Source organism: Equus caballus, chromosome 4 (assembly GCF_041296265.1).
Source record: "Equus caballus isolate H_3958 breed thoroughbred chromosome 4, TB-T2T, whole genome shotgun sequence".
Classification (NCBI taxonomy): Eukaryota; Metazoa; Chordata; class Mammalia; order Perissodactyla; family Equidae; genus Equus; species Equus caballus.
The window spans coordinates 94,086,384-94,374,741 of record NC_091687.1 but is presented as its reverse complement, the minus strand read 5'-3'; the positions used below and the strand labels follow the sequence as shown (position 1 = coordinate 94,374,741).

The following is a 288,358-nucleotide window of genomic DNA, read 5'->3' as shown; positions in this document are numbered from 1 at the left end:
CATAAAGTATGCAATTTGGTGAGATTTGACATATGGATACATCTGTGAAATTATCCTCACCATCGAAAAAGAACATCACTCTTAAAAGTTCTCTCTTGCCCCTTTGTAATCCATCCTTCACATCCCATCTCTCCCCTCATCCAAGGACAATCACTGATCTCCTTTCTATCACTGTAGATTTTTTTGCCTGACTTCTTTCACTCAACAGTTATTTTGAGGTTCATTCACATTATTGCATGGTATCAATAGTTCATTGTTTGAAATGCTGAGCAGTATTCCATTGTATGGATATACTATAATTTATTCATCTACTCACCTGTTGATAGACGTTTGGGTTGTTTCCAGTTTTGGGCTATTACAAATGAAGCTACTGTGAACATTTGTGTACAAGTCTTTGGGCGGACAGAAAATGAAACCATTTTCATTTCTCTTGAGTAAGTATCTAGGAGTAAAAAGAAATATCTGGGGGTGGCCCCGTGGCCGAGTGGTTGGGTTCCTGTGCTCCGCTTCAGTGGCCCAGGGGTTCACAGGTTCAGATCCTGGGTGCGGACCTAGCATCGCTTGTCAGGCCATGCTGACACGGCATCCCACATGCCACAGCTAGAAGGAGCCACAACTAAAAATATATATACAACTATGTACCAGGGGGCTTTGGGGAAAAGAAGGAAAAATAAAATCTTTAAAAAGAAAAAAGAAAGAAAGATCTGGCTATGTCTCTTGGTAGATGTGTTTTACTTTTTAAGAAACTGCCAAACTGTTCTTCAAAGTGGCTGTACTATTTTCCATTGCCTCCAGCAGTGCATGAGTGCTCCATTGCTCCACAGCCTTACCAACACTAGGTATGTTCAACCTTTTGAATTTTAACCATCCTAGTGGGTGTATAAGGGGATGTCTTGTGGTTTTAATTTGCATTTCCATAGTAACTAATGATATTGAACATCTTTTCATGTGCTTATTTGCCATCTGTATATGTTCTTTTGTGAAGTGTCTGTTTAAATTCTTTGTCTATTTTTAATTTGGGTCATTTGTCTCTTTATTATTGAGTCATAAGAGGTTTTTTTAGTATATATGTATTCTAACTACAAGTTCTTTATATAAGTCTTGCAAATATCTCCCACATATGATGAGCCTTTTCATTTTCATAACACTGTCTTTTAAAAATCAAATATGTCTTGAGTGTGTCCAATTAATTGATTTTTTTTAATGTGTGTCCTATTTAAGAAATCTTTGCCAAACTCAGGGTCACTAAGACCTTCTCAAATGTTTTCTTCTGGAAATTTTACCATTTCAGTCCTTATATTTGGGTCTATGACACATCAAGTTATTTTTTTGTAGACAGCGCAAGGTAGGGGTTAAGGTGTTTTTTTATTTTTGTTTTGCTTTGCTTTTGGTTTTTGCATATGACAATCCAATTTTTCCAGCACTATTTCTTGAAAACATTCTTCTTTCCCAATTGAATTGCCTCAGCACCTTTCCTGAGTATCAGTTGGCCATACATATGTGAGTCTATTTCTAAAGTCTTGATTCTGTCACATTGATCTGTATGTCTATCTTTATGCCAATGCCACACTGTCTTGATTAGTATACTTTATAATAAGGCTTGAAAACAGGTAGTAGAAGTCCTCCAACTTTATCCTTCTTTGTAAAACTTGTTTTGACTATTTTATGTTCTTTGAATTTCCATATAAGTTTTAGAATTGCCTTGTCAATTTCTACAAAAAAAAGCCTGCTGGGATTTTAATTAGGTTCTTTGGATCTATGGATCAATTTCAAGAGAACTGACATCTTAAGAATATTGGTTCTCCTGATTCATGAACATGACATCTCTCTCCATTAACTTAGGGTTTTTTTAATTTTTGCAGCAATGTTTTATAGTTTTCAGTGTACAGGTCTTTCACATCTTTTATCAAATTTTTTCCCAAATATTTTGTATTTTTTATGCTATTGCAAATAGTTTTTTTAATTCTAACGTCCAATTGTTAGTATAGAGAACTATAATTACTTTTGACATCAATTTTGTATCTTGTAAATACAAGATATTAGTTCTAGTAGATTTTTTTTTATAGATTCTTGGGATTTCCTACACGAAAGATCGTGTTGCCTGCGAGTAAAGATAGTTTTACTTCTTCATCTAATCGGTATGCCTTTTATTTCTTTTACTTTCCTTGTTGTACCAACTAGAACCTCCAGTACATTGTTGAATAGAAATGGTGAGAACAGACATCCTTGCCTGGTTCCCTATCTTAAGGAGAAAACATTCAGTCTTTCACCATGAAGAATTATGTTAGCTGTAGGTTTTCTGTAGATGTATAAGTTTTTTATTAGGTTGAGGAAGTTCTCTTCTATTCCTGGTTTGCAAAGAGTTTTTGTTCTAATGGATTTTGGTTTCATGCATCTCTCTTTTTATCCTTATGTAGTCTCCTATTCCCAATACTAATAATACAATTTCTATCAGTAAAACACCACAAAAATTTTCTTAGGAAGGATTTCAGTTACTCAAAACAAAATACTTAATAATCAACAATATTGTAATAACTTTGTATGGTGACAAATGATTACTAGTTTTTTCAGGACCTTTATTTCATAATGTATATAAATGTCAAATCACTATGTTGTACACCTGAAACTAATACACTATTGCATGCCAATTAGAGGTCAACTAAAAAAAGACACTTTTAAGTATTGTCAGTATTATTTACAGGACTTAGGGACAGCAGAAAAGTCAAGTGGGAATTTTAAAGTTGTGACCAACATCCATATATTTGATTTTATGTGATTGCTGTATTGTCTGGTTTATTTGAGTCATAAGTGCTTTGTGTAGAATTCTGGTAAGTGATAAGTTATTAAACACCAATGTAGATCCTTTCAAGTACTGCTTTCTCTCATTTCTTGCTAGTTCATAGAAAATCTAATTCTCAGAGCTCCACTATACCTAAAATCTCATCTGGGTAAGATTGAGTCAGCCTTGCATAAGATCCAAAGAACTTTGAATACCTTATATAACTCTTTCCAAGTAGTATACTCGTTCATACTAGTATATTCTTCTTTGGAAGAGAGAGGTTGTCTGGGGTCAAAAGTAAAAATTTCTTCCTCAAAAAGTTTAAGTTTATTCCATCACCTAAACAGCATATCTAGATTTGGCAAGATGCCTCCTTGTCTTGCTAGGGACTCAGTCCACAGAGATAGAATAAAAATGATTCATACTCATAAACATTCAGGAGCCTTCAGAGAGTCGCCACTACTGCAAATAAATGAAATGTCCATTTTCCACAGCTGGGTCGTTATGTGAATGCTAGAAATAAAAGCCTTGCCACCAGCAGCCACTTCTTTCCTCTCATCTAGATAACACCAGTCCTGTTCAAGGTTCACCCTTACACTTCCCTGGGGGATCTGATACAAAGCCCTGGGAAGGAATCTTTCCCCACTCCAAATATGTACTCCACCCACAGGCTGATCTCTGGGATTTCACTCATGGAGAGCCTTGATGACAGGCTGGAAGAGCTGGGGAGAAGAACGGGTCAGGTCGCTCACCTGGGCTGGAATCCCCTGAGAGCTGCCCTTCTGATAGCCCACTGCATCTCTGGTCAGCTCTGATTCAAAGAGCAGCCACCTTCATACTGGAGGAAAAGGATCTCTCTGTACTTTTCACCCACTGATCCTTGTTCTACCACTTGGCACCATGATAGTGAACCCTTTCCTAAAACACGTCACTCAGGAGAGTGGAAGGCAGCTCTCCAGGCCTTGCTGAATCTGCTCTTTACCCTTTACTGATGCAAATGTATCCTGTTATGTCTAGGAATTTCTTAAAAGTGGAGTCCAAAATTATATCTAAAGGGGCCAGCCCTGTGGCCAAGTGATTAAGTTTGCGTGCTCCGCTTCTGCAGCCCAGGGTTTCACTGATTCAGATCCTGGGTGCAGACATGGCACCACTCGTCAGGCCATGCTGAGGCGGCATGCCACATAGCACAGCCAGAGGCCACTCACAACCAGAATATACAACTATGTACTGGGGGGCTTTGGGGAGAAGAAGAAGAAGAAGATTGGCAACAGATGTTAGCTCAGGTGTCAGTCTTTTAAAAAAAAATTATACGTAAAAACTCAAGGGAAGTCTGATCTCCATCAAGTCAGATTGGGATGTGCACCTCTTTCGTGTTTGATATTGTGTTCATACTAACACAGCCTGAAATCATATTAGCGTCCTAAGGCAGTCACATAGTACCATTAATTCTTTGTACAATTAGTATAGAATAGACCGATTAAAAACATCATTCCACTAAGAAGCAATTCTTTGAAAATGCAAATGCCTCTGGTGGAGTTTACATATAACACCATAGAGAGGAGCCTTGGTGTGAATTGATTTCTCAGCTCTCTCTCCTCTGTGGGAAGTCTGACAATTGGGCACCAAGAAAATATTCAATCTGAGGGAAGAAGGAGTAAATTTGTGGAACCGTGGAAGCCAGGCCTATTGGGGTACCACAGAGTACAGAAAGAAGGGAAAGGGGCAGGACACAAAAAGAGGAGGTGGGATCGTGTCAGGAACAGAGTCCAGCTTTCCTACAGTTTCCCAGGGTTTAGAATTGCCAAAATCAGCAAGCCTGCTCCTTCACCCTTTCCTTCCAGAGAATTCCCTAGGAACAGAAATTCAGTCATGCAGTCAGCCTTCTCACACGGGGAAGGGAACTTTCCCATTGCTGTGTTCAGCAGTTTCAAGTCTTATTCCCTCTTCTGGCAGCTTCTAGTCCACCCCCATTTTTCCTATAGACCTTTTTAAAAATGATCTCTACTTTTCCCCTAATCGATGTAGTCATAAACAACTGCATGGCTCCTTAACCAAAGAATGAAGCATGGTGGAGGTGGAGGGACAAACCAGACAAACCACCCAAGCAGCCTAAATAACAGTTGTTGCATCACAGAATCACAGCATTATGGAAATAGAAGGACATCAGAGTGTTCAAACCAGTGGTTTCCCATCTTGCCCTAATGTCTAGAAAGACGAGGAGCAGTGGAGTAGGGTGACTTTGCTAAGGTCTGGCAGTTGGCTATGGAAGGATCAGGGGAGGGAGGGAAGAAAAGTATTATATCTGGAGCCCCTCTGAGCACAGACAGGTGCTTTACATATATTTAACGCTCACACCAACCTTGTGGAGTATGCATTATAGTGCCTATTTTACAAGTGAACTCACAGAGGCTAAGCTCACAGACCTTGCCCAAGGTCACACAGCTAAAGGATGGATGAAGATCTGAGCAATGCAAAAGTCCATCATATTTCCACCTTACTACACAGCCCCCTGGAACAAACAAGAACTGCATCTGAAGCCATTTGTTCTATTTGACTCCTGATTGTCAAACTTTAACACTACACGCTGAAAACCAGAGACACAACTATGGGATCCTGGAGCACTGAACTGAGAAAGAAAGAGGTTAATTTTAAGAAAAGTCTCCAGTTCTGCTTTACGTGTGTGGGGCAGACTCACAAATGGCTATGAAGCCTGTAAGTAACAGTTTGTATCTGCAAGCTAAGAAGCACCAATGGGTAAGCAGAGGGAGGGGACCAACAGTTACAAACCATGGCCAGGTGCATCTTCCTGACGTGGGCACAATCAATAACATCATCTAACACTTCCAAAGCAGTGGCATTGAGTAGACACACAGGCACACACAAACACTCATATTCACAAACAAATACATCCCTGTAGCTTAGTTTCCCAACTTGCATCTCATTTAGGTACGTAAAAAAAGATGCAACTTTGCCATGTTTACTTGGGAGGATGAAGCCTGGAGTTGGTGGTAATGTGAGAAGAGAAACACGAAGAGCTAGAGTGAGCTGTGGTTGGACAGATGCCATGGTCCATAGACAGAGAGGATGAAAAAAGGGCAAGGAATGGTTGACAGCCTTCCCCCAGGATGATCTGGAAAATACTGGCTCATAGTGAATGCTTGGACTAATTAGTAACTATGAAGTAGTAACCAGTTTAAAAATAGAAAAATCTCAAAAATAATTAAGAAAAATAAAGTGGCACAAATAAAAAATGTTAGAAAAAAAGAACACATAAAAGCTACAGTAGAGACTTTTTTAAATCCTAAGAAAATACTTATTGAAATGTGACACAAAAAAATTTGAAAGTTACGATAAAATAGGTAATTTTCTAAAGAAAAAAGAATAGTAAAATTCACTCAAGAATAGACAGAAGATTCACAAAAGCAATAATTATTAAATAAATCAAATTAGTAACATAAGTCTCCTCATAGCCCTCAATTTTTGAAAGAAAAAAACGACACCAAGCCCCTATGGTTTTATAGTCAAATTTACCCACCTTTAAGAAACAGATAATCCTATTTTATACAAACTGCATCCGAAAATAGAAAAAGACAAAATCTACCTATATTATTTTGATCCAAAATATTGTAAGCAATTAGAATGAAAGATCATTCTCACTTGGAATATGGGTGCAAAAATCTTAAAAGACGGGGCTGGCCCCGTGGCCGAGTGGTTAAGTTCGCGCGCTCCACTGCAGGCGGCCCAGTGTTTTGTCGGTTCGAATCCTGGGCGCGGACATGGCACTGCTCGTCAGACCACGCTGAGGCAGCGTCCCACATGCCACAACTAGAGGAACCCACAATGAAGAATACACAACTATGTACCGGGGGGCTTTGGGGAGAAAAAGGAAAAAATAAAATCTTAAAAAAAAAAAAAATCTTAAAAGACAAGGAAAATGAAATTCATAAATATCAATATTAAACAAAAATATCATGATAAAATTTAATTCATTAGTTTATCCCAGTAATGCAAGGATAGTTCAACATCAGAAAACAAATTAATAAAATATGCTTAATAAATACTGAAAAGTGAAAAACAGTATGATCAACATGCATATCTTTTAACATTCGTTCATGAAAAAATAAAACCCTTTACAAATTAGGAATAGAAGAAAATATCCTTAATCTAATACTGAGTATATAGCAAGAATGTACTAGTTGCCTAGGGCTGCCATAACAAATTACCACAAGCTTGATGACTTACCACAGCAGAAGTTTATAGTCTCACAGCTCTGGAGGTTGGAAGTCCAAATCAAGATGTCGGCAGGACCAGGCTCTCTCTGAAGGCTCGAGGGAGAATCCTTCCCCTCCAATTCCAGCTTCTGGTGGTTGCTGGAAATCCTTAGCATTCCTTGGCTTGTAGATCCATCACTCCCATCTCTGCTTTCATAGTCACGTGACATTGTACCTGTGTCCCAATTTCTCTCTTACGAGGACGCCTGTCATTGGATTTGGGCCCACTCTAACCTAGTACAGTCTAACCTTAACTTGATTACATCTGCAAAAACCCTATTTCTAAATAAGGTTGCTTTCACAGGTACCAGGCGTTAGGACTCCCACATACCTTTTGGGGAAACACAACCAACAACCAAAAACCTATAGTAAACATCCTATGTAATGGTAAAATATTAGAAACATTTCCTCTAAAGTAAGGAATAGCACCATAACCCCATTACACTTCTGTTATTCAACATGGTCTGCTGGTACTAGCTAATGTAATAAGGTATCATTAAAGGTATTCATAAAAGAAACAAACAAACAAAAAGAACTGAAAAGAAAGAGAAAACTATCTTTGTCTGCAGGTATTAAGATAATTTACATAAAAAATAAAATAGAATCTATATATATCCTATGATATCTAACAAAAGAATTCAATAAGATGTTGGATGCAAGATTAACATAGAAAAATCTATAGCCTTCTGATAGATGCACAAATGGCAAATTAGAAAATGGTCATCCAAAAAAGGATGCCATACAAAAAAGGATGTAAGATTCTCAGGGGGCAGAAATATAACAAACTATATATAAAACCTACTGGGAGAAAAATTATGATGCGTTGTTGACAAACTCTATTAAATATAAGATGTATAAAATTATAGTAATTAAGACAGAGTGATATGAGCAGAGAGAAAGAAAACTAGATAGAACAAAATAGATTAGGCGTGGAAATAGATGTGATATATGATAGGCATGACTTTATCAATCAATAGGGAGAAGACAGACCAATTAACAGGAGTTGGGACAATTAGTTGTCCAAATGGTACCCCATACCATTCACAAAAATCAACTTCAAATGGATTAAAGACCTAAATGTGAAAAACAAAACTTTAGAATTTTCAGAAGAAAATATAGCACCATGTCTTCAGAACTGAGAGTGAACAAAACACACAAAATAAGCCATAAAGGAAGATATTAATAAATTTTACATTAAAATAAAAAGAGGGACCGGCCAGGCGACCAAGTGGTTAAGTTCGCGCACTCCACTTCGACGGCCCAGGGTTTCCCAGGTTGGGATCCTGGGCGTGGACATGGCGCTGCTCATCAGGTCATGCTGAGGTGGTATCCTACATGCCAACACTAGAAGGACCCACAACTAAAAAAAGAAAAAACAATTGTGTACCAGGGGGCTTTGAGGAGAAAAAGGAAAAATAAAATCTTTAAAAAAGTAAATAAAAAGAATTTGTTTAAAGACAAAATATAGTGAATAGATAAGTTGTACACTGAAAGAAGATATTTGCAATACAAATAACCAACAATTAAAACTTGGGGTAAGTTAAAGCAACAGAATAATCTACAGGAGTTAAAATTAATCAACTAGAGCTCCATCTACCAACATGGAAAAATCTCAAAAACACGATATTGAGTGAAAAATACAAGTTGCCATATAATATAGTATGTAATTTATATAAAGTTTAAAAATAGGCAAAATACCATATATATAATTTATGGAAATACACCTATAATTATGGTATAGAAACATGCCTTAAAAGTACAAACCACATTGACTATAGTGGCTACCTCTAATGAGAGAGAGAGGTTGGGAGGGTTATCTACACTGAGTGTTTCTGATGTGTCTAATATATTTTATTTCTTAAAAAATAACTCCTATTTACCTAAAATTGCATATACATACATGTTCAATTTATCTGTGCATAAAGATACGTCTGAAAGGAAGTTGACCCACATGGGTAGTGGATTTGGTATGATTTTTGCCTTCTTTATAGAAGTACATACTCCTTGAAACTCCTTCAGCGGTATATTATACACAAAATAAAAAAATATTGTCATTTTCTGAGTAATATCCCATCGGATTGTCAACAAACGGAAAAATTTATAATACCTAGGGGGCTCATACTCTATTATTGGTAATGTAAATTGGTGAGACTTTTCTGGAAAGCAAACTGGTAATATACATAAAATTTTGAAATGTACAAACCCTTTGACCTATTTATTTCACTTCTGGAAATTTGTCATAAGGAAATAATAAAACTAGTACAAACAGATGCATATACAATAAAGTTTGCTTCAGTATTGTCTATAAAAGCCAAAAAAAGTAGCTTATAATTACCAGACAATGGATTTAGAATTGACAGCTGAAAACTGCTTTCTCCTAGTTGTATAAGTTACGGTACCTCCATACAGTAGAATACTATGCAGCCATTACACATGAACCTGTGATTCTGTATTTATTGACATGAGAAAATGCCCATAACACATTATTAAGCGGAAAAAGTTTAGAAAGCAGTAAACGTTATACTGTTTTCATTAAGCTTCTTCAGGTAATAAGCAAGAAGAATTGATTCTGGCTAGCATAAGCGGAGAGACAGAAGAAGGAAGAGGAGGAAGAGAGGGGGGATGGGGGAAGGATTTCCTGGAAAGATGCTAGGCTATTTCATGTAATTGAAGAAACAACAAAACAACTGAAAATAAGGCAAGGGTGGAAACCAACATAGTTCCAGGGGCCTGAGCAGAAAAAAATTTCAAATTCTTTTTGAATTGGTCTAGATTGGATCAGATGTCTACACCAAAACCAGTCAAATTTGGTTGGTCAAACAACATAAACATGGTTCTGAAGACCCATTCAACTCCAATTATTGGAATGTTCCCAGAGTACGAAAACTTATTGTGCACATAGATACCAGGAGGTGTCTCTTACCTGTATGACCCCACTTTTGTAACATGGTATGTATGGATATGTGTATGTGTGCTTCTCAGGGTAATGGGATCATGAAGGATGCTCACTTTCTATGATACTTTTCTGTGTGCTTTTTTCTTCAATGAACAAGTATTGCTTTATAATTTTTTTAAAAAAAGGCAATTTTCCTTTCGGAGAAAAACAATCACTTCAGAATACACTAATGTAGTTTCTGAGGTCCTGGACAGACCTGACAGCCAGAGGGTGCAAAGTTTTCATCAGATTCTCTGAAGAAAGGAGTGTAACCAAGAGGTCCACCTCTCCTCTTAGCTGTCTGCCCGCCTCAGCTTCCCTGTCACTCACCCACATTTGTTCCCCGCCACAAGAACAAGGAGGAAGAGGTGATTATCCTGTAGAGTACAGGGGAAGCGTGAGGATGATAGAACCCCATCCTCCCAGCAGAGTTTTCAGCTGTCAGTTCGAAACCATCGTCTGGTCCTCTAAGGATTTACAAAATCGGAAGTCCTTCGCTATGTCTTTCTCTGCTGCCCATTCATAGAAGATGGTTTTTGGTTGCTGTTTCCTCTCACTCTCTTTCCTTTATAAGGACACATTGCAGGAGGAAAAAATTGCAGATATTCTTTTTCAATCTTTTACGGACCTTTTATGTCCCCTGCTCTGCCTGTTCTGGGCATCTTCACGTGCGTCCCACGAATAAAGATTCATTTGACAAAAGTTGACCAACATCTCCACAAGACAGAACAGCTCAGGCTTTGCATCAGAATGCCCTGAGTTTGAATGTTGGCTTTTCTTTTACTACTTGCATGTGTGAAAGAAATCATATGACTATTTTAATCTTTGTAAAAGGGTTGTTGTGAGGGGTAACTGAGGAGGAGATGGGCATGATAGCTTTTAACTCAGACACACATAACTTCTAGTGAATATGTCCATCTCACCCTATAGATTATTAGCAAATTAAGAGAAGGAATTATATCTTATCTTTGTATTCCCAAGACCTAGCACCGAGCATGTTGGTCATGATAGGGAAGAGGGGAGGGGAGGAGGAAGATAGAAATAAGGACCACCCTTTGTTGAGCTGCACCAGGCACTGTACTAAACATATACTCTCATCAAATCCTTTTTTCCTCTCTGTGTCCCCAAATATACCCTAATCATATTTTAGCAATCCTGTACCTTTTGTGTCTAAAATAGTGCTGGGTATATAGTGGAACTCCCGTAATTATTTGTAGAATTAATACATTCAGCCAGCCAGCCAAATACTCTTATGTTTAATCAGCATCTCCTCTTCTTATATCAAAGATACTCTTCCCAATAGAGACAAAAGGCAGTGAGAAGTCAGATGTTAATATTGAGCCATTGGAGAAATTGAGGCACAAAGCTGTTAAGTGGATCATCCACCCTCAAGTCAGTGGTAAAAAGTCATTCTGTGCTCTCATATCCATTCCCGACCCAGTTTTCAACCAAGTGAGAAAAGAATAGAAAATCCCTGGGTGTCAGATGAGGAGTAAACAGGTAGCTCCTGTGCCCTAGGATGAGCATAAAAACAAAGGAGATCATTCGCCGGCCAGAGCTTCATCCTGCGGATAAGACCTTCTGAAATGGGGATGGACATTACAATCTGGGAATCCCATATTTAACCTAAAAAGCCAAAGGGGGAATTGCCCCGTTGGGGAGAAATCCCAAGAAGTAAATGGTGAGCACTTATCCAGGGCCTCCCAAATGTGTCAGTTTTAAAAGGCCCCTTCCGCTCCCAGAGGGTACTTGGTGACCACCACGGGCATCAATGAGCACTTTCATTTTTCTCGTGGAAAGAACAATAGAAAAGACCTGTTTTGTTTCTCAGATGAGCTTGTTTCTGTAATTCCAGAATGTGCTCAGGCTGTCCAAGTGTGTTGTGTCAGAATGCAGGTCATGTTTTATTCCAGGACTGGGACCGCTGTTCTTTTTACTGATAATGAAGACAAAACAAAAAAGTATAGATTGGAGAAAGTGATCAAAATCTGATTATTTTATGGAGGAGAAACTCACCAGCAAAGATAAGAAAATCAAAGGGACCATGTGGAATTAAGTGCTGCTAATGAAATTTAGGATCAAGAATGCCAGCAGGTGCAATTCTTGCGGAGAGCAATTAACATCCCGTCAATCAGAATAGTGTCTCTTTGTCACAGACCCCAACCCTGGTGACTCCTTCACGGATCTCTGCCAGTGTCACAAGGTAGCAGGTGGGTCTGAGTAACCTGGTCTCACAACTAGAAAAACAACCCAAAGCACCATCTTCCCAAATAAGGGCCAGCCAAGGGGTCCTGCCATGGTTCTGAAAAAAGAGCTCTTTGGCTCCATTCGGCACAATGTCATGGCTGACCTGCTGGGCATCAAGGATTTTGTGCCAGGGCTGGAACTAGGTTGAGTGAAGTCCTGAAAAATTCAGTAATCAAGATAAATAGTATTCTAATGCAATATTTTTAAAAATCAAAATTAATGCAAGAGCTGCTGTGGAAAACAGTCTGGCAGTTCCTCAAAAAATTAAACATAGAATTACCATATGATCCAGCAATCCCAGCAGTTCTGGGTACACACCCAAAAGAATTGAAAGCAGAGTCTCAAGAAAATATTTGTACACCCATATTCATAGCAGCATTATTCACAATAGCCGAGAGGTAGTACAAATGTCCATCGACGGATGAATGAATAAACAAAATGTGGTGTATACATAAAACAGAACATTATTTCAAAGGAAGGAAATTCTGACACATGCTACAACACAGATGAACCTTGAGGACATTATGCCAAGTGAAATAAGCTAGTCATAAAAGACAAATACTATATAATTCCACTTTTGGAGGAAACTAGAATAGTCAAATTCATAGAGACAGAAAATAGAATGGTGGTTGCCAGGAGCTGGGAGGAAGGGAGAATGGGGAATTAGTGTTTAATGGGTACAGAGTTTCAGTTTGGGAAGATGAAGAGTTCTGGACATGGATGGTAGTGATGGTTGCATAAGAGCGTGAATGTACTTAATGCCACTGAACTGTGCACTTGATAAATGGTTAAAATGGCACATTTGGTGTTATACATACTTCATCGCAACAAAAAAAAAAAACAAAGCACCGCAAAAAAAAAATCGTGATGTACAAAATGCCAAGATTTTAAATACAGACAGGATCAATGTTATGGACTTTTCCCTTTGCCTGAGGCTCCAATATGGCTTCATACAGCACTGTTACTGATCCAGGCTTCCTTTAAAATGTTGGTATTTTGTTCATCACAGATTATTTTTGCATCAATTTTGATTTTCGTAAATATTGCCTTGAAATATTATTTATCTTTATTTCTGAGATTTGGGGCTCCCCACTAAATTTCGTGACCAAGGCAAGCGACTCCCTCTCCTCACTTGCCTCTCTCGAGTCCCTCCTATCTCTGTCGCTTCCCTTTGACAGTCCTAACTCCTCTGCATTTCTCTTTAGACTCTAACAGCTCCCTTACTGTGTCTAGACAGAAAGAAGGGACCCAGAAGCTGGCGCCTCTAAGTCATTGAAGTCATGTTTCCATTTGCAAACCTTTCTGACGTTCTATGGGTTCATCGCTTACTATATTTTGGGCTTGTTTCGCATGCCAGTTCCCTCTCCCCCTAATCCCGTCATCACCTGGAACCTTCCAGCGTGTGACCCCACATTACCTTTAGCAGAATGCCTTGCAGAGCTCCTGTGCCAGCTGTTTTTTTCCTCTTCTGGAGGAATTGATTCCTCGTGACCCTCTGAGCTGTAATCTCATCAGGCTGGAATAACTTGACACTCCCATTTGTCTGAAACAGAAGTCGTTTGTCTTCCAAACCTCAGGGCTGGGGTTGTTGCGAATTCCATTCATTGGCCTCCTCCTCGAGGATTTTGACCACTTCATCAGCTGCGTTTGCCTTGCCTCTGAGAGATTCCATGATCCGTAGGGAAGGAAAATATCCTGAGCAGGGAGTGAGTGAGAGACACAGCGAGAGCAGGGCTGGAAATCAGCCCAGGACTCTGTTCTTGCTAAGAGTTCCTCGCCACCTTCTCGGGGAGCCTGGCTCACATGACCTGGCCCCAGAGCCAGGAGAGCGTTCAGGCAGGGGTCGGCAAACCCCCGTAGAAGACACGACTGTCCAACAAAGACACTGGATCTTAGGTGACTGGCTTCTTCATAGCAGCATGTCATTGTCATTAGAAGCCTCACAACCTATGATACAGTCCATGGAGCACCGAGTGAAGTGTAAGGAAAATTGGGGCCAAGTCCAACCCAGCCCCTCAGCAGGTGTGTGACCTTGGGCCCTTTGGGCCTCAGTGGCTTGACTCCATGATGGGGACAATAATGGTCCTGGCTGTTTCAGAGGACAGCTAAGACAAAAAAATGAGTTCCCCATTGTGGAGATGTTCCAAAAGTCTACAGCACGAAACAAGTGTAACATGCTATTTTGACAATCATCTAACCAAAAGTAATGACGAGGCACTTTTGAAAATGAAACACCAAGAAAGGGATTGCCCCTTGTGATACATAAGGCAACATGGGCCCCAGTTTTGAGAGGACTTGTGCTGTGGCAGTGGAGACCCCCCAGGAAGCACAAGGGTATAAGGACCCAGTCCCTGGTGTCTTAGACCCTCTTGCTTCATGGGACTACATAGCCACTATGGGTTGAGCAGGGGGAGAATCTGAGCGACAGAGCAGGAGAAGCATCGCAACGCAGAACCCCATGGAGGAGCCTGGGGAGCTGTCCTGAGGATAGACAGGAGAGCATGCAACAGGAACAAGACTGGTCCAGCATCTCTTCCAGACTCATCCCTGAGCCTGCAGAAGAAGAGAAGGAGGTCTGAGAGGCTCCTGCTTAGAGAAGAGGAGGCCCAGTGAGTAGTGGTCCCAAGTAGCCAAAGATGACCAGAAAGTTCTCATGGCCCTGGGCATACCCCAGGTGACATGTGAGAACATATAAATCTGCAGAGCATGTGGCCAAGAGGTACAGACATTGGATGTTTCCATTTTGGCTCCCCAGCATTGAATCCTCTCCCTCTGCTTGCAGCACACCCTCCTTGTGCTTCTCAGTAGAAAGCAGAGCCTTCTTCCCACTAGAGATTCTGAAAGAAGCCAAATAATCTTTTTCCCAGGCGCCTTTGCAGCTCAGCAAAGGCAAGGGGCCTAGACTCATGTGTGCTGGACTTTGAGTCAGGCCTTAGTACAACACAACAAAAAGAGGCATAGCGTCTTTCTGACAGTGTGGCAGTGGCCATGGCAGCAGCTTTGAGTTCCTGGTGGCAGGAATGTCCAGTGTCCTGGGCCAGCAGCAGAGGTGGTATAAGCAGAGGTGCCCAGTGCTCAGTGATGGCAGAAACAGGTGGAGGGGCTTCACCAGGTTGTCGTTTGTAGTGTGATTGGCATTGTAGTCCTAGCTGACGCCTAGTCTCTTATTCATGCCTGCTTTCCAAACCTAGTTCTATAGCCTCCCTATGGTTTCCTTCACCTGTCTAATCTCCTTTCAATAAATCTCTTTACTATTTATGTAAGCAGAGGTTGTATCTCTTGTTTGCCTTGAATTCTGGATGATACACCAAGTAAGAGAAATATCACAAGCCCACACACCCTAATCCCTGACACATGCCCGGGAGCACCCGTGGCACCTCCCCTTTCACCCTGGCCCTTGGGTTGCCCACATAGCTTCTCAGGGGCCTTAAAGAGTTGACTTGGGGCATTGATGCAAGGAACGTGCCCTACTGCTCAGGTCACAGAGGGCAAGATGAAAATCTCCCTCAGATGAGGAACAGAATGACAAATATTCAGTTCACTTCAGAAGTCTAAAGAAATTGCATATTTTTGGTTTTCTGTTTCCATGGGCTTTATCTTAATAAAAGAATTCTTCCATATAGTGACTTTGGCCAGAACCTAGATTAACAGAGAGAACTTTTAAAAGTTAGAATGTATTCCTGGCACACATTACTTTAGAGTGAATAAATGAAGACTTGGCTTGTGAATTCAGAAGGGTTGCCAACCCCTGAGTTACGAAAACGCCTAAAACTTCTGGCCATTGAACAGAAAGAAGGTTCAGCAAAAAAGGGCCTGGGTCCAAGCCTGCCAGCTCCTCAGCTCTAGGCCTAATCCCCATTCTCGTCATCAGAGACACCCTGAGGTCCAGGGGAACACTCTCTCCAGACCCCAGCTTCACTCCTTAAGAAAGGAGGCAAATGGCATCTTCACCATCTCTTATCCCCACTGCACATAATGTGGACTAATGAAAATGATTTCTTTTGAGATAATAGCACAAAATCAATGTATAGTCACAGAATTCTGAAGCTGGAGCTGGTGACGTGCAGGTAAATACTTAGCAACCAGCTTTCAAAAAAAAGTGAATGCACGTATATACATACAACAGGATATTGTAAATTTTACTGATATAAAAATGTACATTTACAATACACAATTTACAGAGAGTAATACAATACACAGTAATCTTTATTGCGGATCCCATCCTCGTCCAGTTGACTTTTCTCCCAGGATGCTTTCGTTGATTTTTGCTGAAGCCTCCTATCCATAGTCAAACTATAGTTGTGGTTCCTCATGATTTGACAAATGGAATTGCATCTCCGTCTGCTAACTCTTCTCCCAATAAATTTATTGTCTTAAATATGATAAGGTCTACCGATAAACTCACTCTTACGTAAACTATGTTCTTTGAACTCATTCCTCTTTCACTTTCGGCTCTAGTCAAGACAGACTTTTAAGTTTAATCTGCATTATTATTTTCTTAAGTTTAGACAGTCAACCAAACGATGAGTCAAGCACTGATTTGAAGCATTTGCCAATTTCTTTGGTGTAAATACACCCATCATTGCCAATTTCAAGCTACCAATGTGGCATCACCAACCGCTGAGTTGAGAAGAGACCCACAGTATCGCACTGTTAAATAATATTTCCCCTGTATAGATACAAGTGATGTAAAACTCAAAACTGATGATTGGATAAAGAAGATATGGTATATATATATACAATGGAATACTACTCAGCCATAAAAAAGGACAAAATAGTCCCATTCACAACAACATGGATGGACCTTGAAGGTATTATGTTAAGTGAAATAAGCCAGACAGAGAAAGATAAGCTCTGTATGACTCCACTCATAGGTGGAAGTTAACATATAGACAAGGAGATGTAATCGGTGGTTACCAGGGGAAAAGAGGGGGTCGGGGAGGGCACAAAGGGTGAAGTGGTGTACCCACAACATGACTAACAATAATGTACAACTGAAATTTCGCAAAGTTGTAAACTATCATAATCTTAATAAAATATATAAGTAAAATGTGGTATAGTAATTAGCCAGTGATGTGTTTTGAGTACTTATCTTTGTTTTTAATAAATATACTTATCTGTAAATTTACATAATTTTTAATAATGGCTATATTTAATAACCAGCACAAAATTCCTAAAAACTAAATCAGCTCTCAAATGCTGACACAAGCCAACTCAAGCCCACTGCTGGCTGGAGGAGACCTGGAGAGTCGCATCTGGTTCTCCACATGTACGAAATCTCTGGAGATGGGAGGTAGGGATGGGGGATATTGGGATCAGGAAATCCAACTGCCCCACAAAGATGGCCTGGGCATTGGCAAGTAACTCTGGGTATTAAAAGGATGAAGCCTGAATTCTGGTGTGGCTGTCCAGCCATGCAGCTCCCCAACTCCTCACTGCCTTTGTGGATTTGACCTATTTTCAGACTAAAAAAAACACGCTGATTTATTCTCCAGTTGCCAACGTTGGCTACTGGTTCCACAGACCTCGCTCTATGCCTGCAGACACACCCCTGGCTTTGACAGCATTTCCCACAACTCTGCAGGTCTGGAAAGAACGACACAGCTGGGGATCGTTTTGAAGACAATTAAAGCTAATGAGCTGACTCAGCAAAAGCAGCAAAAAAGGCAGGAAACGGCTCTGGCTAGAGGATAGTTTGCCTCCGTAGGTAGCCTGGAAGACACCAGTTAGAAAGCAAAATGGGAAAGGATCTGATTTACGGGCAAAAATTAGGATTTGCTTAACCAAGCCTTCACCGTAGCTGAACTGGAGGGCGTACTTCTGGCGGGGCCGTGTGGAACCAGGCACTTTTCTGTACTGCTGGTAGGAGTGTAACGTGGCACAGCCTCGACAGCAGCCAACTTGACCTTGACTCTCACAGTTTTAAATGCATATTCCCTTTGGCCCAGATGCTCAAGGATATTCATTGCAGTATTGTTTGCATTAATAATGGTGCTGAATTAAAAGCAAACTCCAAGTCTATTAATAGTTGGCTTGCTAAACTTATAAGTGACAATAAATCCAGGGAAAGGAATACTATACAACCACTAAAAAGAATAGGGCAGCTCTTTTTTCACCTGTTGTTGAGCAATCTCAAATACACTCTTAACCGAAAAAAGCAGTTGAAGTACACGCTATGCTGCCATTTGGATGTTTTAAATACTATATTTATATACCTAAATGTGCAAAAAATATCATTGGAAGGATATACAAAGAAACTGGCCAGAGTTTGCCTCTGAGAAGAGAACTGATAGAGGCCAAGAGTGGAGAAAGACTTATTTATCAACGTATCTCTTTAAAACATTCTGATTTTGTATCATGTATTATCTCTTTTTTTTAAATACAATAAATAACAAAGTGTGTGGATATTTTTAAAAGGGCAATAGCAACTACACTTCCATGGTTATCCACCAAGGCCCTAAGACCCTCGAGTTTTTTCTCTAGTCAAATTTCAAAGGAGCTCTTCCACTCCAGTTTGCCTGGAACTGTCCTGGTTTTAGCACTGAAAGTCCTCAGACCCTTCAGTTCAGTCAGACTAGGCTGGTTGGTCACACTACTCCCCTCACCAAGCCGATGTGGTGCCTTCAGCTGAGCGCGCCACAGTGTCTACCCTCATGGGCTCCTTCCCCGTCTCCTGCTGGTGCTTCCTGCTGGCCAAGTCCAGCCCAAGCCAGGTGGCAGGATGCTCATGACGGGTCTGCCTCTTGGGCACTGAGCAGGGGAAAGGGTGGAGAGGAGTCCTGGAGAGACCTGGACTACCGAGTTCTTACTTCGGTGACCTGGGATCAAGAACAATGAGCAGGGACTCTGAGACGCGGGTTCTAGCCTCAACTCTGCATTGTGTGACCTTCCATCCATCCTTTCACCTTTCTGGGCCTCAATTTCCTCATTTGTAAAATGAAGCGAAAAGTGGGCACATCTGATGATCTTAGGTGCACATCTCACTCACCTCTCAGACTCGTGCACAGGGGCTCACTACCCAGCAAAGAGCAATGTGAGAGCTCACACGCTTGCTCCGCGCTCTCCCAGGGAATAACCAAAACCTCTCAACTCTCAGTTCAGACTGATTTCGCACATCTGAACCAGAAGTTTTTACCCAGAAAGCTACCCATTCTAATCAGGATCCAATTAAAAGTTGCCTTCTTTTAAAGCAGCATTTCTCAACATAGCCCATTAGTTTCAGATGTCCATCCATGGGCCCCACCATCAGAGATTCTAGTTCGGTAGGTCTAGGGTAGGAATTGAAGTAAGGTTCTCCTTGTACCACACTGTCTTAAAGAACAATGCTGCGTCATAGTGTAAGAATTTAAAAGTTCACGTCCTCTTTAACTTCCTCTTTAATAAAAACAAGCTTTTATTCCATAATGGTTATTTTTAAAAACAACAATAAGGGCTTTGAGGCATCCAATCCACCTGAGGTACTGCCGCATGGAACCACATGCTAAAGAGTAAGACGGCATTTCAAAACACGATCGAACGCCAGCCTCATCAGCCAGGTGTTAGATGCTCAATCAGAAGCCTTGAAGCACATCACCAAGTATCAGTAAGCAGGTGTTTTAAGTGAGGATTGAGATCAACAGTTGTCTTTGTGGTTATTTAGGAGGTTTTGCAACATGAAAATGGAGTATCTCACACTTGAGCCAGCAGACTTGAGAAGCTTCTCAGCTGAATAAATCCAGGCAATAATTAGCGCTGGAGATTGTAACTGGATTGCAATCAAAAGCTTTGAGCCTAATTGAGGAAATCTGCATCCTTTATTTCCACTACCTGTAAGATGTTGCCCCTTACGGTGGTAACACTTCTAAAAATCGCTAGAACACATTTCACTTTTCTCAGACTGAAGATTTTGATCCCATTAAAGAAAATTATGTGCAGATCACGTACGTACTTTCAGCACCACGATGCCAGGGACCCGTCCCACCTGTCTCTCCAATATGACAAGTCTAAGGAGTTCTAGGAAACAGCAAAGTTCTACTTTAGAAATTATTTTTGTTTTTGCACACATTCAAAACGGCTTCTCAGTGGCCCAATAACAAGACCAACAGAACCCCATGAAAATCACTGAAAGATCTGGGGACAATTTCAAGTGACTATCCTCAGTAGAAGCATCCTTCTTAAGACCCAGTATTAATCAGAGTATCCTGTCCCTCACGCTTAGCAGAGTTCGCCCATGTGGTTTATTTTCGGGAATGCCGAGAAGGGGCCCCTGCGTAAAGTCACGACTCATTCATTTCTATTAATTCCCCTTGATTTCGAGTGGCCGTTTAGCTTTGAGAGAATTTCTTAGGCTTCACTTTATATTTCTCTTACCTCTTCTCCTGGCCTTGGGTAACCACCAAAATATTAGTTTCAGTTTTGATAATTTTATCTCCTATAGTTAAAGGGGCTGTTCCAGCCTTTGGTATCATACATGATAGCAACTTAGTAATAAAGGTCCAATCACCCTTACCATTCAACAGAGATGAAAGTATTTGAGACCTCAAAAAGTTTCACTGCCCATCGTGGGTAGAAACATACTCCTCTGAAACAAAATCGAGAGAGTTTTACCAGATCTGAATCAATCAGGGGCTCTGAGACTGAATAAGCCCAAAGGATTTCATCCTTCCCTCCCACCAGGTCCCGAAAGCTGCCAGTAATTGCAGAGCACGTTAGGACTTCCCCCTCACACTGTCTTCTTCTGGGCGGTAGCATTCAGCGGGGGCCTGCTTAGTGGATAGCTGGGGCTTTTGTGACTCAGGACATTCCAACCTGAACTTTGAGTCTATTTGCAAGGATAAAAAGTTTCCTCTCTAAACTGGGGAGTCTGGCTGTCTTTTGGGCTTTTGTGGTCTTCCTTTGTCACATAACACCCTGCTTTCTTTAGTGTACTATCTTTCCGCTCCTGATAGCAACAGCCACAGCGAGGGAAGTGCTAACCTAGACTTCTCCACATTCAGGAGGAACTCAGCAGCCCTTTCGGCAATGGCCCTATGCCATTGTAGTGGGTTTCACAACTTCAAGCTGGACTGGAAATCCCCTTGGAATTCCATCCTACAAATGATTCAGACCAATTCAATCAAGAGTTTTCCTCTTTGCTGCGCTTCAGTAAACCTCTGACCTCTTATTTCATGGAGAAGGCAGAAATCATCAGACAGAAGCTCCATCAACTCCTTGCCTGCCCCTGCTAATCTAAGAATTGCCTTCTCCTTTCTCTCCTGTCACAAAGGGAAAGAGGCTCCTCCTTCCCTCTAGAGCAATTTCCCACTAAGGCTTCCACCCCCAACTCCATCAGCCTCTCTCCTGCATCTTCAGCTTCTCCCACTGTATTAGTTCTGGCCCATCACCATTTCTATATAAAAAATGTTAAGTTAGAAGTTGTGACGGAAACACCAAGGTATAATAAAGTCTACATTCCAAAGGATGTGCTAGACCATATGTGAATTTCCAAAGTAGAACCAAGAACCAGTATTATGACTTTTAAATCCTCTCATCCACGAGAAGAGTTAAAAGAGTCAAAGGAGTGGGGATTGCGAGGATTTTTAAGTAGAGCCATTGGAAAGCTGTGGGTCTCATGCCCCAAGGACAGAAGGATGAAGGGGATGTCTGCCTTCCCCTCAAGCCTAGTGAGAGAGCTTTACCAGGACTATTTGGAGAGATTAATGTGTGCCCCCTGCAGCTGGGGCTGGAAGGACTGGGACCTAGCTCATGCCTGAGAAAGTCGGGCAGCCTGTGGCAGCAGGGTACAGAGGTGGGTCTGGAAGTAACTTCACTCCTGGGACCAAATGTAAGAATCCTGCTCGGAGAGATGCTACCCAGAGAAGAGGACCCCGGAAGTAAGAGACTCTGAGCAATACTGGAGGGCGGGGGCTGAAGGCAGAATTGAGGTGGGTCGGGGCCACAAGGCCAGCTAAAGAGTTCCCATTGGAAAGCCTCACCAGTTAAAGCTTCAAGGAACCCATGGAAATGCCCAGAGAGGGCAAAGCCACAGTACCACAGAGCCAGCCTCACCTCTTGTCACTTCTCCTGGCTCTGACCCCATGGGAGAAGAGGAGTTAGCACTCCGGGAATGAGGAGAGAAGTGAGGTGAGGGAGAGGAGGACCACACCAGCCTCACCATCCTAGCGAGGGGCCCGCTGGGGACTGGGGAGAAGACCGAACGTTACACCAGGTTCCGAGTGCTGATGATTATCTTGGAGCAGACATTCTAAATTAACTAATTGAGACTGAGACTCTGACTTAACGTGATTCAGAACTTTCTATTAGAAAAGAGGAACCAGAGACATGACCAGTGCCTGCAGCAGATTTAAAAGTAAGACTGCTTTCAGGAAAAGTCAGCACGAGTGCTGATGTTCCACAGACGGATAGATGGACACGCTTAGAGAGGACGCACGGACCTCCCCTTGACTCTACATCAGCTTCCAGCTTTGCCTTATCTTTTTCCTCACCCTCGCCTGAGATTATTAAAGGAGTTTTTCACACTCCCGCCCTCTACTTCATCATCTCCCACAGCCGTCTAGCTTCTGCTCCTACCATTACTGCTCAGAAACATCTCTGGACAAGGTCACCATTGCCATCTTTATTTTTCACTTTTTTTCCTCAAAATAGATTTTTCGTGTTGTAAACGCAAATATGCTCATTACAGAAAAATCAGAAGCTTCAAGCAACGAAAATGAGTACTAAAAAATAAAATCCAAAACCCACACCAAGTCAACCACTGTTAGTGGGTTGATGTAGATCCTACATTACCTTCTGTGCACAAATAATGTGGAGATATAGAGATATGTATATGCACAGAGAATGCACACACACTCTTAAGTTATTTCAAGTTTGTCATTATTATAACAATGTCAATTTGAATGAATTTGAATTCATATATAAACATATATACTACTTAAAATATATGTATGTATATGTACAAATTATACATGTTTTCATAAGTACTTAGGTTTAAATAGAAGTCTCACAGATACAATAAAAACAGGATTATGGGAGATGCAAATAGCCTATTTATGTAGGTACGTTCCTCACCCAGAACTTCTTTTGTGTAGTGAGCTTGTAAACTACAGTCCACCGCTGCTTTCTTTTCTTCACTCAGCCTTTTGCTGCTTTGTTTAATCTTTGCATATCTTACATAAATCAAAACTGTTCTATGCTTTCTGCTGCTCCCACGTTTTCCAAAGATTTATAAACGCATTAGCTGCTATTATAGAAGAAGGGACTCTGACAACTTGGCACATCCATTTAGAAGTCAGAAAACAGTGGGAGCTAAAGGATGTGAGATTACTCAACACTTTATTAAATAGTAAGCATTATTTCATTTATTTTCTAGTCACATATATTGTGATGTTAAGATATGAAGAGGGAATGGTGGAAATTCTGGGCAGATGATTTTGACATAGGGAATATATTTTACACTCCTAATTATGTTAAGTCCATCTTTGCCAATATGCTAATGTATAATTTATATTACCAAGTTATACTTAGACACATGTCACTATGTTAAAAATAAGTAAATAAATAAGCAAAAGAGACAGGTGGAAAATAGGAACTGAAACTTCCACTGCCTAGAAAAGACAACACTGAATAATTTTGTGTAAGCCTTTCAAACCTTTTCCTAAACCTACACAACCATATCTACCAATACATAATGTTGTTTAGTTATTTTTACAAAATGAGATATTATACAGACTGTTTTACAACTTGGGTTTTTTTTTTTTTTTTAAAGATTGGCACCTGAGCTAACAACTGTTGCCAATCTTCTTTTTTTTCTCCCCAAATCCCCCCAGCACATAGTTGTGTTTTTTTTTCAGTTGTGGGTCCATTCTAGTTGTGGCATGTGGGACACCGCCTCAGCATGGCCTGATGAGCGTGCCATGTCCGTGCCCAGGATCCAAACCAGCGAAACCCTGGGTCACCAAAGCGGGACGTGCGAACTCAACCACACGGCCACAGCACACAACTTGGATTTTATACTTAGCAGTGTCGTGAACAATTTTTAAAATGAAGACATACAGATCACCTCACTCATTTTAACAGTTGCATACTAGTTTATTGCATGTTATCGCCCACAATTTATTGAAGCATACCCTTGTTGAGAAATATTTATTTCAAAGTTTTTCTTATCACCAACAATGTGGCTTTGCACACATTGTACCTCAGTCTTGTACAGTGGTCTAATTATTCTGGCAAGCTAAATGGTCAAAACACTTGCTTGGTCAAAGTATAAGCACATGGAAATTTGGAAGTTGCCAAATTATTCTCTAAAAGATTGCTCCGGTTTGCCCTCCCTCGCCCTCTCCAATGATGGATGTTCTCAATCTTTTAATTTTTGCCAATCTGATAAGTAAAAAATGAACTCATGGTTTCAATGAGCACTTTTTTCCCCCACATGTGGGAAGACCGAACTTTTCATATGCTGATTGCAAGGAATTTTCTCAGTTTTTCTTGTTTTTTACTTAGTCTGTGGGTTTCCCCCTACAAGAGTTTTATCTTTCCATGTCGTCAAGTACATCCCTCATTTCCTCATGGTTTCTGGTTTTAATATCATCATACAAGGTTTCATCACTCTATGATTATAAAAATATTCACCCATATTTTTTCCTAGTATTTTGATAGTTTCACTTCTACACTTAAATTGCTACTTCAGGGAGTATATACTTTGGTATAAAAGGTGAAATAAGAATCTAAATAGTATCATGATCTACATACTATTTTACAATCTGTTTTTCAGTTAATGCATTGTGACCAGATTTCCATGTTAATAGATACATCCTGTAGTATTACTTTATACTAGTTCCATAATTTATTTAATTAGTCTCCAATTATTGGATAATTAGGTTGTTTGCAACTATTTCAAACAACTGTGTGATAAACATAATGGGCACTAAACCTTCATCCATTACCTTAACCATCTCCTTAATATGCATTTCAGACTCCCTGTCTTCTCTGTACAAACCCTGCCCTGTCTTCTTATCACAGTGAACTCTGCCTCCACCGGTCCTATTGTTCAAATCAAAATCTTAGAAGTAATTTTTTTTTTTAAGATTTTATTTTTTTCCTTTTTCTCCCCAAAGCCCCCCGGTACATAGTTGTATATTCTTCGTTGTGAGTCCTTCTAGTTGTGGCATGTGGGATGCCGCCTCAGCGTGGTTCAATGAGCAGTGCCATGTCCGCGCCCAGGATTCGAACCAACGAAACACTGGGCCGCCTGCAGCGGAGCGCGCAAACTTAACCACTCGGCCACGGGGCCAGCCCCAGAAGCAATTTTTGATTCCTCACTTTCCGTCAACTTTCAAACCCAAACCAGCAGAAAAACCCGATCAGTTCTACCTAACTGCCCCCTTACATCCCATTCTTCTCCTCAGGGCGGCGGCTGCAGAGACTCCCTGGCCCCACCCTCCCCCAGCGCGACCAGTCTCCATACAGCAGCCAGGGTATCACTTTAGAATGTAAATCATATCAAGTCCTTTCCTGTTAGAGCCCGTGATAGGCTTCCCATTGCACTCGGGAAGTAAAATATAAAAGTCCCTTGCCAAGCCTTGGAAGGCCTCTGTCATCTGCTCCACCCACCTCTTTGACCCAACTCCCACCACTCATCCCCTTGTCTCCTGTGTCCCAAACACTCACCTCCTTTCTACTCCTTAAACAGACCAAAATGTTCCTAATTTAAGACAAAGTTTCTCACCCTTGACACTAGAGACATTTGGGGCTAGATAATTCCTTGTTGTGGTGAACTGTTCAATACACTGTAGGATGTTTACCAGCATCCCTGGCCTCCACCCTCTAGATGTCAGTAGCACTCCCCAGTTGTGACAACAAAATTCTTTCCAGACACTGCCAAATGTCTCCCAGAGGGCAAAACTACCCCTGATTGAAAACCACTAATTTAGGGCCTTTGCACAAGCTGTTCCCTCTATTTGGAACATTCTGCCACCTGGATCTTTATGCAAATGTTTCTTTCTTATTGCTCAAGACTCAGATCAAATGTCACCTCCTCAGAGAGGCCTTCCATTTCCATCCGGTCTAAATAATCTCCCCACCCATCATGAATCACCCACTGTCATAACACTTTGTTTTGTTTGCTTAATAGCTCTTATTACTGTCTGAAATATGCTTGTCCAGTTATTGGCTCCCTTGTTTATTGTTTGTCTCTCCTACTAGAATGTAAGCTTCAGGCCAAGAGCAGTACCTGGTGTGAATGAGCAGACGTTCACGAAATATTTGTTGATTGACAAAAATGAATCCCCAAAAGTGGAGACCAAAGATCTCCTTGTTGTTAAATCTAGTAGATAAAGTTCTTATACGAATTCTCTCCAACATTTGAGACTCCTGATGACCTGCTCTTTCTTTATGTAGTCACTCCCTTTGGCTTCTGTGACCCTATATTCTCCTAGTTGACCCTTGTCTTGGACTTTCCATTCCAGTTTCCTTCAAGAGCTCCTCTTCCTCCTCCCAACCCCTACATATGGTTCTTCAGGGAGTTCCATCCGAGGGAGTTTTCTCTCCCAATTCCATATCATCAAGCAAGGTGGCCTCAGCCACTCCTGTGCTTCATCAGTTATCATCTATTTTCTCATGGCTCCCAATCTATACCTCTTCCCCTGATGCTAGCAGCCAGTAGGATGTCCCATAGGCCTCAAGTTAAATATTTCCGATCCAAACTTATCACTTCTACCAACCCCAAGCCACATCCTCAACAACTCCCTCTCATGGGACACAGCTTGCCTCCTGCTGCTGAAGCTGCTATTTCCTATAATGAAATTATTCTCCTGGATTGCTATGACACCCTCCAATAGTCTCCATGACACTGGCACTGCTCCTGAATAATACATGCTCCTCACTCTTCTGCTTGAAACTCTCAGTGGCTTCCCACTGCCCTAAGTCTGAGATCCAAACTCCTTCCCATGCCTTCCAAGACCCCTTGTGACCTGTCTCTCTCACCACACTAAATATCTAAAGTCTTCTCTCCCCTCACCTCTGGGACCACAGATGTGCTTCTTCATATGTCGGAAACACTCTTGCCTCCACCTCTCTGTGCCAGGATTCAGACAATATTTGTAAAATCAACAGATGGCTGGAGGAACATTCTTGGTGTTTCCATTACCCTTGTTCTTGGGTCATTATTTCTTTGGTCTGGGTCTCATAAAGCTTTGAGCCTTCTTTTAAAATAAGCAGGCCTAAATAATAAAAATCAGAGCAGAAATAAATACTATTGAAATGAAAAAGTCAGTAGAAAAGATCAATGAAACAAAGAGCTGGTTTTTTGAGAAGATAAATAAAATTGACAAACCCCTAGCCAGATTTACAAAGAAAAAAAGGGAGAAAGCTCAAATAAACAAAATCAGAAATGAAAGAGGAGAAATAACAACAGACTCTGCAGAAATACAATAGATTATAAGAGAATACTACGAAAAACTATATGCCAACAGAATGGATAACCTAGAGGAAATGGATAAATTCTTGGACTCCTACAATCTCCCAAAGCTCACTCAAGAAGAGGCAGACAATTTGAACAGACCAATCACTAGGAAAGAGATTGAAACAGCAATCAAAAACATCCCAAAGAATAAAACCCCAGGACCAGATGGCTCTCCTGGGGAATTCTACCAAACTTTCAGAGAGGATTTAATACCTATCCTTTTCAAGCTATTCCAAAAAATTAGGGAAGATGGAACACTTCCTAACACATTCTATGAGGCCAACATCACGCTGATACCAAAACCCGACAAGGACACCACGAAAAAAGAGAACTACAAGCCAATATCACTGATGAACATAGATGCAAAAATTCTAAATAAAATTTTGGCAACCAGAATTCAGCAATTCATCAAAAGGATCATACATCATGATCAGGTGGGATTCATACCAGGGACACAGAGATGTTTCAACATCCACAAATCAATCAACGTGATACACCACATTGACAAACTGAGGAATAAAAACCACATGATCATCTCAATAGATGCAGAGAAGGCATTTGACAAGATCCAACAGCCATTTATGATAAAAACTCTGAACAAAATGGGCATAGAAGGAAACTACCTCAACATAATAAAGGCCATATATGACAAACCCATAGCCAACATCATACCCAATGGGCAAAAACTGAATGCCATCCCCCTGAAAACAGGAATGAGACAAGGATGCCCTCTATCACCACTCTTATTTAGCATAGTACTGGAGGTCCTGGCCAGAGCAATCAGGCAAGAGAAAGGAATATAAGGAATCCAAATAGGGAGGGAAGAAGTGAAACTCTCACTGTTTGCAGACGACATGATCTTATATATAGAAAACCACAAAGAATCCATTGGAAAACTCTTAGAAGTAATCAACAGCTACAGCAAAGTTGCAGGGTACAAAATCAATTTGCATAAATCAGTAGCATTTCTATACTCTAATAACGAACTAACAGAAAAAGAACTCAAGAACACAATACCATTCACAATCACAACAAAAGAATAAAATACCTTGGGGTAAATTTAACTAAGGAAGTGAAGGACCTATATAATGAAAATTACAAAGCCTTTCTGAGAGAACTGGATGATGGCATAAGGAGATGGAAAGACATTCCATGTACGTGGATTGGAAGAATAAACATAGTTAAAATGTCTGTTCTACCTAAATCAATCTACAGATTCAACGCCATCCCAATCAGAATCTGAATGACATTCTTTACAGAATTAGAACAAAGAATCCTAAAATTCATATGGGGCAACATAAGACCCCGAATTTCTAAAGCAATCCTGAGAAAAAAGAACAAAACGGCAGGCATCACAATCCCTGACTTCAAAACATACTAGAAAGCTACAGTAATCAAAACAGCATGGTACTGGTACAAAAACAGGTGCACAGATCAATGGAACAGAATTGAAAGCCCAGAAATAAAACCGCACATCTACGGACAGCTTATCTTCGACAAAGGAGCTGAGGGCATACAATGGAGAAAAGAAAGTCTTTTCAACAAATGGTGCTGGGAAACCTGGAAAGCCACATGTAAAAGAATGAAACTTGACCATTCTTTTTCACCATTCACCAAAATAAACTCAAAATGGATCAAAGACCTAAAGGTGAGACCTGAAACCATAAGGCTTCTAGAAGAAAACGTAGGCAGTACACTCTTTGACATCAGTATTAAAAGGATCTTTTCGGACACCATGCCTTCTCAGAGAAGGGAAACAATAGAAAGAATAAACAAATGGGACTTCATCAGGCTAAAGAGCTTCTTCAAGGCAAATGAAAACAGGATTGAAACAAAAAAACAACCCACTAACTGGGAAAAAAATATTTGCAAGTCATATATCTGACAAAGGCTTAATATCCATAATATATAAAGAACTCTCACAATTCAACAACAAAAAATCAAACAACCCAATCAAAAAATGGGCTGGAGACATGAACAGACATTTCTCCAAAGAAGATATACGGATGGCCAATAGGCACATGAAAAGATGCTCATCATCGCTGATCATCAGGGAAATGCAAATCAAAACTACACTAAGATATCACCTTACACCCATTAGAGTAACAAAAATATCTAAAACTAATAGTAACAAATGTTGAAGAGGTTGTGGAGAAAACGGAACCCTCATACACTGCTGGTGGGAATGCAAACTGGTGCAGCCACTATGGAAAACAGTATGGAGATTCCTCAAAAAATTAAAAATAGAACTACCATATGATCCAGCCATCCCACTACTGGGTGTTTATCCAAAGAGCTTGAAGTCAGCAATCCCAAAAGTCCTATGTACCCCAATGTTCATTGCAGCATTATTTGCAATAGCTAAGACATGAAAGCAACCTAAGTGCCCATCAACAGATGAATGGATAAAGAAGATGTGGTACATATATACAATGGAATACTACTCAGCTGCAAAACAGAACAAAATCATCCAATTTGCAATAACATGGATGGACCTTGAGGGAATTATTTTAAGTGAAATAAGCCAGCTAGAGAAGGATAATCTGTGTATGACTCCACTCATATGAGGAATTTAAACATGTGGACTAAGAACAGTTTAGTGGATACCGGGGAAAGGTGGGGTGGGGGGTGGGCACAAAGGGTGAAGTGGTGCACCTACAACACGAATGACAAACATTAATGTACAACTGAAATTTCACAAGATTGTAACCTATCAACAACTCAATAAAAAAATAATAAATAAAATAAAATAAGCCAGCCTATATATTCCTTCCTCCATTCCCAGTCCCCAAATAGTCTTTGCTTCCAATGCAACTCAAGATATCTCTTTGAAATCATCTTTGGGGTTTTGATATCCTACCCATATCACTTCCCAGGCCCTAGTCCTAGTTTTTCTATCCCTCCCTCTACTCCCTCTACTCTGCACTTCAGATGACACCCTAACAACTCTTGGAGGGTCTGGGTAATTAGTAACTAGAGTTTGCGTCTCCAATCTAAGAATTTAGCTCAATATTTATATTTTGCTGTAACTAGGTACATTTGGTAAAAGTGACTCAGCGTTTTGGCAGCTCTCAAATTCTACAAAAGAAATTCAGAGATGACATAATAGATTATCAAGAACAACTGATGGAAAAGCAATTTATTATAAATAAAATGTGAATTAATGTTTCATATTAAAACAAGCATATGAAAGGAACAGCGCACTGCTATCTGCTCCAGAGATGTCACTGTTCAGCCTCTGCAATCTGTCTCCAGCTCGACTGTCACTGTCCTGTCAGTTCTTTGGCACCAGCTTGACACACTATGTCACTCTCCACCGGATCAAGGGCAAGATGGAGCCTCTCTAAAGGAAACTCCCAGCTGTCAGTCTACCCGGCTTCCCAATCAGGCCAGCCCCGCAGGCGGTTTCAAATGATACGTCCCTCAAAGGATCATATTCCTCTTACTTGACCCTAAATGTTACTATTGGGGTGGACAGAGTGACCCTGGGAACTGACAAGGACTGTTGGATAAAACTGCGTGTGGTACATGCTGTTTCCCCAGCGGAATAGATCCAGAAAAGCAGCAGCAAGGGACAGTTGTGCAACAATCCCAGACAGCATCCGTGCCAGTCTATCTCCAGCTTAAAGGGAGTGAGCGGAAAATTTGTCTTGTAGATTAATGACAGCTAGTGCTCACAGGGAGCACGTGGGAGGGAAGCTCTGCCCCCAACAGAGAGCTGCAGGGGCCTAGATAACGTGGCTTGGAATTGCAGTTTTGAAAACACGGAGCCGGGTACCCCAACATCACCTCATTCTTCTGGCCTTGGTGACATGAAACTCTGTCAGTTTTAGGAGCCTATTGTGGACAATTTCTCAAGGCTGCACTACAGAGAGACCCAGAGAAGCCTGTCAGAGTCTAATAGTGACCAGGGAAGCCAAAGATAAACAGGTTCCCAAGGCTTCGGAAGGAGGCTGCTAACAATTATTAACAGCAAAACGTATTTATATTGCAAAGTGTTAAAATTAACAAACTGGTCCTAGACTCGGCCTTGTGCTCAGTGCAATGAGGGAATTAAAAAAGGAGAATCCCTGCTCTGGAGGCAGTCATGACCTCGTTAAAGAAGGAAGACCTTTGCACGTAAAATTACATCCTACATTGGGCCTCTTGGCCCTCATGCACCCCCAGCCACGCTCAGCGGCTAGGAGGGTCAGTACAATGGGTGGACCCGCCACTGGCCAGAGTGGGCATAGTGCTTAGGGCCTGCAATAGGTTAGGTACCCACGGAAATGTTTCGTTTCTTTTAAAATCAGAAGAAAAAGTGAATATGATGCAATCTGGATTGTGTTCACCTTTACACCAATGCAATCGTAAAATATAAATTTTAATGTTTTTTATGCAAGAGGAGGCCCATGAAAGGCAAAAGTTTCAGAGAACTCCCGGAAGTTATCCTGCAGCCCTGAGCAGAAGGGAAACCAAACAAGCAGATGCATGAAATACCCACTTCCTAGACTGCCCTCGCCCATGCAGCTGCCCACTGAGCACAAAGCCTCCAAATCCCCTCCTCTTCTCTCCCTGGAGCCCTGGAGCAAGTCCTCTGTAGCCATTCTGTTCACTGGCATCTGGACCCTGCCTTGCACCTAGAAATGAAATATTGATAGGAGTGATTATGGTGATGGTAATGTAGGCATTTAATGAGTACTTCCTATATGCATCAGATTCAGTGCTAAAGGTTTTACATGCTTGATCTTGTTCAATGGTTTCTACCGCCCAGGAAGGTAGATATTATTACCCACATTTTATAGAAACTGCAGCTCAAAGACCGTAAGTAAGAAGACCTGGCCTTGGGCTCTGCTTTGACGACTCCAGGGGGCGCCATTCATGTTCTATTCCCTGATAATGATGCCCCCAGGAATTATGTGACATGATGGCACTGGCCAGTTGCACCCATGTGCTTTGGGGAGCAGGTTATGGTCGTGGAGTTCGGACTTGAAGTAGTAAGAAATAGGATGTTGGCGGAGATGAAAACCACCCTTAGCAAAGCTTACCCTGATGAAGATTTTCTGGATTGAATGGAAGTAGGGAGCCTGGAGGCAGGGAGACCAGCTGTTCACAGGGACCCACATGAGAACCGATGATATTGGAGGGGCACAATGTAGAAGAAAAGTGAAAGATGACAGACATGTTGTAGTTCTCTAGGGTTGCTGTAAAAGTAGCACCAACTGGCTGAATTAAATGACGAAAATTTACTGTCTCAGAGTTCTGGGGGCTAGAAGTCCAAGATCAAGGTCTTGGCAGTGTTGGTTCGTTCTGAGAGCTGCGAGGGAGCATCTGTCCCAGGCCTCTCCCCTCGCTTCTGGTGGTTTGCTGGCCATCTTTGGAGTTCCTTGGCTTATAGAAGAATCACCCCGATCTCTGCTTTCTTGTTGACCTGGTTTCTCCCTGTGTGAGTGTCTGTGGCCAAATGCCCCCTTTTGATGAGGATACTAGTCATTGGATTAGGGCCCACCCAATGAACTCATTTTAACTTCAGTACTTCTGTAAAGATCCTGTCTCCAATAGAACCACAATCTGAAGTGCTGGGGTCTAAGACTTCAACATATGAATTTGGGGGGACAAATTCAACCCAAAGGATGCATCAAAACTCTACGAGAGATCAGCTCTTCTCCCTCACCCTAGAAACCCCTGAAGCCGGCTGCACGGGATCTCCACTCAGGCTTCTGAGATTGATGGTGGCCTTATTTTACTGGAGACAGGTGCGACAAATGTGAAACGAAAGGGGACTTTCCTTGGCAGAGAAAGCTGGCCAAACAACTCTTTTTAAATTCAGTTTTTCTTGCGTTACTTCAATGACAATTGATTTAAATGTATCAATTTGCAGAGTTGGGATTTGTAGGCCATGGTGTAATATTAAAAAGCAAATATGTCACCCTTTATATAGAGAAATAACTGTCACAGTCTAGCAGAGGTATCAGATGGCCCCAGCTGATGGAGCAGAAAAGGAAATAGAAGATTCTGTAGGTGCAGGGCTCCAACACTGGCCAGTGGACTGTGGGCCATGGGCTCAAGCCAGTGTTCGAGAAGGCAGAGGATTTCCAAGGTCAAGGACAAAGGCCACAGAGGTTAAGACAACCAAGGGGTGAAGTCATGAAGTTGAAATTACTGGCAAGACACACTCTAAGCTGCTGTACCCCTCTGGCGACCCTGGGCTTTGGCAGAGGGAGTGCGAGTGGAAGGAGAGGCTGTGATCTTGGTTTGAAGATCCTACGGGAGAAATCATCCAGAGAAAGGAGGGTCCAAGCTTCAGCAGCGTCAGGTGTGCTCTCACACCCTTCGGCTCTCCTCACCCAACAACAGGAGGACATTAGCTCTATCTTCTTTTTTGTTTTCTTCTTCTAGTAATAGAGCTGGGCTTTGAAGAGCAGCGCTCTCAGACTTCCGTATGCTTTGGAACCACTGGAGGACTTGTTAAAACATAGGTTGCCTAGACGCACCCCCAGGGTTTCTGATTCAGCGGATCTGAGGCGGGACCTGACAATGGCGTCTCTAATTAAAGTTTCCAGGTAATGCTGGGCTGCAGGCCACACAGTGAGAACCACTCAATAGAGTCAGCACTGTCACGCTCTCTGCCTCGTGACCAGTGATAAATGTTTTAAAAGCACCTAGCCAAGGTTCGGGGTTCTGTCTGTGACCACGGAATGTAACTGTCCTCCCAACTATTTGTTGAGGATCATGTTCAGTGTCTCTTGGCTTCATGCTCTAACCAACTGAATCAAGTGGCCTCAACTTTTACATTCTTCCAGGATCTAAATCAATGAAATAATAAGGCACTTACCCAAGGATTCTGACAAGGAGGGAATTATTTGATTTTGTGGGTGGTCATTTAACCCAAAACTACTTTTGACCCAAAAGTACAATCTCAAGGCAGTGGTTACAGAGGAATATTGTCACATGTACAGAAAGAGATATGTTCATTGCAATACTGACTATAATAGCCAAAGCCGGGAAAATTTAAAGGGCCACCAAAATGGAATAAAATATGGTACACCTATACTAAATAATGCTACACAGGGATTTAAAAGAATGTACAAACATGGAAAATCTACAAGATATATTAAGAGAAAACAGGAAAATTGCAAAACAATACATACTAAATTATCTAATTCCTGTTTTTTAAAACCCACCTAGACATGTGTACAGATGCATAGAAAAGGGCCTGGAATGATGCCCACCAAACTCTTAAGAGTAGTTATTTCTGAGGAGGAGAGGGCAAATGGGAGGAAGTTCACCACAGCTTCCCATACAAGCAAGATTCTGCCTTCGGCTCCTGCCCTGGTGGATAGTGTTGGGCGTGGCTGAGCCCGGAGAGGTTCTGGTGTCCCCAGCAGCTGCTCAAGGAATTAGGTGATACAACCAGAGCACAAACTTTGACCAACACAAGAGAGGAGGTAGTGGGGGCTCCATCGGCTGTAACTTGTTCCTGGCAGTGCTCTGTATGACCAAAGCCATCTGTGTTATCTTACCTTCTTGTGTGATCTACTGGGTAACTCCCGCCTTGTGTTCCCCTTCCTCCTGCCTGGCCTCCTGTCCCTGTTTCTCTCCATCTCACTTCCCTGGGATTCCCCAGCCCCACCCCTAGTACTAGCACAGTAAGCTTTGCCGCCGGCTCATTTTTCTAGGGAGTGTGGACTCAGACACTATATTTCTATGTTCCTTGAACTTTGTACAATGATAATGTATTCAGATAATACTTGTATAAGGATAAAATAAGATTAAGAGGGGAAAGGTATTCAGTTTATTGTAAAGAGCAATACAAATGTCGTGATAATGCAAGGTGTTTTGCTGGAAAGATGGCTAGGTAAAGGAAATGCTTGCTTCATCATTTTCCACGTGCTCACAGAGGAGCCTGGAAACCAGATGCTCCTCTGTTTGATAAGATAATGTTTTCATTGAGTCCCATGGCCCCTCCCAGTCAGGTCAGCTGGGTCAGACCCTCCAGGCATTGTCACCTTCTCCAGAACCTCAGAATCAACTCCCCTTGCTGTCTCTTTCTTCCTTCTCTGTTTGTGAAAACGGAGTGTGTGTGTGTGTGTGTGTGTGATACTTAGGTAGTCTCAGATTGATTGAACTAGGGGTTCAAAGAAACAGTCCCAGAGCGTGCTACCTACCACCATCCTTCTCTGCTTAGCATTCAAGAGAAACTTGAGCTCTTCCGGAGATGAGACCAAGGAGGAAGAGAGAGGTAGACAGCTTGACTTGAAGTTTAGCTGGGCCTAATGGGCTCCCCCACCTCCTCCCACATCTAATGCCCCAGAATCTGCAGGAAATACTGGAGGTAAAGATCTCCAGGTTAGGGGCTGACCCCGTGGCCGAGTGGTTAAGTTCACGCGCTCCGCTTTGGCAGCCCAGGGTTTCGCCGGTTCGGATTCTGGGCGCGGACACGGCACCACACATTAGGCCATGCTGAGGCGGCATCCCACATGCCACAATGAGAAGGACCCACAACTAAAATATACAATATACATGTATAAAATATACATGTACTTGGGGGATCTGGAGAGAAAAAGCAATTAAAAAAAAAATACTGGCAACAGTTGTTAGCTCAGGTACTGATCTTAAAAAAAAAAAAAATACATCTCCAGGTTATAAAAGAGTAGGGGATAGGGGAAGTTGCTTTAAAAAGAATATGCAAATTAGTGAGTTTATAGACTTAGCAGACAAAAAAATACTGTGGCTTGCAGAGTCAAACTTTCAGTGCAAAAAGGAGCTGGGATACAAAGTCCTGCCCGTTCCTTGCACTCCGGCCTCAGAGGATCATGGCTTTGTGCTGACTTAGAAGGGCGGGCCTCTGGATCCAAAGTTTGCCTTGGCTAAGTGTGCTGGGTACAATTAAAGGAGAAGCCTTACCTTCAGGGAAGTGCCTGTGGAGACTGTGTAAGCAATACGAAAGAGAGAACGGAGTCTTTCTCAGACACTGTTGGTTTTGTCCCAGAAAATGACCCATTATTCTGACTCAGGAATTGTTTGAAAAGACAGAACAAGAGGCCATGGGTAACAGAGTCCCGGCTTTTAGGTGAGAGAGGATTGGGCTTCCCTTACACAAGAATCTTGAGAGTCAAGTACCCTGTAATTGGACAGGCTCGCTGTAGGAATTTGCATGGGAGATTAGTCAAAAGGGAAAGTTTAACCAGAAGTTTAAATAAGAAAAAGCCTGAGGTTTTTGATGTAATACAATAGACATACAGTTGAGCTGCTTGGAAACTGAGCATCTTTTCTTAAAGCCAGCCCTGATTTCAGATTAAGGATGGAGTAAAGGGGGCCAGCCTGGTGGTATAGAGGTTAAGTTCACTGTCCAGGGTCCGCAGATTCGGGTCCCAGGCACGGACCTACATACCGCTCACCAAGCCATGCTATGGCGTCATCCCACACACAAAATAAAGGACGATTGGCACAGATCTTAGCTCAGCAACCATCTTCCCCAAGGAACAAGAGGAAGGCTGACAACAGATGTTAGCTCAGAGCCAATCAAAGAACGGAGCAAAGGGCTGAGAGATGCTTGCTCCACCAGGAACATAAAAAGAAGCCCACTGGGCCTTCCCTGCGTGGACGTGACCCTGTTCCTGTCGACAACTCCAGCAAAGTCAGAGTGTCACAGGCATGGTCAGGCCTGCTCAGAAATTCTATGCTTATGGACTCCTTTTTCTACCCAAGCAAGCCCAAGGAAGAACATTATATTCTGTAACAATATTTCTGTCACAATATTTGAGAGTCTTCCTGCTTCTCTGGGTTCGTTCAGGAACTTGAAAAAGCTCTACCAGAAAGCTTTTCCTTAAAATCTCTAGCCCTCACGTCCAAGGTCACCCTAGTCCTGCTGACCCGCCCGTACCCGCTACCACTCAGTCCTACCTGTGGGGGCCCTTCCCCTGCAGGCTCAGCCTCACCCACTCCTGACCAAGGCAGGAAAAAGATGCAGAGCCCAGGCCCACCAGGAGATAGAACCTGGAACCTTAGGTCTGCCCGTGGGAGGCCTGGACCTCCTCCTGCCCACCAGGTCGTAACCTTCCGCCAACCCCTGCTACGCAGCTGGGTCTCCCCCACATGCCCGCAGGCCCTCGTTCCCGGTCTGCTCTTGTCAGTTCCTCTCCTCTTGGGGAATGGAGTGACCCTGTATGCCTGGTCAGGGTCTGGGGGCTCACTTTTTAATTGGACAAATCATCTGGAGTCCCAGATCACCACCTGCTGCCCAGGTCGCCTGCTGCCATGTCCATCCTCCATGCAGCAGTGGACAGCCACTGCAGTGCACCATGCCTGAGCACCCCACAGCTCAGAGCTTCTCCAGCGTCAGTGTGCAGGAGAATGCCTGGGAGCGGGTTCACAACGAGAAGTCCTATGTCCGACTCTGGAGACGCTGAGCCAGTACCTGGCCCAGGTGACGCTAATGGAAAAGCTCTGTGACCCTCACCTTGTAGAACCTGCTAGAAGTGAACCAACCTCCCAGATCAAGTCCTGTTCAGCTCTGGATGCCTGCCCCTAGACGCCCCCACTGACCCCACTTCTTCCTGTCCCAGGCTACTCTACAGCTGTGCCCACCCATCATCTATAACCTTTCAACAAGTGTTACATTGCATGTGAAACATCCTGCGGTTATGGGACATGTGTCCTCTCTCAAACCCACACGGCTGTAAATCGCACCCTGACTTTCCAGCCTAATGTATGTACAGGCTCCTACAGACCTTGGGCATTCAATAAATTCCATATCTGGCAGTGGCAAGAAGCTAATTTAAGGAATGTACATTGTTAAAGAGAAATATGTGTTGATATTTCAAGCATGATGAATTTTTAACGAACTGTAGTCACACAGAAATGGATAGATTAACCTAAGAAGGTTAAATAAAATGATTTTATATTTGTTCCATCTGGTCTATCTTCATCCTTTTCACATTGCAGCAGAATACATTTGGATCTGACACCCAAAGGAACTTTCCATCATGGCTTTATTTCAGAAGGCTGCCTGCAGAACTGGCACCCCATCTTGTGGGCGGAGAGCTGGTTGCATAGTCACCCTCTTTACCCTGTACCCACCCTAACAGCATCTTCCGAGCAGTCAGCCAGCCCTGTGACTGTCCGATCCCATTTACTTTCCTCGGTAGGAGGGGGCCAGGCCTTCGGTTCACCTCCCTCCTTCCTGCATCCCCTGCTGTGCTCACTTTCCTGGTCTGTCATCTTGACACACAAGACACCACATCGGGGCCTCCATTAGCATAGAGAATGACATCAAGAAATGCACTGTGTGGGAAAAGCCTTCCGCTTTCCCCTTTCTCTGCAATTATCACTCAACTGCTTCAGTAAACAACGAAATTGTTCCCCACACACATCACTACTGTTTATAAGATGAAAATAGTCTGGAGGCTGCAAAGGTGAACACAGGTTTAGTGCGAGTGTTTGAAATGAACTGCTTTCCCTGGCTAAGCCTCCCTAAACCCTTCTTTCCTGAGGAAAATGGAGGATAAGAGGCCTTGGAGAAGTTAAGATGGCACCTCCCTACTGACACAGGAAAAGATTTTAGAGGGAGACGAAATGAGAAAAAGACAGGCCTTGGTGCAGGCCTCTGTCTGGGTGAGGCAGGCAGTGGGTCTGGGCTGACACTGAGGGTCTCCTGGCACCCCACGCACCCGCCTGGCCTCTGCTGTGGTGGTCCATCCTCTCAGGCCTGAGGCTTCTGTGTTCTACCTGCAGGGCCCACAGCTCAGGTCCACCATAAGGAGTCCTAGATGAGCAGCTGCACTTTCCTCTGTTCAGATCACAGTCTTGATTTGGGTTTTCTACTCCCCTAAGTGGGCACAAGCTTTGGGCACAACCAGGGCCGACCCAACAGGCTGGGGCTGAAAGCATTCTTACAGACCACCAGGGCCACCTGGCCCACCACAGGGGACGCCATGCACACTGCTCTCTGTGAACAGTGCCCTGGAGTTGAGTCACACCACGGAAGCCCCCCATGTCAGGGAAGACAGCTTTCTGGCCTCGATGCTCTCTGATAATGGGCAGCCCCTCCAGATGAAGAAATATTTCCATGATCTTAATGTGTCCTGAAAGCGTTCATGAGCATCAGCTTTATTGGGGCAGCCTTTTCCATACCTGGGATAAAGTGTATCGGACCACAAAGGTAAATGACAACACAATCCAGGAAGGCACAGTTATGTGAATCATGGCCTAACTAGAGACACAGGCCATGAGGAGATCTTCCAATTCAAGTTTAAAAAATGTGCTGATCAAACAAAATATGTGTGAAGACTAGGTTCAATGTCCTGGCCTCCGGTTGGCAATCTCTGGACTAGAAAAAAAACAAGTAAAAGCGAGAGATCAGAATAAGCAAGAACAGAGTGTCTTGTTCTCCTACTAACCAGCAGCCCACCTGCTCTCTCCTCTGTCATCCAGACTATGGAAAATGATCATTATCAAAAGAACACACTTTCCGGGATGTTTTTCCAGCCATCAGGATGGGTTCCTCCAGCCAGCCCCACTCTCTCTTCTAATCTCCTTTGGGACTAGGGAACATTTGTGACATTGGAAGTCAATCTGTGTCCACAGGATGGAGGGTTTTCATCTAATAAAACTAATTAGCACTGGCCCTAATAAAAGCTCCATGACCTTGACATATTAACTTGGTGTTGTCACAGTAGCACCAACCAGCTCAGTCCTCTGGTATTGGTGAAGACAGGAATAAGGAGACACATGATGATTGTGGCCCAATTGGGCATCTGTGCCTGTGCCAGCCAAAGGCACCAGTGAAGAAGCCAGCACGTTGCCTAACACCATTGTTACATTCCCCATGTGAAAATGAAGAATTAGGGCAAAATCACATCAAACTAGATTGGAAATGGATGGAGGTCTAAGGTCAGGGAGCACCAGCTGGAATGATTCCTGCAGCTGCTCCCAACAAAGATATTGGTCCATGGAGACTCTCAACAGGCTCGTCAGAGGCAGAGGGGAGAAGGGGCTGCAGTGGCCAGGATTGGAAGCCCGGGAAGGAAGGAAGGGAAATGTCAGGCTTTGGGAACTTGAATCATATGAGTCCCACATGGCCTGGTCCAGTAAAGATCAATATTGGGGATGGATGTGAGGATTTGGGATCTACTTAAGTAATAGATTGTAGTTAATTGGCTTAATAACATTTTCTTCTCCAAATTTGATGTCACCAAAGGTACCTGTTCAGTTCCTTTTCCTTGTATTTTCATAAGTAGGAAACTCCAAGGATAATGGGAACAGGAAGGAGGTTAGCTCCCTGGTGCATGCATTTCAAGGTTCAGTTAGAGAATCTGTTAGAAAACAGCTGGGAAACAGAAGGCTAAAATCAGGAAAGGATAGATGTCATCCCCTGGTTAATAACTGCTGCCATGAGCCTCCCTAGCGTCTCTCATACCACCACCCCCTCGGCTGCCCTGGCTCCCTGGAACCGTGGTTGTGCCCTGTTGGGGCCATCCTGACACCTGCTATCCCACCATGGCTCCTGCACTCCTGCCCCATCCCCACAGGTCCCCCTGGCCAAAGCGAGCCCAGACTCTGGCAGACTCAGTGCCCATCTGACCCCCTGAAGTGGTGGCTGCTTGGCTGACAGCCTACATCCCTCTAAGGGCGCCCCGGTATGGCCACCTATGGGAACTGCAGCCTCTGCTGTAAAATTACGTTTGGACAACATGAGCTACTCTAGCTAAGTACCTGTCTGTCCCTCTAGGGAGAAAAGGCCTAGGGATCTGTGCATGTGAGGAAACAAAGGCTGAGATGACCACAACCAAGACAAGAGAAAGAAAAGCCAGCAGGCTTGTGAAAGTTCCGTATAAATGCCGAACATTATTGACTCTTCCTTTCTCAGGCGTCCGTCAAATGCAGAGTCAGAGAGGGCCCCAGGGGGTGTAGACATTTTCCTGACCCACGCATTTTCTGGTTTCTCGCTCAGTCCTGAGCAGAGGATAGCAACCCCATAAATACATCAACACGGGCTGACCAATTCCCTCTCCAAAAATCAGGCCTGTTAAACTGTAAGTTCTATGCAAGAAGGACCACAGCAGAGAGTCAAAGTCACGTGAAAGAGACAGAATGACTCCCAAACCTATAAGCCTGGACTGAAGGCATGACCACAGACGAAGCAAGAACACGCCATCAGAAATAGAGCTGGCAGCTCCCACCCAGGGTGTGTTCAAGAGCGATGCCCTGCCCATTCCAAGCTCACCAGAGCTAGGCGCTGTATATCTCACATGTGGCTCTCACAGCTTAAGGCTATTAAACAGCAAAACCATCTAACTGGCTCCCTTTGCTCTGATTCCAAGCTCACTGAGCAATCTGCTGTTGACAAGCAGCTTGAAGATTGTACTATAGGAAGAGACAGGTACAGGCCATTACAATGTATTTTATCTGCAAGACAGTTGTGTTTGTCAGTATAAACAAAGAAGGAGGTAGCATTCTGGTTTGATCCACAGACCTATACATTTGTTCAGAGCAAATCTTTCTCGAGCATTGGATCTGCTCTCAGGGTGTTGGCCAAATCAAGCTTTGAGCCCATAAGGCTAGCGGCAGACCTTAGACCCTGGGGAGGTCATCAGTACCAATACCATTGTGTGGGCCTCTGAGTCAGCCAGCCTCCCTGGGTACGCTTCTCTCTAGACCTTCAGTTCACATCTGTATCTTCTGTTCGAATTATTTGCTTTCTGGGAGTATGTTGGGCTACCCCAAGCCTCATCTCCCAGAACCAAAGACATAATCTGCCAGATGTCCACCTGTGAATGGTCTTCCCTCTTAGATCAGTTACCTGTTATCCCTGGGGCTTAAACCCACAGCCCAGGCTTCTAAGCACCCAGCTCTGGTCAACCAAGTGGACAAACTCTGGTAGAGGCACCTTGACCATCCCTGATTCCAAGCATCTGATATGGGGTAGGGTCCCCAGAGAGACAGTGATGGCTTTCAAAGTTAACAGAGGGCTTGTCAGCCTCTTCTTCCCTCCAACCACGTTCTTATGGGCTCACCTTGATGGCAACCTTCCCAAGGATGTCAGCAAGTGCTTTCTTTCAGCCTACTATTCATTTCAATATTCCAGAGCCTAAGAGAATGTCAGATACATAGCAGGGGCTCAATAAGTGTTTTGGAGGTGAACGAGTGAGTGAGTGAAAGAATGAATGAATGCAGACAGTGTTTCTGTCCCTTTCTCTGTGCCCATGTCATTCACAAGCACAACATGTCCCTAGGAGGAACACCTCTCATCACACAAAGTGCTTCTCAGTAGCCTGGGAGGGGGCGGGGGAGTCAGCTGTGTACTGAAATAACCTGAGGCCTTAGGTCTGATAGTGCCCCCGCCCCAGGAGATCCTTAGATGCCCATGCTGACCCTTTGGAAAGAAGAATAAAGAAAGTGCTTGCCGACTTCCTCCAGCTGGGCACCTGGCCAACCTTGGACAAAGCCAGGCAGAGTCCTGAGGAGTGATGAGGAGGCTCTGTTGCTCCTGCACGTCCGTCATCAAGCCTGCAGGCTCTTTCAGGGTTGGTGTTTGCCATTCCCTGCATAGAAAATGGTTAAGGTAATTCTGTGTTCAGAGAAACAAGTCTTCCACTCAAACATGTGGTGCCCAAAGAGGGCCAGGGGGAGCGAGAGCGCACCCTCAAGGCTTCTGTGTGAAGCAGCTTTTCCTTCTTGCCAGAGGCAGTGTCTGTCTATTCCTCCATCTTGTGGTGGGGAGTCAGCGACTGCCTTCCCTCACCCTCCATGCTGTGGGCAGCTAGACTGAGCCCCCAGGCCCCTGCCACCAGGGCCTTAGGAGCATGTGGGCCCACTGAGGGCCAGAGACCCACTTCTGTCACCACCCACCATGGGCCTCGGTAGGCCCCACACTGAGGTCCTGGCGTCGATCATTAATAGGCTCAATCAGCAGGTTGTTGCCCTGAGACTAAGTTCTCAAGCACTCAGTAATTACTGTTGAATGAATGAATGAATGAATGAGAAGACTGAAGAATAGGACCTGAAGGGCTGAGACAAAAGAGGGCCCATTTTCAAACAAAATTCCCTGGAACAGAATCTGAGAGGAGGATCCAGAGGGCAGCGCGGTGGGCTGGGAAGGGCCACCTGAGACGGTGAATACCGAGAGCAGAGAGTCGTCAAATGGCAAATCAGGACCGCAGGACCCGCGAGTCTATATCCACCCACCCGTAGTCACCAGCCCCCGGGATCTCCACAGCCCCTCAGTTGTTCAGTGGGTGCTGAGAGGAGGACGTGGGGAGTGGCTGGCATGGCGGGCTGGAGATAGTCCATCATGACCTCACACTGTCCTTCCTCCCACCTGCCACCACAGCAAACCAGCGGAGCCATGGAAGCTTGCCCCAAAGGCATCGCATGCAGCTTGAGGTGAGGCAGAAGGGAGGAGAGGGAGGAGTGGGCGTGATGCCGCAATTCCCCACTGCTTCTCCCAGCTCTGTGAAAGCAAGGGCCAGCTTTTCCCTTGGGACCAGCAGGGACTTGCACAGTGACTGCAGACTTGAAGCCTCACTTGGAGTCTTTGTAGCCCAGTATGGCTGCTCAGGTTCCAGTTAATAATCAAACCTACTGCTTGACTGCAGCTGCCTCGGTCCTATCCAGGGGTGAGAACAGGAAGACCCTGTTCCCAGGCACACCTGATGCCCCAACGGTGAAAGGCTGTTCGGAGCTATCCATCCACGAGCAGAGCAGCCACTAGCTATGGAGCGCTGGCCAGGAGCCAGGCCTGGTGCTAGACGTTCAAGGGGCCCCCTCCCTTCCAAGGAGAGACTCTCATTATGCCCTTTTTATAAATGACACTTAGAAGTGTTGAGTCTGTGACCTTGATAGTGACCTTCACCCCTCTGTCCAACAGGGTCAATTTATTAAACTAGGACTTGGAAATAAGTTTGTTGCTATAAAAGAGTTTCCTCTCAGATATGAAAAGACCTCCTCCCCATGCAACCTCCCACTGCATCCCTTACTCTAACTATTAAGTAAACACTTGCCAAGAGCCTCCCTGTGCCGAGCACTGACCTTCATTAGCATCTCCCTGGGCACGGCTGTAAAACATTTGACATTAGAAGAGTAGTGGTCAGGGACCCAGGGCTGCTGGACACCGGGGTCTTGGCCTGACCTTTGAGAACAGAGTGACTGCTCACTGGCTCGTTCCCCTGGCAGACCATGAGAGACAGGGCTCCAGAAAACTCACTTTATAGGCAGCTAAAAGTACCCCCAAAGCAAAGTTAAAGGCATCTGTCTTCAAGGGCACTAGAATCCAATTTTTTTTTTAATAAGAGAGAAATAAAAAGTCTTTGCAAAGTGCTGAGAGGATTGAATTATAAAATGTCAGAAGGATAGGATTATCTGCTGTTGTCCTTACGCTCAGCAGCCTGTTCAGTAAGGAGGGACAGTGGCGGGGGGAAGTGGGGCCCTGAAGGACTCCAAGATCCAGCTCTGGCAAGCAGCTATCCCTCCCCAGAAAATCCTGGCCCTTTGCAAGTACTGAGCTGAGCCTCCGTCTCTCAGGGCACCCTGGGACAGAGCTTCCCAGAGCGAGGTCCCTGGACTGCAGCATCAGCATCACCAGGGAGCTCGTTAGAAATGCAACTCCTCAGCCCCACCCCCACCCCAGCCCTACAGAATCAGGAACTCGGGGTGGTGGGCCTGGCAACCTGGTGCCAGCTGGTTTGAGAACCACTGCTCTGCAGGAAGAGAAACACCAAGTGCCTTTGCTCTCACTGGAGCTGCATCCCAGTTGCAAAGTCCACGACCGCAGGGAACGCCTATGTGACCCATGCGAATCGTGACTGAGTGGGCACAGTGAATTCTGACTTCTTGAGTCATCTCGGAGGTGAACGTGTTCCCCAGTCATTGATGCTCCAAACATCTTAAAATTCCATTTTCTGGCCAGACTCTGCCTCTTGCTCCCATGCCAGCCAGATGGAGGCAGGGTTCCTAAAAGGATCAGGAACAATCACAGACTAAATGAAGCCCATCCTCGCAGAGTGCCTAAAATTCTGTCTGGCCCTTCACAGGACCTCAGAAACATGGGCTCTTCTTCCTTCTTGCCTCTCGCATCTCCCCAGAGCACAGCACATCCTGATTCTTCAAATATAAATATGAATCCTAGACCCTCCGTAAGTACCTAATCCAGCCCTGACAGGGGTACAACCTCCCTCTGTGCGAAAGTCCTCATTTTGTCTAATCATCCCCACTGATGGCTCCGAAACCGCATCAGTGCCTCGTTCCTAAAATGGACAGATTGACACAGCTTTAGCACCAACAAAGCATGCTATAACCACACGGATTTGGCGAATCACTTGTCGGCACAGGCATTGAAATCCCCAGGAATCCCAGCAAGTAGCGCAGGAGACTGTTCTCCATGGGTGATTTGCCTCTTTTCTCTTTAAGGGATGAGAAAGAAGTTTCGGCTTAAGGGTCCCAAATTTCAACTCATTCCACCACTAGATGGGCCTTCAGTATCCACCACAGACAGTGTGAGATCACATTCTCTGGCACAGCTTGCGTAGAAGCAGTGCCCCTGTGACGCCAGGCAGCCAATGAGGTGGAACGGGACGGTCAGGGGCCAGCGGAGAGCGAGGCGCCCACAGCAGGGCCTGTGAGCAGCTGCTGGTGGCCGGGTTCTACTTGTGGCTGGGATTCGAGGAGGTGGGTGAGGCTGGTTCGGTCTCCTGTCTGGCGGAAGAGGGTGTAACTGGCAAGTTAACTGGGAGTGGGGCGGCCAGATGGGACTTCTGCCAGCCCCACTCCTTCCGCGACAGCTCAGCCATGCATTTTCTTCTGTAGAGGACCGAGCAGGTTGCTCATCTGCTGAACTGGGAGTCCTCTGAATTCTCCAGATGTTGCTCAGCCTGCCACTCTTCGCCTTCAGAGGAGACGGCCACAGGGCCTGGAAGCACATTATCTTTAATGAGCCTGGAAGGGTGCCGTCTGGGACCCACCTGCTCTCCATATGCCCAGACCTGCCACAGAAATTCCCCTTCCTTCTCCATATCCAGAAGAACCATCTTTCATGTCTCATTTAAAGGGCCTGAAAGGCAAACAGCTCCAGACTCTTCTACCCTATATTCTAAGTTCATTAAGAGAGACCAAGAAGAACTGAAAAAACACTGGATACAGGACATTCTTGCAAAAAGTAAAATAGATTTTTTTTTTTTGGCTTCTGTTTAACATTCACTCACACGTGAGCAGAAGCATTCAGCAGCTGTGCTGGCCTCCCTGTGAAAAGACAGTGGAAGCTCATCAGAAATAACATTTATTTATTCAGTAAATCTTTATAACACTCATCCTTGAAGCCAGGCATGAGGCTAGGTCCAGGATTACCATGCTGAGCCCTCTCTCACTGGCCTTCAGTGTAGAGAGCAGACAAACATTCAACAGTAAACAAATACATCTGTAATTAAAATGCGCGTTAAGGGCCATGTTGAGGCCTCTCGGGGAGTCTCCGGATCTGCGGAGTGCTTTGGGCAGATTTTGGATGAGGGGGACCTGATGAAATGAAGTGACATATGGCAACAGGGAAATTTATGAGCAGTGCCTTGCAGAAGCCATCTGAGCACAGCTGTAAGTTGTGTTGGCCCAAAAGACAACACAGAGCACGTATCTGGAGTAATCCCCACTGTTCCCTTCTTCCCTTGATGCCTGAGACAAATGTGGCCAGGAAGCACCCTTCCCCAGCTGGTACCTGCAGCCCAGCTCCCTTCTCAGTTAATGCCCCACTCCATCCCTCATCTCTCGGCCTCCTGTAAATCCATTCACAGAAGTCTTTTGGATGCTACTCCTACATTCTCAAGATAATGAAAAAATGCCTAATTACACATAAACCAGCCAAAAACAAAAGAACACTAATTAGATTGCCAGGCCATTAATAATGCTGGCATGAGAACACGGACCAGGGGGTTATCCCAGGGCCTATTTTTCAGAGGAAAGAGGAGAGGAGGGCTGCTGTGCAGACTCCGGGCTGTGCAGAATCCAGCTGGAATGTTCTCACATTTTCTTCCAGTGAACACATTGGCTGCGTGGTGGGCACCCTCGGGGCTGCCTGTCTCACCTGTCCCTCCAGCCACTGCACTGGTCCTGTCCCCTCCTTCTAGACTCCGCATCCCTTGCTTTGCTTAACCCCCTTCATTAGCCTTCAGGATATCAGAGCAGGAACAGTGTGTGGCTCCATTCGCTTCAACCCCCCTCTTCAGAGTTAGCAGTAGTTTGGCCTGACACCACAAAAGCTCCTTGTCAGAGCTAGACATCGCTCCCCTGTCAAAACCCTCTTGCCACTAGCCAGTTGTTTCCAGACAACTTCAGACAGGGAATGAGGGAGAAGAAAGCTTTCCAAGCAGCCTTCTGTCCAGGCAACTCCGACACAAAGGAAACGGCATGGGTTTGATGAGAGACCCCTGACACCAAAGGGGAGCCAAGAGTGTAAATGTGACCAAATGCTGGCAGCAGCTGTCAGTCACCTGTTTCCTGTCCCATCCAAGATCTGAAAGGGAGGTGTGTCCCCTTGGACTGGCTGACTGTGGCTATAAGACATCTCCACTCAAGGAGCAACCCCAGCCAAGAAAAGTGTCGCCTCCACTCAGCAGCAACTGGTAGAATAAGCCTCATGAGCAAGGAGATCCATGAGGCCTGCCAGCACTGCTTCTTGGTATCCTATGCTCTGCCCCTGCACACCTCTACACGCGTACACACACACACACACCCCTACACACACCCACCTCCACACGCCTATCGGCCTCCATACATGCACTCACACCCCTATATACTTCCACACCTGCACACACCCCTCCACACACATGCACACACTCACACACCTCCTCACACACTCTTACACACACACACACCCCTACACACATACCCCCCTATCACAAGCCTAGCCACATGCACTGACTTTCTGCCATGCAGATGACGTCAAGGCCTCAGCATTGGAAAAGTCTGTGTTTTTACTGCTTTTCCGGTAGAACCGAGGTGGTGTCTTGAGGGTATTTTTTATAGCCAGTGAAAATGCAATAACAGGCCCAGTGGGTAGGAGGAAGGAGAGAAGAGAGAAGGAACTGCCGGCTGATTTGTCCTCTGGAGCCCAGAGAAACACGAAGCCCACTGTCGGCCTCAGTGCCCACAGGCCTCTTACAACCAGAGTGGCTCCCAGTACTGACATAGGGTGACCGACTCTGCCGGGGACTTTGAGGTGTCCTGAGATGCAGAACTTCCAGCACAAAAATAGGGGCAGTTCTAGAAAAATCAGAGCGTGATTCGTGTGCTTCGAGATCCTTGTCTTTGGAGGAGGCTATATTTAAAACACTGTGAAATTATATTGACATGTGTACTCGTTCTTACATGTTGTATGCTGGACATTACCTTCTACATCCACGCCACATAATTTGGCCCAGGGTTTTACACACACAGGAGTTTTATGGTGACATCAGAGATTTTTCAAAGACAGTTTTGAATCTGAGACTTTTATGTTATCTGAGGACGTTGAGGCCCAGATAAGGTGCAGCCCACTCAGGGATTGGGCCCCCAGGAGCCCAGGGCTCAGAGTGAATCTCCAGGCACAGAAGAATGCCGCTTTGTGGGAAGCTGACTGGGCCACACAAGGTCAGAACTATGAGTGGCCCAGGCCCGCATCAGTCACAACCCTTTGCCAGGCAAGTTAACGCCGGCCCAGCTGCCCGCCCGGAGTGCCAACCCTCTGTGAGGCTTTGGGTAAGTTCCTGACCCCCTCTGTGTTCTCGACTGCTCTTATTTTAAAATAGTTGAGAGCACCTGACTTCAGAGGACGCACTGAGACAGTTGTTGTGAAAGTCTTTTTACAGTGTTAATAGGATGTCATTTCCAGGAAGCCACACCCATCCTTCCACCCCGGGGCTCTGAGAAAGCCAATGCCTGTGCTTAGAGGTGGTGTCGTTGAGCTGCATTTTGAAGACCAGGTAGGATTAGCATGTGGGACAGGAGAGAGAACGTGCATTCGAGGCAGGGCAGCAGAGTGAGTAATGGCAGGGACGACAGACATTTATTGAGTGCCACTCTGTGCCCTCAGATGCTGGGTCTGAGGAACAGCACGGCCTTATGCCAGACCTGATGCTGCGATCCGCTCTCCCAGTCCTTGCCTCCAGTGTCCTGGCCGCCTGTCTCTCCCACTCCGCTCCATCCCCACCACCGGCATTACCTTCCTTAACTTCAGGCTTCATCCCATCGCAACGGCCTTGAGACTCTCCAGCAACTCCTTTGGTTTTTGTGGACCAAATGTGACCTCCTGAGCACAGCACAGCCCTGGTCGGCTGCTCCCCCCACCTCCCCACACGCTCTGCTCACACCCCTCACACACGGCCTGCACTCTCCCAGGTGCCTTTACTCCACGTGGTGGACAAGGAAGAGACAAAGACGTGGTGGGGAAAGGAATGAGGGAAGGAGGTAGGGAGACCCCCAGGCTGGACGCTCCAGGAATTGTTTTGGGGGCTCAGCTCTGCAGCCTCCGAGCTCCGGGGCCTGGCAGGTCATTACACCACCAGGCTCTGGTGTCCCCAACCACAGTGGGGAGGCCAGCTTTTATTGAGCACTTACTCAATTCAATACACTGCACATTTTGCTCGTGTCGCTTGATTTCATCCTCACAAAGCCTTGTGATGTAAACACTGGTGTGTCCGTCTTACTGTGGACACAAGGGGGTTGAACTACGTCATCTCCAAAGCTCCCTTCAGCTCCAATATCTGTGACTCCATGAAAAGTTTAATTCTGAGGCTCCATAACAGAGAGGTGACAAGAGGGCGTCCTCAGTTATCCATGGCAGCAGAACAAGTTACTCATAACATCTTTAAACTGCAAACATTAATTATCTCATAGTTCCCATGGGTCGGCAATCTGGGGGCGGCTTAGCTGAGTGGTTCTGGCCCAGGGTCTCTCAGGAGGTGGCCATCAAGACATCAGCTGGGGCCACAGTGACCTGGAGCCAGAGGATCCACCTGAGCTCAGTCCCGTGGCTGTTGGCTGGAGGCCTCAGCTCCTCACACATGGAGTTCTGCAGGGAGTATTCACAACCCGGCAGCTTGCGTCCCCCAGAACGAGTGAGCCATCCGAGGAAAGAGAGAAAGCGAGAGGTCCCATTGCCTTCTATGACCGAATCACCTTCACGCATTATCACATGCCCCTCTCCTGTTCATTAGAAGTGAGTCACCAGGTCCAGCCCCAATCAAAGGGAGGGGAGTTAATTAGGGAACTACACTAAGATACCACCTTACACTTGTTAAAATGGCTAAAATCACTAAGACAAAAAATAGCAAATGTTGGAGAGGGTGTGGAGAGAAGGGAACGCTCATACACTGCTGGTGGGAATGCAAACTGGTGCAGCCACTGTGGAAAACAGTATGGAGATTCCTCGAAAAACTAAAAAGAGAACTACCGTATGAGCCAGCTATCCCACTACTGGGTATCTACCCAAACAACTTGAAATCAACAATCCAAAGTAACACATGCACCCCTGTGTTCGTTGGAGCACTATTCACAATAGCTAAAACATGGAAGCAATCCAAGTCCCCATCGACTGATGATTGGATAAAGAAGATGTGGTATATATATACGATGGAATACTACTCAGCCAGAAAAAAAGACAAAATCATCCCATTTCTAGCAACATGGATGGACCTGGAGGGAATTATGCTAAGCAAAATAAGCCAGACTGAGAAAGACAAACACCAGATGATTTCTCTCATATGTGGAATTATAAACAAGCACATGGACAAAGAAAACAGTTCAGTGGTTACCAGGGGAAAAGGGGGTGGGCACAAGGGGTGAAGGGGAGCACTTATGTGGTGACAGACAAGAAATAATGTACAACTGAAGTTTCACAATGATGTAAACTATTATGAACTCAAATTAAAAAAAAAAAGGAGAGGATTTGATTAAGCTCCATCTCTTGAAGGAAGGAGGTCAAAGAAATTGGCATCATCTTTTTAAAACCATCATACTTGCCATTCCAAGAGGAAGACGATGAGCAGAGGTAAATCCAAGGGACAAAACCTTCTTAACGGAGGGGAAAGAGTAGATCACGGTGAAGAAGAGGCCTTGACATTATACAGCCTTGGGCCTGAATCCAGCTCCCAGTCACTTGACAAACGTATGACCTTGGACAAGTCCCTTAACCTCTCTGACCTTTAGTGTCAGTGTCCTTATCTGTAAAATGATGACAATAATAATTTCCTCACATGATTATTATGTATAGAAAACAAAATGGTTGTAAAGCTAATGGACCGTAATAAGAAGTCACAAAATAGTAATTACTCTCATAAGCTGCTCATCTTCTGGGAGTCCTTGCCCATCTTTAGCAACAATAAGAGTTTTCTGGCTTAGAAGAATGTGAGGCACTAGAAGAAATCTTGATAAATTTGGGAGAGGGGTGAGGAACCCAGAAAACTGGGAGTTTGATTACTAAGCACCTTATTTTTGTTGGTGCTGGCAATTTCAACATGGGGAGTTAATTAGGGAACTACACTAAGATACCACCTTACACTTATTATTTATGTGTATTTTTTGTGTATTTTTTGCTTCCATTGTAATTATATTTGTGTTATTTAAATACCACAGTGAGGTGTAGTGTTGCTTTTTCTATTGCTGCCATAACAAATTACCACACAGTTTGCAACTTAAAATAACACAAATTGATTATCTCATGGTTCCCATAGGTTAGAAGTCCCACACAGTTCTCACCGGACTAAAATCAAGGTATCGTCAGGGTTGCATTCCTTCTGCAGGCTTTCGGGGAAAACCAATTCCTAAGCCATTCAGGTCATGAGATAAATTCAGTTCCTTGTGGTCGTAGGACCAAGGTCCATGTTTAATTGCTGGCTGGGAGGCGGGACCGCCCTTGCCTCGTAGAGGCCTTGCTCGGGTCCTTGCGTGTGGGCACCAAGTCTCAGAACAGCAACACAGCAGCAAATCCTTCTCACGCTTGGAATCTCTCTGCCTTCCTCTTCCTCTGCCCCTCGGACTTCAGCCAGAGAAAGTTGTCTGCTTTGAAGAGCCTGTGTGATTAGATTGGGCTCACCTGGGCCCAATTATCCGTGATGATTGCCCTACTTTAAAGTCTGTAATCTTTTTTTCCTTTCCTGCTTTTTCTCCCCAAATCCCCCCAGTACATAGCTGTATATTTTAGTTGTGGTTCCTTCTAGTTGTGGCATGTGGGACACTTCCTCAGCATGTCCTGATGAGTGGTGCCATGTCTGGCCCAGGATCCGAACTGGTGAAACCCCTGGGCTGCCAAAGCGGAGCGCATGAACTTAACCACTCGGCCACGGAGCCGGCCCCTGAAGTCTGCATTCTTAATTACATCTGCAAAGTCCCCTTTACCATGTAATCCAACCTATTCATTCAGAGGTTCCAGGGCTTCGGGCACGGGCATCTTTAGGGGCCATTATTCAGCCCACCACAGACGGCCTCCCTGATCCATGATGGAACAACCTAGATTGTCAACAGGATGTAACAGCCAAGAGTTCTAGCCAGAGGGCTTGGACTCAGGGACAGGACCCCAGCCCCTGAGAAGAAGTGACAGGAACACCTGAGTCCCTGAGACAGGACTAGCGAGTAAGCGAACCAGGCAGAAACCAGTCTGGGACGAGTGGAGAGAAAACCAGCTCCTGGAATGGGCACCGGTGGATGCATAGCTCCCGGCACAAGGAGAAACCCAGTTATTCCACCCATGAGGTCAAAGCACCTAGAGCAAGGTTGGCTTCACGCTGGGTCTCCTGGGCTCCTGAATTAGGGGTCCTTAGCATTTCCCGACTGAGAACCGGGTGGCCTGAATCTACAGGTTGTCTTCCAGTGTCTCCAGCTGGAAAAATTTTGGTTTGAAGAGACAGAGCTGGGTAAGCGCTCCACACCCTCTTCCTGCAAGTTCACAGCAAGAAATGCGGCAGCGAGAGGGGGCACAATTCACCAACTCCCTTGTCTGAGCAATGTTGCCCCTCTGCATAAATTCAAATACCAAGAGGTAGTTAGTTCATGGAGATGCCCATTTGCTTTCTTTGTCTTTGAACTGTGTGTGTGTGTCCTTGATTTTTAAAGTTAGACCAGTTCCTTTCTGCCCCTGGACCTAATGAGATGTTAATTACACTGCTATACGTTATAAAGGTGAGAAATGTAAAGTCCATAATCCAAGGGAAATATAAAAGGCAGCAGAACCCTCCTTAGAGTATATCACCTTGGTGTATTGGTTTGGGGTCACATCACTCAAGACAGCAGCAGGAGGGTAGAGGAGGTGATGGAGAGAAATCTCAGCCTGTACAGAAAGAGATTCAAGAGAAATCCTTCTAGCTTCTCTCTCCATCCCCAGCAGGTCTGCTGATGGCTGGTCTGAATATTGACTCTGTTTCAATGGTAATGGTTGCTGTGGATGTTCATTTTAAACAGATTTTCCCAGAACAGGAGAACTACTGGTCAGATACCCCTACGGTGTGGTAGGCCCTGGACCCATGCCCTCGGGATGGCTCCAGAACCCCAGTGTGAGATGCACTTAGCAATCGTTTCAGGTGGCAAATGTGCCTCTAACCGCCCAAGTCCACCAGCCCGTCCTGTGGATCTCAACTCGACAGCTACAAGAGGCAGACGTGGAAAGAAATGAAGCCCCAAAACGCCAGCGTCCTGTGAGGCCTGCTGAGCAGGGCCAGGGAGGGCCTCAGAAGCGGGTCTGTGAAAACGCTCTCCACTCTGCTCCCTTCCGAGATGAAGCTTGTTGTGGTGTTGAGCTTGTCTCTCCCTAAAGACAGATGCTGCGACTCCAGCATGAGCCCAAGCTCCTCGTCCAGCTCTGCTGGGAACAGGCAGCGTGGACTCTGGCGGGTCACGTCATCTCTCTGGAACTCAGTGTCTTCACCTGTAAACACAGGGGCTTGGCTTAGACAAGCTCCTTCCAGCTCAGCAAACCCCTGAGCCCCGCACGCTGCCCACCTCTCGAGTCCTCCACAAGACAACTGACCCACTGAGGCTCTGGAGAATAAGTGAGTTTCACATCTAAACCTACAGACACACCCTGTGGGAAGACCCACCTCTATCCTGCTCCCTCCATCTTTTTTCCTACATGGGCTCAATATTATTCTGATTACTGGATAGAACATAGTGCTACAGAGTGTCTATATGCCCATCTCCAACTGGACTGTAAGCTCCTCAAAGGCAACAGTGGGGACATAATCTTTTAGTGTCCCCACAGCATTTACCGTGGGGTAGGGCTGTGGTTCCCAAACTTGTCACAATGAAAAACGCAGATGCCAGGGCCCCACCCCAGACTGACTGAATCAGAGTCTCAAAGGGTAGGAAACTGTACATTTCAAAAGCTCCCCGGGCGATTCTGATGGGAAGCCAGCTGTAGAAACCCCTGGCAGAGCAGAGCATGCAACAGATACTCAATTTGTTGAAAGCACCATGAAATCCAGCCACCTCGTACACCTGATCAGAAAGAGAAATGGAAACTCCTCGTGTGCTAAAAGTAAGAAAGTATCTAGCTGTCTAGGCCCATGGGAGGAAAGCATCATCCGGCTGTCTTCCTGTCTTTCCTGTTATCAGGTTAGTTTTTTGTGGAAATGCTGTATTTCCCCTTCAGGATAATAATTATTATTTATGGAGTGACAAGCACACTAAATTAAGAACACGATAATGGCAAATTCCTCTGCCAGCTTTAAGGTCCAGGGAAGGGGGCTCGGCTCTTAAGGGTACAAGACCCGTCTAAGGATGGGAAAGTAAAGCCATCTGTGCCCTCGGCCAGTGGACTTTGGTCACACACACATTCTAGATTCACGTCGGGTCTGGATGCAGTGATGTGATGGGGAGCGGGGGTTGGAAGGACGGCAGAGGCGGGAGGAGAGGAGAAGGCAGAGAGGATTCTTAGGGACCTTTCTGTAATCTCCCTCTTTTCCTGAGCCAAGACTGGAGGAGTCATCCTTGGCACTCTGCCCTTGGCCTGCTAATATCGATAATAATTCCCTTGATCTCCACGGGACTCGCAGCTCAGAACACAGGCAAGAGATATGATCTCGCACCACTTTAGCTCATTTCTCTCTCGGTGACAGCCATGTGATTGCCACAAAAGAAAAGAGAGGTGCAGCCGCCAGCCGCAGAGGCAGGGAGGTGGCCAGGAGGAGAGGGGAAGGCTTTGGTTGTGATTAAGATGTTTTAAATTGGGAGAGTGAGATATAAATGTCACAGCAGCTCACGTCCTGATGGCCCGAACGTCTGCAGCAGCGGGAGATAGGATTGGTTTGGCGGCGGCGGGAGATCACTGCGCCAGGCTCCATTCCCAGACCTGGCGGGGCGGCCTTCACCAGGGCAGGGGGGAAATTCTGAACTCCAGCCATGTGGGAAGGGCCAACAGCATTGATAGCCTTAATAAACTCTGTAGTTCCCCAACCTTACTGAGCATCAGAATCTCCTGGGGATCCTGTTAAAAGTTCAGACTCCTGGGCTGCATCCACACAGGTTTTTGCCCTACCACCAGTCTTGACCCAAAGCCCTGGACTTCCAGTGGGTGGAGAGGGGCCAGATTCTCCCTTTTGCTCTGTTTATGCACCCTAGAAAATGACACCAAGCCCACTTCTTGGCCCCCAACAGGCACATCAGCCAGGGCTTGCTTGGCCCCTAACTGCCAGTAGCGTGGTGGACCTCCAGCAGGGCCAACAATTAGGTTGTAGTTAAGCCCACACCTGCAGGAGCTGTGTTCTTGTTCTGCAGGGGTTGGCCGGCCTGGGCTAGCACATGGGGAAACTCAGCCCTGGGTACGTATCAGGAAGTAGGCTGATACTCGAGAACTCACTGAAAATGTGACCACGATTGGATTACCCTCTGTGAGCTGGTCAGATCAGATTTCCAGATGCAAGGAAGGCCTTCTGGGGACAAAGCTTCAAATGGCCTGCCCCATCATAGTGTTCTACTTTAGACCATCGCACTGCCCTGCAAAGAAAGTGTGTGTGTATCTGTGTGCGTGAGTGTGAGTGTGAGAATAGGCATGAATGTGTGTGAGTACTTAGGAGTATAGATGTCAGGCATGTCCGAGGGTATCCAGCGGCGATGCATCCCCTGGATGCACATGTACAAGACTCTTGAGAGATTATTGTTTACTTTTTTCTTCCCTTTGTCCAGGGTGGGCAAGACCTTTTTACTTTACAAGCCCTGACTGAGCACCTCCCCTGTATGAAGCACCATCGGAGATGTAAAGGCCCTTACACCACCGGAACTTACAGCCTTTGCAAAAAAGAATTTCACAAAATAGGGATGCATTTCACCCTATTTCTTTCTAATCCATTTCCAATCAATTTCATGCCACTCATAGAGCCCAGACCACTCCCATTCAGCTAGTATTTACTGACCAGCTATTATGTGCCCAGGATTGTGCCAGGTGCTGTGGGGTATACCAAAGAAGCATAAAAAATAGTTGGGGAGCCCAGTTTATCACGCATAAAACCAATCGGAGAAGAATATGAGACAAATTTTTCATGCCAGTAATGTATACATAACTCTTTCTCCCCAACCATAGTTTTTCTCAAACTAGAGTAGTGAATAGTACCCTAAAAGGAAAAAATTTTCAGGGACCTTCCAGTTTGACTTAAAATTTTTTCTAATGTTACTTAAATATGTACAAACATAAAACTTGGTAGAAATTTTTCTAACTTGTAAATTCCAAAGCAAATTTATAAATTACATACCAAAAAAGAAATTCCTGAAAAACCAGTAATACCCAAACTAACACCACCAATTTAATGATACTGTTTTGCTGAAACCAAATTAGTGGTGTGGGGTTTAATAATAGAAAGAGATAGCCTCAGGTCTGCTTCTCTATTTAATCAGCTTGGCTTTGTAGTCGACTTTCAAATACTAATTCGGAGAGGGCCTATTTACATAAGAGGGCTGTTCAAAATTATATTCATGGTTTCAAGGCTTTGTCTGCTAGTTCAGAATGATCAGACCTCATACTTCACCAAAACTTGCCGCATGCAATTCTCAAATGCCTAGTTTAATGATGTATCATCTGATAACACTGTAAAGCTGTCTAATTCAGTTGAAGATAAGATTAACACTGTGATGCTCTCGAGTCTGCATTAAATTTAATCCCGTTATTGCCCGTATTAGGAGAAGAAAAATTCTTCATTGTAAATTTACCACTATACTTAATTTTACTAAACTACAAGTTGCAAAGTACTCAGCTGAGCCACACAATACATCTGCTTATACACCATGATGGTTAATTTTATGTGTCAACTTGACTGGGCTAAGGGACGCCCAGATAACTGGTAAAACATTATTTCTGGGTGTGTCTGTGAGAGTGTTTCCACGAGAGATGAGCATTTGAATCAGTAGACTGAGTAAAAAAATCGCCTTCACCAACTCAGGTGGGCGGGCATCGCGGCATTCATTAAGGGCCTGAATAGAACAAAACAGTGGAGGAAGGGTGAATTTGCTCTCTGCTGGAGCTGGGACTTCCATCTTCTCCTGCCCGCGGGCATTGATGCTCTTGGTTCTCAGGTCTTCAGACTTAGACTGGGATTTACACGACCAGCTCCCAGGTCCTCAGAACTTCCGGTCTGGACTGGAACTACACCATCAGTCTCCCTGGACTCCTGGCTTACAGACAGCAGACTGTGGGACTTCTCAGCCTCCATAAACACGTGAACGAATCCTTCATAATAAATCTCTACCTGTCTATCTCTATCTATCCTATTGGTTCTGTCTCTCTGGAGAATGCTGATTAATAGACGTGTGAACCTGCTTGGCACAGGCACGTGCTCTTTGGCACTCAGCATGCCTGCCCCACGATGAGCCATGAGACGACTCACTTCTCCCACCTCGCTTCCTTACTTGAATCGACAAAGCTTCATTCATACAGCCGCTGTGATTTCATCTGGCAAATGGGATTGTATACAAATAGGATTGGTGCAAATGGGATTGGGTACAAAAGTGTAAATTCATGCACAAAAATATTATGACAGTTTTGGTTAAAGAATGGTCATTCAGAAGATCTTAGATTAACATTATTAGTTTCACTGAATTAAATTCATAAATTTAAAAAATTACTGTAAAGGAGTGACAAACCCCTGAGAATGCTGAGATGCACTCATAACCCTCCATTCTGACCTTCCATCTCCCTACTTCTCCACGCCAGGCTATACAGGCGTATACTCACAAGAATTAAGTGAATTAAAGGGATGAACTCGATGTTGGAGGGGAAGGCCTACAGCACTAAATAAATAAGACTTTCCCAGACTCCAAAGGGAAAGCATCTAAAACCTTAATTCGTCCACACAGGTGCCCCTCATGGGTGCGCCCTTAGTTCCTAACCTGGCTCCCAGACCCGGAATTCCCATCTCTCTCCTCAAGGCATCTCCTTTCATCAAACCTCCCGAGTTGGAATCTCCAGTTACCCTTTGGGAAACTGAACCCCTGTCCACCAAAAGTGACCACAATGCCTACCACCATCTCCTCTCTCCCTCAGAGTACATTTCCCAAGTCTAAATCACTTAGTCTGGAGGAAGGTCCAGAGAATTCGCCTAGATTATCACTGATGGCCACTAACACCGCAAATCCCTCAGAGCAGTCCAGTGGGAGCAGCTTTGGAATTCCTGCTTTCTTAGTGGGTCCAGAAGGATCTTCTAGGTCAGATTGCCTTTGTGATCTCTCACCTGAATGGGTTACATGCATGACTGTTCCTTTAACTGTTGGACCTGTTGAAACAGGCCCCTTCACTCACACACACATACGCACACACACACACACACAACAAACATTCATTCTCAGAGCCAGTAGCTTCCACCAGGAAGGAAATATTTCCTGACTGTCTCATAATCTCCAAGGTGCCATCTCCATCCGTGAGGTTAGAAAATCACGTTATTATACAGAGTAGTGTTTCCTTTCTTACTTTCTTCCTTCCTCTTAGGGCTTACAGAATGATGAAAAGTTTCTCAGTTGCTGTTCCCTCAGGTACAAGAGAAGCTTTGAATTGACCATTCTAATGAGGACTCACCTAAATTCTCTGCCAGTGGCTTTTGCCCTCTAGAGACGGATCATTGAGGAAAAGGGGAGGCTGTGAGACTCTCTTCCAGTTACAAGAATTGGAGGCTCTCAAAACAGGCAAACATCCACATGTTTCAGGGTTACCAAGCAGGCTAATGGACAAGGTGAGGGTTGAGTCGAAACCTGAAGGGTAAATAGGCTCAGCATAGGCGTAGCGGAGATGCACAGTGGGGCAGGTAGGGAGGCAAATAGGAGCGAGGACCGTGCATCAGGAAAGGCACAGAGCCTGGTATGGCCAAGTGTGTGGGGCCACTGGAGCAGGAGGGGATAGTGGGAGATGGGAGGGCATCAGTAGGAGGGAGCAGAATATAGGGCTAAATAGCAGACTGGGTTCAGGCTTAGTCCAAAAGGCCATCGGGAGCCACTGTATTTCCTTGAGCAGAGAAGAGAAAACTTAGAAGTGAAGTGATATTTGGGACAGATAAATCTGCTGTGGTGGGCATGATGGATGGGTCTAGACGCAAAATAAGGAGTTATTACAGTAATCCGGGTGAGGAAGCCCTGGTTGATAGACTGTAGCTCCTTATGGGCAAGTGCTATGTCACACTGTGATAAACCCAAAGTCTACCCATGTGCCTCACATGCAGGAGATGCCCACCTCTTCAACTTAGGCTAAATAAAATCTAGTTACCCAGAGGCGACACTAAGGGGGCCCAGGTGAAGATGACAAATGTCCCTCCCCATATTCAGACAGATGCCACTCCTGCACACATCCAGCTCAAAGAGCCATGATCTTTTGTGTTCTTTTTTATTAAAATATGTCACCAGAGTCTCTCAGCACTTTCCCAAGCTACTCCCACTAGCCTAGAGCGATGGAGAGAGATGAGGGAAGAGGCTTAATCCATCTAGAATCTCAGGGCTAACACCTCTGATGGCACTCACATTCCACGCCAGTGACAGCCATCCATCGCCACAGTGTTGTCGCATAACAAACAACCACGAAACCACAGTGTAACAAAAATAGGCATTGCTTTGTGCCCATGAGTCAATGGATTGGCTGGGCTGTCCCTCTGATCCGAGCAGGCTCACTCCTGTGTCTGGCGGGCCAGCTGGGGCCAGCTGGTTTCAGATGGCCTCACCTCGGATGACTCAGCTCCACACGTCTCTCACCCTCCAGGAGGCTAGTCCAGGCTTGTTCACATAGGTAGCAGGAGACAAAGATAAAGAGAGAAGCAAACAAGTTTTTTGCAAGTCTATAGTTTCATCCAGTTTGCTCCTGTCCCATTAGCCACAGCAGGTCACGTGTCCCAGAATCAGAATGGGTAGAGACTGCAAATCTACCCAGCAAGGGCGTAGACAGAGAGATCATTAATGGGGGTCATTCATGACATTGATTTGGCAGACTACCCGAAAGAAAAAAGGCTGGAAGAGACTGGAATTCCAAGAACAGATCCAGACCTGGATTGAGGACGGAAATGTCCACGGTAGTGTTAGGAAGTAAAGGATAGAATTGGTCACCGGAAGAAGGGAGCTTTTCATGTTAGAAAGACTGATGAGCCTCAGTCTGACCCCATGGCTCGTTCTTGCCTTCTCCACGCCTGTGAGCAGGGAAAGCTTGGCCAAAGAGGGGCTATTTTGGTCTTCGCTGCAGGCGATCACACATACTTTTGCTTTCCCCACCAACTGAACCTTGTCTTTCTGCATTCAGATATGATGTGTTCATCTTAAATAAACTCTCGCTTGACTTCATATGCCTCTCCAGCTACTGGTGTTCTGTAAATGTAAGAAAGAGAAGGAATAGATAGGAAGCAAGGGATACCAGCAACTTTACTTGGTTGTTCAAACTAGCACAGTGAGGCTTAACTTGGGAGCAGAAGGATTTGGTCATGACCGGCTAGGGAGAGGCGAAGTGGGATGTTGACCTACTTATGTCAGTGGCAAAGACTGCAAAGTTTAGAATATGAGGCCACTGTGCATCTTTTCTCTTGACTCAAATGTGGAATAATCCGACAGGCAGAGGATGTCTGCAGCCTCCTCAAAACTTAACAAAGACATGAGAGGCTCATTTCATGACATTCCCAAGCCTTCACTTCCCAAGGATGATTCCCGCTGAAACATGGATGCTGAGAGAGGAGTTGTAAAGTTTAGGAAGGCTCTTCGTTTCCTGCTGAGGCAGAGGAACAATGTGGGGCGAGTTGATTTGAAGCCCACGGCTTGGGAACCACAAAAAATGTCCAGGAGCTGGGCCATGGGCGTATGAGGAGATTGGGAGCCAGGAACATGAGAGTGGCCTCTGGAGCGGGGTTCAGCTCGGAGAAGCAGAGGAAGAGACTGAGGGCCATAATTAGCAGAAAGCTCAGCAAACAATCCTGGATGTGACAGCTGGAGGGAACACTAGCCAGGCCAGTGGGACAGGTGGCCTCCAGGAGCGCTCTTCCAGCCTGGGTCAGAGAGTGAAGCTGGCATCTGTGACCAAAAAGGGCTCAAGGAAAAAGCTTGGCGGCAGATGGGGCGTTCAGGTACAGTGGACAGTCAAGGAGAACATGAACCCACGGCCTGCAAGTTATCCACAGCAAGGAGATGACAAAGTGTAGGAGTCGGTGACCAGAGTCCCTGAAGTGGAGTGGTCACTGCCTACCTCTGTGCCAAGCTGGAAGAGTGACTAGGCACTGTGTCTGTAAGGTACCTCATCTGAGCAGTTTTGTTCCCTCACATCCCTGCAATGGGGATTTAATTGTGGATGCGAATTGGTGATGTGCAGAGGGTAGGAAAGTGAAGCAGGAGAGCAGGAGGAAACCACAAATTCAGAAGCAGGGTCTACAGAGATCCCTGACTCTTTCTTTGTTTCCCATTTGGAAACGGAAGGACCCACTGGTTACTTATCGGAAGTAGATCAGTTATATTTTCTCCCCCTCGCTTTGAACATAAGACTTGCCAGCCATAGGGCTTGCAGTTGGGCAGGGGTTTTTCTACTCCCCTTCCCCCAGGAGTGACAGTAACTAATGCTGACTCACAGGATCGCAGAGATACATGTAAGGCAGTGAGCCAGCTACCGTGACCTTCTATTGCTGAGCTCAAACCAATTGCCCTAATGCAATAGGTTACAACATGCATATGAGTTCAACTTTCTGGCTGCTGGTTGCCAACGTTTTTCTATCCCCTTCTCCCAGGAAAAGAGCGCCATCTTGTGTAGAAACACTGCAGTTCAGGCTATGCCAACTCCTTTCCTTTCAGCTTACCAGGTTTCCACTAAATCTGTGCCCTTGTGTTTCACTTTCAGGGTACACTGAGACGTCACATTATAAGAAGTATAAGGTGTCCCTGAGCATGGTGAACTGATGCTAGGTACAGGAGGTGGCACTAAAGATAGACCTGGTCCCAGAGGGTAACTTTCATCATAGTGTTTGAAGACCTGTTACTGGTCTTTCTCAATTTGGGGCTTAATAGAAGCAGAGAATCTGCCCACGTGAAGTTCTCCATTTAAAGCATGTCTTTGAATTAAAGGTTTTCTACAAGTTCCTCCATTCAAGTCTGAAATACCCTACTGAGCATTCTCCACGAGCCTGTGGGCCAGCCACAATGTGAGCAAGCTGGTGGAGCGATGATGGACAGCTCCCAGGGAGGGGGGTGGTCCTGATCTGGAGCATTTGCTGGTTTCCCTGCTGCAAAGAATTGCACCGTGGCCGATTTCAAGGACTAGTGTGACATCACTGCTGCCTGGCTGGGGAGAGATGCAGACCGTCAGCTCCGGGCAATGTGTGCACGCTGGCTCCAGCACGCCACGGGCTCACAGCCCTGCATCTGGGGCCCACCAGTGGAGGATGTCTCCTGCTCGCTGCTCAGAGGCAGGTAACTGGTCAAAAGGGACAGAAGGCTTGATGGAAACAGACCAGATTTGGGGACCTGAATCTACAAAGGAACCAGGTAATGTCGAGAAGGGGAATGGGAAGCAAAGAAAGTCATCTCCTCACCTGTGTACAAAGACACAGAGTTGCGGAGTTCGACTCTGGGACGCTGTGTCTTGGAAGAGCTGATGTTCACCAGAGCCAACAATGCATGGAGGTGCTTAACACCGTGTTAATGTATAGCAGTGCTCACTAAGCCGTGGTCGTTAAGACTGCAACTTTCTGGGATGCCTCAAGAGGGCTCGTATTTTGATAAATTTGTCATTTTCTTCAACTAAGGAAAAACTGTAGCCTTTTCCAGCCTCCAATAGATATACCCTCAGCATCTCTAGAAGGCCCAGCATATTTTCATGTGAAAAGGGCCAATAGTTGAAAGGGGTGATTAGGCACACGTGTGTGGTGATGGATTGTAATTAGTCTTTGGGTGGTGAACACGATGTAATCTACACAGAATTCGAAATACCTTACGACATACACTTGAAATTCATATGTTATAAACCAACGTTACTGCAAGAAAAAATAAAAATAATAAAAAATTTAAAAAAGAAAATTAAAAAAAAGAGAAATGGGCCAATAGTGAGATTGACAAACACTCCTCCAACCAGCACAACACTTCTGGGAAAATGGCTTTTACTGAGCATCTAAAACATGCTGGGTAGTTAACATAAAATCCCATTTCTGTCTCGCAGCAAATCTGTAAAGGAGGTGCTAGCATTCTCCTTTCATTAATAAGGAAACTGGGATTCAGAGATGTTAAGAGATTAGTCCAGGGCCATTTGGTGAGATAGTGACAGAACTGGGGTGATTCAAATTGGGATCTTTTGGGCTCAAAGTACATCACTCTCTCCAAGAGTCCATACCACCCTTAAAAGAGAGAAATCAGAGCTCAAAGAAACCATTTTCATCAGGTTGAAAATCTCATTCTGCATATCACATCACTGTCCATGTGAAGGGGACCCTGAATTTGTGCAGTGCACGGCCTGTGCACCCTTATGTGGCCATGGGTATATTTCCCTCCCCTCTTCTCTGTTACTTGTACTGCAGGGCCATTTTCTCTTCCTCAGGTTACACCAAAGCAGAAAGCAAAGTCTCAGGCAAGCTCCATCTTCACCTCCTACAGGACAGTGCCCCTCGCTTTCGACAACCTTTCCTTTTCTCCCACACTTCCAAAGTTCATGATCGCTGTCTGTCTCAGCTCACGGGGACCCTCTCCCTCCCTTCCACAAACATGTGGTGTGTGACAGCCATGCACTATCCCTGCTGTCAGGCACCTGGTTGGAGTTGCATTTCTGGATTAATGGACCCAATGCTAGTTATACCACAACGATTTTATTAGCCTTAGGCGAGAGGTGTCTTAAAGTATTTACATTTAGACATTGCCAAAATAGTCAAATTATCCCAATAGTATCAGAGTCAATTCCTGGTTCCTGAGTCCTCAAAATTTAAATAACATTTTCCTTTCTGATCGGTTCTAAGTGGCAAAATATATAGCCCTCGAGCCCTGTGCAATATGTAGAGGTCATTTGATTGCAGGCGATCATACCCAGCCAGGCTTTTTGTAGGGAGGGGAAAATTCTTCTCCCTCCTCCACCCACACTGCTCCTGGAGCTCCTCCAGACCTTCGGAAGAACCTGGGAGCAACCTGCCTCTCTCCCTCTCGCACTTGACCGACTCCACAGGAAAGGGAACGGGTGACAGCTAACTGGTGAGATGGAGGAGAGGCCTGTGAGCGTGCTCCCGGCAGGACCACCCTGGCCAAGGAGGCCCAGTGCTAAGTCAACAGGTCTTCTCTGTGGAGCCTTCCCGAACCCTCCCACGCTGGAATCTAGGTTTTCTCCCTCCATCGTCTAAACTTACATAAGCCAGATATCAGCTGGGGTCTCCCGATGTCACCCGACGTAACTACACTTGGCTTGAAGCTCCAGTTTCTTCACATTCTGGGGGTGGAGAGGGGCTGACCCCTGTAGGCCCTCAAGTCTTTGGATGGGTCCCTGGCTCGCACTGCTGCAGCCCAGGTGTGACTGTGGCTGCTTCTTCAGGCGCCAGGCAAGTCCCATTCACACCAGTTGCATATGTTTCCTAGAGCTGGGCCTTGCAGGGAGGGGCACCCACCTCTCCACACAGCTTTCCCTCATCTTGTTGTCTTCTCTCCTCTCTTCCCCTGTCTTTCTCTTGACTCCCTCCCACCTCCCTCCCCTAAGGCTCCCTCCTCTCCAGCAGAGCAGCCCTGGCCCCCCTCTCAAGGGAAGCCCTTGTGCCCACCACATCCGTGCCCTCAAGGGCTCACATTCAGCCCTGGGTCTTGCCAAGTTGCTCTTCCAGGGGCAGCAGGGAACCCCCCAACTGCCTCACCAATAACTGCAGACCCCACCATCATGTGCAGGTCATGTACCACACGAACAAGATAAGGAGTGTTGGGGATAAAATTACCATCTTAAATAGCTGCCACCAAGATTTCTCTTTGAGAGGATGCTCCTTGTCTGGAAGCGTCTAGCTGCTGAAACCGCCCACTCAGGAATGAAGGGCTCAGATCCAAGCATTCCAGAGGCAACCATCTTCCCAGCCTGCATGATGGGTTTCTTTGGTTTGCTTGTTTGCTTTCCTTTGATTCTGCTGTTCAAAGGAAACAGGGTGTGTTGATGTTTTGGGTAAGGAATGTGCTTTCTGGGTAATCTAGTTCATCTTGCTATAGAATGAAAAGGAAACGAGGGGCAGAAGGAGGCAAGGCAGATGGAATACCATGATGGAAGGAAAACACACGAGTTTTTCATGGAACATTATGTGGACTTGGATATGCTATTCTGCTGTGCTGTGTCCTCCATCTTTTACCCCCTAGACCATGCGCAACAAAAACATAAGCAGTGTGAAGAATAAACATTACACGGGGTAGGGATGGGGATGGGCACATGGGGAGCTAACATGCTCAACACAGAAGAGAACTAGCTACACACCTTATCTCATTTAATCCTGGCAACCAAAGGATTACCAGTATATAAGACCAAAGGTAACCAGTATATAAGCAATAAAACAAAAGAAAACCAAAACCAAAAGAGGTTCATGGAGAAGTCCCACGGCTGGGAAGTGTTAGACCCAAGACCTGAGTCCAGTTCTGTCTGATGTCAAAGTCCCTTCTTTTTCCGCTGCCTCACAAAGGCAAGGAGGACTCTGGAAACTGTGAAGCAACAAGGCCATGCGCAGAAGTTCCTTGTCTATTGACCTCAGGCCAACGTACTTACTCCTGGAAATTATCCACGTAATAGAGATCTCAGTGTTTTAGAATAGATGTGGTATAGATGAGCCATTTTTAACTAGGCTACTTATATCAATCTATTAGGCTATACTCTTTCCAGTATAGTAATGGACAGGGTGAGGAATGGGATTTTGCTCTTAAGAAGGTTAAATTTCCACATCTAAGTCGCTGTGGTATGTCGGGATAAGGGGGTTGTTTTGCCTTCTAAGATAGGCCAGAGCCAGGAAAGCGGGTTATAGAAGCTGTGCAAGTTGACACATGCCCAAGTCCAGAAGCTGGCAGAAGCAGGCGGAGAGGTGAGCCAGAGAGGTGAGTGTTAGACTCTGCCTCTCATTTTCATTTCATTTGATTTGGATTGGTCTTCAGTCAGAGGCTGTGTTGATATAAGGTCTGTCTACACCAGCCTGAATCAGGTTGAAGACTAGTCAGCCATTCAACTCTTTTCTCTAACGCCAAAGGTCCCTGTGTTTGCTGAGTTGCTCATTCTTCATCCAAAGGTTTGAGTGTCTGAATATTTAATGCACACAGATGCCAGGGTTCCCTTAGAGCCAAACATTTAGATCACAAAACATTGAGAATATACATATAGCTGGCTTTTCATTCAGATATTTGGCATTGTGTAAAGATAGTTAGGTTTCAGCAATAAAGTCTAAGAATGGAGAGGGCTGGCTAGTGATAGGAGGAAACAATGCTTCATCCAGGTCAGTGGGTATTTTAAAAGGTAAGGAACATTTTTATTGGACTAAAGTTCTATGTGGTCTGAGGCCCCCATCACAGAGGGCTGAAGCAGTCCCTGCCATGCAGCTAGGATGAGGTCACAGCCACTGGGGCTGAGATGAACGAAATTTTACCCGGTGCAGCCAAGAACAGGAAGACCAAAGGGCAAATAAAACTGTATTCTAAGGAGTTTTTTAGATCAGGCTAGAGAAGACAAATTTAAACAAAGCCAAAGGGATAGGGAATCAACTGATAATCATTCAAAGAGCAGAGGGAGGAGAAAGGAGGTCCAAGACCATTTCTGTGAACGGGGCCAATGTGACTGAGTCTTGTCTTGATCAGATTCAGGCTAAGTGCTGATCTGAAGGAGCAGGTTTGGCAAAGGACCATCTTGCAGGGGCTGGATTTCCTGGGTCTGTTCATGAGTAGCTTTCTTGGGGGACTTCCTTGGTCACTGAGAACTGTAGTTCACAGTCCTTCTAGGGCAACGCCTCTTAAGATCAGTTTTAGCCCGATAAGGACAAATGATTTCACTTGGTGCCATCCAGGCCAATGCACAAAACCTCTGAGTAGGTGGATGGAGAGGGTATGAAAAACATAAATCAGCACCTAAGAACACAACCTCCATTAAATTTCAAGTCTTGGAGGAGGTAGAGAAGGAAATGTAGTCTAGGCTGGAAATAAAATAGCTAATAGTTAAAATCATGGACCTCAGATTCAGATAGACCAGTGTTCAAATCCCAGCTCTGCAACTTAGTGAGGGTTTGGGAACAGGGGACTACCTTCTCTGAAGCTTCAGCTGCCCAGTCTTTAAAGCAAGGATAATAATGGCACCTACTCCACCAGAACGTATGAGACTTGAAGGGCACGGCCATAGCTGATGTGTATGGAGTCCTTACAGTGTGCTGAGCATCTTACAGGTGTTATTACATGCTTGGCACATGGTCCACATGCAAATATTTGCTATAATAACCATCTATATTCTAAAATATTCACAAAGAAAATAGAGTATAAAGAGTTTTAACCAAGCAACACAAACAGCAAGTTTTAAAAGTCGAGTGACTACTCATGAACTACTAACAAAACACTTGTGTACAGGCTTGGTTTGAGGAACAGTCCTGGGTGCTATGGGGAATGCAAAGATGAACTAGTAATGGTCTCTGTTCTTGAGGAGTTCCAGTTTACGAGGAAAGATAAGATAAACACAAAAATAACTGCTAACTACCATGTAAGAAGTATATGTGGTCTGAAATCGAGATACAAAGAGTACATTAGGAGAAAGAAGGGGAAAGGGCTCCTTGCATCTGGATGAGAGAATGGAGCCTCGTGTAGGATGGGGAAGAGAGGATGTGGCTGACACTGATGGGGGGCTCACCCAACAGCCATTCTCTCTTCTTTTCCCTGTTGCTCACTTCTCAACTAAACACTCATTTTCCCAGCCTCCCTTGCAACTAGAGTAGTGTGACACCATGTGACACCATGCTGGACATGAAACTTTAGAGGAAGATTATGGAGACTTCTGAAAATGGTTTTACTATTTGATAAAAGGAAAACCCATCAGTGGTGACACCCTTGCCCTTCTTCTTAACTTGAACAGAGACAAGATGTCTGGAGCTAGAATAGATACTTTGCAACCATATTGCAACAAGCCAGCATGCCAAGATGACAGAAAAGAAGGATCAACAGGGACTGGGTCTTTGAGGACTTAGCTGCTTCACCGTTGGTTAGGTTTTATTGTACTGCAGCTGAGTGCATTCCTAACCGATGCAGAGGAGCTGAGAACAAAAGCACAGAAGTGGGAAAACACTGGGCACTCACAAGGAAAGATGAAGAAGCCCTGATTTGTTGGAGCACAAGAAGCAGAAGAGGGAACAGAGAAAACCAGCATGGACATGCAGGCCAGAACCTTGTGTAAAATGATATGGAGTTCGGATTTGGCAGTGGGGAAGCCAATGAAGTTTCTGTGTGGGAAAATGATGTGATAAGAACTGTACTTCTAGAAGATTAAATTGTGGGTAGTTTGTTTGGATGGTAGAGGTGCTAGAAGCCAGGAGATCCGTTGGCTAGCATGCCACAGCAGGCATTCAGGGAAAAGGAGAGGAGTGCCTGGCCAGGGGTAGAGGATGTGGGAAAGGAGATGATGAAGGCACAGACTGACTTCCTTTCCAACTTTTCCCCAAATATGGAGAAGTTCCTCTCTCAAAGCAGAACTTAAAAGGACTGTTTTTATGGACTACCTACATCATCTGCCCAATATTTTCATTTGCCACATGGGAAGGATTCATGTTTCACATGTATTTGCTGAGGAAAATAAGATGTAGAAAGTACTGAAGATGTGAGGGAACAAAAATACAAGTTCTTAGCACCTACTTTTTGCCAAATACAGTTCTAGAAATGACTATATACTTTACCTTGCATTTACCAATTGCCAAGACTGGTATTACTCTCTTTTATAGCTGAGAAAACTAGTGGTTAGAAACGTTGTGTCCCTTATCCACTTATACCTAATAACTGGCAGGGCTAAAACCAGGTTTTAAACTCAAAATACTATGACAAGCCTCACAGCATCTGTTATGGGCTACATGGCATCTCTCCAAAATTCCTATATGGAAGGCCTAACCCCCAGTAGCTGAGAATGCGACTGCATGTGGAGACAGGGTCTTTAGAGAACCAACGAAGGTAAAATCAGGTCACATGGGTGGGCCCTAATCCAATAGGACTGGTGTCCTTATGAGAAGAGGAGATTAGGACACACAAGCAGAGGGAAGACCATGTGAGGACACAGGGATGACAGCAGCCATCTGCAAGCCGAGGAGAGAGGTCTCAGAAGAAAACAACCCTGCAGACTCCTTGATCTCAGACTTCTAGCCTCCAGAACTGTGAGAAAACAAATTTCTGTTGTTAAAGTCACCCAGTCTGTGGTACTTTGTTATGGGAGCCCAAGCACGCTAGCACAGCACCTTAGCTTTCCTCCCCCAGCCCAGTCACCTTTCCTGCTACCTCTGAAGACAGGGAAGCTGAAGGACTGACTCTAGGTGAGAAAGGAGGCAGGTCTCAGCATTTTCTCTACCACCAGCATGTTCCAGTCTTCTTAGAGTAAGGAGAGATCTACTCCACTCAAAAGTTCTAGAAGGTTCCTCAAAAGTTAAACACAGAATTACTATTTGACCCAGCAATTACACTCCTAGGTATGTAATTGAATCAAAAACAGGTATTGAAACAAATACTCATACACTGAAGTTCATAGCAGCATAATTCATAATTGCCAAAAAGTGGAAACAACGAGGTGCCCACCAACTGATGAATGGATAAAGAAAATGTGGTAGAGCCACACAATGGAATATTATTCAGCCATAGAAAGGAATGAAGTTCTGACACATGCTACAACATGGACGATCTCTGAAAACATTGTGCTAAGTAAAATAAGCCAGTCACAAAAAGCCACATATTGCATGATTCTATTTATATTAAATGTCCAGAATAAGCAAATCTATAGAGACAGAAGGTGAATTAGTAGTTGCCAGGCACTAGGGAACAGGGAAAATGAAGAATGGTTGCTTAACGGGTACAGAGTTTCCCTTTGGGGTGATGAAAATGTTCTGGAACTAGATAGAGGTGATGGTTACACAACATTGTGAATGTACTAAATGTCACTGAGTTGTACACATTAAAATAGTGATTTTACATTATGTGAATTTTGCCTCCATTTTTTTAAGTGCTTGGGGCATGGAGTAGGGAATAGAGAATAAAGGAGACCAACCAGACATCCAAGGAAGCAGCAAGGTGGTGAGATGAGCACTAGACCAAGATCCAGAAGACACCAACTCTGCCACCAGCAGCTGTGTGATTGTGGGCGAGTCACCCACTCTCTCGGGCCCTCCAATTTCTCCTCTGTGAGATGGAAAAGGCTTAGAACAGCCAACTCCAAGTAAACACTATATAGATGTTAGTTATCGTTTTGAATTTGTTATTAATTTTACGGGTATAAATGTTCTTCTCTAATGACCTTCTCCTAGAGGTCCTGGTTTTTAAATCAGTTCAGTAATTTAATCACAGCCAGCTTCCCAGACAAAACTCAGTGTCAGAGAGGCCAGAAGAGCCTGCTGTTTTCACAAGTATTCTATGTTGAATGAGGGGAGGTGAAAGGCAGAGCAGAGCCAGCAATTAGTGAATCAAGGGAGTGGATAACATTGATGCTTCAGGCCAAGGCTGTTGAAGGAATGAGCTTTTTAAATCATCACCCTGCAAAGCTAATAAACAACCCACTGCATATGATTAAATATGACATTGTATGTAAATATGATTTGTAAACTCTAGGGCTGTCCACTCCAAGGGAAGATCTGATTTGTAACCATGGGAGCACCCAAGAGGCAAGAGCTGGCTGAGCACACAGCCGTGATGAACCACCGCCCCGCCCCTGCTGGGGAGCCGCCAGGGGGAGGGCCACGATGTTGAAGAGGCTGCATGGCTGCTTTCTCCATGACTGCAGTCCAGACTGGAAGGCAGTGGGTCCCACAGGACACAGCCCCAGACACCTCCACAAGGCTATGATCTCCAGGGCTTTGTAAAGCTGTGTGTTGTGCCCTGTTCCACCTTCCAGAGGACAAAGCACCAGTCTCCTCTCCTGCTTCTCTGGGCAATGCTGCATGGAAGGGCTCCAGCTCCTCTGAGGCGGTGCCAAGCAATGCTGGCACCAGCAACCCTACAGGGCAGCACAGGCCATGGCTGGATGGGAGGTTCCCCTGGGACAATGGATTCTGCTCCAGGGTGCCACCCTTTCTTGCCTACCAACAGCTGGCCAGCTCTAGCAGCTCCCATGCACAAGCAAGAGAAATGCACAGATTCATCTAGGTCCACTCCTCTAGACCGCATGCATTCTGATGCTGCCTACGCAGGCTTTGCCTTGACCAAAAACACTCGTACAAGGAAAAATAATCAGACACTGTCACCTGGGGTCTACACTGCACTCAACCTTCTCAATGTGCCAACTTCCATACTAGCAAAAATGATATACCTGTCTATTCCACACTCAAACACTTATTAGTATCTACAGCGTTACTAGCACTTCTGCTTGGCACAGTGAGAGGTTCATAGTAAACAGAAGGCATGTTCTCTGCCATAAGGACTTAATTTGTTCGTTCACGGATTCATGCAGTTTCTGAGCCATCTACCATGGTGCCAGGCACTGATGCTAGCAGTTTGAAGTTAACACGTGGAGAAAAAGTGCTCATACCTAAAACAGCTAGAGAATAATCTGATGGACACAGTGTGTAAGCAAATCGTGACAATTGCTGATACTCGATCTAAGTTCAGCCATGCGAGTTCATCATTATACATGAAATCAGGCACTTTCGAGATAGAAGGGGCTCAAATCACCACCGAGTCCAATGGTCCCTACCCAATGGCTGCATCAGAATCTCCTGGGGGGTTCTGAAAATACAGGTTCCTCAAATCCATCAGGATTGGTGAAGATGTGGAGATCGGAACCCTTGTTCACTGCTGGAGGGAATGTAAAGTGGTGCAGCCAATGTGGAAAACAGTATGGTGGTTCCTCAAAAAATTAAAAGTAGAACTACCATATGATCCAGCAATTCCACTTCTGGGTATATACCTAAAAGAATTGAAAGCCAGATCTCAAAGAGATATGTGTACACCTATGTTCATAGCACCATTACTCACAATGGCTAAAATACGGAAGCAACACAAGTGTCCATGGACAGATGAATGGATGAGCAAAATGTGGTATATACACATGATGGAATATTAATTCAGCCTTAAAAAGGAAGGAAATTCTGCAATACGTTACAACATGGACAAAACTTGAGGACAGTATGCTAAGTGAAATAAGCCTGTCACAAAAAGACAAATACTTTATGACTGCAGTTATTACGAGGTACCTAGAGTTGTTTAATGGATATAGAGTTTCAGTTTTCCAAGATGAAAAAGTTCTGGAGATTCATTGCACAACAATGTGAATATACTTAACACTACTGACCTATACGGTTAAAAATATTTCAAGATGGTAAAATTTACGTCGTGTGTATTTTACCACAATTTTTTGAAAATACAGGTTCCTGGGACCTAGTCACAAAGATTCCGACTCAGTAAGTCTGGAGCAGGGCTTGGGAATCTGAATTTCTAAAGCTCTCTGAGAGTTGCTGGTTTGCAGCCAGTTTGGATACATCCAATCCAAGTTCTTAACTTAGAGATGAGGGAACTTCAGACCAAGGAAGTGAAACGATTTGCCAAAGGTCACTCAGCTCCCCAGGGACTGCACTGGGACAAGCCTAGATCGGTAGTTTCTAACCCTGGCTGGACATCTGAGTCACTCACTGGGCCCCAATCCAGACCCACTGGATCAGGCCTTCTGAGGAAGAGGCCTGGGTGATCAGGGTTTGTAAACGCTCCGTGAGCTCTCAAAATTCTGACGTGTGGCCAGAATTGGAGACTCTTGACCAAGTCTTCTGGTTCTTTTCATACACACACCCTGGACACCAGATTCTGGCTGAGAATCAGGGATCATGTGTCTCCAATTTGAGAGCGCTGCTACCAGCAGAGCTTCCAGCCAATTTGGTGGTTTAGCAAACCGCCCAAGGGGTTCTCACCCTCTTGAGAGATAAAGTTTTTGAAAAATCAGAAGACCTCACCACTGCATATTTTGGGGTCTACTACACTACCTCTGTTTCCTTGATGCAATGGAGAATGTAGTACCTAGAGAGACACATGTGGACGAAAGGGCAAGATGTAACTACGATGTTCCACTCCACTAGCCGGGGATGCAAAAGAAAATCACATTTCTTATAAAGTCTCTAAGCCCTCAGCTGCCCAAGTTAGTAAGAAGCTAAGACCTACTTCCAGAACTTCCTTCCAAAAAATATTCCACAAAATCTCAGGGTTGCCTATGCAGATCAAAGGGCATTCCTGCCTACTCTCACCACATGGCAGCCAGGCACGCAGGCTTTGCTGCCTAAAGCAGGCCAGATTCCAAAGGGCCATGGGTCTAAAGTTAACAAGCCATCTCTGGATTCACTGCCATCAACAGGATTGTGATTCAACTGTGTGAAACTTTAACACCACTTGTGGACGATATGTGTCCTTTGGGGCAGTCTTCTCTAGAATAGGCCAATGTGGCTATCAGCAAAAAGACAAGAGACAAGTGTTGGTGAAGGTGTGAAGAAAAGGCAGCCCTTGGGCACTGTTGGTAGGATGTAAATTGGTGCAACCACTATGGAAAACAGTATAGAGCTTCCTCAAAAAGTTAAAAATAGAATAACTATATGATCCAGCCAGCCCCTTTGGGGTACATATCCAAAGGAAATGAAAACAGGATCTTGAAGAGATATCTGCACGCCCATGTTCATTGCAGCGTTATTCACAACAGCCAAGATATGGAAGCAACCTAAGTGTCTGACAGTGGATGAGTGGATAAAGAAGATGTGGTATATATTTATAGATAGAGTAGAATATTATTCAGCCATGAGGAAGAAGGAAATCCTGCCATTTGCTACAATTTGGGTGAATTTTGAAAACATTATGTTAAGTGAAATAAGTTCAGAAAAGACAAATACTGTATGATATCACTTACATGTAGAATCTAAAAAAGCCAAACTCAGAGAAACAAAGAGTAGAGTGATGGTTACCAGAGGCCGTGGGGTGGAGGAAATGGGGAGATATCAGTCAAAGGGTACAAACTTCCAGTTATAAGATTAACAAGTTCTGGGGAGCTAATGGACAGCATGATGATTGTAGCTCATAATACTGAATTATACACTTGAAAGTTGCTGAGAGAGTAAATCTGAAATGTCCTCATCACAAAAAAGAAAGGGTAATGACATGATGGGTTGAAGATGTTACCTAACGCTACGGTGGTAATGACTTCACAATATATACGTATCAGTATCAAATCAACAAGTTGTACACCTTAAACTTGTGCAACCCCATATGCCAATTATATCTCAATAAAGCTGGAAAAAGCAAACAATAGAATATCCAATGTCACCTACACTGAATACCTATTGAGGCAGGTAACCCCGCTCCTGGCTGATTATCTTAAGAAAATCCTTAGCAGCTGTGATCTCAAGGCCACTGTGTCTGCAATCACCCCTCAAATTCACTCTGTGATGCTGAGCAGACCTGAACAGGCCTAGAACCCACAGGGCTCTGATGGCTTGTGATGGTTCAGCAGCAACATTTCACCACCTATCGGTTTTAAGGTCCTAAACAAACTCCTAGCTCTTACCTGAACCACCATTAAGCCAAGACTTCCAACAATGGCACTCATCCTCTGGTCACAGCTGCAAATTTCTTTGATTTCATTAGTCACTTTTCCTCCTTTCCTTGTGACTTGACAAACCTCTCACACACTTGATTTACTCTTTGTCCTTCTAACCATCCCTACTGTCTAGTGATAATTTACTCTATATTTGCAAACACACGGTAAACTGAAAAACAGTGTGGCTGCTGTGAAAGGACTTTGCATGACCTCCACCACCGCCACCTGCTGGGGGTGGGCAGAAGTGGTGCACTTTGGCTCTGAGGCAGGACTCCTCGGGCTGGGGGTCTGCAAATGGAGAAACTTCTGTGCTCTGTTCAGTCAGCCCACAAGTCCTGTTCTCCATCCTTGATGCCTCTCTCCTCCTAAAACACGACATCACCTCCATTACCAGGGGCCCAGCAGCCCAGAACAGGCCCATTTATCCTGGGAGTCGCCAGGGCAGTGTAGTGAAGAGTCCAATCCATAGAAATAGACAGCACAAGGTATGACGCTCACAGCAGCGGCGGACTGTGCAGGGCCTCCTCATCCCCCAGCACTGCACCCAGTCACAGTCCATCCCATGAAAGGGGGCAGCAACTTGAACTCAAGTGTTACAGGTCCATTAACCCACTCTTTCTATGCATACATGCAGGAAGATACACACACACACACACACACACACACATACACACACACACACGCAGAGCAATTTTTTCCCCAAAGTCACCTTCATGGCTCCAAGATAGTTGGATCTAGAGTAGTTCCTGAATCAGCCAAACGTTGTGGCCAAAATTACCCCTCTCCAAGTCCTAAGCCAGACGCCCCACTTTATGGTGAGTTTTCGCTCAGAGCCTCCTGTTATCCTTTCCTGCCATCTGACTTCCATTGGGCAAGAAACAGTCAATAATAGATGTTGTAACAACATCGAATTTTATTTCTTTCCAGTTTTATTGGAATGTAATTGACGTATATCACTGCGTAAGTTTAAGATGCACAGCATAATGATCTGACATACGTATACATCGCAAAACGCTTGTCACGCTAAGTCTGGTGAACATCCATCATCTCATATAGTTACACATTGTTTTCCTTGTGATGAGAACTTTTAAGAGCTACTCTCTTAGCAGCTTTCAAATATACAACACAGTATTGTTAACTACAGTCCCTGTGCTGTACATTCAATCCTCAGGACTTACATCTTATAACCAGAAGTTTGTACCTTTCAACCACCTTCACCCATTTCAACCACCCCTCCAATCCCCGCCCCTCGCAACTACAAATATCATCTGTTTCCATGAGTTTGTCTTTTTCAGATTCTACATGTAAATGAGATTACATAGCATTTGTCTCTCTCTGTCTGATTTATTTCACTTAGCATAATGCCCTCAAGATCCATCCATGTTGTCACAAATGGCAGGATTTCCTTCTTTTCATGGATGAACAGTATTCCTATACATATATATATGGAATTATATATATATATATACACAAATATATGAATGGTAAAGAAAATTTGGTGTGGATATTCCATCCAATTGCACCTAGAAGTGGAATTGTTGGACAATATGGTGACGGTATTTTTAATTTTTTGAGGAACCTCCATACTGTTTTCCACAGTGACTGTGCCAATTTACATTCCCACCCGAATTTTCTAAAGAAAAGATTAGAATCTCAATCCATCTCCTCCCTGGAGACATCTGGGCTGCATATGTAACAATCCCCAAGCTCTCCCTGCCACCGGGAACTTGCTTTGCAAGTGTATTACTAAAGAGCCATTCCATCAACTTTCCTAGAGCAAGATAAGAGAAAGTAGCTAGATATATAAAAATGGGAAACAAAGAAGAAAAACATCACTATTTACAGATTCTATGATCATACATCAGGCAACCCAAGAAAATGGACAGAAAAACTACCCCAAACAATGAGAATATTTAGTAAGGTAGCAGGCTACAGAATTAATAAACAGACAATAACCAGTCAGAAGATGTGGTGGAGTAAAAATGCCCCGTTTCCAACAGGAACTAGCAAGGAAGAAAAGATAAAATAAACTGAACCCAGGAAGTTCAAGGCCTATAGGAAGAAAACTTGAAAACGGTTCTGAAAGAAACGAAAGAAGATTTTAACAAATAGACATACTATGTTGTGATATGTCCATATTCTCTAAATGAATTCACAAGTTTAACATTATATCGATATAAATAACACAGATTTTTCTTTTTCTGGAGCTGGACAAGATGATTCTAAAGTCCTCAGAGAAAAATAAAGTAGGAAAATTCTGAAAAGCAAGAGTAATGAGTGGTATTCACATATATTGCTAAGCCTCAAAAGTTTAAATTGTGGCACTAGTGTAAAATAAGCAGACAGACTAACGGAACAACAGAAAGCCCAGATAGTCTCAAGTACATAAAGGAGTTTGGAATATAGTAAATTTGGGAAATCAAGGGGAAAAACATGGAATTTTCAATAAAAGATGTTATTACAAGTGGGTAGGCCATCTGGAAAAAGTTTGTAAGCCATATCTTATGCCACAAACCAAGATAAAACGTATCAAGAATTCAAATGTAATGACAAAAAAACTATCAGAAAACATGGAAGAATTCTTTTATAACCTCAGAACGGGTAAGACCTTTCCAAAACGATTCAAAATCCAGATGTCATGAAAGAAAAGATTAAAACTTTTTACTTTATAAAAATTGAAACTTCTGCATGGATACAAACAGATAGCCTTATGATCCAGCTATTCCAACTCTGGTATTTATCCAAAGAACGTGAAAACACTAATTCAAAAAGATGTATACACCCCTATGTTCATTGTAGCATTATTCACAATAGCCAATACTTGGAAGCAACCCAAGTGCCCATCAATGGATGAATGGATAAAGGAGATGTGGCATGAATATACAATGGAATACTACTCAGCCATAAAAAAAGACAAACTCATGCCATTTGCAACAACATGGATGGACCTGGAGGGTAGTATGCTAAGCAAAATAAGTCAGACAGTGAAAGACAAATACCATATGATTTCACTCATATGTTGAAGATAAACACATAGATAAAGAGAACAGATTGGTGCTTACCAGAGGGGAAGGGGTGGGTGAAGGGCAAAAGGGGTAAAGGGGCACATATGTACAGTGATGGATGGAAACCAGACTATCGAGGATGAACATGAGGCAGTCTATAGAGAGGCTGAAATATAATAATGTACAGCAGAAATTTACAGAATGATAGAAACCAATGTGACCTCAACAAAATAATTTTTTAAAAAACAGCCAAATAAGGGGCTGGCCCCGTGGCCGAGTGGTTAAGTCTGTGCGCTCCGCTGCAGGCGGCCCAGTGTTTCGTTGGTTCGAATCCTGGGCACGGACATGGCACTGCTCATCAAACCACGCTGAGGCAGCGTCCCACATGCTACAACTAGAAGGACCCACAATGAAGAATATACAACTATGTACTGGGGGGCTTTGGGGAGAAAAAGGAAAAAAATAAAATAAAATCTCTAAAAACAAAAAAAAACAGCCAAATAAACTATTATAAAAAAAGACGACACATAGAAAAATATTCACAACCCATATCCCATATATACAAAAATCTCTTACAAATTGACAAGTAAAAAGATCGATAGTCCAAAGAAAAATGGACGAAAGATAGCCTAGTAAAAAGGAAATACAAATACTCTACATCACACATAATAAAAGATGCAAATTAAAGCCACTGAGATACCATTTTTCCTACTTAACAAATTGGCAGGAATCCAAATGTTTAGTAAGGGGGAAGCTTGTAGTGGAAACAGGTCCTCTCACTTACGGCTAGTGGGCGTATGAACTGATACAGTCTGTTTGAACGCAATCTGGCAACATCTACTAAATAATCACAAAGGCATGCTCCCTTGGGCCCAGCAATTCCCCTTCCAGGGATTTATCCTACGGTTATTGTTTTACACATGCAAAATGACCTCTGTACAAAGTTATTCCCAGAAGCACTGAATGTAATAGCAAAAGATTAGAATCAACCTAGATGTACGTCAATAAGAAACTGATTAAACAAATTATGGTACAGCCACTTAATGGAATACTATGCATCTCTCCAAATAAATGAGAAAACTCTTAGCTGATATGGAAAGGTCTCCAAGATAAGACGTTAAGAGGAAAAAGTAAGGTACAGAATATAGAGAACACTATTAGTTGTTCTTAAAAAGTTGGAAGAGGAAAGACTGTATATTGACATTTGTTTGTACCTGCTTCAATAATACCTCTTAAAGCACACCCCAAGAAACTAAACAGTATCAGATACCTGCTGGAGGAATAGAAACTGGGAGGACTGGAGACAGATTTGGGAAGCAGCCATTTCACCATATCTATTTATAGTTTTCTTTCTTTCTTCTTCTTTTTTTTTTTTTTTTGGTGAGGAAGATTGGCCCTCAGCTAACATCCATTGCCAATCCTCCTCTTTTTGCTTGAGGAAGATTGTCGCTGAGCTAACAGCTGTGCCAATCTTCCTCTACTTTTTTATACATGGAACACCCCCACAGCGTGGCCCAGTGAGTAGGTCCGAGCCCAGGATCCAAATCCAGGAAGCCCGGGCCACTGAAGCAGAGCATGAACTCAATCACTATGCCACCAGCTGGTCCTTACAGTTTTCATTTTTGAACTGTGCAAATGTATTACCTATTTTTAAAAGAAAATGATAATTTTTTAAAAAAAAATATGCTGAACAAGGGAGATAAAATAGTATTTCCCTTGCTTAACACAAGTTGTTAAAGCCACTCTTACAAAACATCCTGCTGTAAACATAAATTAGGCCACTCTGCACATTACATAGGGGCCCACTGTGCTGGCAGTTTACTCCCCAACCCGTGAGTCTCAGCCCCCAGGACAGGGACAGTGAAATGTCAGTTCACATTCCATTCTTTGGAATCCCACTCCAACCATCCTTAGATTGGTAAAAAGGATGCAAAAATAGACAGCCTAGCCCAAGAAAGTCTCTGGAAAACTAAAGCTTATTTCCCAAACCATATAGTAAATTTTTAATGAGTTTATGCAAACTCAATACTCATTATGGAAATTCAACTAAATAACTTGCAATTATATTTTAAGATAAAAATTCCTTTTGGAGCAAGAACACAAAAGAATAAAAAGTCTAAATGCATCTGACATCCCCCACTGGTTCTCCGTAATTTGTACTCTTAAACACGATGGTAGCTTTCTACGGTTCTCTCAGAAGCAACGTTTTGTGCTCCACCCCTTGCTGGCTGACTATTTGATGTGTAGTGGTTAGTTCTCATGTCTTAGATACGACAGACACAGGCAAATTTATGAATTACTTTCTTTCCATGAGAACTGTGGCTATTTAAGCCATTGGAGCAACAAAACATCTTGCCTTGGGCGGCCACCTTCTGAGTTAAAATGGGGCAGTGGAGGCCCTTCGTGGTTGCCCACTGTTGACCTATCTTCTCCCCAGACTTGTGTGCTCAGCAAGAACGTGTTTGGAAAGGAGAGTTTTGCTCTCCTTCTGGGTGACTAAGCTCTTGCTGTAACGCATCCTCTATGCTCAGCCAGGTGTCCCAAGGGAGCAGGGAGAAAGGAGAGAACTGAGGAGGGGCGTGAAGGAAGCTCCTCCATCTGCCTGGAATCACCGTCCACCTCACTCCACTGCAATCTTTTGCCTTCTTCGCCTGCCCAAGTTCTAGTCATTCTTTAAGACACAAGTAAGGTGTTGCCTCCTTCAAGAAGCCCTCTCTGACTCTCCTACTGCATTGAGTGCCATCCTTAGTTCTGCATCAGTTTCCTATGCCTATCTTTTATCAAAGACTAATCATGCTGCATTATAATTGTCTCCCGACGTGTCTACTTTCTCCTAAACTGTAAGCTCTCTGAGGCCAGGAGCTGTGCCTTATTCACCTGAATCCTCAAAGATGAAAATGTATCATGTGTACACAGTAGGTGCTCAGCAAAGATGTGATAAATGAATGATGAAGATAGAGAGAGGAGATTTGACCTACCAATTGTTAGGAGATAGCAGAGTTCAAGCCTTTCCTTCTACCATCAGTTAGCAAACATAGGACAATTATTTAGGAAGACTGGGAAACGCCCAGTGACACAGGCTGTCCATGGGATTCAATCTCTGGTAGCAAATCTTGAAGTGGATCATTTTAACTCTCTATGGGCAGTGGGCATGACCAGAAGGGGAATGACTGCACCAGCACGTTCCCTATAAAGTGCCTGAGTCACAGTAGCACACCCACAGGGGCTGAAGGCGCTTGGAAGGCGAGAGAGTGAGGTGTTCCTAATGCAGAAGGCACCAAGGGAAAGCTGAGTCTCAAAGAACAGAAGTTCAAGACCTGGATTGTTGGAGAAGAGGGGGAAAGAGCGGATAGAGGCAAAGGGCGGCAAGGATGAGCCAATCACAGGGGTAGAAGCGAGCCCCTCTCTTCTCTACCACCTTCCTTCTCCTTTCCCCTCCTCATCTCCTACGAATGCTGGGCTATGAGCAGCAGGGGAAACGTAAAGTTGACTAATAAAGCCCAAATTATGATAAAGGGAGGAGACGGCCGAGACCCAGGGTCAAGGAGGAGGACTAGTGTGAGCAAGAGTGGAGAATCCCTGGCTGTCTGGAACAGAAAGCACACAATGAGTAACTGCAAAAAATAAGGTTGAAAGCAAGAGCCATGCAAGGAAAAACCGGCGGAGGTGACAATAGGGAGCTATTGTGAGTTCTTGAGTGAGGATATGACAAAAGCAATGTTTTTTTGTTTTTTGCATTTTTTAAGCAACTTTTATATGGTCTTTGCAGAGCATTCAACTTACTTTTCATAAAAACAGCAATTCTTTCTTTTTGTACATGTATTTCATTGGTTTTGTAATCTTTAAGTTTTATAATTACAAGTGCAACTGGCATCAACAGGTTTGAGAATAAACACCTCCGGTTGTTAGTAAACACACCAAGTAGTGTGGGCAGAAGCACTGGAGAGTGGTCTGCTGGCACAGTCAGCTTGCTAGAGCATCAGTCAGGATGTATAAAGGCAATGGGGAGCATCAGTTAGTCCAGTTAAAAAGGCTTCTACTGATCAAAAGCAATGTTTTGATAAGATCAACTTGACAAAGACAGGCCAGGGGTCAGAACAGGACCGATGAGGAGGCTGCTACCCTAATCAGGGGTCTCCGTGAAGCGCCATTAGGATGATGGGAGCCTGAGTGAGGGTTAAAGCAAACGTGTCATTTCTAAGGAAGAAAATAATTCTGCCTTGAGGACAGATTGAATATCAGGTGTGAAGGGCAGGAAAGAGTCATCACAGAAGATTCTGACTGAAAGACAGGCATTAGGTCCCCTGGTGGGAAGTGGGTAATTGGGAAAGGAAGCTGGGGTGTGGGGCGGCAAGATGATTAAAGAGATTCACCAATGAGATAAGTGAGATGGCAGAATCATCTATACCAAATACCCTCTGTGGTTCTCCGCTTGGAGGATGGAACCTGCCCTGCCTGTCTTCATGGTCTACTGTACTGTACTCCCTACAACGTGAGTACGTGTCTCCATATTCCAGCTCAACGACAGCTTTCATGTTAAATGAATTTTTAGTCCATTCCCTATAAACTCAGAAAAGGTTTCAAGATTCACTGCTATTTGGGGCTCGCTCTTTTTGAACTCAAAGAGTCACTGAGTTTAATGGACGTCAGATTTACAAGCTCTGAACGAGCTGCTCTCAGGCAGCCCCACTTGCCCCTTTATGAACAGGTCTGTTTTCACCTTTGGCCCTCACATAACCACGTGTATGCGTCTGCGCGTCTGGCTTCACCCCGCTGATAGGACCTTGACCTCGATTGAATTCGGTTTTGAATCAGGTGTTCAAACTTCGTAGAAATCGCATCTTTTCCTACTGAATGTTTCACTGAAGTCAAGTGTTTTCAAGTGGCCTTACTTGGAAGGAAAAAGCAGCTCAGGATAGAAATATTATTCTTCCAGAAATACCCTTCCTATCCCAAACCAAGTCAACGTGGAGAGCGAGTCCCTGGAAAGCCGGGCCCAGGAGGGTGGGGACCAGGAGGAGGCTATTTTTAGGCCGTGATGTCGTGTCAGTGGGCGAAAGAGGGCCGGCCCATTGGACTGTGTTCCTCAGCCCACATTCCAGGAGCTGCTGGCTGATGACCGGTTATTTTCTGCAAGGAAAACCGCACTGTCCAGATGAATGGTGGGTCTGTCTGGGGACTCGATGGAAAAGGTCTCAGTGTATTTCAAAAGGAATCCTGGCTCAGGGCTGAAGAGCTTCATTTCCTGTGTCTCCTCCTCTCACATTCCCCTCACCTCCCTCCTTCCCTGTCCTCCTCCCCTTCCAGGTCCCACCAGACAGTGGCCTTGGCAAGGAGGAAGTGGAGCAGATGCGTGGGCCCCTCAACCGGAAGCAGGAGCCGCTGCAGCCCCCAGGCCGCAGGATCCCTGCCCAGAGCATGACACTGCCAGCAACTGGGTCTTTCGGTGGCTCCACAGCAGGCAGGAGGTTTACTGACTTTCACTCCGGTTGTGCCCAAATGTTACCCGGTATACCTCTCAGATCATGTCCTAGCTTTAAAAATAAAAAATAGTATCACATCGGTATGATGAAGGTGAAAAATAAAAGAACCCTGGAAGCGGGGTGATTGGTTTGAACAAAACTAAATTCGTGTCAAGCCACCAAATTTGGCATTTAGGAGCCCATACATTTCCCTGCCCAAAATATGGCCTGACTCAGCCGCAGAGCCCAGAAGTGGACTGAGAATGAAGATTGGGAGTGTTTAACAGTCCCTCTGTTGGGATGGGAGAGTTCAGACAGCCAGGAGTTATTTTGGACGACCACTCGGATATAGCAAGGACCATGAGCAGGCCTGAGGATGCTGTGGTCCTGACTCAGGGTCCCCTCATCTCTCAGAGAAGCAGGTAAGTGTCCTCTGGCCAAAAGTGGTAGGCAGCCAGTAGCCCAGCCAACAGAATGTGTCTATTATGAGACTCGCCTCCAAAATATCTCATCATATATATGTATCCCTGAATGACACCTTGTGTGGTTTTTATATGTTTGCAAACTTAATGTAAATGGAGCCACTGGGGATGTGTTCATTTGTGAATGGCTCCTTTCACTCAACGCCGCTGCTGAGATTTTTTTTTCCAGGTTAATACAGAAACCGTCATTCATTTATTTTTCACTGTATTTAGCACAATTTATGTACTCATTTTCTCCTGGATGCACATTTGTGTTATTTCCAGTTTCTTGTTATTAGCAATAATTCTACCACAAAACTTCTCGTGCTTCTCTCCTGGTGCTCATATGCGAGAATTTCTCTAGGGGGCACAGAGTGGAATTTCTGGGCTTTGTGGCATTATGCATCTTTAGTTGTCTAGATAAAGTCAGTTTTCTTCCCAAAGGACTAATTTACGCTTCTACCAGTACTGCCTTGCTCCACATCCATGTATTGTCTGAATTATTAATTTTTGCCAGTCTGGTGGAGTAAAATAGTATCTCCTCCTTGTTTTAATTTGTATTCCATGATTGATAATGAAGTTGCACATTTTTTATATATTCGTATCTGTTTCCTTTTCTACAATGTTCCTGCTCTATAATGTCCTCTCTACTTGTATATTTTGTGGTTTACCTGTTTCTTAGTGATTTTGAGTAATTATTTGTATATCCTGGATATTCATCTTCATTGTTTATGTGGGTTACAATGTCTTCTCCCCATTTGGAGCTTTAATTTTCACTCTTTTTATCGAGCCTTATAGCAGTTCTTAACTGAGCTGGTAGAATTATCTGTCTTTTCCTTGCTGGCTTGCACTTTTGTGTAATGCTTAAGCAATCCTCCCCTACCCTGAGGTGCTAAAGATGTCCTGTGTTTTCTCTAAAAGGCTTCAAGTTGTACCTTCTACCTTTGAGTCCTCAATCAATCTAGAATTAATTCTTGTACACACAATGATACGGGGCTCCAATTTTATTTAATTTCCATATGGGTAATCATGGGATAGTCTCACACTTACCCACTTTTCTGTAATGCCATTTTTGTCATTTATAGAGTTTCTAAATACGCTTCAGATATGCATCTACGTCTGGGTCTCTGCTTTGCTCCCGTGGTCTTTCTGTCTCTCTCTGAGCTGATGCCTCACTGTCTAAATTATTATTGCTTTATAATCAGGCTGCATAGCTAGGAGGGCAAATCCCTCCACTGTGTCCTTTCATCTTCTAGACCGTGTTGGCTCTTCTTGGACTTCTGTCCTTCCGCATAAATATTACCACCAGCTTGCCAACTTCCTTGAAAAACTATGTTGGTATTTTTATTGGAAATGCTTTAAATCTGGAGCTCAAATTTGGAAAAATGGACATAATTTCCTTATGTTTTTATTGCTATTGTAAATGATAGCTTTATCTAATTAAATTTTCCAAATGTTACTGGTATATAAAAATGCAATTGGTTTGTTTATATTGGGTTTATAATTGGCAACCCTATTAAACTCTCTTATAAATTCTAGCAAGGTCCCTATGACTCTATGCAAACAACCATATCATCCTTGAATAAACACAGCTTTGTTTCTTTCTTTCTAATCTTTATACCTTATAAATCTTTTTTTTTTTTTTTTGGCATTATTGTACTGGCTAGGAAATGGTGAAAGCATTGGTATGGTATTGTTTCTGCTTTCTCGAGGATCTACTTTTTCTATTTCATCATTAGTGTAGCATTTGCTGTAAGTTATTTTTCATCTAGAGATGTCCTTTGTCAGGTTCAGAAAGTTCCCTTCTATTCCTGGTTTGCTAAGACTCTTTATCATAAGTTGATGTTGGATTTTATCAGTTTTTCTGCCTTTACGAGAGAATACCACGTGAGTTTTCTCATTTGTTCTATGAATGTGCTCAAGTATATCAGTCAATTTCAAATGTTGAACCAGTCTTGGATTTCTGGGCTAAGCCCTCGTTCCAATTTAGTCGTGATTTGTTGTATTTTTATATACTGTTCATTCAGTTTGCTAATATTTTGTTTAGGATATTTGTATCTATGTTCACGAGTAAGATAACCCTACAACTTTCCTTTCTTATACAGTCGTGTGTTGCTTAACAATGGGCATACATTCTGAGAAATGCATCATTAGTCAATATTATTGTGTGAATATCATCGAGTAGACTCACACAAACCTAGATGGTGTGACCTACTACACACTAGGCAATTTGATAGTAATCTTTCGGGACCACCATCATACACGTGGTCTGTCATTGACCAAAACATGTCAAATGCCGCACGACTACATTGTCCTCATCTGCTTTTGGTACGAAGATTTTTTACTAGCCTCATAAACTGAGCTGGGAAATGTTCCCTCTTTTTCTAGTCTGTGTAAGAATTTGCATAATGTTTTAATAACTTGTTTCTTGAAATCTGATAAAACCTATAAAACTAGGCTTGGCATTTTCTTAATGGGAAGATTCTTTACTCCTAATTCGATTTATTTGATTCAATGTTTCAACGATAATGGAACTACTCAATTTTACTTTTAAGTCAGTTTCAATAAATGATACTTTCCCATTAATTTGTCCATTTCACCTAAGTTTCTGTTTTATTGGCATAAATTTGTTTATAATAGCCCAGAAATAAACCCACACATACATGGACAATAAAATACAATGAAGGAGCCAAGGACACAAAATGGAGAAAGGATAATCTCTTCAATAAATGATTTGGGGAAAACTGGACAGCCACACGCAAAAGGATGAAACTAGACCACTATCTTACACCATACACAAAAATCAACTCAAAGTAGATTAAAGACATGAATGTAGGACCTGAAACTATAAAATTCCTAGGAGAAACATAGGCAGTAAGCTCCTTGACATTGGTCTTAGTGATTTTTTTTTTGGATCTGACTCCAAAGGAAAGGAAACAAAAGCAAAAATAAACAAATGGGAGTACATCAAACTAAAAAGCTTCTGCACAGTGAAGGAAACCATCATCAAAATGAAAAGCCAACCTACTGAATGGGAGAAGATATTTGCAAATCATACATCCAATAAGGGGTTAATATCCAAAATATACAAAGAACTTATACAACTCAACAACAACAAAAAGAACAACCCAATTAAAAAATGGGCAAAGGATCTGAATAGACATTTTTCCAAAGAAGACATACAGAGGCCAACAGGCATATGAAAAGAGGTTCCATATCACTAATTATCAGGAAAATGCAAATCAAAACCAAAATGAGACATCACCTCACACCTGGTAGAACAGTTATTATCAAAAAGCCAAGAAATAACAAGTGTTGGAGAAGACACGGAGAAAAGGGAACCTTCATACACTGTTGGTGGGATTGTAAATTGATGCAGCCACTATGGGAAACAGTATGGAGAGTCCTCAAAAGATTAAGAATAGAATTACCATATGATCCAGCAATTCCACTACTGGGTATTTGTCTGAACAATACAAAAATACTTATTTGGAAAGATATATGCACTCTTATGTTCACTGTAGCATTATTTACAATAACCAAGATATGGAAATATGGAAACAACCCAAGTTCCCATCAGTGGGTGAATAGATAAAGAAGATGTGGTGTATACACACACACACACACACACACACACACACACACACACACACACAATGGAATACTACTCAGCCCTGAAAAAGAATGAAATCTTGCCACTTGCAACAACATGGATGGACTCTGAGGGTATTATGCTAAGTGAAATAAGTCAAAGGGAGAAAGACAAATACCATATTATTTCATTCATATGTGGAATCTAAAAAAGAAAACAAAACAACTGAATAAATAAAACAAAAAACAAACATAGATATAGAGAACAGATTCGTGTTTACTAGAGGGAAAGGGATTTGAGGGTGGGAAAAAGGGGTGGAGGGGTCAATTGTAGGGTGATGGATGGTAACTAGACATTTGGAGGTGACCAGTTTATAGTACACACCAATATCGAATTATAATGTTGTACACTTGAAACTTATATAATTTAAAAAAGGTTTGTTCATAATAGTCTCATCATCTTTGTAATCGCTGCTGTATCTGCTATATATTCCCTTTTTTATCCCTCATATTGACAATTTCACTCTTCTTTGTCTTTATCAATCTTCCCAGAAGTTTGTTAATTTTATTAGTCATATCAAAGAACAAACTCTGTATTGATCATTTTTTCTATATTTTCTCCCATATTTATGTGAACTATTTCATTAATTTCTTCTCAATTTCTTTATTCTACTTTCTTTGGGCTATTTTAACATATCTTCACTAACTTCTTAAATTGGATGCTCAGTTCCTTGATTTTTAGCCATTCTTATTTTATAACGTAGGCATTTAAGGCTATAAAATTCCCTCCAAATACCACCTTAGCTGCATCTCACAAATTTAGATATGCAGTATTTTCATTATTTTATAAATCAAAGTATTTTATTTTTCACAAAACAGCATATAGCTCCATGATTTACTACAAAATGAACACTCAAGTAACCACCAAGCAGGTTGAAAAGCAGAATATTGTTTGTACCCAAAAAAAGCACTGAGAGTCCCTTCTTGGTCACTACACTATCCCACCCTCCACAAAGCTAACTGTTATCCTGACTTTTATGGTTTTCTTTTCCTTTTTTTTAATAGTTTTAACTCTTAAGTATTCACCCCTAAACATCACAGTTTTATTTGGCAATTTTTTTGGTTTGGCTTTATATTTGTTTATAAATGGATTCATTCAGAATATATTCTTTTGAATCTTGTTTCTTTCACTCAACATTACGCTTGTGAGATACATCCACTTTATTGTTTATAGCTAGAGTCTGTTCAATATAATTGCTATAGTTCTCCATTGTATGAATATATCATGATTTATCATTCTACTCTTAATGGACATTTGAGTTGTTTCTAGTTTGGAGCCATTATGAACAATGTTGCTATGAACAAGCTTGTAAGTCTCTCAGTGCATATGTGCATAATTTCCGTTAAACATGTGTCAGTAGAATTGCTAGCTCAAAGGGTATGAGACTCTTCAACATTAGTAAACAATGACAATTGTTTTCTAAAAGAGATGTAGCAAATTACCCTCCCACCAGCAATGTAGCACTGCTCCACAGTCTTACCAACAATTGGAATTGTCTTTCTTTTCAATTTTAGCCATTCTGATGAAAGGCTAATAATTTCTATTTGCGTTTTTCTGATTATAATACTGTTGAACACCTTTGTGTACATTTATCGAGCAGAAGAGAATTAACCCCTGCTAAAGAAAAAATTAGTAAACTGGAAGATAAATTTGGAGAAATTATCCAGAATATAGCACAGAGGGGAAAAGAAAGATGATTAAATGACATGGAAGATACAGCAAGAAAATTTAACATATAATTACTTGGAATTCTGTAACAAAGTAATATAAATAATAGGAAGAAATAATATTTGAGGAGATATTAACTGAATTTTCCAAGAATTAAAAAAAAACACAACTCTTCAAAATCGGGAAGCCCTATGAATTCTAAGTACAAATAAAAAGATTCCACATTAAGATTCTTATAGTCAAAGTACAAAATGCCAAAGGGAAGGAGAAGATCTTAAAAGCAATTGGAGAGAAAACAAAAATTGCCTATGATAGAATAGCTATTAGATTGGCTTCTGACTTTTCCACAGCAACAAATGAAGCCAGAAGACAGTGGAATAATATTTTCAAAGGCCTAAGAGAGAGTCAACTTAGAATGTATATCCAGTGAGAGTTTCTTTCAGGAACAAGATGAAATAAATATATTTCAGACCAATAAAAACTGAAAAAATTTATTAACACAGACTCTCACTAAAGCAAAAGACTTGATCCTTAGTAAAATGTTGTGGAAGCCTTCAAAAAACAGGAAATTCACAGGAACCAAAAAAGAAGAAATAATAGATGCCTTAAGGTGTCAGCCCAATCCTCCTTCTCTTTTTCAGAGAATTAAACATATATATAATTTTCAGTAAGTTAACATGACTCATATGAATACAAAATAAACATACATCAAGATATGTTCAAGTCATTTATGAGGAAATAAGCAAGATAGAGGGGCTGGTTCAAAGCAGAAGTATGAAGGATTGATTACATAGTCATTAAAGAAAGAAAACGTTGTTGGGGCCAGCCCTGTGGCCGAGTGGTTAACTTTGCGCTTCGGCGGCCCAGGGTTTCACTGGTTCGGATCCTGGGCGTGGACATGACACCACTCATCAGGCCGTGCTGAGGCAGCATCCCACATGCCACAACTAGAAGGACCCAAAACTAAAAATACACAACTTTGTACCAGGGGCTTTGGGGAGAAAAAGGAAAAATAAAAAGATCTTTAAAAAAAAAAAGAAAGAACATGTTGGAATAAGATTGCTAAATTAGGGACAAAACTAGTTAATGTGCTTTGGGCAATAAAACTATAACCATTGCAAGGCCAGCCTGGTGGCATGGTGGTAAAGTTCACGCTCTCTGCTTCAGCGGCCCGGGGTTCCCAGGTTCATATCTCAGGCACAGACCTAGCGCTACTCATCAAGCCATGCTGTGGTGGTGTCCCATATGAAAAAAAAAAAAAAAAAAGAGGATGATTCACACAGATGTTAGCTCAGCAACAATCTTCCTCAAGCAAAAAAAAAGAGGAAGATTGGCAATAGATGTTAGCTCAGGTCCAATCTTCCTCACAAAAAAAAATTGTAACCATTGGTTGTATTTTCTACCAGAGAGAAATCATTTAAATATCTATTGGACAAAAATCTATAAACTATCATGTAACTTCACAGAGTCAAATAAAGATACATTCCCTAGATAGCTAAAGAACCCTTAGGCGGTTAAACAATGCCTCAATATAACATTGAAAGGATATATGCTGTCTTTGTTTTGCCTTGTTTCCAAAATTGAGATAATTTTGCTTAACAGAACAAATCCCTGCCTATGGAGTGAACCATGGCAGTGAAGTTGGTATCATATGACCCTGTCCCAGGCCATAGCCTAGGTCACAACTGACCCAACCTAGACTGTTCAGCTTCTCTACCAGGTATTGGGAATGGGGACATCCTCAAGGATCCTCCTTGAACTACGGAACAATGTCTGCCATTTTGTGGCAGCCATGTTTGTCCGTGCTCATGCCAAAGAAGTAAAAGCTGGTCTATAGACAAAAAGAAGCACGATCAAACGTGGAGAAAGAAGCAGAGATCAGATGAACCAAGTGGGAGGGAGAAAGTGAAGATGAAATAACCAACTGGGTTCTTGACGGCTTTCCACGCACCTCCTGCTTCCTGGCCTCATGAAGCTCAAGCTGTAGTTCCTGGCCTTGGGTTCTGTGAAGTATTCCAGTATTCTTCCAATAAATTTCCTTTTGTGCTTAAAGAGAGTTAAAAAAAAATAGTAATCTATGATTTGAAAACCCGGAGAATCAAGACAGAGAACAATGAGAGACTGTCCAATTAATGCAGCTCCACAGCTCCTGGTACGAGACCCCTTTGAGACGTCAGAAGACATCAGTTCTGACACGTTTCCTGTTAACCCAGGGCAAAGTTTCTCTGCTATGCAGCCAAGTGCCACACTGCAGACAGTTAAGGCTTATCGTGAGCCAAAAGTTGCACTGGGCTAAGCCCAGGAACTTATGTACGTGACCCACGTGGCAGATTCAGGAAGATGGACACATCTCTCCCCTTTCCCGCCCCTTATTAGTCATTCAGATGGCTTACAGCTGGTACCTCACAGCCTGTGGTATGTCCTCTGTTGACTATTTTGGTATAAAGAAAAACACAAGAAAATCTCCGCAGCTCTTTAGTCTGATTTATCAGGTCCATTTGGGCTGGGGGTGGAGGGAGCACAATTGTGAAATTGAAATACCCATATCTCGAGTGGTATTATCACTTTTATTGACCATTTTTTTCAATTTTCAAGCTTCCAAGCCAATACTAGATGCTAGGACATCTCTAGAAAGACCCAAGGAAAAAGGAGAGAGACCCACAGAGAAGAGGGAAAGGAAGGACAGTGGCGAATGAACGGGAAGGCGGCTGGGTTAGGGACAGACCTCTGTGAGAGAGGCGAGGCAGGGCCGAGGGGACATAAATTGAATCTCATAATCTATGGCAAACATGGGAAAACCAGATATTACCAATTGTTTGCCCTGTATAAATCTGTTTAAAATTACCCTGGTACGTGTGACAGCAAATAAGAAACTGGAAAGGGGCTTCTATGAAAAAGCTTTTCAGAATGTGTGAAATAACAAAAGGTCTAGTTTTCCATCTCGGCTCTTTTGTGCAACCACATCAAATAGAAACTCAGCAGGCCCACGGGCCACTGCTGCTTCTAATTAAGGCCTCAAGGTAAGGCAGCCCCTTAGGAGGCATCAGCCCAGCAAAACACAAATTCCACCTCTGGCTCCAGTGGCAGAAGGCCAATTTGGGCTCCGTCTGCTGTGTTTATTCTCAGCTTGCCTTAAAAGTGGCGGGCCGCACCTGCCTTCCAGACACCCTACAAGCAAGTTTATTCTAATGCAGATTCTCTTGTTCAAACCACACAAAGCACGGATCACAGACGTGAAACAGAGGAGGAATGAGAAGCAGAGCATTTTTCCCCTTTCTGTGTATTTTTGTGTGTACGTGTGTGTGTGGAGGAGGGGTATTGTACAAAAAGAATTACTATTGCTTTCCTTTGCAAAAATGATACTCCATCCATCATACGGGTGTCAGCTCTGAAACTGTGGGTGCCGGGAGGCTTTATCTCAGCCCTCTGTCTCCAGGAGAGTGGGTCTCAAACTTCAGCGATCATTAGAACCACCCTGGGGAGCTTGTCAAAATGCAGACTACCCGCCTCACGCCCAGAGTTTCTGATTCAGTCCGTCTCGGGTGGAGTGCGAAAATTAGTATTTCTAACCATTTTCCAGGTAAGGCCCATGCTGCCAGTTCAGGAAGCACATTTTGAGAATCACTGTTCTAGAACAACAAAGAGAAAGAGAAAAGGCAAGACTCATCAGCTTGGTAACCTCTGACCCAGCCTGTTTGATTTTTTTGAGACACAGCTGGGAGACAAAGAAGAGACAGCTGTGTTTGCATCTGAGCAGGTGTGTGAAAGGGTGAGCTGACAGCAGGCAGAAGAGAGTTTTTAAATCGTTTCCAAGAGTGGAACAGTTTGTTATGAGGAGGCGGAACTTAGCCAGAGGGAATGGAGAGCACATTTGCTGCAGGAGGGGGTGTGGGTCTCCTTAACCCCTGTCCCAGCTTCCTAGGCCTGTGTCAAGGCCCCGGGTGGGGCACCAGCCCTTCATTCCTTCTGACGCCCAGAAGCTGTGCATGCCGGCGCCCCACCCCACCCCCCCCACCCCCGCAGTTGCTGCCTCCTCTCTTGCTCCTCACTGCTCCATATCTCTCCCTGTATGAAAACCCAGCTGGTGGAGAGACGAGCTTCCTCAGCTTGGTTCCTAGTGAAGGACGGCTGAGAATCTTCTGGGTTTTGTTGTTTTAGGCCTGAACTGCAAGGCACTGTCTGCCTCCAACTTGTTCCCAGCCAAGCATCCCTCACACCCAGTCAGTCCTGCCAGAGGTGGGTCATTTTGTCAATTGTGGGAGGTGGGCGAGGAGACCTGTCATATGGAGGATGTCAAACTAATTCAACAAGGAGGCCATTAGACTGAGGTGGCTCTAAGCCCACGTGAGCAAACCTAGATCTAAGCCTATAAACGCCCCAAGGTTATGAAATCAAAACTCTAAAGACAACCAATCACAAGCAGCCACCTGGACTTTCAGCTACAGCCAATCAAATAATTTCCTTTCTTTGCTCCCGCCCTTTCTCTATATAAGCCTTTCCCCTGGTTCCTGTCAGCAGTGGGCTCCTAACCACTTCCAGTTTGGCACTGCCTGATGGAATTGGTTTTTGCTCAAATAACTCTTAAAACGCTTAACATGCCTCAGTTTATCTTTTAAGCAGGGAAACAGGACTACAGCATTCATTTTGGGTGTGGTTTTTCCCTCCTTGGTGACCCCACCTCCCCACTGGTCCTCAGTGAGGTGGTAGAGGGTCTACTGAGAAAACAGCCCTGGCTCCTGGTCTCTACCACATGCAGCATGAGTTATGGGCAGGACCGACTACATAATTTTCAGGGCCCGGTGTAAAATGAAAATGCAGAACCCCTTATTTAAAATTCGTTAAGAATTTCAAGATGCAACAGCAGAGCATTAGACCAAGCACAGGGCTCCTGTGCAACCACATTGGTCGCCCAGCCATGGGGCCAGACTTGGTCATAAGATCATCTATGGGAGCCCTAGCATTCAGGTAGGAAGCTCTGAGCTCTCCCTCAGCTGGGCTGCTGCCCACACTGGGCTAGACGGAGCCTCTCCATGGTAGGCCCTGTGGATGGAATGGGAAGGGGAGTGAAGTCAGACAAACAGGAAATTCAGTTCCTGACCTCAGAGACTCTCCAGGCCAGGGGGAGGCAGACACCAACCACTGAAGAACAGAATCTTGGAATGACTTCACGTGGGCGACAGGATGTGGCCGACCATCTATTCGTCGAACTTTGCTTGCTGGAACTTTGCCAGCAAGGCTATTCAGGAAAGGTAAAAGAGAAGACCTGTCACTTTCAAGGGCAGGAAAGGTGAAACTGAGACAAGGAGGCCCAGGCACCTTCTGTATGATCCCTGCATTTTGCAGTCAGTTTCTGAGGCCTCGGAAAATATTCAGAATTCTCAGGTGCACATCAGAGAGCTGAACTGCCTGATCTCGAGGTCTCCCCCAGCCCTGTGTGAACCTCTGTTCACCCTTCTCTGCAACAAAGTTCTGGCTGGCTGGAAGGCTGAGCTTAGCTGGGACTGTCCTCTGGAGCCTTTCCAGCCTGAGGAACTCGAGGTAGTGAATTCTTATATGGGAGCTCCCAGGAGCCTCGTGGAGCTCAGGGCTCCCAGACAATGTTCCAAAGTTCTATATCTATTATACAACAAACCATCCTAAAACTTGGTGGCTTAAAACAACCACCATTTCATTATATCACCATTTTGTGGGTTAGGAATCCAGACAGGGCTCAGCCATTCAATTCTTCTGTTCCATCAGTGAAGGTGGACCCAGGATGGCTTCCCTCACATACCTGCATGGGGCTGGCTGGAAGGCTGAGCTTAGCTGGGACTGTCCTCTGGAGCCTTTCCAGCATGAGGAACTCGAGGTAGTGAATTCTTATATGGGAGCTCCCAGGAGCCTCGTGGAGCTCAGGGCTCCCAGACAATGTTCCAAAGAGCCCAGCAGGGATTTCCAAGCCTAGCCCTGGGAATCCCAGAATGTCACTTCTGCTGCCTTCTAGTGGTGAAGAAAATCACTAAGGGAAGCCCAGATTCAAGTAGAGAAAACCTGGACTCTACCTCTCCATGGGAGGAGTGGCAAAGGATTTACGGCCCTTATTGATCCATTATGAGTGTGTCTCATATAGGAAAGAAAATAAGGAACTCTGGTAAGCATACTCCCAATTCAAGAAAAACCCTAGACTCAACATAAAATATTAGAGAATGAATGTACATTTTATGTTTTTAATTTAAAATGCTTAATGGGGCCAGTCCGGTGGCATAGTGGTTAAGTTTGCACACTGCTTCGGTGGCCCAGGGTTCACAGGTTCAGATCCCAGGTGCAGACCTAACGCCACTCCTTAAGCCAATCTTTGACAGCATCCCACATAAAATAGAGGAAGATGGGCACAGATGTTAGCTCAGGGACAACCCCCCCACACACACAAAAAAAGAGTAAAATGCTTAAGATACATAGCTCCTTTTTTTATACTGATTCCTCAACCTATTTTTCTTTATTTTGACCAAATGTATGGGATAAAAATATCTCTATTGTACATTAAAAAAATTCAAGAACTTAGATCCATGACAATTCCTTATTTGTCCTTAAGGATTCAAAGCACAGTATGTGTTTGCTGATTCAGCACAAACAAAAACAAAAAACAAAAAATGGGTGTCCACTCTTTTTTGCCCCAGAGCTCCCTGCTACAGCCTCTGTGGTTTGTATTCTGAAGCACCAATTCCTAGAGCTAAATTGCCTTGATTGCAGGCCATTTTCACCTTTTCTCTCCACCATCACCTTGGCCAAACCTGCCGTTTTCCAGAGCACAACTCAGCCCCATTCCTCTCAAACACAGAGACTCTCTTTCTCTACCTGCTTCTAAATTAAGATAGGTAACACTCTTCACTCCTGAATTCCAAGGAAAACCAATGTTTTCCTTAGATGGGTTTAGAAATATCTGCCATCTAGCAACCCCTCGCATGAAGTCATTATTGCACAGGCCTCTGACAGTTTCACTAATGAGCCAACCCCAGGTGCCATCATACCCTCAGCTCCTGCAGACCCTATCAATGACCCATCAGACTTTGTACATCAGAGTCCTCTCATCCTTTGTTGCCACAGTAACCATCTGTGGGCTTTCACACCCTCTTCCTCATGCCTAGGGTACCTTCTCCAGTAGTCTCTGGCAAGATAGTACTTACACTTTCAGACTATCTTTCCCCATTAAGCCTTTTCCAGTTAATCTCACCCACGGCTACCCTAGCATCACCCAAAATCCCAATGCTCCTTCTGCCTGCTCCCCATGCAGACTCTCTCCCTGTAGACTATGAACCACATGAAGTCTGCTTCTAGCTTGTCACACACATGTATCTTGTCATTCCCCTAAATGCAAATCCTTTGAAAGCAGAGACCATGGTTTATGCATACGCTTTTTTTCTCATACAGTATAGAGAACAGGGCTGGGCTTCACAATATTTGTTCTAAAGATGTGTATTGAAATTAAATGTAAAAAAGTGTATGTAAATGGTGCCAGGGACTGAACTAAGCACTTTATGTTATTTAGTTCACTGAATTCTCATCCTATATCACTATTACCTCCTCTCAGGTCTAATTTTAACAAAATTCCGCCAAAAGGAAAGAATTTGGATGTCCCACACAGTTCCTTACAATGGGGTTTGGCATCTGGTACGAGCGCAGCTCAAGAATGCCAAATGAAGGCATGAACATCGTCAGGTGGTGTCAGTGGCAATGATTTCCTGGCAGGTGAGCTTCAGTTGCATTAGGAGGGATGTGGCTCAGAGTCCAGGCAGAGAGTGGAACTGACAAGCCTCAGCCGTGGGAACCAGTCATTTGTGAGCAAGGACAAGAAGCAGGTTTCCTGTTCTGGAGGAGAGGAACCGTGTGGGAGTTGTGAGGAATGAAGTTGTAGAAGTGATGGGTGGATCCCAAATCCCACACCCTCAAAAAAGTCAGGCTTTAATGGTTTTATTATATGTTTGCAAAAGTTGGAACCAGGAAGCAAAAGAACAAGCCACAGAAATTCACTGTTGGCTCCTGTCAGACAATTGAGCCCCAAACCACCATCTTCAAGTCTGTTTGCTATCGAACAGGCTTTTCGAGGACCAAAAGGCACTGGCAGGTCCAGTGGGCTCAGTGGCTCAGTGGCCAAGTTGGAGGGTTGGGAAGATTTGCCAGCAGCCTGCTCTGGGACACTCTGTCCCTGCCCAGATCTACTGCAGTAATTAGCTTTGCTCATTAGTTTCAAGTAAATAATCTCCTTGTCACAGCTGGGATCCTTTATCAGAACAGTGGACATGAGAGTTTGCAGAAGCAAATTATTTTTTTCCCTGGAATTCCCTGGAACACAAAGTCATGACCCAGAGATCTAAAAGAGGCGAGGAAACTTCCAAAGATGTCTAAAACTTCCAAGGAATCTCTCTGCCTAAAAGGTGGAAGAGTTGGGGATTAAAAACAAACGAAAAACAACAACAAAAAACCTTTGAGATGGATATTGATCTTTTATTCAATCCAGTTTAATGGTTCAGATCAACAAACATGCACAAGTATCTGCTGCATGCCAGGAAATGTGGTCCTGCTCTCGAGGAGCATCCGGTCTAGGGCGAGACTGACAAGTAAAGTGGTAATAAATGCTCTAGTAGCATTAGTGCACTAATAATGCACGCTGATAGCAGACCGCCAGAGTGGGGTTGCCCTAACCCAGCCTGGGTCTTCAGGGAAGACTTCCTGGAGATGTGACTCCAGCAGTGATGGAAGATGGGAAGGAGCAGCCAAGAGAACCTCTGCAAGGCTTGCAGAGGGAGGCGGAATGGGGTTGATTCTGAGCCTTTTAAAACAATTGGCAAAATACATGTTCTTATCCTTTTGCCCCTTGGCATCTCATTATTATGCCCATTTCAAAAAAGAAGAAGGGGAGAAGAGAGACTTCAGCTCTGCCGCTGGATTGCTTGTGGGGTTGGGGCTGGGGAGCCAGTGCTGGCATGGTGAGGCAGGACCCCTGCCAGCTTCAGGGAGTACTCCATGGTGGCAGAACATCCCGTCCCTGACCCTTTAAGCTCTGCCCCCCTCCCAGGGGCATCTGTAGCACCCTTGGTGCCAGGGGCCATAATCGTTGCCAGAGAGGGTGCTTATAGCTTCAAAGCCTGCCTGGGTCAGCTCCACACCAAATCCCATCCTGCTTTCAGTGTGGCAGAACCCCACTGTGGAATTTCCCCCAGGGCTGCCCAACAGAAGAAAGGAGACACGGGGAGGTAGGGAGCAAAAGGGCTTGGTTTTCTCTTAGACTGATTGGAAATTACAAGTTGGGGAGAAAACTAAGGCAAAGAACTAAATAACTGCATGGTGATGAAAAGCACGGGCTTTGGAATCAGACAGTCTGGGTTTCAGTCCCAGCCCTGCTCCTTCCTAGCTGTATGAGCATGTTCCTCGATCTCCCCGACCCTCGGTTTCCTCAGCTGTAAAGTGGGTATAATAATAGCATTTATCCCAGTGGGTCGTTGTGAGAATTAAATGCAGTAACATGTGTAAATGCTTCAGGCAAAGTCTGGCACACAGTGGCTTCTCAATAAATATTAGCCATTGTTTCTTTCTGTCCATTTGCATCCCCCATATCAATGCACAGGTACCCGAATCCACCAAGAATCTGACCTAAATCATCTGGACGTTGCTTTCATTTGAACATTTTTGAGATAGCCAATGATTTTTTACACTAGTATTTTTTTTTTTTTAACCAGAAATTAACAGATACTTTGTAGTAGTGAAGAAAAGTTCCTGGGGAAGATCAGAGCTAGAACACATAACGATGTCCACCAGGAAGTGGGTTCTCCTGTCCTTTCGGGCAGAAGGGGCTTATTAAATGGGACTTTGCCTCACTGGTGCCCTGCCCCTGCTCATGGGCACACTGAGTGATGTGTGATGTCTCAGAATGGACAATCCCTTTGAACAGCCTGGCTGGACCACAGCGTCCCGAGGCCTGGGTTGAGCTGAAGCAGAGATGAGAGGACCTTTGCCGTCTGTTCATTTGGACTAGTTCATGTCATTTTCACTTTTATTAGCAGCTACTACTGTAAAGGTGCTGCTTTAGAAATCACTGTCTTAGCAGGGACAATAGGGGCAGAGTCACTGAATGGGCTGCCCCTTGATTGTGAGATCAACTCTATCCACGGTTGTGATCACAATTGGAAAACTATACTTACTTCAGCTGTGTAAGAGCTCAGTGTTTGAAATTTGCATTCATATCCATGACCTTCCTCTGAGAGAGGCAATCCAGGGATTTATCCCTGCCTTACAGAGGAGGAAACAATCTCTGAGAACTTAAGTACTGATACAGCACCATTCAATAGACAAGGGAAGAGACCAGGGCTTGCTTCCTGATTCCAGAGCTCCTCCTATCACAAAATCAGGCAGCTTTTGTCACATGGAAGAGACACGCTGCATATTCTTTATCTTTGTCTTTTGAAACCTAGAGGATACATTTCTAAGACAGCTGGCTCGAGTGAGGGTACAGACTCTGATCCTGGAACCCCCAACCTTTATTTATACCGAGATCTAGCCATCCAAGGAGAGAATTTTGCAATCAGCTTCATCACACTCCAAATTCTGCTGTTACCTGAATTAGAAATATTCAATCAGCTGGCCAAGACTGAGGAAAGACTAGTCTCTGGGACTTACGGAACTTCTAGGGAGAGGGGGACAGCACAACTCATTCTTAATGGAAATTCCCTGTATTGCTCCAACTAGTCAAGAGTTCTGACCTTCAGGCCACACACTATATCTTTTCTCAGACTTCAGTCCTCAGGAATAAACTGAAACTGAACTGACAGTGGCCTAAGAACGCTTTGCATAGGGGGAGCAAGAGTTCAGACCACTGTTCTCGTGTAAAGTAGGTTTAGGGTGGAGGACTCAGGAAAAAGCTCATCCTGTGCCCGGAGAATCTACTGAGATCCATGCACCAAACTGGACCTGTCAGAGTTCATGGTACCCTCTCAGAGAGAGGGGCAGCCACAGGTGGCACCTAGACGGGGTCAAATATCTGCGGGGAGATGAAACATTCAACCACTCATCAAGATGAATGGCGCTGGAAACCACAACATCAGGGTGGTGGATCTTTCTTCAAGTGGCAGAGAGAAAGGCCCAGAATGCCAGAGCTATCCTGAATATGTTCTTGATTTTTCTTCTGGGAACTGCAGCCTACTTAACACTGATTCCAAGCCCTTACTCCTTGCCCTCCTCTACCGTAGGATGGTAGATGTTGTGTACATCCCAGATAACACGCTAAGTCACTAAGGCACTAAGTCACCCTATCCTGACTACACTGGACTTACTGTCACGAGAATAAGAAACTCCTCAAGGTTCAAGCCCCTGGATGTGGGTCTTCTCTTCCTGCAGCCGAATGCATTCCTCGCGGTGATAGCTGTGCAGGGGCCTTCCCTCTCTGTGCTCTCATTTGTCCTCCTGGCATTTGGGAGAAGCAGGTAAGAGAAGTGAGCAGAGCTGACTGGGTCCAACTCACACAAAAGAGCAGGCCAGGAATTCAGATGCCCTGACCTGGGCAATGCCCAAGCCAGATTTGTCTGGAAAGTTGGGACCCTTCCGTTCACAGGAGCCCCAGCAGAGACGGTGGTGAGCAAGACAGCTAGCTTCATCCCACCCACCTCCTCTGTCGCTCCTCTCCCCTCTCCTCTTGCTCCTTCCCTCTCCTCCCTTCCCTGTTCTCCTGAGCTGCCCTGACCCTTTAGTTTGTGGCTTTCTTCATATTCTCTTTCTGTGGGTCGACCTCTCTGTCACAACAATTACCTGTCCTAGGATCCAATAACCCAAGACCCTGTGGAGTTAGAAAGACTCTAAAGAACTAATCCGTTCTAAAGGGATAATGTCTTACTATGTTGTGTTTCTCAGGAATCTGTGCATTTTTTTAAGAAGAAAGGTCATTAACCTTAAGACTTAAAGGCAGACCTTTGGCCGTTATAACAGGCAGTGGGGAAATGCTTTGCAGTAAGGGGCTCTATCACCATTGAGGGGGTTGCCTGTGTGGTAAATTTCTCCTCCTCCTCTGTCCAGTATGGTCAGCTCTAGGTCACTGTTTTTCCTCTGAAATCAGAATCTCTTCATCCAGCTGCTGGAAAGAGAGAACAAAGCTGCCAGCTGATTATTATTCAAGAACAAAGCAGACCATTTATTCTAGCAAGTTCAGAGCCATTATCTCCCCAGGACACACGCTACAGTGTGTGCTGGCTTTATCTAGCCACGTTTCCTTCTGTCCTGAAATCCTTAAAGAGTGTGTTGTTCCTCTTGCTGGAGTAAGACAAAAGAGAACCAGAGAAAGAAATTCATTGTAGCAATGACCTACGAAAGCTTCTCTCTCCTTCCTTTGCTGCCTGGACTTCCCCAAGGCATTAGGATTTCCGGTCTCTTTTAGAAACCCCAGGTGATGAGGGAAGGTATGAGAGAAGAGGCCTTGGGCAGCCATCTTCCATTTGAAATAGGGACAGCATGATGCCCTCACCTTCACTGTGATCATCAAGGACTCAGGCCTCTTTGCTGCTGAGTCTCAAGAAAGGATTGCCAGATAAAACACAGGACCCTAGATAAACTTGAATCTCCGATGAACAGTGAATAAATTTTTAATACATAAGCATGTCTTGTGCAATATTTGGGACATAACTTGTATTAAGAAATCATTCATTCTTCATCTGAAATTCAAATTTAACTGGCTGTCCTGTATTTTTATGTGCTAAATCTGGCAACCCCATCACGTCATCTCTCCCTGCCCCCTACAGCTCCTGTACCCTCCCCCACAGCAGGCTACGGCCACCACACAGTCCTGGACTGGTCACCCGCAGTGCAGCAGAATTCCTGTCCTGCGGAGGAAGGTTTATGGCGGTACATGTCAGAAGCATGTAGACTGATGTAGATCTGTGCTCAACATTGAAAAGCATCGGAGAGAAATCTTACTGCACGTCTGGCTGCTTCAGACTTGCTTGCCTAAGGTCCTGCTGAACACCTTAAAAAAACAATAAATATGTTCTCTGCTCTCAGAGAAAACACAGACCACTTCTCCAGAAGAGACAGTAAAATTTATGAGAGAGGCCTTTCGCTTGCATACATCAGTCTCCCTGGGCCCTATCTGAAAATTGTGAGGTTAAACTAGGTTCCTAAAGCCTTGCCCTCCTAAATTCTGTGAGTCTATACACCTCCGGCTCACTAGAAAGTCCAGAGTCCCCCTCCCTCTGGTGCTGTCCAGACCTGCTCCAGCCCCAGGACACCCAGGGGTCCAGCTCTGGCCCCAGCTCCTTCTCTGAATGAGGTCCCAGTAACAAACTGCTTCCCAATTCTTCCTGAAACATCTGATGCTTCTCCACCTCCCTAACTTCTTCCTCTCATCCCAAATATGGGTCCTGTGTGGAGGTCCTTATTGGGGTTGGAATCCCAAGCCTTCTGGCTTTCCTGGTGGTCCTGGTTTATCTCCTACTTCCTCAAGAGCAACCAAACAATAATAAGCAACAGTCATTATTCCTAATAGTCACCTACCCAAATTCAGGCTGAAAAGCAATCACATGAATTCTAACGCAGTGAAGGCCAGACGTGAGGGCTTTATGGCAGAGTCCTTGATGCACTTCAGCAGCTTGGGGAAACTCACTTTCGAAGTAATATTAACCCACTACTACACAATCATTCTTCTAATGTAATCATTCTTCCGTCTCACTGCCATGTCTTTATCTCCTTTTTTGTCCTTACTTCTGTTTCAACTGTGTTCTCGTTCACCATCTACGTTCAACTCAATTTGTCCATTGAAACTAACTGACCGGTAAAGTCCTTGAAAAGATCAGTCCATATTCTTTTAAGAAATTAATTCCCCTATAAGATCTATCTAACCAATAGCTTGCATTTTCTCTTACTCAGACTCTTCCATATTTTTTTCGGCCCAAAGTAAATCATAAAATATAAAGTTCCAGATTCTTAAAATTCACTGGAACTTTATATTTTATAACTTTGCATATAAGGTCTTCTGAAAGCATTTTTTTTTAAACAAAAGGGAACTCTACCTTCTCAAGCACTTTATTGTTTGGAAAACAGAGAAGATTTTAGTCACTTGCTCAAAGCCAACATAGGTGAAAATTTCTGGGATTAAGAAAAACAATAAGATAGGATTTTGTGGTAGAGATTTTTCCTTTTATATTTCACTTGTGACTATTCCAATGCCAAAATTTTGTGGCTCTATAACAAATATCCTCCCATGGTGTTCCTGGCTTCTCATGGCAGTATTTTGGGGCTTTTTCTGTTTAACTACAAGAATCTCAAAGCTTAACATGCTTTATACCCAGTGAGAAAAATCTCTGCAGTGCCATATCTATTTCTATTGTTTTGAAGGATGAAAAGAAGCCACCTAATTAAGCCTGGACCAGGAGAAAAGGAGCTCGAGGAGACATCGTCTCTGTGGAGCTGTGACTGTGGATGACAAAGCAGATGAAATTCCCTCACTTCCCTCAGACAGGTCATGCAGGTCATTCTCCTGCCTCTCCTACAATACTAGATATCCAGCAAATGAAAGTTTACATTTCAGGGTCTCCCAGGGACTTGGTTCATTCATTCATTCATTCATTCATTCATTTAAAACCATTTATTGCATGTCTCTTACATGCCAGGAAACATAAAGGTGGCCTCAGAGAACTTACAGACTAACACAGGAGACAGATCTATGAATAATAAGTGCATCCTAATGCATCTTTATGTGTTGAACTGAAAGAACTGGCTCTCTATTGAAGTGGTTCTCAACCGCGGGTGATTTTGGCCCCCAGGGGACATGTGGCAATGTCTGGGGGCATTTTTGGTTGTCACAGCTGGGGTGAGGGGTGCTACTGGCATCTAGTGGGTAGAGGCCAGGGATATTGCTAAACACTCTGCAAGGCATAGGACAGTGCCCCACAACAAGGAGTTATCCAGCCTGAAATGTGAATCGCGTGGAGGTTGAGAAGCCACGGCCTAGTGGGACAAATATTGTGTGGTCAGCTCTATCTGGTTGGCTCAGGAATTTGGGTTCACATAGCCACTTGTGTTCTCTGTCTGGTTCTGTCATTGATTGGCTTTTGCCCCTAAGCAAGTACTTTACCCCTCTCGGCTTAAGTTTTCTCATCTATACAATAGAGTTGGAGTCTCTGATCTCCAAATTCCTTCCTGTCTAAGAATTTATGGTTTTATTGGGCCATTATTTGTGCTTCCACTGAACCCTGATCCTGTTAGGAGAATGCCTTGGCCAATGACTGTTTACCTGGCTCCAGGTCAAGGAGATAAGCCGGTTTCCTGTGTTGATCCTGAGTCTAAATCAGAGAGGGTGAGTGTGACCTCTGCCCAAAGTGCTCCAGTTAAGAAACCTCTATCTTCAGAGCCTAAGTTTTCCCATCAGCAAACAAGAGCCACTTAACTTGCCTGCCTCCCTGTGTCAGGAGGAAAGGATTGAGTAAACGAAGCAAGATGGAAAATTACCTGGATGCTGCTCCAGGGACTAGGTCCAAACCATACACTCCACTTTTCTCTTTTTTGGGGCTCTGAGGCAATAAAAGGCCAGGAGAGACCCAGCTCAGGACCAGCTCTGTGGCTGAGGGTGGTGGGCGGGGCTTGGGAGGGACTAGTATCTCTTCAAACGTCTTTGGAATTGCCTCAAGGAAGACCTTAGTCATTTGTCTACCTGAGGGGAAGTTAGACTGGGATTCTTGGCCATATATTTTAGGCACTGGCGTTGGGTGTGAGGCAACTGCCCTCAGATTCTCTCTTTCTCTCTCTTTCCCTCTCTCTCTCATTCTTTCTTTCTCTCTCTCTCTGGCTTCAAACTCATTCACCAAACAGAAAGAGTCTTTCAGGGCCAACGGGTTGGAAGACAAGAGCGGTTTGGGAGCACAGGGGAAGCAAGGCTCCTGGAGGAGGGAAAGAGGCTCCCGTCTGGGCCTAAACATAAGGCCTTTTCAGTACTCCTTTGTGCTGGCTGAAACCAAAAAGGCAGGAAAAGGGAGGCAGGGTGGGGCTGGCATTGGCAGCTGCATTTATTTCTGTGTTACTGGGCTCACTGTACGGGCAGAATGGCATCAAGGTCTGTAATTGGAGTCTTCCTGTCCTCCCACTGCTAGACCAGCGCCATTTGACGTGGCGGATTCTGTGTGCCATGAACAAAGGAAGCCTCTTGGTTTTTTTTACAGAAGAAATACTAAAATTCAGAGACATTAAGTAACATGCCCAAGTTACCTAAACTGCTAGGCAAGGAGACTTCTATTCATTTATCAAATTTGCTTCAGTAAGCTTATCAATAAATGTTCCAAAGTCAGTTAGCCACATAGTTCCCATTCTGTATGTGTTCATTGTTCAGGTTTTGGTTTGGGGTTTTTTTTCTGGTATAATTTACATTCAGTAAAATGAGCAAACTTTAACTATATAGCTCAATGACATACACATACACACTCATGCAACATGCACCTGGATAAAAATGTAAAACCCTTCCATCATTCCGGAAAGTTCTCTCATGCCCTGTTCCAGTCAATAGCCACCCTCACCCCAAAAAGTAACCACGTTTGTTTTATCACCATGGTATAGTTTTGCCTGTTCTTCAACCTCATATCAACCTCATATTATTTTACCCAATATAATGTTTTTTAGGTTCATCTGTGATGTATCAGTAATTTGTTCTTTCTTATTGTTGGATAGCATTCCATTGTATGAATGTACCACATTTTGTTTATCCTACTGATGGATATTTGCAATGCTTTCAGTTGTGGGCTATTACGTTAACTTGATTTTTTTATTCATTAGTCTCATGTGCTTATTTTAATTCTTTATTCAAACTAACTTTAATAAAAGTCACCCTCCACAGGTCACATTATGGTGAGAGAGAAAGGGGTACCTGATGATCTTGAAGGTCCTTTCAGCCATGAAATCCTCTAACTCAATCTCTTCTCTAAGATCTTCTATCAAGCACCTACTTGCACACGATTATGACAATGCTGTCTCTGAATTGCAGAGCAAAGAGTGTTCATCTCCTGATAAACAGCGATGCGACTCCTGCATCCAAGAGTTCACCAACAAAGACTAGAGGCTTATTCAAGTGCAAGAAACAAACCCATTTTCCTCACGAGATGACATATATTCTCAAAGGACAGATGCTCTCCTATTCTACCCACTGGAAGCAGCTTGAGAGAGGCCAACAGAAATGGTGAGAGGTAAATAAATGTATCTACTTCAGCCAACTCTTCTGTCCTCCATGGGAAACAACAGCATTTCTCCCCTGAGATATGTGGGAAAGAGTAAGACCTACAGTGGGACTATTAACTATTAGGTCTCCAAAGCACTCCCACTAAGCAGAGTTTACAGATCTTTAAATGAATTGCTACCACTTATTCTTATTCTTTCTGATTTTTATTTTGTCTAACCCTAGCTCTAACAGATCCGTACTATACCTTGTGAATGCTAATGCAGTGCACAACCAAACTTCACCATAAAGCCAGGTATCCATTTAACCAGAGAAAAGAGTGTTTATACTCTTCCTGAGCATGCAAAGAAAAGACCGGGAACCATCATTTCAATATACATTAAAGAAAATAACTTTGCCTTAACATTTATTCAACAAACATTTATGGAACCACAAAGACTTGAACTCCTAATGGTCTGAATTATTCCTATTGTGTTATCTAACAGCCAGCCTGGGTACCAACCAATAAAGTCCTCCCCTCTTCACAAGTAACCCTTGGACAAAACATAGTATGGACAGGGCACTGGGGGCAACACAAATTCCATCTCATTCCCTCCGGGTCTTCTTTCATCATTCCTCCTAGCTCAGCCCTGGATCTCTCCTTCCACAACTCTCCTCTCCTTTTTCTTTTCCTAATTAATTCCATCTCTTTACTGATCTCCACTCTTTAGGAGTTCACAAGAAAAGGGAAGAAGACAACACAATGTCAATGTCGCAACTAAGTAGCCTTTACCCAAGCCATTCAGATTCCTACATCTCCCCTTTAGGCACTGTTTGTCCTCAAATTACCCTACATGTACCCCAGGACGTCACCCATCCAGCTGACCTGATGCACCACTGTTTCCCCTGCTCCTTCAAATCAAGACAGGCACCTCCCACAGCCCACCCACTTCGCTTTTCCACGACAGAGAGTGAAACTGTTCCCTGGGATCCTAGAGAGCAGGTGGAGGTCCCAGAGCTCACGTCTCTCTCATCCTCACAACAGGCAGGCGTGGTGCTTGTCTGTTACTTGGCTCCTTCTTGTTCCTTTCCCTCAGCTAGTCTCAGCCTTTTAGTAAAATGACAACACCTTGTATAGTCAGCTCCTGACAGCCCCATCCCAGCCCCTGGCCGGCATTAGCTCTGACAGCACCATCCAAAACCAAGGTATTTTTCTAACCTCTCCCCATCCTCCAACTGCCTCTTATTCTTTCAAGAACAAATTCTTTCCCCCAGCATTTCTAAATTAAGAGGAAAAGAAAAAGCTTTTCTTCCATTTTGATAGCTGATGAAAATAAACTGGTTGTCAGTTATTTACCAAAATCTGATTCAGTAGTGAACCAGTCCCGGACTGGGTTTGGATTTTAAGGACAAATCTAAAAGAGCTTCAGAAGTATTTTTTGAAAATTCACCAAAAGTGGCCAGGAGGTGAATTTGCTAAACTGTGGTTATTGGCATTAAGGATTGCAAAGACAGGAAATTCTCTGCATAGCTAGCCTCTCTTCCCGAAGCCTGCTGGGATCAGAAACTTCTGACTCCTCCCTGGCTATTTCTCTTCCCAGCCCAGCCACCCACTGGCTCTGAGCTGAGCCAAGGCCACTTACTGTAAGTTACAGCTTCACAGCGTAAGCGCACGTCGAGTCATCAAACCCCTTCAAGGCGAGAGGTCAGGGGAGACGAGGGGATTTAACTTGCAGAGACACCAACCACTTCCTCCATAAAATCTCAGCAGTCTTCTCCTTCTACGGAATCTAGCCAAAGAGTAGCCAAGATGCCCACCCCAGAGAACTTTCCATTCTGAGAAATTCCTTCCAGAGTCACCCCACCACCACCTCCAACTCTCTGATGCCAACTCCCACCTCCCCTCACCACACACACACACACACACACACACACACACACATAGTGTATTAGTCAGCATATGCCTAACTGCTATAACAAACAGCCCCAGCATCTCAGTGGATTAACGTACCGAAGGGTTACTTGCCTCTCACATGTAATGTCAGTTGCACTTGCCAAATATTGCCTTGATTGTTTTTTTTCTAAATTATATGTCTTGCCTTCTAGGTCATAATTCTTTGAGGAACTATGACTTACACATATTCGTGTAACTGAGATGTCCCTCTTTATAGTGTGTAATACAAACCGCATACCTCAGCCAGGTCCTGGAGTTGGTAGTAGCTTGCAATTAAGTCTTTATTTTCCAAGGCCCCAACTCCTCTGCCTTTATGACTGAAGACACCTGAGTTCTTATTAGTACGTAGGTAAGGGATGGGGGAGAAAATGCAAAGGAAATGAGAAGTCTTGGGGAGGAGTCAAATCTTACTTAGTCCTCTCGAGCTGTGCCAACAGCAGTGGCAGGTTAGTAGCTAAAGAAAAGTTTTTCTTCCCTGGGTAAAGTCAAGATAGACAAGATGCCTCCTAAAAGCAACAGCAGTGATCCCTCTGGGCTATGCTCAGTCCAGAAAACTACACAGAAGATCCGAGTCCTTCACCTAAGGATTCCTTCATCTACTTCCCAGTGTGAGCCAGTCCCAAGAGAACTGGGTCAGGATGGGCTCCAGCAAGCACCTCGTGGACCCAGAACCATTACCTCCTTCTCTTCGGTCCCAGTCAGGTGGATCCATCAGATTCTCTCTCTCTCTCTCTAGTTGTCTATCTAACTCAAATTTCCTAGTAACTTCATTTTGGGGATCCAGTTACCCGCCCCTGTGACCCACCATGCTCAGAGCCAGCCTCTTGCTGACCCCAATGGGTCTCCCTAATTCTGAATCTCAGGAAGAAGTTGTAAATAACATGTTGTAGTTGTATTAATGTTTCACCAAATATTCCCTTTTTCCATCCTATGGGAAAATTATACATCCCTGCCCTGCTAAACTCAGCAATTGCCTTAGGACTTTAAACGTGGGAGGAATTGAAATGTGGGCTGTGTGTCACTTTGGAGCAGAAATAGTATGAACCAGAGTGCGGTTTACATGACTCTTTTTCTCTCTGCTATGATCAAGCATTGCTTCATATGGAAGCTGCTCCACTAGCCGCGGTCCCAGAATGAAGAAAACGGAGTAAAGCCATGGCCAATTCTTTTTTTTTAAAGATTGGCACCTGAGCTAACAACTGTTGCCAATCTTCTTCTTTTATTTTTCTGCTTTTTCTCCCCAAGTTCCCCCAGTACATAGTTGCATATTTTTAGTTGTGGGTCCTTCTAGTTGTGGCATGTGGGACGCCGCCTCAGCGTGGCGCCATGTCCGCGCCCAGGATCCGAACCAGCGAAACCCTGGGCCACCAAAGCAGAGTGCGCGAACTTAACCACTCAGCCATGGGGCCGGCCCCCAGCCATGGCCAATTTTTGATGAATATATTGCATAAGTGAGAAACAAACCTTTGTTACTGTTTCTGTAAGCCATTGACCTTATATGGAGCAAAAAGTGCCTGATGTCCAAGCTGGATTTTGAAAAGGGAGAAGCACACAAGATCCACTTGTGATTATTCGTTGGCTACTGCAATGCTCCAAGGAATTTCAGAAGTTTAGTCTGTATTTTATACACTACAGTAAAGCCTTTCACTGCATGGATCATGAAAAGCTGTGGGCTGCTCTGAAAGAAACAGGTGTGCTCAGCACTTGGTTGTCCTGATACGTAACCTGTATTGTGGACAGGAAGCCACTGTCTAGACAGAATATGGAGGGACAGAATGGTGTCCTATTGGCAAAGTATCAGACGAGTGTGCATTTTATCTCCCTATCTATTTAATCTGTACACAGAACGTATCATACAAAAGAACTGGGCTCAACCCAGAAGGAGGGGGAGTGGAAATTGGTGGAAGAAATATCAACAATCTAAGATATGAGATGACACCATCTTACTGGCAGAAAGCAGCAATGACTTGAAACAACTTCTGACCAAAAGTGAAAGAAGAAAGTGCCAACGCAGGACTGCATTTGAACATCAAGAAGACAAAAATCAGGACTACAGAAGAACTACGCAACTTTAATGCAGACAATGAAGACAGCGAAATTGCTAAAGATTTTGTTTACCTTGGTTCGGTCATCAATTTAAATGGAAACTGCAGCCAAGAAATAAAGAGAAGACTGAGACTTGGAAAAGCAGCAATGAAAGAATTAGGAAAGATCAACAAGAGTAAGGAATTGTCATTAGAGACTAAAGCCAAGATCATCCACACCCTTGTATTCCCAATTACTATGTACGGGTGTGAAAGCTGGGCAGTAACGAAGGCTGACACCGGAAAAAAATGACTCATCTGAAACATGGTGTTGGAGGAGAGCTCAGTGGATGTCCTGGACTGCCAGAAAGACAAACAAATGAGTCCTAAGCAAATTAACTCTGAACCATCACTGGAGGCAAAAATGATAAACTGAGGCTGTCCTACTTTGGGCACATCCTGAGAAGGCAGGATTCTTTGGAAAAGACACTGATGCTGGGAAAAGTAGAAGGCAGCAGGAAAAGAGGAAGACCAAATAGAAGATGGATTGACTCCATAAAGGAAGCCACAGGCAGGAGTCTCCAGAAACGGGGTAGGGCTGTTAAGGACAGGACATTATGGACATCATTCGTTCATAGGGTCTCCAGGGGTCAGAGCTGACTTGATGGCACGTAACAACGAAAGCCAGTGAAACTTTGGGGTTGTTTGTTAAAGCAGCATAACCTTGCAAATCCTAACTAATAAAGTGAATATCCAGCCCTACCCTCCCAGAATACCCTGGAACCCCTTGTGCAAATTAGACCACTTTCTCCCCAGAGCTTTTCATACCAAAAGAGGCTTCTCAAAGAAATCATTTTGCATCTTCTCTCCAGGTCTCCTGCCTGCCGTATATCTGCTTAGTAAGTGAGGAGTCTCAATATCTGCCCTGAGGTACCCTTCCAGATCAGCATCTGCGAAAACTGATTGGCCGTTCTTTTTGCTAAAGGAGGAAAAAACAGAAATTTCTCAGAGAGCAATGCCATCAAGTTATGTTTTCCCCACAGTGGCTTGCACATGGTGGACACCAGTGAATGTTTGCTGTCTAAAGACAACTGGGATGATTCTGAGAGAGGAATTAGTAGCATCATTTGTAAAGTTAGAAAGCCTAAGGAATGGATGGAAACATCTAGAATTTGTTCCATCTAAATCTCTACAAGTGCCATGTCCCTGTTTTAACAACATACTTTAAAAAAAAAAAAGCCTAGAAGTAAAGGATACAATTGGTTATTTTTGATGTGAGAAAGATCCCAGGCTGGACAAGTCAAACAAAAATGCACTCTCTTCTTCCCTCTGGCCTCCCCTAGATAAGGTACCTGCATTTGGAATGGAGATGTTGCCGTCTCTGGGTCTATACAAAGCCAAGCAGCTGAACTGATCGCATCCCAGATGTTTAGTGACATGTAAACCCAGCTTCAGACGCTCTGTCAGTGCAGCCTGATCTTGATGGTATTTCCACGAGAGAAGAGATCTGGCCCATTTTGTTCAATTGGCCCGCCAATTGGTGGGCCTAACCTTCACTCCCTGAATTACTTCTCTGGCTAGCAGAGCTGGCAACAACTGGATGTTGAGGCCTCACGTTGACACAGGAGCTGAATTATTGAATGTTTCTTTTACTCTAAGCACGGTGGGCCTCTATGTTGCAGGAGGACATCCTGGCCTGGCACAAGCGTGCACATACTACTGAGTCATTTATGTTGGCAACCCTTGAGAGCTGATAACTTTTCTGCTTTGGAACCTGGCATTTCATAATTACAGCTGTGTTTCTATTATCATACCAAATTACCTCACTTACAGCCTTAAAATAGAATCCAGCCTAAAGGTGCTGGCTGCACAAACAAATAGGGAGGCTTCACAGGATTCAGAACCTGGGTGCTGAGCCAGATGGCAGAGCTTGAAGCTAGACACAAAAGTCCTAACTGTTCAAAAACCCATGACTCTTCTCTTCTATCCTCATGATGGAAACAGAAATACCATAAAATTTTCTGTTCCCAAACTAGAAACAAAAGTTAACTTAGATTCTGTCTCCATCACGCTCCCATTCACACTTTCATTCATTCAATATCCATTCAATGTTTGCTTACTGGACGGAATCTACTCTGCCTGCCCTCCAGATCACTCTCCCCCTTGGCCATCTGCTCTGTGGCTAGGAGGCTGACTTCTATAGCCACATCCCCAAGCTCCCTTGCCCTCTGGCTGTCCGATGGGTTGGGCTAATGGGAGGCAGGAGATAGAAATTAGAAAGTGGGAGAAGAGAGAAGTCAAGGCATTTATTCCCACTTCCCTCCTGGCTGGGCCATAGTTTGCAGCATTTGTGTTTTCTACCTGGGCCACAACCTCTGGTAGGTGGCCCCTCTGCTACAGTTCTTTGCAAACAGGTCACTTCTTCCCCTGTCCCTTCGGTCCCAAGAGTGGTGTATTAATGTCCTCGGGCTGCTGTAATAAAGTGCCACAAACTGGGGGGCTTAAACAACAGGAATGTATTGTCTCATAGTTCTGGAGGCTGGAAGTCTGAAATCAAGGTGTTGGCAAGGCCATGCTCCCTCTGAAACATGGAGAGGAGAATTCTTCCTTGCTTCTTCTGGCTTCGGGTAGTTGCTAACAATCTTTGGAGTTCCTTGGATTATAGACGCATCACTCCAATCTCTGTCCCCATCATCGCATGACTCTCCTCTCCCTGTATGTCTCTGCCTGCGTCTCATCTTCTCTTATAAGGACACCAGTCATATGGATGAGGGCCCATCCTAATGACCTCGTCTTAACTTGATTACATCTGCAAAGACTCTATTTCCAAATAAGACCACATTCACAGAAACTGGGGATTAAGACTCCAAATTATGTTTTTGGAGGACATATTTCAATCCATAACTAGTGCTAACAGCCTCACACTGTGGCTTGTCCCTGCATTAGTCCCTTAACCTTTTCACTCCTTTATAAACAGTCCCTTCATTAGACTCTTTTCAACTCCTTTTTAGAAGGTACCTCCTGTCTCCTGCCAGGACCTTGCCTTAGATCCCTACTGCCTCACTGCCTTGATGGTGGAGCACCTACTGAGTGCCAGAAGGCACTGAGGATACAACAGCCAGCACAGTCCTTGCCTTTATAGGGCTTACAGTCTACAGTTTGATGGGCTTAATCAGAATATCACAAAGTAAAATTGCAATGCAGGATAGGTTCGCAGCACTTTGAACATGCTTAATTGGGGGAATCGCTCTAGTCAGGGGCGCCAGGAAGGGCTTCCTGAGGAGAAGGACACCTGAGCCAGAATGTGAAGGATGAATAGAGTCAACCAGATAAAGAAGGGTTCTTAAGGCCCTCTCTTGGCTAAGGGAGAAGACCCAGAAGAGTTACATCGTGGTGTGCATATTTCCCTCTAATGGGGAATCTATTTTGACTCACATCTCATGCCACAAGTCACTCTTCTCTCCAAAAGGAATTTACACTGTCTCTCATCCCCACAGCTGCAGATCACAGCAGAGAGCCCACAGGCAGAAGACAGTGCTCAAATTAGAGAGCAAGAAGGCGCTCCCCAGGCTAGAGCAGCAGCGTGTCCCAGAGGGCAGAGCAGAGAAACCATTAACTGAGGCCCAGCACACACCTCAACCTCAACATTGCCAACACTGAAATCACACTGTCCCTGAAACCAGCACCTCCTCCTTCTGTGTTCTCAGCCCCAGCCAGAGACACCCCAGAACTTGTCTGCTCCCACTCTCCCACACTCAGCTCCTCCTATGAGAAATCACTGCGTGTTTCTGATTTTATCTCTCCAACGTTTCTCAAATCCATGCCCTCCTCTCCTTCACCACCAGCGCCTGCCCTGATTCGGGTCCTTATCATGTTTCCCCGGAACTTTGCCTCTGCTCCCCACTTGACTGCTCTCTACTCTGTCAAATCCACCCTGAATGGCACAGCCATTAGCAAGCTAACCATGTCACTCCTCTGACGGTGACCCTCCATGACTCCCTGCTCCCAGTAGGGCACAGTCCAGGTGTGGTACACAAGGTTCTCCATGACAGGCCCTGCCTTCCCCCAGCCCACCTCCTGCTGCTGCCTGGCTCCTCCATAATCTTCCAACAAGGCCATATCACTTCTAGTTCCTCATGTACATTAAGTTTTCTCTCCCTTCTGGGCCATTTTTCAGGTCGTCCCATCCCTCACCATACCTTCTCCCACAATCTACTTAAATCCAACTCATCCCTAAAAACTTAATTCCAGTGTCAACTTTTCCAAGAAGCCTTCTCTGACACTTCTCCCCTCTCATTTCCCACCATAGCATCCTCCATCATTAAATCTAACGTCGCACATTCTAAATCTCTGTGGAGGTGTCTATTTCCCCAATTAGAATGAAGATCCTTGATGGAAGGCACTGTCATATTTGAGCATCACAGAGGAGATGATCAAAAACTAGATGAATGAATGAGCAAAGGACGAATAAATAGATGTTGACTGTGCTGCTTCTGTGCTGGAGCCCTCAAAATGAACAGAATGTCCCTCTCCCACCTAATACTATTATGGGGGACCCAGCCCAGCACTCCTGCTACTGCATCGTGCTTCCAATGTGTAGAGGCTGCTTCATTGGTGTTTTGTTTCTTCTCGGCCCCTGCAGGGCAGTGTATGGAAGTGTTTACCACTTAGTAGTGGTGTGGCCCAAGTTATTGATCCTTGCTAAGCTTCAAGTTGCCATACGTAAAATGGACTCTATTATAGCATCTACTGAACAGAATTGCTGCGAAAATTGAATGAAAGAAAATAAGGTGTGCGGTCAGAACTCAGTAAACGGTAGACGTAACTGAGTTGGAAAATGATTGGTGATGACAGATATACAGGTTGGTGCAGTGGAAGTTCAGAGGTGAAAATGAGTGGCCCGGTGGTGCAGTAGTTAAGTGCGCACGTTCCACTTTGGCAGCCTGGGGTTCACCAGTTTGGATCCCGGGTGCAGACATGGCACTGCTTGGTAAGCCATACTGTGGTAGGCATCCCACATATAAAGTAGAGGAAGATGGGCACAGATGTTAGCTCAGGGCCAGTCTTCCTCAGCAAAAAAGAGAAGGATTGGCAGCAGTTAGCTCAGGGCTAATCTTCACTAAAAAAGAAAAAAAGAAAACTGTTGCCTTAAGTAGAACATCCCCCTGACAGCAATCCTTACATAATCAATAGCTCTAGGAAGCGCCCTAGTCTTGGTTTTACCATGATCTGTTACAAAAGACAGTGCCTCCCATTAGCTTTCCGGTCTGAACCAGTGTGCGCAGAATTGCAGCAAGTACAAGAAAAACATGGAGAGAGAAAAAAATCAGTGCACCAGGCCAGGGTTTCCAAAGACTTCAACCAGGCTCCTTGAGAAACTGCAGACATTTGCCTCTTGCCACCAAGTTGTAGTGGTGGGAGAAGGCCTGGCTTATCATTTTACGAAATGAAATTAGTTACAAACTATTCCTTCCCAGCCCAAATCCAAAACTAATCCTCATCCCAGCTTAGCAATTAGTAGGTGACAGTTTACAAATGAAAAAGTTTAGGACTGGAGGCCAAGATCGTGATTTCTGGTCCTGGTTTCCCTGTTGCCAGGCAAGTCACTTCCATCTTCCCTCCTCAGCTCTTTCCTCACTCATGGGAGTGTTAGCAAGAGAACAGGAGAATCTGGAGCTTTCTCAGCTTGGGCATCAATCAAAAAATTTTCAATGGGCAATTACAGGACACCCAGTCCCACACCAGGTGCTTTGGGCAATCCTTGAAGACGTAAAAAGGAAGTACACTGCACAGCAAAGGAAACTGCCAACAAAATGGAAAGTCAACCTACAGAACGGGAGGAAATATTTGCAAATCATATCTGATAAAGAATTAATATCCAAAATATATAAAGAACTCATTCAATTCAATAGCAAAAATACAAACAATCTGATTTAAAAAGGGGCACGAGAACTGAATAGACGTTTTTCCAAAGAAGACATACAAATGGCTGACAGGTATATGAAAAGGTGCTCAGCATCACTAATCATCAGGGAAATGCAAATCAAAACCATGAGTATCACTTCACACCTGTTAGAATGGCTATCATCAAAAAGACAAGAGATAAGTGTTGGTGAGGATGTGAAGAAAAGGGAAACTTTTTGCACTGGTGGTGGGAATATAAATTGGTACAGCCACTATGGAAAATAGGATGGAGTTTCCTCTTCAAAATAGGGTTAGGGTTAGGGTTAGGGTTAGGGTTAGGGTTAGGGCAAGTCACTTCCATCTTCCCTCCTCAGCTCTTTCCTCACTCATGGGAGTGTTAGCAAGAGAACATGGAAACAACCTACGTTTCCATTGACAAATGAATGGATAAAGAAAATGTGGTATATATAGACAATGGAATATTATTCAGCCATAAAAAAGAAGAAAATCTTGCCATTTGTGACAACACGGATGGACCTGGAGGGCTTTATGCTAACTGAAATAAGTCAGGCAGAGAAAGACAAATACTGTATAATCTCACTTGTATATAGAATCTCAAAAAACCAAACTCATATAAACAGAGAACAGATTGGTGGTTGCCAGAGGTAGCGGATAGGGAATGGAAGAATTGGGTGAAGCTATAAACTTCCAGTTATAAGATAAATAAGTTCTTGGAATGTAATGTCCAGCCCAGTGCCTATAGTCTCTATTGTAAATAATAAATACTATATTGTATATTTGAAAGTTGCTAAGAGAGTAGAACTTAAAAGTTTTCATCACAAGAAAAAAAATTAGTAACTATGTAAGGTGATGGATGTTAACTAAACTTGTGGTAATCACCTTGCAATATATACATTTATCAATTCATTATGTTGTACACCTGTGTTATATGTGTTATACATCAATTATATTGCAATAAAACTGGAAAAAATAAGAATAAATTTTTTTTTTTTAAAGATTGGCACCTGGGCTAACAACTGTTGCCAATCTTTTTGTTTTTTTCTGCTTTATTTCCCAAACCCCCCCAGTACAGAGTTGTATATCTTAGTTGCAGGTCCTTCTAGTTGTGGGATGTGGGACGCTGCCTCAACATGGCCTGACCAGTGGTGCCATGTCCACGCCCAGGATCCGAAACCTGGGCCACCGCAGCAGAGCACGCAAACTTAACCACTCAGCCACGGAGCCGGCCCCTAAACATTTTTTAAGATAATTTTTTTAAAAGGAAGCACAAAAAGAAAAGCACACATCAGAAGGAGAGAAGGCGTCAGAGCCAGGAGAACTAACCTTACGAGTGAGCGGCAGCCGTGTGCTGAACTCGGCTCACAGGGCTCCCAGAGAGCTGATCGTTAATTATTCAGAAATTTTGCAAGCTGCCTATTAAACTATCAGCAGCTTGAAATCAGCCATAATGGGAGTATCTTCACCAGTGTTATTGGCAAGTGTTACAAATCAGGGCTTCCCTGCCCTCCAGAACTCTTTACCAGCACTCCACTAAGGCGTTCCCAAAATGTAATGCTTTGAGGCAGGCTATGGAATCACACGGACCTACATTAAAGTTCCAGCTCCACCACCTACCAACTGGGTGACCTTGGGCAGATTATCTGACCCCTTTGAGCCCCTCTCCTCATGTGTATGTACGTGCCAGGTATTGTTCTCAGCACTTGATTCATATTAACTCATCGATTCCTCACAACAACCCTGTGAAGAAGAAACTATTATTATCCCCATTCTATAGATGAGGAAACTCAAGGCAAAGAGAGGTGAAGGAACTCAGCCAAGATCCCACAGCCAATAAGTGGCAGAGGCAGGATATAAAGACAGGCAGTCTAGCTGCAGAGTCAGCTCTCTCGCTTTCTTGTCCTGAGCCGCCCACTACAGTAGCCACTGGCCACATGTGGCTATTGAGTACTTGAAATGTGGCTGATGTGAACTGAGATGTGCTGTAAGTGTGAAATACACTTTGGATCTCAAAGACTTGGTATAAAAAAAGAATAGAAAATATCTTTTAATACTTACATTGATTACATGGAGAAATGATAATATTTTGTATATACTGGGTTAAATAAAATGTATTATTATGATTCATTTACCTATTTCATTTTACTTCTTTTAACGTGGCTACTAGAAAATTTTAAATTACATTTGTGACTCACATTATGTTTGGTTTTTTTTTTTTTTGGCACCTGAGCTAACATCTGTTGCCAATCTTCTTTTTTTTTCCCCCTCTCTAGTAGAGGAAGATGGGCACAGATGTTAGCTCAGGGCCAGTCTTCCTCAGCAAAAAGCGGAGGATTGGCAGCAGTTAGCTCAGGGCTAATCTTCCTCAAAAAAAAAGAAAAAAGATCATGGATCTTAAACGTTCTCACCACAAAAAAGAAGTGATAATTATGAGCCATGATGGAGGTGTTAGCTAATGCTACAGCAATCATATTGCAACATATAAGTGTATCAAATCAACACACTGTACACCTTAAATTTATACACTGTTACATGTCAATTATATCTCAATAAAAATTAATTAATTAAATACCCCCCAAAAATGATCACGGAAAAACACTACCATTTTGCTTGGGAGAATCAAAGTGGTTTGGTCCCAGGTCTAGCCCAGAAACTGAGATATTGTGAATGTGAATAGGGGAGGGTCACCTACGGCCCCTGGATCATTAGCTGCTCGTCCAACACCTACACACCACGCACCTCTCTACTTCTGCCCCTTGCAACCGGCCGACACCCCACCCGCCCAGAGCCTGGGGACACTCTCGGAGCTGGCTCTAGACACCAACACCGCGAGGTCTAGCTCCAGGGAAGGGTGACAAGTGACACTGAGCCCAGACATCACAATGACTGTGCTGTCCTGAAGGCAACTCTGGGCTCAGTCCGCCCGGCATCTGCCAGGCAGGCGTCCCAGCTCTTCCTGCAGCCCTCGCCCCTGGCTCTGGTGTGAATGTGTGGACGGGGACAGCAGCCAACTTTTCGCCGGGCTCTCTAACAAGTTCTGCGAGTCTGTTTGTTAAAGAAAAATTCCAGTGGGTGCATCCAACACATGGAACTCAAGTACAGAAATTATATTTATCCGCCCCACTGCCAAGGAGATCACATGCGCCGTGAGTCACTCCAGATGTGCTCAAAAACAGAGTCTGTCTGTGCAAGCCCAGTGCCCCAATCCCGGAGAGAGTCGGATTAACAGAGGTCCCAATTTCTGCCCCAACCCCCCACCCCGCTCAGGAGGCAGCCTCTGCCTCCACCCTTCAGAGGCGGGAGAGGGCATCTCTGCACTTCTGAAAGGGAAGGGTGGTAAGAACTATATCGCCACACTGGGACGACCAGTACGGCCATACCTGTAGCTCCTGGGGTCCCACTTGGTTTGAGGGGTGACTTTTCACCTTTTTGGAGGAAAAGATGTGTTGGAAGACATTGCTGCTTCTGCTGTTGTGTTACGATGCTCAGGCTACCGTGTCCCACAGGTGGAGCAGGGGTGAGTTGCTTTTTATTTGTTTGTTTGATGCTCATTATTCTTTCTCAAATACTATTAGGAATTTGGCGGGGGAGCAGGGGGAGGAGTGGAGGAGGAGGAAGGAAATTAGAAGGCCCACGCTCTCCTTTTATCTCCTCTCTGCCAATTGCTTTATGCTTCTTGACATGTTAGAAGGTGTTAGAAGGTGATGGGGAAAATGACAGTGAAAAGAATCAAAGGGGACTGCTGAGGGGACTTGGTGGAGGGAGAGACGCCGAGGGCATCCCTTCTGACCTGCGGGAGCCAAGTCTTCTTTGCTTCACTAAATGTGGCCAGACCCCCTCGAGGTCCCCCCTGAGGCCGCTGCAGCTGGGCCAGGCAGGGGGAGAGCAGGTGCCCAGGTCTGATGCTAACAGGATGGGACTGGGGGTGTTGGGATGCAAAAGGGTGCCACCTGGGGAAACCCGACAAGAGGCTCTGGGCCTGCGCTGCTCATTATGAGGTCTCCACGCTGCTTCTCGACCAGAAGGGGACACATCTTTGCAGCTGGGTAGACCTGGCGCAGAGGCAGGAGAGGAAGAGTAACCCTCCAGCATCCACATGTCTGCCCGCCTGCTCCTCCCGCCGGCCCACCGGTCCACCTCGGAAAGGATGGGCCAGCAAGATCTTTTCCCTCACGACCTGCTTCCTTTCCCTCGGGATGTGGTTTCTCAGAGCCGGCACGGCATCTTTTCTCTGTGCCCCAGGACTGGCTCCAGGTGGCCCACACTGGCAGCACCTCCGGCCAATTAGAGTGTATCACAGTTAAAAAGTGAGGGATGAATAGTGCCGATCACAACCTCCCCATCTGATCTGAAATCTATCCTCTGCCTAAAGTCGTCTGAGGTCTCTCTCCCGGAAAGAACTGGAAAAAGAATTCAGGCTCATAGGTGTTTCTAGAGATCCAAAATAGGCTGGCATGGCAGCAGGCGGACGAGCCTCCTGGATCTCAAGGAGACATTCAGGGAAGGAGGGAGCGGTCAGTGTGGGAACAGAGCAGTGGATGGATCCGAAATGGGGGAGGGAGGGCAACAAAAGCCACAGCACTTGTTGGGGTTTTTATGCTCTCATTTGCAAGCCTGAGATTAGGGACTTGCCAGTTCTCTGAGCTGAGCTGTGAAATGATTGTTGCGCAGAGACTAATAATTAAAGCAGCATTTTCCTTTTTTCTGATAACATTACACCCTCCCCTCCCTGCTCATCACATGCACAAACTTGGAAGCAGAGAGCAAAGAAACCGTGGCATTGTGTTCTGCCACTTACCCCTGTGTGACGCTGGAAATTTCCTTAATGTGCCCATTAAAAAAAGATGATGATATCCCCTCTTTCCAATGCACAGGCTGTTAGAAAACCAAATGAGGTGATTTGATTTGTAACAAGGCTTGTAAATACGATAGCTACATCATGAGCTACCCTGTAAGGAACTCAAAATTTAAGTCTGCCTCTAATTGGCTGTGTGATCACTGGCAAGTCTCTTAACCTCTCTGAGCTTTAGTTCACAAAGGTAACATTAATAATAACAAAACTTACCCTTACTGTGTTGTTCTGAGGGTCATAATCAAAAATGTAAATAAAATGCTTTGTAAATGATGAAAAACTATATAAATGTTAGCTATTACCTACCACTCAAACAAGTGAAAGAGATTCATTAAAGAAAGTTTGAGGTTCTCAACACGCGGTTTGATGGCAACATTCCGGGAGTACCTGCTCTGGCCCCACCCCTCCTCACTGGGGAAGGTCTGCCCCCGAGTAATAGTGACAGTCTCTAGAATGACAGGGAGGCACCACGCGAAACAGAGACCAAGAGGAGGCAGCTGGTGTAGCTGCCACCTTAGCGGTGCATGGCAGCGTCAGAGTCAACAAACGACAGGAAGCGCCTCCAGCCATCATCAAAAGTCTTCCACGTAAGAGTTTTCTTCATTTTTAACATTTTTTTCTAATTATAGAAGGAAGACACGATTGCCATATTTTTAAGACGGAATGGAAGCCACACCCCAATAAAAAACAATTTTCCAAACGTACTTCCTGTTCCTTTCACCTTGACGCTGACCCCAACCCCAACTCCAGGCCTAAGTTAGAGGAATGCCTTTTGGAAAGAGCCTGAGGGCGACCTCTCTCTACAACATCCTCGCCCTCCACCCACCGCAGCCCGAAGCCCCCTAACCCCCTCACCACCATCCCAGCTACCGCCCTCACCACCCCCACCCCCGGCCCCCCTCCCCACCCTCCCCCACCCCCTCCCCACTATCACCCCCTCACCACTACCACCCCAGCCCTGCCCTCCCCCACCCCCTCACCACCACCACCCCAGCCCCCGCCCTCCCTCCCTCACCACCACCATCCTAGCCCGGCCATCCCCCATCCCTCTGCCCCTACATGTAGAAATGTAGACATAAACCTAAAAGGAATACACCCAGCTGTCAGGATGTCCTTTTTCCTACCATTCTCGCGGCCTCTCCCTACGAAGCGCTCTCTAGGATTCCGCCCTGGGAGGTGGTTTTCCACGCTAGGATGGCTGTTCCAGCCTCACCAACTTGATTAAGACCAAATGACTCACCTGCGGTTAGCGTGGCCAGCCCGGGGAAGCTGGACACACCTGGCCTAAGTCACAGCCAGCCCAGGTCCTGCCAGAGCACCACCTCGGGGGATGGGGGGGGGGGGGCTAGCCAGTCTTAAAAAACACACATGTATTGATTACTATAAATATGTATGTTTCTATTAAATACATGTAAATTATTTCTTTCAAAAGCAGTTCCGTAGAGAAGAATGGCCCTTCAGTTATCTGGTGGAATTTGTCATTTGCGGGTGTCCATTTTAGCGGTGTGTTTCCAGCAGTGAAGGTTCTGTGATGGGAAGGGCCTGGGGTGGGTGTCCAGTAAGTATTGACTGACTGGGTAACTGGAGTAGCATTACTAGGACCACCACGGGTGGCCCCCTCGTTACTCCACAGTCACTGCCCAAGGCAGGTGCTATTCTGACCCTTCACAGGTAAGAACACTGGAGACTGGCGGGGGCACGTGGGGGGAGTTGACGTGCCCCAGGTCAGGCAGGGGAAGGAGAGACCTGGGCTTGGACACCCACCCCGCAGCAGGTGTATGGTGCTGGAGCCCAGCTGTCCTCCTTTATCCCCTCCCCCTCCGCTCTCCATCCTTCCAGGTGCTCCCCTGCCCCTGGCAGCCCTGCGCTCCCCCTGGGTGGCAGGAGGGTCTGGCCAAAGGGAGCCGCCTCACAGCAGCGCTTTCAGAAGTGTTCCAGGAGGACCCCAACACCCGGGCCAAGATCCTGGCTGGCTCAGAGTACTACTGTGTTTCTAAAGGGCTGGCCTGGGAGCAAAGAAGTAAATGACATCAGTAGGATCTGGCAAAGGATCTTTTACAAATGAGAGCTTGTCCTTTCTGCACCCGTGGTCGATTCCATAGTCTTGCTGCAACTGATTCATCTAAAATCTGGTTGTGTTTGTCTGGATATGTCTGTAGCTTGAATCCATTCCAACAAGCTCTTTGGCGCAGATGCTGCGCACGGTTACGTGGAAATCGTGGTCCGCCTCCATACTCTCTGTTACAGCCAACCGATTTGGGGGATGGGAGGAGAGAAGAGATCTTCATCCAAGATTATGAAAAGTCCTTCGAAGATCAGGCTCAAAGCAAAGACAGCCTCTTGCATTCAAGGAGGCTTCTGCCTGGTGTCAGGGCAAGAAAGCCCGGACCAGCTGAAATGGGGGGAGACAAGGGCCAGCCTTGACTGAGATCTTTAAAAGTGGCTTCTCCCAGGCCAGAACAGGGGCTCCTCAGACACAAAGGGAGGGCGTGGTGGAGACAGGAGAAAACATCTACTTTCTGATAATTAGCCAGCACCTGGAACTGCAAATAAGGTCTAGAATCACCCTGTTAGACAGAGAAGGATTTAGTGAAGCACTGCATTTGGAAAGTAGGGAGTTTGGTGACAAGGATAGTTAATGTGTTTCTATGTGATCATTTATTCATTCAACAAACAGTCATGAGCAGGATGGTAGGCACTGGGAATGCAGCAGTGAGCAAAACTGGCAACATCCCATGCCTTGTGGAGCTGACATTCTAGTGAGGGGAAATGGACAATTAACGCTTATATAAATAAGACATTTGGTTTGTTGGATGGCAATAAAGTAGGGACAGGTTAGAGAATATAGAGGATTATAACTCTAAATAAGGCAGTCAGGGAGGGCCTCCCTGAGGAGGTGACTGAAGACCTAAAGGAAACGTGGGAGTGAGCCATGCAGTCTCCGGGGAAAGAGTGAGTATTCCAGGCAGGAGGAACAGAAGTGCAAAGGCCCTGTGGCAGAAGCATGCCTGGTGAGCTCAAGGAACAGGGAGGAGGCCTGTGGCTGGAGTGGCGTGAGCCAGGGGAGAAGAGCAGATGAGTTCAAAGGGGTAGTAAGAAGTCAAGTCATGTAGCACCTGGTGGCCATTTGAAGATCTTTGGCTTTTACTCTGAGTGAGATGGAAAGCCATGGAGGGTTCTGGGCAGAGGAGTGACATCGTCTGACCTATGTTTTCACAGAATTGCTTTAGTTGCTGTGTTAAGAATAGAATGAGGGCAGGAGCCGCGGATGGAAGCAGAGACGCCATTAAGAGAGGGGCTCCAGGCTTGGACCAGGAGGCTGGCGGGGATGTGGTGAGAAGTAGCCGGATTCCAGATACATTCTGAAGGGCGCGCCAGCAGGCTTTGCTGCCGAGTTGAATGTGGGATATGAAAGCAAGAGACAAGTCAAGGATGACTCCCAGGATTTTGGCCTGAGCAACTGAGAGAGATGGGGAAGACCACAGACGAAGTAGGAGGGGCGTGTGTGTGTGTGTCTATTGGGAGTTGGGCTGGGAGTCAGGAGAGGGAACTATTACAAATCCAAAAGGAGACTCCTGCAGGCGGTTGGATACATTCTTGCCTGGCCTGGAGAGAGAAAGTGGAAAGTCAGTATGGAAGTGAGAGTGGCTGGAACTGAGGAGAGAGCCCCAGAGGAGGCCAGGACTCCTCCATAGGAAGAGGCAGGTGAGAAGGAAGAGCAGACAGCCAGGAGGGATTTTTTTCTTTTTTTTAAGATAGAAGCAGCAACATGTTTTCATGCTGATGTGAAAGATCTAGTGGAGAGGGAAAAACTAATGAGGTAGGACTGAAAAGGTGGAGGGGGGAGTGACATCCTTTTGAAGACATCATGGCCACATGGGCACCTTGCCTCTCTGTGGGAGCACGGACACAAGAGCAGGAGAGAAGGCAGCGTCTGGACAAGAGTCAGGAACCTGGCTTAAGGAGAGCGTAGAGGTGTGAGATAGTCATCTATTTCACAGTGACACAGAGCGAGAGAGTAGTGGGCGGGCAGCATTTACCGGCCGGGGCGAAGAACCATCATGAGTTTAAAGCAAGATCACTTAACACGGTTGTGTTTTCCTCCAGCCTTCGGTGCACAGGCGCCCGCGTGGAACAGGTGGAGATGGGCTGTGCTTTTGCCGAGCGGTTACAGAGGAACGAGGAGGGAGCAAGGAGTTGAGGATATGCGGGAGAGGGCTCACAGGCTTGTAGTCGTCGGACCTCACCCATCGTATTACGATAAACCGAAGTTAGAGATTCTTCTAAGAACGAGTGATTCATTTAAGAATATGTCTTATACCAAATGCATTCATTCATTCCTAATTAACTACACTATCCTTCCTGTAGTTATTCAGAACTGAAGAACCCCCAAGCTGTGAGGGATACGCCTACAAAAAGCTAGCGTTGTCCACCCCATCAGCGAGACAGGGTTTTGGAGCCCATGAGATGTGGATTTTAATCTCAGTCCCATGGCAAACAGGCTGAGAGGCCTAGGGCAAATTTCTTAACCTCTAAATGTCTTCACCTGTAACAGGGGATGTCGATACTTACATCATGAGGTACATGTGGAAAGCACAAAGCACGTTGACTGGCACACAGCGGGCTCATGAGCTGTTATTATGTCTGAGCTCCACATTTTGACAACTTCGGTCTGAGGTCCAGATGTGTCTCTCAACAGAAGACATGGACAGAACACGCTGGAACACATGAGTCTCTGGATCCAGTTCCTGGAGTAACTTAGGGCATGTGGCGTGACTTTTAGAAAGTGAATCAGCTCTTCCACGTGGGCCGATCCAATGTATCATAGAGACTCAGTTTCCCCCGAAGGCTCATTTGTCCAGGGAGTTGGGGGGAGGGGAGAAGCTCAAGCTTTCCCTGCCCCAGGGCCAGCCGGTGCAGAAGACCTTCGCACAAGGAGACGTGGGGACCTCTGGCCCCCTGGTCTGTGTCTACTGGTCACATTGAGTGGCTCTCGTGGGCACATTCACATCCTGAACAAATAGCTGGAGAGTGGGCTGGGTGTGGAACATTGAGTGCAGAAGAAAGAAACAAATTGGCCCAGCTTTGCACTAGGCAAAAGGTACACAAAGTCAGTGATTTTGACAAAATTGTACCAGCAGCCTTCCTGCCTGAGGCTCAACGCTCAGGCGGCACCCAAGGGAGTGGAATCCTTCTGCCAGTCTCTGGTCTCCCCACCCAGCTCCCCTCTGTCTCCACCCTCAGAGGAGGTGCCATCGTCAGTGGCCACCCAATGAGGGGCACTCAGGTCTCCCTCTTATCAGCCTGGTCAAGACTGCGCTGCGCAAAGCGATTTCCTTACCACTCACAGTGAGGAGGGGGCCCAAACTTAAAATGACCTCCATAAATGTAGGCAGTGGGACGGAAGGGAAAGGACGAAAACCTGGCACAGCCTGAATTGCAGAGTTTCCAGGGATGTTTTATTTTGTTGTTGTTGCTGTTTTCTGCTTTTTCTCCCCAAATCTCCCCAGCACATAGTTGTATATATTTTAGTTGTGGGTCCTTCTAGTTGTGGCATGTGGGACACTGCCTCAACATGACCTTATGAGCGGTACCATGTCTGCGCCCAGGATCCGAACCGGCGAAACCCCCGGCCTCCAAGGCGGAGCACACGAACTTAACCACTTGGCCACGAGGCCGGCCCCTGTTGTTGTGTTTTTAATACTTGGTTTATTTTTAAAATCATTCCAAAATATATAGATTGAGCCTGCACTCAGAGCCCAGCTTGATGCAGACAGCAAGGTCAAGCAAAGGAAGCACAAAACCCATTTCCTCCGTCCCAGGAGCTGGCAATAGCCGGCAAGACGTGAACTGTGTGGCACGGATGCAGAAAGCACGAGGAGACAGAAGGAAGACCACGGTGTGCAGCACGGTTGAGGGCCAGGCTTCCGGGGAACGAGGCTGTTTTCCTAACGATGTGGGAGCAAGTCTAGTTTAAAGCTTTGTGCATATACATCTCAGAGTTGGTCAGCTCTTTTTTCAGCCATTTGCATTTCTGGCAGGGTCCAGCCTTCACTGTTATGGACAAGAACATCGGGAGAGACAGTATGGTTAACTTTTTACCCAATTTTTGACATGGCCAGACACAGTCTATTTCTCGCCCACCACCTGCAGCGCCACCAGTGAAGAAGAATTTCTTTTCTCCAGGCCTCATTCACAGGGAATCAGATATGGGCAGCCGTGGACGTACCTGCCCCAGAGCTGCCTGCGCTTACACAGCCCAAAGGGGCATAAGGGCCCCTGCCCAACGCACACTGTCAAAGCAGCTACAGCAACCTGAGAGGGCCTGGCAGAAGGTGCTGGAACGATGAGGGGAATGGGAAGAAGGAGGGAGGGGTCCATCTTTTAAGATTCCCCAGCTCCCCACACACACTTTCTAAAGCAATAATCAGTCCCCTAGTCTAGCAGCTAAAGCTATTTCTAACAATCGTCCCCAAACTGTGTTATTATTTTAAATAGTGTGAGAACAAGGACTATTGGAAATGACCACATTTCCATTATTAAGCTCAGCCTTGAATCAGGAAGTGTTTTCTTCCCAGCTCTTTGAGAACTAGGGGTCCAGCTGGGGTGAGCATGTTAAAGAGAGTTGCTGTTCACAGGGAAACGATTGAGAGAAGAAAGCGCAGGTCTAGCCGTGAATAACTTCCCAGGAGGCAGCCATCTGAGGTCTGAGATGACGGCAGCAGAAAGCGCTTGGGGCCCAGGACGTTTATGCTCCCCAATCTCCTTCACCCGCTGGGGTGTGAATTCTATAAAGGGAACAATACCTTTAATTTCACAATAAGAGAGAAGAATTAAAGGAGTAAAGTTGCTCTCAGATCCTACCCTGAGAAGGGAGTTTTACTCACTTTTCACGGTAGGAAGAAAGGAAGGACATGCAGAAAGAAACAGGTCACCTCTGGGTCTGGACCAGTTCTGGTCCTAGAGTCATCTCCCACGAAGGGGAAAACAAGTTCAAAGTACACAGCCTCTTTGTGCCTCCACTCTTTGTCTCCGAGAACATGATGGCCTCGGTCTCTTCAGATGGCCCATCAGCTGAGAGTGAGCTCTGGGCACCACGGCTTGGCTGTGGATCTGGAAGACCCAATGTTTCTCCACCCTGCCTGCCCGTCATAATCACCTGGGCGCTGTAAAAAGTCCTGATGCCTACATCCACCCCAGAGATGCCCAGGAATTAGCCTGGGGGTGGCCTTGGGCATTTGGGTTTTTAAAAGCTCCCACATGATGCTAATGGATGTACGGTCAAGGTTGAGAGCCACTGGGCTAACCTGAGTGCGGCCATTACAGCCAGGCAGCTCCTTCTGTACAACCTCAGGTCAAGCTGCCTCTGATTCTCCACCTTGGCTGCCGTTAGAAGCACCGAGGAAGATTTTAAAAATCGTACTGTCCCAGTTGTACGCTGGGTCCATTAAATCAGAACCTCTGGAGTGGGGACCCAGGCATCGGTATTTTTTAAAGCCCCTCCAGTGATTCTAACGTGCGGTCAAGATTGCCAACCAGTGGAGCAGGAGATGCCTCCTTCTCCTGAGCTCCACCCCAAACGACAAGCAGAAGCAGTGAGCAAACAGAGGCGAGGGCTCCTCAAGCCCTGAGATCTATGATCCTGTGGGAAATTGGCAGTTTTCTGGCCAAGAGAACAAACTCTGCTAAAACGCTGGGCTAGGAAATATTTCTCTGGAGTTCACGGGCTCCTTCCCCAAAAATGGTCTGAGCAAGCAGAGCTGGTCACTCTGTCCACCAAGGCCTCCTTCAGCGTGGGGACTTGGTCACCAATAGCTGTGTCTAGCACACACCCAGGAAGGCTGCCAGGCTCTGCTGGGGGTGCAGAAACATAAAGCCATATTTCTCCCAGCCCCGGAGAAACTTGTGGTATAGAGAATAAAGGAGTTACAGGGAATGCAATATTACATCCAACCAGCTTTTTCTAGGAAATGGGAGATGCCTACCAGAGAGCTTTTCAGGAAATATCTTTTAAGTTGAAGCTGTTTCATTTTTCTCTTCTGATAGAAATCCTTCTGAAACGCTTATGCAGTTCCCTGCCTTCTTTAACAGAGTATGCTGGACATCACGGGACCTTTTCTTGATGGTCCAAGGGCACCATTATCAAGAAGCAGAGCTGTCATGTATGGTTATTCAGATTGTGCTTTGCACAACTTCAGGGGGTGCTACTCACATTGAAGTCTCGTAGATTTTTACAGTGAGTGGCCGAGATCATAATCAAGGGTCTTGAAGAAGCTGCACCTTTTTCTCTCCGCTCACCACAGGCTTGCCCATCATTTCTGCACAGTGCCCTGGTACATGGAGAGGCCGTGGAGGTGCTCGGGCTGTCTGCTCCGAGCCTGATATGATCCCGGAGAACTGCAATTCATAATGACTCTTCCTACGCTCTGTAATATCCTGTCCTCTTCTCTTGTCCTCAGTCAGTTCCTAATTCTGGCTACCCCCTCTGCCTCTAGCTGCCCATCGTCTTCCTCCAGGTGCCACTTCTAAATGCAGCCACTAAGGACCAACACTGGCAAGTCATCGACTTTATACTAAATGCATTTCTAAGTCAGCTGGCCCTTGGGGGAAGCCCTGCGTTTGGCTCTACACGCCCCTGGAGACAAGTATCAGGGTCTGCGGCATCTCTCTTCCTTTACTTTGTCACCTGTGTTCAGATGCTTGGCAGCTCTATTTCAGATGGCTGGGGCAGCCAGAGGTCTGATCCTCTGATTCGAAGGGTTGTGAATAAATATAAACCAGCGCTTCATATTGATGAAATAAAGCTAAAATGTGCAGTCCTATTAGGACACAGGATTATTAGGGAACTCGTTTGTTGAATTTGGGGTTTTTTGTTCACTCGTTTCTATTTTGTATTATTTTTTTTCGTTTTAGTGTAAATTCCCTAGAGTATACACATCCCCAGACATAGATATTTTTCTAAACTTTCTGGGATGGTTCTGATGAACAGCCAGGCTTGAAATCACTGGTCTGAAATAGTAACATCTGATATGCCTGGGAGCTCTCTGGGACACACCAGAGTTGCCTGTCACCTCTCCCCATTTGCTGTCCACCCCCGCTTCAAGTCGGTCACTCCAAGGCTGGCTGGCTAACCTCACGGGGAGCAGAGGAAGAAGGCCATGCATGCGCAGCAGCCCGGCGAGCTCACTCTTGTGTCTTTCAGCCGTGCTTTTCCCTGCTGCCCATCGGCCAAAGAGGTCCTCGTCCGTGCCGGCGAACCCTGTCCTGCAGACATCCCTGGAGGAGGTAGAACTGCTCTACGAGGTAGGCAGTGCCACGCGGTCAATTCCAGCCACCCGAAAGACAATGCACCCTCTCTATGTTTTTTGGAGAAGTGACCTGAGCCCCTGAAAACGAGTGACCTCTGCTGCCATAGGGACTGGCCTAGACTAATTTGTCAAGGTCGTCAAATTCTTCCCATCCCAAAGTAAGGTATTGCTGATACCCACTCTCCTTTCCCACATGCCATAACAGGGAGTGATGGCATTAGGAGCTCAGCTGAGGCAAAACTAGAGATTGGGTTTGGAGCCGTAGGAGCCACTACCAGCCCCCGACAGCAGGGTGGGGCAGTCCACCCCCGCAGCGGCTGGGAGGCAGGCTTGGCAGTAGTACTAAGGCAACGCCAAGCCAGTGTCTCAGTGGAGCCGTGTGTCCAGGCGCTGCATACTGTGGGAGCTCCACTCCTGACAGTCTGGCGTCACCCACAGCTCTCTCCTCAGCCTCTCACGCCTCCACCACTGAGACCCCGCTCCTCCTCCAACACAGGTAAGTTTCCCAAGGGAGCTTGTGTGGTTCAGCGGTAAGATCCCAGGTTCAAGGGCTGAGCTTTAGTCCTGGTTCTGTCACTCGTCAGCCATGTGACCTTGCATAAGCCACCGTTTTTCTCTGGGTCCGAATCTCCTCACTGTTAAATGAGGGAACTCAAGTGTGATCTCCAGAATTCCTTCCAGCTTTGACATCCTCCATGCACTGGAACTGTCTGGCAAAGAAGGAGCCTGCTGTAGCCAAGCAGGTGAGCCAGGGGACCGATTTCAAATCCTGCTGCAGGAGCAGAAAGGAAAATGCACAGCCTTTGCCAAGGCTTGAACACGGGGGTCGTATGAACGGATCTGTGTTTTAGAAAGATAACAGATAGCAGCATGGAGGATGGGTGAGAGCCGAGGGAAGATGGAGACAGAGGGAAGACTTGGAACTCCGAGTCCAAGTGGTATTAGATTCCCGATACGAGCCTGGCACTGAGCAGGGACGCACATGACAGACACTGCCCCCACTCTTAAAGAGCAGGTGAGAGACGAAGACAAATCTGTGTATCCCACTTCATTCCTAGCACAAGTTTTGCATCTTTCAAATTCCTAGCTTGTGATAAAAAATTTTCCAAAATAATCTGTGCATGCTTTAGAATGTCTTCGGCGGGTGGGAGGGAGAAAAGGATGAAGGAGTTGACCTAGGACACTAGAAACAGTAAGCGGGCACTTCAACAGTGACTTTGTACTAGGCACAGTGTTAGATGTTGTCCATATTTGTCTTATTTACTTCTCACAATATCCCAGTGAAGTGTAGTTACTAATCATTTCATAGAGGAGGAAAATGAGGCTCAGAGAAGTTAAGTAACTCATCCAAGGTTACACAGTAAGTGGGAAAATCGGAACTGGAACCCAGGTCTCTTGGATTCTGAAGCTCTTCCCACAGCTGCCTCCCTAAATGAGCACGTGTGGTAATGAATACATTGGTGTCCTCAGCGATGCCTGAGTGCTTCATGTCTCCCCACGTCCCGCGTTTCTCCCCAGTTCCTGCTGGCCAAACTGGAGATCAGCCCTGACCTGAAGATCTCCATCAAGGACGAGGAGCTCGCCTCCTTGCGCAAGGCCTCTGACTTCCACACCGTCTGCAATGAAGTGATCCCCAAGAGCATCCCAGACATCCGCCGGCTGAGTGCCAGCCTCTCCAGCCACCCTGGCATCCTCAAGAAAGAGGACTTTGAAAGGACAGCGCTCACCCTGGCCTACACAGCCTACCGCACAGCCCTGGCCCAGGGTCATCAGAAGGACATCTGGGCCCAGGCCCTCCTTAGCCTCTTCCAGGCCCTGAGGCACGACTTGATGCGGTCCTCAGGCGCCAGAGTGTCTCCCTGAGAGATGCCACACCAGGACCACCGAGCAGGGACCAGCACATGCAGTAATGCAGAAATTCTTCATTCTCTACTCCATTTACAGACACCAGCTACAAAACACATACCACCAACTCAGAGCAGCAGAGATAAAATAAGCAACCCGATGCCCTTTGCCCCTTGTAGCTTCCTGACAAGCACACCTGACTCCTGTCACAAGGTGACCTGGGCTAGAGTGATAATTCCAGATGCCTCCAGAGGCCAAAGAGTTTATCTGGCGACATGCAGGAGTCTGAGGTATGCTCCAACACTGAGTGACTGCCACAAACACCCTAGTGTGAGGACAGAGCCAGAGGAGACATCAGAGAGGTTTGGGAAGAGGGGGAAGATGGAGACAGATTTCTTTGGTCCTAAAAGATCAGGGTGCCAGGTTGAACATCTTCCCAAAGGTTCTATAGTAAGATACAAAGAAACTAGAGCTGTAGCCAAATAAATACATTGTTAGCCAAGGATAGACTTCCCAAAAGCCACCAAGAAGAATCAGTTAGAAAATCAGCAATTTCGTAACCTATGTGTCTTGACTCTTCTTTTCTGAAGGCTGGTCTAACACAGAGAAGAAACATGAAGGGGGCCTTCAGAAGTGCTACAGTCATGCCTTGTCTTTTGAACAGAGAAACCACGCTAATTCAGAGAAGGTCATCGTAGTGAACAGGTGGCACCAGCAGCCACGCTCATCTATCCTCATGCTAAAACTATTTAGCATCATCAGAGGTTTAAGTGCTCCACATAAAAATGAGTTTCAGGTGACAGAATTTTACCCTTTCAAATGACAAAACTTCCATTTTAGCAATATTGATATCTTTTTAAACTATATATATGAAACCCCTTAAGCTTCTATTTAGTATCTTTGCAACATTCTAATGAAGGAGTCAGAGGAGATAATCTCTAAGATTCCTCTACTTCTGAAATTTTCACAATCCTTTAACTAACTATGAGATATCACGGGGAGGTCACCTGGTCCTGAGAGGTGTGCTGGACTATTTGTACCAACCCTGAAAGATCCCAAGCTACAAAAAAAAAAAGAAAAAGAAAGGTCGCAGGCTTTGCGATTTCTGTATCTGGTGTGAGCTTTTCTGCTGCCTTCCTCACTGTGAGGCTGTACAAGTGCACTTTTCTTTTGACCAACCTAACTCGCGCTTTGCAATTTGTTCTTTCTCAGCCGCCACAATCTAAAAAACAAGATAGCAAGCTTGTTATAATTCTATGTTAAATAAGAGTTAAGAGGGGGCCAGCCCTGTGGCTGACTGGTTAATTTCGTGCGCTCCACTTCGGAGGCCCAGGGTTCAGATCCTGGGTGTGGACATGGCACCCCTCATTAGGCCATGTTGTGGTGGTGTCCCACATACCACAACTAGAAGGATCCACAACTAAAATATACAACTATGTACTGGGGGGATTTGGGGAGAAAAAAGCAGAAAAAAAAAAAGAAGATTGGCAACAGTTGTTAGCTCAGGTGCCAATCTTTAAAAAAAATAGAAAAAAAAGAGTTAAGAGATGAAGGCCTCTGCTAGGAGGAAAGTACCTGGTTCTAATAAAGATTCCTCACCAGCTCAGAGCTCTTGCTGGCGTCTCCTGGGTTCACAGCTGGGTTCTGGAGACTAAAGTTGCAAGAAGTCTGATCTTTGCATGAGTGAGGAATCATTGGGCTGAATTTGATTCTGAAAAGCATATTTAACAGCTGTCATTTGATGATGACGAAAGCTGGTCTGGACTTCTTTAAAATCTTTGAACAAGTGAGCTTTGCCAAGCAGCACAAGCTGCATGATCTTCGTGGAGAAATACTAGGATGCAGGAACAAGATATTCGTCATCCGAGGGAAATACAGCTTTGCGTCCTGATGTTCTCAGCTCAGAAGATGAATAACTGTCAGTCTCTCTCTCATTGTCATTCCCTCGTTTTACTCCTCTTTCACTTCTCTCGATGCAGACTCTGAAACATGCTTTTTTGTTCAATTTTTCTCTTTCTAATATTACGTGTTCTCTTTGACAAAAGCAGTCCTCTCGTCTTTCTCTCTTTTTATTTTCGTTGGTGTCTCTGCTGCTCTATCTTTAGGCCTGATTCTGTTTATCTTTGTACCCTTTCTTGAGGCAGCTCCAAGTCTCTCCTGGTTGACTTTTGCTCGCTCTGTCTCTGCCGGCCCGCCCTCTCCGTGAGCTCACTGTCTTTGGGTATCACTGTCTGACTAAAACAAAGGTCAATGTACAGACAGGGTTGGGATTGCCCAGAAGGCAGATTAGCCGCATAGCCTACCTTCCCTATTTGTACTTTTCCTGGATGTAGAGTGGGGAGGAGGTCAGCAGAGGCCTCAGTCTAGAAACTGTGCAAAACCCTGACAGTCATCCCACCCACGGATCCATCCCCATCAGAATGGATCTGAGAGCTCTCTTTTAGTCACCAGATGGAAAGACCCACCCTTATAGTCCCTGCCTGCCATGTTATGGTATAGATGGCTGCTGCCAGTGGTAGGAGATCTGCAAATGGGAGGATGGTTCCCAGGATCAGTGATAGCAATGGTAGTTCATTCACCCTGCAACAAAAAATGAAAGGCACTTTTGTATTCATAAATCGGGGATCATATTTATGTGGCAATATATGACTGAAAAAAATAGAAACAAGAAAGGCATGACCTTTTTCAAAGACAAATGAAAATTTCATTTTCAGTAACCACATACTTAAACACTATTTTAGTCCAAATACAAATTAATTGTTTACCCACAAAAGTTTTATAACAATGATTTCACTTACATGCAAAATCAAATATTATGCTCACTACCACCACGCAAAAACCCAACCCTTTGCCCAGCGAATAGTAAGTTGTAGACTGGACAGAAACGGATTCTCCCATTTTGCCTCATTAGGACCACGCTGTACAAACCACAATCACAACCAAGTCACATTTTATCATATTTACTCATAGACAGAACAATCTGGGATGTGATGTTTGTAGTGGAAACTTGCCTGTGACTTATGGAACCATTTCTGCCATTTCTATACTGCTGGGAAATTTTAGGATCTAAAAGTTCTGGAAGTTTCCTATATGGTTGGCATCCTCATGGCTATCTCTGGTGTCACTCAAAAGACACTGAAAAACATCTGTGTGCTGAAACTTTCCTCACTCTGTCATCTCACCTTGAATCTAACTAAAAGAGAATCACGTAAGTGGTAAGCCCACTCATGTGATATGGTAAATATGGAAGGTATTTCCATAGGTAAACTGGACCAGAATTAAATGCTTGTTAAATGACTTTACATGGCTGCACTTACTTTCCTAATCTATGTTAATGTCTTACTTTTTTTTATTGTGGTCAAAAACAGATAACATGAAATTTACCATCTGAACCATTTTTAAGTGTACAGTATGATAATGTTAACTACATGCACACTGTTGTGTAACAGATCTCTAGAACTTTTCCATCTTACAACAATGATACCTATGGGACAATATCTTCCTTTTTCCCTCTCTCTCCAGCCCCTAGCTCCTACCCTTCTACTTTCTGTTTCTAAGAGTTTGATTACGTTACATACCTCATATAAGTGGAATTTGTCTTAGATTTCTCAAGCATTGTACTCTGGAAAATGTCTTCTTCATCTGAAAAATGGATAGAGTCCTGAAGAACTACTGGTCTTACCGTGTCACTGACCTTACCTAATTTTATTTAACAAATATTCACTTACGGTGTAATAAAAACGTCATGATCAAGTTACTAGGCTCAGTGGAATCTTTGTTATCTCAGATGATCTCACCAAGGAATTTGAAGTGGTATGTGTGTTTAACAGTGGATGTTGACTTCCACAGCTGTTTATTATTATCCAGTCTTTAATATTCGCCACCAAAACATCACACATGTGGTATTGTTCATTCTACGTTTCAAAATCATCACAAAAATGAGGCCTGAATGTAGTAAATACGGTAGCCAGTCTTCCACATGCATTGAAAGAGATGAGTCATCATAGCTCATCCTACAAGGGCAAGATAATTTCAAAAGGGATCTAGGTAGTCCACAGTTGCACCTGCCTTAGAAGTCAGGAAGAACTGGTTTTCTGGAGTCACTTCTCCGGTCACTTTCCCTTTAGCCTGGGGATCATTTCAACTGGTTTTGCTGCAGATCTTGGAATGCCATTCCTTGTGTTCTGTGAATTTAAGAGAACTTGGGTAACCCTTAACTCTGCTCAGCTTCTCTCAGATGAAGGCAGTGCTGCCAAGGACCACCAACTTTAAAAGTTTTTAGAGTTTCCTTTCTTTTTTCCTTTTCTTTTCTTCCTTGCTCCAAATCCACATGTACTTTCTGAAAAAAGGGAAAAGCTTCTCCCCATCTGTAAGCAGCAGAAATTCCAGAGTCCAATGGCTACAAAGACCCTGTCCCTGAACTTGTCAACTTATTCCCTGCTCTTCCACCTCCTCCTTGCATACCCACCAAAGGAAGCTTCTGCTTCTTTTTCGGTAAAGAACCTCAGAGAAGAGCATCTGGGTACCTACTCCAGCCAGAAAGTCCACTCACATCTGGGCTGGAAGGGCCTCTGAAATGATACGGGCAGCTAGACTTTTCCAGAGAGGCATTCTCGCCACAAGGGTCTGTGGCCTTTCTCACAGGCTAACACCCTCTGCTGGTTTAGACATTTTGTGTTCACCCAGGTGCTGAAGCAAATGATCTTTGCCACCAGGGAGGTCTGAAAGGTTTAACAGTGTGCACTCTGGGGCAAATTTCTCCAGGATTAATATTTCCTTTTCTCCCTGCCACCGGACACATCGTCTTCCTCTGACTTTCATCAGCAAGCGGTCCCCCAGGGAAAGCTCCAGGTCCCATGGTCTGCAGGGATAAAGCAGTGCTTGGGCAAATGAGATTATGTTTACAACCATGGTCATCACTTCAGCCCCTAGGATGTCTGAGAAACAAAAATAAGCTTTGCAAGTTGCCTAGGTCTGCAGAATCAGCAGGCCCCTGCTGGGACCAATCCTGAACTGCCTTTGGAAGAGATACCGTCTCGTTCTTTCCAACGTGCTGATTGGCTGTAAGGAATGGGCGGGGCTACTGCCTCTGTCTGGCTTCCCATAGGTGAACGAAAGTTAAAGTGGGCCTCCAGCAAGATTTTGTCCCGTGACAACCAGGAATGTCTTAGGGATTTTTTTTCTGCTTTGGAGGCCCAGGCTCAAAGCAAATTATAAGTGGGAGACCAATTAGAAGGAAAGAAATTTGAACTGAGTTAAGGTGCCAGGTCCTGGGAGAGAAGACCAACCCCATCTGAAGGCTGCCTCCTCCCTGACAAACTCGGGGGGCTTGTTTTAAGGGAAGGGGAGTACTAGGTTTTTTTAAGGGAAGAGGGGTACAGCGAGCACAGGTAGGAAGTGACCCTGGTACTGCCCGAAACAGGGCATCAGAGAGAGGAGAGAAATGATGGAGGGCACGATATGCTCTTGGTCTTTTTAATTTTTTAAGCCTTTAAATGACTTCTTCAAGGCCAAACAGCAGCAGCAGAGGGGCAATTTTGTTGATGAAGGGGGCCTTTGCTGAGCCCTAGAATGAAGTTACTCTATTACTGAGCAAGCAGAGAGGGAACGCACTATGTCCCCATTTATCATCTTTTCCCGCTTCCTTGTTGCTGGGCATAAGACTATGCTGGCCAATCCCACCTAAAACAGGAGGCAAGGAGCCCAGCCTTTTGTGCAAACGGGCTGTCACTGCCCTCCTCTTCTGCCCCCAAGACGAAAGAGGACTTTTGGAAGCTGAGAGAGGTTTACGAAGTCTTTCTGGACTGAGCATTGAGCATCGCGAGGAGCAAAGGCATCGGGCCTGCGGCGGGCTCCAAGGGGAGGAGGAGAGCGCACAGGTCCAGGATGGGCTTGCTGAAGGGCCTTCTCCGGGCCAGGAACCTGCTGCTCGTCGTCTTCGTGCCGCTCGTGCTGCTTCCTCTGCCCATGCTCTACCCCAGCAGCGTGAGTACTGGCCTGTCCTCTCCTGGGGCCAGGGGGTCAGGCGGAAGGTCAAGGAGGGGAGGTGGGTGGACAGAACGGGGTGCTTATTGCAATTCTTCAACGTGGTTTCCTGTTGGTTTGAAGAAATGGAAGGGTCTTTCTGGAGGAGGCTAAAATACTTTCTGCCTAAAAACTGCCATTTTCATCATTCTGTCCTATTCCCATCCCCCAACCCCATGGCCCCCAGCCAGGAGTGAGATTAAAAAAGGGCTGCAGCTGAACCGGCTGATGTGTGTTACACAAATCTGTGGGCCAGGGCTGGCAGGGTGTGCTGATAAGGAGAAGGACACGCTGGTGAGCCAGGATTTGTCAGGAGTCCCCATGTGACCATGTGGATGTAAGGGTAACTACGGATGCAGGAAGACCTCCTCGTGATGATACTGAGGAGAAGGATTAGGCAGGAGGGGACTGTGGACCTCAGGGTGGGGTGGGGTGGAGTGTGGCCCCCGCGGAGGCTCTTTTGCACCTCACCAGGGTCTGTGGGCCAGTCTTGGGGGACTGATAACCAGGGTTTGAACCTCTTAATCTCTCAAGTTCCCTCTGAACTTGAAAGCAGAGCTTGGCATCTTGCCCCGGTTTCACGGACATGGCCCTTCCGTTATTTGTACCGTCTGTGTTTTCTTCTCTGTGCTCTTGAAGGACAGACACCAAATGACAGCCTAAAAAGACACAACAGAGGAGCAGAGGAGCCCCAGCTTTGGCTCTGCGCTCAGCTTGCTTCTCTCTGCCTCCCTTCCCTTCCTTGCTCTGTCCCCCTCCTCTCTTCCTCCCCCTCTCAGTGGCTTTACCCCTTCCCCGCTGGCACTGTCCTTGAGACTCTGGGGAAAAATAAGCTAAGAGAGCTTAATCGTGTTTGTGGGAGGGGAAGAGCGCCTTCCACGCAGCTCCCTGAGCAACTTGGTAACCAAGATTAAGTTATAAAGTGAAATACAGGGGATTAGGACGGTGCTTCTTAAAAACAAACTGGCTTAAATCTCGAGCAGAATAAATACCCCCAAGTGCCAGGGAGACGCTGATTAAACCCGGGCCGGGATTAGCAGACAGTGATTGCTGCTGACAGTTTTCCTGGCCCGTACACCAGTCAATTTTCTGCTTTGTCCAAATGAGCTGATTTCTTTTTTTCTTTCCTTTACATGGTTTTTTTTTTTTTTTCCCTCAGTATCAGATGGGTTTAAGGGAATGCTAACCAAGTGGCGAGCAGGCAGCCTCCAGCCTGCTCTTCCTCTCCATAGCAGTATCAGGTGCCCCCTGAGTCCCCGTCTTTGGGGACCATGCCTCTAGGGTGTAGCGTTCCCCACTTTTCATTCTGGGACCCTGTCTTTGAGCTTCTTAGTTACCAATGACTAGTGAGAAGTATCCACAAAAAGAAAAAGATAAATTATTGAAGGAGGCAAAATAATCTATACAGTTGAGGGAAGAGGAATGTTGTGGAAAAAAGAAGAGAGGAAAGGAAAGACAGGTGTGCCTCTGCTCTGTTTGGGTCTATAAATAATTGATGAAGAAATTTTTAAAGCTGGACTTACTCAGAGCAAGAGGTAATGCCCTTTTTTGACCTAGCCCCTTTTTTCAGACTGTCTCTCACCTTTGGACTAAGATGGCTTCTCTGTGTGTCACAGTGTCAGCAAGAGGCCTGCTCTTCTTCCCCCACAATGATTTAGAAGCACCTTGAGGTCACCAGTGCCCACAGTAGGCACAAACCTACCTGTATAATGTCTCTCACCCATCCCTCCCCCATTGCATCTAACTTTGAGATTCCGATACTTCCTCCTTAAGTTTCCTAAATGGACTCGCTTGCTCTGGGCTGGATTTGAGAGATGTCACCCAAGCAGGAGCTCCCGGCCTACAGTTCTGATGGTTCTTCCAAGTGGCAGGCCACAGCTACATTTTAGGAATGGGTAGAATAACCTTCGCCTTTTTCCTACCCAGTTGTCTACAATCAGGGGCCCAGACTTGGTTTACCATACTACAGAAGAAGAGGCTATGAGAGGGGGCGTCCATCACTAAGCCCTGCTTCAGTGTCTCCAGTGGGATAAAGTTACACCCAACTCCCAAGCTAAATTCCAGTCCTTCACAGCAGCAAATACACAGACCGCGAGCCCCCTCTGGTCAGGTTTACATGGGATACCACTGGGGTGGTCGGACCGTGTGGAAAAGGAGCAGATGCAAACATCAGTTAGCAGCAGTCAGGAAACATCAAATAGGAGGACATCCCACTTTTGAACTCTCTCCTTTATTTATAAACAGGGGCAGAAAAGAACTAACAACACTACTCCTTGAAGGCAATGCCTGAATACTCACCAACGCCTACACACCTGCTGACCAATGTCTGTGATAAGGGGCCTGGAGTCGCCAAAATATTCTCTCCGGTAGATAACAGAGACCTGTTAGCCAGCAGAGAAGCCCAATTCAATTCAACCAACACTGATTGAGCTACCTGCCAGACACTAGTCAGACACAGGGACACAGGACTCTTGTAATCAAACGTCACAGAGTATTTTGGGTTATCTGAATATAAGCTTACCTACTGAATTATGAGAAGGTTGAGAAGGGGCAAAAGGAAGATTATGTAAATTCCATGGATAAACTGAGGGGGAAATATATGGAAAGGCCTGAAGGTGGTCTCTTGGCCACTCTGCTGTAAGGAAAGGTCAGATAAAAATGATGGTAGTTTATCCTGTTCTTAAGACTTCTGGATAAAGGTACCTTGGTGACTTCCTCCGGTAGCCTTTGCTAATTCCTAATAGCAGTTACAATCAAAACGTTTATCATGGCTTACCTGAATTCTCTTCATTCAAACTAAAATGGTGCCTGGTAGAAGGAAAGTTCTCTCTCTCTCATCCTCTCTCTCTCCCTGTCTCCCCTTTTTCCCTTCCTTAACTTGTGGCCCTGTGATGACCAGGACAAGAAAGACTGATGGTCCTTAGGAAGGAATAAGGGCTTCTCAGTGAGGGACAGACATCCTGTCCCCTTGATCTTCAGCTGCAGTTAAGACCCACCATTCTGTCTCTGTCCCGGGAAAGAGATGGGAATTACTGGGCTCAGGTGGGCTAAAGGGCTTTGAACTCCTTTGGGTAGTTTTATTTCTGCAACAAAGGGAGTTCTTCTTTAAATTTCATTCTTTTCAAAAGGGAGGCTTTTTTTTTTCCACTACTGATTCTGTTGTCTTATCAGCACTTCCAAAAGTTTTAACTTCTCTCTGATCTTTTGGCTACAGAGGAAAGCTCAGTAGGAGCTACAGTCAACAATTGTTGGGCCCAGTTCCCATTTCTCAAACCCCAACGCCATAATCCCTGCGTATCAGGAGGGAGCAAGGTCCCGTCAGCCAAGCTAAGTTAATCACCCCTGATGCCCCTCACTGATCATGGTGACCTTTTGTAACTTTTATGTAGAAGTTTGAGGACGCTTGTTCTGAATCCAAGGGAGAGATAAACAGAACAAGATTTGTCAGGTTCCTTGATCACCAGCCAGAGTGTCAGGGTAGGTCAGACCTGAGCCCAGATGGTTTAGAACTATGTCTAAATTGAAGAACCCACAGCCAACTTGGATCTTCTATGCTGTGGCCCCTGAGCCCATTGTTAAGTCCCTTGGACAATGAGCTCTCCCAAGAGTCAGCCAGTGACCTTTCTCAACACCATTAATCAGCACCCTTCAGGGCAACCAGCATTACTGGCGGCCAAGGTTAAAGAGGGCTGATTTTTATAAGGATGTTGTACTTATTTGTTCTGTGTGCTCCGAAGTTGTACAACCAGCAAAGTGAACGGGCTGCAGAAAATGCTGGGAATTCTTCAGGCCTTCCCTTCCAGGTAGGCAGCACTCTTTCTTCCCTTTGTCGGAAAGATGTCTGCATGAGCATCAGGCAGGTGGAATGACGTCCCAGAGCAATGAGAACCAGACAGTAGTCAGGACACTGCTTCTCAACCAGGGACGATTTTCCCTCTGAGGGACATTTGGCAATGTCTGGAGACATTTTTGGTCATCACAATTGGGGAGATGCTACTGACATCTAGTGGATAGAGGCCAGGGATGCTGCTAAACATCTTACAATGCACAGGATAGCCCCCACAGCGAAGAATTATCTAGCCCAAAATGGGCCAATCTCAGAGCTCACATGTGAACTGGTTAGATAAATTAATCCTTACCTTTAACTCTGCCAAGAACCTCTAGTGTCCAATCAACTTGACACCAAAATATTCTGCCCCAGTCCAAGTTAAAGCTGTGAACTCCACCTTTATGGTATATGACCTTGGACCTGGACACTGCAGTTAATTTCAGTCCCCACCCTATACAGTTTCTGGAACCAGCAGAGCTGTGATATCATCACAGTCCCGTGGCCTCTGTGCTGCAGGCCAATGCAAACATCATGCCAGGCATCGGCCCACCCGAGAATCAGCCATTACTTCACACACCAAAGTATGGGCCCCGCCATGGATCCACCACACTGCCCTGCCAAGGCCAGCTTTGCACCTCCCAGGGCTGTGTCCCGGTGCCCATGTTTGAGTCCGGGTGCCTACTGCCTCTGCCCTGGATCTCGTCTGGATGCTCAGTGGCAGTGGCTGTCCCTGTGACTAACTGCCCACTTTCCTCCCCTTCCAGGAGGCTGCCTGTGCTTACGTGCTGATCGTGACTGCTGTGTACTGGGTGTCCGAGGCCGTGCCTCTCGGAGCTGCAGCCCTGGTGCCTGCCTTCCTCTACCCGTTCTTTGGAGTCCTCCGATCCAGCGAGGTTAGACCACTTGTGGCCCAGCCACCTGCTGGGGTTCCTCCCGGGCCAATGAAAGAGGGCTCGAGGTGAAGGGAGATTCACAAAGCACTTGAGGAGGGGGCTTTTTTGCTCTCTGAAATGGCCCCTTAGCACTAAGCCTTTGTACATGCTGTTCCAGACCCTGAGTTCCTCTCCTTCAACCCGTGACCCTCTATCCCTCAAACTGCCTCTTTCAGGCAGCCTTACTTGCTTAATCATATCCAGTTGCTCCTTCAGTCTGAAACTCTCTAGGAACTGTATGATATACAACCAGGCTGCTGTCGATCTTTCTCAGTCTTGTGTATGTCTATTTAGCCTACAAGCACTCAAAGGCAGGAACCAGGCCTCCCGGGTCTTTGGAATCTGATTACAAAGCTGAGCCCATGTAGAGTAGGTGCTCAATAAATATTTGTTGGCAGAGAGACTTACCATGTTTCCCTGAGTCCTGACAGTGTCTTCATCCACTTTTCCTAAGAAGACAGTTCTGTTCCTTCCCCAGCTCAAGATTACTGCACTTCCTTTCTGTGACTGCTGTCTATCTAGACTCTGCCCTCTCTGTTCACTCTCTCTCTGTGGCATTCTTAAAAGCTCAGACAGAAATTGTCAATATGAAGCCCAGGTTGGGGCCAAATTTCCGGGCAAACACTTAAGCATATCACAAATAGAAAAAAGAACAACACAGCAGGAACCCAGGAGCAAGATAAAGGATGGTCCTCATTCATGAACATCTGGTTCCGTTTGGACTGTCTTGTTCTGGCACCTGGTCTCTGGCTAGTTTCTGATGAAGATGGAATGGTAGAGGTTTGGGACAGAAGAAGGAAGAAAGGGCACTAATGTTTGAATGCCCACTAAGAATCGGGCACTATCCTGGAAGGGCTGTATTCGTTATGGAATGTTCCCAAGATCTCTACAAGGTGAGTGTTAATATTTCCAGTCTACAGACGAGGAAAGCGGCTCAGGGAGTTAAAAAAACTCACCCAAGATCACAAAGTAGGAAGTAGCAGAACTAGATTCCAACTCCTATCTATTAGATTTCAAAGTCTATACTCTTGCTCACGACACCAGAAGGAAAACACTCCATGAAGTATTATGTCGGTGCACAATGAGTTATTCCTAAGAACTATGGATCTCTTTTCCTGTGTGCTATAAGGAAGGAATAATGAAGCGGGGCCTACAGGATGCCTTAACCACAGATAACAGAACTTTTTTGAAAGTCCAAAGGTAGAATTAGGCGATCTCCTAATTGTTGAACTTGACTGCTGATGAAAAGGTTGTCTTCCTACTGCATGGACTCAACTGGCTGTTTTTTTTTGTTTGGTTGATTTTTGGTGTTTTGTTTTGGGTTTTATTTTTTTGTTTTAGGGGTTTTTTTTTTTGGTGGCATTGAGTAGCTATAGCGGCCTCCGGCATTCCAAAAGGGGTAGGACCCCAAAACCCTCAGCAGTGCTTTTATTCCTGGAGATGGATATGCTGGGGGCCCATAAAAGCCAGCCTGTGACCGGAATTACCCAGCAGTTGCTCCAATTTTCCTCCTTCCTTTGTGGAAAAAATACGTAGTTTGGGTCTGTTTGCATACCTAAAAGAACAATCAACCTTAAATATGACTTTTCTTAAGGGAAGTGTATGAACTTGTTCTGTAGGTTTCTCCTTAAAATTGTAAAACCAAAAGCCAAGGAGTCAGGGGGTGAAAGTAGAGGTCAGAGGAAAGAAATGAAGTTATAGAAAGAATTGAATCTTAAGTAACATTTTTAAGTGAGCTAACTATTAAGTGAGAGACTTAGATTTTTGTGTTTCACTACAGGCAGCCCCAAAGCCAACAGCAGGCCTCAGCCTTAAAGTAGATGATGTCTCTGTTTCTCCAAGGGCTGCCTGCCTTCCACGGGAGGCAATCAGGCCCTTCCGCACAGTAGAGAGGTTACTAAGCAACAGTTGATCCAAGGGCCCGCCCCTTCACACAAACAGGAAGGCCAAACCTGTAAGGAATCTAGGAGACAGTAGTTTTCAAGGGTATCTTGACTGTGAGGAGAAAAGAAAGACTGTCCAGTGAGAGATTGCGTGGTGTTATTGCTGAGGCTGGAGATGGGAAGCATTAGGAAGAGCGAGAGGGCAAAGTTTATCATTTTAGATGAAAAATCCTACCCATCCATCTCATAAAGTGGCTTTGGCTGGTGATGATATTTAGCAGTTTGGCTACAGCGAGCAGCTTAGGCCAAATATAGTTTGTTTAGCTGGCCTTATAAACTCAGATTCGAGGAAAATGCCAGTAAGGTAGAGGACGTGGGTTGGAGCCCCTTGGGAGCCAGTTACCTTTGCAGACAGAGAGAACACCTATTCCGCAACCACTGGCCGCACTCCTACGCCAGCGTGTGCCGTGGCTCACCGGGAAAGCTGGGCTGGGCGTCTATAAGAGCCCCCTTTTCCGGAAATATCATCTACTTGTCGCTCCTGAAACCCTCCTTGCGCCCAGCCCCTTGCTGTGACTCAGGCCAGTCTTCCACAGGAAAGGTGTCTCCGATTCTTTGGACTTTAAAATGCTACCCAGTTGCCCTCTTTGTGGAGCCTTTCCAAAGACCTTGGCTAAAAGCGTTGTTCCCCTCCTTCGGAGCCTATTTGATGTCTTTATCCTTTAAATGGTCCATGAGACACACCAGATATAAACTTCCTGCAGACATCTCCTCTCCACCAAGATTCACGCCCCCTAGGACTTACGATGTCTTATGGCCTGTATGCAGACACTGGCCCTCAGTTAACATTTCTTGATTACAGTGTTTCCTGACGCTGTATCAATAGTGTACTCTCCACATGAAGGCATGTGAACAGGATCAGTGTGACTCAGGGACTGCGGCTTTTGTCCCTTATGTTATTTACTCAACATTCAGAATAATTTTTCTGAGTTCTCTTCCTACCATGTGCAATATGGGGTGTTACAGGTACCCGGAGGGAGACAAAGATGAAACACATAACTTCTGTCCTTTTGATTCCCACAGCGGACCCTTCTGAGTTTCCCGCTGTCGGCTAGATGTGTGCATATAAATGGTTGGTTTTCATGGTGATGTGCTGGTCAGCAAGCATTGAGAGTTGTCTGTGTGCAAAGCTTAGACTGCCTTTGCTATGTGGCACGCAGGTGCTGAAGAGAGACATGAAGTGAAGTAAATGACTCCCGACCTTGGGAAGTTCCTATTCTAGCAGAGAGAAAGGATAAACCAAATGGAGAAACACAGAAGACCTTTGCAGTAATGTCTCATCTTCTGGCATTGTGGAAGACTTACACAATTGCCCATGAGGGACTGTTCTAGATCAATGAAATTTACCCTGTCAACTGCCCAAACTATGTTGACCACCTTTTGATGGAGGTCTTTCTAAAAGGCTTTATAATTTCCTGGCCTTTTAAACAGAAGTGATTGAATATAAATTAACTTTTTCTCTGGAGCCTTCAAAATTTCTGGGGGAAAAAAATTTCTCAATCAGAGAAGCCGATGTGGACTGGAGGACAGCACAGTTGAGTAACTTGAGTGCTGGTTGAACAGCTGACCCTAAAGAATTTTGAGTAACATATTGGCATCAGACTGGAGAGAGAGCTCAAATAAAAATATAAAAGGCGTGTTGTTGGGTTTGCAGATGACTCAAAGATGGATGGGCTAGCCAATGTATAGTGACAGAATGAATCAATGTGGACAGGATGAGACAATGAACTGAAACTGACAAAATGATGTTTAATAAGGATAAATGTTAGCAGTTTGTTTGAAAAGACCCTTGGCTTTTAGTTGAGTACAGACTCAGTATGTCATTAGTCCAATATGGCTGCCAAAATTTTGAGCATTTACCATATGCCAGGCACTATGGGCGGTCCTTTACGCGCACTGTATCACTTAATCCTCTATAGAGTTGTTATTATTTTTATCTTCACTTTACAGAGCAGGAAACTGAAGTTCAGAGAGGTTAAGTAACTTACTCAAGATTACAAGCTAGTAAGTAGTGGAGCCAGGACTTGAACCTAGGATAGTATGATCCCAGAACCTGTGCTCTGAACCGGTTGCGAATCTCTACTGAAATCTGCTGAATTAACAAACAGTTGTGTCCAGAGCATCAAATTCTGGATAAGGAGCTCATTCAGAGGTGGGCAGCCAAGACGTCAAAACTCTAGAACGTGAGTCACATGAGAAATGAAGAGGAGATTCAAGAGAGGTGTGACTTCTGGCTTCCACAGCTCAACACACCAGGCTCAAAGGGTCAGACGAGAACCAAAGCGGCAAAGCGCTCTGTGTGAGGGCAGACTCTGAAGTGAGCGCCACGCACGGTCCTGGGGTCACCGTCCCTGGAAGTGAAGCTGGATGGCCTTGTCAGGGATGTTAGGGATAGATGTCATATCTTGGGAAGGGGTTGGCCTCTAAGGTCCTTTTCACTTTAGGATTCTCTGATCTTGTGAGCATCCACCACCTCCCTCTGCTGGTATACAGAGCCCAGGCCTGTATTTTAGTTTTGTTTTGCCTCCATTGTGATTCTCACTACTTCTGTCTGCTTCTAAAGCCCTCCAAGCCTTCTAATGTGTTGCATAGCCTGGAACAGTACCTGTGTCAATCAGGCTAGCCAAGACTTACTGCTTATGGGAGAGCAGTGTAGAGGTGGGGGCAAGGGGCTTTCTGGGGAGTACACAGCATGGTTTAAATGAAGGGGCTTGAGAATAGTCTCCAGGATGCCAGAGTCAGGAACAACTTCTGGTAGTGATTACCTCTCTCTCTCTACCCCTCCCCAACACACGCACACACATTCTCACCCTCCCCTGTCTAGTTGCCCTGCACTGCAGGCCCCAGCAAGTCTCGTTCAGATACTGGCTCCTGCCAGAGCAAGAGAGGCAGTGAGCAGCTCCAGCTGGGTTAGCAAAACAGCCTTTGCAGCCGAGTGACGCTTGAGTCGGATGTCATGCATCTGCTTCCCTGTTTGTTCCTGATCTTTCTGACCTGCTGGCTCAGGAGACGAGTGCCTAGACCCTGACTTTCTCTGTCTGTTAACCTAGGGGCATTTCATACGCCACTCTCTGCTCTGCCTTTCTGGCCTCTACTCACCATGAGGCTGACTCCCTGCATAGAGGCCTGTGGGGATGTAGGTTGAGCATCCAGCCCGGCCACTTGCCTGAACCCAGATTACCCACAGCCATCCAGACACAGCCCAGAACCAAGCTCCACACCCAGGCCTTGAGTGAGGCCTGGAACCAGGAACCGTCAGATGTTGCAGCCTTTTGAGGCCAAACTAACGTTTCTGTGGGAAGAGCTACTCCCTGTGTATGAGCCAGCCCCTTTGCCTCTGGGCTCGGAGCCCAGCCCCCTGCCTTAGGTTCTTCCGCTGAGGCAGTTCATAGAGTTCCAAAGAGGAAACAGGGGGTGCTTTCTGAGTCAGCAAGTCAGCATCCCCAGCATGCAGGAGCTGCACCAACTTCTGGGCCAGGTCAGCACCCACCGGGTCTCTCTGCTTTAGATTTCTCTAGGGTAGAGTTTGCAAAGAATTTTTTTTAAGCAATAAAACCTTTTCTTTAAACCAAATCTTAGGAGAGTGAATACATAAAACAGATGGAAGAAGAAGTCCTACTCAAATTGAGAATAGGGGCCCAGAGCCCTGGCTGCCTAGGCCCTTCCTGATACCTCATGGCCAACCGCTTCCCACAGTGGCCCCTGAAGTTTCAGAGACAGTGAAGATGGTTTGTCAACCTCTGTCCTCCGGGTATGCAAATCAGGCAATTAGGCAAGTGTCTGAACCCACACAGATGTCCCCCACAGAAACAACATTCCTGCCCCCAGCCAAAGGCCGAGAGCCAGCCACACTGGATTTGGCTGCATTTCTGGGGCACTAGCTGGAATCCTGCAGTGTGGGGCTTCAGCTCTGACAAGGGCCTTAGTTCAGCGCTAAGAGAGAGCCAGGCTCGTATCTAGAGGATTTCACAGCAAAATTGTTCAGGTGAACCAAAAATTCCCGCCATTTGCAGAGTCCCACCAACAGCTGACTTGCAGAGACAGTTTGGATGCTGATGAGCTGCATTTCTGCTGGGACCCCCCTATGCTGCCACATGCCCACATCAGGAGAGTGGACACAGTTGGATCCATACATGCTGCTGGTCTCTTGGCTGCCACTACCGTGAGCAAGTAGAGTGGCAATGTAGAAAGGGTCAGCATCCAAGTTGGCAGCAGGGTAGAACTGAGTTTGAATCCAGTTTTGTCACTAACTAGTCTTGAGCAAGTTGTGTAACCTCTCTAAACAGCCATTTACTCATCTGAAAAATGAGAATAATGGAAATACCTACCTCCTTCGGGAGATGTGAGGATTTTAGATGATTCTGAGTGTGCGAGCGCTGATCCAGGTGCCCAGAGGCAGGAACGATCAGTTGGTCCGCCTCTGTCTTCCTCCGTGGACCCAGCGAGGACAAGTCACATTCTTAGTGAGAGAAGCACTGGTCTGAGATCGACATCCAGATCTCCATTCTCCTCAGACTTCTAGGAAGAGAACCCCAACTCCCCCCTCCCCTTTATAAAAAACTCTTTTAAAAATTATAAACCTAACATACCTAGAAAGTAAGAAATAATTCTATGTCCAAGGAAAGTAATATTTTTAAAAGCTCACTGCTAACAGATGTCACCTGCAATTCACTAACAATGAACTAGTCCGTAAATAGACCACATTCGCCAGCACTTCTGTCCTTGTATCTCTGCCCAGGCTGGCTCCGAAAGCTCTTCCAATGCACTCACCCTTCACTTAAGAAAATGTGGAGGAATCTTTTTTTGGGTCCACTTTGTTCCCTCTTAATTCATTTCTTTCTCTTATCCCCTCATTTGGTCGTGCTGGCATACTCGATTCCGGGCTCAATCTCATCTTGCAGCTTGTTATCTTCTCTACTTCTCTAAAGATAATAATGGACATTCACTGAGCACGTCCCACATGCCAGGCACTGCTCTGAGAGCTGGCCTGCGTTATCCTATTTAAGGCCCATGTCAGGATGGGTTACATGAGCTCCGTATCATTACTGTTGCCACTGAAAAGGCTGGAGGGACGGGCCACAGGGGCTCAGTGGTTTGTCCCAGAGCACACAGCTCATCTGCGAGGCAGCGATTTAACCCAGGTAGTCAGAACTCAGAGCCCAAACTGTTGCCATTCTCTGCTCCACCTTTTCACAGCAACCTCCTCGAGCCCATCTCTTCAAACCACAGTCCAGAAACACCTCTGCTCTCCAAGCTCAGGAAACCACAGAACGGAAAAACAGAAAGGCCATAAAAAATGCATATATCACAAAATCGACGCGCTAACAAGCTTCGTTATCTAGTTTTCCAACTCACAGAATATTAGTCTCGGAAATGAGACAGCGAGGAAAGGGACCCTCACAGCAAGCCTGAGTATGCAACACGTTTCAGAAAACGATTAAAATAATCCTCCGGAACGCTGGAACTCTGGTGTTCCCAGAGGGGTTCTGAATAACCAAGGTTTTATTGTAAAAGAAAAATCAATGGGCTAGAAAACTAACAAACACCCCCAGTGGACGGGATTTTATTTTTAAAGGGAAAAAGGCAGCCTTGTGCCTGGGCCCTCTCTGCATGCTAATGGCCTCAGACCAGTTCAGCCTTTGTGTGGACCACTTGGTAACAGGAAGAGCCACCAGGAATCCTGGCTGTCAACGTGGCAGGCCATGCCAGCTGGTTTGTATGTGTCATTTAAGCTTCACAACAGCCTTACAAAAGGTAGGGACTCGCATAATCCTCCTTTTTTTTAATTTTTTTTTATCGTTTTTTTTTAAAGTTTCGCACCTGAGCTAACAACTGTGGCCAATCTTTTTTTTTTTTTTTTTCTGCTTTATCTCCCCCAATCCCCCCTGGTACATAGTTGTATATCTTAGTTGCAGGTCCTTCTAGTTGTGGCATATGGGACACCACCTCAACGTGGCCTGACGAGCGGTGCCATGTCCGCGCCCAGGATCCGAACCCTGGGCCACCGCAGTGGAGCGCACAAACTTAACCACTCGACCACGGGGCCAGCCCCCTCATTTTTTTTTTTTTTAAAGATTTTATTCTTTATTTTTTTTCCTTTTTCTCCCCAAAGCCCCCCAGTACATAGTTGTATATTCTTCGTTGTGGGTCTTTCTAGTTGTGATATGTGGGACGCTGCCTCAGCGTGGTTTGATGAGCAGTGCCATGTCCACGCCCAGGATTCAAACCAATGAAACACTGGGCCGCCTGCAGCGGAGTGCGCGAACTTAACCACTCGGCCACGGGGCCAGCCCCTCCCCCTCATTTTTTTTTTAGATGAGAAAAGTGAAGCCCAGAGAGGTTGAATAACTTGCCCAGGGTCACACAGCTGAGTCCTGGCTGACTCCAGAGTCCACACTCTTTCCCATTTGACTGTGCTCCCTCGTTATCACAAACTACACCCAGGCTGCATTGCCCAAGCACATGGCATCACTTACAAGGGGGCCGGGAGGGCACGTGAATAGACCTGAGCCCACCAAACACCAAATAAGAAAACAGCACAGGGCCAAGATCCCGCTAAAGCTGGGCCTAGGGCTTACAGCATCCCAGGCCCAGGTATTTAGGGCCAGTGTCAGGACTGTGATTATGAATGAAGGTGAGGAATGTGTGCTGGCCCATGCTGTCTGGGAGACCAAGAAAATTCCCCTAGAGTTGAATGCGATGCCTGGTTTCCAATTAGCCCATCCTGAGTGGCATGTTGTCTAGTAGCTTTGGATTCAGATGGACCTGGATTGATATCCGGACTCCATCTCTCACACTGTGACCTTGGAAACCTTCTGTAACCTCTCTGAGTCTATTTCCTCATCTGCGAAGTGAGATATTAACAGTACCTGCCTCCTAGGACTGTTGTGGGTCTCAAGGGAGATAGCGAATGCAAAATGCAGAATTCCTGGCGTGTCTAGGGCAGTCTTTACATGTTGGCTCCTCACTCCTTCCCTTTGAAAGGAACCCAGAGAAAGTAGCCCCATCTCTCGTGTAGGCTCTGAGCCTCCTAAAAGGCCATCACAAACTAGTATTCTCCTATGACACGTACCAAAGAGCCAAAAACTAAAATGTCGTCGGTCAGTCCCCTGGGGAAGTAACCGTGCTGAGCACTGCCTCTAAAAGCTTTGCAGAGGGCTGCAAGTCATGGGGCCAGGGGAGGGACCGTTACCCAGGACTACTGTGTCCCATGTCTTCTGTGGGTTTTCTTCCTTGGTAGACAGAGGAAATCAAAACACCGCTTCGGCTACAGAGCTGCCTCCTACAAGCCTGGGAAGGTAAGGGTGCAGCCAGAAACGTCCTAGGCCCCAGCTCAGCCGTAGCCCTCAGGCATCCCAGCGGCTCTCCCACCTCCCGCTAGGGGGCAGCATCTCCCCCCACGGTCAGGGCCCCCAGCCTTCCTGCCTCTCCCAAGGGGAACTCTGCCCCAGAGCCACAAGCCCAGCAGAGCAGGGGGCCTTCTCTGCCCTCCGGGAGCATTAGTGACACTGACAGTGAGGACTGGGCTTGGGAACAAAACTAGATTAACCACAAGCAGAGGGTGCTTCCTTCGGAAATGGTCACAGAGAGATGATCCTTCCACTGCTACACAAACCTTGTCAACCGGACACAACGACATCTCCCTGGCGCGGAAGAGAGAAGGGGGAAATGGAGCAGGTTGCCTTTATTTTGGCTTTTACGTTAGCAAAGTGTTATGTGCAGAGTTTAAAAATCAAATAATACTGGGGCTGGCCCCGTGGCGGAGTGGTTAAGTTCGCGCGCTCCGCTGCAGGCGGCCCAGTGTTTCGTTGGTTCGAATCCTGGGCGCGGACATGGCACTGCTCATCAGACCACGCTGAGGCAGCGTCTCACATGCCACAACTAGAAGGACCCACAACGAAGAATATACAACTATGTACCGGGGGGCTTTGGGGAGAAAAAGGAAAAAAGAAAATCTTTAAAAAAAAAAAATCAAATAATACTGAAAAGCTGATAATGAAAAACCAGCAGTCTCCTTTCCCACCCCTCCCCCCTGCACCGCTCACAGGGTCCCACCTCTCACTCCTAGAGTCAGCAACTCTTAACTTTGTTAACTGCTTCTGCTGGTATTAAACTCCGCATCCCTACCTGACATTCTTATATTAATTCTCGAGTTAGCACTTTTAGACATTCTCAGTTGGCTTCCAATTACACCAGATGAGGCTTTTGTTCTGGTACATGTCCCAGTTCCCCTCCCTCCATCCTCGCAATATACGAATATCACCATTTTTGTTAATTCCATAATCAAAGTTTAACAGTATGATTATGTAAATATTGTTTATTTCAAATGCTACATATTTCACTATATGTTTCCTTCCCTGTTCAATTCTTATTTTTTCTGCAGTTAAAAATGTTCTTGTTTTCTCATTTGAGAGGGTTTCTAAATCAGAGGTTAAACTTTTCTATATGTTTTGCTCTCAACTTCTGTCATGGTTGCATTTTGGGGAACAATTCTCGCGTATGTGACAAATATTTATTGCGCATCTTCTTTTGCATATCATTCTACTCAGTGTTTAGAGATCTTGAAAGGTCTTTTGCAGCCTAAAATTTAGTTGAGAGACGAGAGAGGTACACATGAAAAATAAACAATACAATCAGGAAGCAACAATTCAAGCATTGCCTAGTGCTCTGTGAGGTGTGGAATTAATGGTGCCCACAGGGAATGTTCTGGAGTCAGAGGCTAGAGTCACAAAGGAAGGTTTTCTGGAGGGCACCAGGCCTGAACAGGGCTTTGAGGTCTGCTGGGTCTGTACAAGAAGAAATGAGAAGAGCATTCCAAGTGAGGGAATCAGTGAAAAGCGGGTCCGCGGACCCCAAACACACGAAACGTCTTTTTAACAGGCCTATGGCTCAATTTCCTCATCATTCAAAAGCAGGAAGAAATTGATGACTGGTGCTGTGGTTGTGTAAGAGAAAACCCTATTCTTAGGAAATATACACTGAAGTATTTAGGGGTAAAGGGCCAAAATGTATGTAACTTACCTTCAAATGTTTGTCAGAAAAAATATATATATAGATAAAGAGGGTGTATGGGTGTTCCTTGTACTATTATCATTTTGGAACACTTTGGAACTTTGGAATTATTTGGAGTCCTTTAAATTTAAAATTTTTTCTAAGGTTTAAGGCAAGTTATAAAGACACCTTCAAGAACTTTATCCTAAGGAAATAATCACATTTATATAAGGTTAACAATTAAGCAGAAAATTATTCTTTGCTCCATTTGTAGTAGGGGGGAGAAAGGAATCAACCTAAATATTCAACAAAAGGAAAATGGCCAAATAAATTCTTTGATACGTTATGCTGCCATTAACATGGCTTTTTCCAACAAATTTAAGTCTCCTAAGAAAATGATCAGTGTACGATGTAAAATTTTAAAAAGCAGGATATAAAACTGTACATATTGTATAAATCCAATTATGTATCTACATAGATATTAAAAAATTATTAAAGAAAATATACCAAAGTATTAACAGTAGGAAGATTAAGGGTAATTTCATCTTTAAATTTGTCTATATTTTGAAGTTCTCCATAATGAACATGTATTAACTTTCTAATAACAAATGAACATAATTTTCCCAAAAGCTAAAAAGAGAATAATGAGATCTGGGGACAAATCCAAGGTTATTTTAATAATTTTTTAGGATTAAGATAAAATTATAACTATGTTTATTCTTTGAAATCATTTTCATATCATAATTACAGAGTGTTTTTATATTTCTTTTAAAAAGTGGAGAAGAAGATATCTACCCTCTCGGGTTACTGGCAGGATTAAATGAAATAATTTCTGTGAAGTGCTTAGCACAGTGCCTGTCCAAGGTAGGATGGATGGATGTGTATATAAAAATTTTTTAACATTTTAATATATATATATATATAAACGAGTTGGCTATTTTAATAGCCCTCATCTCCCGGCTGCTTGTCTGCCAGCATCCGGTTGAGAATGAGTTGTGTTGGGCACAGCCTATGCTCCCGACCAGGACTGGGCCCTGGGTTGGGTAGGGGGTAACTTGCGCTGGCCTCCCACAGGTGGCGGCCGAGTACTTCAAAAACACCACGCTGCTGCTGGTGGGCGTCATCTGCGTGGCGGCTGCCGTGGAGAAGTGGAACCTGCACAAGCGCATCGCTCTGCGCATGGTCATCATGGCCGGAGCCAAGCCGGGCATGTAAGTTGCATTCGGAGTGCCTGGCCGTAGTGCGTCCCCACAGCTCCCAGTGGGCCACCTGGACAGTGGTCCTGGGCCACAGGGGGACATCCACTTCAGGCTGTTTTTCTACCAGTGGGGATGGGATGACACCAGTGCCACAGGCTCTGGCCTCCTCCTCCAGTGAGAGGGCTGGTGACAGATTAGACTGTCACAATCTAAATAACTTACCTGAGCAACCCAGACTGCAAGGGCAGCAGGTTACAAAATACTAGGGTCTCATTCGGTAAAACAAGATGGACCAACGTAAATTGTTTCCCAACCTTTTTCCGGTGTATCAGGGAGCAAGTTGGACACGGAAGTGGTGTCTTCTCCTTTGTCATTTAAGGAGATGTGGAGGTTCTCTCCCATCCTCCCTTGAGTTTTTGTTGTCATTGATTCAGACCATAGACCTGTTAGACACGTTGCATTTGACCCAGAGTCAGCAATGTACCGCGTGGCCTCCGCTGCTTCCTCTTTTCTCTCTGCTGAAGGCCAGCGGAGGGATTCCCAGCCTTGGAGGGTGGGTGGGAAAGTCAAGATGACAGTTGTGTGTTAACTTCACCTCTGCTTGGTTGGATAGCCCACTCTTATCTTCCATTTGGAATATCTATCTCACCTCCTTCTAGTTTACAACCTTCTTGCAACATTTTATGTAAGCTGCCCTGACTCCTTCGGGAGTCCCATATAGTGTAAATAAATAATATGGTATTAGTTTTCAACATCAGTCATTTAGATGAATACAGGTTATGCTTAAAAGGATGTTCCCATCTCCCACTTAACTAGAGCTTATTGTAATTCACCCCCTCACTCAGTAGTAATCTTGTACGCCACACTCAACCTCCTGGGCACACAATGGCATTTCCTCACATCGCGTTGGGACTCTGTGGCTCTTTAAAACCTCGGTGTACTATCTTCAAGAACTTTTATCCCCTTGAGTTTCCACTCATCTCTGTTTACATCATCCCCCAGCGAGCTTCCACCCAGTGGTGCTGTCTTTGCCCTGCGAGTCAGGGGCAGACAAACTCATGTCATGGTAAGCCTAAACAAAAACACCATCAGGACTCTGGCCTACCCGGACGCAATCCACATGATAAGTATGCTGTCCTCAAACTGTGCAAAGTCCATGATTCCACCTAAAATAATAAACACAGGTAGTCTTTATGTTGGCTTATCTCATGGAAATAAGAACCGAGTCTGTACAAACACACATTGCATGTTTTCAAAGTCAAAGAGAAGTCACTTGAGAGTTATCTTTGAGAGTGTGTTCCTCCAAGTGTTGACTTCTTAAGATACCAGCCGAAAAAGGCACACAGTGCTGTGGGACACCTCTGTGACTTTGGGGGCTATACTTTCAGCATATTGACCGTGGGACGAGTAGTGGGCGGAACTGTGAGTTCCATGTGTTCATCTCTATTTGGTCACTAATAACGACAGTGGCTTGGCTGCAAAACAAGGAATGTAATGGTACTCACGGAACTGCTGGGTGCAAGGGAAAAGAAAATAATTCCCTTATACACAAAAATCACACACCATCACCAAGCTAATGTGCACAGGAGAGACAAGCAATCAGTAAGTCCACACCCTGTGAGCCTCCTACCAAAGCTATCCTTTGCTTGAGTAAGGGCTTTTTTCTGGCTAAGGCCAGTAGCCCATCAAGTATGATTCCTTCATTCAACAAATATTTATTTAATGTTTACTCTGTGCCAAGCCCTGGGAGTACAAAGCCGAATGGTGCCCTGTATGACATAGAAACCTGATTTTCTGGAGAAATGCCAGGCACAGTTCTCTAGGCCAGCACCATGTGGTCTGGAGGAGGCCTCGAAGGAGCTCTGAGAGGTCGGCGGTTGGGCCCTGGGAGATGGCCACACTGCCCATGCTCAACCGGCCCTCCCTGCCTTCCAGGCTGCTGCTCTGCTTCATGTGCTGCACCACGCTGCTCTCCATGTGGCTCTCCAACACGTCCACCACCGCCATGGTGATGCCCATCGTGGAGGCCGTGCTGCAGGAGCTGGTCAGTGCTGAGGAGGAGCAGCTCGTGGCCGGCAACTCCAGCGCCGAAGAGGCTGAGCCCATCAGTACAGTTTGCTGGAGTTCACCTACCCTTTGCTCCTCCATCCTCCTCTTGTGACACTGCCCAGCTCGGTGCCCCCACCACCACCCCCTCACCTATGACCCTCCCTTCACCTTCCACTGTGTCCCCTTCCCTCCCCTCTATCCCATACCAGCCCTGGGAACTTGATCTTGCCGGTGGCCCCCATTCCCACTCTTCCTTCCTCCCCCACTTACAGCGGTCACCACTACTCCTTTCCCCAAACGCTCAAAGGCTATGACAAAACCCTGGGCCTTTCTGTGTCCAAGAGCCCGCCATGCCCTCAGAGCAGAGGGAAGGGGGGTCGTCATGCACCACACCTCTAGCAGGAGCCTTCATGCCCTTGTTTCCCCATTAGGCCCTGAGCCCCTGAGCCCCTGAACTACCCTGTGACTCACAGGGTAAGCTCCAGCCTCCGGATCTCACTTCCTGCTTTCCTTTGCTACTGTAGGTCTTGAGGTAAACAACAGCCAACCTTCTCTGGAACTCATCTTTGTCAATGAAGAGTGAGTATGACTGCCCTCCTCCCAGAGAGAGCCTCTCTGAGTCTATTCCAGGGGTCAGGAAAGCTAGGACCGGATCCCCTAAACAGCTCTTTTAGATGTATGGGTCAAGCTCACATCTTGCCACATTACCACCTCCTCCTGCCTCAATTTCCTCTCCACACCCAGGAGCCACTCGCCAAGATCTTGAGGGCAGCTCCCTTACCCACAGGGTGTTGCAGTGAGGAGAGAAAAGATAAAATGACTACAACTGAATCTGAAGGGGTACATCAACTATCCATACGTCTCCCAAGTAGAATTTCATCTAAATTGATGTCCCCCTTAGGAGAATAATATGTTTACTCTATTAATGGAAGAATACTCGCATAACAGATGTCACTGGAGATTCTTAGAGAATCACAAAGGATTTTATTCATATTAGATATGGTCTTAGTAGATTTGGTCTTGTTAGATACAGCAAAGAAAAATTAGGTGACAGGTAGGAGATTAGAGGACAGCTGGTGAGACAGTCATGTGATGGTGGAAAGAAGCTGAAAAATGAGAAATACAATCTCAAACATTCATGTGAAACAGATCTTAACAGCTCATTTCTTATGGAGAATCTTGTCAAGGTGTAGTCTGCAAGGAGAACCATGATGAATGTTACACTTTAAAAGCCGGATTTGTAATAGAGCTCAGTTTTGCAATTTGGCCTTTTCATAAAAAATGGAGGATTCACATTGAGTGAAACCAGCCTATCTAATGGGATGGACGCAGCAGGGGGCCATCAGGAAATGCCTTTATTTTCTTCCCACCACTGTCTTCAATCACAGCATATTGGATTTCCCTCCTTGGCCCTTGATGATATCTCAGGCAGATCCCAGAGTTCTTCTGGTTCCTTTCAGATATTAGAAAAATCTCACTTTCAGATATTCAGCAGTCTAGTCCAGACTCACATCAAAGCTTCAGTCTCTCATCCAAAGCTCCTCCCGCTCCTCTCCTGCTCACACCCACCCCCTTCAGCCGAGGTCTGCAGAATAAGAGGTAAAACTGAGTCCCCTCCCCTTTCATTCTTCCTCCGCCCCCTCTTCTCCTCTTCCCGCCCACAACTGCCTCGGCTGCTTCTGAGTCTCCAGGGTTAGGGCAGAGGCTGTAGGGTGCAGGAAAGATAAAGGGGCAAAAAGGGTCTGGGCCAGAGGTCTTGCAGAGTGGGGTTGGTGCCGTCTCTGAGATTAAGACCCCAGCTCTTTCACTTGTTGGGCACCTACCTTCAGGGTTTTGGAGTGTCCCCTTGAGGCCACGTATGCATAGCCGAGGGCCTGATGGTGGTGGTGAGGCGTTCCGGGAGGACCACTGAGCCTCCCTTTGGTTCTGGGCTCTGGTGGCTCACTGCCCACATCCCCTTTGCTCCTGTCGCCTCTGCCTCTTGCATCTTTTCAAGATGGCTTTAGCCCAGCTATCCTCCTGTGCGTCCAGCCATGACAGGACTCGGCACCGTTGCCCTGCTGAGCACTGAAAGCACAGGCTGCTCCCATTGCAGGGCTCTTTCCTCCTCACTCTGGCCTCGCAGGCAGCACCCACTGGTCTCTTTGTTCTTCTCCAGACAAAAGTACATGCCCCAAACTCCAAAGCAAGAGCTCAGTTGTCCCCAGAACTCTCTCAGCCAGGTGCTGGTGGGAGCCGGGGCTGTTGGCGGCATGAGGATGGCAGTCTTCTCCAAGGCGGCCAGCTCCTCCCGTGCTGTCTGAGGGGCTCCTTGCCTGCCCTCCTCACCGACTTGGGAAGGAGGGATGGGAAACGTCACAACACTCTACTCCTCCTAGACTAATGACTCTCTCCAAAGAATGCTTCCCTGTGAACCCCTTCAACCCCTTATCCTCCCCTGATGTAGCTGGAGATGGGTGATGGCCACAGGACCCCAGGCCTTGCACGTGTGTCCAGCACCTCGCTCCTCTGTCTTCACAGTGGGCGAGCTCGTAGCACCCACTGTCCTCAGAACTAAGACACAATGGAAGTGTAGTACTCAGTGCAAGTCAGTAATGCTGACAGTTAAATCCTCGCCTTCGTCTCTCTATTCAAGGCAAAGACTGGGACAGACCAGCAGGTGTGGGAAGGACTCAGCACGCGGTTGACTGCCACACCCTGAGGTCCAGGTTCTCATCAGAAATTCCCCCCATCTTCTCTCACTCACCCTTCACCACGTGCAGTCAGAGGCCTCCCTGCTCCTGTGGGATCAGATAAGCCTTTCACAAATTTTTCTTTCTAGATAGTGACCTTGACCCCGTCAGCCAGTGAAGACGTGGTCAGGGTCCCAGACTGTCCAGGCAGAGACAGGTTCCTATCCGGAGCCACCACTTAGCACCCCGGTGCCCTCAGGAAGTTAGTAACCTCTCTCTGCCTGGTTTCCTACTCTGTAAATGTAGGTAGTGATACCTGCACCATCGATCTGTTATGAGGATTAACAGTGTCCTGAGGATTAAAGCCCATATTTGAGCACTCAGCACCTACTAAGCACTCCATGTTAGCTCTTATTAGGATACTTATCAGTATCACTTCAAAGGAAATGCGCTGCCCTGGCCTCAGGAAGGAGCAGGCCCCTGTCCCCACAAGTCTTCACAGCATGTCCAGAAGGCGAGGAAGACTAGGGTGAGATTCCTCTTCTTTGCAGCCTGGAACACCAGAACCTAGAGAGGTCACTATACCAAACACTGATGTGAGGGGAGAATTCTCATCTCAGGAAGTCTGGACCACTGTTTGTTCTCTCATTTCCTTTGCTTTGTTCCAGCACATCCACTGCAGACTTCACTTCTCTGGTGCAGAGCAAGGTATGGCCTTGGGTTCTTTCTGTGCTTTGGGATCACTTGAGAGTCCCTCAAGATAACTCAGGGACAGAGATGCCTGGCAGCTTGTCCTAGAGCCCAGCAGCCTCCACTGATGTGAGAACAGAGAGGGGCTCACACGAGCCTGGACATAAAGAAGACTAGACGGGCCCCTAATGAGGGCCTGGGTAGTTCTAAACCCCAGTGGGTTTAGCCACATAAAGTACAGGATCGCCTTTTTTCATGGAAATCCAATACTCAGCCACCCAGATTTTCAACAGCCACAGATTCACCCTTAGGATTCCTTGCAGTGGGGATTCCATTTGCAAAAATGGTGTAATAAAAAGGGACACATTTATAGGAGAAAGCAAAGTTTACCTACACACTGCTGCCCCCAAAGCTGGTTTTATATCTCTTCTTCACCAGTCCAAACAGATGGACTTTAATCAGTCCAAACTGTGGACGTTGTTATGGTGAATTTTTTTTTTTTTTCCATTTTCTTTGTGTTAAGGAAAAAATGGAGGATTCTTTATTAGCTAATAACATTCCAAAGTCAAGCTCTTCTATAAGGACAGAGCCATGTTCTGCCAAGTTTCAAAAGCCACTTCCAATGGGGTCCTTGACCCCAAACTGGACGGGAAGCTGTGAAATGGAGGCAGGCACAGTTGGGGTCGCTCACAACTGCACGCTTTCTCTGGCTTCTGGTCTTTGATTCCCTCCGTGCTGAGGTGTGGGGCGCCCCTGGGACGATTGGTGGTACTTCTTAAGCCCCACCACATCCTCTTCCTGATAGTGTGATGGTCTTTGTCCCGACAGAACCTGAACGGTGTGCCCACAATCACCAACCCCATCAAGACTGCACACCACCAGGGCAAGAAGCAGCTCCCATCCCAGGTAATGCTGTTGCACCTCCTGACCCTGTTTCCTACATGAAATGCCTTGAGCTTCCCAAGGGCCACTGGTCTTGAAGTTGTGAGGCCATCAGGCTAGTGAGCTCTCACCAGGAACTCTATCCACATACATGTCCAGGCTGCGTGTGCCATGGAGATAAAATGTCTAACTCGCTGTTGACTTCAGCAAGTCATTCTACCGTCTGAGCCCCAGTTTCTTCAAGCATAAAAGCTGAGGATTGGTCTAGATCAGAGGTATTCAACTATTCCTTAAAAGTGCCTCAGGGACATTGCAAATATTTTGAGTACTCTGAGATTTTAAGGCAACTGCTTTGCTGTGCAAATAAGGATTTTCCTGGTACTATATCACTGAAATAAAATGCAGAAGTAAGATAGATGTTGAAGCTGTAAGGTATAAAATTGAAACTATCACTTATAACCCTTGATTTCAAATTTTTGTGATCATCAAAATAATCTCGATTATTTAACATCCATCATCATCATAAATCACTGCCACCTTTTATTAAACACTTATTATATGCCAAGCACTGTGCTAAGCATTTTCTCTCTAGTCTTGACTCAATGAGGTAGCAATTTTGAACTCCATTTCTACAGATGAGGCAGGGAGATGACATCACGTGCCCAAGGCCTCAGAACTAGTGAGAGGAGCCTCTCGATTCAAGTCCACATCTCCCTGACCATATGTATCTGCTTTCAGTTACAAAATAGATGTATGCCAATGAAACACTACATTTATGTTTTATATATTGGCGGTCCATGCAAAACTGCGTTAGAAGAAAAGACTGTAGAAAACCACTGGACCAGAGAATCTATGAAGTCTCTTCCAGTTCTGATAATTGATGAATCTTTCAGGAAGGTTTGGAAGGGTCCAGACTTACCTGGGCCCTCCTAGAAAGATGGGGCAGTGGTTCAGGGCTTTGAGAAATGTGGCAAGGTGGCCTCTTCCCCATGGTTTTCCTATGACCTGGCCTGCTGACATTTGGGCCAGACTGCTCCTAGTCTCATGAAGACTCAGTGAGGGGAGGCAGGCCTGGAGGGGCAGATGGCACTTGCTTCTTTAGTCCATACTTATGACCAGAGGTCAGCAGCCTCTGACCCTGAAAGGCCATCATCTGGACCAAGAAGAGCCTGCAAGGACCATGGCAAGGCTTACGTGCAAGGGGAAGGAAAGGCAATGGGCAAGAAGGAAGAAAAAGTGAGGAAGGAAGGGAGGACCTTTCCTTCCTACATTGACCCTCTTACCCAATGAAAGGTAGATTCCTTTTGTAATCCAAGCCTTATTTTTTAGTCATCTCCCAATCAGGACTGTCATTTTAACTCCAGATAGAACAACCATCTTCTATTTGATCTTCAAACACAAAGTGGAGAATAGCCAGTTTTACTGGAGTTCAAGCAAAAAACAGAACAATCTGTTAATATTAATAACAACAAAAATAATAATAGCTTACCATTTGTTAAATGCCAAGAAGTGTTCTAAATGCTTTACATATATTACTTTATTTACTCTTCACAAGAGTCTAGCAGAGAAAATAGGATTTTCTCTATTTTACACAAAAAGAAACTGCAGCTTGGTGGGGCCACCCAAGTTGGTGAATGGCAGAACTGGGGTTGGGACTTGTCTTTCTGACACCCAAGCTCAGAGCCTTGCCGCTGCACCAGGGGGCCCCTGTTTTTCATGCTTTGAGTGCCAGACAGCTCAAGCTGTGTTGGAGAGACTCACTGATCTTCTTTTGGTAGGAAAAGCCACTAGTCCTGACCCCTGGGCCCAGGAACCGGGAACTCAACAGAAAGTACAAGTCCCAGCATGACCAAATGATCTGCAAGTGCCTTTCTCTGAGCATATCTTATGCTGCTACCATTGGGGGCCTGACTACCATCATTGGCACCTCCACCAGCCTCATTTTCTTGGAACACTTCAACAAGTAAGTAATTCACTCAGTCAGCAAGTATTTACTAACCACCCACTATGTGTCAGGCACAGGATCATGTGCTAAGGATACAGCAGAAAATGATAATAGAACGGTTTCCATACCAGAAGGAAAAGAGACGATGAAGTCATTACAGTTAAATGGGACTGGAAAGGGCGAGATTCTGCCAGGAGAGCCCTGCTAGGGGAGCTCACCCAGTCCAGAGGGAGGAAATGCCTTCCCGAAAAAACACTGATGAAAGTAGAGACCTGAAGCATGAGCTGAAGTAAAGTAGATGAAGGGAGATTTTTCAGACAAAGACAACAGTGAGCAGGAGGGCTCAGAGGCAAGAGAGTGGAGCACATAAGAGAAATGATAGAGGGAGGCGGGGACACAGACCACAAGGCCCATTAAGGAACTTGGACTTCACCTGAAAGGTCATGAGAAGCCTTTGAAGAATTTCAGGCACGGAGTGAGGTGATCAGACTTACAGTTTTGAAAACTCATTCTGGATTTAAAAAATGGAAAATAGTTTGGAAAGGAGAAGGCAGGCAGCAGGAAGACAATTTAGGACGCTGCTGCAGATGCCCAGCAGAGAGCTGATGGTGGCCTGGACAACAGTGGCAGTGGGGAGGAGGAATGGTCAGTTTTGAGAGAGATTCAGAGGTGGACTTGACTGGCCTTGGTAGAATGAGAAAAAGCCTGAGAGAGGGAAAGCCCAAGTCTGAGTCTCAGGCTCCTGGTTCGGCAACTGGGGGAAGAGTTGCCCTTGACCTAAATGAGGGGAAAGATGAGGAACTATTGACGTAGGGGTTGAGACGTCCAGTGGAAATACAGCTCTGAATGTCAAGAGAAATTTTTAGGCTGAAGGCATAGATTTGAAGTCAGTAGCTTGCACGGCTATCTTCATAGACATGCAATCTGTGCAGTCACACAGGGCCACCGTGCTCAGAAGGGCCCTACACTTGGCTTAATGCTGTGCTATCACCATCCAGAAATTCTTAATAGTTTTTGAACAAGAGGCCCCATACTTGCATTTGCACTGGGCCCCACAAATTAGATGGTGTCAGTCCTGGTGGCATGCATGTGGAAATTGAAGCCACAAGAGTGAAGATCACTCAGGGAAAACATATAGAGTGAGTAGAGCAGGCAGCATAAAAATTAGGCTTGAACATTTAAAGTACACTACCAAAGAGAGAATAATGTGGTATCAGACAAGAAAGACGAAAATCTCCTGTCATTCTACCCAAGGGAGAAAGTGTTTCAAGGAGGAAGGAGTGGTCCACATTGTTTAAAGTTGCTGAATGATCAAGCAAAAATAAGGGGGAAAATGCGTCCATTAGATCTGGTGACTTAGAGGTTACTGGTGACCTAGGCAATAGCAATTTGATCAAGTGGTGGGAAAAGAAGCCAAATTTCAGTGAGCTGAGGAGTAAGACAGATGTGACGAAATGGAGAGTTGGCTGTGGAGGGAAGGAAAGATATGGGATGAGAATAAAGGGAGATAATAAAGGGTCAAGAAGTGGGTTTTAAGATGGGAGATATTTAAATGCTGATAGGGACATTCCAGATGAGAGAAAATTAAAGATTTGAGAGAGGAGATGATTGATAGAGTGATGTCGCTGAGAAAGCAAGAAGGGATGAGATCCAGGCAGAGTGAAGAAATTAATCATGGACAAGAGGAGAAACACACCTTTCATTTTAGCAGGAAAGGGAAGGAAAGAAGGAAGGAAAAGGGAGGAAGGAGAGTGGGAGGGAGGGTGAAGGCTCAATGAAGGTTTAAGACCTAATCCCCGGGACCTGAGCTTCAGAGACTTCTCACACCACGTTACTCTGAGTTTCTGCCTCTAATTTCTGGTTCATATTGTGATTGAACCAATTCATATTCCCTTAGTCTCCTTCTTGGGTCATGAAATGGTACATTTAGTCATAATTGTAACTTACCTGGACAATAGGGATTCTAGGAAAGGAAGGTAGGCTCACGGGATCCCCACTGGTCTGAAGGTACCACCATGGTGTTTTTCTTGGCACTGGCAAACAGACCACCCCCAAAGTTCACTTTGGCTGTGTTTCAAAAATCTACAAATTAGTTGTTACAGTCAGTATATATATTCTCACTTTTAAAAGTGCTATAAATGGTATTAGGCCCTCACATTTATCCACAAAAGTCTATTTAATCTATTCTAAAAGTCCATTCCTTTTCCTGGGTCCAGGAGCAGGGCCTGGGCTTTTATGTACAGAGAAGAGATGATGCAACAGACTTTATGACTGTTAGCCCAGGGCAGCCCATAGTAAGTTACTGAATGATTTATGCCCCCGGGTGTCCTCCTAGCTCCAAAAGCCCTTCTTCCCAGTGCCCACTATCAGTGACCCACTCTGGCCTTTAGGGAGGGCACGAGCTGTCGTAACTTCTCCAAGAGGCATGTGTTAGTAAAGGCAAGTCCAAAACCAGGGCACAGTGCAAAAGAGTGGATGTTCCTGTGATGATAAAGAAGATGAAACACTCTTGCATCTTGTCCTTCCATTGCATTCTCTCTGTAGGGGATCTTGCTCTTGGCCCTTCTTTTTCCAGGCAGTGCCTAGCGTGAAAAGAGGGGCACAGTCTCCTCCCACCTTAGAGGAGTTCTGTGCCCAGTCCCACAAGAAGGGCCCAAGGGAAAAGAAACACAGGTCTTGTCTAGGCTAAAGTCATGGCTCACATGTGGTCCATCTGGCTCCCCAGTAAACACCTGGGCTGGGGTGACAGCTCTGCCTGATGATGAATGAGGCATCCTTTGAGCAACTTCCCTGGCACCCTAAGACAGAAGCGGATGTTGACAAAAGATGTGGAGATTCCAAGTCATGGTTCTCATATGGACACAGTCAACACCTGGAACCTTCATGAGGCTCTAGAGTTCAAAGTTCTCCAGAATTGGCACCCTTTTTCCTCCAGTCAAAACTCAAATTCCATGGGGCTGGCCCTGTGGCCAAGTGGTTAAGTTGGCGCGCTCCACTGCAAGCGGCCCAGTGTTTCGTTGGTTCGAATCCTGGGCGCGGACATGGCACTGCTCATCAAACCACGCTGAGGCAGCGTCCCACATGCCACAACTAGAAGGACCCACAACGAAGAATATACAACTATGTACCGGGGGGCTTTGGGGAGAAAAAGGAAAAAAGAAAATCTTTAAAAAAAAAACAAACTCAAATTCCTTCAGTGACTTTAGAAACAATGTATACCAGACTGCCCTCTCTATTGTCTACTGTCTTGAAAACCAGATGAGTAAACCTAACCACCATCTTTACGTAAATTAAGAGCAAACAGACCCCGAGTGATTCTCCTGAGTGCAAACTATACACAGTTCAATGATATTAGATGCCTTTTTTAGCTTACTTCATAATTCTTGGCTGGGTTCTGTACAGTTGCACCTATCAAAAACGTGAGTTCTAGCTAATGTTTCACCATATTGTTATCACTGTCTCTACCGTTAGCTCTGCTGTATGTCTTCTTAAGGAGCATTTAACTTTTTATCCCCAAAACACCACATGGAAATTCACCCTTTTCTAATCACTGACCTGGTTCTTTCCCCTTTAGCCAGTATCCAGCTGCAGAGGTGGTCAACTTCGGCACCTGGTTCCTCTTCAGCTTTCCCATCTCCCTCATCATGCTGGTGGTCAGCTGGTTCTGGATGCACTGGCTGTTCCTGGGCTGCAAGTGAGTCCCAGGGCCCTGCCAGCAAGGCACTGAGGCTCCCCTGTCTGTCCAAGGCCATGACACAAGCCCTGGAGGGCACCACTCAAGGGGGAGCTGCTGAGTAACCATTGAGGATGCTCTGAAGAGAACGCAGTGGTCTGCACAGGGAGTCGGGCATTGTCTGTTCTAGACACTCCAAACCTACACGGACTTATAGTGATAAGCTCTACAATGAAATGTTCTTAATTACAGCTAACTGGTTAGAGGAACTATCCGATTTATAAAAAGTCTGAATTGGAGAGTGTTTAATGTAGTTTCATTTCTCTGAAAGCATAGAATAATTTGAATTAACTTCTAAAGAAATATGACTCCAAGTAGAAGTTGCCTTAGGCTAAATTTTATAGACATGAGTGATTTATACTTAGTAATTGTATGGAATATGCTTATGTCCCTCAAAATGATGTTAGACATTCCTCTTGCACTATTATTTCTAATACTAATCTGCTTAGCAAGCCTTTTCTTCACAACCAATAACTACTCCAAAGTTGATCAGCTTCAGACACTCAAAGGGAAGACATATACAAAGTTTTGCTGTTAGTCCGTGGAACCCAACACTCCCATTGGTTAGGGAATGTTGTCTGAGCTTACTTTTTTTTTTTTTAATAACTCAGAGACTGTTGTCAATTCAATGATAGCTGGATATTTCTATACTTCCAGTGATGCTAATAGAAACTCAGCGCCCACTTTCACCCCAGATAAGCCTTGTCCCTAGACAGATAAACAAACACACATGTGTGTGTGCAACACACAAATATATAAACATCTATACCCATATGCCACATCACATTGATTCTCAATTATGTAAAAGACAAGTTTGTAGAAACAACCCCCCATAAATATACTTGCACAAGTCCGTAAGATGTAACTTCACATTGATATACCACAGGGATATGCCTGAAAAGCTAGGGGAGAGGGCAGATGAGAGGCTGTACAACTTGGGAAATAAAAGTCATATGTTAGGTGGGGTTGGAGGGGCAGAGCTTGAGTGAAGAGAAGAAAAGTGCCCACAGCAAGCCAGTGCTTTAGTATTTGCCTAATGCCTGATCTCCTCTGGGCCTCAGAAGCGTGTTTTCTTTACTCTTTTGCTCATTCTCCCCTCTCAGTTTTAAAGAGACCTGCTCTCTGAGCAAGAAGAAGAAGACCAAAAGAGAAGAGTTGTCAGAGAAGAGGATCCAAGAGGAATATGAAAAGCTGGGAGCCATTAGGTAAAAATCAGCCATTCACCTCTCTCCTTCCCCAGGAGAGAAAGCAGGGCAGGGAGAGTGAGCACAGAAGCAGCTTTGTTCTCTAGAGTGCCTTCAGCTGTCCCACAACTATGATTCCAGGCATTTAGAGAAGCTATTTAATGCCAAAGTCCAGCTGGCTGATTCCAGATCAGCCTATTCCCTTTGCTATATTCCAAGTCCAAGGTATAGCCATGGCATGGGGCTAGAATGTCACAGATGAGGCAGCTGGAGAAAGAACAATGCAGGACAGCACAGCCACTCTCTTGGGACAGGCTGAATGCTCTCTAAAGTCAGCACTCCCCACATTGCTCACAATGGGCCACCGCACGGTCCAGTGGCCACTCCTAGGGAGCCGGGCACTTTGTACTGCATTTAGAGCATCAGGCAGCATCATATAAGACTTGAAGACAGAGTGTCTGAGAAATCACTCACCAACCCTCAGCCACAACCATCAGCTTTCCCACAGCGACCCAGCATCCTATATTAGGGCTGTTTCTCTTTTTATGGCAATTGGCATGTACAACTTTGGGTAATAGGATTCAGGTATAAGCTGTATTTTTTAAAACTTTAATTTATAAAAGGAATACATGTTCACTGTAGAACATTAAGAAAATACAGGAAAATATAAAGAAAAAATTAAAATTGAGTTGTATTCCTAGCATCCCAGTGTTAACAACTAACAAGATGTACGTTTCCTTCCACGCTTTTTTGTGCAAAATTGTATGTATTTTTGGTAAAATTCAGTCCATACTGAACACGGTTTTATATCTTGCCTTTTTTCACTTAATATTATACTGTCATTATGTTCCCTGGTCCTTAATTCTGCTGTGGAAGCATGATTATTAGATGCATCTCATATTAACATATAGTTATACCAAAATGTATTAATCTTATGGAATATCATTGGATATGTAGGGTTGTTTCTACTTTTTAATGTGTAATTTTTTAATAGGTAATGTTTCAATATGCATTGCTGGTAATTTTCTTATTGAAAGGAATGACTGAATGTAAGGCTTGTGATGTGTATCATCAAATTACCTCAAAAAGGTTGTAGCAATTCCTACCCCCACCAGCAGTGTTTGAGGGGCTCATTTCACCACATTCCCCCTGCAGGCTGTATTTTATTTTATAAATGTATGGTGCTGTGTTATCGCTCCCTTCCCACCTAAATTTCTCTGGTGAACGTGGTTAGTGTCGCATTTTCTGGCATCATCTCAGCCCTCTTCCCACTTCACAGTCGTCCGTTCAGGGGGGTGCAACAGTTAACCAGTGTTGGAGCTCTGAACACAGGAGTATCCCGAGCAAAGTGAAAACATTAACAAAAATTCCCCAGTTCCTGGAACGGGTCTTTCTGTGTCATTCTATAGCTACCCTGAAATGGTGACTGGCTTTTTCTTCATCCTGATGACCGTGCTGTGGTTTACCCGGGAGCCTGGCTTTGTTCCCGGCTGGGATTCTTTCTTTGAAAAGTAAGTGATACTGTCTCCTCCTTAAGAACAACCCCCTCACCCAAACTCTTCAGGCAGTTCCCACTGGTTTCCCCTCCTAGACTCTTAGGGGCAGTCAGGAACCCGGGAAGCACTTTGTTCCCTGGAAAGTCCCCTTTTTTAAGGGAAGCTGCAGTGTGGAGTCAGGAAGAAAAACAGTCTTTGGAGTCTGAGTCTGGGGTTGGCATCTGGTGCTGCACTTACCAGCCATGTGACCTTGGTCCGGTTCCTTAAGCTCTTGGAACCTCAGTTAACTCACAGGTTGTTATGAAAGTTAAAGGAGAAAATGTCTATAAAGTAAAATACCAACTGTAAAGAGACTGGCTGTGGATTGGTGAGGCCAGCAGAGAGAGAGGCAGACACAGCCTCCTGTACCTCCCCTGCATATTCCCCCGAGGGCCAGGCCACAGCCCACAAGCTCCCTCAGCACCAGGTTACCATTTGAGAAAAGACACATGGAGATGTGACCCTCACAGGAAAGAGGGCTCATCCTTTTCTGTTCTCTTTTATCTAAGTGACTCCTGATCCCTCCTTCTAATGGGCCCATAAATTCATACTAAGACATCTAGCCTAGCCAGGCCCTGGCTCTGACATTAACCATTGCCCATTAAAACCACAGTTGGATAGCATGGCAGCAATGGCAGGAAGTAAGGCTGATGTCCTCTCTAGACTAGGTCCTAAAAAGAGGCACTGTGTTCAGACTGTCCTGAGACCTCGTGTTACCCCTGAGGCTTCCCAAACCCTCTCCTCCAGCTCTGCTTGTCTCTCTGCTAGGAAAGGCTACCGCACCGACGCCACGGTCTCTGTCTTCCTTGGCTTTCTCCTCTTCCTGATTCCTGCGAAGAAGCCTTGCTTTGGGAAAAAGAATAATGGTGAGAAGAGGTCAAGGGAAGAAGTTGAGGCTGACTGTAGTCAAACACCAAGTCGGAATTTTCAGAAGGAGCCTGACCAAGGCCCTTCTGATTCCCCCCCAAATAGCAGAGCAGCCTCCCAAATTATCCAGATCAGTTAGGCCCCCGTCTCCACAAATCCCACCCATCAGGGTTTATGGGGCTGTACCTCTGTCTGTGATCCAGGGGAGAACCAGCAGCCCTCACTGGGGACGGAGCCCATCATCACGTGGAAGGACTTCCAGAAGACCATGCCCTGGGAGATCGTCATTCTGGTGGGAGGAGGCTATGCCCTGGCTTCTGGCAGCAAGGTAACCCTTGAATTCTGTTCTTATTGGGCCAGATATGTTTCCAGCAGCTTTACCTAGCAAGTCATTTGGTTCTGGGAGAGAAGATTCAAAGGATGTGAGGGAGAGGGAAATGTTCACCCAGGTCACTGGGAAGGGAAGCAGTACAGCCAGGAACAGGTACCCTGTCCCACCCTCAGCTTCTAAGCTAACGCTGTTGGGAATAGAGAATTTCAGATCAGCTGTGCCACGGAGTCACACGGGCATTCACATCTCATTTACAGGCCCACACTGCCCTAAGCAGAAGGTTTATCGGATTTGCAGCCATCTTCTTCTGGGGATTTAACAGTGGGGATAGGTGATAGAAGATAGTGTCTGTAAGGGCCCAGAGATGCCCCAAGTGACACAGCAAATTGTCCCTCAGTCAGTCCATAAGCATATACTGAGCCCCTTTGGAGAATCTATGCTAAAGCTGATGTAAATACTTCTTGATTTCCTGATTGGGAGGATTTGAAGTGAAATATTTTAAGGGGGCCTGGTAGGAGATAGTTGAATTTCTTAACGTGTTAGCCCTTCTTGAAATAGAGAATGACCCTAAGAATGAATCAGGTTAAGGTTCCCACTTGTTTCTCCCTCCACCTTCTCTATATACATTACCCCATTCTAATCTTGGCTCTAAACTTTGATTGCCCCTTCAGTGAGGGCCTAAATGCTATCTGCACCATTAATAAAAAGGTTATGGGGGCCGGCTCCGTGGCCGAGTGGTTAAGTTCGCGCACTCCGCTGCGGCGGCCCAGGGTTCGGATCCAGGGCACGGACATGGCACCGCTCATCAGGCCACGTTGAGGCGGTGTCCCACATCCCACAACTAGAAGGACCAGCAACTAAGACATACAACTGTGTACAGGGGGTTTGGGGAGATAAAGCAGGAAAAAAAAAAAAAGGTCACAGAATCCTACACATGGAAGGAACCTTGGAGGACACTGAGTCCCATCTCCTACCCAATGTGAGATTTCCCTCCATGATGCTCCTGGCTTGAACACCACCAGTGACAGAGACTCCCTGAGCCGGAAACAAAGAATAGTTGTTCTTTACTTTCACCTTGGGTCTTCTGAATGTCTTCCACCATTGGCTCTTGCTCTGTTCTCTGGAACCCTGTCTTAGGTCTTAGTTACTAAAATAATAAAGACTCATTAGATCCCCTCAGGGGATTTTTTTCCAAGTAAAACTCCCTAGTTCCTTTAACCATTCCTCATAGAAGTAGTGACCCCTTACCATGCTGGTTCTCTCCTCAGGAATCACTAGTTTGCCTTTGGCCGTATTCAAATATGGCCCAGAGGCGGTCAGTTTACTGCAAGCAAAGTAGTTCTATTACCCAGGCCCCATCTCTCACCTCTGATCTAAGCACCATCGGGATTTTTATGGAAGCTTTTACAAGGCTTCATTGGCATTCACGTCAACATTTATGTTGAAATTGCAGTCAACTAAAACCCTTCATTCTTTTAATTGTTAGCAACTAATAAACCGCAAGTCCTAAAACTAATCCTGTATATGTGCTGGAAGTATTTCTAATTCCAGATTCAGGATATCATATGTATCTTTACTGAATTTCAGTTGTTAGTTTTGGCCCCTGAGTCTAGCCTAGAAAGATCTTTTTTTTTTAACCAAAATTGTGCGTGTATTACAGACAGTATAGTTGATATTTCTGTAAAACCTGCTGACTCTACTAATTTTAATAATATAATTCAGGTATAATATATGTGATTCCTACTGAGTTTGAAATAATTTCAGAGTCTTAACATTAGTGAGGAAAAATCAATGTAAAATGTTTTCATACCAAGGTTTTAAAAAATTAAGACTTCCTTTGTTGTATTTCTTTCTAACTTTGCAGTCTAATTTATCAATTTATAAAACAGTTCTACTGAAAAATACTGTCATTAAATTATTTTACTTTGAATATTATTTGGATAACATGATAAATAAAATTCCATTTCTTTATAAAGTGTAATTTTTCGACTCAGCTAATTGCTCTTCCTCCCCGGTCTTTGTCCAATGAGCAAGGTGTAACGTGTTACAAGAGATAACAATTATGGAGTCCCTGTAGGCCTTGAGGTTTTGTACCAACCGTTAATTGATAGAGTCCCCAAGTACTGGATTTGCAGCTCTCAAGTTGAGAGAAAAAAGAGAGTGCTCCAAGGTAAAAATGGATACAACAGAGAGAATTCTGAAGGCCTTTGGTCATAGTTGTCTATTAGGTGGCCAGGGTGCTGTGGAGGTCAAATGAGCTTTTGATGGATTTAGAAAAGAGGAGAAAAGGTACCCTGCTGGCAATGTAGTGGGGCTGTCTTTAATAGTAAAACATGAGTAGGACTTACAGCTTGAGGAATCATAAAATGTCTGACCTTGCTTTCTCCCCTTCTCACCATTTCTTTATTACAGTTGCTGTCTCTAAGGTAAATAGGAAAAGTTAGAGCATGTCAACCACAGAAGGGAGAGGTGGGAGGGCAGGAAAATGCATACAGCAACCTGGAGTTTTGAGTACAAAAACTCAATGGTGCCCTTCATTTTTTAGGGGAGGGGCAGAGCCCTCACACTGCACAGATGAACAGCTTCCAGCCAAATGAATTATTCAATTCTAACATTATTCTAATGTTGCTAACGGAAAAGGTTCAAGAGTAGCAATATGCCTTCACATATTGTGTCGCAAAAAGCACTAGCAGATTGTAGATCCTGATGTCAGCCATGATGGGATTTGAAACTAAAACAGATTGGGGCTGAGTGACTACGCTTACGGGCCAGCAATGCAGCCAGCACCTTCCCCACTAAACAGGGATAGACTTATAACCCCTCTCTCTTTCATGACTCGGAAAAACTTCTAATGTTCAGCCCTGCCCACTCATCCCCTCAAAACCACTAGAAAGGTTACCATCCAAAGATGTTGTGAACTTTCCCCCTTTCTTGGGTGATAAAATAAGAGAAATTGATTTTGAAAGCACAATTAAGGACCACGCTTGGTAGTCTGGGTAAAGGGCACTGTTGATTGGATGCACAGAGTGAGGGTGTCAGGGGCTGGAGAAAGAGTACTGAGATTGAAGTTGAGGGCCTGACGGCCCCACAGATCTCCAATCCCTGCCAAGCCATCACGGCAAAGTCCTGAGAAGAATCATGGTAGTTAGCATGGGTGGCTCTCCATGCCCCGTGAGACTGACCAGGAAACCTAAGACTGAATGTTGTACACTCATAAAAAAGAATTTTCCAGGCTACAAAAGCGTTCTAATCATACCAATCAGGAATGCTGCTGGGTCCAGTCTGCCTGAAAATAGGGAGGCAAATTAGATGACTCCTGGTGGTCCCTTCCAGTCCCCCAGCATCCCTGACCTTCAGGAGTCTAAGAATTCCAGTGTAATGTGCTTGTTCTCCTTTCTTCTAACTGTATCACCTTGTCTTCCTGCAGAGCTCAGGCCTTTCCACATGGATTGGGCACCAGATGTTGTCCCTGAGCAGCCTCCCACCATGGGCTGTCACCCTGCTGGCATGCATTCTCGTGTCCATTGTCACAGAGTTTGTGAGCAACCCAGCCACCATCACCATCTTCTTGCCCATCCTGTGCAGCCTGGTAAGTAGAACAGGGCTCTCAGATGTCCAGATGGGCTGCCCCATGGGCCTGAGGTGGCAGAGAACAGTTCCATGGCTGTACTCTCTCCTCTGGTCACTGCCACGGCCTTCAGTGATTGGTGTTCAAGTCATAGTTTTTAAAATGAAGCTTTTCAAATAGCAACGGAGAAGTAAAATAGATAAATTAATAAATCAGAGCAAGAGTTCTGGAAACCCTTTCCAAAACACTAGGATTAGTTTAGGGGCAGCCCTGAGTGAAAATAAGAGAATAGACAAAATAACCTTAAAACCCTAGGATTCCAATTCCCCACAATCATTATCAACCTTTCTCTCCTGAGATAAGATCTAACAGTAGACCCAGAAAACTACAGAAAGTGGAGGCAAAAATGCTCCCAGAAATACACATAGCTATGAAGACCAAGGCTAAGCTCTAACTATCCTCACCACTTCCACCCAATTTCTCTGTCCAGGAGGTTTGGAGAATTGTGAGCAAGGCCAGCCTCATTCCACGGTCTCAGAACTATTTCTCATTAATGGAACAGGGGAGCGGAGCAACTGCCAGATCTTAGGCTGGCTAAGCAGCTCCAAAGGGAATGCACCAGACACAACACTGCAAGCGTCCCATTCTGTGAGGTGGGACCTGTGAAATGACCCTCCCCAGCAAAATACAACCTCCTCCTCTTTCTAACACCAAACTGCCCCCAGCCTTACTCTTTGCTGATTGCTCAGATGTCCCCCTCCAACTTCTCCCTTCCATCATGTTGTTTGTATGAGCATGGGAGTGCACTTAGTTAAAACCCAGCAACACTGAGGGCAAGACCATGGTTTCAAATGCCATACAAAGCAAGCATCTTAGCTAGAAAAAAAATCCTTAGTTCTGCACCCCAAGGGTGAGATATCCCTACTTCAATCAAAGCAGCTTACTCATGAGATTTGAGTTTGAAGAAATAATTTCTCAACTAAATAAAATTAGATCAGCACCCAGAATTGAAACATCCCTTCTAGGAAGTAACTCTTAACCCATGTTTCCACGGGAAGTGAGTGAGCAGCATGAGCCCATTGGGTTGGCCAGCACTGCATGCCCTTGAGAGCAGTGATTTAACTACCCTAGCACATGGTGTCTGGCCAAGGTTAGCCAACACCAAGCCATCACTTAAAGCATGTTTGTGATAAGAACAGGAAATGCCAAGGCTAATGTCAAAGCTAATGTTTCTGTGAATTCTCTCTTCTCCTAGTCCGAAACGCTGCACATTAATCCACTCTACACCCTGATCCCAGTCACCATGTGCATCTCCTTTGCAGTGATGCTGCCTGTGGGCAATCCCCCCAACGCCATCGTCTTCAGCTATGGGCACTGCCAGATCAAAGATATGGTGAGTCATGGGTGCCCTCTTCCTGCCAGGCCCAGCTGTCATGAGGACAGGGATGACTGGCTCCACAGCCTTCTCCTAAAGTTTATTATTTTATAGCAGTATCCTTGGTTCGTTGAAACACTCAATCTGGTGTGGCAGAAAGAATGGTACTGGTAAAAGGTTTTTGGTTGGTCTATAAGCACCAAGAATAGCAATAATGTGCTCTCCCCAACCCTTATCTGGTAGAAAGTGGGTACATGGACAGAAAGAGCTGGAACAGACACAGGATGTGGCCTAGTTCCAGGAGGGGTGAGCTTACACAAGTCTTTGCCTCAGTTTCTCTACTGGACCAGTGGGGATATTCATTCAGAGTTGCCGGTTTATTCATAGAAGGTGAAGTATGAGAAAGTGTAGGAACCTAGGGTGACAGGCATTTTGTGAGAACAGGGTGCTTCTGTTCAGCTCTCTCCCCAAGCAAGAAGCCCCTGAAGCAACAATGCAAAATGAAGCATCCACAGCTCATTCCTTACTTTCCAGCTGGGCTCACAAAAGATGGCTGTGAGGAGACATCTTGCTGCTGATTTTAGTGTTGGGCATATCCACCCTCCACTCCTTAACCTATACTCACAGCTATGCTTAATATCCAGGGCTGCTGGGGTGGGGGAAGGATGAAAAAAACTAACACAAACTACTGGGGCCCAACTGTCTGAAAATAGGGCCCATTCACCCTTGCTGAGGGTCTTACACATTTTTTTTTCCACTAGAGTCCAAACTCGTTATCAGCTGCTCTGTAAGTATCAAATGGAGGAAAGGAAGAAAGAGCTATAGGGAGTCTCAAATATTCAGGTCCTTTCTACCATTCAAACTGCTCAGCCAAGTCATCTGTAATACTCCAGGGAAGGGCGGTCACAGCCACTCCTCTCTCCCCCTCATATCGTACTGTACAACCCTCAGCCTGCTCATACTGAGCTCTGCCCCAACTCTCTTGCCCCCCACTTCCTCTGCTGTGTGCCCCCACCATTCACCCTCAGCCTTCTACCCTGGAAGCAAGTGATCAGAAGCAGCAATTTTCAAAGGTACCGATGACAAGAAGTGAGCCAGCTCTGGGTTCTATTCCCAGCCTAGGCACTGATCTGAGACTTCAATTTCCTCATCTGCTAAATGAGGAGGTTCACACTAGATGCCCTATGTGGTCCCCTTCCACTCTAAGAAAGCTTAATTTAGCTCTTTTAGAACCTGTCCCCTCTCACCTATGAGGAAACATGGACGGTTCTCCATGCCAAAAGACCCAGGGGGCCAGGATGATTAATAAGTCCAGGGCTCAGGCCAGAAAGCAGAGAGGCAACACATGTAGTCATTTGCTTGGAAGAATTTCCTAGCATTTGCTTTTCCCTTGCAACTTGCCCAACTGAATGCCAACTAGTGGACTTGTTTTTGCTACACACTGTATGCTTGGTTTCTTCTTGGTAGGATGCAAGCCATCCTTACTGTAGATTTTTCCATCTGGCCCTGGCCTGTTATCCGTCATCCCTCACATCCCCCCTCAGCCTGGGAGTGTCAATGCCATGGCAGAAATGAAGGGGTCAGAGTCGCTGAGGTGGCATTCTCTCAGAAGAAGGAGGCAAAGCTAGCACACTGTGTCACCTTCCCGTGGAAGGGCTGAGCAGAGGCAGCTGACCTCTTTCCACGGGTTAACCCAAGGTACACTACTTCCGTGAGCGCTTCTTTGGGAAAAAAGAAAATGTAACAGTGGCAAAGGCTTCATAGAATACAGCCCCTCCTACAAGTCCCCCATATGTGTCAGCACCTTAAACGTTGAGGCATTCCTGCTTTAAAGAGATTTGGTTAATTTTTTTAACACATTTCCCTATCACGTAGCTGCAGCACCCTTTTTCACTGTAACTCACATTCCGAGATGTGGTCTTCCAATTATATACCTTCTAGGCCTCCACTACATAGCGGGAATGCTGCAAGTAGAGGTGGAGGCTAATAGCCCTCTCCCAGCCCCAATCGTTCCCTGCCTTTTCCATCCTTCCACAATCCTGTGCTACCCTACGAGGCAACACTAGAGCACCCCAGGCAGTGACTGGAACAAATGAGGGCCACGTGGGTGGGTTGTGATCACATCAGGGGCAAGGCTTAGCTGGGGGGCATGGATAGGGAGCCCTTGGGGATCTGTGCTGCTGCCTGCTCAGAGTGACTAGGGTGTGCTGATTTGTGTCCTGCAGGTGAAAGCTGGCCTGGGAGTCAATGTCATTGGCCTGGTGATAGTGATGGTGGCCATCAATACATGGGGAATTAGCCTCTTCCACCTGGATACTTATCCAGCCTGGGCTAAGGTTAGTAACATCACTGATCAGGCCTAACACAAGTGGGCAAACAGCCCAATCAAAGGAGCTGCCAGCACCCAGCAGAATCTGACCAACAGGCCAAGAAAACCGCCAGGAGCACACAACCCCCACCAGAAGATTCCATCGTCTACCACCAAAAGTGAAGCACAGGAAGCCTCCAACAACCAAAAACACATGCTTGGATGTGTCTTCTTCTCTGCCCTCCATCCTTAGTACCAGAGCTCCAGAAAACGTGCACTCTTTCTCACTTCCTTGTATCTAGTCTCTCCAATCACTTCTTTCTGATGACAGGATGTCTCAGTTGCCCCTCAGAGGCTAAGCCTCACAAACTGGCTATCCTCACTAGGTTTTATGTTGTTCTTAACTTCATCCCTTTTTAGGAGCTGAAGGAGAAATCCAAACCATCCTACCTATGCACAGAGAGTGAAACCAGTGACATCTTTCAGGGGAAAAATCTCACCCAGAACTTGAGACCTAATGCCAGCTACTCTCTCTTAAGTGTTTCTATCCTAAGTTCTCTCCACAAAAAGGTAATTCTTAGTAGGTCCTCTTTGCGGCAGTCAGTACTCTTTTATCACTATCACTATCTCATTCCCTTTTAAGCGTCTCTTCTCAATGGCTTCTCTTTACCTTGGCACCAAATTCCTGTAAAGAAATAGTGTTCTCTTTAGAAGAGGCTGGTGCTGTTCTTTTTGTGAAAGGAAAAGGAAGCAGAGAGAGAGGACACGTTGGGATTAGTATCTCTCTCTTCACTCATCACTAACCATCAATACTGCTGCATTGGTTAAGTGCTGAGAGGGAGAAAAAACTTTCGTATTTGTCTTGTTAAGGAGGCCAAAACGATAATTAAACCACAGCACTATTAATGATATTTGGCTGGCTTTCTTCTGGATGTAATGAGTAGTTCATTCCTGAGAGGACACGTACAGAAGAGTCCAACACATCAGTCACTTTCTACATGCTGACGAGCCCCTCGAGGGAAGGGGAGATGTCTTATGTCTCTTAAAGCCCCCAGCAACTTGTGCAATACAGTAAACTGTAACTGCTCAGTAAGCGGCTCCCTTGAGAAGAATCACTTTGGAATGAAGGCCTCCTTCTTCCTCCTGAAGACCATGCCATTTTCTCCATGACAGACTCCTTGCTCTCTGACTGGATATAGCTCCCAATCCCCCCAGTTTTCGAGCATTACGTATTTCCAATTTCTACCATCAGTTACTTGCTAAACACATCTTATGGGAAAAGGAGCACCCCATAGTCATTATACTGTTTTAATTATTTTAAGTTACTACTGACAGCATGTGCAGTTTTCCCACAGCAATAATTGATCAATAAAAATCACTCCCTTAGTTGATCAAGTACCTGTGAGTTGTAAAGTTTCTTTTGTGCCAGTTAACACTTGCACGCTCCCATCTCAGCATGTGACTGACCAGGTTTAACCAGGAATATTACTGCTTCTGCCCTGTCAACTGGCTTAGGCCAGATTATTCGACCACTAGAAAAGCGAAGACCTACTGGGCCCAAATGAAATACCAATATTAGGTACACAACAGCTGGTTTGATTAAGCCAGCATCTATACGGTTATTTTGCTTTAAAATGTTCAGAAGGGTCAGGATGTTACTCCTATTGTCGGGGTAGCCAAATGGTTAAATGTCTGTCCTGCTACAGAACTTAGACATTAAGCTCTGAGTCAGACAATACGACAAAGGTGCAGATAATAAGATTCTGGGAGTATAAATAAGTAAAAAGAGAAAGAAAAGTTGACTTTGAATTAAGCTGACTCAGAATTATTGGCCACTGTTCAGCTACTTGAGAAGCTGACTCACTCCTCAAGGGAAAGTGGTGCAGCTCCCCACCACAGTTGCTGCCAGGCGCTCCAAGTGGCTAATGCACTCAACCGGCCGATTGAGAAAGAGCATCTATTTCGGTCTGGTCTACTGACCACTCTAAACAGCAGGACTGTTCTTTCCCAAAACCTGAGATTCAGGCCTTTCATTGCTCATTCCAATGACAGGAAATGTCAGCTATGAGTAACAACTCCTTGTCACCTAAAATCACCCCACGGTTGGACAATAACTAATAGCTCTCCTTAGTAGTCTTGTGTCTCTTGCAAATTTATGACTTGATTTTTATCTGCTAAGATCATTAACACGTTATGGATGGAAAAGCTGAAAATGATCATCTTATACTGGCTGATTTGACAGACGAGGAAACTACGAAATAAAGACACTTAGTTGCATCTTATTCTCAAGTCAATTATAAATCAAATTTGCTTAGTCAAAGCTGCCTCTGAAATTCCCTTAAGTCACTCATGAAGTACCCGGTATACAATCTTTCATATTAGCATTTACGTGGCCCAAAGACTCATGTGCCATCTTTTAATAAACAAAAAATAGCTAGTTTTCTCTTCAATGTCAGAATAGATCCCTCTTTCTTCAGCTGAACACCAAATAAACTAGTTGGCTTCACATTTAGGGATCATGTTTGAAAAGGTTTAAACACTAGAATCATTCTCAGTATAACAAGATTGCAGGAACCATGAGTACACAAAGGGAACAGAGACCACCCGTGAGCACAGGTGGCTCGTTCTGGGGCTGCCCTCACTGAATCCATGCTGAGCACAATGGCCCACACTATTTACATGGCCCCTTTTCTTGTCCCAATCCTGGACAACTGTACATGTAAGAATGATGCAACCACACTGCACCTTTCATAAGGTCTTACCGCACAGACAACGATTCGAGCAGGCTTAGGACTCAGGTTTTGCAACGCCCTGCCCTGAGTACCTCCCACAAAACCTCACTGTTCTGGTCTTGTTTCTTTCCCAGTGCCTTGTAAAACATGCCATCCATTAGATCTTCAGTACTTGACTAAATAAGCTGCATCTAGATTTAGGAAAGGTATAAACTGAACATTTGAAAATCTAAGTGTCTGTCACAAACTCCCTAATGAGACCAGGCAAGGTCTCAAAAATACTTTCCCTTCACCACCTTGTTCCTTTCCACAAGGCAAGGCCCTAATGGTCAGTAGGGAAAAAAGAACTCATTCATCTGCATAAGGAATGGAAATACTACGTGCAAAGTCCAAGATGAGAAGTTTCAGAATAGCCCCATTTACTACAGTACAGTATACAGTGTTCCTTCAGGAGAAATAACAGAAAAAGCATTAAAAATGTGGGAAACTTCAGCAGAAAAACAAACACCAGCATAGTATCTAGGGAGTAAACTGCTTAGTGGAAATGAAAACATGGGGCATGTGGACATATGCTCTATGAACCCCTAAGTATAGACAACAGGATAAATCACACATCTTAACCTTCTCTAAAGTCACACAAATGAAAATTGAATAAATGAGTTAGAAAAAAGGAAATAAAATTGTTCCTCTAAATCAGAAGCAAGTAACTGCTTAATTGCATAAAACACCAAATTAGAAGTCAAAAGACATCAACTGGTAACTTCAACTCATAAAATACAGCCCCATTTGGCGATTTTAAGCTTGTTTTGGGTTTTCTCTCCCTTTGTTTTTTTGTTTGGGAGGGGGAGAGTTTAAAGATAAGCTTTCAAGTTCCTTTATTAAGTTCCCTACATCAACTGAAGTCTTATTTTTCACACGCGAGTAACCTTCAGTAGTATTTTACGTAATCCTCCTTTTACAGCCAGGTGTGCAAAAAAGTTCTTAAATCATATCAATAGGAGTTTTCAAACATTTTTTAAAGGAAAAAAAAACCACATGTCTTGCAGTGGTTCTTCCCATCCCTCAACTGATTTGTGACGTAAGTGTCCTTACAAAGCCCCCAGGGAACTTTCAGTGTCAGGATAATGATCACAACCCCTATCCGCATTACGAACTTGAAACTACACCCTACAATCTACGATGTTCTGGGTTCCTCCAACATTTATCTCAGTGAAGATAAACTTGCCTGAGAACTCTGAGCTCCCTGTCACTGCTGCAAGAACCTAAAACTATGAGAGGGTATCTGAATGGTGACCACTAAGTCAGCCTGTATTCACTGTGTAGCAGTTTACACGGTGAAGGTGAATGCAAAGACTGATTTGCTGGATGGCTCCCGCTGGTAGAAATGATCCTATCAGCAAGGTTGAGTGTCACCCTTGAGGGAAGCCCTAAATTCAAATGAGCTTTGTTTACAAGATATAATACATAGAGACGTAATCTTATAACATCCAAGTGAACTTCATCCCTAAAGCAACCACTCTGGGAGATCACATACACAAATAACAATCCTACCATGGCTGATAACAAGGAATCCCTCTGTGGAAACAGATGTCTAAGCCTGGGGCATTTTGAACACCCTCAAGGATGGTAAGCCTTATCCTTTAATGCTGTAGTTCATTCTCATAACAATTCAGTCATGCATGATCAAACCTTGTGAGCCAGGTAGTATGATCAAGGTGGATACTACAGATTTTCAACAACCAAGAGAGAGACCACAGAATGATGACAAATTTTGCATGGTTCATACCCTGGTTCCAAAAGTAACTGCAGAAAAACAAAAGTATTCTGACCAAAAGCAGCATGATTGGACTAATATCTACTATTTATTGGACAATTTGCAAAGCACTGTGCAACACATCACATACATTATCTTAACTGTGTCTCATGGAAGCCCTATGAGGTAGGTATTGCATCCACATCTTACAGAGAATACAACAGTTTCAGAAAAATAAGCTGCTTTTCTATGATCACACTGCTAGAGAGAAGCCAAACCATACTATGATCTTAATCTATCTCACACCCAGGATGCCCTGATAGGGATAAAAGTTATCTCCATATATGAGAGATCCATGTTTTCAAAGAGACGCAGAATCACTTTATTTTATAATCACATATAGCATTAGTGTCATCACTGTCTGAAAAAAGGTGTCTCTAACTAATTCTTCCAGGTTACTGATTCTGCTAAAGTGTCTTCAGAAATGGCATTACCAGTGAAGCTGCCCAAAAAGCCTTCTGAAACAAAACACCCACTGAAGTGGGACTTTATCTATATTTAGTGGAAATTACACTTTTAGGACTTTAGCTTATAGCTATACCCCGCCCAGATATGCATAATAACATTATGTTCAAGGTTATCACTGTAAAAGCAAAAGAAAGGAAATAACCTAAATGTTCATTAGGAGCAAAGTAAATTAATTATGGTATATCCATTCAATAGAACCTTATGTAGCCAAAAAAGGAAAGAGGTTCTTTGTTCCTTACATACTGATATGGAATGATCTCCATTTTAAAAAAAGGCAAAGGGCAAACATTGTATATAGCTTGTTATCTGTATAAACCCCCATGCAACGTGTGTTTGTTTAGGCACAGAATCTTTCTCAGAGTATACAGGAAACTGGGGACAGCACTGGAGGACGGGGAGGGGGAGGGCCCTTAAAACACTTTTGTATCTTGACCTGGAGGAAAAAGTTAATTTAAACCTTTTTTTCCAATTAAAAAAATATGGACTGATTCTATGTTTGACAAATACAAGGGTAATTTCTGACTGCAGAAAAAAACAAAAAAGAAAGTTTTCTTATAAGAATCACTCTAAAGTTATAATGTACATACATTTCTTTAAATGTGAAAAGGCATAACATTTCCTTTATAGACAACTTCTCATGTATCCACCATGTAATATCAAATGCACCTGTAATCCCTTAAAACAAGTATGATTCTTTTGAGGGAAGAGAGCCAGATGAAATGCATCATTATGGAAAAACATGCATACTAGACTATGACTTCTGAGGACAAAAGCCATCATTTTATGTATATTTAAATTCCCCAGTTCCTGACAGGGTTCTCAGAATATAGTTTCTCGGTTAATGCATAGCAAAACGATTTACTGGTTAAATTAGCAACTATGGAGCTGCCTGACAACAGTATAAAAAAATAGATAATTCACCAGAAACTGGCTTCTAGATTTTAATTTTAATTACTTTGAAACAACATAATTTAGTACCAAAAGTTTAAACACCCATTATACTTGCTAAACTGTGAAATCAGCATCATTTATATCTAATCAGCTATATAAAACTCATCAATTTCTCTTTTGAAAACAGGTAGCAGAGATCCAAAGAATAAGGGGAGACTAATTAAAGGTCATGTTTACTAATCTAGCACCATAATTCCAGTCTTAGGACCTCCCAAGAGGCTGGAAGGAGGAAGGGCAGAGGTGAGGATGCTGGAAAAGTAGGGTAGTTCTTAACTGCGGCTCCACTTGTGCTCTAAGGCAACACAGGGTCCAGCAAAGAAGAAACTCGCTGAGGCTGGAGATGAAAACAAAAGCTTTTGGTTGAGATAGCAAAGGAGGCCCTCAAGAGCAGCAGAATCAGTACATCCAGAAGGCAGTACTGGAGTCGGCCTCATGAACTAGGAGGTTTCTTCTTGGCATCCAAGTCCTTTTTAATATCTTCAAGTTTTTTAGCCAGGTTTGGTATCTTTAAAGAGAAAAAAGATTATCATAATTTTGCATCTATCTAATCAATACTCTTTTACTTTTCTTCCTTCCAAGATGAATGGTTGTACAACTTCTTATTTTCCTCTGAAAGAGGCCTGCTTAATAGTGATATTTCTTAGCCTCACAACTGCATCAGAAGGAGATTAGAAGTTGTGAGTTAAAATATGCTCCCTCCCAGAAAGCCAGACCCTGACTTCTACTTTACCCATTTAGCCCCTCAATCCAGTTCCAAGTAAAAGCTGTTATATAAATAACAAATGCGATACAAATTAATAAAGCCCCTGCCCAGAAAACCACATGACTCAAGTGAAGGTTCCCAAAGGGAATCCCCTTTGTCACCCTAAAAGCTTCACTGCAAAACAAGTCAGAAGTTACTATGAGGTTTCCCTTCCTTGACTCTTGAAAACAAACATTACCTTTCCAGGATCCCCATTCCTGAGCAATTGTGTCACCTGGTTTTCAACTTCCCCATCTATAAAGTGAACTACTGCAGCTCCCCACTTCACAAAACTCTGTCCTCACATGTGCTGCACTGGATAGGTCCACCTCCAAAGTTCTAGTCCTCTTTACTACTGGGTAGGGAGGCTGAAAAGATCATCCAACTAATCTTTAAATTCTCACTTCACATGATTTTCCACGGAACTGTAAACTCTAACTTAATAATTACTCTGGGCTAACAAACGCAGTTCAGGATCATCATGAGACCATCGAGACTGATGGGTTTTTGCCCTCTTGTGGTGACATGGAGGACAGATGCTTCCGTGAGTTCCATTATTTTTTCAAACAATGGAAAATCTTTCCGCAAAATTCAGAACCTTTTCCTCAGACCTATGGACCTCATTTATGCTGGAATGCACGCTACTTCAACAGGTACAAGTTACTACAAATTAGTTTACATGGAATCAAGGAGGAGGTGGATATGGTCACTTACGTCGTAGTTCTGAGCCAGATACATTCCAACCACGTTGCCAAAAGCAAATCCAAGCTGAAAGGATAGAACAGGAAGAGTTACACTGGATAGCAAGTTCTGTGCCATCTGATACCAAACCAAGCCACACAGACGTTCTCCTAAGGAGCTCAGGACAGTTTCCGAAAGAACCCAGTGTCCAGTCTGGGGTTGTGCACAGGATGAAATTCACATCTTTCTTCTATAAAATAAACACAGAAATATCCTCCCAAAGGCTAAAGTACATAGAAAATAAGTGGCAACGCTGAACAAATCTATCCTAAATTCTCCTTGACCCACAGAACTCCCCTAAAAACTTGACTGCAAGTTCTAGAAACCCAAGCCAAAGTTCTGATTCTTGTTAAAAGCTGCAATTTTTTTTTCTTTTTTGATTATGAGTATTGTTATTCCTTGCTACATCAATAAAAAGTATTCAATTAAAAAAAGTATTTAGCTAAATCATAGGATCTTACAAAGTACTGTTATTCCTTGCTTCATCAAATAAAAAATATTCAATTAAAAAAAGTATTCAGTTAAATCATAGAATCTTAGAAAATGAAGGGACTTTCACAGTTCAAGTTCTTCATATTTCCAGAGGAACGACCGGGATAGCAAAGTAACTTGTTCAGGGTCATTCACAACAAGGAGCAGAGGACAACCTAAATTAGATTCACACTCAAAAACTAAAATACTGTCCTGCGTCACTTAACAATGGGGATACATTCTGAGAACTGTCTTGTTAGGCAATTCATCATTGTGCAAACATCATAGAGTGCACTTACACAAACCTAGATGGTATAGCCTACTGCACACCTAGGCTATACGGAACTAATCTTATGGGATCATTGTCATATATGAGGTCCATCGTTGACCAAAACGTCATTATGCAGCGCATGACTGTATACAATGACAGAAAAGAACAGGAAACTCTAACATCCAACTGAGAGATCATATGGCTTGGCCCTCTGCCATGGGTGGAGTCTAACGGGCAGAACAGTTAAGACGTGTGGGGAACACAGGTCCCCTAATCAGCTCTTACTCAGCGACAAGAGAGACAGGCATGATCTTTAGAGAACTATAAATATGTATCCCACTGGATAAACATAAACTGTTTCATGAAAATTTAAAGCACTCCTTTCACATCAAAAGAGCCAAAGCTCCATAATCTTCGAGTTTTAATGATGGTCTATAATTACCCGAGGTCTTTTCCCCCAATAATTAAGAATCTCCAACAGGATGCCTAATTTCTAATTTCATAAATTTAAACTGGCACCTGATTTTTTCTCATCACTTTCTTTAAGCCAACTTGCTCCTATTCACTATATAGAAGAGGTTAACATAGAAAAACAAAGTGTGGCACTTAAGACCATCAGTCTTACATGGTGTAGTCTGACCTTGTCTTCCAGTCAGAGATGCATATGGGAGAACAGGATATAGCTTGGTCCTTACTAAGCTTTACGCTTACTAAGCTTTAAACACCAAAAACATAATTTAAATTGGTTTGTTGTTAGTAAATTAAAAAGCATAAAAACAGGTTATCTAGTCTCTAATCACAGACCATTTTTTGATCATTAAGTTCATCAGTTACATCTTGTGAAATAATATTTTTACCAAGGTGGTACTAAGAAGCAAAATGATTTTTTTTCATTCCTGTGGGTTGAAACCAGGTAGACAGAGGTTTTTCAGAAAGAGTATTAACTTTGCTTAAAAGAAGAGAAAAAAAATCAACTGAGAATGGTAGCTCCAACACTGAACAGAAAGAACAAAGGGTTGAAAAAATTTCAAGACACATAAACTAGAGTTCTGGTTATACCACTATCTAGTTATGTGCCTTTAGGCAAGACACTTGACCACTTTGGAGCTTTGCTGCTTTGAGTTTCCTGGTTTATAAAACCTTACACTCATGACATTCCTTCCAGCTCCACCACTCTAGGATTTCTGGTTCTTACTATGTGTGTCTCAGAATAAATATGGCCTATCTAATGTGGCTTCACTTTGGCAACTTCACCAGGCATAGGGCACATGAAAAGATAGCAGTTATTTTAAAACACAAAACAAAAATCATGGGCTTCTAGATAAGTCATAATCCAATTCTGGTTTCAGAATACTGCCAGATCTACCAATGGGATAATGTAAAATTAAATGCACAACATAAGAAGAGAAAAGTCGCATATTAAGAGAAATGTTGGGGAAAAGGCATGAAGCCAGAAAAGCATTTATATATTGTTCATGGGATGGTCAATAGGCAAGTTTAGACAGAAAAACATAAATAACTTAAAAATATAAAAAAGTAAAATCTAAATCTGAGGAACGGTGACTTATTAGTCTGAAAAGTTAGACTGGAGCCAGATGATACAAGGTCTTGAATGAGTCTGAAACCTCTCTGCAAGCCAAGAATGCTTAACTTCTTCCAGGCCAAGACCTGGAAGCCTCATCAGTAGTCCATCCAAAGGGCTGGCTGCCATCACCATGGTTCCCCTTCACATCACATGGTCCCCCTCATAGTATTCCCTGCAGAGAAGTCAGTGCAGAAAGAAGGGGAATGCCTTCTTCCCAAGCTCAGCACCACATACATGACTATCACAGCCTCTCTGCAATCATTTTGAGACTTTAAGAATATGGAGCTGCTTCTCACAAACACATCGGGGACAATAAATGGTAAAGCACCAAAAGTTCGGGGACAGAGGAGTGACATGATGAAAGTGATGGAGAGGACAAATGGGTGGGGAAGAAGAGGCTGCAGCAAAGAGCCCAGGGAGGGAAGTCAACTGGCACACAGCAGTGCACACTAGAAGAGACACTGTTTTCCAACCCTACAATTACATGGTACATTCAGAATCGGTGAAGTGCCACAATCCACCATTCTGAAACTCAAAACTCTATTCAACACATTTAACATAACTCATTTGGCAGCAAAATCACACCTGACCTGAACTGCCATGAGACTATTTATAGTCTATTTATCACACTTTAGTACAAATACTCACGCTTCGTGATAGAAATAGTAATCTTTAAACACAGGATCCCACCCTATACCCCACTGGAGAATATGTTTAACAGCAAAAATTTAAATGTATTTGATTACAGAGTGCTATCCCAGACCCTGCTGGGGTTATTAAGTAAAAAAGTACTGTATATGCAGTTTAATACCCTTCTAATATCTGAAAAAATATCTGACTTCCCAAATACATCTGGCTCCCAAAGGTTTTGATTAAAGGATTGCAGACCCTTATATACTAAAAATTAACTTTATATGCAGCCCTGTGAAAGGATTATAACATGGTCTCTACCCTTAAAGAACATATACAACGTATATGAAGAAAAGCTACATATAAGTAAAATAGTTATATATCAACAAGAAGGCAGCTGCCAAGCAGGGGACCTTGAATGTAACAAACGCAAGAAAAACTAACCAGAATTGGGTCCTGCATTAGTAGCAAAATCACTTACAGAGGTGATTCTCTTAAGAAACCATACCTGAAAGAGACCGATGTACTGAACTTGTTATCAAAGGCTCTAAACATGCTGAGGAAGTCTTAAAACTCCAACCAGGAAGGGAACTGAATGTGGAGAATCAAGGCACAAGACAGGAATGAGGATATGATGATCTGAATAAAAGAAACAGGCCTGATAGAAAAGAGGATTTGAATTTAAAAACGGAGAGCTGGGCAGGATTAGCTGATGGACCTCAAAAGGCAAGCAAAGTTCACAGGCAAAAATGGTAGAGAGCCAGTGACTACTCTTTACCAGCAGCAACACGATGAAAGCACTGCTTTGTAAGCATTCACCTGGCAGCTGTACTCAAAAAAGGCTGAATAAATACAGATTAGAGAAGGTTCAGATTAGTGTGGTGGCACAGGGGACAGCAAGCAACACGAATGGTTTTTCTTCTTAAAAATCAGGGGCTGGCCCCGTGGCCGAGTGGTTTAGTTGGCGCGCTCCACTGCAGGCGGCCCAGTGTTTCGCTGGTTCGAATCCTGGGCGTGGACATGGCACTGCTCATCAAACCACACTGAGGCAGCGTCCCACATGCCACAACTAGAAGGACCCATAACGAATAATATACAACTATGTACCGGGGGGCTTTGGAGAGAAAAAGGAAAAAAATAAAATCTTAAAAAAAAAACATCAATGAAGATCAACAGAACAGAATGTGGAGGGTCCAAGAATAAACCTTTACACCTACGGTCAAGTGAGTTTCAACCAGAGTGCTAAGACATTCAAAGGGAGAAAGAACAGTCTTTTTAAGACTTGATGGTGGGACAACTAGATATCCACATGCAAAAGAATGAAGTTGGACCCCTACCTCACATCATAAACAAAACTTAACTCAAAATGGATCAAAGGTCTAAATGTAAGAGCTAAAGCTATAAATCGTTTAGGAGAAAACATAGGAGTAAATCTTCAGGACCTTTAGGTAGAAATGGTTTCTTAGGTATAACACCAAAAGCTCAAATGACAAAATAAAAAATAAGTTGGACTTCATCAAAATTAAAAATCTTTGTGTTTCAAAGAATACCATCGTGAAAGCAAAAAGACACCCATAGAATGGAATAAAATATGTGCAAATCATATATCTGACAAGGTACTTGTATCCAGAATGTATAAGGAATTCTTATGACTGAATGATAAAAAGACAACCCAATTTAAAAATGGGCAAAGGATTTGAATAAACAAATAAATGGCCAAGAAGCACAGGAAAAGACACTCAACATCATTAGTCATTAAGGAAATGCAAATCAAAACCACAATGAGGTGTCATGGCACACCCACTAGGATGACTTTAAAGGAAAAGATGAACAAGTGTTGGCAAGGATGTGGAGAAATTAGAACCTTCATACATTACTGGTGGGAATGTAAAATGGTGCAGCCACTTTGCAAAAGAGTCTGGCAATTCCTCACAAAGTTGAGCAGAGTTACCATATGATGCAGAAATTCCACTTCAGGGTATATATCCAGGAGAACTGAGACATATAACTACAAAAGACTTGTAGACAAACATTCATAGCAAGATTATTCGTAACAGCCAAAAGGTAGAAACAACCCAAATGCCCGTCAACTGGTGAACAGATTAACAAAATGTGTTATATCCACACAATGTAATTATCAGCCATAAAAAGAAATGAAGTACTGATTCATGTTATAACATGGAAGAACCATGAAAACATTATGCTAAATGAAAGGCAGTCAGAAAAGATCATGTATTGTATGATTCCACTTAAAGAAGTGTCCAGAATAGGCAAATTCATAGACACAAAATAAATTAGTGATTGTCCAGGGTTGGGGGTGAGTGAGGGAATGAGAAATGAATGCTAATGTATGGAGTTTCTTTTGGGAGTAATGAAATATTAGATATAAAAATTATATTGTGGTGATGGTTGCACAACTCTATGAACATATTAAAAACCATTAAATTCTACATTTTAAATGGGTGAATTGTATGATATGTGAATTGTATATGTGAATTATATCTCAAAACTATTAAAAAAATCACTAAGACTTGGTAAAATGTCAGCTCTATGGGATAAAACTGAGGAAATCAAAGACAACTTCAAGTTTCCCAGACTGGACGACAATTTAAAAAGAATGGAAATGTCAGAGTGAAAAAATGAGGACCACTGAGATAAGTGGTTGGCTTTGTATATGAGAGTTCCATGGAAAATGTTGTCAGCTGACTCTTTTATGTATAGACACGCTGAGCAGGTAAGTCACAACACTGTTATCTATTAACATAAAGAATCACTGCGTCTTAAAAAGTAGAAAGTCACTCCAAAATCAATCTGATTCTCCTCATCATTTGCTGCTCAGCTCCCCCAGTCAAAAAGTTGTTATGTGGGGCCAGCCCCATGGCTGAATGGTTAAGTTCGAATGCTCCGCTCGGTGGAAAAATAAAACAAATTAAAAAAAGTTGTTATGTGTGTAGATCAGCAAATAAAGCTATAATTTTTGTCTGGGGATGGCTCCTGGCAAGAACCCAGAGTTAATACTATCTGACAAGTCTGAAATATGACTTACAAATTACATTTTCAAAAAGTATATACCCAAACCCAAGTTATGACATAGAATTAGATTTACTGACAAGGGTTTAAGAAATCCACAAATCATCTCATTTTATTTAGCAAATATAGTTACCACTAGCATTCAAAAGGACACTTAAAAATGTTCTATGGTCTCAGGTGAGAAAAGCTACACAGTGACAAGAAAACCAAAAACACACATTATATAACATTAATAAAAGATAAACTGATAATTTTATTTCTCAGTTTTAGTCTCAGCTGGATAAACAGTCAGAAGACCTCTCCATTCCAAGAAAGCGGAAAAAAATGCACCCTTGTTTGTGCCTTAGTCTTTAAACACTCAGGACTTGGTGTGAAGAACATTACCCAATGTGTCTAACAACTGCTTCAAGTAATAATAAAACCCACATTCTACACAGTAAAACAAAAATCTGCTGAGGATATAACCTATACCCCTTCTACTACCACCACAGAGAAACACATTTTTAAGAGATAAGCTAGGTTTTATATTCACTAATTTTCCTTAGAGAATGAAGAAAGGAAAAAACCAAACTTAATTCTTCAATTGAGCCAGTAAATTAAATAGGGACATTCTCGAAAAACTTAGGCAGTAACACTCCAGAAAGAGGTACATCAGGTAGAAGTGGTTTGCCTGTTCTCAAGGAGGCTGACTCAAATATTCACATATCTCACGAATATCTGAGAGCTGTAATTAGGCAAAAGAGGACTATCTAATTAAATAAATGAAATCAATCACAAAGTACTGACTAAGTGCCATGTGCTTGGGAAATCTAAGGATAAGCTATGCTGCTCTTTCCATTTACTTTATGGTCTCTTCTAGAATGACAAGACTAAAATACAGGAAGGTGCAGTGAACAAAACACAGCACATCACCAAATGACAGTCTGAATGGGCCAAAAGGTTTGAGTGCTTTGTGTAAGAAATCAAATGTCAATCATATTAACATATTAAAGGAGAAAAATCATATGATCACCAGATGGGGAAAGAGCATGATAAAATTCAACAGCCAATCACAATAAAAACTAAACTAGAAATAGAAGAGAATTTCCTTAATCTGTTAGAAAATATCAGATACAGAAATATCACACTAAAACTTGAGAAGCATTTCTACTAAAAGCAGAAACAAAACTAGGATATCCACTCTCACTAGTGGAAGTCTTGAGGGAGAGAGATAAAAAATTGGAAAAGAACACAAAACTTGTCATTTTTGCCTTCACTGGAGATACGACTGCCTTCACAGTATTGCCTCCACTGATTCGCTTCCAGGTGAACCTACAAACTACTGGAGCTAAAAGACAGGCAAGCTTGCTAGATACAAAATCAATACACCAAAATTATTAGCATTTTTATACATCAGAAACAACGGATTTGAAAAGGTAATTTTAAAAAGGATGCCATTCACAACAACTAAACAAAAACTATCTAGAAATAAATCTAACCAAGAAGGTGCAACTATTACTGAGCAAACAATAAAACGCTGACGAAAGACATGAAGACCTAAATAAATGGGGAGATGGATCATAACAGTATAAAGATCTCAGGAGCTTAAACTCACCACGGAGGCTCACAGAAAAAGATGAGAGCTGGGACATTTAAAGTAGTTGGGAAGGGAAAAAGGAGGATAAAGGGAAAACCACACGGGAAGGTATGAAGGCAAGAAGGTCCACGGGTTGGTATGCATGGTAAGATTAGCCTAGCCAATCTAAAACACAGAACAGATGCTGAAGGACAGGGGAAAGGAAAATGGGGCCAGATTAGCAAGAATACTTGAGTGGTTATGACCTGATGTGGAAGGACCCAGGGATCATTGACAGTTTCTGAGCGTGGGAATAAGGCAATTAATCCTGGATGATTACTCTGGCCGCTGCAAGACAGGACAAAACCAAGGGCATCAAGGGAAACATACACAGAACCAGAGGCGACAGTCTTGCTTTTCTCTGGCTGATCAGACTAGTGGGAGTGGCATGTTTTACAAAGGATTCACAAACTAGAATATTCAGAGAAGGGTAACTAGCATGAACCTAAAATCTCGAAGAATGGGTGGAAGAAGCAGAGATGTTTAACCTAAAGAGACTGGTGGGGGTGGGGAGATAGAGAGAGGTATCAAGATAATGCTCTTCAAATATGTGAAGCCTTGTCATGTGGATTAGAATCACTCTTTGGGCTGGCCCAGTGGCGTGATGGTTAAGTTCAGGCACTCCACTTTGGTGGCCCGGGGTTTGCGGGTTTGGATCCCAAACACAGATCTACATGCTCCTCATCAAACGATGGTGTTGCAGCATCCCACATACAAAATAAGAGGCAGAGCGGCACAGATGTTAACTCAGGGACAATCTTCCTCAAGCAAAGAGAGGAAAATTGGCAACAGATGTTAGCTCAGGGCCAATCTTCCTTGCCTCCCCACCCCCCCCCCCAAAAAAGTTAGACTTGCTCTTTAATATCAGGGAGTAGAACTCAGTAAGGAAAAATCAACCAAAAATGAAAGAGATTATCTGAAGAAATAGTGGGCCTGTTGTAATTGGAGGCAACCAAACATAAAATGGGTGTCCCCTTAGCAGTGGAGACTGAAGCATCAGCGTGTTAGTTGGACTAGAGAACCTAAAATAACTCTTCCAACTCAAAACCTACCATTTCTACACTAGCTAGCCTAGTGTAGCTAGTCCACGGGTGGAGTGAAAAGGATCTGCTCTAGGAACTTGGCAGCAGGAAGAGAAAGAACTTTTCGTAAGGTGAGGAATGGAGGCTTGATGTCTTAAAAGAGAAGCTAACATTTACTGAGTGCTTGCTGCGAGCAAGGGAGCACTCTAACTCTCTCACGAATGAACTCATGCTCTCCACAACCTTATAAAGCAGGAACTATTATTGTCCAGTTTATGTTGGGGAAACCGAGGCACAGAGCAGCTAAGTAGCTTGCCCAAGATTACAAAGCAGGTAAATATATGTGCCAGGCACACAGCAGCTAAATGAAATGGGGAATGAAGGAGAGAAATAATCAAAGATTATGTCAATATTTCAAACTGAGAAAAAGCCAGAGACAGGGAAAGGAGAAAGAAGTTAGGTGTTGGGCTGTGGATGGTGAGGAAGAGAAGAGGTAACGAGTCCAGACGTGATGGGTCTGAGATAGAGGGATGACAGAAGACGTTCAGTAGGCAGGTGACGGCAGGCAAGTGGAACACAGAGAAAGGGGCTCAAGGTAGTTTTGGAAGCTGTCAGCAAAAGAAGTGAACGTGACGGCATAACAAAGAACACACCTGCTAAGGGTGGGTTTCAAGAGCAGAGCAGAGAGCCAAGGCCTGAGCCCTGAGAAACAACCAGTAACCAAAAGAAGGGAAAACTAGCCAGTACAAACAGGAGGCATTAGATAGTGCCACTTCCCAACTGGTGCCCCAAGATACGGACCCCTTCAGCCCTGGGAGCAGCCAGCACCCAGAGCTGGTCACCTTCAGTCTGTGTAGGTTCTTTCTAAAAATAATTCCCTGTGTGTTACAACGTGAAGGAACACTGGAAAGTACTGAGACGCAGGATCCCAAAGCCAAGGGTGGAGGGATTAAAGAGGAAGTGATTAAGAGTACCAAGTGCTGCTGCTTCAAGAGGTAAGAAAAGCAACATGTGACCCCAGTCACAGTACGACAGGCAGCGTACACAGAGCCCCCAGCAGCACCGTCATGTTAGGCTTCCCGTCAAAACCTTCAAGTTTCCTTACAATTGTAGCTAAAACCCTACTGCAATTACAGAAGCTACTGCAGCGAAAGGAAGGGGAAAAGAGGCAGCAGGACCACAGGCACAAGTTTTCGAGACCGGGAGGACGGCAAACATTTTAATCCAAGAACGAATGAATGTATAAGCAACACAATCAGGTGCACTGGTTTTCAGATAGTGTTCCAGGAAATGACAACTGTAGGAAACAACCTGGAGGGTTCCAAAATGTGTGATGACAGCACACGTTTAACTTGTGACTGTTCATCACTTCCAAAACTTTTCCCATCACCTACCCTTCTGAGAGTAAACTAATCCCCATTTCTGAGAAGAAACTAAATCAGAGTTCAACTGATATCTTGTAACAGAGAAAGTGAACAATATCTGTGTCCTTATTGTCATTTTTTTAAGTACTTTAATGTATTAACTCATTTTTAACCCTCACAACAAAACCATGAGGTAGGTTCCCATTCTCAGATGTGGAAAGTGAAGCATGGAGAACTTAAATAACCTGCCCAAGTCCTCACAGCTTAAAAACGATGAAGCTGGTGTTCAAACCCAGGAGTCTGACCTCTTCAGCACTAGGACATGATGTCGCAGGTTAAAAGCTGGAGGAGAATTTAGGGACCATCTACTTCAACCCCACTGTTTTATAGATGAAATGCCTGAAGGCAAAGAGAAAGACTTGCCCAAGTTCATAGCTAGTAAACCATTTGACAGACGCAGAGTCAAGGTGAAAAGTAATGCTACCCACTTCTTTTTAACAAATGCAATGAGGAGGTGGAAGAACAGACGGCAAGAGAACATCCATGTTCCAGTTCCTTCTGAGTTGGGAATTTAATGAATGGCTTCAGCATCTCTCCTTAAATATTGAGAATTGTGAATTCTCCAATCAGTCACATCCATATTTATACCCAGCAAAAGTTTACTGCAAAACCAAATAAACTCACTCTGCAAAAGCACTCACAAAGTTAAGGATTATAACTGAATCAATGTCCTCCCAGGTTACCAGTGAGCTACAGCTGGAGTAGGTGGCTCGATTATATCATCTTACACTTTAGGGCTGACTGATGCTGTTTTTAACCTGAGTGTTTCCTACAACTAAGTGACAGTAATTATTTTTGTTGACTCCTAAACTAACACTGGGGAAACTTCCCGAGGCAGAGCAGCTGCCTCGTCTTAGTTGGGCAGTTTATGTCAAAGATACCTCCTTTTGGCTTAAAGAACTAAAAATCAATTACCATCTCAAAAAGGACAGAAGGGGCATTTTTTTCTTCTTTAATTTCCTTGATAAAGAATATAACCTTTGGGAAAGCATCTCTTCCCTAGAGCACCAGACTTTCACTGGCCACCTAGAAGATGCTAGAATACCTGCTTCTTATCAGAATTGGAGCTTGAAAGCATCAAGTTTGAAGGCACAAAAGCTTGGAAGAAAGACTTTCACTTGGAAATTTGATTGGCAAGACCTCCTGAAACCTCCACCGGCAATCTGAAATACCCTGAGCTTTGCCAGAAAACCCGTTTTTAACTGAAATAAAGAGCCCTGAGAAATAATTTGTATACTCATGGTAACACTCATTTTTCCCCAAAATGAGCATTCTGGAAAAATTACTTGCAGACCAGGGTCAGGGTCTGACTCATGCCACCAAACAGCCCCCCGCAAAGTCTGGAAGCTATAAAACGTCTGACGAGGGCCCCCTAAGCCTCTAGCTCCGGCCTGCTGCTTCTGCGCCTCGTGGGGCGTCTTACTAATTCCGAATTTATTCCTGGCCCCCCCGCCCTCCTACTCTCAAAAGTGCCAACCAGCAGCGCTCCAAGTCAGGAGTGGGTACGTGTCCACGCGGGGGGCCGGTTACGGAAAGTCCTTAAGGAGCCCTAGGCTTTAACCAGATTTAACACCGTGCACGCCGGGCACGGCACCATCAGCAGCAGCTCTGAAAACGCATGCTCTGTCTGACAAGTCAAAGTTTCAGGGATTCGAACGGCTGCAGAAAAATACTGGCAAAGGGATGTGGGCGAGGCCGAAACAAAACCCCGCAGGCCAGCCTGAGAGGCGAGGCGACGAGCAAGCGCGGGGGCTGCGGGTACGCGGGACCCACGCCCAGGCCCCGGGCCCAGGCCGGCCTGGGGGGTCCGGAGACCCCGGCCAGGTCCTCGGCAGCGCCACTCACCAGGAACTGGAGCATGGTGTCGGCCGGGAGGGCGCGAAGGGCGGCTGCAGCTCTGTGGCCCGGTACGAGGCCGCCTCCCGCAGCGCGAAGGGCGGACCCCGTCGTTAGCTTCCGGGTCACGCCCCGCCCCGCCCGTTCCTCGCACCGCCTCACCCGGAAGCCGCTCCGCGCGCTTCCGCGCCCCCTGGCGGAGCGCCCTGGGATTACCGCCTGAACTGTCAGACCGGCGGAAAGGCCTGTGAGGAGTAGCGGGTCCAAAACCGAGCTTTGAACGTTTGCATTCCGGGGCCCCAGTCCCAAATCCCGCTTGTGTAAACCTCGGTCGGGGCCCCGGACTCTGCGTTATTACCAGCATCCCAACCATTCTGATGCACAGCCAGGCTTAGGACTTCCTGACCTAGACTGCATGGGGGAGCGGAATCACCTGGTGATGCTTTTGCAACATACTCTACCAGGGCCCCACGCAGAATCTCTGGGAGGGGAGGAGCGTTGTATTTTTCAAAAGTTCCACGGATATGCTAGGTAACCTGCATGGAGCGCCTTTAATAGAGGTTAGGTGCTTAAGTAGTTAAGACGGAGGCCTTTGGAGTCTGTCACAGCTGGGTCCAGTTCATGACCGCCTTGCACTTCCTGGCAGCCGTGAGCAAGTTACTTAACCTTTCTGAAGTTTGCTTTCCTCCTCTGTAAATGGGGCTAGCACCAGCTCCCTTGCTGAATTGTTGCAGGGATCAAATGAGACAATGTGAAGGATCAGTAAATGCTTGTCATGTGTCTGGTGTGGGCAGTGAGCTCTGGAAGACCCCTCGGGTCCTCTCTCCACACAGAGCTACCCCCCATGCTGTGGGCCATCTCCTGCTCCTGGTCTTCAAATCTCTCAACAACCTCCACCAACATACACACTTATGAAGCAAGATCACCCTTTTCTCTTTGTTCTCAGCCTTCTAAATTCACCCGCATCCGCTTTATTGAGTAGAACTCTGGTTCCCAACAATAACCAAATCATATTAGCTTACACCATGTGGGAGTGTAATATAGAGATACAGGGGACAATGATAGAGAACAGGAAGGTGATCAGGGATTGAAGCAGCATTTTCTCTTCATTTCTGCTTTTCTCCATATATCTGCGTCATTGTTCTCTCTCTTTGCTTTCCAGTTTTTTCTGCTTTCCAGAATATGGCCACTGTAACTTACTTGAGTTTACTCATTCAGTGGTCCAACCAATAGAAAGACTGAATCACTCTTTCCTTGCCATTTTCAAATACCTGGTAAAGGAATGCTGATTGGTTAAGCTGGTGTCAGGTGCTCCCTGATCAATTATAACTAGAAAGGGCAGGGTCTCTTTGAACTAAAGTGGCTACCAGGACGAAGGAGATGATGGTAGATGGCTATAACACACTCTACTTTCTAACATGTCTAGTTTAAAACTTGACTCAGTCAAGTCTTGACCACTGCTTCTCAAACTTAACATGCATTCAAATCACCTAGGCATCTCCTCAAACTTCAGATTCTGATTCAGCATATCTGAGTTAGTGCCTGACATTATGCCTTTCTACTAAGCTCCCAAATGCTGCTGCTACTGATGGTCTGTGGACTATCTTTTGAGTTGCCAGACACCAGACTGTGAGTTACATGAGGGTGAGGACTTCATCTGTTCAGTTTACAACTCCATCCTCAGTGCCCAGCAAGTGCCTAGCACAGCCTCTGAACACCATAAATATTTATTGAAGTTCCTTGCATAAAACTTTATCTCCTTCTTACAGATATAGCCTTAAATGAAGCCTGTCTTTTCTTCTACAGCCTTTTTGAAAGCTCTTTCTCCCATAACCCCAAATAACCACAAGTCATGGGGGAAAAAGGCAGATTCTTTTGCTACTTTGAGATTATTACTTAAATGTCCTCATATAAAAACACCTCCTTGGGCCGGCCCGGTGGTGCCGCGGTTAAGTTCACACATTCCTCTCAGCGGCCGAGGGTTCCCTGGTTCAGATCCCGGGTGTGGACATGGCACCACTTGGCAAGCCAGGCTGTGGCAGGCGTCCCACATATAAAGTAGAGGAAGATGGGCATGGATGTTAGCTCAGGGCCAGTCTTCCTCAGCAAAAAGAGGAGGATTGACAGTAGTTAGCTCAGGGCTAATCTTCCTCAAAAACAAAAAAACAAGAAACAAACCAAAAAACCCTCATTTAAGATTCATGTCCTTCCTTTACTACTTCACAGTAACCTAATCTACTGAATTCCTAGGCAGTCCCCTCATTCACTGTAGGCTTTGACGTCTAACAGCTTTCCTTTTAGCCCCAAGCTATTGTAATAATGGGTGACTTCAAAGGCCATCTATACTTGTATTTTCTAGAATCCTTACCTCCAGTGACCTTCATCCTCACCCCAATTCAGCAATCCACTACCATGCTCATAACCCACACTTTGTTGTCTCCTGGACGTGCTCCACCTGTGAAGTAGTATATTTCCAAATCCTACCTCCTAACCCATCAACTCTTTGACCTTAGCCATATCTCAGTCTCTCAGCTGCTCCATATTCTCATAAGCTGGGAGTTCCCTCCTGATTTCACTCCTTTTCTAGCTGGTCAAAACCCTAGGAAATCAGAATTTCAATCAAGGAACATTAGCCTCAGTTCTCTTATTCATTGACCTTCTATGATACTTGCCTTTTAAAACTCTAAGTCATGATTAATCTGCCTTTTTCAGTCCCATACCAGTGATTCTGAGCAACAAATGGAGAAAAGATGGCTCATTCGGCAAATCACATTGATCTAACTAGGTTTGCTGGTATTTCTTCCACCTGGAAAAAAGAATAATTTTGGGTTTCTACTTCATACTTTACACACAAATATGTCAGATAAATAACAATTTAAAACAAAAAGAAACATTAAAATTGCTAGGGAAAATAGGGAGAAATTCTTTTATAATCTCCAAATTGTAGTTTTTCACATGACCAGCATAATACAAAATCCAGAAGCCACAAAAGAAAATATTTGTAAAATGAACTATATAGAAATAAAAAATTTATGTATGGCAAAAAGAAAGAAATAAAAGCATAATTTGTAAAACAAGTGACAGACGAATTTCCTTTATAGAAAAAGCTCCTACAAATCAGTAGACCTACAATCCAACAAAATGTGGTCAAAGGATGTGAAGTGCTCTTAGAAAAGGAAATACAAATAGCTCGAACATATGGAAAGATACTCAGTGGCATTCATACTAAGAGAGATGTAAATTACTACCATAATGAGGTATCATTTTTCTCCAGATTGGCAAAAATCAAAAAGCTTAATAACACACTGTATTGGAAAGAGTGGAGAAACAGGCACAGCTATACAGTACTGATAGTAATACAAATTGTTAAAACTTTCTTGGAGGACAATTTGACCAAAACTATCTTATGTTTAAATGAGCATACACTTTGTCTCAACAATTGTGTGAAACTGTGTATACTCAAAAACATTCATTAGAGCAAAAGATAGGAAACAGTGTTAATCAATAAGTAACTGATTAAAATAAATCATGCTATATAGATACATTGCAGTATTGTGTGTGTATTTGAGACAGAGAGAGGAGATTTTTGGGTGTTGATATAGAATGATCTTCATGATAAGTGAAAAAAGCAAGGTGTTGGTACAGGAAGAAGAAAAAAAGAAAAGGAAAACAACATTTGTACACATGGCAAAGGCCTAATTTCTTTTTTATAAAGAGCTCCTACAAATTTGAGGCATATAACAGAGGTAATATTATTGATCAGTGAGAAAGAATGGGCTACTCAGTAAATCATAAAAAGAAAATTGATTATTCATATGGGAGAAAAGAAAAGTAAAATTAGATCATACCATTCACAAAAGTCAATGCCAGAGAGAATAAAGGCCTAGTGAGGAGGCAACATTTTAAAACTGTCAAAAGATAATATAGAAGAGTATCTTTATGATCTCAGGTTGGAATAAAATTTAAGATAAAACATAAAGAACACACACCATCAAGGACAAGACAGATTTGACACATTAAAATGTAAAACTTCTACACCATAAAAAAGTTGAAGAGATAACCCAACAGACTGGGATAAAATATGTATAAACTGAAAAAAGCCATTCTGAATTTATAATTACCTCCTACACATCAAAAGGAAAAGACAACCCAATAGAAAAACGGATAAAGCTTATAAACGGAGGGAAAAAAAAGAACGATCAACAATACACAAAATATTGCAAATCAATAGAGATACCATTTTACAGCCATTGGATTGGCAAAAAAATTAAAAGTATGACATGATTGTCTATGTAGAAAATGCGAAAGAATCAACAAAAAAAATTCCTGGAACTAGTAAGTGATTATAGAAAGGTTGCAGGATACAAATTTAACATAAAAAAACAATCGCTTTCCTATATATCAACAATTAATAAGTGGAATTTGAAATTAAAAACACAGTACCAATTACATTAACACTCCAAAAATGAAATACTTAAATATAAATCTAATGAAATATGTACAAGATCTATATGAGGAAAACCAGAAAAGTTGGATGAACAAAATCAAAGAACTAAATAAATGGAGAGGTATTCCATGTTCATGGATAGAAAGACGCAATATTATCAAGATGTTAGCTTTTCCCAACTTGATCCATAGAGTCAATGCAATCTCAATCAAAATCTCAGCAAGGTATTTTATGGATATCAACAAACTGATTCTGAAGTTTATATGGAAAGACAAAGGACCCAGATTAGCCAATGCCATATTGAAGAAGAACAAAGTTGGAGAATGAATGCTACCCAACTTCAAGATTTACTAGAAAGTTACAGTAATCAAGACAGTGTGGTATTGGCAAAAGAATAGACAGATAGATCAATGAAACAGACTAGAAAGCCCAGAAATAGACCCTCATAAATATAGTCAACTGATCTTTGACAAAGGAGCAAAAGCAGTACAACAGAGCAAAGACTGTGTTTTCAGCAAAATGGTGCTGGAACAACTGGACAGCCACATGCAAAAAACAGAATCCAGACACAGACCTTATACCCTTCACAAAAATTAAAATGGACCATAGACCTAAAGTTAAAACACAAAACTATAAAACTCCTAGAAGATAACATAGGAGAAAACCTAGATGACCTTAGGTATGGTGACGCCTTTTTAGAGACAATACCAGACTCATGAATCCATGAATGAAATAATTGATAAGCTGGACTCATTAAAATTAAAAACTTCTGCTCTGAAAAAGGCAATATCAAGAGTTAGAAGACAAGCTGCTGACTTGAGAAAATATTGCAAAAGATGCATCTGATAAAGAACTGTTATCCAAAATATACAAAGAACTCTTAAAAATCAACAATAAGAAAACAAACAACCTGATTAAAAAATGAGCTAGAGATCCAAACAGATACCTCACCAAAGGAGATATATAGATGACAAATAAACATGAAAAGATGTCCATGTCATATGTCATCAGGGAAATGCAAATTAAAACAATGAGATACAACTCTACACCAATTAGAATGGCCAAAATTCAGAACACTGATAACACCAAATGCTGACAGGGATGTGGAGCAATAGAAGTCTCACACATTGCTGATGGGAATGCAAAACGGTACAGCCACTTTGGAAGACAGTTTGACAGTTCCTTACAAAACTAAACATACTCTTACCATATGATCCAGCAATTGCCCTCCTTGGTATCTGCCCAAAGGAGTTTAAAACCTATGTCCACACAAAAACCTCCAGAGGGATGTTTAGAGCAGCTTTGTTCATAATTGCCGAAACTTGGAAACAACCAAGATGTCCTTCAGTAGGTGAATGGATAAATAAACTGTGGTACATCCAGACAATGGGATAATATTCGGCACTAAAAAAAAAAAAAGAAAAGAAAAAGAGCAAAAAAAAGAGCTCTCAAGCCATGAAAAGACGTGGAGGAAGAAGCTAATCTGAAAAGGCTACATACTATATGATTCCAACTGTAGGAAATTCTGGAAAAGGCAAATCTTTGGAAACAATAAAAAGATCATTGGTTGTCAGAGGAGATTGAGAAATGAATAGGCAGAGTGCAGAGGATTTTTAGGGTAGTAAAAGTTCTCTGTATTACAATGATGGATATGCCATTATACATTTGTCCAAACCCACAGAATGCACAACACCAAGAGTAAACCCTAAGGTAAAAACCATGGGCTTTGGGTGATTATGATGTGTCAACGTAGGACCATCCTTCGTACAAATGTATGGTTCTGATGAGTGATGTTGATAATGGGGAAGGCTACGCGTGTGTGGGGGCAGTGGGTATATGAGAAATCTCTGTATCTTCCTCTCAATTTTATTGTAAACCCAGAACAGCTCTAAAAAAATGAAGTCTTTAGGAAAAATAAAGTATGACAATTGGAACTGTTACTGATGGTATGGACAAGCAGAAACTCTTAGTCCATTGGGTAGGAGTAAATTGGTGCAACCACTAAGAAAAATATTGCAATATTTTAGTGAAATTAAAGCTCTTAATCTCTCCCTCAGGATTTCCATTTCTAGCTATATAATCCAGAGAAGCCCTTACATGTCATGTGTCTCATCCAAGGAGACATGTATGATAATGAACATTCCAGCGCTGTTTATAATAGCAAAATATTTGGAAGTTAAATGTATAACAGTCCACCAACAGTAGAATGCATAAATTAAGGTGTTTGTACAATGTGATACTACTATTCAATACTTGCAATAAATGAGCATGAGGAATTATCAAAAACACAATGTTTGGGCCGGCCCAGTGGTGTAATGGTTAAGTTCACGTGCTCCGCTTTGATGGCCTGGGTTCACCAGTCCAGATCCTGGGCGCAGACCTACACACCGCTCATCAAGCTATGCTGTGGCAGCATCCCACAAAGAACTAGAAGGAGATACAACTAGGATATACAACTATGAACTGGGGCTTAGGGAAAAAAAGAAAAAAAAAAAGAGGAAGATTGGTAACAGATGTTAGTTCAGGGCCAATCTCCAAGAAAAAAAAAACAACCCACAATATTGAACAAGAAAAACAACCCGCAAATTGCTCCACAGGATGATGACGCACATATAAAGATTAACAACCTGTAAAATAATACTTTTTAATGCCTAGGAATACACACATTTGTAGTGGAAATATAAAACGTGAATGGTGAAGATCAACAATGAATTCTTGAAAATGGTTCTCTGGGAGAGAAGTAGGGGAATGGGACCCGGGAGCTCACAGGCACCTCACCTGTATCTACCATCATTTATTTCCTAAAGAAAAAAAAAAGATCTGGAGCAAATGTGACTAATTTTAAGATTTGATCAAATTAGGTATATGACATGAGGATAGAATATCTGTGTTTATTATACAGATTATATTATTTGTACGGCTGAAACAGCACACAATTTTAAAAATTGGAATAAATGATAAAACCAATAGTTGAAAGGTGTTTTTGGAAACAAGATATTCACAGTCTCAAAGTATCGACCCAAAGCAACCCACCCAGATTACTTATTCATTACACTGGGGAAAGAATAAGCTTTACAACGGAGATATGTGCCATACACTGCCTTAACTACAAGATCAAACTTAATGTAATAGAACAAACTGACACGTACCTCCTGATATGATATGCTGAGGGCAAAAGATTACCTGCAGAATTGTAATATTCTTGCCAAAAATGTTCAAGCTGAATTTAATTTAAAAAAATCAAACTAATTGTGAGAACTTTTTCCAAACAGCTCAGAAATGTCAATGTTATATCAGTCTCCTTTCCCTCCAAAAAGGGAGGGGAACTGTTTCAGAATAAAGGAGAATAAAAGGATAACTAAATGTAATGTGTGAGTGATTAAATCCTGGGTAAAATAATAAAGCTCTAAAAGTACCTTTTTGGGGCAATTGAGGAAGTCTGAGCATGGTCTGAATATTAGAAAATTTTACTGCATTTTATTGTCAAATGTCTTAAGTGTGATAATGGTATTGTGGTTAGGAAGGAAATAACCTTGTTCTTATTTGCTGAAATATTACAGATAAAGTGTCATGATGTCTACAACCTGCTTTCAAATAGTTAAGGAAGGAAACCAGTTATACACATACAAAAAAAGCTAAAGCAGACGTGCAAAATGTTAACAATTGGTGAAGCTGGGTGAAAGGTATATGGGTTCACTGTAATTTTCTTTAAACTCTTGTGAAGAGTCAAAATTTTTCCAAATAAGTTGGGAAAACAATAGACAAATATTTAGAAGTGGTTAGATTGCATATGCTCAGATTAAGTTCAGGCACAAATATTTATGCATCACCGTTTTATGAAAACTACAATAACAACTAGCAAGAAAGTATTCACTTCTTTTGATTTTCTAACCCCATCAAACTGATCAACTCAGTAAAAAACAACACACTGAAGATCTGATGCTTATTTAGTATTGTTGAAGAATAGATGACCCTACCCTTTAAATGCTAAAACTTTTTTACATTGAATATCTAAAATTTATTTTTATCCTCCTTGCTTTGCTGAAGAGCACGTGCTGCACCCCACAGCCTCTCTCCAGGCCCAGGTAACAGAACGCTGAGTCAGGTGGCAAGCGCTCCGCAGTCCTGATTACTAGCCTCTCCCTGCTGTATTTATCACACAAACAGTATTCTGGTCAGCCTTTTAAGCAGCACCCACACAGCTGCCATCCTTCCTGCCTCTACCTCCCACACACTTCTCTCCTGCCCCAACTTCTGATCCATAGTCTGCTGTAATTTTGGAAGAAATGATGGGAAAACAAGCTAATGAAGTTTAGTAAATCCAAAATCTTAAAGCCAAATTTAGCTACTATCTCTATCCTGTGGAAGGCTTCACACTTCAGAGGTTTATAAAATGCTTTGATTCTGTGCCCCAAGCTCTGTTCTGATTATTTCTGGGTTCAAGCCTGTGTTCCAGATGATAAAGATTACCATATGCCTGACGAGTGGAGCGACAGTCATTACTATTACATTTTGGACTCACTTATTCATTCACAACCCTCTAAGATTTCTATTTGTTAACAGGATGCTTTCCAGTTAAAGATTAATGTTTGTAAGTGGTGGGCAGTAAATTAATTTCAAACTCTAACAATGACAAAGCCTTTTTAAAAGATGTTTAAAAGCCAAGGCAATTTTATTGTTAGATTAGAAAAAAACAGCAACACACTAGAACTAAGTATTAACTTCCTGCTACTACAGGAGAGTCGAGACTCTTCCCCTCTCGGCAGTCTCTCCTACATACTAGGCTGAAATAACTGGTGGCCAAAAAGGGAAAAATGGACTTTCAGATGAGGTAGTCACTTAACATAAATACAATTGGGCAAGAAATAGAGTGGTGATTGTGTTAATTCTTTTGCCCTAATTATAGCCTTTATACTAATTATATGAGAAATATAGGCAGATGATTAATTTGAGAAATTTCACAATCATTTCTAAGGAACAAACGTAAATTATTATATCATCACTTATATGCAGAAAAGATAAAGATAAGTTTAGGGAAGAGAAATTTAACTTTTTGAGACATTTCTATAATATACCATTCATAGTACTATTCTATTCTATTCTGTTAAAGGGCATGAGTATAGTTTATTATCCACTCTACTCCACGGAGTAACATTCAATATCACGGAAGTGTAGTGTAGGTACAAAGGGAGAAAAAATTAAGACTTTCCCGATTATGCCTTTAATTTAGCATTCACAGTAATATCCCTGGGGGAAAACCACCAGTGACTGTGGAAGGTTTGTTTGTTGGATTCCCAATAATGATCATTTTCTAGGTAAAATTTCAAAAGACCCGTCATACATTTGTTTTGTTTTTTTAAAAAGCATTTATTTTTCACTAGTGAGGATGAAATCAGGCACAGAAGTTTACAGAAAAGATGTCCATATATAAAGAAAGAAATAGCAAAATATTTTTTGGTCATAATTTAGAAACAAACTAATCTATAAAACGGAGACAGTTTTCCCCAATTCATCTCTTCCCTAGAAGAATATTAGCACAGGCTCTCAGTTCCGTGATATTCTCAGTAAGCCTCGGATACGTCTGACAAGAGCTTGTATGAAACTATAGCGAGATCGAACTTTTGAATATAATCCTTCAATGTCCAGAAGTTTCTTTTGTAGTGATTCTCCAAAAGCGTTGATGGCGTCAGCCTGAAGCTAGAGGTAACACAGATGACATTTCATTATTAAAACTGCAGTCTCAAATATTTCTTTTATTCTGTCTTCCAATTTAAAATACCTTTGAATTTTTGTTATGTGGTCCTTTCTCACATACCAAATTAACTAAACATTCACTTTTTCCACCCTAGAGTTTATTGGTATGATACTGCTTTTCCCATTCCTTTCTTATATAAATGTATAAAAATTTAAATTTGTTTTTAAATAGCAATAACTGCTGCTGCTGCTGCTGCTGCTGATACATGGACATATACAAAATGGGCCTGAAGGGCCATGCAAGAAGTTAAGAGTGGGTGCCTTTGGGGAAAGAAACAAAGGACAGATTGGAAAGATGCTTTTACTTCATTTTTCAATTAAAAAAAAAAAAAAGTTTGCATGCTTTTACTTTCAAAAAATATAAATGCGAGGAGGGAACCCGGTACACACTTTAGAATTCATATGTATTTTAGAATGCATATGTCATTTCAGATGGATCGTTTTGGTATACTGAAACACTAAAATTAAGAAAAAATTAGTGAACCTACCTGCCTTCAGTTTTGCATTAAAATCAGAGCACTGAGTGAGAAAATTATTTATTAATCTTGTACTTCTTCTAACTTTATAACAGACCAGTCTAATGAAACTGAAATGGTCATTAAGTCCACATATATTTATTTAGTTATTATTAATGTTTTTGGTGAGGAAGATTGTTGCTGAGCTAACATCTGTGCTAATCTTCCTCTACTTTTTCTATGTGGGATGCTGCCACAGCATGGCTTGATGAGCAGTGTGTAGGTCCACAGCCGGGATCTGAATCTGTGAATCCTGGGATGCCTGAAGTGGAGTGTGCGAACTTAACCACTATGCCACTGGGCCAGCCCCAACATATATTTTTTAGACATCTTCTGGAAGATGTTTTTTTTGGCTAATTATGCACATGGCCTCACTTAACATTAGCTTCTCTAAACAAGTCTAGCCAAAAAATGAATTCCTGCTATAAAGTCACTAAGGGGCAAGTGTAGTCAGGGCTAGGATAAGAGTATGGTATCTATGATGTCTGGCTAAGTGTGGTCTAGAGGATGCTGTAACTGCACCTCTCTTTCCCGGATAAGGCCCAACCTTCAGCTTTAAGAAAGGCAGTGACCAAGAGGGATGAGGGAAGAGCAGAGACTTTGCCAAATCACGGCATGGACAGTCAGATGTCTAGTAGCTGAGCTAGCTCTAATTCATTTTCCCTAATATCATACACCCTGGTAACTACTTTGTTTCTAAGACTTTGCTATTAGTTTCATATGAGGTTTCCATTTTAATTGTTTTTGGAGTGTGCTTCATTCATTCCAATACTACTGATCAAATTGTTACTAAGTACATAATGCTGTACGATATTATACTCTACTACAGTGGAATTGTTAATGGCTACTTACGATCTCTCCATTAAGTTATTTTCTGAAAAATTAAGTGTTGAGTGATACTTTGAGCCTAAAAATTCTACAAAGTTAATCAAAAGAAATTAGGAGTTTCCAGATCATAATGCTTACCAACTATTGAACTATATTCTAGGCACTACCCTACGAGCCTCGCATATGAAACCTCATTTAATTCTAACGAAATTCTTTGAGGTTGAATTATCATTCCTATTTCTTACGAGAAAATGAAGGCTCAGAAGTTAAGTAAGTTGTTCAAAGTCACGTATCTGTTAGGTGGCTATGCCAGAATTCAAATGAAGTCTTTGTATGCAACCGTGCAAACTATAATCTTGCTAATATATTAGGCTTTTCCTTTTCCCTTCAAAAAGAAAAAAAAGAGAATGACAACAGAATCTTACCTGGTCTATGTCATGTTGGCTTACCACAGTCAGTCCACTTCTAAAATCCAGATTGGTTTCTGAAGCAAAGGAATCTAGAAATAAAGACACAGTCAAACCAGCTTTGCAAGTACATTTCTACTATACGGTGGAAGAACCTGATGACAATGAAAAACATGGGTCAAGATTGAGAACTCTATTTTAACTTTCAGTAAACGCAAGCCCCTGGGAAGCATTTCCCTGTTCTAGGCCAGGGTTCTCACGCTTTTCTTCTGTTTCTTCCCCTCTGAGGGTTCCAATACATGCTCATCAGTTAGAGGCTCAGACCAGCAACAAGAAACATGGCCTAGGCTGACCTGCTTCCATTCTTCTGGAAAATTATCTGTGACCAGGGGACTCTGGAGCTCTGGAGCTGGGTCAGCAACCTGCAAGAAGCTGCGGAGCAGCCTCCAAGAAGCTCTTATGCTGCCCATAATTTCCCAGGGACAGAGGTAAAATATAAAAAATAGCTACGTCTAGTAACTAAACAGCTCTCAATTACCTAATTCACTCTTAGTTACATGGAAACATAAAAAATAAATTAAAATGTAACTGTTTTTCAAGGAGCTAAAATCTATAGGCATTTATGGTTTACTAATTTTCAGAATAAAGGTTACCTTGTAGTCTTCTGCTTTTAAATAAGGTCCTGGAGGCAAATAAGGAATCTTGAGAATCCGTGGGTGTACAATGTAACAAGTAGTACTCCAAATGGCGCCAAAGAATAAATAGGCAGGTCTCTATGATAACTACAGATAAAGGCTCAGATTAAAGGAAAACAATGTCATCACATGTTTTTTTTACAAACTAGTTTCTGAGGAGAAAAAAGGACTGCAAGTACTGAGTGATGTACCCATGGCCTCAGTCTAACAGACAGGGTAAGACTGCACTGACGGCGTCTCCCCAAAAAGCAGCAAGGTGTGCAGAGAGGAAGGAGGTGGGGGCTGCGGAGTATGTGAGATAAGGATCTCCTGCCCAGACAGAGATTACTAGCTACTCTAAAAGGTAAGAAAAAAAATTTTAATTTGGAAATACATCAGGCATTTACAGTAATTATGGCCCTTTCCATATGGTTCTGAAGTCCAAATAAGGTGAGAATAAGTAAACAGTTCCTACATTTGAAGATTTTCTTAAAGGTCACCATTCAAGTCCCCCTATGATTTCAGTAAGGATACAAGAACAGAGGGAGAGCAGTTTAGCTCGATTATTGATCAATTTCACCAAACGCCTTCTCGCTAGAACATACTTCTGGGCAGTGGAGATTTTATCAACACCAGCAGGCATCACAGACTGACACAACTAAGAAAAAGAAACAAACACAGTATTAAGAACGACATAAATTCTAACAAAAGTTTAATGAAAATCTACTATAAAACAGGTTGCTTGTGATAAGTACTGTGAAAAACATTCAGATAAGTTGAACCATCTTCGCAGACAAGACTTATTATCTAGTTAGGACACTAGCGACTTAAAAAAACAAGAGCCAAAGAAGCAGTTGAATTCACAAATGAATATTCATCTGCTGCTTTCTGAAAAAGTCCTGCCCCTGAAACAGATATTTCCAATCTGCTGATGGGCCAACCAACCCTGAATTTCCTGTCAAATTAAAACAAAACAGGTTTTTTCAATCGTAGGTGTAGCAATGCCATAGAGAATTTCTGTAACAGCTGTCACGTATCTTCTGAAGAAAACGTAAAGTAGACTGCTAGAGCATAAACAATAGGATCATCAACCAGAACCACCCCACTCACTCTTCTATTTGGCATACTGATAAGCACAGCGGTTCAATTGAAAATTCGGACACTGGCTTGGGCAGAGGGCATACTGGGGCTGGTGGAGTGCCACATATTTTACCGTGATGCTACAGTTCCCCTTGCGAGCATTAGCATCGAGAGGGGGAAGGGCTGCCAGGTGTAAACAACACAGTTTCAGGGATTACCTGAACCCAGCCAACAACTCCTGCCCCAACCTGTACTGTACTTGCTGGCTGCATGGCTTTGGGTAAGTTATTCAACTTTCAGTGTCTCAGCTTCCTCATCTGGGAAATGGGAGTAGCAACATGTGTCTCACGTATTCAGGTAGAACTTGTGGCTCAGGGGCTGGCAGATCATAAACGCTCAATAAATGCTCCCTGTGATATCAGAAGAGTGGCAAGAGGGAGTGGGCTTTGACTACTCTTAAGAGTGACATGGAGTTTTTCAGGACAGCTGGTGTGAACCGGGAATGGCAAAATGGTTCAACATCCAGGCTGCCACAGGACACCAAGAAACTTCAGCACTGGCCAAGAGATGCCTAACAGTGCCAAACGGGAAAGAAAGCAGACTCCTTGGGAGGCAAGCCTGGCAACTCAGTATCTCTAGCTACAATAAATGCCAGGGAATGATTCTGGGTCATTGAGAGCAGGCAGTCAAGTCTGATACACCATCCCGTTTGTCTGAAAAATTCACTAAACAGTGAAGATGCTGAAGGCACAGAGACATCTTACCTATGGAATTGCTTTTACTGAATAAGCATCTGCAATAGAAACCTAAGTTTCTTACCACCGAGTCTAGAGTATAAATTACCAAAACTACTCAAAGGCCAGCTGCCGTGCTACCGAATGGCACGTGGTTTTCTTGAATGGTGCAACTTCACTGTCTCTCATTCGAGAGTTTCTATGTTTATGAGGTGTGGTGCTAAGGTGAGGGACTCTTCTTCAAGCCGCAGAGAAGAATCATTTTAATTCTTTTTGTCTCATTGCATACGTCATCTTTACTCACAAGTCTGACACCAGTACCCTGCCCCTTATTAGTACAAGTAATGGCTTTTCAAAAGTCTCCACAGATCATTGTAAGATTCATACCTCTTTTATCTCATCTGGTGGAAGCTGCTCCACATTCTGTAGCTTATTGACACTCCGTCGATGACTGTCATAATAGCTGAAGAAATCATTAGCACTCTGTTTCAGCAGGTAGATGATAATGCCCAAACCAGGCAGGCGCCAATACGGAACTACTGGAGCTTGGGTATCTAACAGTTGATGATAAAAAACAATGTTCCACTTAGAAGCATTTTATATGAATTTCAAATGACCTGTTTTAAAACAAGGAACGCCCAGGAATGTAAGGGCATGTAAACTATTATTAAAACCAACCCAAGACTACTTTCAAATATCACTGACAGTTCAAGAGTGGTTAGGAGCTACTGTACATACTGTATCAGGTATGTACGTAAGCTGGAGACCTTAAAAGAATAAGAAAATTTGGCTGATGGACATACACAGAGCTTACCCTTTATTGGGTGAAGACCTCTTGAGAACTCTATGTTAGTTATCAACCTTTACACCCGTATCCCCCCCCCCCCACCACCAATATTCACACATACAGAAGCCATATATACAAGTATGCAGTTTCCTGACCCCAGGTGAAAAATTCCTGCCTCACCCTACAGCTCTAGTCATATGGACTCATTTACAGTCTGCATCTTTCTGGTTGCTAAATTCCCAGCTCAAAGTCATTCTTCCAAAGAGATAAGGAGAACGCGAACTTAAATATTAAAAAATATAAGTGGATTTGAACTTTAATAAGTCTTTTACCACAGTAACTCCACTTGGGTAGCAAAACAAAATGGTCTGCCTTTTACTTGACTACCTTCTGGTGAAGGTGCAAAGGACAGTGGGATGTTGGAGAAGTTATCCACAGAGGGAAGAACAACTAGAGAATAATAACACTACCATTCCAGAGATAAGTTTGTATAGTGCAAATAGAGCAATTTCCTCTTACGACTGAGGGATTTCTTCAGAAATACCTACGTAATTTCAAGTTCAACTTAAAATAATCTTTCTTTCATGGCCAACTTCCATGAATACTGAAGGAGAGATCTGCATTTGCTTCTTTCACTACCATCTCCCTTACCCTTGCTCCAAAGTCAGATCTCACAGATCTTCATGTGGAGGGGAAGAGAGAGAGCAGGCCCCTGTCAGTGGATGTTGCCACCAACCAGGATACCTCAGACTCATCTGAATTGCCAGGTTTCCCTTTCCAGTCTTCAGTGAAGATGTGACAGTCTCAACGATATAGGTCATTATAGAGAGACTTCTCCTAGTGAACTTAGGTACCCTGGTCCCCAGATCACATTTATGTGATACCTACTAGGAGGAAGATATCCACAAAGAGGATAACTTAATGCTGAGAATACTCCAAAGCATTTCAGGAGTTCTCAAACACTAACTTGCTCAAGTCTAGAAAATATTAGTTCCGAAGCTCCAGACTTAGACATCAGATGAGGATGGCTCCTGAGAAATTCGACTACAGAAACAGATTCTGCAGGAAAGATCACGAGGTCTAGGCACTAGAAGTGCTATAGGAAAGGGTCCCTGGATCACAAGTAATGTAAATATACTAAATGATAACAGCAATAACAATAGCAATAATGGAAATAATAATAGCTAACATTTAGGTAGTGCTAAGTGCCAGGCATTGTTCTAAGGCACTTGACATATATTAACACATTTAACCCTTACATTAATTCATTGGAGGAGAGTTGGTTATGACTTCCACTTTACAGATAAGGAAACTGAGGCACAAAGAGGGTAAGTAATTTTTCTGAAGTCATACCAATAGTCACTTGTAGAACTGGCTCTAAAATCTAGGCAATTCATCAACAGTCTGTGGTCTTAACCACTAGGTCAAATTGCCTCTTTAAAACTAAGTATTCTCGAAACTACCACATAGCTACTGACTCTTATGCCTAGAATTGGCAGAGGAAAATATGCTTATTAACTCTTTGACAAGTCTGATGAGAGATAAAGATCAATTTATAAGGCTTCATAAAGTTCACCTTTAAGTATTAAAGATCATATGGTATGCGAAAGATTGGCTCAAAATGAGAACAAACTAAATGAAATTTTAATAATTACTAGGGATATATTATTAGCATATGATTAATGTTTTTGAAGAATACATGACGAAATTACAATTTGGTTTGAAAATCTTATGTTCAGGTTAAATTTGTTTTTAAAAGTTATATTCAAGGGGTTAGAAAAAGATTGTCTTTTTTTTTTTTTGAGGAAGATGAGCTAACTACTGCCAGTCCTCCTCCTTTTGCTGAGGAAGCCTGGCCCTGAGCTAACATCTGTGCCTATCTTCCTCTACTTTATATGTGGGACGCCTACCACAGCATGGCATGCCAAGCAGTGCCACGTCCGCACCCGGGATCTGAACCAGCGAACCCCCGGCCGCTGAGACGCAGAGCGTGCGAACTTAACTGCTGCGCCACAGGGCCGGCCCCAAGATTGTCTCCATCAAGCTATAGATCTACAGGGATTAATAAACAGATTCACATTCATTTACAACTGCCAGATAGAGAGGAGACAGATTAGGTTAAATGTCGCTATCAGGTGACAGGAAAACCACTGTTCTGAATGAAAAGGGGTCTTTGGGTAGGATTCCCAATCATTCCATACCCTTCCAAAGTGAAGATGAACTCTTTTCACATTTGCCAAGCTACCTGGACTAGAAAGGTAACTTTCCCCTTGTGCTGGCAAGGGCAGGCAGGGGTTGAAATCTTCCCATAGTAGCATCTTTTTATTCTAGTGATCTTCCTGGCAGCAAACTTTTCGAATATAGGAGAAAGCTAGAACTATGTAAAACTAACTTGTTTATTAAGTCAAAGGAATTGTTTTATATCTCCAATCTAAATGACTTAAGCATTTACCCCATAGACTATAAGTTTTTTTTTTTTTTGAGGAAGATTAGCTCTGAGCCAACATCTGCTGCTAATCCTCCTCTTTTGTTTCTTTTTGAGGAAGACTGGCCCTGAGCTAACATCCGTGCCCGTCTTCCTCTACTTTATATGCAGGACGCCTGCCATGGCATGGATTGACAAGCGGTGCACATGTCCGCAACCCAGGATCTGAAACGGTGAACCCCGGGCTGCCAAAGTGGAATGTGCGATCTTAACTGCTGCACCACCAGGCCGGCTCCACTATAATCCACTATAAATCTTCATAGCTACTTCTTCAATTTCTTTAAGACATACCCTCACCTAAGTAAGACTACTCCAAATGAATCACTAAGTGAAAGGTATCTTTACGTAAAGGTATCTTATTAGCTATTAAGGACTTCTGCTTCCAAGTATGACAAACTAAAACCATATCAGACAACAGCCCATTCCCCACCTCCTGCCCATAGCAGACAACTAAAACACCTAGCTATAATACAGAAAATAACTGCCTGAAGGCACCAGAGAGTGAAGAGAAGCAGAGAGACACTGGTGGGGAGGAGGGCAGACAGAACCTATACAACTGCATGAGTAAGTTCCCATCTCCACGGCCTTCAGCCTGGGGCTAAGTAGAGCTGGCAGTAGCACAAGCACCACAGTGCAGGGGCAGGAGTGCTGATGGAAAAAGCAGTTATTCAAGCCTGCGAAACCAAAAAAGAAGCTAGGAAGCTGGGAAACCATGACTGCTGAAAAAGTTGGGGGAATCTTGGAAGAGCTAGAGAGGGGATCCCCAAGGCTACCCACATCACTGACTGAGCCCTGAACCAGGTATGCATGGAACACACTCAAAACAGCTCAGCTAAAGGCAAAAGACTTAAACTGAGACAGCACCTGCCACCTCAGGATCAGTGTTCACAGTTCAAATACAGCCAAGGTAATTGCCAGCTAAAATGAAGGAAATAACACTCATAGGGGAAAACAAAAAATAACAGAATCTAGAAACTTTGCAACTTCATAATGTCAGTATACAATTTAAAATTACCCAACATATAAACAACTAAGAAAATGGAACACATTCTCAAGAGACAAGAAAATCAATCATGAATAATCGCAGATGAACCAGATGTTGGAAACTAATGAATGAGGGTTTTAAAGTAACTATTATAACTATTCTAATTTAGGGAAAACAAAATATGCTCATAATCAATAAAAACCACAGGAAATCTCAGAGAGAAAATAGAAATGATATAAAAGAACCAAATGGACATTCTAGAACTGAAAAATACAGCTTTTGAAATAAAAAGTTCACTGGATATACTTAACAGCCAATGGAGTTTATTGAGGAAAGAATAAGTGAACTTGAAGATGGATCAACTGAAAATATTCAAGGAAAAGAACAGAGAGAAAAAAGATTGAAAAAAAATGAACAGAGTCCCAGGGACATATTATACAGCATCAAACAGTCTATAATACATGTTTGGAGAGAACAGGGCTGAGAAATATTTCAAGAGAAAATGGACAAATTTTTCCCAAAATTGCTAAAGCAAAGAAATTTATAGATACAAGTTGTTCAACAAACACCAAAAAGAATAAAAACAAAGAAGCTCACACCAAGGCATAAAAGTCAAACTGCTGGAAGATAGAGCACATGTCTTAAGAGCAGCAAGAGAGAAACAACACTTGACATATAGGAGAACAACACTGCCATCAATGGCCACTGCTCATTAGAAATCACGGAAGCCAAAACAAAGTACAGAAATACCTTTAAAGTACAGAAAGTAAAAAACTGCCAACTCAGAATTCCATATTCAGCAAAATTCTTCTGCAAAATGAAGACAACATCAAGACATTTTTAATAAAAGAATCGAAGAGAATTCATCACAGCAGATGTGTACTATAGGAAATTTTTGGCCTGAAGAAAAACGATACCAGATGGAAACTCCAATAATCAGGAAAGAATGAAGAGCATCAAATGTGGTTAATATCTGGATAAATGCTAAAGATTATTTTACTTTTTACCTTTTTGTTCTTAGTTTCTTTATAAACTATTAAAATGTTTAAAGTAAGAATTACAGTATCCTCTAATGGGATTTATAATGCATATAGATGAAATACATGTAACAATTATAAAGGAAAGGGGGTAGAATATGGACCTATACAGTTACAAGAGGTCTAAATTTTACATGAAGTGGTACAATATTAACAATAAATAGCCTTTAAAAAATTATGGCACCTCCATAAAAAATTATGGCACCTCCAAAAAAAATTCAAAGAAGTATAGCTAAAAACCCAATGGGAAATTTAAATTCTATAAGATACAATTTTTTAAAAAGCAGGAAAGGGGGCTGGCCCCATGGCATAGTGGTTAAGTTTGGCATGCTCCACTTCAGTAGCCTGGGTTCATGGGTTTGGATCCCAAGCACAGACCTACACCACTCGTCAGCCATGCTGTGGTGGCAACCCACATATAAAGTGGAGGAAAACTGCCATGGATGTTAGCTCAGGGCTAATCTTCCTCAAGCAGAAAAAGAGAAGGACTGTCAACAGATGTTAGCTCAGGGCTAATCTTCCTCAGCAAAAACAACAACAACAACAAAAAAACAGAAAAGGAGAAAAGGAAAAACAAAAAACCCAGAAAAGGCAGTCAGAAAACAACAATAGATAGAAAATAATTAAACATTAGACTTAAATCCAACCATACCAATAATTATATTAAAGATTAAAGGACTAAACATTCCACTACAAGACAGCGATAGTCAAAACAGATTTAAAAAGAAAAAAAGACCCAACTCTGCTGTGTAGAAGAGATGCACTTTAAACAAAGACGTGGATACCATGAAAGTAAATGGATGGAAAAAGATAAACCAGGGAATCCGTAAGCAGACAACATTTTGAAAAAGAAGAACAAAGTTGGAGGATTTACAGTACCTGATTTCAAGACTTACTGTAAAGCCATGGAAGATAGAGAGTATAGACCATAGAAAGACAGTGTGGTATTAGAGAAAAAACAGACACAACAGATCAATGGAACAGAATTGAGAATCTAAAAATAAACCCCAACTTATGTGGTCAATTGATCTTTTTTTAAGGAAGATTAGCCCTGAGCTAACATCTGCTGCCAATCCTCCTCTTTCTGCTGAGGAAGACTGGCCCTGAGCTAACATCCGTGCCCATCTTGCTCTACTTTATATGTGGGATGCCTTCCACAGCATGGCTTGACAAGCAGTGCATAGGTTCACACCCGGGATCCGAACCGGTGAACCCTGGGCCACCGACACAGAACACGCGAACTTAACTGCTACGCTACTGGGCCGGCTCCTGTGGTCGATTGATTTTTGACAAAAGTTCTCAAGGTAATCCAAACAGACAAAGAGTCTTTTCAACAAATGGTGCTAGAACTGGACATAGGCTCACCACTAGTAATCAAGGAAATGCAAATTAAAACCACAATAGAATATAACAACACGCCCACTAGAATGGCAAACGTTTAAAAAGACTGACATTATAAGCACTGGTAGGGAAGTGGATCAACTAGAACATTATACATTATACTAGAACATTATACATGGCAGGTGGAAATGCAAAATAATTGTCACTTTGTAAAACAGAATGGCAGCATCTTATAAAGTTAAACATATCATACAACCCAGGAATTCCATTCCTAGGTATCGACTCAAGAGATGAAAACATAGGCCTACACAAATTTCCATATGCAAATATTTGTAGCAGCACTATTCATAATAGCCAAAAAACTGGAAATAACCCAAATGTCTTTCAACTAGTGAATAGATAAATTGTGGTATATTTTAACTATGGAATACTGTTCAGCAATAAAAAGGAAGAAAATAGTGATACATACAACATGAACGAATATCAAAAGCACTGAGCTAAGTAAAAAAAGTCAAAACACAAAGACTATGTACTGTATGATTCTATTTATATAAAATTCTGTAAAAGGCAAAACGATTGTGACAGAAAGCAGAAGAGCAGATGCCTGGGTCAGGGGTCGAAGGAAACAATCAAATGCAAACGGGCAAGAAGAAACTTTTAAGAAAGGAATTATTCTATATTTTGATTGTGGTGTTAATTATATACTATATATAATTACCAAAATTATTGAGACTGTATGCCTAAAATGGGTGAATCTTGTTGTATATAAATAATACCTCAATAAAGTTTTTTAATCCTACTAGCTAGGATTTTATAATAGAATTAGACAAGTAGAGTCCTTGGCACAATTTATATAAGATAGAAGTTATATGTTGTTAAACTAATATTTTTTTATAATATCATTCTATTAAATATGTATTTTTTGTGATCAAGCAATTTTCAGGGAAAATAAGATCTTAGAGAGGATGAAATGTGACAAAATGATTTTCAGAATTTCAAACAAAAGACTTCCATTCCATTCCATTCCATTCCCACCACCAAGACCTGAAATGGGCTTTGTCTTTTAGGTGTTCAATGGGCTAACAGCTTTTATCAATCCATAACCCTGCCTCATATTCCAAATCTTCCCTACTGTGTCATTAGGAAATCACAGGTTACGTCAGCTTACTCAGTATCTAAATTTTACTTTGCTATGTTATAGAAATTTGGAGCTTTGACACAAAACCCAGTTTAGACACTGTATTCAGCTTAACATGATTTAACATACAAACCGTCTGTTATATTTTCGTATTTTTCACCCAACTAGCTTACTCTCTAATACTAGATCCTTTCTTTGGGATCTCAAGTACTAATCAAAACTATACTCTCCCCACAAGGCTCTTCTAGATTTATCCTCAGAAAATCTTGAACTTCTCTATTCTCTTGAGCTCTCCAGCTTATCTACAGATCTGACAAGAGTACCTCCTCATCACTCCTTCCTAAAATCATTTAAAATTTTTTCCATTAATTGCTTGTAAAGAAAAAACTGCATCTTACTGGAGCCAACTAGAGCTTGTCATAATCACAGCAACTAAATTCCTCAAATACAAAAAGAAAGAGCTAGGCTCACCTTGCCGGGGGCCATCTCTATTAATGGTTTCTGACAGGCTAGGGGTAAAGAGACACACAGCATGCTGAAAGGTAGGGGAACTCTGTAACATGAGTGACTGGCAATATTCCATGACGTTGGCACAAATCTACAATGGAAAAATAGCAGCAACAAAAGTATTAGCTTTCCAAATGCCCTAATATCATGGAAATCCAGATTTGAAGGAGAACAAAATTAGAGATCAATTTGTAAAATTACAACAGTTAGAAATCAATTTGTAAAACTACTCACATCTGTTACCAAATATTTCCAAAAACAGTAAAATCTTAAAGAATAGTTACATAATTCTCACTCCTCTTACCTGTTGCATAGCCAATTCAATCTCATCTTTCTTGCTCACTTTATCTCCCTCCACATTATCATCTTGAAATTTAAACTGACGTAGTCTGTCGGAGCCACCAAAGCGACTTAGTAACCCTAAGCACTGGCGCTAAGAAAGAAAAAGATATTTGTTCATATGTAGTTGGATATGTTTAAAATTAGTGCCCTCTCTTTCTTGAGGGATATAAAAAAGAAAAAACTCAGTGGGGAGTGGAATCACTCTTTAAAGTGTCTGATTTCTTACATCCAACCGAATCAACTAAAGTTAGCACTATTAAAATTCACCTTTTTGCAAATGTATTTGCTTGGCAGTCAACTCATTAAAAGAATGTCAATTTTCAGCAATTAATCCCCACTATAATCTATGTTTGCCAACAAATTTTCTCTACCACATCAAATAATTCTTTGGTAGATACCCATTAAATAAACACAAGTTGATAAACAATGAAAAGCAAAATGAGATGGCAAATAGGAGATGGTTAGTAACAAGCAAGGGGCATGATAATTCTGTCTTCTAAGGCTCAAATTTAAAGGCTGTTACTCCTGTGGCTGCTCTTGGGGACTTCATAAAGGGGTTGGGAACACACAGGTAGCTTTGGCAGGTAAAATGGAAATGTCATCTGCTTGAAATGTTGCTACTTTTCACCTGAAAATACAATTTTTCCTAAAGTTCTCAGAGAAAAAGGACAAGCTTTTCAAAATTGGCAGTATATCTGGTGGTTAGTACATGGGTTTGGAAGCAGTGGTGTGGGTTTCCATCGCAGGTACATGACTTCTTGCTCTGTGACCTAGAACAAGTTACTTAACTTCTTCAAGCCTCTATTTTCACATTTCTAGAGTGATAATAGTAATTCTACCTTACAAGATTGTGGTCACGATTACCTAAGACATTGAATTGTATTTAAAGTGCTTAGTATAGTGTTCTGCACATAGTAAGTGAACAATAAAAACAAGTATTTTAAAAATTAGTATTACACATACATAATATATAATATCCTATTTAAACTGACATTAGTTTAAGTAGTAAGTTTGGATAAGGCAAAATATATTAAGGAGCCTATAATATAAACTTCTTTTGCCAAAATAGTTGTATCTATTTTTAAAACTTATAACAGGCTGTTTGTCACTCTTACAGATAAAATAGATAGATTAAAACATTTCCAGAGGTCATCTTATGAAAGATCCATCAGAAATACCTCTCTACCAATGAAAAAAGTTAAAAGACTGAGGGAAAAAAAGGAGTCTCTGGGTTGTACTGGAGAGAGTGCAGCCCTTTCTGGAGTGCTGCCTGCCAGTGACTCAAATGTACAATGTGTATACCTCAGACCCAGCTATGTTATTTCACCTATGGGTTAAAAATCTGTGCACAAAAATGATGATTGCAGAATTTTTCTTTTGAAAACTTAAAAAACAATACATGAAAAGAAGATTGGTTAAGTAAATTACTGTATCCAAAACAATGAAATATAAATTCTAGAATATAATTACTCTGCAGCCAATAAAAAGTAAAGATGTTCAGATCAAAGAAGGCCAGAGGCTCCGAGAAAGACTATGATAAAATATCTAATTGATAAGCTATCTATTATGTTTGAATATACTGAAAGGAGAATATAGAATGGGAGGAGAGTTTGGGAATAATTTAAGAAATAAGTACATAAAAACAAAGCAAATAAAAAAAGAAAATTATTTACTCTAGGGAAAACATAATGTTGCACAGAAAAGTAACATACTGTCCATGGTTTAATCATAAATGGTATTTACATAATAACAATAATGTAACACTAAATATCAATCTAATTAAAATTACGATACAATTATATTGAGTTTCAAGGGGGTGTATGAGAAATGTACATGTTGTATGGTGGAAGAAAAGGAGTCAAGAGATCTAAATTCTCACTTCCTCAATGGAAAGTCATTGATGATTCCTAAAATTGGAAAATTGATTAGTAGCAATATAATCATATTTAGAGATATCAAAGAATCAGTTGAAACAGTTTGCCCAAATCCAGGGAGAACAGGGACGGGTGAGAGGACTGTTGTATTTTCTTACAAGTCTTATAGCTGCTCTTTAAAGAAATACAAATTAGTTACCTGGAATCTTCCAATATGTCCCTGTAGCTCCATTAGAGATCCTTCGTTTACGTCAACATCAAGTTCACTTAATATACCTATAAAATTTGGAATGCTTTTAAATGTAGTTTTATAATCAACAAAATAAAAACATTTTTAAAAACTAGGAATGGCAGTTCTATTATTTTATATTCTTTATGTGCATAAATAGTCACACAATGCCATGAAGTTTTCAGAAATATGACTTTACAAAGATTGTAAGTGCACTATCACATATTCACTCATATGCAATCTAAATCTAGATTGAATTAGTGCTTTTAAAAGGCAGTTTTTAAAGTTTTTGAGAAAAAGCTACTTTTTATTTGTTATCATAAAAGTTAAAATTTTCTAAATTCAGCAGTAAATTACTTTCTCATGAAAGAGTTTAGAATATAAAACACTAAGAATAAAATGCATTTATTTTTTCTTTTAACTCTTCTAAGTATTATATCACTTGATTTTTCCTTTTCCCTTAGGCAAAGTACAGTTTGCATATACACAAAAAAAGTTTCCATTCTACTTCTCAGTTTGGACCTGTTTCAAATTCCTAAATCAAGCTGATCAAGCTCTTATAGTACCACGAACTCCCTTTATTTCTATCAAGCCCTCCAAGCCAACCCACAGTCATTCTTCCCTTTGATTTATTTGTTTCACGACTGTAATTGTGCTGAGGAGAACCCACCCGAACCTGTCCTAACCACCCTAACTTTCCATGTGTTTTCACAATCCCTTTGATTTCTCACTTCCAAGCATACACTCCATAGCACGTAACCTAGAACCTTATCCTTTGCTCCTTACAATGACAAGCCCTCCTCTTTCTCGATTTCTCAACCCATGAGCTCAAAGCAAACTTACGGAAGATACTCCCATCATCTGGCACATGCCGGCTTGTTATACCTCACCTGGGCCTCATTAATCCACTAGATTCCACCCCTTTCCACCTATATCTCCTCTGAGAGGCTGCTCCCAGAATCTCTTTCTTTTCTGACATAATACAATATACCCTGCCACAGAGGATTTTTCCTCACCATTTGAAAATATGTTTAGGTCTCCCTTGTACTCTAAAACAAAACAAAACAAGCAAAACCCTGGTTAAAGATCAAATTCTTGAAATATTTTTTCTACATTAGCTGCTTGTAATCTGTATGCCTTCCTTTCCAATCTCAATCCCCCTAGCTGGGTTTTGCACCTAACACTATCAAGGAACTTTGGCTTTTTCCCCTTTGTCCTCAAACTTACTGATCTCTGCAACATGTGTTGCTATTCCCCAGTTCTTTTTTTCCTCCTGCACATCAACTGCTGCCTCTACTTAAAAAGATTACCAACTCACAGTTTCTATAAGACCCTTCTGTTAGATGCCACCTGCCTACAGGTACCAAATATCTCACTCTCAACTCCAAACATTTTTCACTATCTGTGGGTCCTAGAAGAAAAATTAACCTGCTGATAAGTATTTGAGGACATATTTAGTGCTAGGCTAGGCAATATGGGGGATACAAAGTTATATAGGCTTATAAATTAATGGGAGCATTTAAGATAAAAATATATAGTAAGTTATAGGATAATAGAAAATGATACGCAATCAGGACTAAACCGTGCAGAGTAGGGCTGAGAGGAATGAAAACTTTTAAAAACTATTTTAAAAATTGGAGAGGGTATTTGGCATTATCTTAAAAAAAATTTAAGTACATATATTTCTGACCAAGCACTGCCAGGAATTTATCAAGCATAGCAGCTCAAATCTACAAAAATGTACATGTATACATATGTGTACACACACAGTTATTAAAAGCCACACTGTTTGAAATTTTAAAAAAGATTAGAAAGAGTCAACATGTCATAGGGGACTGGTTAAACAACAGAGGTCTGGTTATCTCACAACTGGAAAACTATGCAGCCAATTAAAAAGAATGAGGTAGGAGCTATACGTGCTAATGAGAAAAGATCTCCAAGACACAACGGGAAAAAAAATTACAGAGCAATGTGTTTGGTATGATTTCATTTGCGTAGAGGGGGGAAATTCTACAGAAACATACATAGAAATTTATAGAAAAATAAACTAAATTGATAACTGGTTCCTTTTAGACAGCAGGAAGTGTTGGTCAGGGTAATTTTACTCTGTTCTTTTATTTCGTTTGAATTTATCATGAGCATATTTAAATAAATTGTGCTTTTCCGAATATAATCTTAATAGGCTGACAGGGTCAAATGCTGCTATTAGCAAAATACATAATTTTTAGGCATTTTAAAAAATTCAAGAAAAAAGACTTTATCAATAAAACCACTTTGCCAGAGGATAAGATAAAAGGCAAATTTTCTTTATATCTAACTCAGAGCTTCTGGGTTAAGATGGCAGAATGAAGTAGCATCCTAGAATCTCTCTCCTGTCATCAACGTACACAATGAAAGAAATTCACCAAAAAAGGAAAGGGCCAACTTATGCCATAAATACCCAAAAATGGTGGTGGCTAAGGAAAAAAAAAAAGAGAGAGAGAAAATTCTGGTGGCGCAAGCAGCATGATTCAGCTCATGACCTTTACCCTACCCCTCCGAAGCAGTATGGAGGAAAGAAGATAAACCAAGAGACTCTTGCAAATTCTCATGGAGACACTACAATTTCAAAGAAGCCTATTAGAGTAACTGGGTAAGCCATGGAGAAATCGAGAGAAACACCATTAGGAGAACAACTACATAGCACTATGGGACCTCAGACACTAGAAGAGTGGCCTGACTTGGCATCATCTAAGGACACTGGAATGAGTTGGGAAAATGAGCATAATAAGCCCACAGGACTGAGACACGCCAGAGTCGGGTGCAGTGGAGGCTGGGATCTCCTCAGCATGAGCATAGGCCCCAAGTGCCTCAGTAGGTAGTGGGATTTTGCATATTATTTTCTTGAACTCTGAATTTTTTATATGAGTATACATAATTTTTATAAATATAAACTTATTACTTTTAAAAAAGGCAGTTAACTCTGTGAGTACCAATTTCAAATAGGTCATATATAGCTGCAAAGTAATAGAAACCTCATTCTATTAAGTGTATGTCAATCTGTAAAGAATTCTTAAAAGTCCATTCAACATAATCAACTCACCAGGAAGTCCTGCTTTACTTATAATTCCTGTCAGTAGAGCCAATTCCTGCAAAGACCCAGCACTAACATCTTGACAGCGCAGGATTGCTTGTATGGTATCAGAATGCGAAATGAGAAACTGCAGCACCTACACAAAGGAAAAGGAGGAGAAGAAAAAGGACAAAGAAAAAAAGAAGGAAAAGGAGGTGGAAGAGCAGAAAAGTATATTATAAATAAATTTATAACTCATCTTTTTAACAACATGGAAGCCAGTAATTCAATGTAATGAAGAATTTTAGATAAGCAATTGTGTTTTGCACTTACATAGTTTTTTCCTTCAATAAGTAAATATTTACCTAAAATTCATAAGAAAGCTAAAGATAAGGATTATTTCAAAGTTTAGAAATTAATATATTTAGAGGCTACTATAGAAGAGTGTAACTTAGAACTACTGTATGAAAACTATTATTTGACCCCTATTTTATTTCCCTTTTTTTTTGTCCAAATGGAACTAGAACATGAGTTTAAAATAAGTGAGTACAGAGACCAGCCCTGAGAGCCTAGTGGTTAAAGTTTGGTGTTCTCACCACTTTGGCAGCCCAAGTTCAGTTTCTGGTTGTGGAACCACACCACCCATCTGTCAGTAGCCGTGCTCATGATATGACAGGCTCACACAGAAAAACTAGAAGGACTTACAACTATGCACTGGGGCTTTGGGGAGGCAAAAAATAAGTAAGTGGGTATGAAAATGACTTATTATTTAATGTGTCACGTTAGAAACAGCAGCATTCTACCTTGGTGAGATAAGCCTGAAGACTGACAGCAGGGAAAGCAGGTAAAATTACCATAAATCATTAGGACAGAGTCCCTGAGGGTATCACAATAATAGAGCAACACAATAAAAGAATGCAGATTCATAATGATAAGCCTAAATAATCAGCGAAAGGCTGTTATATATTGTATTATTAGTTTAAAGAAACAAAGAAATATATTTCTTGAAGCTTTCACTGAAAATCAATGAAGATAAAACTAATTTCTGGTGCTCAAAGAAAGTTATATTAGTTAGAAAATTCACTTATTTAAATTACTTCATTCTCTAAATATCACAACTAAATATGGTGTTATCTATCTTTCGTATTTTTTGCAAGGCCTAGTATAATGCACAGCCTCTTCTCAATAAATACCTGGTTAAATTACATTTTAGAAGCCAGCTTATTCCTACCACAATAATTGCTTCCTTTTACAGAAGAACAAATTTAGATCTCTTGCTTTCCATCTCAGTCAAACAAGAATACAAAAATGGGCCAGTGACGTTCAGAGCAAAGTACAAGTGGCTTGTTTTTGATACCCAGGACTGCCACAAACAGTATGACCAAGGGAAATTCACTTATGCTTTCTATGCCTAGCGTTTCTGCATATGTAAAATGAGGACTTTACACTAGGTGATTTCCTCACTAAGGATTCCTCTTACCTGCCCTGCTGCCTGCAAGTGCTGGGCCATACTAGATGTGAGGATAACTTGACACAAGCGGAGAGCTGGAAGGAGAATTTGACGGTACCGGTCCACCGGAGAAGGGATGAACACTGGGGGATCTCTCATGCCAAACATGCTGCATTCATTTCCACCGAACAAGGAGAGAGCAATGGTCCAAGAGTTAAGGTACTCCTAGCAATCCCTGACCATCTTCGTGGCAAATAATCACAGGTGGCTGATTAAAATGTGAGTACAAATGAGTACTCTGCATCCCATATAGACAGTTAGTAAAAATGGAGTTATTTGAATTTTGAAAAATCTTAGTAAGAAAATCTGTATAATTTGAAAGGACAATGCTTGAAATTTCCTAAACATATTTATTCTATTCTAAATCTTCCCTTGGGCCATAGAGACTATGAGGAAGAAATAGATAAAAACAAAAGTTACCTTCCCCAAATTTCCCTCTCCTATACCCAAAGCCAAAAATGCATCTACAGTGTCCATTATATTTTAAAAAACAAGATTTTTAAAAGTTAAAAAGACGTTGTAAAATCACTTAACTTTTAACATTAGATCTCAGAACACTATCTTAATAAACCAGTTATTTATTATAAATGTTTGTATTCAAATTTTTAGACAAAAGAAAATGGTTGTGTGTTGAAGAGAAGGGAATGAATGCAGAATATGGAAATAAAAGGAAAAGAGAAAGGCTTTGCACAGAAAAAGTGATAATAATATGCCATGAATTGAGAAATGTAATTAACTCAATCCTCTTCACCTAAGATGAAAATAGTAACTCTCATGTTTAAAACTTTAGAAAGCAATATAAAAATTTTTTTTCTAGAGATAATCTAGTTCTATAGTTAAACTCAAAGAACAACTATTCAATTTAGCAAGGGATCTTTCGAAGAAAATTAAGCGTTATTTACCACTAGGAGGGTATGCTATCTGCCTAACAATGTTGTAGACAAGTAGACAAAAAAGGAAAAGAAAATCCATATTCAAACTCAACTGACAAATGTGCTAAAAAGCGTGAAACTTTAAATAATTTGACGCGAAGGTTTCAAATTAGCAAGTAGTTGGCAAAACGTCAAAATGAGAAAAATATAAAATTCTATCAGAATCATCAGCAATAGAAAATTCACAACAAATTATAATTTCATTATAATACTTTAAAAGACCACCAGAAGTTAAAATATGTATTTCTATTGAGCAAAACAATAAAGTTGGGGAAAAAAAATTTACTAACAAAATGTTCTTCCATTTCCCTCTCCCATTACTACTCTGAAATGGAAAGCATTAGGTCCCTACCCACTTTTACCTTTATTAGCAACTTGCACTTATTAGTAAATGTCAGGGGTATATGACCAAAAAAAATCATCAAGTTGAAAGAGTACTGCTCAAACAGAATTATACATCAGTGGCAAAATTACGTTTGTAATTTCTTTTTCCCTTAATAATCCTCTAATGGGAACTTAACAAAACCAATCTATAGGGACACTTACCCCTGCGGGTCCATTTCCGGGCGCATGTCATAGACTTGGCATTGTGCCAGTCTCACAATGACCCCAGACCTCAGCAGCTCTAAAGCGCCCTGCTGTATCTTAGCCACTCTTGTGAGAAATGCCTAAGAAGTTACAAAAGGAAAATTATCAGGACAGAAACCATATCCAAGGGCCTCAGATAAAAATAAGACTCATGGCACATGTCTGATCTTTAATCATCACTGAAGAGAAATTCTGAGCTAGCTATGAAGGGGCACATTATACCTATAGGATTTTTATGAAGATTAAATGGCACAGCATATCTGAAGTGCTGCATACAGTATGTTGCATAAATATTCAACTCAACTGTAGTTTCTGTTATTATCATCGTGTGGGCTTATGGAGGGCAGGAAACACTGTTTTGCTCACAGCTGTATCTCTAGTACCTAGTGCCATGCCTTGCACGTAAGAAGTATTTAATAAATACTTGTTGAATAAATGAACAAAGGAGGGAAAAAAAGAGTCAATAAAGAATCTAAAGACTTTAGTGCTTCTATTATTATGACATTGTGATATTTTTAACCAGGAGGAAACAGAGAAATTAAAACAGATTTGGGGGAAAGGAAATGATGAATTATATACGGTATGGAAAATCCTGTTTAAAGTATGACCAGCACATCTGCACTGGAATGTTCAACAGGTAACTAATACAGACTGAATTTTGTGGTGAAGGACAGTTTTGCTCACTGCTCTCCTCACAGAGCACTGAGTGTCATATCATTCATCATCAGCAGCAACCTGAGTGAGGAGGCAGCAGACCCATTACCCAACTAACCCTCTCAGGATCTTTTCAACTCAACCTTGGCATGCCTAGAAGACACATTTCTAGCAGAGGTCCCCAAATTTAAAACTCCTTAGAAATGATTACAGCTTACAAGACAGAAATATTCAAAACATAGGCCACGTTGCTGTTCTTTAATACATCTACAGCCCTAGGCAGAAATGAGCTATCGATCTAACTGCAAATGAATATAAAGCCTTACCATTTTAGATTCGTAAGTATAAAGGGCTTTTAAAAGGGGAGGTTGTGGAGTGAGTAAGCTCTGCAAAGTATGGTCATCTTCTACCAAGCTGTCCACAAGCACCTTCAAATAGCCACTGTTAGAAAGATACAAAAGCCACTGCTGCTGCTTATCTACAGAGACAATCCGATCAAGGAGAGCCAGTGCCAGCATCTGAAGAAAAATAAATCAAAGGCCAAAACATAAAGATGGCTACCAAAATCAACAACAGAAAATGTCTTTATCTGGAAATATTCAGAGCTTTCCTTAGAAAGAGAATGGGTGCTTGCAATAAAACTTTCTGTCTCTGTTTTGTTGAGAAATTGAAAGCTATATATATACAGAATCTCGATTTATTAATAAAAGGAAAAATTTCTGGGTAAAGTTACATTTCTGAAACAAAACCTAATACATTAAAATAATGGTATGAAATATATTTTAGTAGAATCTAAACATTACTTGTTAGAGGAAAGGGATCTTTAAAAAAAGCTTTTTTCCCCCCAATTGTGAAGTTTTACATGCTCATTATAGAAAGCATAGAAAAGTATATAAAATACATATTCTGATAAACACAGTTAATCCATTTTGGTCTATTTCCCCCTAGTCTTTGTTCTATGCATAAAAACACAAACATTTTTTAACATAAGTGACAATTCACTATAGCATTTATATTTTACCCTTCAAAAACATGACTCAAATGCTACATTGTTTTCCACTAGCAGGAAGTTATCTTCTCACTGTATTATCACCAGTATGGCACAATATTTTAAAGAAACACAAGTGCAAATTCTCCTCCACAAAGCAGAGAAAGATATATTCAGTATAAAAGCTGTTTATCCAGCATTCTCTTAACCAAAGATCTTTATTAAGCAGCATATCTGTTGTTTCTACTAGTCTAAGGCCAACCTCAAAATCAGCAGAAAGATTATTCTGAGGGAAAATTCCGAACTGAGATTCTGAACAGAATTAAACAAAACATATGAAAAACAAAATATAAATTCCAAATTATAGCAAATAAGCAAATTCACTGAAATATATTGCAGAAAATAATCTCAATATGTAACATACATTTGAAAAGCTGGTTCACTTTATACCTTAATAATTTAGAATATTTATTCAATTATAATACTAAACAGGAGTTACTGTACCCTTCCAATCTCATGACCATCACAAGCGTCTCGACAGACCACTTCCATGAGAGCAGCACCGTAGCTCTCAATGATGGCTATGTTTTCTCGCTGTAATTTACTAAATACATCTTCAGGGGCTGTCAGCCTTTCCCACATGGTTTTCTTGGCTAAAAGGGTTACAACAGAAAAGTTTAAAACATTCCCAAAAATAAGCAGTTTGGTAACTGAGTAATTACACCTCATACACAACAACAAAAAAATCCTTCCATTACTGCATGAACACAAAGATAAACCAACCAATGAGCCCAGGCAAGTAAACTTTAAGAGTACAAAGCACATATTCCATGCATGTACACTAAGACAACGATGCTATCAGGAAAGGGATAAACTATTCTTAAAGAAATCAAAATGAATTATGCAATTCCAAGAAAACCAATATCCTGTATTTATTCTGCTAATCAACCTATTTTTATCCTTTATTGAGATCTATGAGAATTGGGCTAGAAAGAATCGGGTACAAAGTAGACAAAAATCTGCTTCCAAAAAATCAGATATTTTTATTCTTTTATATTTTTAATGGAAAAACTTTCAAAAAGAAAAAGCATACCTATTATGAAAGTAATTTAAATGTACAATGGTAATTAAAGATATGATCACATATTTTACATAAGATTCATGTAAACTTTTTAGAAAAGTTTCACAGATACATAAAGCAATAATCTCTATTTGAAACTAATCTTCTAACTTTTTTCCAACTACTGTATAGCAGCAGTGTTTTTTTTTAACTTTTTTTATTTTTTAAATTGCAGTAACATTGGATCATAACATTATATAGCTTTCAGATGTACATCGTAATATATTTCTAATTCTGTGTAGATTACATCATGTTCACCACCCAAAAACTAATTATAGTCCATCCCCTCACACGTGAGCCTAATCACCACTTTTGCCCCCGCCCGCCCTCACCCGCCCCCGCCTATGGTAACTACCAATCCAATCTCTGTTGCTATGTGTTTGTTTGTCACTGTTTTTATCTTCTACTTATGAGTGAGATCATACGGTATTTGACTTTCTCCCTCTGACTAATTTCACTCAGCATAATACCCTCAAGGACCATCCATGTTGTCACAAATGGCCAGATTTCATCATTCTTTATGGCTGAGTAGTATTCCATTGTGTATAAATACCACATCTTCTTTATCCATTCGTCCCTTGACGGGCACCTAGGTTGCTTCCAAGTCTTGGCTATTGTGTATAATGCTGCAATGAACATAGGGGTGCGTGTACCTTTATGCCTTTGCGTTTTCAAATTCTTTGGATAATACTCGGCAGTGGGATAGCTGGATCATATGGTAGATCTATTCTTAACCTTCTGAGGATAATCCATACTACAGCAGCAGTTTTCAAGTTGGGGAAAGATTCTCAAAATAAGATCAGAATTGATCTGATCAATCAATCAATCAAGGTACTTCAGAATGGAGAGTAAAAATGAAGCAGGTTTAATCATGAAAAACAAAAGTAATGTTGTGGTCTACATTCTACTATAAAGTTTGCGGTAGGTACACCTTCAGAGTTTTAAAAATATTTTTCCCTAAAATATTTCTACTTTGGTTTTTAATCATACTTATTTTTAATTTCAAATAGTGTCAAAGGAGATTTGGAGATTTTTATGTTTCTCAATCCTGTCACTCCCTCAGGTCATCTGGTCCCATCTACTCCTCAACCTCATCTGCTTCCACTCGCGGCCTCCTCGACCAGCTACCGCCACACTAGCCTTCCTGCTCCTCAGATTCTCCACTTCCTTCAGTCTCAGCATCTCTGCACTAGCAGTTCTTTATGCTCTTCCCCAGATCTTAGCGTGGCTGTCTGCTCTTCATCATTCCAGCCTCTAGCAAATACCACTCCCTCAACTACATCCAACACTCCCACACACACAAATATCACAGTACTGCTTGATTTTCTCCATAGTACTTATTTACCTCAGATTGTGCTATTTTTTGGTTTCCATGCTTTTCTCTATCTCCCCACATTGGATGTAAGCTTACTGAACAATGGGATTCTGTCTTGTCTACCATATTTTCCCAGTATTTAGCACAGTGGCTGGGACAAAGGAGCGCAAATATTAATTACTGACTGACTGACAACTTAAAAGTTCAGAAACACCGCTCCAGAGCTGCCACCAGATGCCCTCGGGGTGGGGTGCCATGGGTGGGTTTTCAGGAAGCCGGCCTGAGGAGCTATGGCCATCTTCTCTTCTGTTTTACACACAGGATTGCCATAAAATTCTGTTTGACTAAAGGCTTTGAGTAAGTTTGAAAGCCACTACGTCATAGATTTAACATTTCTAGCCACAGATTCCTTATTCTAAATTGGCTGAAATGAGGGTACAGAGATGCTGGGATATCACTCTGCACACTCTTCCACACGACCCCTGAGGCACCCTGCAACAACCGCTAAGGCTTCACAGCGAAATCTGAAAAACAGTGGTTTGCAGAAGACCAGTGAAGTATGAAAACAATGCCTGATTTCTGTTTTCAAATTGTGACTGGATCTCGAAGTTCCACATGTTATTTATGAACAGTACTACCTAGAAATAAGAAAAATCTAAGCCTGCAATTTAATTAGAACTTTGTTTTAAATTTTCATTTTTGAAGGATAAATTAATTCATTAGAAACTACCAAGTTGGTTTCTTATACGCCAATCTGTCCCTTCTTCCAAAATACCTTATAAATCACTGCCATACAAATTTTTCTAAATACCAACTTCTTCATATCACTTTTCTCAGTAATTTTAAATAGCTATCTATTGCTTATTCAACTAGCTTTAACACTGCAGTTTCACTTGCAAGGTCATTAATAATACGGTCCTACCCTCCCAACTTGACTTTCTATTCCATCAACCCTCTCCCTTGCTCATAGCCAAGACATCCTCCTCATTCTTTGCTCCCTCCTAGTTTGGGCCTTGCCTGAAAAGCCCCCCCATTTATTCTTATGTAAATGCAACTCTCCCCACAAACTCTAGCAAAAGTCTTTATTTCCTTTCTCTTAACTCTTATAATTTCTACTTGAGGCTGGCAAACTAAGGCCCATGCACAAAATCTGACCGGCATGCCCCCTGTTTTTGTAAATAAAGTTTTAATGCAACATAGCCATGGTCATTCATTTGCACATTGTCTCTAGCTGCTTTCATACAGTAATAGCAGAGCTGAGGAGTTGCAACAGACAGCATATGGCTTGCAAAGCCTAAGATACTTACTATCAGCACCTTTACAGAAAAGGTTTGCTGGCATCTGGTCTATATCATCTAATTTAACACTTACTGTTTTATAAATACATATATTGCCATTTCTACTAGGATATAAACATAATGAAAACACGAACTCAATTAATGTTTCCTGCTTCTGGAAACAAGTGAAAATAATCAACCAGCAAATGATTATTGATTTCTGTTTGTGTTGTGAAAAACTGGAAATAATCTAAATGTCCAAAACCGAGTGGGCTAAATAAATTATGGTATATCCATAAGTAGCAAAACCTATAGAGGTATTAAAAATGTTATTTAATGAGGGGGAAAAGTTCATAAAATACTGAGTGAAAAGGGAGGTTATAAATCAATACAAAAAGATGACTAGCTATAACCAAACTGTTGTGATAGTTATCTTAGAAGGGTAGAATATGGGACATTCTTCTTCCTCTTGTTTATTAGGATGTTCTAAACTTCTTAAAATCAGTATTTATTTTGAAATACAAAATAAAAGCTAAAATAATTTTTTAAATACCTGATTTATTAAGTTTTAGAGAGGTTCTAAGATTCTAGGACCTGACTCAGGTCATAAAAAAATAAAAGGAGTGGTGAGAAAAGTACATCTAAATTCACATCAAGGAAAAAGCCTGCACTTACTATAGACACACATATACAGAACCATAGCTAGCGTTTTTAAGTCACTTATTGGAGTCAGACTCAAAAGAACAGAACCAACAACAGTCAAGATGCTCTATAAAATCCTTTTAGTCCCACTACTTTATGACTAAAATCATAGCTGTACTTGTACTGTAATTCCAGATCATACCAATGCCTAGACCATAAAAACTGAAAATCTCACTATAGGATTCTCAAAAGTTTAATAATGGCAATACACTGCTGTTTTCTAATCTACTCTTTTGTTTTTTGCTGGGAAAGAGTGGCCCTAAGCTAACACCTGTTTCCGATCTTCTCTCTCTTTTATTCTTCCCTTCCCAAAACCCCAGTACATAGTTGTATATTCTAGTTGTAGGTACTTCTAGTTCTTCTACGTAAGCCATCACCACAGCATGGCTACTGACAGATGAATGGTGCAGTCCCACACCTGGGAACCAAACCTGGGCTGCTGAAATAGAGTATGCCTAACGTTAACCACTAGGCAATCAGGGCTGGCTCTCTAATATTCTCTTTTAAAAAAATGAATGGATATCATAGTTTCATAAAAAAATAAAAACAAGAATACTGGGACCAGCCCAGTGGCACAGTGGTTAAGTTCACACATTCCACTTCAGTGGCCTGGGGTTCACCGGTTTGGATTCCGGGTGCAGACCTACACATGCTTATCAAGCCATGCTGTGGCAGGCATCCCACATATAAAATAGAGGAGGGTGGGCACAGATGTTAGCTCAGGGCCAGTCTTCATCAGCAAAAAGAGGGGGTTTGGTGGCAGATGTTAGCTCAGGGCTAATCTTCCTCAAAAAAAAAAAATAAATAAATAAAAGAATATTCTTGCTCAAAGGTCACAATAACCCCCAAAAGCTATGAGCAGAGCAGGAAAAAAAAAAAATATACGTATATATATGTATATATACACACACACATATATATATAGTTAGTTAGTTTGTTTGTTTGTTTTGAGAGGACTGGCCCTGAGCTAACATCTGTTGCCAATCTTCCTCTATTTTATGTGGGATGCTGCTGCAGTATGGCTTGATGAGCAGTGCTAGGTCTGCAACTGGGATCTGAACCTGTGAACCCAGGGCCGCCAAAGCAGAGCGCATGAACTTAACCACTATATCACTGGGCTGGTCCCTTATGTTTACTATAACTCCTAATTCTTACTTATAAATAAAACATACTACTGAATACCATTAACTTGTCAAATGTAAACAAAAAGAAAAGGCAATTTAAAAGAAAACAGAACATACCAGAAAAGGTTACAATAAAAGTGCTTAAAACTGCAACAATTTAAACAATTTTAAAATTAAGAATTCAAACTAACATCTTCCATACAGCTATGTCATTCAGTTACAAATTAAAGTTGAATGATAAGCTCCTAGAAAATGGAAAGTTAATAATGAATCTGTTTTAAAAGCAATATAATCAATTTTACTGAAATTACTACAGAACACTCAAACACGGCTAGTCCCACGGAATTAAACCCAGGAGGATGCACTACCTCGTCTATACCGAAGCGTTAGCACAACTTTGTTAATCTGATTAAAAATATCCTGAAAAATGTATATCTTTGTCCTTATCAATCTATCTTTAAATGTGAAATATTTTTATAATACCAGAGCTTAAAAAAACAAACCAGTAAAGAAATTAAGAATATAACAATTAGGCTTCATATTAAACATTCAGGCTCTGGTCAAAGTATTCACATTTTCTCCTAGTGGTCACTGGTAGAAAAGAGAGAGAAAATAAAAGGTGAAATGAATACAAAGAGAGATATTCATAATGTCAATTAACCCCCAGGGATTAATACGCAAAAGCAATGTCAGATTTTAATTACACTGTTTCTAATTAGGGAGACATAAGAATCCTCCAAAGAATTTTATCAACAGAATATGTATTTTGCTTCCTCTCCAGATGTACTGCATTGCCAACTTGAGCAACAGGATCCACCCAAAGGGATTTTCTGAAAGGAAGCTAACTACAAATAGCTTAAGAGCTATTGGAATTTCCTTTTCCCTAAACTGTCTGCTCATAGCCTTTGCCCATTTTCCAACTGCAGCATTGACTTGTAGGTGCTCTTTATGTATTAGAAATTAGTCCTTTGTGATATGAGTTACAAACATGTTATTGGTAGGTATTATCTATAAAATCACAATAAGAAAAAATTACAAATTACAAAAAGACAAAAGATGAAGATGTGAGGTGCTAAGGTCAAGAAAAACAGCATTCTGCTACAAATTGAGAAAACTGAATTCTAATTCTCATATCTATCACAAACAAGCGAGTCATTTAGTCTCTGTAAGTCAGATCCTTTTTACACAAAACAGAGAAAAAGGCCACCCAGTATCCAGTATCCAGGGGTTATACTAAAAATAAAGTAAAAGGGGGCCAGCCTGGTAGTGTAGTGGTTAAAGTTTTCACGCTCCACTTTGGCTGCCCAGGGTTCATGGGTTTGGATGTCGGGCATGGACCTACACACCACTCATCGAGCCATCCTGTGGTGGCATCCCATATACAAAGTAAAGGAAGAATGGCAGAGATGTTAGCTCAGTGACAATCTTCCTCAAGCAAAGAAGAGGGAGATTGGCAATAGTTGTTAGCTCAGGGCTGATCTTCCTCAGCAACCAAATAAAAATTTTGAAAAATTAAGTAAAAGTAAAATATGGTATGGAAAAATAAATACATAAACATTAAAAATTCAGTTTTTCTTTAAACAAAAATAAAGTAAGTACAGTGGCACAAAAGTGTGTGCAAAATAAATATTAAATTTAATATTTCTAATTTGAAGCTTAAACACTAGTAACTGGGAATAAAGTACTTTGCTATTTAAAATAAGTCAAAATAAGTGGTAATTATGACATGAATAAAACTAATTAAGGGATGAAATTACTCTAAAAATACATCATTTGAAAATTAACAACAAAGGAGAATTTTCTTTTATACTCATACAGTTTTACCATATCTTGATATCTTCTTATAAAAAGCATGTGTAGAGCTCCACCTAGTGGTTAAGTGGTGATTGCACATTCAATTAAATGCAGTATTAAAAAAAAATTTAGATGGGAGAAAAACAAGGGAGGTGTGTAAGGGGGAGGAGTGGGGAGTGGAATTCCTATTACTATCTCTCTAAAAAAAGCTCCTATTTGTTTAAAAAGCTTCTCCGAACTATTCTTTTATTTTCAAGGACCTTAAAAATATTTTTGTGCATTATCCAAGTGGGTAGGACGTTTCTATAAACACTTCATTTGGCTATTATTATCTTCTAAGGAAGAGATTAGATACACAGCCAATAAAGAATATATATATATATAAAATGTATAGCCAGTAAAGAATTAATATGAAATAATCTGGGTCTTACACACAGAGTGGTTTTTAAGAATCTGTGTACAAAATAACAAATACTCATAAAGGTTCTCAAGGAATCCATTATCAGAAGGTGCTTATGACAAGTTCTTAAACAGGAGAATAACTCTGGCAGAGAGTACTATATATCGGTCTGCTGAATAGTTAAAAACATTTTTCCTATCTGGAAACCAAAGGGTCCAGGTTATTACTCAATTAAAAACACTAACTATATTACAGAAAGCAGCATTTATCAATATTTTACATATACACATCTTTTGACAAAGAAATTCTATTTCTGGAAATTTGTCCAAGAAAATCGTCACATTAGTACAAAAAGACATATGTACACTATTGATGAGAGTTTAAACTGGTAGAAAGCCATTTGGTAGAATCTATTAAAATAAAAACGTGCACACTCTTTCATGTGGAAATTCCACCATGAAGTACCCTTCTTGAGAAATACATAGGCACATAAAAGAATATTTGGTGCAGCATTTTTGTGATAGCAAAAAATTAGAAACAAGTTAAATGCCTATGAATAAGGCAAATGGTCAAATAAATGTTACGTCCATACAATGGAATAACAGAGCCGTTTAAAAATTCAACTAGATACATTCTGTGAAGTACTGCAAAGGGAAGAAAGCTGGTGTACACACTGCATACAGCACACAGCATACTGTTTAGTGGAACCAGAGGCAAGAGAGGGAGTTACATAAATATATAAGCTAATGAGGCAGTATTTGAGGGTTTGTTTTTACAGTACTCATGTGTTAGCTTCATAATTTTAGAAAACTAAACATTCTTCCTCGACTTCAGAGCAAGTGCTTTAATGATCCCATAAAGACTCAATTTCAGCTTTGCTTGCCAAAAGATGGAAAAGCGACTTTTTAACATTTAAAGTAACCAATCTCTAAAAGCAGAAAAGATTAGAAATCTATCAAATTCTACCTGCTTCTAAGGTGTCTGGTTCATCAGGTCTCTGGGCGATCTGTAAGTAATAAAGCAGAGAGCCATACAGGTGTGTCCTCACTCGCTGGAATCCGCCACCTAGGGAGACATAGTAAAGTAAAAACCTTTTTTCAAGTTAAAGTTAAAACAAATACAAAAGTTATAATTTATAGAATATTTAGATGAAAAAACCTGTCTTCAAAATGAAGTCTAACAGTTTCTTCAATATGATGTGAAGTGAAGAATCTCCAATAGAAGCAAAACCCACCAGTGGGTTCTCTGCTGGAGGAGGTGAGGTGAAAGAGCTATCAAGCATAAAAGCGTAAGGGGCCTCTCCGGGTCCCAGGACCAATGGTTGCTTCTGTTCCGTGCGAACGGCTTGGCTTAGGTGAGCCGTCAGGGTGAACACAGCACCTGCTACCACTGGCATTAACTCCTGTGCTGCTTCGTCATCCAGTATCTTAAAGCAAAAAGACAAATCAGAGTGAGGACCCAGCTTTCAGCTACAATCATTAACATGTTTTATATATGTTTAGCTTTTCAGTTACCATAAGAACGTAAGAAAGGAACTATACTGATCAAAGAAAATAAAAGCTAATGTATAGAGAGAAACTGAAATATGATGCTGGGTAACACATGTTCCTAAACCAGAAGGGATTCCTATCAGAATTCTGTAGAGAGGTTTCTTAATGGAAATTCATATAAATGGCCTTGCCACTAAAGTGTCTCATTCAGTAGGTCTGTGGTGGGATCTGTCCATGAGTATTTTTAATTTTTTTATTTTTTATGGTGAGGGAGATTGGCCCTGAGCTAATACCTGTTGCCAATCTTCCTCTTTTTTTGCTTGGAGGAAGATTGGCCCTGAGCTAACATCTGTGCCCACCTTCCCCTATTTTGTGTATTGGTTGCCACCACAGCATGGCTTGATGAGTGGTGCACAGGTCTGGGCCCAGGATCTGAACCTGAGAACGTGGGCTGCCAAAGCGGAGCATGCCAAACTTAACCACTACACCACCAGGCCAGCCCATGGGTATTTTTTAAAAGCTTCCTAAGTAATTCTAATACACACTCTAGTTAGCCACTACTGTACAGAATTAATAGGTTTCTCAAGGGAAATCTTAACAGTGGCATTCCACAACTCTATTGACTCCTAATCTAAAATGGAAAAAAAGGAGGTGGCAAACTTTATGTTTAAATGATACATAAATATTTGCCCAGCAGTATAATGTAATTTAGGAAGTATGTCACCTTATCATGCACATCTTGTAAAATATCACGAATAATCAGTTGTCGATCCTCTGACTGAATGAGGTCCTGGGGACAAGCTGTCAGTATAATTTCCACCAGCTGCCTCCATGACTCCAGCGCATGCCGCTTTGCATGAAGACACTGCAGCAGTTTGTTTCTTCCTACCACATACTGAAGTATTGTGCTGATTTCCTAAAGCCGCAGAAATTAAATCACAAGGTTAGCACCTAGACAGATGATATCTTCTACCAACAGGTTCCTATTTCTAACACTGTCCATTAATCTGAAAACATTTTTAGTATGCTTTAAAAACCTGCCATAAACATGCCAGTCAACAGATATGTTTTCATGTTATACTGGTGTCCAGGGCTATGAAAATTAATATATAAGGCTGTGTGTGTGTGTGTGTGTGTATGTGCATCAGACAGGAAGCAGAGGTGGTATGGGTGAAAACGAGCTTTTTAACTCTATCTTCTTTCTCCTTGCCAACTGTCTACTTATACTTACTCTGGAGCACCAGAGTTGCCTAAAACCCAAATTCAATGGTATGTTTCCCTGACATGTCTTTTATTTCTTTGCCTCTTACTTTGGCCTAGCCAGCTGTGTTTCCATGTATGTGGTTCTTCCCACCTGACCTCTTACCCATCACTGCTCACTTGTGATAACAAATGAATCTCTCCTCCTTCACTGATAGGGAGCAAGTGAAGTCTACTACACAATATGGACAGGTTGCAAATCCTTAACTAGCCTAGCAGAAAAGATGTTATTTTTTCTGGGGACTAGACATTAACTTAAGTTCAGTTTATAAAAGTTATCGAGTCAAAAGTGAAAGATTCCATTAAAATGTAATTTTTAAGGACTTCACTAATTAATGAACTACATGTCAATTTACTGTTTTATCACATACCCAGCAATTTAAGTAGTTAAAAGGTTAAAACTAACATACACTCAATAGGGCTTACCTCCATTAGTAGAGGTCTCTGTCCTATGGCTGCCATACCCTGAAGAGCATTGACTTCAGCTACAAGAACCCTATGAAGAAGCTATATAATTGCAAAAAAAGAGGAAAAACAAGACCATTCAGACACTAGTAGAACAATAACACCTAGAAATTATTATAGACTGCCCTGAAGGGAAAATTTTGGATATCTTAATAATGTTACAGCAGCACCATCCAGTTTCTAGTCAAAACATTAGGGGCCGGCCCCATGGCCTAGTGTTAAGTTGGGCACCTTCCACTTTGGCAGCCCAGGTTCAGTTCCCAGGCATAGACCTACACCACTTGTCAGCAGCCATGCTGTGGCAGCGACCCCACATACAAAATAGAGGAAGATTAGCACAGATGTTAGCTCAGGGCAAATCTTCCTCAAGCAAAAAGAAGACTGGCAACAGATGTTAGCTTAATGGGGGAGTCTTCCTCAGCAAAAAAAGTTAAAAAAAAAAAAATTAGGTATCCCTCACATTCCAGAGAGTGGTACCACAGAGCCTCTGTGGCAGGTAAGTTAGTGTAAATGCCCTGGTTAACTTCTTCCTACTAGTGAGGCAGAGAGTTAAACAGTTAAAATCACTCCATAGTTATAGCTGGGTAAGTTGACTACTAAGAGGAAGGTGAGGGGGAATCTTTTAAAGAGGTATAGTTAGGGTGGCCTATTCAGTTTTATTTCCTGGCTATTTGAAAAATGAAAACCACAGTCCAATAAACCAATATCTCTAACAGGAAACGACAATTATATGATTATATTTTTTTCTGATGACTCAAAGTCTGAACCATACAATACTGCAAACACTTTAGAGCAATCTTCACCTTGACATTGCAGACTGTCTGTCCCCGTAAATTCTTGTGTTCACAGTTGGCAATAACTTGTTCAATCTGGACCCGATCAAAGAAATCCAACTGCAAAGGCTCAGGGATCTCCTGACTGAAGTCAATCGAGTCGAGAATGCTTAGAATTTTTCGACGTACTAGAAATAGTAAAAAGTAGTTAAATTTTACTTGGGACATTGAGGAGAAGAACAAACCATTGTACTCAGCTCACTCTCAAAGGTAGTGCTAATTTCAGAAAGGGCGTTAGTCTAGAAACTGAAGACTGTATTGAAATCTAAATTTGATTTTATTTCTAATACATCCATTTACAATGATACGTTTTTCCCATCCTTTCATCCTAGTTATTAAAAAAAGTTTTTGGATGACAATCCTTTATATAGCTTTTCTATACCAGTCCAGAATTTGCAGATACAGGAATAATAATCCATTAAAATTTTAAGAGCTATCTAAAGATTTATTACCAATTCAAAGGGCTTTACCTTTCGTGGCAGTGTCAAAGTGAAGGAACCCAGAGATGGACCTATTTTCATCTTCTAGTCCTCCTTCACCATCTGTTGGAACATCAATAATAACGGATCAGGAGAAAAACAACATACTCCTATAATTTATTTGGAAATAGCAAATATAAGGTATTTTATTTCTAGGTCATTGTTCCTAAGTCAAAGAGCATTTTGCAAACGGATAATTAAAACACAATGGTGATGAGGACTTACCAATAACATTCATCTAATTCTTTCCATCCCTATGGGATCCACTTCACAATCATAAAGAGGACAATCAGAACTCCAAAAGAGGCAGGACCCAATCATGCCAATGAGGTGATTAGGAAAGTTTATGCTTAATTTGCATATACAATACATATTAAAATATCTTGGGTCATGCTGGCTCAGTGTGATAAACTCCACTGAATATTTGTGTATATGAATATAGCAAAATGTGGCTGCTTCAAAAAATAATAAAATGGCAATTGTGGAATGATTTTTAAATTTCATGTTTTAAGGAAAAAAATTCTAAAGGCAGGAAGAACTCATTTGGTCTACGATCACATACTAAGTACAAGATTCAGATTTGTGCTTGCATTTACACAGACCAGTCAGTAGCCCAATAAAACAAATGCCAACATTCACATGTTCACCTGAGTATGGTTTTACTGGCATGTCATCCAATAAAAGGTGCAGGAGCCTCTGGGTATGTGACCGTTGACGATTCAGAGAAGTTACCCTCAGTTCTATTGAAGCAGTCTTCATCAGCCATGACATTTGGTTCAGCATAGATATTTCATATTCTGGAAGTTAAATACTTAAGTTTAGCTCCCCAGAATAATAAGACAAAATCAGAACAGACCTAACTCATCAGACATCTTCCCATGTAAAACTGTCAATAATTTATGAAACTAGGCAACATAATAATTTATCACTCTGTAAAATTAAAAAAAAAAAAGAGATGCCAAGGGAGAAAAAATAAGCTAGTATATATCTACAAAAGATAAGCAAAAGCAAATGAAGAACAAAAGAGAATCAAGTTTGTTACCAGGATTATTTCACAGAGATCTACAAAACTCTGAGTCTGTCTTACTTTGACATTAATACAGAACTTAATACCCCCAAAAAACCGCAAGTAATTCTCAAATATTTAACTTGCAAAAAGAAAAAAAGTATCATAGGGGCTGGCTCGGTGGCACAGCAGTTAAGTTCGTGCCCTCCACGTCAGCAAATTGGGGTTCACTGGTTTGGATCCTGGGTGTGAACCTACACACTAATTATCAAGCCATGCTATGGCAGGTGTCCCACACACAAAGCAGAGGAAGGTGAGCACAGGTGTTAGCTCAGGGCTAATCTTCCTCCAAAAAAAAACACTATCATACAGTTTGATTTCACACATTTTTAAAAATTAAAATAAATTTAAATTGCACAACTTTATGATATCTCAAGATAATCAAGGACATTTGGTTTAACATATAATTAGATTTGGGAATGACTTACACAGTAAAAGTTTTTGAATCTAATATTATTTTAATATGCCTGGCTAAGTTATGAGCATAAACATAAAATTCACCAAATACTACTACTACTACTAATTATAATAATGGGCAAAGCTAGAATGATTTTAAAATAACAGATATCATAATAGGCACGATATTAACTTTTCTTTCTAATTAGGTATAGAAAAGGGTTTCTTAAAACGCTTCTTATATAAACAAAATCTTAGGGCTAAAAATAAGATACACTTATTATAAAGTGAAAATTTTTTTGCCATTAGATAATTACCAAGGGTCTCTCACACCATCACTCTAAAAAGTACATAAGAAGCTGATAATTACTAGTAATGGAAATTTAGTATGAAAGCTGTGAGCCCAGATTTCCTAAAACATAAAAATGATACAAAATAAAATTGAAAAAAAAACTCAATAGACCAACACTGTCTGGACATAATATGAACTCAGAAAATTGTTGGAAACTGATCAAGAAGAAAATTATATAAAGTAGAATCCTATAAAACATAGGTAGTCTAGGATAATTGTGTTGGTCAGGTCAATAAACTAAGTTATAAATAGTTTCCACCATAATTAGTTTTCTATTTTTCATTTCAAGACCTGAATTGGTTTCAATATATACACAAGAAACAAAAGTAAAACAGAGAGTTTTATAAAACAGTTATCACTCAAAAAATCTAAATTTCCAGAATCTTCTTATATATTTTCTTATCCCTTCAGCATAATTTTTAAATTGTATTCGTTAGTAAAAGGACCAAATTCCATCCTTGAAAGGCTATTTTTAAAAAATTTTATGCTAGCAGCTAAAACATCAGGTTTCTTTAGCACAAATTACAAAAGGAACCCTAAGTAAAGAAGGTGCAAAATAACAAAATAAGAAAATAATTCCACAAACACTGTAACTGCTAACCCCAAATGTTGTATAAATAAAATCACTCAACATGGACTTTACAAATTTCTTATAATATTAAGGGAAAACAATGTCCTACCTTTGTTAGAAAATGGTAAATGCTGCAACTGAGAAAATAAGAAATCCTGGCTGGTTCTCAAGTATCTCATAGTAGGACCAGATGTATCAGAGCATGCACATAACTGATATATCACCTAAAGAATTATAATAAAACAAGAAAATCCCCAAATCAGCTTTTGTTTTTAAAGATCGGCACCTGAGTTAAAAACTGTTAACCAGTCTTTTTTTTTTTTTTTAAATTGCTTTTTCTCCCCAAAGCCCCCCAGTACACAGTTGTACATATTTTAGTTGTGGGTCCTTCTAGTTGTGGCACATGGGACGCTGCCTCAACATGGCCTGATGAGCAGTGCCATGTCCGCGCCCAGGATCCAAACCGGCAAACCCTGGGCCGTCAAAGCGGAGTACGCAAACTTAACCACTCAGCCATGGGGCCGGTCCCAGTTTTTTTGAATTATACATTTTAAGATAAAATGTGAACTTAAATATAATAAGTGGAAACTAAGACCCATCAATAACTCAAGCAAAATGGATGAACACATGTGTAAAACAGAAGCTGAGGGCTGTAAGTAGTCCTTCGCACCCTAATTCAAGAAAATGTATTGAAATACGGTTGAAGAGTGCTGATGCCATTATTGCAGGACTAAACTTGAAATCACCCTCAAAGTATTTATTAACATACATATACATATACTTAATTATCAAGTTTGAGTATTTTAACTATCACTAGTAGCAAACTACTTGGAAGTAACTTCTGAAGACCAAGGTTACGTATTCATCAGCTGATGACAATGTGGGGACCAGAGGAGCTCTTGCAGGAATCTAACCCTACATTTTCCCCAGGAGGAATGGTTCAGCATTTGCTGTGACTTTATAAAATGAATAATGACAACTGACTGTAAATCCATGTCTAGAAACACATTCTTAAAAAAAATACAAAAGAACAAAAAGTAACTAAAGATATTCACTAGAGCAGAGTAAAAAACTGGAAACAACCTAAGTGTAATTTACACTGTAGAAGCATAAAAAACTTTATGAGGGGATACAAAACTGTATGTCTGCTGAACATAACTAAATAATATGTCTACATAAGGAAAAAGATAAGAAGGGAACACAAGGTAACACAAATAGTTCTGCTCTAGATGTATGTCTTTCAAACAGCTTTGATATTGTTTTTGATACTCTATAAATAAAAATTTAATAAGCTAATATTGAACTTCTCAAAACAAAAATTAGTTATTCACATTAGATGGCAAGTTAAGAAGATACAAGAACACAGCCTCAAAGACGTGGGAGAGGTAATACTGTTAGAGGTAGACAGACACAAAAAGTGCGTCCCAGAAGCACAACAAGCCGTGTTACAAGGGTACGCCCAATATCCTTCCTTGTTCCCAAGGCGAGGCAGGAAAACTCTCCATCCTTAAAGAGCAGAGAGCAAAGGCACAAGGCTCAGTCTCAACTTCTTCACCCAGAAGGCCTTGTATTGCTGGATGATGAAGGTATCAATAAGGCTCAAATTATTTCTCTTTAGTATAATGAGATTTATTTTTAAACTAAAAGTTCTTCTTAGAAGTTTACCTTTTTTTTCTGAAGTAGAGTATAAACCTGTAGGTGCAGGAAGAATATTTCATAAAAAATTAAGCAGTGCTTCTTGTTAAAAATGCAGATTCCGACTCAGCAGGTCTGCAGTGGGGCCTGAGATTTTGCACTAATAAGCTCCCAGGAGATGATGTGAGGATACCAGTCCACATCTTGAGTAGCAAAGTCACACAGCATATGTAATAAACGGGCAGACTGCTAGTACAGACATGTTTTGTTTGGCCAATACAATGATTTAAAAATCAGAGGCTATGGCAAACCAGGGCCTGCATTCCGACATGGCAAAAATGAGCAGGGGCTGAGTAGCAGGGCACATGCTCTCCTGTCTGTCAGATTCTCCTCTCCCTCCCTCTCCCCACACTTTTGTTTTAAATCTGGCTTCATTCACTTAATTCACTACCTAACTCCTTTAGCCTAGATGATTAAGCTTATCAATTGCTTCTACCTAAGTATGCCAAATTCTGTAATACCATACTAAAATGTACATCAAGTGTGTTCCCTCATGAAGGAATAATTAATTTTGATTCACAGGAAGACCTCGCTGTAGTACCGTAAGTAAAAGGCTATTTGGACAACCAAGGGGCAAAAGAAAATAGTAAAGAATCACAAAAAGAAAAACAGGAAAATAACAAAGAAAAATTTCTACGTTACTAGAAGTTGATACATTTCTTATCATGAAAATTGAAGCAGGGTGTCATTTAAATTGAGAAATCAGGCTTATCTTATAAAGCCTAAATCTTAAAATACGTATAAAATGAATAAAACAAGAAACAAACACAAGTAAAACAAAAGTTCTCATTACAGTTTAAACTTTACACTAATTTGACTTTCTACCACTTTACATATATGTATAGGGCTGCATAATTGACGTGATTCTTAAAAACTGCTTTCACTTACATCCTTACATTCTCATTTAAGTCTCATAACAGCCCCTTTCACAGATTAAAAAAACTCAGGGAAGTGTCATGGCATGCCCAAGGTGACTTAGCTAGTTAAGGGGCAGAGAAAGGAACCAGAGGTCTTCTGACCCAAATTCACTACCCTCTCCACCAAAAAGAAACAACTTGAAACACAGCATCATTGGAAAGTCTCTACATTATCTGGTCAAAATTCATCACAAAAATCCAATTTCCCTCACTTTTTAGGTGATCAACATATAGGATCTGTAGATCTATAGGATCTTGGGGTTTGTGCTTTACGGATTTTATCTATAAGTGAGACTGGTCAAATTACAAAATGAACCCATTTCAACTCGGTCTTGTTATACTTTCGTATCTGTGGTCTATTGAAGTCTCTAGTTAAGTTCCTTCTATTAAGTGTTACAAAGTGCAGCCTCCTATATACCTGGTAACACAGCTCAGCGAGTTGAGGAGATTCTCTCACTGCCACCGGGCCTGTTCTCCCTTCAGTTCCTTTCTCCAAGATGTTTAAGATGGCATGAAGGCATGTCCGAGGGCAACCTAACACTCCTACATGAAATCAAAAGGAAATTCAACTTTTCTTTTAAAACTTCTGCATTAAAAACCTTAAAATACCTTTACAAAAGTTAAACTCCATAAATATATGCTTACTGTAAACATTCTTTCAAATATTGATACAGAAAATTGATAAAGACTAATTTTCTAAGGCTTAGTGTGTCCAGACTTGATCTAAGTCCTAAAGGTTGACCCATTACATTAGATTACCTTTCATACATTATTTATTTCTTTCATTAATTATCCCATGAGCCAAGAATTCAATAAATGACCATTTAGCTACATAAATATGAAAAGAAATAAATGCCTGTGTGTCTTATGGCTATACCTGGATCTTGTAGGTTTGTGGTACTGACAGGTTTCTTCAATTCAAAGCCCAACAGATAGAGAGCAAGATTCGGTGGATTGCGTTCCAGAGAGGTGATAAGAAGATTCAAGATGTGGATTCTTGTTTCATGACGGATTCCAGCTAATTTCTTTTCAAGTTCTGATCCTTAATGTGGAAATCACAAAACAAAATTACAAAACAATAAAAAGTTAACATAAGTCAAATTTAAAAATATAAAACTTGTATTCCAAATTTCCATGTTCTCTTTAGTTTCAGTTTACCTAATTAGCCATGATATTGAGTTCAGATTTGTTTACAGGGTTTCCCAAAAGTTCTAAACAGTTAGGCTAGAAAATTCTCAAATTTCTCATATCCCCACTAGACAGTTAACAGTTTTCCTTATATTAAGAATTTACATAAAGTAAAAAATATATACGTTTGTCTAAAACATACCCTCTTCCAGACGTACAAATTCTTCTGCATCTTCACTATCCAAGCACTCCACAAACCCAGCCATCAGCTTCTGACTTACACTCTGAATCAAAGATTTTAAAAATGACAAATTATACACTTATTCTCAGAGAATTTTTCCACAAACAAGAATAAGATTTCTCCATAGACACTGTGACTTCTGTACGTGCTCAGAATGCACCAAAAAACAACAACAACAACAAAATCAGTTACCTGGTCATGTGTGAAATCTCCAACCAATTTTATCTGAATGTTGGAGTTGCAAGAGATACAGCAGAGGATCTTGGCACTTTCAAAAGCCAGTTCTGGATTAGTATTGCCATGATAGAGATATCTTCAAAACAAGAAAACATTTGAGGATTTGAGGAACAATGTGATGAACCTTTTGGCTTCTCACTATTCTCAATAAAGAACATTTAGAACCAGTGCTTCTCCTACCCATACGCACTATTGGGTAAATTAGACAAAGCTTTCCCCTTCTAACCAGATACACCCTATTATGAGTTGAATCACGTTCCTCCAAAATTCATATGTTGATATCTGAACCCATAGTAATTTTATTTGGAAGTAGGGTCTTTGGAGATGTAGCCAATCAAGTCAAGAGCAAGTCATTCGGGAGGGCCCTAATCCAGTGACTGGCATCTTTATAAAAAGGGGAAATTTGGGGACACACACACACACACAGGGAGAATGCCATGTGAAGCTGAAGGCAGAGATCAGGAAGATGCTTCTACAAGTCATGGAACAGCAAACATAGCTAGCAAACCACCAGAAGCTAGGATATATACAGGAAAAAGTTTGCTCCCAAGCTCTATCCTCCATATCATCCAAACATCCAATTTCCCGACATAAGACAAACAATATTATGTCATTTTATACTTAGAAATGTTTAGGACATAGAATAAATTAGGAAGAAAAAGAACCTTTAAGGTTCTGTGGAGCTGAAGAAGGCAAGAACAAAATGAGCCCTGCCCCACCCCCCCAAAGCACTGCGTGAGGGATCTGACTAGATTTGGAAATCAAAGCCAGAATGCCCATCTGATTCATCATTTTTCTACCTACAAATGTAACTTACCTGGCAATATTCACCACATTATCAGCCTTCTTAGTTCTGGGATTGATTCCCTGCAGCAGCTGTTCTAAAGGAGAGACTATGAAAGCCAGCTGACTCTCTCTCAGAAGATCCATAAACAGATTTTCCTTTTGTAGAGTAAGATTGAGAAGTGCAAGGCAATGCTGTACTGCTTTCTCCAAGTGTTTCTTCCCTATAAACCCAAAATTGAAGTTAGAAAGTTCTATATGAATCTTAGAAACTCAGTCACTTCTTAGGAAAGCAAGATAAAGGACAAATTCTAGGCTCAAAAAGCCCTCAAGTTTTCAAACTTTCAGCAGCAACTACACAAAACTGCTCAACCTTGCAAGTCATGATTACTTTTATGCAATGGCTTCTCAATTATTTTTCTTATATCTTTACCCTGATTATTTAGAGCAATGGTTCTCAGATGGGGGTGATTCTGTTCCCAGAGGACATTTGGCAATGTCTAGAGACACTTTTGGTTGTCACAACTGGGGAAATGCTACAGGCCTCTAGTAGGTAGAGGCCTACAACGCACAGGACGGCCCCCACAACAAAGAATTATTCGGCCCAAAATGTCAATGGTGTCCAGGCTGAGAAACTGATTTAGAGTAATACATACACACTATGGAAAATAAAGAAGCTGAAAATATAAACAAGGATCACCTATAATCCCTCCATTGAAATTTAAAATACATGGGCTCTGGAGCCAAACTGCTAGGTTCAAACCAAGCCCTGACACTTACTGGGGAAAGATATGAAACCTTTTTGTGCATCAATTTCTTTATTTGTTAACTGGAAATAACAGTATCTATCACATAGGGCTTTTGTACAGATTAAATGTGTTAACACATGTAATGTGGTTTTAAAAGCACCAAATGCATAGTAAGTACTCAATAAATGATAATAATTAGTAGTAATAATGATATTAAATGAAATGTACTGAACACTATGCATCAGGCCCTACAGTAAGTACTTTTACAAATACTATATGGAAAACAAAACAAAAAGTACTTAGATTTAAATGTAGGCATGTTAAAGATTATTAAAGTGAAAGAAAGATATAATTACGTATAAAAGACCCTGCAGTGAGACAGTTATAGTGAGAGCCGGTGTTTTAGTCTGTTTCACTTTTAATATACTTCTACTGTATGATTCACTGAAAATACCACTGTTGATAGAGAGAGAGAATCTTACAGTGAAAAAGAGCTTCAGAGATCATTTATTTCAAACTCCCAGTTTACAGAAGATAAAAATATCAACACTGTTTTCAAGACATGAAGGCACTCAGGTACATACCAGGGAAAGGGGCATAGGTATCAAGCTGCTTCACGCCTTCTTCCAGTAAACTAAGAGCAAGCTCCAACATTGGTGACTCATTCAGAAGATGATACATCAGACTAAATCCTGGTGGCTTATAGGCTATGATTTCTTCTCCTAAATAGAACATAACATAGTCCAGGAGATGGTGAATTAGTATTTTTGTCACATCCTTGATTTATATGAAATGTATGAGACTTGTAAATTAAATGGAAGGCAAGTTTCAATTTAGAGACAATGATACAAACTGTATATACAGTGGTAATTCCCAAAAGGGCTGATCTGCTCATAGCAGTTAGTCACCTGTTATATGTTAACTCATTAAAGAATCTCTAAAGTGGTGTCCTTGTCTTCCATTCAGTAAAATTTTACTTTATTTCCTCTTGCTCAGAACAATTAAAATGACTAAAACAATGCAACAAGAAAGATTAAATTCTAATTTAATTTATAAACTTAGAAATAATTTATATCTCACATAATTTATAAATTATAAATAGCTTTATAAATAGCCAACATTTTGTTTGAAAGTAACAGAATTAAATTACCTTGTAGCTCCACAAACTGGTCTACAAAATCTTCGAGTTGAGGCTCATAATCTCTGAGCAATTTATAAAACACCTCCAAAACAACCTCAGCAACTTCCCACTATAGAAAGACACAAATATTTCAGTAACAATAAAATAGCCCAAGGTGATAGCCTTCCTAGGCTTTTTATTCCTCCCACTTTTCTCCAGAAAATGAGTGAAGTCCCTTGTCTACTTTATTCATTTATGATAAGCACTATAGAAATCCCAATTCATTTTGCTTTATTTTGCTAGAGGATAACGTATTGGCTAGTTTTTCAAGGTAAAACATTTGTAAAAGCATTACTCTTAAAGAAACATTTCTATAGCAGATATTTGGGCTTCATTCACAAATCTAAAGCACTTAGTAAATCTAGTCATATTGAATTTATAATTAAATAACACCAGATTTGGACACTTCTCCAAAGTGTCAAATATTTCATAATGTTCTCTAAGAATCTCAGCTGGAAATTATCTGAGACATCATCTCATCTAATCGCCCTTATTTCACAGGTGAATCAAGTGAAGCTGAGAGCAATGAGTGATTCCCCAAGACCATAAAGCTTGGCAGCAAATGTACTGGAAGTCAAGCCCTGGCCTTCTAATTCCCAGAACAGCGTTCTATCCCATGGCTCTAGCCAAAGAAATTAAGAAGACACAATCATTGGTAGGCTTGCCCCAAATGACCCCATTATCACCTCTTTGTTAAAAATACTTTTAAAAGCTATGCAACAACAAGGAAAAATAATTATGCCAAAGGAAAAACATACAAGAATGTACAGTGAAATTAGAACTTTGTTTAAAAAATCCATTGCATAGAATTTTAATAAGGCTGAGTATGGTAACCGTTTGACAGGATGGTTTTTAAAATCATTATTTCCACTGCACATAATTTTATCAAGGCTAACTTCGGGAATTGGGACTATACAGTGTGATTTTTTAATTATTTTTAAATTATTCACTTTTCCATATTTTGCAAAATTTTTAAGGTCACTTATTTAAATAAACAAGGTTTCGCACCACATAATGTTGGATTTTAGAGTTGATAAATATATACACTGCCTCTAACACTGTTATTTATCTCAATCCAAATCACAGTTTTAGTGCTCTAAAATCTAGTGATACAAGTTAAACCTGAAGAACACTTTCAAGTGAAATAAATTCAGAAAATTGAGGGAGAATTTCTTAGGGTAAATGTGTCGTGTGGAACTGAAATCACTGGTAGCCGGTGAAGGCAGCAGCACTTGAAATGTAGATGTGCACGGGTGCAAAATAACACCAGGAAAGAACATGGTGACTTAACCTCTGAACACTTGGGTCATAATGACCTTTTTAAGAAAAGACAAATAGGATATTTAAAACAAATGCAAAAAAGTACCAGAACACTTTGAAGAGATCGAAATTATCAGCAGCCATTATTCATCTGAAATGACTTATGAATAAGGCATAGTTCTGTTACTATTTTCACCCAATAAGGAAATATATGTTAACGAGGCAATTCTAAGGCTTAAATAAAACGTATACCCCTTCAGTGTTTATTTTTACTACCTGAGAAGCAAAACTTATAAAGCAATTGACAAAAAATGAACTTTAGTTAATTGGAACTATTAGAAACAAATTATGTCCAATGATAGGGTAATGAATAAAAACACTATGCTAGATACAAGTAATGATTATGCAGTCATTAAAGAGATTGTTTTCAAAGAATCTTTTAATGGCATGAAAAAAATCCTCATGATACTATGTTTAGTGGCCAAAAAAGGATACAAATTAATGTAACTAATTATCTCAATTTAAGTATATATGCATAGGAAAAAGATTAGAAATAGTTATCCTTCCTTTGGCAATAGGATTATGGGTGATATAACTTCTTCTTATATTTTTCTGTATTTTCCTAATTGTCCCAAATTAGCATGAACTAAATTATTTCTATAATCGCTAATACAACAACAAATAAACCCAACAGGTTCGAAAACAGCAAACTATAAAAATAAAGCAGAAATGTCTCTACAAGATACATCCAAGGGTATTCTGTGAGGTAGTAAACAGTATTATAGACTAAAGTGAATTACGTCAGAACCTGGAAGGGTCTCTTACATAGCTTAGCGGTTATGAGCTTGGATCTGGAATCAGAGTCCCAGGTTCAAATCCTGGTCCTGGACCTTAGGCAAGTTCCTTAACCTTGCTAAGCCTCCATCTGTAAAATGGGAATATTAATAGTACCTGCCTCCCAGTAATATTGGAATTACATATGATGATATACACGATAAGCTCTGTTGTGAGTGTGTTGCAACCAGAGCAAATATGTACATATATGTCAGCGCTCCCTCAGCTTCTATCCATCCATAGCATCCATACCTAATAGATCATAATATGCTTTCCCTCTAAGCCAAGAATCCACAACCCAGAAGTGCTATTAATCAATAGAAATTGGTGTGCAAGTTTAAATTTGTTTCAATCCCTAATCTAAATCATCCCATTAAAGGATAGTGTTTTCAACTGACAAAGGTGTAACATTTTTGGTTCAATTTTGGTCAAAATGTGTTCAATTAAGGATCTGAATGACTATGAATTCATATCAGTTAAATTACTGATCACTAAAAAAGTCAGTGCTTTGGTTTAAATGTGCAAATTTATGTTTTTGATGCATATAAACTAATCAGACCATGGACATTTCAGTATCAAGACTATAAATTTTACTACCTTTCAAAAGCTAAAATGAATTTATAGCATCTTATACTTTTAATGAAAGAAAAAGCAACAATAAAGGAATAAAGAGAAAAAAGTTTTTCTCTGAACATAACCTTTTCAGCTGCTCTCCGGTAAGCTCTTGTGCGGAATCGGAGAAACACAGAATCTCTAAGGAACTGCAAATAAGGGTCAAAGCCAGGGGGCCGCAGTCCAGCGCCCAGATTAGAAGGAAATGAGCTCTCCACCAGGGTACTAATAAGCTGGCAAAAGGCCCGAGTCAACGGGTATTCCTCACACCGCGATTCTATTTCATTTAGTTCAACCTTCCAAAGAAAAATAAAGAAAATTTAGTAATATACAACTATCAGCTATAAAGTGCAAAACATTTTGCAGACATTAACTCATTAATATTGCTAATAATATCACAACAAAAGACACTTAACAGATATTACCATTTTTCATTTAGAGGAAAAGACACAGAAGTATTATATGAATCTAGATCAATCGGATGGAAGAATTTAAAATTCCCACATATTGTTCCCAACTTTAAATAAAAAATATAAATCTTATATGTTTCTTTAAAAAAGAGAGAGGGAGGGCCTGTTTGGTGGTGCAGCAGTTAAGTGCGCAATTCCGCTTCTCAGTGGCCCAGGGTTCGCCGGTTCGGATCCCAGGTGCGGACATGGCACCACTTGGCAAGCCATGCTGTGGTAGGCATCCCACGTATAAAGTAGAGGAAGATGGGCATGGATGTTAGCTCAGGACCAGTATTCCTCAGCAAAAAGAGGAGGATTGGCGGTAGTTAGCTTAGGGCTAATCTTCCTCAAAAAACAAATAAAAAGAAAAAGAGGGAGCAGAGACAGAGAGAAGAAACTAAAACATGTAAATTCATACCTCAGGTTGACCCAAGTAACCTAATTAAATTGAGTTCAAACCAAACTTTCAGTGTGGATGGCTGCCATGTAACTAACATCCTTTTCCAACTCTGAAACCTAAGGTATTTTGGTTCTTTTCATAAAAAGTTTCATTTCCATTTCAATACTGATCAGAAAACCCTTCAAACGAAAATATGTTAAATTTGAAAATTACAGGAACTTAAGAGGGTAAGATAATTTTTCTTAGTCTTTTTAGCATGTGAATATAGCATTTAAACTAAAAGGAAAACTTTACCTCAATACCAATAGCTTGCCTCTGGCTTGGAACCCTTACGGTCTGAAGTATCTTAAAAATAAGAATGAGATGTTAGGAGCACTCCTCATTCAACAAGGAAAAGCAGTGGCTCTGCAATATAACAGTCATGCCTTACCCACCACATCCACACATCTTACAATGTCAATTAGAAATGACAAGCGAGAAGTCTGATGGATTTTCATTAGCAATTGTCTCAGGTTCAGGTAGAACTTCTAATTATCCAGGCTTCAGAAAACTAGTAATTTCTAAGTGCACACAGGATATGTTTCCAGCAAATTTCCTCTCAGATATTCTAGAAATGAAGCTTGAAAGGATTTATGAGATGAAATCTCACCAGTTTTCAAGGCACTGATCTGTTTACAACCCACTGTTCTGTTGGCACCAGAAAACCAAGAAGTAAATTTGTTAAGAACAGGTTTCTTATGTGGGCAGAAGTTTGAGTTAAGATGTTCTGTCCTGACCTTGCTAGGGGCATAATTAACTATACTTAATGTCATTTTACTTAACTATCTTGCAAGTTGAGAATATACTATTAGGTGGAATCCTTTAAAAAAAGTATTGCTCTAAAGATAGAAATAATCTAAACCCAGTCACATTTCATCTTAGGTATAAAGAAGCACTAAGCACTTAGAACACTGACAAGTACTGATACACTTCACAAATGAAAAAATAAAGTATCGATACTAAACAAAAAGTGGCTCAGCCTCTCAGCACATATCAACTCCCTTAATTTTTGCTTTTTTAATAAAGTATCATTAACATCTTCAGGACACATATGTTAGAAAATAACTAGAATACTCCTTCAAAAAGGTTGCTTCTATGAATGCATTCGAATCACAGACTTCCTTATGTTGCATTATTTCTAAGACAAACACATTCCATCTAACCATTTTCCTAGAGATAGCTCTATAGAGCACATTCTTTTTCCTCTTTTACTTTACCACATATAGAGTAACTATAGATTGACAGAAAAATTCCAATAGTTCTTATATCTAAAGAAAGAGAAGTTGATAGTTCACTCTTCTGGTATGGGTCAGGAAGGGTGCAGAAGGGAGAAGCAGAAAAGAAAAACAGGCATTCCCCACATGTAATGAGGACAGATGACTTCTGAAGGCTTCTATCAGCCTGGTCTCAAAGAGAGAGTTGAGGAGTTCTGTCCACTTATTAATATCTTACAGACACTGAAAAACAAAGTCTTAAGAGAAGACCCAATCTCCAGTAACCTAATGAAGTTGTCAACAGATCCAAGAGAAAAACCCAAGCTTACTTTCTGATGTTATGCTCGGTACCAAAACCTTAACTTTCTAAGTGGGAAGTTTATGGTATACTACAAGTTTCAAATTGGATGTTCTTGCTTCTATTATAAAGTCTCACTTTCCAAACTGTAATAATATAAATAAGAGCTCATAACACTACCTGAGTGTATTCCAATGACTGCCAGAGGGAAGCAGCAATTTCAGGAGATTTTCCAAAAGCTGCAAGTGTCTTCAGTAGTTCAGCTTTTAGAACAGGGGGAATACTGCATTGCAGGAGTCCCAGGATCACCACAACAGGCGTCCACTGAGGATGCTCACAGAGTGCCAGACGAGCATTTTCACTCTGAGAATTGAACACAAAATGGACAAGAAAGACTTTCCAGTTTTAAAAGCTAAGGAAAATGACCAACAGTCATCTAAATTGCTAGCACTTATACTGAGTATTCTAGGCTTAATACATACTAAAGCAAAGATAAGCCTATGACTTGTGCTTGAAGTCTCCCAGTGGGTCAAATCCAGTCACAGGCTCAGTCAATGTAAAGAACGGAGGAGAAATAGCCTTTGTAGAATTATTTTTTACAGCTCTAAGCATGGAAAATAATACATAAAAACAGAGATAAATGGTCTGCCACGGTCACATAAATCTTATCTAGGCACTTTAAATCCTTCCTGCAACAACGTAATATATTTTACTGTAATGTAATATATGAACGAATAAATATCTTGTCCTTTTCTGAGAAAAAAATGGATATGTATATACACACACATACAGTATCAAGTATTACTCTATTTTAATTCAATGAGAAATAATTACTAACTTTATGTTTCGATATATAATAAGGTTAAACGTTATTGGAAAAACCAAAAAGTTAGAAGACACCATTCCAATCCTTCAGAGAGAATGTCAGACTGAGCAACTTATCTTTGCTCTAGAAAAGAAACAACTAGAAGAGATTTCTGAGGGAGGAAATTATGTAACGAAAATAATGTTTTTTACAAAGACCAATCCGGTAGTGGCAGGTAAGATATTTGGTGTAAAGAGAGAAAAAAAGAGTATTTTGGTAAATAACTTTTCTTCTTAATTAATAATATTCTTTATGCCACTGTGCTGGAATACAAACAAAATTATACTCTCTCATGCTCTGGATGAGTTACCTACCCAAGTAATGATGGTAGATGTGAGCTGTAAAAAAGCAATCAATCCATCTTGCTCCTTCTGGGTGATGCCACGTGAAGGAAGGTGACGGTACTGGACACTATCTGCACTCGGAAGGTCCTTCCGGAGGTGTTCATGGTAAAGCATTAAGGAGTGAAAGAAATGTTCCCAAGAAACAGGACTTCCACCTGCTCCCTGAATATTTTCAACTGTAAAGAAACACAGCACAGAATTTTCTTTCAAAAATGTCTAAGCATTTCCTTGGAAACAGAGGAAGAAAATAAATTTAAAACAATAAACTCTGTTTGCCTTTGTCCTAGATAAGCAGTGTGCTGAAAATGGATTAATTTTTCCATAGGGCCAAGAATGAGTGGTGCCTATGTAAAAATAAAGGTAAATTACTTTGGACATCAGTTACCTACTTCACATCCAGGAGAGTTCTCTGTGTTGTCATGTAAGTGTACAAGGCTGCTTTTCCTGCTGAATAGTTCCCACATGTTGAGCTTAAATTCCCAAAGAGAGAAACTACAGTCTAGATTTGTAAATTGCACTACTCCATTACATACTAAGCACTGGGAGCAAAAGCAGAGAATCCAAGACAAGCAAGCCTTGATAGTGTAGTCAAAACACTGGCCTAGGAGCCAGGCAGATCTCAGTTCCAATCATGGTTCCCCAAGCACTTGTGATGTTGGGTAAATTACTTAACTTCTCTAAACCTCAGTTTCCCCACATGTAAAAATGAAAGTAATAATATCTACCTAACAAAGCAGATGTTTAATAAATATTTCTTTCTCTTCCCTTTTCACAGTGTTTTTGGTTTAAGCAGACTCAAGTCTGAAAATTAAATGAGGAAATTGGGAGAGGGTCCAAAGAAAAACTATGAGAACCGAAATTTAGAAAACAAGTACTTATGAAGATAAATTAAAGAAATCAAACTTAGGTGGCAAGAGTATATATATTTTGTTTGGAGCACCAGATGTGTTCTTGAAAATTTATGTATATCAATTCTGATTTCTTAAACTAAAATGTATTTTAGAAAGCAGATAGTAAAATTCCCCAATCTGTGAGATCATAATCAAGATATCAATGTACATAAAGCCACTGGTGTGCTGCTTTCCCCATTATGAAAATAATTTATAGCCCTGGTTGAACTTAGCACAAATAACCAATATCTTTGATAGACAGGGGGATACGGAACTCAAGAACGTCACAACAAACTTAGACAATATTCAGATTTTTCTTACCATGACTACTACCATTGACTTTGAGCAGGCTAAAACAGTAGTGGGCACACTGGGGCCCACTGGCCAATCCCTGGAGCATTTTCAAATAAGGAATATAAATAGTTGGAGGCAACAGATCACCCATTTGCCTAACAAATTTTGACAAGACAACCTGAAACAAAGAAAAAACCAATAGTTTACATAAAGCATATCTTAACTTTAAGCCAATATTGGACTAACTGATGAAGACTATATATGAACTAAAACTAATTAAGTGCTCTGATTCAATCCCCCCAAAGACAAAATAATCTGGTATTCTATCTACAAGAAATTGCATTTTCAAGCCTGTCATTAGCAATTTAATGCAATTATAGAATAATATCTTTGCGAACATAAAGTACATTGTTTTAAAAACATCTCAATGTGACAGAACATAAGACTACTCACATGCTCACTGAAGAACAATTGGAGAAATTTACTCATCTAAAATTAATCAGCAAATTCAAAGATACACCTAGAACTCAGAGTTCCTAGAACTCGGAGTTCCTAAATTCCAGTCAAATTTAGTTTGAAGAACTAGAAACTTGAAAGAATTTTTTTTTTGTATGGTGCAAGCATTTTTTTTTTTTAAGATTGGCACCTGAGCTAAAAACTGTTGCTAATCTTTTTTTTCTTTCTGCTTTTTCTCCCCAAATCCTCCCCAGTATATAGTTGTGTATTTTAGTTGTGGGTCCTTCTAGTTGTGGCACATGGGACCCCACCTCAGCGTGGCCTGATGACTGGTGCCATGTCCATGCCCAGGATCCGAACCGGCAAAACCCTGGGCCGCCATGGCGGAGCACGCGAACTCAACCACTCCGCCATGGGGCTGGCCCCAAAAGAATTTTTGATAGTAACCTAAACATTCTGCTTTGTGTCCTCACCAATACTCTTGTTTCATAAGTCCACTTTGTACCTTTTCCTTTTCTCTTGCTTATACCTTTAATCTATTATCAACAACCAAAAATACTATTCAGACTAATTAGTTAGAACTCAGAACTGAAAATGTACACATCTCTGGAAATTATTGTTAAACCTAATAAGTATAACAACAGTTTTGTGATTATATAGAAAAATATCCTTTATTTTTAAGAGATATAAACTCAACCAACGAGAGGTAAAACGTCAAGCTCCCTATAATTTACTTTAAAATGCCTCAGCAAAATAAAAGTAGTAGAATTTATAGTAGTAGAAGCAGCAAACATGGCAAGATGTTAATAGTGGTTAAATTAAGATGTTGATTGTTCATTATAACTCTTCTCTCTTCCATATGTTTGAAAACTTTCATAATAGAGGTATTTTGTTAATCTTTAAAAATTTTTAATAAATCTTTCTCCAAAACATTTTTTAAATGGGGAAAAAAGTGGAACAATAAATGTAAGAAATACAGTTAAAAAAAAAAACTGTCTACTCTTAGTTAGATTCTACTATAAGAGAAAATTATATAACGTGAAAGCTTCTAGAACAGAAAATCCCAAAAAAGATGAAGACAGATATGGTAATCCATCTTATTAGCTACTACATACCATACTTCAGTCAACATAGGATAGAAAATGGACTTTTTCCTACAGACTCACAGGCATTTTGTCATCAATTAGAACACCTAGGCCTTTTCCTCTAGTACTTGTACCTCTCCTACCTTCCCCAACTCGCCAAGAATAATGGATAGTAGTTATTGCCATGCCTGTAGAGGACAGACTAATGCCAATAAATAATACCATAGCTCAAATAAGTAACTCAGAAAGAGGACACCTTTCTGTCTCTAATGATTCGACACATATTAGTATCTAATAAAAGGCTGACTACATAAACTCCAAAATGATCAGAACTTAAATTTAAGAGTTTCAAATTTCCTTAAACAAAAGGAAAAAGTATAAATGTCTAAAAATTACACTGGCGTTTATTTGTGTTAATAGCAATAACATCAGGAAATGACATTTTTCAAGTTTTCAAGACTCCCAATTACTGTCCCAGAGTATAAAAGTAGAAAAACTAAGAGCTCACCTGGCGTTGAGGGGGTCGCTGATGAGCCACCCCAAGGTAAGAGCCCAGGATAGTGGAAGTCTGAAGAGGCTCTGAGGGACACCAATATTCTAGAGCAAGCTCCAAATTAAAAGGGTTCTTTTTATATAGCTCACCAATCTGCAAAGAGTAAACAAAGATTGTGGAAAAAAGCTTGTAACTCAAAAATTAGTTTTAAATAAAACTTTACATTTTTATTGAACTTACTTGTATATTTAAGATATTAGACCAGAAATTTTCCAAAGTTAGGGAAAAAATAATGGAAGGAGGAAGATGACAATCCATCCAATAGAATGGCTTACCAAGAGCATTAAGTGTTCCAGATCCCTTCTAAGTGAAATGGGGGGTTCATTACCCATCTGCATACTCATGTGAATCATTCGAGCATCTTCATCTGCCCGATTCCTCAACTGCTTCACCTGTTAAATTTATTACATATGGCTTAATATGTAAACTTATTATATGTATTCATAATCAGGAAATCAGACAACTGTCTACAAGAGATGTATAAAAGAAAAACATTGTTTAAATATTTATTCCACTTTAATGATGTGAAGAAATATACTAGTTTTATTGCAACGTTATTATCTATAATTTACAATATCTTAAAGTTTCAATGCGTTTTCCACTATAGATCAGTTGAGTTTAACAACAGGGTTTCTCAATAACTGACATTTTGGGCAGGCCATTTCTTCACTGGGTTGGATAATCCTGAACACTGCAAGATGTTTAGCATCTCTGGAACTACCTACTAACTACCAATAACACCACTACAGTCAATGTAACAAGCAAAACTGGCCCCACTCATTTCCCAAACACACTCTAGGGGACATCATAAGCCTGGTTAAGAACCATTGCCTTGGGGGGCCGGCCCCATGGCCGAGTGGTTGAGTCTGTGTGCTCTACTTTGGCGGCCCAGGGTTTCGCTGGTTCTGATCCTGGGAGGGGACATGGCACTGCTCATCAGGCCATTCTGAGGCAGCGTCCCACATAGCACAACAAGAAGGACCTACAACTAGAATATACAACCACGTACTGGGGGGCTTTGGGGAGAAGAAGAAGAAGAGAAGAAGAAAAAGACTGGCAACAGATGTTAGCTCAGGTGCTAATCTTTAAAAAAGAACAATTGCCTTGGGCTGGCCCAGTCGCATATCGGCCAAGTTCGCATGCTCTGCTTCAGCAGCCCGGGGTTCTCTGTTTCCGATCCCAGATGTGGACCTAGCATCACTTATCAAGCCATGCTATGGCAGGCATCCCGTGTATAAAGTAGAGAAAGATGTTAGCTCAGGGCCAATCTTCCTCAAAAAGAAAAAAAAAAAGAACCACTGCCTTACAATATTTGTGTCAACTAAATGCCAACTGACATAAGAAACTACTTCTCCCTTAAAAAAAAAACAAAGCTAGACAAATCCACAATTACAGCTGGAGATTTCAACACTCCTCTCCCAATATATAATAGAACAAGTACACACAAAACCAGTAAGGATATGGCAGACTTGAACAACACCATCAACCAACTTTACCTAATTGACATTTATAGAACATTCCACAGAACAGCAACAGAACATACATTCCTTTCACATGCACATAGAACATTTACCAAAATAGGCCATATTCTTGGCCACAAAACAAATCTTTACAAATTTAACATAACTGAAATCCTATAAAATATGTTCTCTGACAACAACAGAAATAAACTAGAAATCAGTCACAGAAAGATATCTGGAAGTCCCCCAAATATTTGGAAATTAAACAACACACTTCTAAATAACCCATTGATAAAATAAGTCTCAAGGAAAATTAGAAAATATATTAAATTGAATAAAAAAGAAAATATATCAAAATTTGTGTGATGCAGCTAAAACAGTAACTAGAGACTAATTTATAATACTAAATGTTTATATTTAAGAAAAAGACAGGTTTCAAATCAAAATCTAAGCTTCTACCTTAAATAACTAAATGCTAAGGGTAAATTAAACCTAAGCAAAACAAAGAAAATAATAAAGGTCAGAAATCACTAACAGTGAAAGAAAATACAAAAAAAAAAAATCAATGCAACCAAAAGCTGTTCATTGGAAAAATCAATTAAGACTGATAAACCTCTAGCCAGGTTAATTAAGAAACAAAGAGCAAATTATCAACATTAGGAATGAAAGAAGAAACATCACTACAGATCCTATAGACATAAAAAGTAACATACAGGAATAACTTTATGCCAATCAATTTGATAATCTGAATGAAATGGACAAATTCATTGACAGACACAAAGTACCAAAATTCATTCAAGAAGAAATAGATAAGCTATATAGCACTATATCTATTAACGAAATTCTAGTACCCTAGAATTGTGTGAATAAAATTCACTTTAGTCAAGCCATTTATGATTTTGTCTATTCAAATCCCTCTCTTCCTTTATCTTTCCAGATGACCATTATCTTTCCATAACCAAAGTCCTAAAGACTAATAATTAGGAAAAGCTTTAAGCCTTAACTTTTCTAAGACTTCATTTCCACAAATGTAAAATCAAAGGATTTCTTCCTATTCCAAAATTCTGTGATGTTAATCTATCAAGTCCTTCAAGGTTGACGAGGGCTCAAGTTATCTGTTAAATACTCCTTGACAATTCCAGTCCTGAGTGAGCTATCCTTAGCCTAAAGAAATCCATTGTAATTTGCTGTCTATACCTCTCATTTACTTACTACCTATATTTTTCTGTGCATATCTTATTTCTCCAACTAGATTATACATTCCTTGCTGGCAGGGAATGAAGCTCCTACTTATTTATCTTCTTTACAACTCCTAGCATAGTACCTGGAACACAGAAGAAACTCAATAAACACTTGATTCATTACATAATGAATAAGCAATTAACTCCTTGATTGTGGCCATTCTGGGTACTTTTTCCATTTACCTTATTGTTCAAGAGATACAGCATCAGAACTGGACAACTCTAATACACGTATAGGCCTTTCAGGGTCCTTTTTTTTTATACACAAAAAAAGGTGGTTTCATAGGGCTTTACACCCTCATTTACTTCCTGTCACCACTTTGAGGGCTTCCTTGGCATAAAATGGCACACAGAACATATACTATGTAGGAACTGTCTGAAATGGTTCTAAGAACCCTTTTTTGGATCAAAGTTATAGCTCGAGCCCCTTATTCAAAAGTAACCTCAGTAGGGGTGGGCAGCCCATCACCTAGTCACGTCATGAAAAAAAAGGAAAAATTAACCTTTGCATTAGTTTCTTAAATCCATTACTTTACCTGTATCCACACAGAAGCCCATTTATGCACTATAATTAAGAGTCTAAACAATTATCTATAAAACTGGAGGTTTTTCCCTATATATCTTCCAGATCACATATAAAAGTATTAAATAAAGCTACCTCAGCATCGATCTCTAGGATGGCATAGGGTTAATAATTTTCTACCCATAGAAGCATTTTCATTTGCCTATTACTTTCTCATTATAAACCATTCTCAATGTCAAATATTTCTTCCTTTTAGCTTATTCTCAGTGAATGGGTCTTATTTCACTTTGATGAATCACAAACTAATTAACAAGCTGTAACACAACTGCTGCCAAATTTTAGTCTATAATAAAAGATTTTATTAGTTGTCAAAACATAGTTAATTGATCAGTTTTAAATTATTTTATAAAATTCTTCTACTACTTTTTATTCATCCTACATTATTGTACTTACCTTCATTGGCATAAGCGCAAGGAAATCTGTGATGAGATTATGGATTCTACGAATATAAAATTCCTCCTGATAGAAGTTTTCTGATACCACCACAGATTCAGTGAGGAACAGAAAAACATTGTCAGCAATTGCGAGCTCTGCCATTGCTTCATCTGCTTCTGTGAATTCAGCCAGTGCTAAAAATATATTTAGAAAAACAGCACATGGAGGAAAAGTTATTAAACTACATTATAATATCTCATAATACTTTGCTGATGGTTCAAAATTCAGAACTCTTCTCAACATTCTAGCACGTCCTATGCACAAAATAAGACTGTGTGTAACTATAACTGACTCACAAACCCCTAAGAATTACTGAAAAAGTACATTAGAAAACCACATGCTCTTCAAAATAACATGAGGAGTGATAAAAAAATTACTTTAGAGATGTATCATGCAACACTGATGTACTCAGGGAGCTATTATTAAAATATTAAAATGATCCTAAGGCTTTAATCTCAACGAAATGAACTAGATCATTCAGAAAAAGTCTTCACAGCCAACAACTGAAGACCAAAAACATGATCAGTTAAGTTGCTCTACTAATTTGGTAAACAACTAGCAAAACTTGAAGAACTGAATCTTAACCTAAAGACACACTGGTCTACTTGCAATGCTTCTAGCTTTATATTTTGAAAATTTGAGACATCTAAAAATAGACAAGACCAGTATAATGAACCTCCACATATCCATCACCTAGCTCCAGTTTTAGCCATTTGCGGTCAGTCTTATTTCATCTAGATCTCCATGCATTCCCCCTCCCCATCTAAACTAGACTGAAGCAAACTCCAGACAATTTAACATTTCACTCATAAGTACTTCAGTATACAACTCAAAAAGATACTTAAAACACAAAGAATACACCACATACACACACAATACCATTATCGTATCTTAAAAAATAATTCTTCAGTATCAAATATACAGATAATGGTCAAATTTACAATTGTCTCACAAACGTTATGAATATTTTGGTTTGGTCTTTTGCTTTTTATCTTTCGCGTAATTGTTTGAGAGAATCAGTATCAAAATAAGTTGTACACGTCGTAATCAACTGGAACATCTGCAGGCTCCTCCCGTGTCTTTTTCTTCCCTTGCCCTGTATTTGCTGGAAACAGTGGGTCTTTCACCCTCTAGAGTTTTCCACAACGTGGTCTGGCACTGCAGTCCAGTGGTATGTTTAATATATTTGCCTGTGCTCTGAGTATACTAAAAATGGATAGTCTGATCTAGAGAAGCTTGATCAACTACATACAATTTTTTGGGTAAAAAATATGTCACAGGTGATGACGTCCTTCCATCAAAAAATACATTGTCCAGGGGCTGGCCCCGTGGCTGTGTGGTTAGGTTTGCGCGCTCCGCTGCAGGCGGCCCAGTGTTTCGTTGGTTCAAATCCTGGGCGCGGACATGGCACTGCTCATCAAGCGATGCTGAGGCAGCGTCCCACATGCCACAACTAGAAGAACCCACAATGAAGAACATACAACTATGTACCGGGGGGCTTTGGGGAGAAAAAGGAAAAAAATAAAATAAAATCTTAAAAAAAAAAAAAAAGATTAAAAAAAATACATTGTCCATTACTTCTTTCAAATTTTAAATATAAAATTGCTAGGTAATGTCGTGGTAATCTGCCTTTGGAAAAGAACTGCTACATAGCTTATTCTGCTTGACTGTCATAGAGATCAAATACATAGTGTGCTACTAAAAATACATTTTCAGTGCCTTGAAAGTCAGGAATAGACATAAGCCAGGATAGTCTCAACCAGAGGAAAACAGAAGAGTGGCGGTTTTTTCTGGCTTATGTTTTGTTTTGCATTTTGAAACACAGCCTGTATATCTACCCATACCATACAAACTCCTTGAGAACAAAATATTTTCTCAATTCTTTATTATGACTAATAATTATGACTACTAAAATTACTAATTAACATTAATTAAATATTAATAACAGTAATGATTAATTCCAAACCTTCACTTGAATTCAGAAATAGTGGAATTAAAATTGCAAGATGATCTATGAGGAATTTAAAAATGTGGACAAAGAGAACAGATTAGTGGCTACCAGGGGAAAGGTGGGGTGGGGGGTGGGCACAAAGGGTGAAATGGTGCACCTACAACACGAATGACAAACATTAATGTACAACTGAAATCACACAAGATTGTAACCTATCATTAACTCAATAAAAAAAAAATTGCAAGATGATCAATTCAAGAACTACTTCTTGAAGACTATTTAATTAGGTAATAAAGCAGCATTAACATCTTAAGGTAAATTGAGTTTTAATGTCTAAAAAAGTACATTAAAATTTTATAAACTTTAGTAAAATTAAAAACGTTTTTTATAAAATAATGTAATAAACATATTTGATAAATTTTCAGAAGTCTATGAAGAAAGTAGGAACTAATTTTTCAAAATTGAGATCTTCATTAAAACTTGTCTGGATTATTTCAAGAAATGACCATTTCTGCAATATAAGATAATTTTTCTTTTCTATCAATTTTTAAAATACAAATAGAAAAATGCTTATAGTTTAAAAATGTTCATTATAATAGCCCTAATTATCAAAGCTTATAAAGGGGTATAAGCATGTAAAACTAAAGAGATTAAGTAGCCAAAGATCTAGGATTTGAAACAGGGTCTGGATTCCTAGACTATTCTTATCTATTATTCTATAGCAAACTATAACATATTCTACTGTGCCTCTTGAGATTAGGGCAATGGTACAGCAAATTACAGTATATGAATTTGATTAACTGTCACATATACTTAAAAGTTTAAAGGGTAGGGGGATGGCCCAGTGGCCGAGTGGTTAAGTTCGCATGCTCTGCTTCGGTGGCTCAGGGTTTCGCTGGTTCGAATCCTGGGTGCAGACGTGGCACTGCTCAGCAAGCCATGCTGAGGCAGCATCCCACATGCCACAACTAGAAGGACCCACAACTAAAAATACACAACTAGGTACCGAGGGGCTGTGGGGAAAAAAAGGAAAAATAAAATCTTTAAAAAAATAAAAAATAATTTTTAAAAAGTTTAAAGGGTAATTTTATGCCAGAAGTAAGACTTGTAAATGAATTAAGGGGTAGAGTTGAGAAACAGAACTTGCACATGAATGTAAACGTCTAATTCACCAACCATCAGCTTTAACACAGAAAATGCTTGGCCAAAGAAAGACTCCTAACAAAAACAGCTTTCTGCAGACCCCGTGGGAACAGCATGACACTAGTGAACAAAATGTTCCGAAAACATACGATTGATAAGATACTGGAATCTGCTGACACTCTAAGACTAGAAAACATTGACATGAATTGTAAATTTTAATAAAACTTTTCCATATTTACCACAAAAACCTACAGAAGTGACATTTCTCTGGGCTCCAAATTACAAGGAAAGCATAGTTCTCATCCTGTTAGAGTAAACCACTATTAGTAGGATAAATACATGAATGTAAACAGCAGAATACGATACGCTATAGTGGGTAACAGACTGTTAAAAGCCAGAATTCCACAACCGTTCTTCATTTTTTTTTGGAGGAAGATTAGCCCTAAGCTAAGATCCGTGCCCACCTTCCTCTATTTCATATGGGGGACACCTGCCACAGCATGGGTTGATAAGTAGTGCGTAGGTCCCCACCCAGGATCTGAACCTCTGAACCTGCGCCGCCAAAGCAGAGCACGTGAACGCTACACTACTGGGCCAGTCCCTCCACATCTGTTCTTGATTGACCCAAATATCTCTTTTCTGATATATTGCATTTAAAAATAATACCAGGGGCCGGCCCCGTGGCCAAGTGGTTAAGTTTGTGTGCTCTGCTTCAGCAGCCCAGGGTTTCACTGGTTTGGATACTGAGCGCTGACATGGCACCGCTCATCAAGCCATGCTGGGGTGGCATCCCACATGCCACAACTAGAAGGACCCACAACTAAAAAAAAAATACAAAACTATGTACCGGGGGATTTTGAGGAGAAAAAAGAAAAATAAAATCTTTAAAAATAATACTAGTTTTTAATTTGACACAGTATGAAAAATTAGTTCGTGAACAAAACTAGGAAGAAAAATGTAAAAAAAGAAACTAAATTTTAATTTAAAAAAATATTGTGGTACTGTCATTTCAAATTTTAAACTCTTAAGGAAAAAAGAAGCTAAAACAGAATTGTGACTGGCTCCAAGAAAGGGAAAAAATACTTCACATAATTTCTTTTGGGAGACAAGAAAAAAAAAGTCTGTATTTCACAACAACACAAAGTTTCATTTAATGCAACTCTAGATATCTTCCTATGCTCATGCTTATACATACACAAAGATAACCTCCCTTCCAAACTGCCGTTAAATGTTGATATTTTGTTTCTCACAGTAAAATTGTCTACAATCAATTTACCTGTCACATCAGGTAGCTGAGATATTCCCCTCAATGCCAGTGCCCAGGCAAGTCTAACAATGGCTTGCAGCCCAGGCAGTTTCCAAGGCTGTGAGTCTTGAAGGCGAGAGTGAATTGTTGCAATGTATTGTTTCTCCGTCAACAGCGGAAGTTGATGAATCATATCTGAAAATAAAAATAGACCATTATACTAAAAAGCAGAAAAATTTTCACTTTTGATATACAGGAATAACGTCCAAAAATCAGAAAATCAGAGTACACCCATCAAAGAAGTATGACCAATTAACAATAATGTTTCACATACCAAAAAGAACACTACTTTACAGTATACTACAATAAAAACTATATACAAACTACAAATGAAAGAGGAAATAGACAATAATCCTAAATTTTAATTTCATTATTTTCAGTGATTTTTATAAGTGTACTATAATAAAATTTTAAAAAGCTAACAGTAATCAAAACAGCATGCTATTGGTACAAAAACAGATGCACAGATCAATAGAACAGAATGGAAAGCCCAGAAATAAAACCACACATCTGTGGACAGCTAATCTTCGACAAAGGAGCTGAGGGCATACAATGGAGAAAAGAAAGTCTCTTCAACAAATGGTGCTGGGAAAACTGGACAGCCACATGTAAAAGAATGAAAATTGACCATTCTTTTTCACCATTCACAAAAATAAACTCAAAACGGATCAAAGACCTAAAGATTAGGCCTGAAACAGTAAGTCTTCTAGAAGAGAATATAGGCAGTACACTCTTTGACATCAATTTCAAAAGAATCTTTTCAGACACCATAACTCCTCAGATGAGGGAAACAATAGAAAGAATAAACAAATGGGACTTCATCAGACTAAAGAGCTTCTTCAAGGCAAGGGAAAACAGGATTGAAACAAAAAAACAGCCCACTAATTGGGAAAAAATATTCACAAGTTATTTATCCGACAAAGGGTTAATCTCCATAATATATAAAGAACTCACGCAGCTCAACAACAAAAAATCAAACAACTGGATGAAAAAAATGGGCAGGGGACATGAACAGACATTTCTCCAAAGAAGATATAAGGATGGCCAATAGACACATGAAAAGATGCTCATCTCACTAATCATCAGGGAAATGCAAATCAAAACTACAGTAAAATATCACCTTACACTTGTTAGAATGGCAAAAATAACCAAAACAAAAAGTGAGAAATGTTGGAGAGGTTGTGGAGAAAAAGGAACCCTCATACATTGTTGGTGGGAATGCAAACTGGTGCAGCCACTATGGAAAACAGTATGGAGATTTCTCAAAGTTAAAAATAGAAATACCTTATGACCCAGCCATCGCACTACTGGGTATCTATCCTAAGAGCTTGAAGTCAGCAATTCCAAAAGTCCCATGCACCCCTATGTTCATCGCAGCATTATTTACAATAGCCAAGACATGGAAGCAACCTAAGTGCCCAGCAACTGATGATTGGATAAAGAAGACACACACACACACACACACACACACACACACACACAATGGAATACTACTCAGCCATAAAAAAAGGAAAAATCGTCCCATTCACAACATGGACGGACCTTGAGGGTATTATGTTAAGTTATTATGTTATTTCAAAGCCAGATAGAGAAAAACGAACTCTGTATGACTCCACTCATAGGTGGAAGTTAACATATAGACAAAGAGAACAGATTAGTGGTTACCAGGGGAAGGGGGGGGTGGGCACAAAGGGTGAAGTGGTGCACCTACAACATGACTAACAATAATGTACAACTGAAATTTCACAAGGTTGTAAACTATCATAATCTTAATTAAAAAAAATTTTTTTAAGCTATAAAAGCCACTCATTTTTTGTGTATAAATTCTAAAATATAAATCAATGTTATTTAAAGATCAAAAAAGACAATTTTACTAGGTAAATAGCCTGAATTTAAAACACCCAAAAAAATGCTGACCAAAACAAAGGATGCAAATTGCAAATAATTTATCTACTCTGATTATGACATAAATAAAATAGCCAAATAACAAAGAATTTCCAATTTACAGTTCAATTATACTATGGTACCTCAAACAAGCACAGGATTTGGCATAAATACTAAAATAACTGGAAACACCAGTGACCACCTAAAATTTCATTTATTTTACTTTGCTACTTCGTATACTTCCTTTTGATGTCATCTTGTGAATAACTAGTTCAGTGGTTCCCAAACTTTAACCAGGAATAATACATTCTTTATTTAATTTCCTGTATTTTGAAAGCTTCTGTCTACTACTGCACATTAATTAATAATTCACTTTTCCCATTTGTTAATCAAAGATACATAGAATGACCATTAAGAAATTATAATTTAAATGAGCTAATCAATACAAGTACCCTAAACTGACACAATTACAACCTAATGCCAAAAACCACACATCTTAGTAAACCTATGAAACTTTCCAGGCATTCCACTCAGCTTTTCGAAGTTCCAGCTTCTAAACTTTCATTAACACAGCCTACCTCTACTTAATGCTATGTTCATTTGATTCAATACAGGAAATCTGACCAATGCATTAACTGGCAGCATTCCTATCTGAGAACAGGTGGCACTTATTATGTGACATACAACATACTGTGTGACAACCTGATTGGTGGTAAGGAGTAGTTGTGTTTTAAATAAGCCTTTCCTAATGGCTAAGGATGGTCACCAAAGATGAGTGGAAAATGTCACTCTTCTCACATACCTAATGAGAGAAGACCTAGCTGATACAGTCAAAAGTGGACAGGGGATAGCTGTTGGAATAATTAAAAGGGATTATTAAATAAATGATTAAATATTAAATAATTTTAAAAAATTAAAATAAATACTTCCTTTCTGGGAATCATTTTTGAGATCCTCAGTTCTAAGTAGTAATTGTTTATAAGGCTACCAAGAGAAATTTTACCTACTTCACAGAAAATAAAAGCCAAAAATAATATATTACTAAGAATTATGATTATCCTCCCTCAGAATGTTTTCATGAAAGGTTTAAAATGTAAATAAATAGTAAAGAACAAACAATTAGGTAAATTCGGCATGCATAACTCATGAAAACATATCACATATCCTTTAGCACTTGCCCATTCCAAAACCCAAAATGACAAAAGAAACACCTAACAGCTTGCAATTATTTTTAAAACGTGCTCTTATACCTAAAAATTCAAATATCGATGAATTGCACACAAAAGAATAAAATATACAATTTTTTTATTTTAGTAGTTAAAATATTACCCTTCTTAAATGTTATCTCCACAATTCTAAATCTGATTTTTTAAAATAAACGCATTAATAGGTATAAAATCCAATACCATCACGTTCCTCTGTGCTTTGTTCTATAAAACTGGTATCAAAGCAGTAGAGAAGTGCCATAAGAAGAGCCAGATTCACTGAGTCCAATGAGCCATTAGCCTCAACTGTCACTCTCTCCAAATGTCCAATAAGGAGAAGAGTGTCATCTTTGCCTAAAGGTGACTGGCAAGCCCAGGCAAAAAGGCTTTCTGCTAGAGACTGCCTGCACTCCTTGATGAGATCAGAAACCTAGAAATAAAAATATATGATTATCAGGATAAATAAATTACAGTGAAGCCTGGTCTTACTCCACAATGTAAACTGTCTTTTACAAAGGCTAACTAAACAAATGTATCTGAATCCACGAGTGACCCTAAACTCACAGCTCTGGAATTCTGAACAAACCCTAATGTTAATTCCTCATTCTTAAGTTCCAAGCTCCTTTATGGGATAATCAATTTCTTGAGGAGTTCATTCCAGAAAAAGAGCTAGAATGGCACATAAGTAACTAGAAAGAAGCTGAAACAACTGCAAGTCAATTTCATGGACACAGCTGCCTACACACTTTAACACGCATTACTAATTTTTGTATGCCTGCATTAGAAGAATGTTCTAATTATCATGACTTTTCTGCCTCCGAGACACAGACAACCATGAAGTGATCTCAAACTCTTGCCTCTTTGCGATGTTTTTCACTGCCCAAGCCTCTCTCGCGCTGCAGTTTTTCAAACTCATTGTTCACATCAATCTGTGACACCAGAGTAAGGACTTTGTAAGTCAATCCTTGCTCCATCAGCTCATCTGTAAAGCGTGTTGTCATGGAAACTAGCTCTGGACTGTAATGAAAAGAAATCAATAAACAAAGTTATAATGAACAGTAATGTTTATACGTCCTCATTATATGGACACAGCAAATGCTCTTTTTATTTTTTTTATTTATTTATTTTTTGTTAAAGATTGGCACCTGGGCTAACAACTGTTGCCATTCTTTTTTTATTTTTTTCTGCTTTATCTCCCCAAACCCCCTCTGTACATAACTGTATGTCTTAGTTGCAGATCCTTCTAGTTGTGGGATGTGGGAGGTCGCCTCAACGTGGCCTGATAAGCAGTGCCATGTCTGCGCCCAGGATCCGAAGCCTGGGCCGCCGCAGTGGAGCGCACGAACTTAACCACTTGGCCATGGAGCTGGCCCCTCTTTTTATTTTTATTTATTTTTTTTTTGGTGAGGAAGATTGGCCCTGGGCTAACATCTGTGCCAATCTTCCTCTATTTTGTACGTGGGATGCCACCACAGCAGAGCTTAATGTGCGGCATGTAGGCCCACACCCAGGATCCGAATCCACAAACCCCAGGCAGCTGAAGTGGAGAGTGCAAACCTAACCCCTACGCCACCAGGCCAGCCCCTGCTGCTCTTTTGACAATAATGTTGCATTACTGGAAACAACGAGGATGAATTATAACCTAGCTCTTTTCATTCTTTCTAGATCATTGGGTTTCAATAAGCTTCTAACCACAACTTGAGTTATTTTATATTTGTAAAAAAATAAAGCAGGTTTAAACTACTGTGTCATTCTTGGCAGAATAAGGGAGTATTTATTACTCAATTTATGTTACATACTTTACTGAAAATTGTACACGTCAATGAGAAATTTTTGTTTTTCTAAAATTATAACTCTTCAAGTAATTTCTAATTAACCCCTGAAATCCTAAGAAGCACCACACCTGAGTTCAAGGGTCCATGTCTTTCCTCGTCTAGACTGTATCAAGGCTTTCAGGGAATTTGCAATGCATCGTTTTCCATCCCAGTATAAAAGAACAGCTACTAATCCTCTAGTGAGGCCAGGAAAATGCGGCTGTTGGTGCTCTCCTAGAGAAGAAAGTTAAGAAATAATTAGTAAATAAACTCTTATGTGTTTAGGAAGAGACAAAAATCAGTATACCAATGTTCAATTCAAAGAAATCGCAGAATCTCAGGGTTTACAGGGCCCTGAAGGTCCTCTACTTCAAACATCCATCTACTGTTTTAGTCTCTTTCACATGAAATCTTTCAAATATTTGGAAATTTCTTTCCCTAGAGTCTTCTCTGGAAATGAGATAAGCTTTTCTTATGTTTCAATTTCACTTGCCCTTTTAACTGCTCTCCTTTGAATAAGTTCCACTTTGTCTTTTTTAAAGTAACTCGCCTACAGTTCAGTGTCATTTCCCATGGCTTCTTTCTTCCCTTAGCCCAATCACTCCTGCACTTCACACCCTTCTGTCACCCAAATTCATCTCACTGCCTCACACCTCTATACCAGTGATTTCTCCTTCTGGACGCCCTTTGTCCTCCTGAGTGCACACCTATTGCACTTGACATATGCCTATGTACTCATTTTTTAACACCTGCCTTAAGCCTCATGATCTTCATGAAAACTCTCTACAACATGAGGTCAATTTAATCCACTTCCCTCTGTACCCTCACTAAATCTTGCAACAAACTTACATTGATGCAGCTAATGGTGTCATAATTATTTGTTTCCATGTCTTTCTCAATTATTAGACCCTGAGCTCCTTTACACTAGCTGAAGTTTTATCCATCTTTATATCCCTGAAGTTTTAACACAGAGCCTGGCCCACGGCACACACGAAACAAATGTTTGCTAGATGAAAGTTCTGAGTTAAACTCAAAACTCAAGCATGTCCAGTTAACGTCTCCATCATAGAACGGGAAAACTACCTTACTCGTTCTCAAAATCACACTTTTTATGTAGCCTTAGGTTAAAAAGGACTTTGGCAGCCACGAGGTATCTTTAGACACATTAGACTTTCTTTCAACTAAAAGGCCCACATGACTTCTCCACATGGCTCTATTATAATTAAAATGAATTATTTATTTTATGGAAATTTCAATCTTTTCTCTACATAGCAGCCAGAGAAATAATTTCCAACTTATTCCAGATTCTGTAACTCTTCAGCTTAAAGCCCAGGCCAACAACTTCCCACTGCAATTAGAATAAAGTCCAAATACTTTTCATGGTCAGCAAGATGGAGTATGATCTGATTCCTGCTCTATCTTCATGTTCCTTCACTCTCCCCCTCACTCCTGATGCTCCAGGCTCAGTGGTCTTTTATCCTTTAGCATGACTTTGTGCTCACCTCAAGCACTCGCTGTCTGCTCTGCCTGGAACACTCTTCGCCAACAACTCTGGCTCTGTGTCATCATGCAGGTCTCAGGTTAAATGTCCCAAACCCAGAGAGGCCTTCTCTAAGTGTCCTATTTAGAGTTGCCCCGCATCAGTTCCTACCCTCTATATCCCACTGCTTTGTGTTCTTTTCTTCCTAGAATTCAGTATTATTGAAATTATCTTTTTTTAGACATATTCATTGTCTGAATCACCCCCATGAGAAAGAAACTCCAAAAAAGTAGTGACTATACCTTCTTATTCATTATATGGCAATTAAAGCTTTGTGCAATAAAACTTCTGAGATGCAGCCAGTTATTCTTTGCTAGTAAATTACCATGTAAAAGCCTATCTTAAAACAGTTAAATTACCTTTAACAACTCCAATCACTAAAGCCTTCCTAAACTCAAAGATAAACAAAAGGAAATATTTTGAATATGTTTTTTAAAATAAACTACGTACTTAAAAACCATTTTGCAATCTAAATGATGTAATATTTTAAAGTGCGAGTAAACAATTTTATAATTCTGCACTACCTTACCATAGGTTCAGTTAAATGTCAACCTACCGGCGAGGAGAAGCTCAACAGCTGCCAATTCTCCAATATCAAAAAGGTCACTGAGGATAAAGGCCTCTTTAATGAGCTGTTCGGGAAGAAGCCGGGTCCCCTGCTGACCCTGGATGGCGACTCCTTCTGTACTGGCTTTCTGAACCTTCTCATGTTGTTGAACATTTTTTGGCTACCATGATTAAAAAAAATAAATAAGATCATGTAATGAAAACGGTACATTGGAAACAAGGTCTATTAAATTGTTACCTAAAGAAGTTTATTCATGATAAGGCAGCCGGGTTAACACAACAAAAGAAGTATTTTCTTGTCAGATAATCTATAATTAGACCTTTATGAGGTAAATTTTGTATTACATTCAACTTTCTATACTATTACCACCTTCTCAATAACTGCTTCTCCTAAACTCTGAACTACAAAATTTTGAGAAAGCACACAAAATAGCATACTACTTTTCAAGTTCCTAAGGAACTTTTCCAATTATATATTTAATAAATAAAAACAATAAGGTCTTTAAGTAGGAAATAAATAGATATATGAATTGTTGAATTAATGAGTAGGGCTAATAATGATAGTTTATTAATATATTATTGAAAATGTAGTCTTATTTCCAAGAGAATAGAATTACTTGATGGATCCTAAGATCTTAAAAATTTACACTTTGAAAAAGGCCACAAAGGTCATTTAATCTAACTCCTCTGTTAACAGATGGGAAAACTGATGCCCAGCTAAGTCAGGTGACTTGCCTGTGGGCATACAACTCTAGTGGTAGAGCCAAGACTGGAACTCAGCTCAACTGGCTCCCGGGCTAGGGCTCTTTCTACTAACGATAGAAACAAAAGCTAAAAAAGCAAAAGGCCATTTCTGGTAAGACGAACCCATAAATAATTCTTAGATGGTCTTCTTAGTCTAAAAAATAAAATTGTCAATTAGCAAGGAAAGGTGTTTCCAAATATGAATCCCATTCACTAAAGAACTCTATTCCTGGTTAAAAAGGATCTCAAGACGTAGTGATTAATGATACGCAAGAATTAATTATTTCAGCTAACACAACTTGCATGACACTATGAAGAGTTAAAATGTTGAAATGTACCTGGAAATTAATAAAATAATCAATCTTACTGAGTTTAGATGTATTAACTATAGGTCAGAAATTTCAAGGAGCTCATTTTTCTGGAATATACTGAACTTTCTAAATCATATTCAAATATTATTAAGATATCTCCTAGCTAAAGATAAATATAATAGTAACCTCCATGGAGAACAAAAAGAAGATAATAACTGCTCCTAGGAAAAGCCACATTTTTAGAAAAAACTTGAATCAATGAACTAGGACAACTAACATACTTCATTTACATACATTAAGAATTTACTTGCTCCTTCAATCTTTAAAAAAGAAAGCAAAGCCAAGAAGCAAAAAAGAAAATTTCCTACTGGGTTTTTGAACAATGAGATGAAGTCAGGTTTGTGTTTCTTCAAAATCATATCAAGAAGATGGACAGCTTCAGGTTGTCTTCTCCAAAGAGCGTTGCCCACTGTTTGCCAGATGTCTTTGTAAGGACCCCAGAGACTAGCAGCTTAAGGAAAAAATAAGGAAAACTAGCATCAAATAAAACATATATTTGGAAAATAATATAAGGTTACTGTCTATACATTTTACCCATGCTCACAACTACTTTTAAATGTACAAAGTTATACACACAAAGCAAACATACATACAAACCAAACATTAAAAGTGTACTTACTAGAATTCTCAAGTAACAATATAAACATCATTTTATCTAACTTAATACAACATAAAGTAAATCCTGACTTTAAATTGGAACATCAACTGAACCTGATATTTTGCCCCTTTATTAGCTATAAGACACGGAAATAACCTTTTTAAATTTCAATTTCCTTACGTATAAAATAGTCACATCATCTGCCTCACACGGTTTAATGGATCAAATGAGATAAACTAGATAAAACACACAATACAGTGCCTGGCATATTGTAGGCACTCAAATATAAGTGCCTTTCTGTTCCTCCCTAGAATGCAAATGAAACCCAAGGGTAAAAAAGCTGGGGGGGGGGGGAGGGGAATCAGATTTCATGTAATTAGCAGCTGAAAAATAAGTATTTTATTTTGGCTGGGACACTAGCTATTACAAAACAGCATAGACATAAGGAATACTTCTGTAAATTCATATGAGAAGGATCCCATTTTGACTCGTAAAGGTAATAATAATAAGGAACACTGAGCTTTTGCTATGTGCTACTGAGCACAGTTCTAAGGTCTTTACACGCGTTATTTCATCTCAAACACTATGAGGTCAGCAGTATGTCTTCCTCCATTTTATAGATAGGAAAATGAAGCAGAGAGGTCAAGAAACTCACTACGGTCACACTGGATAAATAGGTTGTGAACTGAGGCAGCAGCATCAGAATGCGCCCTAGTCACTAAGCATTAGTGCCTCCATACATAATATTTGGAAAGGGAAAACGTCTGAGAAGATGATTTAGGTATTTCAGACATATCTGGTAAACATTCTGGTAAGTGAAGAAATTAAGATTACATCTAGACATATTTAGGCAAATTCATCTAAACTCATCCAAATTCACTTCTCTAAAAATATTTAAGCTCCATTAGTGAACAGTAAAATACCATAGGGGAAAAGAGAAACAATCCTGGTCTTTAAAAACTTACAATCAGGTTTGGGAGACAAAGTATACATAAATGAAATATTTCAATGACAACACAAAAAAGGAATATGATTGTTGCCACAAAAGATATAAGAATTTCAAGAGAGTAAAATGATGGTCAAGGATTTCTAAGGGATGGCTGTACTTGGGTAGCAATCTGAAAGACGGAGAAAATCCAACGAACAACCAAGGGAAAGTGTGAGCAAAGGCTCACAGATAGGTCTGAAAGACAGAGAATTCAAAGAGCAGCACTGAGATTACAGAGGTCAGAGCGGTGGCTTTCGAACCTTTTTGACTATAACTCATGGTAAGAAACATTCCATATCTACCCAGTGCACACATACATGCAAAAGTGAAACAAAAGTTTAATATGAAATACTAATGAATATTCATTTATTAGAAAAATGCACTCTGATATTTTGTCTTCTGTTTCCTTTTATTGATGGGGGACCCATTAGTTTATTTTAGACCCACTGTTTGAAAAACACTACCCTGAAGCCCAAGATTTCTGTTTGCAAACAATCAGACATGGTACTCATATGCGTTTATAAAGACTATGAAAAGGAAACAAGTCAAAACCAACCAATTAAACAGAAACTTGGAACTAACTATAGCCTACACTTTAAAGGGTGGTTGTAAATGGTTAACTACTATCTGAGGAAATACAAATCCAAATAAAGCTACCAGGACAGTAAGGATGACAGGAAAGAGAGCTGTAACCTAATGAAATGCATTACAATCTTACGAACAATGTTGTCAGAAGAAAGCAATGTACTGCAAAAAAAATTTTTATGGGGGATATGCAGGGAGGGGACAGACTAAACCAGTCAAGCTAGATCATTAATTCATCTGACAAATATTTACTAAGGGCATTCTATGTACCAGGGACTACAGACTGAGCAAGACAGACAGGATCCCAGGCCTCATGGAACTTATAGATTGACAAAAGAGACAGACATTGAACGCAGACTTCAAAAACAATTACCAGCATAATAAAAGGTATGATGGAGAAGTGCAGGGTGCCAGAACAAATAAAAGGAAGAATCTAACCTAATCTGAAGGGCAGGGCAGGAAGCGATGTGTTAGGTCTTTGGCGTGGGGATATGGAGGAATGGGAATCAGCACGTCTAGACCTTACAGAGAAAGAGATCGTCCAGCTCCCTGCTTTGCTTCCCCTGCTTTGGTCCCATACTTGCCAATCTTCTGATTAAAAAATACAGTTTGGGGCCGGCCCCGTGGCCGAGTGGTTAAGTTCGCGCGCTCTGCTGTGGCAGCCCAGGGTTTCGCCAGTTCGGATCCTGGGCGCGGACATGGCGCCACTCATCCGGCCATGTTGAGGCAGCGTCCCAGATGCCACAGCTAGAAGGACCTGCAACTAAGAACATACAACCATGTACCAGGGGGGATTTGGGGAAGATAAAGCAGCGAAGAAAAAAAAAAAAAAAAGATTGGCAACAGTTGTTAGCTCAGGCACCAATCTTTAAAAAAAAAAAAAAAAAAAAACCAATAGGGGGCCGCCTCCGTGGCCAAGTGGTTAAGTTTGCGCACTCCACTGCGGCAGCCCAGGGTTCGGATCCTGGGCGCGGACATGGCACCGCTTGTCAGGCCACATTGAGGTGGCGTCCCACATCCCACAACTAGAAGGACCTGCAACTAAGATATACAACTATGTACAGAGGGGGTTTGGGGAGATAAAGCAGAAAAAAAAAATACAGTTTGTCATATAAGCTTCTAGAGTAAAGAATGTGCTGACTAACCAATAAGATTACCCATGCAGATATACTTCCTATTAAAGATCAATAAATTGGGGGCCGGCCTGGTGGCTCAGTGGTTAAGTGCACATGTTCCGCTTCAGCGGCCTGGGGTTCGCTGGTTGGGATCCCAGGTGCAGACATGGCACCACTTGGCAAGCCATGCTGTGGCAGGCGTCCCGCGTATAAAGTAGAGGAAGATGGGCATGGATGTTAGCTCAGGGCCAGTCTTCCTCAGCAAAAAGAGGAGGATTGGCGGCAGATGTTAGCTTAGGGCTAATCTTCCTCAAAAAAAAAAAGATCAATAAATTGGCTTACTGGTTATACATCTGTCTTAGATCCTGAGTTTGGAGAAAAATCAATTACTGGGATGTAATCTACTCTGGCTACACTAACAAATATCAGAGTTCAAATCTGTCAAAATGAGGACCCAACCCTGGATCCTGGTGCCCACCCGTGAGGTGCTAGTTGGATGCTGACTAGCTGACTTCCCTAGAGATTATTTTGTTGGCCTTCTCTAACTGCAAAGGATAGAGCAGGTTTGAGCCTTGGATTCCAGTCCAAGATGGAATTTTTCCTATTAGTAAGTGGAAAAATTTCAAGTAGTAGATGACAAAACACAATTGGTATTGTGGGACAATGGTGTGGTTCATGGACTAACTAGAACAGGAAGTGTCAGGAACCAAGGCTGGTAGGTAGGTAAGCCACTCATGAGGTGGTGAAATGTAAGTAGGATAAGGCAGCCAAATAGAAAGGAAAGGCCTGTCAGTAGAGAAGGGTCAGAATTGGTAATTTATTTGCACAGGGTATAATGGAAAGATATCAAAAATGACTCCTAGGCAAATATGAAACTTGCCTTACCACAGGTATTTCAAAAATCTAACAAAAAGCTGACAGAAGTCAATTCTCTGCCTTTAAAAGTAACACCGAGGCTGGCCCCGTGGCCAAGTGGTTACCTTCACGCACTCTGCTCAGGGTTTAGCCAGTTCGGATCCTGGGCCTGGACATGGCACCACTCATCAAGCCATGCTGAGGCGGCGTCCCACATACCACAACTAGAAGGACCCACAACTAAAAATATACAACTATGTACCAGGGGACTTTGGGGAGAAAAAAGAAAAATAAAATCTTTAAAAGTAACACAATATACAATAGAACCTCTGAAGAACAAATACATTTCTTTGTGCTATACATACTTAGCATAACAAGCTCAGGGAGTTTTAGAGAAAAACTTTATCTTCCCTCCTTTATGGGAGGCATCCAATAACAGGTCACAAATCTCCACACAAAAAAACCCACGTATGCTGGCCTCCTTAGTCTCTCATTAACATCAACACATCACAGAAGGTAACTGCAACAAAGAGTTATTGTCAGTCTGTCTTTGATTACAAATGAAAGGAGGCTAAAAATTTTTCCAAATTACTAAAGATGTATTTTTAAAAACAGTGATCTGTATATTTGAGAAATACATTTATTTTCCTTAATGTTTAGGGACACCTCCAGCAAATCACATTTATTGACTCATACATCATGTACTAGGTGCTGGTAAGCTTATAGTGTAGTGAGGAAACACACGGATCACACAGTCATACATTAGCATAAAATCCAATTTGCTAAGTGCTATGAAGGAGAAGGTACCCAAGGCAAGAGATCACATATTAGAGGAATCTCACCTAGCCAAGGACATCAGGGAAGGGAAGGATTCCCTTCCCGGAAGTGATGATTAGGCTGAAATCTGAAGGATAAAGTGAGACTTAACTGAGGGGTGGGAGGTAAGGACAGGCATTCCAGGAAGAGAGGATAGCACATGGGTTCCCACAGCAAGAGGGAACAGTGCATTCTCAAAGAACTGAGAAGAAGGCTAAGAGAGCTAGAGTACAGAAAAGGGTTTGGCAAGGGAGGAGACTGCAACACCAAGCGGGGCTTCCTAGCCCTTGTTAATGATTTGGGTCTTTATCCTAAAAGATCAAGCTAGATAAAAATTAAAAAATGTCTGCTGGACTTCGTGAAATAGAAGAGCATGTTAACCTCACTGAAAGCTGTTTAGGAGGATGCGAAGAGACTAGAGTGGGTGGAGGAAGTGGAGGAATGGAAATGGATTCAGTGTATGCTGATGAATCTTTTGAACAGTTTGTGAAGAGGAGTAAGAGGACAGAGTGAGACATGAGATGAAGATAAAGAGGGGAGGTTAGCAGAAGAAAAGCAGCAAGAAAGAGATGTGAATATACGAGAGAGAAGGGGTTATAGGGAGAAGGGCATAAAGGGTGGGATCTACCTTAGATAGGAAGCCACAGGGAAAGTGATTCAAAAGGGACAGATATAGTTTCTAGATCTGAAGGTGAAAAGAGAGCTCATGTCCATTTGCATCTATTTTCTCTGTGACTAGGAGACTGAGGGGTCAGTTGGAGGATAAAGATTTGAGGAGCGTGGAAAAGGTATGAAATAGTCAATGATGTGAACAGGACAATAGTGACCAGAGTGCCACAGAGGGACTGTCAAGTAGTGTTAATGGTGGCTTACTAACAAGCCTGTATGTCTACTCGGCCGGGATGAGACAGGTCACGTTACTAGTAAGTCACCCAGCTGAAACTCAAGCGCAGGCCTTAGAACTCTGCAACTTCTATTTTTGCCCCATTCTACAACTCTAAGACATTTAATTTTTTTGAATTGTGGTAAAAAACACATAACACAGAATCTGCCATCTTAAGCATTTTTAAGAGTGTAGTTCAGCAGTGTCAAGTGCATTCACATTGTTGTACAACAGATCTCCAGAACTTTTTCATCTAGCAAAAGTGAAACTCTGTACCCATTAGACAACAATTCTAACTCCCTGCAGCCCCTGGCAACCAGCATTCTGGTTATGAGTTTGACAACTTTCTATACCTCCTATAAGTGGAATCACAGTGTTCGTCTTTTTGCCACAGGCTTACTTCACGTAGCAGAATGTCCTCAAGGTTCATCTGTCTTGTAGCATGTGACAGTATTTCCTTTTTAAGGCTGAATAAGATTCCATTGTATGTACAATACTACATTTTGTTATCCATTCATCCTTGTACAGACATTTGGGCTGCTTCCCTAAAATGTTTAATTTTTTTTTAAAAAAAATTCTCCTGACTTAGCTTTTAAAAACGTTTCCTTTCTATGTTACCAGTTAAACACTCTTGCCACAAGGCCTTATTATTCAATGTATACCCTTGCAGCTGTTGGCAACTCCTTTTCCTTTTCCCTTTAATGATTTATGTTGAATGATGGTAACTGGGATGAGTATGTACTAAAGAAATGTATATAACCACACTTACAACATGCAACCCTGGGCCTGGGCCAGTGGCAGGGTGGTTAAGGCTCTGTTCACTCAGCTTCCACAGCCCAGGTTCATGGGTTCGGGTCCCAGGCACAGACCTACTCCACTCACCAGCCACGCTTGTCCCATATACAAAAAATAATAGAGAATTGGCAGGGATGTTAGCTCAGGGCTAATCTTCCTCATGCAAAAAAAACCGAGGAGGGTTGGCAATGGATGTTAGCTCAGGGCAAATCTTCTCCCAGAAAAAAACAAAACATGTAACCCTCGCTTTTAAGTTTCCTTCTGAGTGGGAGGGCAGGACAGCAATATTAAGGGAGTAACTTCATTACTAACATTCAGATATATGAAAATTTGATGTAATAAAATGAATTACGTTGTGCTTAAGTAGTAGCATGTAGTAGTTTAAGCACCTGAGACTGGCTTAGAATCATTAGCTGTATAACCTTGGGGAACTTACTTACCTACCCTAAGTTTCTATTTCCAAATCTGAAAAATGAGGTATTTAATAGCAGCTACCTCATAGGTGTATAAAGGAGATTAAATGAGATAATGGAAGTAAAACACTTAGTCCAGTGCCTGGCACACAGCAGGTATTCAATAAACATAATGCATTATTATAAAAGAATTTATCGTAGTGTTTCTAAAATGGTTTGATCTGCAAAACTCAGATTTAGATAACTTTTCATGAATATCAGTCCTGTGGAAAGTATAACAAGCCAAAACCAAAAAAAAAAAGAGACTGTATAATTAGAGACAGAAAGAAAAGGAGTCCGGGAAAGACTCCTTTTTTTTTTTTTTTTATTAAAGATTGGCGCCTGAGCTAACAACTGTTGCCAATCTTTTTTTTTTTTTTCTGCTTTTCCTCCCCAAATCCCCTCAGTACATAGTAGTGTATCTTAGTTGTGGGTCCTTCTAGTTGTGGCACGTGGGATGCCGCCTCAGCGTGGGCTGACGAGCGGTGCCATGTCGGTGCCCAGGGTCCGAACAGGCCCGCAGGCCGCTGAAGCGGAGCGCGGGAACTCAACCACTCGGCCAAGGGCTCGGCCCGGGGAAAGACTCCTCTTGAATGACATTCTCTACAAGTATTTACCATACAGATATACTTTTAATTGGCCCATGAAGCTATGCGCGTCTCAATCCAGGCAGTGACATTCTGAGCTGGAAATTATTCGCTTTCAGGATCGCTCCGCCCCATGCAGGGCTTTCCGCATCCTTCCTCCGCCCACTAGGCGCCAGCAGCCGAACGCAGGAATTGTGACAATCAAAACGCACCCAACTCTTCAAACGCCCCTGGGGGGCAGTACCGACTCAGATTGAGAACCAGAAAAGGATCCACCCCAAATCTTCCAAGTTCCTTTACTACCTTCTAGATTCTACCCCGCCGCGAAGATCTACTGCTCCGAAGGTCCAGGAGCATCCAGGGATGGGCCACACCCGCAGAGCTCGGAGTCATCTGCTGTACCCATGGCACCTCCTTCCCGGCCACCTTCCAGACTGCGGGCTTCATAATCCTCGCTTCCTGCAGGACCCTCTAACCTCCACGAGGGGCCCCCGTGCCCTACTTTGAGGTGCGAGTTTTCAGCCTGCGCTCGTGACTGAAAATACCTGGGGTCCACCGGACTCATTGCCGGAACCTTGCACGCCCAGGCGAAATCCAGGCCACAGACACCCCCGGGATGGGGGGGTGGGAGGGACCAGGCTCAGACCTGGGCTGCAAGAGACTGCAGGCTGGGTTCCAGTAGACCAAGCCTCCTTGCCCGGACCCTCAAACCCAACTCGAGGGCTAGAGCCGCAGCGCCGACGCGCGCCATTCAAACTGGGGAGGGGCAGAGTCTAGGCCCAGAGCTAAGGAAAAGCAGGCATCAAGCACAAGTGGGGGCCTGGACTCCGAGCAACCTGACAGCCCGGGTCTCTCACTGAAGATCGTCGCTGGGTCCCAGTTTCCCTTTAGCCCTGGCCGCACTTACCCGAATTTACCGCCAACAGCGTCGCCATCTTGAAGGCGCACTAACGGAGTCCTCCTGCCTCACAGAGGCCCAGAAAATGATGAGGCTGCCCGAGGCGACGCCTGAACAGAAAGGTAGCATGCTGGCCCCTGCGAACGGCACGCTCGGCCGACTCCGCCGTACAAAGCCTCGAAAATCTGCTGTGGGTCACAGACGTCAATTTTCTCCGGGATTATTCCCATTCTAATAAGGCGAGGACAACCAGTTGGGAGACGCGAGGTCCTCGATTTGACGTTAATTGTGCAGTGCATCCTGGGACTTGTAGTTTCTTTCTAACGATGACTGAAGTTGGTTAGGTGGAAAAGATGTTTTGAGACTAGTTATTGAAATGATGCCCATTTATGATATTATAAAAGCCGTAAATTCAAATCATTATCTCCATTTCAAGTTAAATCTTCCTTGCATTACTCCTTTACTTTGGGGAGTGGAGTGGGGTAAAAGATGTCTGCACCTCAGTCATTTGATGGGTTACAAACTAAGTTTTCATAACATTTAAATATACCAAGTGTTTTGCGTCAACGTAGTTACATAGAGTGAAACAAATCATAACTTTTTATTATGAAATTTCCAAATGTATGCAAAATTAGAATAATTCCTGTCCCCCACCTCCAACATGGGAGATTATTTTGAAGCAATTTCCAGAATTATAAATAAACACCAAATATTTTTCTACCTAAGTACCGCCCAAATAGCTGGATCTACTTTTTTCACTCGCTAAATTTGGGTTTGCTAAATTTCATACTAAAACATAAGGAGTCATTACCATTTACTATTATATGTCAGGTATTTATTAAGAATTTTACGTTATCTCATTTAATCCCTGAAACAATCCTATTAGGAAGATTATAGCTATTATAGCTATATAATTATATATGTATAATATATAATTATAGATACTTATCTCAGAGGTGGTCAATGTGCCTTACAGTCTCACTTTATCAACTCCAACATTCCACT

The 288,358-nt window shown here is 42.3% G+C and overlaps 4 protein-coding genes and 2 long non-coding RNA genes across 11 annotated transcripts; 2 read left to right on the top strand and 4 right to left on the bottom strand.

Annotated features, from left to right (window-relative positions):
• Window positions 1-119,961: 119,961 nt before the first annotated feature.
• FAM180A (family with sequence similarity 180 member A) lies at window positions 119,962-136,851 on the top strand. Its single transcript, XM_005609431.4, has 3 exons — window positions 119,962-120,606; window positions 131,144-131,244; window positions 132,768-136,851. The coding sequence occupies exons 1-3, from the start codon at window positions 120,531-120,533 to the stop codon at window positions 133,110-133,112; spliced, it is 522 nt and encodes a 173-aa protein (XP_005609488.1). The 5' UTR covers window positions 119,962-120,530; the 3' UTR covers window positions 133,113-136,851.
• On the bottom strand, window positions 127,641-151,297 carry LOC138923917 (uncharacterized). Of its 2 annotated transcripts, none has more exons than XR_011438270.1 (3): window positions 150,593-151,297; window positions 150,151-150,281; window positions 127,641-127,995 (listed from the first exon to the last, which is right to left on the bottom strand). It is a non-coding gene; the product is annotated as an uncharacterized lncRNA (long non-coding RNA). The 2 variants fall into 2 exon arrangements; XR_011438271.1 differs by lacking the exon at window positions 127,641-127,995 and adding an exon at window positions 141,416-141,499.
• On the top strand, window positions 138,165-180,549 carry SLC13A4 (solute carrier family 13 member 4). Of its 2 annotated transcripts, none has more exons than XM_001499950.7 (16): window positions 138,165-139,079; window positions 143,712-143,840; window positions 155,888-156,024; window positions 157,948-158,120; window positions 158,586-158,640; window positions 161,402-161,441; window positions 162,252-162,329; window positions 164,084-164,268; window positions 167,825-167,944; window positions 169,087-169,188; window positions 170,577-170,678; window positions 171,471-171,568; window positions 171,773-171,897; window positions 175,328-175,489; window positions 176,724-176,861; window positions 179,069-180,549. In XM_001499950.7, exons 1-16 carry the CDS (start codon window positions 138,981-138,983, stop codon window positions 179,204-179,206), a joined length of 1,881 nt encoding a protein of 626 aa, XP_001500000.2. In that variant the 5' UTR covers window positions 138,165-138,980; the 3' UTR covers window positions 179,207-180,549. The 2 variants fall into 2 exon arrangements, with proteins under 2 accessions (XP_001500000.2, XP_070122003.1); XM_070265902.1 differs by lacking the exon at window positions 138,165-139,079 and adding an exon at window positions 142,738-142,921.
• Window positions 161,964-166,426, bottom strand: LOC138923918 (uncharacterized). Its single transcript, XR_011438272.1, has 2 exons — window positions 166,198-166,426; window positions 161,964-163,727 (listed from the first exon to the last, which is right to left on the bottom strand). It is a non-coding gene; the product is annotated as an uncharacterized lncRNA (long non-coding RNA).
• Window positions 180,550-183,724: 3,175 nt separating the features above from the next.
• STMP1 (short transmembrane mitochondrial protein 1) lies at window positions 183,725-198,591 on the bottom strand. Its single transcript, NM_001433565.1, is given in 3 exon segments — window positions 183,725-185,620; window positions 186,572-186,625; window positions 198,492-198,591. Coding segments are annotated over 3 exon segments (144 nt in total). The 5' UTR covers window positions 198,507-198,591; the 3' UTR covers window positions 183,725-185,545.
• A 9,680-nt stretch (window positions 198,592-208,271) lies between these two features.
• On the bottom strand, window positions 208,272-287,643 carry NUP205 (nucleoporin 205). Of its 4 annotated transcripts, none has more exons than XM_070265900.1 (44): window positions 287,363-287,413; window positions 281,391-281,715; window positions 279,090-279,232; window positions 277,656-277,827; window positions 275,649-275,793; window positions 274,603-274,762; window positions 273,947-274,175; window positions 270,627-270,791; window positions 266,215-266,390; window positions 262,813-262,929; window positions 262,493-262,630; window positions 260,471-260,621; window positions 259,230-259,435; window positions 258,231-258,413; window positions 256,794-256,844; window positions 255,737-255,946; window positions 252,915-253,014; window positions 252,349-252,486; window positions 251,050-251,239; window positions 250,188-250,308; window positions 249,957-250,038; window positions 249,504-249,668; window positions 249,045-249,169; window positions 246,124-246,238; window positions 244,277-244,426; window positions 243,621-243,692; window positions 243,121-243,278; window positions 242,279-242,359; window positions 241,317-241,508; window positions 240,261-240,528; window positions 240,069-240,167; window positions 231,875-232,023; window positions 230,709-230,900; window positions 229,687-229,808; window positions 228,179-228,317; window positions 226,729-226,855; window positions 223,617-223,693; window positions 221,506-221,634; window positions 221,166-221,292; window positions 213,309-213,475; window positions 211,642-211,765; window positions 211,087-211,215; window positions 210,452-210,525; window positions 208,272-208,626 (listed from the first exon to the last, which is right to left on the bottom strand). In XM_070265900.1, exons 3-44 carry the CDS (start codon window positions 279,138-279,140, stop codon window positions 208,474-208,476), a joined length of 5,919 nt encoding a protein of 1,972 aa, XP_070122001.1. In that variant the 5' UTR covers window positions 279,141-279,232; window positions 281,391-281,715; window positions 287,363-287,413; the 3' UTR covers window positions 208,272-208,473. The 4 variants fall into 4 exon arrangements, with proteins under 4 accessions (XP_070122001.1, XP_070122002.1, XP_070122000.1 ...); XM_070265901.1 differs by having other exon boundaries at window positions 281,533-281,715; window positions 287,363-287,405; XM_070265899.1 differs by having other exon boundaries at window positions 281,479-281,715; window positions 287,363-287,398.
• Window positions 287,644-288,358: the final 715 nt, after the last annotated feature.

Bases quoted from the DNA above. Each gene is read 5' to 3' on its own strand.
- FAM180A (XM_005609431.4), top strand. From the start codon at position 120,531: ATGTGTTGGAAGACATTGCTGCTTCTGCTGTTGTGTTACGATGCTCAG. The intron at 120,607-131,143 runs GTGAGTTGCTTT...TGTGTCTTTCAG, and splicing joins GTCCCACAGGTGGAGCAGGG to CCGTGCTTTTCCCTGCTGCC. The intron at 131,245-132,767 runs GTAGGCAGTGCC...GTTTCTCCCCAG, and splicing joins AGGTAGAACTGCTCTACGAG to TTCCTGCTGGCCAAACTGGA.
- SLC13A4 (XM_001499950.7), top strand. From the start codon at position 138,981: ATGGGCTTGCTGAAGGGCCTTCTCCGGGCCAGGAACCTGCTGCTCGTC. The intron at 143,841-155,887 runs GTTAGACCACTT...GGCCTCCCACAG, and splicing joins GAGTCCTCCGATCCAGCGAG to GTGGCGGCCGAGTACTTCAA. The intron at 158,121-158,585 runs GTACAGTTTGCT...TTGCTACTGTAG, and splicing joins CGAAGAGGCTGAGCCCATCA to GTCTTGAGGTAAACAACAGC.
- NUP205 (XM_070265899.1), bottom strand. From the start codon at position 281,530: ATGGGACCAAAGCAGGGGAAGCAAAGCAGGGAGCTGGACGATCTCTTT. The intron at 232,024-240,068 runs GTAGAATTTGAT...TAACCCTTTTAG, and splicing joins ACCAGACACCTTAGAAGCAG to CCAAGAAAACCATGTGGGAA. The intron at 229,809-230,708 runs GTAAGGCTTTAT...GTAACTTCTTAG, and splicing joins ATACTTACGAATCTAAAATG to GCATTTCTCACAAGAGTGGC.